We start from the raw sequence: 284,483 nt of genomic DNA on the forward strand, positions 1-284,483 counted from the left end.
TGTCCATCCGTGTTTTCCCTTTGCCTTTTTGTTCAGGCTCCCAACCTGTGTGATGATGTCACTCATGATTGGGGCAGGTCTTCCCTCCTTAGTTAAAACTCTCTAGGAACACCCTCACAGACGTGCCTAGAGATGATCTCCTAGGTAACTAAATCCAGTCAAGAGAGCACGACCATTAACTATCACAACTGACTGGGGCCTCCGTGTGGCTGTCACCATTAAGGATGCACTAGGAGCCCATCACCCAACGTTTCATCTCTGTCCATCGCAACTCAATAGTGTAGGAAGAATCACTACTTCCTTTTTTTTTTTTTTTTAAAGGACAAGTGTGAAGCGTCAGAGGTTAACTATTTTGCCAGTGGCAGTTAGCACTCTAAAAGCAAGAGCCCAAGGCCCCTTGCTCAGATCCCTGTTCTTTAAGCCCTGTGATCTTTTGTCCCAGCCCATGACGCTGCAGAGGCTCGTTGGTTTTATTCTGCTTTCCCCTCTGGCTTGTTTAGGCAGCACTGCACTCCCCTCCTGCCTGAGATACCCATTCATTTGTCAGAATCCCCATCACTGAACCTAGCATATTATTGGGTTTGGGAGGGGGGTATTTTTTTAATTATTATCTTTCTTTAGTCTTCAGCATCTCATACCTATATATACCTATATATACCTATACATAGCAAAATGATATCATCCCCACACATTATTTTGTAATTTTCTACTTATAGATTTGTCTTCCAATAAACCATCAGCTGGGAGAGACTGTTATCCCCAGTGTCCAGCCTAGTGCTGACACACAGAAGGCTGTAGCTAAACGTTTGTTGCATGAATCATGAATGAGTGGGCCTTTATATATCCTGTTCTCTACGTATAGACTCCCTAGCTAGCATCACGGACACCGCCAAAGCTAAGTAGGACATCCATTCCCAGTGCTCTGAGAGGTTTTCCAGAGATGTCGGCAATGCTAACATTGAGAAATGTCTGCATTTTTGTAGCTCCTCATTAAGGCTGCCCTATGAAGACAGGAAATTCAAGGAAGGTAAGGAAGGAGGGAAATGATGTCTCAATGGATTATTTCATGCTTGTGGCGAATGCTGCTGAGTTTGGGATGGATGTAAGCCTTTCAACCATGTGCCCCTGGTGACTTTTTTTTTTTTCAATTCTAACACTGTCAGCTCTTTGGAGGGAACAGCTAGAAATAAAGTCTACTTTTGTCAGATTCTGTGCATGTCTACTCAGGTCAATGATAGGGAAGAACCCTAGTAATCCTTGGAGAATGTAAGCTTCTACCCAATCAGGGGTTCTGTGGGAAGAGCTGGGTGGGGACTGTAAGAGAAAGAGACCAGAGTCTCCACCAGCACAGACCCTCACTGTAGGTAGGAACAGTTCTGCTAAATCTTTCTACCTCACTATCATAAGCAGGGTAAGAAAGAAAGCAGCTTGTCCACATTCTTTTAAATTTTATGCATTTCTTCCTGTTCAACAGAAGAAAATCATTTTTGTTAAATGTCAACAATAATTTAACATTTGGGTATGTGGTTTCCAAGCCGCTTATCACTGGCAAAAGGCCGCTTGGATCATTATCTAGAATGTGGTAGCTGCTTCAAATTCCCCATCATTCACAGAAGAAATGCTGTGTGTATAAACTGATGGGTACGGTCAAAGGAAAGCCCATGAGAGAATGAGAGACCCAGCTCCCAACATTCCCTCTGACTTTCAGCTCCTGGCTGAAAAAAAAAAAACTGAGCATGGATTCGATCCCCCAAGCCATTTATTTAAGCCCATCAATGATACATAGCAAATGAAAACCCTACGGGCTGCATTAGACGCACAAACTCGCCTCAGGAGAGCTTCCTCTGCCAGCTGGCTTGTGAACATTTTTCTCCTTCCCCGCCCTCTCTATCGATACCACATTGTCGGTGTGGATCTTTCCTGTCCTTGGTTCCCTGTCTCCCAGAAGCAGTGCATGGTGGGCAGTCAATCTATAGCATTGGATCCAGGGACCATGAAGGGAGATGGTCTCAGCACATCCTGGATGAGCTCTGCTTGCCTGCTATGATGCATAACACGCCCTCTCTTTGCAGGGCCTCCTGGGAGCACGACTCTGACAAGACTATGTTCTCAAGAAGCCTTAGCTGGCTTGGCCTAATCTAAATAAAGATATAGATCCTCAATTCTTGATATGTCCTCTTTCTGAGCCTTTCTACATAGGGGAACCTTATGAAGGTTGCAGTCCTTCAACCAGACTAGATGATCCCAGAACCCTAAGATTCCTCTTTTTCTTCTGTTCTTTCATATTCACACACTCTATCTCACAGAAGTGGCCCCCCTCCCCTGCCCATCTCCTTTTTGAGATAGGGTTTTATAAATTCCAGCCTGGCCTTGAACTCTATACGTACATCTTGAACTTCTGATCCTCCTGCCTCCACTTCCTGAGTGCTGGGATTACAGGCCTAAGACTCCAGTTTATGGGATCTTAGGGACTGAATTCAGGACTTCATGCAAGCTAGCTAGGCAAGCGCTCTACAGAATGAGCACGTCTATGCACCGAGGCTTCTGACTCTGTCATTTACCCCAGGCCCTTTATCACAGAACTGAATTCAGTTCCACACAGCAGGAGGCACTGGAAAAAGATGAAGATGGCTTGCTGTCTTCCTCCACCGGTTTCCCTCCTAAAGTGGTGTAAGAGGATGCACACCTATTACAAAGCAGTAAGCAGCCAACCACAACCAAGCCCACGGAACTAACTGAAGGCAGAGCCTCAAAGACCCGAGCCCTGGGAGGTTGCTCCTCCTGCTTCTATTTGTTCGCATGCGTATAACACGTCATATATTGAAGATATTCTGTGAAGGGATCTGTAAGAGATGACAACAGCCCCTCCCATTCCTATGTGCCCACTGTACTCATATCACCAAGAGCCACACACTCAGGACTGGAGAGATGGCTCAGCAGTTAAGAGCACTGGCTGCTCTTGCAGAGAACCTGGGTTCAGTTCCCAGCACCCACACCATGGCTCACAACCACCTGTAACTTCAGTTCCAGGAGGTCAAATGCCCTCTGCTGGCCTGCATAGGAACCGGCACACACGTGTGCACATACATACATGTAGGCACACACACACACACACACACACACACACACACACACATAAAGGAAAATAATTTTTTTTTTCAAGATCCTCAATTCAAGATTCTCCTACCTTGATCTCTCAAGTGCTGGGATGGCAGGCACGCAGCACTACCATGCCCAGCTCCTAAGCCAGTACTTTCTGAAGTGGCCTGTTACATACTAGATAACCGAGGCCACTGTGTTACAGAACAGACCATTGTAGCTCGGTTGCGGAGCACTAAAGTTCAGCAGCTGTCTTGGTTTCCTTCAGCATTTTCTTTAAATGATGTATATGTTTGCATTGATGTTTACCTACATGTGCATCTGTGTAAAGAAAGGTGTTGGATCCCCTGGAACTGGAATTACAGTTGTGAGCTGCCATGGGGGTGCTGGGAATTGAACTCAGGTCCTCTGGAAGAGCAGCCAATGCTCTTAACTGCTGAGTCACTTCTCCAGCCCCTCCCTTCAGCATTAAGGCCCTGCTCTAGTGAGCATCCTCCTGAGAGGCCCTAGAGAAGTCTGCCCTGTCCTGCCAATCTAAGCCCGCACTGTGGATGGGTAACTGTGAGAGTCAGCCCTGGAGAGTGTCAGCAGAAGGACAGGGCTCTTATCAGCTCACAGGGCCCTCCCTACCGGTGCTTGAAGCTGCCTTCTGTCCCTGCAGTGCCCTGGGTTCCCAAGATCCTTAGTGAATAGGTAGAGGGAGCAAGAGAAAGCAAGAACAGGAAGGGGGTCGGGGGCGAGAGACTGTGTGCAAGCATGCACATAAATAGCCTTCTTTGCATCAGGAACTAATGAAGTGATGTCTTTCTTTTAATCTTCATGTTACAAATAAGAAGGTTAAGTTCAAAACCCCTCAAGTCATGATCTGGTGGTAAGTGGCAGAGCCAGGGTTTGACTGCAGGCCTTCCCCATTTTCCCTCATCTATTTCACTCTGAGTCTGGCGGGAAACATGGGCTTCAAAGAGAAAACATTTCCAGGGGTGGGGGTGGGGCAGATATAGGGCCACATTTTTGAGAAGGAAAGGGACATGGGTTAGCTGAGAAGAATCCAAAAAGGCTTTCTTTTTTTCAAACCAAAGAGATCTACTTTCAATGCAGGCTGAGTCTATTCCAGCCCTTTTCTGGAGTTTCGTGAGACTTAAGATACCTACCCTACGCCACAAACCAGCTTCTTACCCAACTAAAAAGTTACTACTCACCTACCAGCCTTGGGAAACACTGAGAAAACAATGACCAAATCTAATGTCCTTATGGAACACCTGTTTGAGATTGTAGGCGAGAGCCAGGGATGGTGGTGGCTGTTGCTAAAAGTTCTTCCCTGGGAGAGACATAAAACAAGGTCCCAATGACAAGCAGTAGAAGTCCACCAAGGTTTACCCAGAGGAACCAGCAAACTCAACAGGCCTACTTACAGAGCGGTGGCTGGAGGTCACAGGCAGGAACACAGATGACCTTACAGCTGCGGCCATCGAAGGTCTGAGTCCTGCAGAGATGATGGCTTCTCCATGGCAGGCAGCCGGAAGAAACGCCCTCCCCTCCCCCTCACTTAGCTCTGTAGCCCCACCCCCAAACCACGTGCAATTAGGACAGATTGCATACACGTGGTTGAGAGGGATGGCCTCATACTCAGGTCCCATCCGACCACACCTCTTCCTTCTATGAGGGAACGTGAACGGTCCTCAGGCCCAGCCGTGATGATCTTTCCAGAGCAGGCAGGACAGAACTCCTGAAAACGGCGGCCGCTGGCGCACAGGCTAGTCCTAGGGTACAGTGGCACAGGCCTTTCATCCCAGCGCTTTGAGAGGTAGAGGCAGGAGGATCAGGACTTCAAGATCATCGCTGGCGGCATGGTGATTTAAGGCCAGCATGAGACTCTGTCTCAGAAAACAAAAAACAAAGCGGAAAGAGACAGAGATGGCGCGTGCGTGCGTGCACGTGTGTGTGCGTATGCGTGTGTGTATTAATGAACGGAGAAAAGAGGTCAGATCATAGCCAGGCAACAACGTATACAACGGCAGAGGCCTCCCTCCACCTGAAGCAGGCCTAGGACAGAAGGTGTTGGGATATCCGCAGTGACTGTACCCTGGGACTCAGTCAGACCTCGGCCTCCACTATTTGCTATACTATTCACAGGCCCGCCATTAAAGTTCACACATCTCCAACATCCTGGCAAAGAAAGAAAATCTTCACACGGCAAGATCTCTAGCCTATGTAACCCTTCTGCATTTGAGGAGCACTACCCTGAAATCCTTTTTAACTATTATTATTTATGAATTTGACACTTATGGAATACCTTCTTAGCAAATACATACTTACTGTGTGCCTGGAAGTAGAACTTTTTTTTCACTAATTCATTATTTAAACTCTTAAGTAGCTGTTCATACACGTCATTTGGGGGTTAAAGCAAGGAGAAGAAATATCAGCTATCTCAGAGAAACGGCCTTATGCTAAGTGAAGAATTCTTGTGCCTCGGGGCTGGAGAGAGTCTAGTGGTGGTCTCAGCAAGCAAGTGAAGAACCCAGCCACTAAACCCAGGGGAACCTGGACTGCAGGAGGTGGGGGCGGGGAAGAGGCGGGGCTCCAAACCCACATTGGTCGGCGGGTTCTCCCCCTGTGGCCGCTCCTCGTGGGTTCTGGCAGGCAGGGAGAAGGAGGCGCTCCCGGGCACGCGCGCGCGCACACTTGCGGCTCCGCCCGCCGCCCCTCCGAAGCCCCCCGGATGGAGTCCTTTTGGGAACGGAGCTTTGCTGCACCCGACAACCTTCTTCTGCAGACTTCCCGACGGCTCCCGCCTCAGCCCCGCCCCCATGAGCTCGCCAATCGCTGTGCGCGTGTGGCAGGGGTGGGTGGAGCCTAGGAAATTCGAAAGAAGCTCCGCCCCTCGGGAGCCTGTTCCCGGGAACTGGGAGGTTGTAGAAGAAAAGCATCCTGCGTGGACGGTGAGGCGGGGTGGGAAGTGGAAACGGAGTGTGCGCGCCGGAGGTGTGGCGGGGATGTGGTGCCGGGAAGTGGAAAGGTGGCGGGAGGGGCGGGGGAGAGAGGAGGAAAATCCCGGATAATAACAAGGAGGGAGGTGGAGTGCGCAGACTGCCCGACTGAGGAGAGGCAGATCACCCATCAGGTGTTGGGGCACGAGCGCTCTCTCTGCACCTTTCCCGAAAATAACGGGCTAGCTTCGGGGGCACGTGCTGTTCCTGGGATCTTGCTTTACCACCACCATGCCTCCCCACCCCAGATAGTGCACCCCGAGTCTAGATGGGGGCCTAGGGCAGGATGATAGATACCTGAGGTAGGCATGTTGTCTTTCCTGCTCAGGTCTAAGCTGACTCGCTTCTGCTGGCTGGGCATGGAGGATTTGAAAGAAGGTAAGGAAGCCACGGAGGGAGGAATGAGGCCCTGAGAGCCTGCAGGGACTGATAGATGGCGTTTATTCTCGTCCCTTCAGATGTCAAGTTCATTGCGGATGAGACCTTGGACTTTGGAGGGCTGTCCCCATCTGACAGGTACCAGCCCCTTTATCCTACTTACTATTTTCCTCCAACAATACATCTTTAGCTGTAACCTTTAGTGTTAACTTATTGGCCTCTAGAGCTGGGGTTGGTAATTTAGCAGGGTACAGTGCACGCTGATGCCAGCAGTCTGGAGGAATTGGGTCTCTAAGGACACAACTCGGATGCTGGTGAGGAGAACGAAGAAACTGGAGTGAAATGTAGGGTTCAATGTAAATGAAAGGAAAATGTGCTGGGCATGTTGAGACATGCCCGTGGAATGCATCGGGCGTGCAGACCCCCCCACCCCACCCCGGACACACACACACACACACACACACACACACACACACACACACATACACACACCAGAATAGACCAGAGGAGGGTACCCACAGACGAGGTGGAAGCAGAGAGGATTTTGAATTTGAGATCATTCTGGTCTACAGAGTTGAGACCTTGTCTCAGAAAATGGGGAGTGGGGACGAAAGAAAACAGGAGATGCTAAAGGCTTGCTGGGCCTCAGTAGAACCAGGTCTCTCCTCACCTAACGGCAGTTCTCACGGCCAAAATGGAGTCAGGGTTTGGGATTGTCCCTGGCTCCACTACAGGAATGTCTTCTGCTGTCTTTTGTGTGGTATGGCGCCATATTTGTTTTCTCAGTCATGAGGAGGAAGACCCGACAGTACTGGCGAGTGCAGAGAAACCACTTCGAAGGGGCCTCTCTCACCGGAGTAACCCGAACCCGAATGCGGTCGCCCCTGCTCTCCAGGGTGTGAGGTTCAGTTTGGGCCCTCTCAGCCCAGAGAAGCTGGAGGAGATCCTCGATGAAGCCAACCGCCTGGCAGCTCAGCTAGAGGAGTGTGCCCTGCAAGATCGTGAGCGGGCAGGGGCAGGCCCTGGGAAGCCCAGCCCCAGAGGGAAGCCCAGCCCTCGGCGGGAGACGTTTGTCCTGAAGGACAGCCCTGTCCGAGATCTGCTGCCCACCGTGAGCTCTTGGAGCACGCCATCCCCACGCAGCCTCGCTGGACCCCGAAGCAGCGATAAAAAGGGGTCAGTCAGGGCTGTTCGGGTGACAGCTGGAAAGAAGCCCCCCAGCACAAAGAAGGTGAGTGTGGAGAGTGGGATTGCATGTCTGCCCCTAGACAAGCTTCCCGAGACCCTGAAGGTCTAGGGGTGGTTCCCTCACCGGCCAGAGGCAGGAAGCTGTTCTACCCATGGAATTGTTGGGGTTAAGTAAATTGGGCTGGAGGTGGAGCCGGGTAGGTAGAGTTTGCCTAGCATCAACAAAGCCCTGGGTTTGATCCCCAGCATCACGTCAATGGATGTGGTAAACGTAAATGTATAAGTACATACTTGTGATCCCAAGACTCCGGAGGTAGAGCCAGGAAGATCAGGAGTTCAAGGTCATCCTCGAGGGGCTATGTGCTGAGTTTGAAACCAGCCTGGGCTACATGACTCCCTTGTTTCAAAAAATAATAATAGGCTGGTGAGATGGAGGGCTCAGTGAGTAAAAGCACTTTCTACCAAGCCTGATGAACCTGAGTTCAAACCCTGCGACCTACGTGATGAGAACTGACACCCACAAGTTGTCCTCTGACCCCCATATGTATGTCACACACAATAAATAAATATAAAATGACTTTAAAAAGAAAAAAGAAAGCACCTACCCCAGATCTTGTTGGCAGCTAATCTCTTCCTCGCTGGTTCTAGACAGTGGCCTGCCTCCTACTTCTTCCCCTTAATGCCTTAAGCCAGCAGAACACATGCTGCCTCCATTCTAGTCCCTTTCTGTTCTTTGCTCTGTTTCAGGAATCGCCCACTTGCAATCTGTTCCCTGTAGCCAGAAGCCCAGCACTCTCTCCTCTGGCACAATCAGCTCTTCCACCCCGGCGGAAAGCTGGGCCCAGCGCACGGACAACAGCAAGTGAGACCCTGGGCAGCCAGGATGTGGGGGAAGCCGGTACGGGGGAGAGAGGAGGTGGGACTCACCCTGAAATGTCGTTACTCCTCTCCACAGGCCCGCCAGTCCCTGTCAGACCAGTCCTAGCCCTACAGCCCTCGACTAGCAACTCTCAGTGTTCATCCCGACTCCAGGGAGCGGCTGCTAGGTCTTCCAGTCGATTACCGGTCCCCTCAGCCATCCCCAAGCCCGCCACTCGAATGCCACTCACTAGCCGGAGTGTACCGCCTGGCAAAAGTGCCCTACCCCCAGATTCTCTCTCCACCCGGAAAGGGCTTCCAAGTGCCACAGGGCACAGAGGTAAGATGGAATGGATGCACAGTCAGGCTAGGCATGGTGGCCATGTCTGTAATTAATCTCAGCACTTGGAAGGTAGAGGCTGGAGAATCAGGAGTTCAAGGCCAGGCTTAGCTATATAAAGACACGTCAAACAAACAAACAAAAAATTAGAGCTGGGCATGGTGGTACACACCTTTAATCCCAGCCCTTGGGAGGCAGAGGCAGACAGATTTCTGTTCAAGGCCAGCCTGGTCTACATAGTGAATCCAAGACAGCTATAGCTACATAGAGAGACCCTGTCTCAAAAAAACAAACAAAGCCGGGCGGTGGTGGCACACGCCTTTAATCCCAGCACTCGGGAGGCAAAGGCAGACGAATCTCTGTGAGTTTGAGGCCAGCCTGGGCTACCAAGTGAGTGCCAGGAAAGGTGCAAAGCTACACAGAGAAACGCTGTCTCGAAAAACCAAAAAAAAAAAAAAAAAAACCACACACACACACAAAAACAAAAAGCACTAGGTAGAGGAACATCTGCATGGCCCAGCTTGGCCGTACCCGCTCCAGCTGTGCTACCGTCATCCTTGCCATTCCAGCTGCAGACGGGAAACCGGGGCTGAGGAGGCCCATCCTCTCACCCCGTCTTTCCTTTGGAGGAGGTCAGCTGAACTTTGCTCCTCCTTATCTCTTCTTAATCCCCACCAAGCTCCTGTTCCCCAGAGAACGAATCTTCCAACCACTAGCGCCCCTCGAGGCAGGATGCAGCCCCTCAGGAAAGCTGCAGTCCCTGGACCTACGAGGTAAGACTGGTCCCTCCGCCCTCATCAGCTGGGCTTCCACACCGCTGTGCACGGCATCCTTGAATTCTGTGTGGAGTGGGCAAGAGAGGAGCGAGAGGTTCCTGCCTTTTCCCATCCTGAGGGGCTTGAACTTGGCTGGGTACCAGATGGCGTGAGAGGAAGGGCCCTCTAAAGCAGTTCCCCCCTTCTGTCTCTTCAGGTAAAAAGATCAGGCAGCAGGCACGTATTCAGTAGAGAACCACTACACTACCATCTTAGCCATCAGAGACTGGACCCTCCCCCAGCAGTCCCTGACTCCAGCACAGTCTTGTCCAGGATGGGGGGAAGAGTTAGTCTCTCCAGGGTTGATCTCTGAAGTGGAGACCAGGGAGGATGGGGTGGGTTGAGCTTGAGGAGACTCAAACTCCTCCCACCCCGCCCCCACCCTGGCTGAAAGAAGAAGAGAGAGGCAGAGGTCACTTCCCCGAAGGCAGAGTGACTTGTCTCCACCTGTGGTCAGCCCGAGAGAACTTGACCTTCTTCCCAGACCGCGGGTCGCCCGCCCTTTACACGTGAAATGGCCTGCGGAACCAGCCAGCCTTCCTGGTCTCTAGGAGAGGTCTTCCTAAATCCTTTCCTCCACTGGATTCTGGCCTGTTGGGAGAGGCCAGGCAGGCACCTGGCATGCAGGGCTTCTTGCCTGTGAATTCTGTGACTCCTCACAGGCCAATCGATGATAAGGTTACTCACCAGTCTGCATTTTTTTTCTTAAATAAAATGAATTTTTTATATGTACTTTTTCTGCATATCTAAAAGTAGATCTTAATAGATTTGAAGTAAACCTCAGTGTAATGGTAAGGAGAGCTGGGATGGACCACTATAGGTCCTAGGGCTTTGAACCTCCTGCTCATCTGGCTGCGACTAGTCTGTTACCATTCAACTGGGATCAGGCCGCCTTTCTGCAATTTCGTGTTTTCGGACAGTCCAGATCAGTTAACTGTAGCTCCATCCCCAGTGTCCGAGCTGCTAGGCTAGGACCTAAGTCTACTGTTACTCATATCTTAAAGTTGAATATTATTTCTGACAAGACGATGGAATCCCTTAGGGGATAAAGAGGCCCTTTGGTGGTGTTCAGCTTCCCCGGTCGCCTCAGCCAGAAGATACCAGAACGCCTAGTCGGATCTACCTCACATCATCAGGGTTGCCTGTCCTTCCCTCTCCACGCCCCTGCTGGACCTGACGGCCAGCGTCAGGATCTAGAAATGTCTACAGTGCTCTTGTGTTGTGACTTGCACGTGGTGGAGCACTGAACTCATTTAGAGTGAGCACATGGTGGGGTGGTGGGTACTTGTTGAAAGTCCCGCTTAGGCTCTCCCGGGTTCTGTGGCCTTTGACTCTTGCAGTCAGAACTAAATCGATTTCTTATGAAGAGGAAACTTCCCAAAGGCAATTGACAACAGAAGAGGGGACTGCTGGCGACCACCCAAGCCTATATGCCCACAAGTGCCCCTCTTAGGCCTTGGGTGCTCCGCCCCATCCCCACGTTCAGGGGCTCCTTCCCCTTTTATGGCTGACCTTCAGATTCATTTAACACACCTGTAAGCACACAGGGCCTACACACACCACGGTGGCTGCCTCTGCCTTCTCCTTTCCCTGAATCTTGAGCACCAGCTCCTACAGCCACTGAAATTCTAAGAACCGATGTGGGGGAGGGGAGCAGATACCCAGATGCCATCTATTGAGTTCTGGAGGACCTTGGCATGAGGCAACAGAGCCTCAGGTGTGTTCCCCAGCCTCCTGCCTTCCTCTTCCTTCAGTCAGCCCGCCCAGGGCTCTGTGCTAATGAGACTTTGGGGGAGTTCTATTAGGTGGGCCAGAGACGGCAAGCTTACCGACCAGTCAGTAGCGGAGTCCCCTTGATCTCCTGGGGTCTTCCAGGCTTTGCTTGTCCTTTTTTCCAGTCTGGGCCTCCATCCTCTGAGTGGATAGGTCACCACACAGAACTCAGGGAACAGGGGTAGCTGGTGACCTCCTGCTCTGACTGGCGTCTGTACTGTCAACAAGTCGAAGAACACATACCTAGGCATGGCCAGTAGGTGGCGGGTTTTTTGTTTTTGTTTTGTTTTTTTGATCCACGTCCCTGTGGGTGGTGAAGAAGCAAAGCCAGCTGCAGACCCCTGTGTTGCTGCCACCTGGTGGCTGGAGCCGGCAAGGCATGTTCCCCTCTCACACTGGGTCGGTCTTGAGTTTCTGCCTCCACCCAACACTGCTCCAAAGCTGCTGTAGTGTCATTCATCTGGTAGTGCCTACCTCCCATAGTTGCCTTTCTTGTTCAGCTAACTGCCTGCCTCCTTTCCTTTGGCCTGGATTTCTTTTCTTATTTTTATTTTTTAAAGATGTATTTATTTATGTATATGAGAGCTCTACTTGGGTGTAGTGCCTGCATGAGAGAAGAGAGCCTCAGAGAGAAGAGGAGGGCATCTGATCCCATTGTAGATGGTTGTGAGCCATCATGTGGGTGCTGGGAATTGAACTCAGGACTTCTGGAAGAGCAGCCAGTGCTCTTAACCACTGAGCCATCTCTCCAGCCCCTGGCCTGGATTTCTATTGTCCTGTCTGTGTACTCTCTGTCCACCACCCCTTCCACGCCCCCAGCAACAGCTGGGAAAGCAGGTGTTTATTGGCCTCTTGCTATGCACTGTGAACTGTTTTAAGCACTTTGCATGTGTTAAGTTATTTAATCCTCATAAAAGCTCAATTAGGCGAATGCTGTTACCACTGTCCTCGTTTTGTAGACCAAGGAACTAAGGCTCAGGCAAATGAGGCCACTTCGCCTGCTTCTGGGGTTTGTTGATCATTTCATCCCTATGCTGCCCCCACGGTGAGTCCTATTTTGTTGGATGGACCTCTGACAAGCAAAACTGTGGGACTAGAAGCGATGTTACCAAGCACACACTTATCCCCAGAATGAGTATATGCTTCATTCCCCAATAGAACAAATAAAAAATGGCCACAGATTCCACCTGCCACTCATCTCTCCCTCTCTACTGAATTCTGCCCCAGAAAATTCGTTCCTGTCTGGGCCTCAGTCTGATAGGTGGAGGCTCTTGGGCCATGCCAGTCCTTTGTCCTGGGGAAAAGGTTCCTTCCTACCCACCCACCTTCTCTTCCTTCAAACAGCCAGGTTCAGGGCTCTGTGCTGAGATGGCTTTAGTCTCTCTGTCCTCCTCGCGGGAACTTCGAGGCTCTACCTGTGCTGGTCCCCAAATCCAGGCCTCCACCCAGATTGCAACACAAAAGCCAAGGATATGGCACAGTGCCTGCACAGAACTAGTTTATTCAGTAGTATGGGGAGGAAAAAACAAAAACAAAACCCTACCATATTTACAGCAACAATCAAGCGGTACGATCCGATGGTTAGTATCAAGTTAGCATCCAGCATCTTTGTATTTTTTTTTAAGTCAAGTCATCAGTAGTTTTAAAAAAAAAAATCGAGTTAAATTTTTAACCCTTTACAGGAATTGCTGGGGGGGAGAGGGCAGAGGGCAGGTGAGAATCCATGGCAGAAAGGCCAGCCTTCCAAGTGAGGAGCAGGAACATCTTTCCCACCTGGAGCCTTTACTCTAACCACCTGCTTTAGAAGGGGATCAGTGACAAGTCTGGGACACATGCTTCGAGAAGAGGGTGACTCAAATGAACAGCGGCTGTCAAAAACTGAGGGGAGCCATAGAGGAAGAGGAAGGATGGTAGCCCCCAAATCCAGGTCTGCTAGACACTCACCCAGCCTGCAATGGCCACATTGGACCCCCGGGACTGGACACAAACCCATCCCAACACAAAAAGCAAATAAATAAAAATATATATTAACTCTCTCTTCACGGGGAGCTGGGGTCGAGTGGGGACAACAAGGAACAGGGCCTGGTTCTTTGAAGAAGAGAGCCAATTCCAGGAAGGGGTTAAAAATAGAACATGTCTCAGAGGCCACAGCAGGTCAGACAAAATGGCATTTGTCTGATTTGGGGAGGGGGGGGGGTGAATGGGCACCAGAACCCAGACTTGAAACCTGTGCCCGAGACCCCTTCAGGGCCACCAAGGCAGCTCTGTGCTTACTCTTCCTCCCGGTGGGTGCCACACACACACACACACAGCAAAGAAGCCCAACTGAAGGGTGACTGGCCCGCCCCGGAAGGTCGGGCAGGGGAAATGAAGCACTTTGGGGTCAGCAAACGGAGCAAACGCCTGGGCTGTAGCACATGGCCAGAGTCCAGGAGAAGGAGAAGGGGCCGGGGTAGTCATTCCCCATGTGGGGGCACAGGCTTCCCCTTAAAACGGTTCATGCAGCATTTGGGGGTCCAGGGGCGATGAGTCCTTCTGCCCCTGGCCGGACAGGGCTCTTCAGTTCCTGGGAGAGGTGGAATTGGCCGGTGGCAAGTGCCTTTTTTGTCCTGACCCCTCGCCAGCTGAGGCCTGTCCGGCGCAGCCTTGCGGGGGCTCATGCCCCTGGTCCATGTGGCTTTGTCCATTCCTTTTGGTGATGGCAAAGGAGGGGCAGGCCCCCTAAGAGTCCCTCTCCTCCCAGAGGCACAGCAGATGGGAAACTGAAGAGAGGCTGGGACACGTCCTGGGAGGTCCTATCCTCTTTGGGAAGGGAAAGGGGAGTCCATTTCCAGCGTATAAAAAAAAATTAATCCCTGAAGTCATGAAGAGTAGAGATCCTTTTTTTTTTTTAATTCTTTTTTTTTTCTTTTCTTTTTTTTTTCTGAAAAACTTTGTCTTGAAGATGTTGGCCCCAGGGGTCCAAAGTGCAGTGAGGGGGAGGTGGGGGAGGGACTTGGCACTAGATGGCCTTAGGTGCAAGGCCCAGGCTCCTCAGATGGACGTTTCATCGCTGCTTCGGCAGGCAGTAGGGAGCAGGGGCAGGATAAAGCAGAAGACAGGATGGGGCATGAGCGCAGCAGGGGGAGGGAAGGGAGCTTCGGGATGAAGGAACACCGGCCCAGGGTTAATGCAGGAAGTTAAAGAAGAGAAATCTGGAGAGGCAGGAGAGGAGAGTGGCAGAGAAGGCAGACAGAGTTAGCCGGAGCAGCAGAGGAGACAGTGAGCAGCTTCCACCAGAGAAAGAAACAGAAAAGCAGCCCCAGCGCCCACCCTCTCATGCTGCCCAGGACTAGGCTGCAGCGCTTAAAGCCCGGGGGGGTCTGGGGTTCCCCCCCAACAGAGCACCATGGTGTCTGGGCACACAAGGGAGCTGGACTCCACTCAGCCCATCTGTCTTCCAACTGCCTAACAGAGTAGCCGGATGGAGCTCAGAGGCCGCTCTGCCCCAGCCAGGACCTCTGCAGGTCACACCCTGTACCTCCCACCCAACCCGACTCACTCGGAGCCCGATGAGTCCTCATCCACCGTGCCTGCCTTGATGCTCATGGCGATGGGCATGACCCCATTGAGCTGTTCCTGGAGACTCTGGCGCGGTGGCGGGCGGGGAGGAGGTCCATTCCGACTGCCATCGCTGGCCGTGGAGCCCCGAGAAGACCCCGTGCCCTGCTCCAGGGGCAGCCTTAGGAGGCTGCTCTTTTCGCTGATGGTGGGAAGACACTTCTTCTTGAGGATGCCTGGGGACAAGGAGGTGAGTACCCTGGGCTGTGGATGGGAGGCGCCGGGGCATCCTAGAGAACCCCAGCAGGAAGCTCAGAGTGAAGCAGCTGGGCGAGACTCACTCACCTTTGTGAGGTTGGGTAGAAGGGCCTGGAAGGGGTCCCAGAGACCCTTCCCGAGACAGGGCATCTCCATTCTCCCGTGGCCGCTCTTCCAGGGCCCCGCCGCCGCTGCCACTTTCCTTTGTTGTAGTCCCAAAGTCTCCCGGCCAAGGGACCTTCCCAGACCCTGGACCCACCTCTGTCAAAGCAAGGAAGTCTATGAGTCCCAGAGAGGGTAGGCAGCCAGGACAGCCACCACCCCAGTTCTGTTTTCCAAGAAGCCCTAGGCTCCTGGGCTTCCAATGCCCCCCAAAGGCTGCAGCCCTGGTGCTGGCCCACCCTTGGGGGTACTGTGCAGGGGCAGTCTCTCAGCTCCAGGACCCAGCAGGCTGTCCCAGCCCTGCTCGCCAGGGAAGGCGGCCTCCTCCTCCTCCTCTTCCTCGCTGTCTGATGAGTGGGTAGAAGCATAGGAACCACTCTGGTCATCTTCCAGGGACAGGTCACTGTCAGAGTCCGTGTCGGGATCTGGGAGGTCAGGGAGGGATCACAACTGTCCCACCTGCCCAGCCCACCCTCAGCAAAAGCTAGGCCCCTGTCCTGCTAGGCAGCCAGGGCCCTCTGTTCTCACCGTGTTGCTGGTCTTGACCTTCTAGGAACAGGCCACCTGGGTCCCCTAGGCCAGGGGGACCCTGGCCAGGGTTCAGCGTGGACTCCTCCCTAAAAAAAGACAAGGTCACGCTGTAGGGGTCAGTCTGGCCTCTCTAGTGGGATTCCCATGTCCCACCTTGTGTCCCTTACTGCTTCTAATCTAAGCTGTGACCTGTGTTGGCCACTGTCTGAGATACTCAGTTCCTAGCAGCTGGATGGTCTTGGTTCTAGCATGCATGGTCTTTCCCTCCTTCTCAGCGCTCCCATTTCCAGGGCTTACCTCAGCAAGAAGGGGATGTAGCTGGGCTGGCTCTTGCCTGAGCGGCTGGCACTGTGCAGTGAGCCAGCTGAATCTCCGTAAGGCTGGTACAGCCTTCCGTCGGCATAGGGGCTGGGGCAGTTATAGGACTGGGGGGGGGGGCGGGGGAGACAGATAGGTCAATGAGGGAGAGTTGGAGTGATGGGCCCCAGGCGCGAAAGTAAAGGGTGCCAGGAACTTGCCCCAAGTCCTACCCCCCATATGCCCAGGTCTTAAAGTGGAAGGCTCCTTCTGCGTTGCCTTCACCTTAGGGCCTACCAATGGTCACAGCTGTGCAACACTGAAGACCCCCAAGTGCCCTGGATTTCCTGTGACAGCCTTCCAAGGCCACACACACCACTTCACCCTTTCCTCCTAAGAGGAAAGGGATGTGGAGATAAGGATGCCCAGGTCAAACGCACGGAGAACCAACAGGTTCTGTGGGCCTGCTTCCCCCACCCCGCCCCCACACACATCGAGACACCTTGTGCTCAGACCCAGGCTCCCTCACCGAGGTCAGGGTGGACTTAGTGGTCAGAGCAGGGTCAGGAGTGGGCTTGCGGCTGCAGGCGAACTTCAGTGCTCTCCGGACCTCCTTGCTGAGCACCACGTAGGAGAGGAAGATGAAGGGGCCCTGGCCGGCAGACAGCAGTGATTGACGCACTCGGCTAGGCCACGCCCAGGCATGCTCCCTCCCACTCCGTGGGGTGGGGCCGGGTACCTGGACACAGTTGCAGGCAGCGAAGAGGTAGTGGAAGAGGAGGGTGTCGCTGTTGACGGACAGCAGTGCCAGCAGCCACGTGGCACTCAGTAACAGGAGGACAGCAAAGGAGGGCCGCAGGCCTGAACTGGAAGGCAGGGAAGCATGTGAGTTCTGCCGTGAGACCCTCCACACCGGTGCCCGCCCTGTGCCCAGCCACCTGCCCGTACTCACACGGGGCCTTTCTTCTCGAAGCCCTGCCTTTGGGCAGCACAGGAGGCTCGGGCCGCCAGGATGTACAGGAAGACACTCATCTGGGCAGTAGAGAGGAACATGAGAAGACCAGAGAGCAGCACAGACGCACGGTACGCGTTCTGCCCTGCCCAGAAGCCTCAGCTCTTCCTAAACGGGGATCTGGAGGACACACTCATCCTGCTCACCCCAACTCACTTTCTGGCACTTACCGAAACAGCAAAGGCCACCGGTCCAGCAAAACTCCAGATGAGCGTATCGTAGATGGAGAGCCAGCAGAAGTCGGGGTTCCCGTAGCCTTCGGGATCCAAGCCCACAGCTAGACCTGGAGCATGGAGACAATAGCCAAGCAAGGCGCTCAGCGGGGAGGGAATAAGCTGCAGTCAAAGGGTTCCAGAGCCAGGTGTGGAGCCTCTAGAAGGGCCGGTAGTCCACTCCCCTCTCCAGGAAGAAGCCCCACCCCTCATACCTAATGCCAGGTTGTCCAAATATAGAGGGGAGAGGGGAGTCTCAGGACATGAGCTATGGGTTTGGGGTACATGGCATGGACCCAGGGCCTAGGGACGTGGGCTCTCTGGGCCAGGAAAGGAGGCAGGATACCTGTGATAAAAGCAGGAACGCCCCAGCCCAGCATGTAGTAGAAACGCATGGGGCTGGCGTTGACGTCCCGCACCTCTGTGAGTGCCCGGTACAGGTGTAAGGCCTCCAGCAGCGCCCAGGCGAAGGTGCAGAGGTACAGGAAGTGCAGCAAGATGGCTATGACTGTGCAAGCAAACTGAGGGCCAGGACACTGGTCAGGAGCCAAGACGGCCAGTACCAGGAGCACACCCAGGGGAGGTAGGTGGAGGCGGCAGGGAGGCCTGGTGGGGTGTGCTGCCTCAGAGGAAGCCCAGGCTCTACGCAAGAACATCTGGGATGCTGGAACATTGAGAGGGGACTAGAGAAGAGCAAACTGTGGGCCGGGTACCGCACTGGGCCCTTTATCAACTCATTGCTGTGGGAGCAGGGACGGGAGAAGGCTGGAGAGGGGTCACCAGGGAGCCTTGGTGGGGCCGGAAGTGGGGAAGGTCTCTGGGAGAGGAAGTATCTTACAGGGAGGTCAGCCTGGTTGATCCCCAGGAGAAAGACCAGCTGGGCCAGGCCCAGGGCAGCTGTGAGGTTGCGTCGGATGCCATGTTGGTTGGAGCGTAGGGCACGAAGAAGGGTGAGGAAGAGGAAGGTGATCATCAGGGCAGCTAAGGTGACTCCAAGGGCCACGTATGTCAGAGTCTTCAGGGGCAGGATCTCACCGTTCTGAGGGATGAGTGCCAGCAGAGTCAAGGAAGAGCAAGGCCTAAGCACCCAGCCCCTCAACTCGGTTCCCACCCCCAGCTCCGGGCTACCCCCGTGAGTCCAACCTCCCGTCGGGACACGTCCATAAGCACGGCAAAGCTTGTCATGTGGTTGCACTGGCAGCTGACGTGGCTCCCGTTACGGAAGACGACTTCGCAGCCTCGGGCAGACCAGCCACCAGTGCCACTGACCCTGCAAGAGGAAGGCAGAGTCAGGGAGGCAGAAGGGTGGGCAGTCCGGACTCTTGGTCCGAAGCCACGGGAATAAGGGTGGCAGAGGCTCACAGGATCGAATGGTTCCAGAAGACGCAGATGGGCTTGGTCCGCTCCTCGGTCTCCAGCAGCCGGAACTGCACCGTGACTGGCTTGTCCAGAGCCCGTGGCAGCAGCTCCTCATCGTCGTGGACACTGATGCTTACCACAGGTGTGTTGATGACTGGGCGTTTGGGGACTCTGATGACAGAAAGGCACACAGTCACCAAGACAGCCATGAGATACCCTTCGCATTCGCCGGCTTAACCCCAGCCCCCCAGGCCTTGTCCTAGCCACTCACCGCAGGCTACGCTTATCTGGGTCATAGTTGTGGGGCAGTAGTCCAGCCAGGGTGTGGTAGATGATGACGCTGGCCACCGCCTCTCCCTGACTCAGTTCTGGGTGCCGCCGCTGCCTCCGTGCCAGCTCCTCGGGCTCCTGGGCTTCGCCAGGGCCTGCAGGCCTCACCATGGGAGGAATCTCTGCAAGCAAACGCTGCTACACTCAGCTGGCCGCGTGGGTGCCCCAGGCCAAGCGGGCACCCCATGCGTGTTCCCTGCTGACCTCTGAAGACAGACTCTGGCAAGATGACCGTGGTCTCAAGATCTGGGGGGCGCTCCCCACGCAGCGCCTCATAACGGGGCAGCTTGGTCCCAGCGAAGTTCCCTTTATCCAGGCGCACTACAGAGATGACTGGAGAGGAATATGTTCACAAGTCAGACACCAAGTGGGGCAGGCAGAAAGTCGCCCCCCCCCACCCAGCATGGTGGCCCTTTGGAATGGGGGCGGGACCCTCTCCACAAACCCCTCCCCAGCCCAGCACCATCTCACCGATGTTGGGTGTGACGATGGTGAAGGGGCTTAGGTAGGTGTGCCGCATATTCTGGGCGAGGGCGCTGGCGTAGGCCTCATAGTGCTGGAGCAGCCAGGCGGTGCCACCCTCTGTCTGCTGGATCAGCTCCCAGTGCCTCTTGTTGGCGGCATCCAGGAGGGCACTGCCCACCCTCAGCAGATTCTGGAGATGGGCATGGTCACAGTGGCATGTGCTTGTGGTCAACCTCATACCAAGTTCCAGCCCGTGCCTGGCCCAGACCCACCCACTATGACCCTTCCTCAGCAGTCCCCACTGCCTCCCCTGGGAAGCCCTGTGTATCATGCTGTCCACTCCCACCAGGGTACTCTGCCTCTAACCCTTCCTTCACACTCTAAATCAGAGCTCCCAGTGTGTCCTCCTACGCCTCCTCCGGTTACATGCCCTTTTGGCACCCTGAGAAGACTAAGCTCTTGGTATAACAGGCAGGGCTCTGCTTCGGATCAGCCCACACCTCAATCAATACAAGCAGCCTTTGCTAGGCACTTGAGTCCTGATACTGCAAAAGTAGGTACTCTGAATCACCTGTGTTGCACCATGGCTTATAGGCTTTCACGAAGGCCTCGTGCCAGGGGTGGGGCTCCTTACGGTAGGGAAATATCCCCTTCTGTCCCCTAAGATCGCCAGGAGCAGGATCTCTCACTGGGCCCCACCACGCCTACTTCAAGGCCCACCTCAGTGAAATGCACATCCTGAGTGGCAGACAGCCCAAAGCCCCGCTGGGCACTCTCATGAGCCAGGAGTCGTGTGGCCAGCTGGTAGGCCACCTTGACATCACTGCCAAAGTAGCCGGCGGTGTGCTGTGTGGCATTGCGCAGGAGCAGGGCTAGCCGCTGGGAGCGTCCCGAGTCCAGGCCTGACTCATTCCGCTGCAGCCGCTCGGCCTGGATGGAGGGGCAGAAGAGCAGAGGTTCAGACAGGATGGTGGGGATTGGGGATCTGGTGGGGAAGAGGTGGCCCCTGAGGGTAGGAGCCTCAGAAAAACAGGAGTGAGATTCAGAAGCTCCATTTCCCAAGACAGGGGTGTTGAAAAAGAGGAGGAGACGAGGGGGTCAACTTACAAAGCCCTTTAGCTCTGAGAAGGTGACTGATGTGCAGTTGAAGAGGTTTGGGGGGAGCCACCCCCTGTGCTCATCACAGTGGCGCACAGCAGTCCCTGGAGGAAAGAAGCAAGAGGGTGGAGCCTAGGGAGACATAGGAAGTCCCGAGATCCACTAGGAGCACCTCATGAGCCACACAGGAACAAGCAGCCCACAAGGAAAGAAGAAGACAGGTGTACACAACTCTAGAGCCCAAACCCTCTGCAAAATCAGTACAAGCAGAGGCCATGGGAACAGGGGTTTGTAACCTCCCCACCACACCCCCAAGGTATCACTATCCCCCTCCACTCAGCTCCCACCCTGCACTCTGCTACTTTCTATGGATTCTGCTCATTGCTAATCTAAGGGCCAGCATCAACCCCCATTCTGTGGCTGGAAGAGTACCCAGCGCTCAGTATTCTTCAGGACTGCCTCCCTTTAATGTGACAAAACTCCAGTACTGGGTAGTTGGCCGAAGGTGGGAGTCCCGTGGAATTCATCTTTGAGTTTAGCACCCAACCCTGTTCCCAGTACACGAAGGGTTTCCAACAGTTCTGTTCAGTCTAGGATATAAGCACTCTTGGTCAGCCTAGGTTGAGGAGTGACTGAAGGAAGGTGACCTGAGGTCTCTAGGAGCTAGGAACCAGAAAGCGGGGCCCCAGGATCTACAAGCTACGGGCTTGCTGTCTTTATTCTACCAATAGTAAAGATCAAGTCTTCAATATCACATTGTAGTCCTCGAAAACCTACCAAAGGAGCCTTTGGGGCAAGGGGCAGCAGCAGGTAGCCCGAAGCGTGTACGGGGCCACCAAATGCCAGCCTCTATGGCCCGTGGGCAGCTGTCATAATTCACTGCAGAGAAGAACACAAGATCCCCTGTGAGTAGCTCTGCCCAGGCTCCCCAACCTTCCTTCAACATCCCCAACCCACTGCCAGCCTCATGGGTGGCCTCCTGGAAAGCAAGCTCTTGGCATACAGTGAGGAGGGAACCTATCTGTCCCAAGAGCCCTACCTTCACAGCCATTGGTGGTGACCTCAGCAAAAGGGTTGTCACAGCGATCACATTGACGCCCAATGACCCCAGGCTTGCATGGACACTGGCCATCCTCAGGGTCACAGACTCGGGACAAAGAACCGGTGGGGTAACAGTCACACAAGAGGCAAGTGGGGCTGCCAGGGGGCCGGTAGTGGTTCTCCTGGGAGGAGAGAAGGGGGTCACATTGGATCCAGGTCTTTCCTGGATGCTAGTGGATCCTTCAAGCTGTGGCCTCCCTAGAGAGCATCTCCCTACCCTGGGTCCTTGTGGGAATAGGATTCAACATTCTCAACAGCGGGTAATGACTTTACTGATAGATAGCCAAGCATTCAGAACAGACTGCAGACAGCCCAGAAAGCTATTCCAGGGCTCCTTGATTCAATATTCATCCTGGGTCCCCTGGTACTCAGATAATGGGGACACACAGCCACTTGCCATGCCCAGTAGGGCAAAGGCACAGGGCCCTTGGCTCTCTGTAGGAAGGCCCATCTCCACTGCGGTCCCTGCAGGACCAGAAGCCGCAGGATAGAGGACAGGGTGGCTACAGCAGGGGCTTATCTGGGACTGTCACCTTGCAGTGGCACTCGCCACTTGTCTTGTTGCAATCCGGGTCGAAGCCTTTGCTGACATCACAGTTGCATGGTCCACATGTGGGGTGTCCCCACCAGCCACGCGGACAGGGTTGGTCAATCCTGAAGAAGGGAACCCAAACAGGCATGAGCCCCCTCAGCCACAACCTCTCCAGCTTGGTTCAACCACATGGGGTCCTTCTGACCTCTGCAGTTCAGCCTAAGGACTCCTAAGGCTCAGAGTGACACCAGAGATAAGCCCTGACCCACCTACCTGGTCTCACAGTATGGCCCAAGATAATTTGGTAAACACTCGCAGACGTAGCCAAGGGGTGCGCTGGGTTTTCGGGTACACACAGATTGGTGTTCACAGGGGTTCAGGTCACATACATTAGTACAGTTGTCACCATAGTAACCTGGGACGAGAAGGATCAGGAAGGATCAGCCCCTGTCCTCTCCTGGCATTCTCTCCCACGTAACCTCTTCATCTACTTCCTTACGCTCCAAACATGGCACCTTTGATGTGCAGAAGATGGCTCAGAGATGGGACTGGCCCCGGGTCACACGTCAGAGACAGAGTGTGAGCCCTGGTACAGGCCCCTTCCCTAGCATCCTTGGCATACCTGTATCACAGCTGCAGGAATAGCTGTCCCAGTCGTTGCTGCAGTAGCTGTTGGCAGGGCACGGGTTTGAATCACAGGGATCTGGCCAGCTACAACCTGGCTCCACATTGACGGTCTCCCCACGACTGGGATCCAGACTGCTGGTGCCCTCGGGTGTCTCACTTACCCGCACACCCTGGGGGGATAAGAGCAACACTGGCCCTCAGTGGAGCAGGGCTCCGGGTGGAGATGGGATGGGAAGTCAGGGGAGGAGGCTGGCTCACCTGCAAACAGCCCCGGAAGCCTCGGGCCACACCATTGGCTGGACCAGGCACTCCCCCGACCGTAATATTGCTCAGGTGCAGCCCATGCAGCCGAGGGCCCAGATTACCCTCTGCCCTCTGTTGCCCATAGTCAAAGGACAGGATGGCATGGCCAGGGCCCCCACTAGCTCCCAGGGCCAGCTGTGCGTGATGCCAGTCACCATCGTTGGCCCGGCCTGGCTCCAGACGCAGAGATGAGGCCTGGAGCCCTGTGCCCTCCACACTTAGCACAACGTGGCCTTCCCGAAGCTGTACAAGAGGGAAAAGAGATCAGCTGACCACCTCAACAGACTCTTCTTCCAGTCCTCTGCCCTGCTTCCTCCACACCAATCGCCTGCTACTGCCTGGCTGTGGGCAGAGGAAAGACTGCTTGTTTCCCTTACGCCCAATAGATGGCAGTACTGATCCACCGAATGGGCCCGGCCGACTTCTCACTTCCCCCAAACCCTGCCCAGCCACCTGGGTCCAACCCCCTGAAGGATCCTGCAGCCCGAGCCGAGCCAGGCCGGGGCTTGCCACACTCCCACGTGCCCTGCATCACCTGCAGGGTGATGGTGCTGCGCCCCCTGGTGACGGCCTGTAGCAGGACGCCATCCGCCTGGCGTGTGCGGAACATGAGGCTGAGGTGCCAGGGTTGAGAGATGGGCAGAGAGAGGCCATGCCAGGCCACAAGGCTGCTGCCCAGGAAACGCTGGGGATTGGCCATTTCTGGGAAGGCAGATGAAAAGTGACTGAAGGGCAGAGCAGTGTGAAGTAGGAACTGTAGTGGCTCCGTGAGAGATAGGGCCTTGGCTCTCCCCGTACCCAATCCCCTCCCTGCCCCGCCCTCCAGAGCATTTACCTGTCCTGGGCCCGCCCTACATTGTGCCCAGGGCCTGTCTCTGACTAGGTCCTTTGTCTCCTGCCTACCTTTTCCTAACTCTGCCCAGACACGCTTTTCCGCCCACAGCCCAGCTCCCGGAGCCCTGCCCAGAGCCTGCCCCAGCCCTGCCGGTGATCCCAGACATCTGACAGCACCCAAGGCCCCAGCCTCTGGCGGCGGCTGCTCCTACCCTGGGCACAGCTCTTGCCCCCGAAGCCCAGCGGGCACTGGCAGCTAAATGAATCCCACTGGTTCACGCAGGTGCCGCCGTTGTGGCAAGTGCTGCTGTCACACACGATCTTCTTAGTGGGGCAGCCTGGAATGGAAAGGCGGGGACTCAACGTACCCAGGCCTGGGCTCCGAAAACCAGCGGCAGTGGCTGGAAGACCATACAGGCTGGTGTTCCCATGCCATGCCCAGCCGCCCCTCTCGGCACTTGGCTCCCAGCCCTGCCCCTACCCCCCAGGTCTCCGTACCAGGCACAGTGCCGTTGTTGGCAATGAAGTCGGCCATGTCTACATGCCGGCTATCCACTTGAAGGTTCCTCATACAGCCCACAAAGTGCCGCATTCGGACAGGGAAGTTCTCGGGCAGATCTGGCACCCCACCCAGCAACAAGGGCCCTGTCAGGTCCAGAGACCTAGGGATGAAAAATATGGAGAGACATGGGTTTAAGTTTATGGTTCTCCCCACCCCAAACCCCATACCCTGCCACTAGGCCCAAGAAAGGGAGAACTTGGGCAGAGGCCCAGAGGCCCTGGAGGACAGGAAGTGGAGGTACTTCTATAGACCCCCCATATAGACAGATGAGCTCTCAGCTCATACTCCTTCCCCTCACAGCCCACCAAGGCCGGACTCTAACTCCCCAACACTGACCAGCGTAAGGAGGGGGCACATCTGATTGGTTCCCACACCAGAGCCCTACTCCCTTGAGCAGTACCACCCTCTCCCTAGCTACTGGCCCTCCCTCCCTCCCTCCCCCCTTACTTCTTGCTGCCTCCTTGGGTGCCCTGGGCAGCACAGGAGTAGTTGCCCAGCGTAGCTCCAAAGCGCAGAGCCACCCCGGTGTCACAGCCGTCCACAGTCACCACAGCTACCTTCTGCTCGGACGGGCCTTGGGGAAGCCCCGTCTGGCCCAACAGTGGCTGTGGACAGAGAAGGGAGGTAGTAGACAAGGAGCCCAGCACAGACACCAGCATAGAGTCGCACCTCTCCATACACCGACACCCACCATCAAGGACTACCCAGTGGGATGGAAAAGCCCCTGCAGATGGTACAGCCCTTCCCTCTTCCGAGGCACAAGAGCTATGACCAGTCACAATATCACCACAATATCACACAATATCACAATATCACAATATCAGGTGGCGCACGCCTTTAATCCCAGCACTTGGGAGGCAGAGGCAGGTGGAGCTCTATGAGTTTGGGGCCAGCCTGGTCTACAGAGCAAGTTCCAGGACAGCCAAGGATATTACACAGAGAAACTCTGTCTCAAACAAAACAAAACAAACAAACAAACAAACAAACAAAAAACACCAACCAACCAACCAAACAAACAAACAAAAACAAACAAACCCCAACACACCCAAGTCTAGGTAAACACATAAGCCAAGAACAGGGAGGGCCCTCTAACTTCTCTGTGCTCACTCACCTTATTGTAGTACTTGAGGTGTACTGTGTGCCACTGGCCATCACTGACCCCTCCGGGCACAAATGGAGACACAGTGGTAGTTGACTCCCCTAGAGAAAGGACCGGGTAAGCTGGGTCACAGGAAGAGAGTCGGGAGTGGCAGAGATGTGGGCATGTCTAGGGATGGGGGTCACGTCCAGGTTGGACTGGGAGAGAAAGTACGCGGCTTGAGGTCAGGGGTTGGGAGACCTGAGACCTTAGGAGATGCACACGGACATGAGGCGTCGGGCTCACCTGCAGAGAAGGTGAGCTGGACCTGCTCCTGGATCACCTCGAGAGCCACGAAGTCATGTTTCTCATTGAAGCGCCCATTGTACAGCAGGAGCCCATCTCGTTCCTTGGTAGCAAACCTGTACAGGGGGTTGGGCAAGGAATGGGGCACCCACCTGTATGCTAGCACCCCACCCATCCAAGCAACACCAAAGCTGACACTTTGGCCAAGGCTACGGAGTCAGAACGCAGATGATGAGCCCAAACAAGAACCCTGGCATGCTGGCTCCCCATCCTCAAGGGCTGGGGAAGGGTGCCAGGCAGCTCCTGAGAGGGAGGACAGCCCGCTGGCAAAGCATAGAGGTCACCCCAAGTGCTCCGTCAACAGCTGCTCTTAGTACCTTCACTGCCTGACCTGCTACTCCACCTCCCAGGAGGTACCCCACCCGCTCACAGTGCCCTGCCACCCCGGGGCCTGCTCACTCACGAGAGGGCCAGGCTGAAGTGGAAGCGTTGGCGCAGGCCACGGAAGGTGATGAAGGAGCGGGCGGGGAAGCTGCGTGTGGTCACCTGGCAGAAGGGTTTCTCGAAGTCCCCGGACGGGCAGTCACATTTGAAACCTCCCACCAACAGGTTGACACAGGTACCCCCATTCTTGCAGACACCTGGAGTGCAGCGGCCTGAGCGGGCACTCACTTCACAGTGCTCACCTGGGGGAAAAGGACAAGCAGGGTGAGACCCTGAGAAGGCAACTGGGGGTCCCGCTACTACGGTTTCAATATGACCCCCTAAAGAGCTCATACGGTAAAGGCGTGGTCCTGGCTGATGGCGCTGTTTTAGAAAGTATTGGGAACGTCAGGAGAAGGAGTGGAGCTGGATGAAGAAGGTCACAGGAGGGATGCCATAAAAGGCTAGATCTTGTCCCAGACCCCTTCTGTCACCATGATGTTCTGCCTCTCTGACTCGCTTATAGCAAAGGAGCCAGCCCCTAGAACTGAGACTGCAGAGACCGTGAGACAAAATTAACCTTGTTTTAAATTGTTTCTCTTGGATATAGCCAGTGGCAGAAGTCTAATACATCCCTGGTGATGTCTCCCGTGACCCCTCCCAGACTCTCACAAGCATTCCCCCTTCCCCTTGCGTGGCTCCCTCTCCGGAATCCACCATCCACCCACCGGCCCCTCAGGTGTTCTTATTGGCCCCTCAGAGCACTCCACTACAGTTCCAACATACACCCTGTTGCAAGCTCCCTGAAGCTCTCCAGCCCTTCCCCACACCTGTCAGGGGCCCTGGTCCCACGGCTCTGGCCCCTGCAGAGGCAAATGCCTAGAAAGGAAGGACCTGGAGAACAGGCTGGGGGCTGAGGCAGCCCCCACGCTTCCGCCTTTCCCGCTGGAGCTTTTGTTCCTGTCAGGTACGGAGATCAGTTTTCTTCCCTAGAGATGTGACCAGCTCTCCACTTCTATTGGAGTGATGGGACGGGGTCCGTGGTGTGAAGTAAGCCGGGGCCTCTCTATGAACAGAACTTTGGGTCTGAACTAAGGGTCCCTATGCACTCACACAATGCTGAGAGAGTGGGACCTGAGCCTGAGGACAGATGAGGAATCAGAGGAGTGAAAATTCAGACATCAGATGGGAAAACCCACTCCCTTCTTCTCTCCCTCCCCATTCTGATGCTAGAGATAGGTTCTCAGTTCCTGTGCCTAGTGACTGGCTCTTGTTTCCATGGAAACTGTTATCCGCCTACTCTAAGGCCCCTTCCCCATCCTCCCGGACAAAGACTCCCTTCCCTTCTCCCAAACTCACCCTCCCCTCTCCCCCCACCTCCCAGCAGCAGCACAGAAGAGTCAAGTCTGGCGAGTTCTGGGCAGGCAGGCGGATACAGCAGGAGGCACTGAGTCTGCCTACGCTACCAGCAGAGCCAGGGAGCCAGCAGCTGGAGGACCTGAGGCCTGGGAGTTGGGAGGGAAAAGGAGCAAGTGTGTGGAGGAGCAGCAGAGCCTACAGGGAGGGGCACTAGGCTACAGCCACCAGCCACCGGCCACTAGGGAGGCAGAAATGGAGCCGTTCTGTTCAGGGCTACACAGAACAGCGTCCTGGAACTCCCATGCCTCCAAACCCCAGCTCCCCCGTGCCTTCCTCCAGTGCCTGGGTGGGGAAAGTCTGGCTGCAAGTTAATGAAGGGATTCACTCAGCAGTGTGAAGTCCTGGTCCTAGGCCAGCAACACCTTTAACTGGATCAAATCACCTCACCTCAGCACTTAAAACAAAAGCCAACACTCCACAAGCCAGCTTTCTCCGCCTGTCAGATTATTTACATGAGCCCTCACAAGCAACTTTTGACCTAAATAAATTAGTTATCTCCATCTTAAATACTGTGGGAAGAGGAGCTAAGTAACTCTCGTTTTCACACCGCTATTAGTGGCAAAGCTGGAACCCAAACCCAGGTGCAGGACTGACCTCAATTACACAGTCTCAGTGGGTACGTGTGCGGGCGTGCATGTGCCGGGGTAGGGGTGGAGGGGTGGGCTTGCACAGTGAGCAGAAGGCTCCTCATTCTGACTTCCTAAGCGGGCGGTTGTCAAATCCAAGAGTGCCCGGTGCAGCTGGGGTTTATACTCTCGGAAGGAACGAGGCAGCCCCATCATTAGCCTGATTTGTGCTTGGACCAGAGCGTCGGCCCTGCAGGGCTGCCCCCATGCTGGCTGCCCTCCTGGTGCCTGCCCTGAACTCACTCATGTAGGCATCGGGACCAGAGCGTCGGCCCTGCAGGGCTGCCCCCATGCTGGCTGCCCTCCTGGTCCGTGCCCTGGACTCACCCGTGTAGCCATCGCCGCAGAGGCAGGTGTAACCGCCCTCCCGGCTGCGGCAGTGCCCGTGGGGTCCACAAGGCCTGGAGTAACAGAGGTCCACTTCAGTCTCACAGTAGTCGCCCGTGAAGCCAGGTGGGCAGCGACAGCGCAGGCCCCCGACAGGGTGGATGGGACGGAAGAGCACAGACGAGGAGGCGATGAAGGGTGCGGAGGAGTCGAAGCGCAGCACGGACACACAGCGCATGTAGTTCTCGCAGGGCTCGCGCAGGCAGATGTTGTCGTCGAAGGGCAGCACGCGCTGTGCCGAGATGGCAGTGAGCAGGCTGCGGTTGAGATACAGGCGCTCCTGCAGGTCCTCGGAAGGCAGGAAGGGTGGCCCACCGCCAGGTCCTGGGGGCTGGCCCACCGACAGGCTCACGTTGAGGATGTGGCCACCTGGGGCATCAGTATCCCTTTGCACGTTGAAGACCACCACGTGGTCTGGAGGTGTGGCCAGTGTGGCTGCCACAGCCTGGATGAAGAGTCCCAGCAGTGGTGACAGAAAGCGCTCTGGGGACATGTCTTCCAAGCGCAGTGTGATGCTGTGTGTGAGCATCTCATCTGTGATGATGGTGACACGGAGTGAGCACTGGGCTGTCACACTGTGGACACCATCTGAAGAGAAGCAACATGGATCAACATTAGGCTTGAGGTAGACAGAGTAGACGTGCCAAGCCACAGAAGTGCCAAGCCACAGACCCTGGCTTTGAGCAGAGGAAGGAGTAAGTTTGTATGACAGCCCCAGAGAGGAGTCAAGAAAAGGGAGCAAGGAGGAGGGAGCACCAGGAGCAAGAGGGAGTACCAGGAAGAAGGAACATCATGAGGAAGGAGTACCAGGAGGAGGGAGCATCAGGAGGAGGGAGTACCAGGAGGAGGGAGCATCAGGAGGAGGGAGCACCAGGAGGAGGGAGCATCGGGAGAGGGAATACCAGAAGGAGGGAGCACCAAGAGGGAGTATCAGGAGAGAGGAGGGAGCACCAGGAGGAGGGAGCACCAGGAGGAGGGAGTACCAAGAAGAGGGAGCATCAGGAGGAGAGAGGAGGGAGCATCAGGAGGAGGGAGCACCAAGAAGAGGGAGCACCAGGAAGAGGGAGCACCAGGAGGAGGGAGCATCAGGAGAGAGTACTGAGAAGAGGGATCGCTAGGAGGAGGGAGCCTCAGGAATAGAGGATGCTCAAATAGGCTAAAATCCAGCCCACACCCTACAAGGTACCCAAGAAAACCTTTTTCTAGATGGCATAAAGGTGGCTAGTGAGATGTGTTGCTTGTGGGCAAGTCACTCCTTGAGGGTCACCCCATATGTGCTTAAGAAAATGATTTTTCAAAACCGTTCTCTGCATATTTTCCCAATACTCTTTGGCATGATGCATGAACTGCCTTCCCGTGTTTATGCCTTTTACCCTACTCAGTATTAGCCCTGTCCCCTGAGACCAGTCTCTGGGTTCTCTCCCAAAACTGTGTTTTGTCCCTTGCTTACTTTTCTAGAGGGCCCAGAGTACCATGAGAGACTCCCACACCTTACTCTGTACATCTCAATTCTGCTATAACCCTGCCTCTCAACATGCTGTAGCAGGTTGGGCGTGGAAGACGAATTGGGTCAGTGGGCCATCAGGTCCCCCTTGCACTCAGCTCCATGACTGACTGCTTCCGTGCAAGCCTGCCATCCCCATGGCAACACCTCTCACACAAAGCCTTCTTCCCACCCAACTCTGGGTTGTCTGGGGGACCCCACCCCGGGAAATCCAGCTGAGCCACCTTAACCAGTGACAGTACCACCCCCTGCTCCAAGCTGGAGAAAGGAAGGGTAAGTGGGGGGTGGGGAATCTGAGCAGAAGCAGAAGAGCCTGGGCAGCTTCCACCCTGAGACCCACTGGGCTGGTCTCTCCTCTGGCACTTGGGCCTCTTAGTTACTCATCACCGACTTGGCTTACCAAGTTGTACCCAGAGGTCTGCCTGCCATACCCCCGGGCAGAACACTCACCTATAAACAGCTAAGTACTAACACATTCCCTGTGTCTCACTCCACCCACACACCCTAAGCTCAGAAGGGCCATACACACCTGAATGTGCATACACATGGGAATGGACTTTGTTTCGATTACAAATGAAAACTGGGCTGCAGAGAAAGGGACATGGGTTGGAAGAGTCACAGGGGCTTTCCTATTTATTACAATGCCTTACACAGAGTGCGTGTTCAGTAAAAACTGAGATGCTGATGAGAATCCCTGGGACATAAAAATGTCTTGAAAACACAGCAGCAAGCTGGTGGTGGTGGCACATGCTCAATCCCAGCCCTCGGGAGGCAGAGGCAGGTGGATCTCTGTGAGTTTGAGGCCCGCCTGGTCTACAGAACAAGTTCCAGGAGAGACACCAAAGCTACACAGAGAAACCCTGTCTTGAAAAAAAAAATCAAGAAAAAAAAAAAAGAAAACATGGCAGCAGACACTCCAATCAGATGCCAAAAATTGCACCCAGCTGGGATGGAGCTGGAGCCAGTGATGCTGGGGCAGAAGTAGGAAAGACATATGGAACTCTATTTCGTACATGTCACACTTCCTTAAGGCGGCTGCTACCTCGGGGAGTTAGTTGAGACCGGGCAGACATCCACCTCAGCTGTGCCCTGGGCCTCCCCGCCCTCCAGCCTCATCGCTGTGATCTCTTGCTGTCACTAAAAAGCCTGCTGCTGCCATGCCACAGCTCACCTCTGCCCTCCTGCTTTGCCCAGGGTACCAAGACAACAGCCCACAGTCCTCCAAGCCCTCTAGCCTGCCCCTAGGTCCCCATGATGATCAGATTCCTTTGCCTCCTGGCAGAAGCCTGCACTGGGGCCCAGGGCTGAGCAGGCGCTGATGTCACAGGCCAGTGTTTTCTGAATGGGAAGTCCCTCCAGACGGAGAGCAACACAGGCCTCTCCACGGTGCTCCTGGACCAATGAGCAAGAGAAGCTCTGCCATCCCCTGGCCCTGGGAACCAACGCTCCTGCGTGTCCTCTCCACCAACCCAGGCCTGTCTGTGGCCCTCTCTGCATGCTTCTGTTGATCCCATCTGGCCCACCATCTGTGGCCACCTGCCCCTCTGTTATTGTCCCCACCCCAGCAACCAAGCCATTCCTTGCTCTTTGTCCTTCTTTCCTGCCTTGTCCTGGGTCTCCCCTCAGGTGCAAAGGCAGGTTGGGAATGGGAGTGACCAATGCGCTGCCTGAGTGTTTCAGACAGAAGAGCTGGGGTAGGCTCTGACCCAGGAAATACCACCTGGGTCTAGGCCTCTGCCAGCTGCACTTAGGGAGGATTCCAGAAGCAGACTCCCCAGCCTTTCCTCTTCTGGCAGAGGCTCTGCTATCTGGAGGTGAGCAGGCCTGGGGCAGGTTCTCCGGTGTGTCTGAAGAAGGCAGGCAGCAGCAGCCTGGACCATTTCGGGCTGCAGGGAGCCACGGAGCCCAGGCTGGGGCAGCTGCAGGCACGGGGAAGAAGGGAAGAGAGATCCAAACACAGAGACCAACAGGGAAAACAAAAGACCCTAGGAAAAGAGCCAGCAATGGAGGAGACGGGGAGAAGGAAGGAAAGCGACAGAGCTGGGGAGAAGGTGACAGACAGGCAGTGCCGGAGGGTCCCCACGGGCAGGGTGGGAGGGAAGGACGGGACAAAGAACCAGAGAAGGAAGACAAAGCCACAGTGGCCGTTAGTTCCCCTCACCCAGCCTCCTGAACTTTGGGGTTGCCTTGGTGACTGCCTCGAAGGGTCAGGGCCGATGGGGGAGGGGGGCAAGGGCAAAAAGACCAGCCACAGTGGCACTAGGTGCTGCCCCAGCTTCCCCTCTAGCCTGGAGGGTTGTGGACTTGGACTGTGTGCCTTGGTAGGGAAGCAAAGCTAAGTAGGGCCGGCCTCCATACTGGCCCCGGATGTCTAGCCAGATTCACTGCAGAAGGCTCTGGGTGGAGGGCAGGCGGGAGAGGCCCTTCTTCTGCCTCCAGTGCCAGGCACAGATGGGGGTGCTCCTAGCGCCCTCCTCCTAGAGGGGAACTGAAGCCTCGGGTGGCTTGAAGCCTGATCCATACAGGCTTTGAGAGCTCCTTCTCCCGGGTCCTTGCAGCCACCTGAGGGGTGGGACCAGGAAGTGTCTGTCCAGCAAGAAGTATGAGCAGGAAGGGGTCTGAGGCCATCTTCCCTTCCCTGATGTGTGGAAACTGCCTGGAGTGGAGCATCTGTGCTCACCCCTGGGAAAATCGCTAACAGTCTCTTCCTCTTTCACCCCGAGTCCCAACTCCCAGACTCAGGAAGGTACCTGGCTACTGAGTCTGCCTCACCCCCACCTTGCTTCTCAGCCCCAGAACTGACAGTAAGGATGAAATACTGTCACCCAGTCCTGCTTGCCTTCTCCAAGTCCTGCTGTCTGGGGTGTCTGCAGGCTGAGCGCTTGGGCAAGCAGCAGGAATGCCCAGTCTGGGTTCCAGCCAGGCTCCCACGCCCCTAGAATTCTGTTCTCTCCCCACCAGATCAGGACCCCGGAGTCTGCCGTCAACACACAGTAGTCCTGGTGCAATCTGATCCCCATGCCTGTTTTCTTGAAACTAGGCCCTTCATGGTCAGCAAGGAAGGCCTAGCATCCCAAGAACAGCCCATGGGGAGTCTTGGGGCCAAGAAGGTCCATCTGCCCTGCCTTCACCACAGCCCCTCCCCCAACCAAGCCAGACCTCAACCAAGAACTCAGGACAGTGAGGTCTGTTTGGGCAGAGACAATGAGCCCCTGGCTTTACTTCCTGCCTGGAGCTCTGAAGGGGCAGCCAAGCCAGGCCCTTTCTTCCTGGAGGGTAAAGAACGCTCTAGACAAAGCCATGTCAGCCGATTCTGCAGCTCTGCTGAGAGACAGAGCGGGAGAGAAGAGGACAGCAGGGTCCTGACCCCTTGGAGGAACCCTGTGTCCCTGTAGCCCTCTGACCTGCCACAGGCTGTGTGAGATCACAGGGCCACCCTAACGAGGGTGACAGGGGTGCCGAGGGGCCAACCTGCCTCCCCTCTCCCAGCCAAGGTCTTCCCTCCCCCTCCCCCAGCTCAGTTAGCCTTCCAGTCTTCCATGCGCCCTTTTTTTTTCTTCACAATTCTTGGCATCCACAGTCAGGGCAGTCTCACAACACTTCCCCCACCACGTCACAGTCTGGTAGGCAGGGGGCAGCCAACCAAAGCAGCCCGGCCCAGCCTGGGGCAGCAGGCGGGGGCCTGCGCCAGCTGCCAGGATTCCTGGGGTTTCTTCTCAGCCTGGTTCCTGATCTCTCAACCTCTGGGCTCTCCACCTGGTAGAGTTGGGTCACCAGCTCCTCCTTGGAATGACACTCTACCTCCAGTGGCTGTCCAGGCCTCTCCCAAGGACTATTCCCACCCCAGCACCACCGGGCATCTTCCTTACCTGACACCAACACACTCATGATGGCTTCCAGGGGCCGGTTGTTGTCCAGCGCCCGGCTCAGTCTCAGCTCTCCTGTGGTGGCATTGAGTAGGACCAGGCTGAGTTCGTTTCCTCGCTCAAAGCTGTATGTCAGGCTGTCTGAGATGTCAGGGTCATGGGCAGGCACGCGGCCTATAGCACCCCCAGGGAAGCTACTTGAGCGGTTTGTGACATAGTTGTTGAAAAGAATCTCAAAGTTGCCCAGCACTGGTGGATTGTCATTGCGGTCAAGGAGGCGGACATGGACGGTAGCCCTGCTTACCAAGGGAGCGGATGTAGCCTGGATGACCAGGATATATTCAGGCCGATCCTCATAGTCCAAATCCACCAGGGCAGTCAGCTCCCCCGAGAAGATGTCCAGCTGAAAGACCTCAGGGATGTTGCCCTCTACAATCTGGTACATGATCTGTGCATTGGTCCCTTCATCTGGGTCAGTGGCTGTGACCCGGGCCACGGCCAGCCCGATGGGGCTGTTCTCTTCCACAAACACATCAAACTCATCCTGCTCAAAGACAGGGGGGTTGTCATTCACATCCAACACAGTGACTGTCACTTCCATGGGTGTGCGGGCTGGCGGCATCCCCTTGTCCACCGCATAGGCTCGTAAGATGTACTGGGCCACATTCTCACGATCCAGCCTCCGCAGGGTCCGCACAATGCCCGATGTTGACTCCACAATGAAGTCACCGTCTCCATCATCCCCTCCTTGAAAGGTGTAGAAAACCCTGCCATTAAGACCGGAGTCGCGATCGGTGGCTGAGATCTGCAGGACACTGGTGAAGGGTGGCACGTCCTCATAGACACTCCCCTGGTAGGAATCCCGCAGGAACTGGGGGGCATTGTCATTGACATCATTCACCAGGATCTCCAGGTAGGTGGTGTCAGACTTCTGAGGAATGCCATTGTCCCGAGCAGTGATGGCCAGGGTATAAGACACCTGGTCCTCGTAGTCCAGCTCAGCCTGGGTGGTGACAGCCCCGGTGTCCGCATCGATTCGGAACTGGGGAATGCTGTCCTCCATAAAATAGGTGATTCGGGCATTCTCCCCCGTGTCCTCGTCCGTGGCACTGATCAGTACCACGGTGGTGCCTGCCGGTCGGTCTTCGTTAACATTTACCGTATAGTGGGAGCTCTGGAAGACGGGGCGATGGGTGTTGGCATCAGTGACGTTCACCACGATCTGAGCTGTGTCCTGCCTCGTGCCGTCGGAGGCAGTCACCGCCAACACATACTGTCGCTCAAGTTTGTAGTCCAGTGGTAAGGCGAGGGAGACCAGTCCCCCTCCGCTCTGGCTGGTGATAGAGAAGCGGTTCCGGGTGTTGCCACTGGTGATCTGGTAGGTGATGACACTGTGAGCGTCACGATCCACGGCGGACACCGTCACCACACTGGTGCCCACAGCTGCATCCTCGTTGAGGCGTACCGTGTACTCCGGCTGGGTAAAGGTCGGGTTGTTGTCATTGACATCCAGGACGGTCACGCTGACACTGGCTGAGGCGGTGAGTGCTGGGGTGCCATGGTCTCGGGCTTCTACACCAAAGCTGTAGAAATCGACCTCTTCCCGGTCCAGCTCTGCGGCCACAGAGATCCAGCCCGTGCCGTTGTTGATGGTGAAGGGGAAGTCATGCCCAACTCCAGCCAGGCTGTACTCCAGGCGGGCATTGTCTCCAGCATCAGCATCAATGGCCTGGATGTGCAGAACTAGGTAGCCTAAAGGGACGCTCTCCAGGACGGTGGCCTGGAAAGGGGTGCTGACAAAGATGGGGGCGTTGTCATTGATGTCCAGGACTTGCACCGTGACTAGACCAGAGACGTTGGAAAGCGGAGGCCGGCCACCATCCTGGGCCCGTATCCGTAGTGTGTATTCTTTGGTTGTCTCGTAGTCAAGCGGGCTGACCACATCCAGGGCCCCCGTCTGAGCATCCAGGTAGAACTGTCCCCGAGCATTGCCACTCATGATGCTATAGTGTACCAGGGCATTGCTGCCCTTGTCTCTATCCGAGGCTGTGACACGGAGAACTGGAGCTCCTGGGGTCACATCCTCCCGCACCTGGACCACATAGCGCTTCTCACTAAACTGGGGTGCATTGTCGTTATCGTCTTCCACGGACAGGAAAACAGCAGCCGTGGAACTCCGTGGGCCTGGCTCCCGGCCCTGGTCACTAGCCTCCACCGTCAATTTGTAGGATTCCACCTCTTCCCGATCCACAGGGCCCCGGGTTCGGATCACCCCAGAGCGAGGATCGATCTCAAAGACTTCTGAGGGGCTGCCTCCAGCCCCCTCCAGCAGGCGGTACAGAATGTTGGCGTTAGGAGGGGCATCGCCGTCGGTGGCCCTGACTGTAAGCACCTCATAGCCAACCTCCAGGTTCTCCCTGAGGCTCTCCTTGTATTCTTGCTGCTCAAATACAGGGTCATGATCATTGGTGTCAGTCACTAAGATGGTAAGTGTGGCCAAGGCACTCCGTCGGGGCATACCATGATCCTGTGCAGTGACCCTGAAGACGTGGGTGCTCTTGGTCTCACGATCCAGCTCCTCAGCTGTGGTGACAGTACCAGTGACTGGGTCCAAGGAGAAGAAATGATTGGAGCGGCTATCGAAGAGGGCATCCATGGTGTACTCAAGTCGACCTGCCTCACCCTCATCTGGATCAATGGCTCTTAAGGACGCAACAGAGGTACCAGCTGGCTGGTTTTCAGGCACTGTGGCCTGGTAGCTGGGAGGCTGGAACTGGGGGGCTGTATTCACATTTCTTTTCCTGCGCCCACCCATAGATTCCTCTGGTAATCCTTCCGCAGCCCTGAGCCCTGGGGCCTGCGCCAGCTTGCAAGACTGGCATCTGAGACGTGGGGCCTTTAAGCAAGGGTGCTCTTGAGGCAGGGTCAGCTTGCCTTGTGGGGAAAGGTGTCCTCCAATACCCAGGAGACGACAGCTCCAGGGGCAGCTTTCAGGGGATGGCGGAAGAGGGATATGGGCCCCTGATTCTGGACACCAGACCCTCAGGCCATCGTGGTGGGGCACCAGGTGGCCAGTCAGCTCAATACCCGAATCTCTGCAGCGGCTGGTGTAGAGCCAGAGGTTCGAAGCGGAGGCTGGGCAGAGCCAGCCCACGGGGGCGCAGGCCCCAGAGGAGCCGCGTCCCCCGGACCCCAGAGAACGACAGGGCCCCACTTGATCTCCCAGCAGTGGCGACGGCGGCAGCAGCAGCAGCAGCAGTAGCAGCGGCAGCAGCAGCGGCGTTGGGAGGGGGGCGCTGGCAGCCCGGCTCCGCATCTCTCCCTGTTCCCGGCCAGCCGGGTCAACAGCCGCGGCGGCTCTTCCTCCGGCTCCTGCCGGCCCCGCCGCGCCTCATGCCCGGGCCGGGGCGCCGGTCCCCGGGGGCCACCTGTGCGTCCCGCAGGGCCTGCACCTAGATGGCTCGGCGGGGCCGCGCGCTGAGCCCCGACGATGCGCCGGGCTACACCACTCTCGAAGCCCCGGCCCGCTCCCGAGTCACCGCGACCACTGCGGGCTCGCGCGCGCGGCGCCTCCACCTGCGCTCTGGGCGCTCGCCACCTGCGCCCGCGGGCCGCGAGGAGCCCTGGCTCTGCCGGGTCCCCGGTTCCCGAGACCTAGGGTGTCCCCTCTGCCCGCGTGAGATCGCCCACCTGCGCCTACGAAGCCACACGCTCCGGCCCGGGGCCTGGCTGCCCACGACCTCCCTGCGCCACCCTCTCGTGCCCCGCGTCCTCGCCGCGGCTGCTGCTGATCGCCGCGGTCCCGGGCCCAGACCCGCGTTCCCTCGCCTCCCCGGCGGGCGGGCAAGCTCTGCAGAGCGGCGGCAGCGGCGGCAGCGGCGGTGGCTCATTACCATAGACCTGCTTGCGCCGCGGCCGTCTTAAAGCGGCGACGCCCAACGCGCCGGAGGAGGTGGGGCCCACCCAGCGCCCTCTTCTGCACAGATGCTCTAAGTAAGATTCCCGCCGCCGCTGGTAGCATTTTTCTTCCTAGTCCATCAGACATGCTTCTCGGCCAGTGTTGGATCCCTACCACACCTTAAAGATGAATGAACCGTCAGAAGCCACACAGGGAATGATAACCACTTAGCACTCTACAGTTAGTGCTCTTTCCAAATATTCTGAAGGCTTTCGAGTATGTGGGGGTGGGGTGGGGGGCGGTGGATGACACACAAGGCAACTTTCCAGTCTTACCATACAAGAGAACCTTCGTTGCTACCTCATCTTACAGGCCCCAGGTCAGACTGCACTAAAAAGGTTTCGCTCAACACTACAAAGTCTCTCCCAGATCCCGGAGGTTGTGATCTCACTTGGATGCCTCTGACAGACCGGTCCCCAAGCCTGTTTGTGTGTTTGTCTGTTTGAGACAGGGTTTCTCTCTGTAGTTTTGGTGCCTGTCCTGGAACTCACTCTCTAGCCCAGGCTGGCCTCGAACTCACAGAGATCCGCCTGCCTCTGCCTCACTGAGTGCTGGGATTAAAGGCCTGTGCCACCACCGCCCGGCCCAAATTCATTTTGATACATCTTGGGTACCACTTAGGCAGTTCAGGAGAGGTGAGCTAGAAGGTCCAGAACTGTAAATACACTAACTCCACCAGATTCCAAGGCCCAAGGTGAGTTGGTTCCAGAGACCCAGGCGAGACGGCTCAGCCAGTAAAGACTGCCGTGCAAAAATGAGGACCTGTTTGGACTCCCAACACCCACATAACAAGGTGGGCACAGTCATGACTGCCTACACATGAGCAGAATAAGGGCAACAACATGGACATGCCAAGCGGATAGGAGAAAGACCAGGAGGCCTCAACTCTACCCCAAGAACTACAGGCAACTGAGGAATTCTGGGTGAGAGGAACAGTCTTTCCCAGGGAAGAGTACCAGTTGTTTATTCAATACCAAATGGATAATTTGAAAACTACATACAAGTAACACTATACAGATGGAGTAAGTAGTATTTGGGAATATATATGTGTACATAAACACATATAACAATTAATGAAAAAAAGAAGACCATGAATTTAAAAGAGGGCAAGGAAGGGCATGTGGGAAGGTTTGAAGAGAGGAAAGAGAGGGGAGAAAGGAGGTAATTATATTCAAAGGCTGGGCATCGTACTGTACACCTGTCATCTCTCTCAAGGAGGCAGAGGCAGGAGGATCCTAAGGGCCCACTGGCCAGCCAGTCTATCCTAATGATGACCTGAAGGTTCATTCGATTCTGTCTCAAAAATACCAAATATCAACTGCTATACTCCATAGGCAAGCGCACATACAGACACACAAACAAACAAACAAATAAAAGGTTTAAGTTGAGTCTGGTGGCTCAAGCCTGTAATCCCAGCACTTGGGAAGCAGAAGCAGGTAGACCAGGATTTGGAGGTCATCCTTGGATATGTATTGAGGCTGTATGGGATCCTGTCTCAAAAACAAGAACAAAAGTGTATTTGGCAGGCTGCGGATATAGCTCAGTACTTGCCTGGCTAAACAAAGCTCTAGATTCAATCTAGTACTGGGCTGAGTGGGTAGGACGGGTTATAGTGGAAGATCTTTCTTTAAAAACTTTTAGGGGCTTGCCGGCGGTGGTGGCGTACGCCTTTAATCCCAGCACTCGGGAGGCAGAGGCAGGCGGATCTCTGTGAGTTCGAGGCCAGCCTGGGCTACCAAGTGAGTCCCAGGAGAGGCGCAAAGCTACACAGAGAAACCCTGTCTCGAAAAACCAAAAAAAAAAAAAAAAATCCCCAGCAACCACATGGTGGCTCATTACCAGCTGTAACTTTAGTCCCAGGAGGATCCGATGCCCTCTTCTGACCTGCATAGGCACGGTGCAGAGCACACACAGACAAAATACCCCTATACATAAAAAAATAAAAATAAAATTTGTAGCCAGGCATGGTAGCACACAGCTTTAATCCCAGCACTCACTTGGGAGGTAAAGGCAGGTAGATTTTTGTGAGTTTGATGCCAGCCGAGGCTGCATAGTGAAACCCTAGCTAAAAATTAACTAATTAAAATTTGTTATATTACATGTATGTTTGATGTTTTAAAAAAATCTTACTAATTTATTACATGTGTGTGATTTTTTTTTAAATTCTTTTGTTTGTTTGTTTGTTTTTTAGGCAGAGTCTCACTATGTAGCCTTGGCTAGCCTTGAACTCACAGAGACCAGCCTCCCTCTGCCCCTCAGGATTAAAGGTATGTGCCATAACCAGATGCAACTTTTGAGAATGGTTTCTTTTCTTCCATGGAGGGTCCCAGGGCTTGAGCCCAGATTGTCGGCTCGCACAGAGAATGCTCTCACCCACTGAGCCAGCTCTGTGGCCCAAGTCTTCAGATATAAAGCAGAAGAATGGAGCGCCTAGGATGAGTATGGAGTCGGTGTCTTGCCCCTTCTCCTGTCGCTCCAACCAAGAGTCCCTGCGCTGCCCTGAGGAACTTCAGGATCCTTAGGATCTATTTTAAAAATCATTGGATCAGATGCTCTCTTCCATTGTTGCCTCTGGTCACGGCAGGGCCACTTTGGTCACAGTAAAGGACTCCCCACCTTTGCTCTAGATCAGAGAACCCCCATGTGGCCTCACAGCCATGACCAAAATGACAAGCCAGTTTTTCTTTCTCTGCAGGGGAATATAAGAGAAGCTGGGCAGAAGGGTTATGTGAGCTTATTTTCCGGGTAGTGGTGGGTGGGCAGGGTTGGAGGAGGACCCTTGGTTGCTGGAGTGACTTACAATCTGACCCAAGATGAACGTCCTTCCTCTGGACAAAGTCACTCCAGATAGAGGGGTGGCATAAGTGGTCTCCACAGGGCTAGGCCTCTCCTGACTTCCTCAGACGCTATGGTTTGGAAGGATCCAGGGATTGTGTGGGCATTTTGCTCTTCATTTAATAGCCATGTGGTGCAGAGAATGCTTGGAAATTATACTGTCTGTTAATTATCCTTTGAATTGGGGTTGGGTAATGAGACTCGTTTTTGATGAAGGCCCAAGCCAACGCATGCAGAAACTGTAGCTCTTCGTTCATCTGGCTCCCTGTGCAACTGAAATGAGCCTTCTGGGTAGAGGAAAGAGCAACTTTGACTCTGGAATGTGGCCATGGTTCTGAAACCCAGCCAGGAGGCCAGGGCTGCCAGGGAAGGCTCGGGCCTCCAGATCCTCCTCCAAGTAAGTGGCCTTTCTGCTCAAGGTAGACAGGCTGGGGGTGTGTAGGGAACCCTCTTTCATCTCCAGACACAGTCGGCAAATAGTACTTAATCTCCTCCCAGCTTCACCCCCTCAGGGGGACAGACAGCTGCCTCCTCTCTCACCCCCCTCAGCTTTTTCCACCTCCCTGGAACAGGAGGGAAAATTCTGGTCTTACATGCATCACTGGGAGACTCGAAAAGGGGTGACCCTGGTGTTGAGCCCCTGGAAGAGCTGCTTGCTTTATAGAACTTTTCAGCATAAGGAACCGTGGGTCTCTCTCCTACCTGTTCCTACCCCAGGTCCAACGAAGTCTTACAGACTTAAGGGAATATACTGTATGCTTGTAAGATCAGCTACTTTGCAGGCTCAGGTAGGATGCTCAGGCAGAAGAATCAGAGTCCCAGGTCAGCCCATACAATATAGCTGCACCCCAACTCAAAAGGGTGTGTGTGGGTGGCGGTGGGGATGTATTACTGTATTGGAGACTAGTCTCTAGACCTATGGCAAGTACACACTGGGTAAGGTATGGCCCTGGCTCTAATGTAATTTAGGCAGGATGTTTCTGAAGCAGCTGGGACAGGGAGTTAAGCAGGTAAAACGCTGGCCTTGCAAGCACGGAGGCATGGTTTCCATCCCAGGACCCACATGAAAAACAACTAAGTGTCGGTCTATTTACTCTTGCGCTCCCAATGCTGGGAAGGTGGAAACTGGCAGATCTAATCAGCAACTTGAAAAGCTTGAACCTGTGGAAGGGACAGCTGGGGCTGTTTTCCGACTACTGTGTGCATATATGTGTGAGGCATAGGCACACGCGTGCACGCGCACACACGCACTAATAATGAAACATTTTTACAAATTAGTTCTTGAGAGTGACCTGGGATGTGAAAGTGATGGGGGAGGGGACAGATGAGAAGAGAGGGTGGGGCATGGGTTAACCCAAACCCTTATGGAAACCTACTAAGCTACTAGAAAATTAAATGAAACCTAATTTCATTAGAGAAATGTGTATGTGGGCTGGAGAGATGGCTCAGCAGTTAAGAGCACTGGCTGCTCTTCCAGAGAGCTTGAGTTCAATTCCCAGCACCCACAGGGTGACGCACAGCCATCTGTAATGGGATCTGATGCCCTCTTCTGTCATGCAGGCAGGCAGAGCATTCATGTACATAAAATAGTAAATAAATCAATCTTTTCTAAAAATAGAAAGAAAGGTGTGTTTGTGTGTATTAAGGCAGAGTTTGAACACAGTACCTTGCATGGGTAATAACATGTCATTAAATAACCTTTTCCGTGCCAGGTGTGGTATACCTCTCTCTGTGGGTTATTGGTCAGGAAGGCCATAGTTTCCCCAAACAACTCAGGCTCTTGCCATGGCTCTTGGTTGCCCACCAGAAGTAGATGGTAAGACCCTATTGTTGCTGGCACACGCCTTTAATCCCAGCACTAGGGAGGCAGAGACAGACAGATCTCTATGAGGCCAACCTGGTCTACATAGTGAGCCAGCCAAGGCTATATAGTGAGATCTGTCTCAAAATAAAAAGCCAACAAAAATGGAAAGACCCTGTTGCTGAGGACACAGCACACTTCGGTTGCAGGACGTAGAGGATTCTGGCTGGAACTGACCTACCTGAAAACTTCTTCCCTGCTGGCTAGCTTTCATAGTGCCAGAAGGTGCGGAACAGGCCACTGGGGGAGAAAGGCCAGTGGTCTTACTCAGCAATAAACCCTGAACACTACAATATTGATCTGCCAGGCAAGATGTAGTCACTGGCAAACAGTGGCATGAAAGTTATGGGGTAATCAACTCATTTCTGACTGGAGTTGAGGCCCCTTCCACACTAGCAAATTCATACCGGGTACTGTAAAACTGGTCAAAATCTCACAACTGGGAAGGACATAGGCCCACGGGGAACCTACTACTTGTTTTGCTAAATGGTCACATTGTCAAGCTGCCTTCTAAACATTCATGTTCATATCTGTAGGTTAGTGCTGCTCTCAACTTTGGCTAGAGAAGTTTCTCCAGAGTTAATTCATCCAGAGGCTCATAACTGGCCAAACTGCTAAAATAAATCACTATTGAGTGCTCAGCCTTAAATGGGATGTCTATACCACCCAAGGCTCAGGGAACGATGCCTAAGAGAGGGCGGAAAGAATGTAAGAGCCAGAGAACGGGGGACAAGGGTGTGGTGGCACATACCTTCGATCCCAGTACTCTGTGTTCAGGTCAACATGGTCTACAGAGCAAGTTCCAGGCTAGCCAGAGCTGCACAATGAAACCCTGTCTCAAAAACAAGCAAAGCAAAACACACACCAAAAGCTGGGGACGTCCCTCAATGGGTAGAATGCTTGTCTAGCACGCCTGAAGCCCTGGTTCAGTCCACAGCACTGCATAAACTGGGCTCAGCACTCAGGGGATAGAGGCAGGAGGATCAGAAAGTTCAAGGTCATCCTTGAAAGATCAGAACCTCAAGATCAGCCTTGGCTGCATAGGGAGTTTAAGGCTAGCCTCGGATACACAAGAACTTCTCTTAAAAAAAAAGAAAAAAAAAGGAAAAGAAAAAGTTAAAAAGGATGCTATAAGAAACCCTTTCTCCCCAGGTTCAGTAACGGTTGACACTGCTTTATTTCTCATGACTTTTGGAGTACCCCTACTCTAGGCCCCTCCGCAGGCTGGACCTGAGATGCAGGGCCCTCTCCTTTCCCCTGATCATCCACAGGGCCTCTGCCCCATGGCCACGACCAGGAACAAGAATGAGAATTCCTAGCATGATCTCATACCTAGTCCAAGCCAAACTCCTAACTATCCTTTGAAGTTTCTGCTTTCAAACCAGATTTTTGTGCATACCATCTAGTTATATGCTGCCTTTTAACTTATTATTATGGGTATGTTTGGCATATATCAAGTATTATATGAGTATGGCGCATGTTTGCCATGATGTGCCTGTGGAGGTCAAAGGTCATCTTTCAAGAATCAGTTCTCTCATCTACCATGGGATCTGCAGCTCAACTCAGGTCACCAATGCTTGGCAAGCTTTACCCGCTGAGTCATCTTGCCAGCTCACAGGCCACTTTCCCTTTCTCTCTCTCTCTCTCTGTCTCTCTCTCTCTTTTAAATGACATAGTCCGGGCCTTTTCTTGTTAAGGTGCCACACTTTGGATTTATCTGTTTTTTAAATTTTGTGAAACAGGGTCTCTCTACATAGCCTTGGCTGTTCTGGAACACACTATGTAGAACAGGCTGGACTCGAACTCACAGAGATCTACCTGGCCTCTGCATCCCAGGGTGCTGGGATTAAAGGTGTGAACCACTGTGCCCTCAAAGGATTTATCTGATTTAAGGACCCTTCATGTGTCCTTCACAGAGTAACATTTCACACTGAAACCTGAGGATGCTGCTTTCCTTCTGAGAACCCTGCCCTGTTGCACACTGGAAAAAACCCAAAATCTTTAACCCACAAAGCTCCATGGGATGTGGCCTAGCCTCTCCCTATGCCTCAGTCTGTTCTGGACACCTGGGCCTCCTCCCAGATGCTGAACAGAGAAGTCCTAAGTGCCCTGTTCTTCATGTACAGCAATTTGCCATTACACAGGGTATGCACCTGTCAGTTTACTTGGTTCCTAGCTGTTATCCACAGACTAAGGAGAATGTGTCTCCAATCCCTAGCATCTAGCATGTGACCTGACACAAAGAAGACACTCAGTAAATATTAATCAAATGAATAAATAAATGAATCAATAGGTAGACGGCACAGATGTCTGTTGGATGTTTCTTCATGCTTGGAACTTCCATTTTGAGCCTCAAAACTGCATTCTCATGGCCAGCTGTACCTAGGGACAGTAGGCCCGATGCCCCAACTGTTAGACTTTCAGTGGGGCTCAATTAAAGATGGCATGGGTGCCTTCACCATGGCAGGTTCCAGCCACAGTGCCAGGGATACTTGTTAGCGATGGCTTAAAAAGCTAGCACTCTGGGGCTGGAGAGATGGCTCAGTGGTTAAGAGCACTGGCTGCTCTCCCAGAGGACCTGGGTTCAATTCCCAGCATCCGCATGGTAGTTTACCAGTCTGTAACTCCAGCTCCAGGAGTTTCGACACCTTCACACAGACACATATGCTGGCAAAACACTAATGCATATAAAATAAAAATAAATTTTATATATATATATATATATATATATATATACACACACACACACACACACACACACACACACACACATATTTTAAAGCTAGCATTCTATAATGACGAAAGGTCCATCCCAAATGCAGCTGAGGTTGTATGTGGTCCCTGAGCACAGCAGGATAAGATAAGATGGAGCCCGGGGCTGAGGCTTGTGCAGAAAACCGCAAAGCTGTTAATAACTTAGCTGTTAAGGTTGTCAATGGAGACAGAGGAGGCAGCGCACAGGCAGACAACACAGGTGCGTGAGGCTCTGGCCAGACTCTGGTCCTCACCAGCCGGTCTGGTTTGGACTGAGACGGCCACTGTTATCAGGCCCTGTTTGCTAATATTTCTGTCTGTGAATGGGAAAGGGAACACCTCCCTTCACTTACCTACTGTGTGCACGTGTATGTGTTTTCAGAGGTTAAAGAACAACCTGCAGGAGTTGGTCCTCTCTCTCCACATGTGGGTCCTGCAGATCCAACTCTGCTCACCAGGCTTGGTGGTTAAGTGCCTTTACCAACTGAGCCACATCACCAGCCCTTTACTAAAGGGGGATCTATTCTGGCACCCTAAGGAGGCTGTGCCCGCAGAGGGCCTGTGGTCTGTGGACCAGCAGATGAGCAGATCTTATGATGAAGGCTCAGGGCAGAGTGGCCTAAGATGCGGGGCAGGAGACCTATGGCACCTCCGGGGTGTTTGCGGTAGGGACACTTGTGGACATAATGTGGGGACAAGGAGTCGGTTAGGAAAGGACTTGAGGCTTGTGATCCTAGAGAGGTTCAGTCTGCATGCTTGGGAGTCCCAAGCATTACTGAAGATCAGGCATATGGGAAAACAAGGGCCCAGATGCGTATGGAAACAGCACTGTGAGTCGGGTGCCATGTTTCTTTCCCAAGCTCCTTCCTCAGCCTCAACCCAAATCTTCCCTTTGCAATTCAAGCTTTCTTCTATCTGGGACATTCCACATTCCCTCCAGGTGGGCAGACACCAGAGGGCTGGGGACACTGATGAGGTGCTAGGATTGCAAGTCCCTTGATGGGGAATCTTTGAGCAAAGGGAGCCAGATAGGATGCCGTCAGATGGGGAGGGCAGTGTAAGCAGGTTGATACTGAGGGTGAGAGGAGGCGATGGAGAGGATGAGAGGGAAGAGAGGAAATTTAAGAAAGCTAGCTTAGGAATAAGACCCAGGAGACAGAGTATGAAACCCTGGGCACGAGGAGACAGGGCTGGTTTGAAAGAATAAAAAATTGTTTTCTCTGACACTAGATGGAAGGGGTGGATGCTATTCTCAATTAGGAGCTTAGTTCTTCAGTTTCAGGATTTAAAATCCAGTCGTCCCTTAAGGGTCATATCTTCTTATCAGCAATTTACACCTCAGCAAATGTAATTTCCCAGACTATTTCTGACAGCAGGCTTCTGTAGGGGAGAGGGTGGGGGCCAATCTTATAAAGGGATATGAGACTCCAAAACCAGCCAGCTAGAGATCCGTCCCTCCAGAACAAGGAGTCTCCTCAGAGACCACGGGAACCTCTGTCTCTGACCAGAGCCTTGAGAAACGGGACATAGGTCTTTCCAGGCACCTTGGTGGGGGAGCTGCACAGAGCTGGGGTTCTGCAAGACTCTGCCTGCAGTACCCCGCCCCCATTGGGAGGGCTCTTAAAAGGGCAACGTCAGAGGTGGAGCTTTAAGCTCAGTCAGGCCCTGGTGTAGGTGGGGGCTACGAGGTCGCACCCCTTTTGTGCCTATCAGGGAGGGGCTGTTGAGGAACCCCAGGCTGGGAGATGACTGAGAGTGGTAGAGGCCCCTCATCCTGGCACAGGCTCTGACATGTAACACATTTCTTTGGGGCCCATCCTAGCTCTGCCTGTCAGATTTATCCTGGGAGCTCAGCCAGGACTGCCCTAGGCCCCCGCAGGAGTATGGGGGATGTGGGGGAGGTATCCTAGGGACCCAGCATAAACCGGAAAAGCTTCAGGAAAGGTAAAGCAGGGCAGACTGCAGGAGTCTGTTCCCAGGAATGGGGCATCAGCCTAGGTGAGTGTATGCTTGGCTAGGGGTGCTCAGCAGGCTGAGCTCAGGATGGTCCCTGGGAAACACTTGCCTGACCTCTGAGACTCCTCCGGAAGCCTGGCTTCTAGTTGACTCTCCCGTGGTTAGGACAAACATCAGGCCCCAGCAGCTTACTTGATGCACCTGGACCTGCATCTTGGAACTTGAATTCCTGGGTGTGGGAACCAAAAGCTACTAAGGGACCCAGGGTTCTGACTCACTCCACAGGCCTCTGGGGGTTGTTTGCTGAGGTAACCTGGGTAGCTGAGGTTGGAGATGGGGCAGTCAAGGTGCCAGGGATGAGGGCATCCGCTGTGAGCTGCGGAGGCAACTACCAGGGTGGAGTCAAGGTTATCTGGGCTCACTCCCAAGTGCTCGGCTTCCAGGTGGGTCAGCCCATCCTAAACAAGGCTTGCATCAGCCAGAGCTGCTGCTCCAAGGAAAGGAGCCTGGTTGGCTCTGGAGGAGAGTAAGCCACACCTTCCCAGTGAGTGAGTTCTGAGAGCAGGGACTACGTCCCTCTCTCTGTAAACTCTGCTCCCAGGGAGCTTAGCAACAGGGTGGAGGGCATGGCCCCCTGCCAATATGTTCTGGTGTATGACCTGAGCAGAAGAACTCTGCTAGCTATCTTTCTCTTTCTCTCCTCTCGTTTCAAGAAGGAGGAACACATCTGTTAACAGGCCATTGGCAGCTGGGCGTGGTGGCACACACCTTTAATCCCAGCACTGGAGAGGCAGAGGCAGGCAGATCTGAGTGAGTTCGAGGCCAGCCTGGTCTACAGAGCTAGTTCCAGGACAGCCGGGCTACACAGTGAGACCCCGTCTCGAAGAAAACAAAAACCGAACAGAACAAGAAACAGACCACCTGGCTCACACAGGGGTGGGGATGTGGGGAGAATGACTAGCTATTCAGCTTGTCCGGAGTCCAAGTCCAGCAGCTCCAGAAAACTAGCAAGGTAGAGAGCAGGTCAGTTAGTGCAGGGGAGACAGGAACTGATCCAGCAAGACCAGAAAGAAGGCACCCCGTGTCAGAAGGCTGTAGGCATCAGGAGACAGGGTCCAGAAGTGGGGAAGGCAGCTGTGGAGACCTAGGCCAGGCCTGAGACAAACACAGGGCCACCTAGACATTCCCAATAGACTTCTAAGCGGGCAGCTAGCCTCCCAATCATGGTTCAAGCTGCTTTTCTTCAAACTGAATGTTAAGGTTATGGGAATGTGAATTTCTGGTCCTGAATCACAAATGGGAGCAGCCGCTCTTTTGTCCTCTGTCCTGGCTTTGTCCTCCCAGGGCTGAGGCCAACGGGCCTTGGGACCCGCCTGGGGGCCCTCAGCTGGCACAGCAGGCAGAAGAGCCTTGGTGGTCACCCTCGAAGCACCTAGTTTTGATAGGTTAATAGGACCAGAAGCTGAGAACATCCTCTGCTTGGTACTGGGCCAAAGCAGCAGAAGTGAGGTGAGCTAAAGGCCTGTCACAAGCCAGGTCACACTCCCTAAGAGCCCCCAACCTCCCTAAGAAACAAACTCAGTCAGTCACTCTGAGCTAGCCTACCAGCTGGCCACAGCACCTCATTCTCCCACTCTGGGACAGGTATAATCACGTCCCCACCCTACCTTCTGGGACCATACAAAGATAAAAGGGGCATCTACAGGAGGCACTTCAACCTGCTGGGAGACAAGCACTGACTGACCGAGGGTGTCATTAGTCAAGGATACAGATCACAGATGAAAGGGAGCTGGTGAAGGAAGGAAGCCTGACTACCACCTTCCCCAGGGCACGGGTGCCCAGCTATGAGGGCGTTCAGTGGAGTACAGTGGGAGTTCCTGAGGACTGAGATCCTCCCTGCACGCTCCACCCTGCCTCTGACACTACCAGGTTACTGCTAGGCGGGGAGTCTCCCCACATGGGGACAGCTATAAACACAGAAGCCGCTGTTCATAACCATAGTCATGCTTTTGAACCTAGGGTTTGAGCTGAGTGTCAGCTACCTTGACAAGCCTCTCTCCCTTTCCAAGGAGCCCCTCCTAGGGAATGTAAATGCTAGCAGGCTTTTCTGTCATACTGGTCTCTGAGCTTCACTGCCTTTACAGAGAATCCTGGTCCTTTAGAAACTTGTGTTTCTAAAAAGCCTTCACCAGTGGGCTGAAGGGCTCTGCACTACTCAAAGCCTTATTTGGGGGAACGGCAGAGACAGGGTTCAAGCCTGGGGAGCTGACTGAGGAGGTCACGTGCCCTCCCCAGAAACGCTTTATTGCATGGTTCAGCAGTCAGTGAGGAGACCCTTGGCCCATGCGAGGAGATGGGGCCACCTGCTTGGGACATGGCAGATGGTTGCCCGTCGGCTGTGCAGTCAGATGGGACAGGGTGAGGAGTGGTACTCGGCCTCCCTGCTCCAAGGCAGGCCAGAGGTCCCAGCAGACAGAAAGCAAGTCTGGCAAACCGGGAGGAGGCAGTGTTCAGGCCTCGGTGACCTCCATGTTCTGCAGCTGCCTCTCCAGGGTGACCTCCTTTGCTTTCTTTTTACCGCCCTCATGCTGCTTCTTCTGCTTCTTCGAAGGCTCCTGGTCAATGGGTGCAGCCTTCACAAACGGGATCAGTTCCTGGAGTCCTGCGGGGGAAGAGCACACTAAGTGACCTGTCATTTCTGTCAAAGCCACAGACCTCAGCGAAGACTGTAGACATAATCCTTTCAATGGAGGGGTACCCCCAAGATGGAGGGACTTCTCTACTCTTTTTCCCCAGTCGGAACTGAGGAACTTCGTATTCCTGGCACCATGGGGCAGGCAGAAGTATGGGGACTGTGTCTCATATGAAAATGGGGTACAGTCTACAAAGGGCCTATTCAGAAAGGTGTGAAGATGGAGGAGCTGTACCTGGCGGCATGAACTCCCTCAGCTTCTCCGGCACAGTGATGCCCTTCTCTGTCTGGTAGTTCTCCAGGATGGCGCAGATGGTCCGGGTGGTGGCACACATTGTGGCGTTAAGCATATGGACAAACTCCACCTGGGAAGAGCAGGTTCCACAGGGAACATCAGACTCAGCCCTCAGATGGTCTCCTGATGACCAGGACCTAGTCACTCAGCCATAACTCCCCCAATCCAAAGGATGCCTTTACCCCATCTCCAACTTTCACAACTTAAACTGTTTTCTAGTTACTGCCTGTAAGGTAACTCTAGGAAGATTCCTCCTGTTTGCATTTCTCCTGTTGGCATGCGTGACAAGTAGTAGGTTCCAGTATTTTCAGAAGATTGGGTGGGAAGAACAAACCACCAGTGTGGTCCTCCCAAACCCAGCTCAGGACCAATCAGGGCCTGAAAACTGGGTTTAGTTATTTAATTATTTGTCTGTTTATTGAGACAGGGTTTCTCTGTGTAGTGCTGGCTGTCCTGGAACACACTTTGTAGACCAGGCTGGCCTCAAACTCACAGAGATACACCTGCCTCTGCCTCCCGAGTGTTGAGATTAAGATTAAAGGCGTGCGCCACACGCATGTGCCACACGCCCAGCTCTGAAGACTGTTTAAGAGATGAGCTTACAACCTGACCTTCTTGGGCGAAAAGAGGGAAGATACTGTCTCCAACTTGTTCTGTGTAGAGAAACGGAGATTATTCTTTCTCTGGAGTTAAGGAAAACAAAGCCAAAGAGAGAAAAGCTGGAATTACCTCATAGAATAGAGCTAGGCTCAGGTTTCTGTCTCAAAGAACCCAGTCCTGACTCAGTAGAAGTCATTTCTAGTTCCTTTTGGGTCTAGACTGAGCTGATTTTCTCCTGGTGCTGGAAACTAACAGACCCTTAGGAATGAGAAATGGGAGGAATGGGCCCTGTGCAGACGGCTGCCCACTTCCCTGGGGGCGGACTACCTTGTCCATCATCTTCTTGGTCTGCCCATATCGGATTCGGAGCCGGCGAGCCTGGTAATCCGTGCAATTAGAACAGGAGACCAACTCACGGAAGGCGCCTGAGCCTGGGAACCAGGCCTCCAGGTCGAGCTTCTTACTGGCAGCATGATTCAAAGAGCCTGGAAAGAAACCCCTAGATTCAGGAAGGGCCTGAAGAACCCTTCCCTTCACATCATATCCCCAAAAGGGAAATCACACTCAGATCTCATCACCAAACACTCTCAGCAGAGAAGGGTGTGGTATTTTAATGAATGTGGGTAAGGACTTGAACTGAGAGGTATCTCTGTGTGTGGTGGCTCAAAAGGGAGCATGAAGGGATGAGGGGTTCTGTACCTGAGACAATATTCACGATGTGGTAAGGGATCCCCAAAGACTGGTAGAATTCTTCTGCGGTGGCGATCATCTCTTCAAACATCTCCCATGACTTATTGTCATGGGGTGATGAGTACACGAACTGTTCGATCTGCAGAGAGGGAGCCAAGGAGACGGGACGGCAGGGAGGGTGAAGGAACTGAAGGATTGGAGTAGAGACGCTCTAGCAGTGAGCTGGTCCCACACCACTGGGACAGGCCGGGCTGGGTCCCAAAGGCCATCAGTGCTCCAACAGACTGGACAGCAACAGCCAGACAACGGAGTCTACAGAGTCACCCTCTTGTGCTAGTGGTATCCAGTCAGTCTGGGGAGGCGGGTGCCGCCATCATTTCCCCTTCCACGGGTACACAGCTAGTCAGCGGTGGGACTGGCACAGGAGATGTAGGGAGCTTCGCTCTAGTCTGTGCACAAAGCCACTCACGCATTCTCTAGGCTCTTCCAACAAAGGTATCAGCAATGAGTGGAAAAGCTGTACCAGTGGGGCTCTGGGACCACAGATCACGCCCTCCCGTGAGATCTGGACAGGGACGCAGAAAGAACCTACTCTCACCTACTCACCTTCTCAAACTGATGGACTCGGAAGATCCCACGAGTATCACGGCCATGCGAGCCCACCTCCTGACGAAAGCAGGTGGAGAGGCCAGCGTACTTGATGGGCAGGTCCTCGGGCCGCAGCCACTCGTCCCGGTGCAGAGCTGCAATGGGCTGCTCTGAGGTGGCGATCAAGTACTTTTCATCATAGGAGTTGTCATCCGACTTTTCACTGCCCTTGCCAATCACCTGCAGGAGGAGCGCAGGCCATGACTGTGTGAGATGCCGCAGCAGAGACACAGTGGTGGCCAATCACCTGCAGGAGGAACGCGCAGGCCATGACTGTGTGAGATGCCGCAGCAGAGACACAGTGGTGGCCAATCACCTGCAGGAGGAACGCGCAGGCCAGTGACTGTGTGAGATGCCGCAGCAGAGACACAGTGGTGGCCAATCACCTGCAGGAGGAACGCGCAGGCCATGACTGTGTGAGATGCCGCAGCAGAGACACAGTGGTGGCCAATCACCTGCAGGAGTAACGCGCAGGCCATGACTGTGTGAGATGCCGCAGCAGAGACACAGTGGTGGCCAATCACCTGCAGGAGGAACGCGCAGGCCAGTGACTGTGTGAGATGCTGCAGCAGAGACACAGTGGTGGACACAGGATTTTCCTGGCTGGGATGAGTGCTAAAACAGGGATGCAACAGGTCTTTCTGAAAAGGATCCCCTGCTAGGGGTGAAAGAAATTCATGGTGCATGCCCACAATCCCAGCGCTCAGGAAGCTGAAGCATAGGACCTTGAGTGTGAGACCAGCCAGGGCTATATAAAACACTGACCAAACTGCCGGGTAGTGGTGGCGCATACCTTTAATCCCAGCACTCGGGAGGCAGAGCCAGGTGGATCTCTGTGAGTTCAAGGCCAGCCTGGGCTACCAAGTGAGTCCCAGGAAAGGTGCCAAGCTATACAGGGAAACCCTGTCTCAAAAAAAACCAAACCAACCAACCAACCAAACAAAACAAAAAAAAAAACATTGACCAAACCACTCCCTCCCCCCCAAAAACAAACAAACAAAAAACAGAAAAAATCCAACAACACTTAAAAGAACAAAGAAATGAAAATTAGGGAACCTAAAAAACTTTTTAACAACTGCAGAATACGTCACAATATGAAATGGTCAATGCTGGCAGATGTGCAACATCTACTTATGCACTCAACGAATGTTTAAGTCCTTCTGCCAATGAACAAAACCAAGTCTGAGTGTCAGGCAGACTGAATCTGCATTTAATGTCAGAGTCAGCTGGTCAGAAAGACATTCTGAAATTCCACTTGAATCTCTGGCTGTCCCGGGTTCAGACAGAAACCACAACGATTTCAGGATCTGTAATCTTGTACCAGGACATTTCTAGTCTGGGGTAAGGAGTGAGAGGACATGGGAAGAGGACTGGGAGATCAGACCATGTTTCTAACTTCCTTTTGTCTACGTACCAGGAAAAGGGCTTCTCTTGTAAGCGCCCAGTGATAAAGTCTGCTCCATTTAGAGATGTTACACAGCTTTCCAGGGGACTCTACACTAACTAGGACGTAGGTGCCAACCACACGTGGCTTTTAATCCTGAAATTAACTGACATTAAAAACCTGCTGGGCTGGTGAGATGGCTCAGTGGGGAAAGGCACCTGCCATCAGGCCTGGTAACTTAAGTTCAGTCCTCGGGGTCCACATGGTAGGAGAAAATTGTCCTCTGTCCTTCAAGCCAGGGTACTGCATAAGCCTCCCCAACCCCAAATAATGTAAAGTAAAAACTGTAACAACAACACCCCCCACCCCCGCGCCCGCCCAAAAAAAACATAAAAGAAACCCAGACAACTTTGCAAATAGCAGGTATGGTGCCATACATTCTAATCCCATACTCTGGAGACCGAGGAGGGGAAATCACAAACGAGTGAGGCCAGCCAGCACTACATAATGAGACTGTCAGAAACAAGCAGACTTGCAAGCAGGACACAGTGGCACATTCTTGTAACTCCAATACACACACACACACACACACACACACACACACACACACACACACACACACACTTTCTCTCATTTTCTTTCTCTCTCTGTTTTGGTTTTTTTTTTTTTTTTTTTGAGACAGGTTTTCTCTAACAGTCCTGGCTGTCCTGGAACTTGATTTGTAGAGCAGGCTAGCCAAACTCTCAGAGATCTGCCTACCTCTGTCTCCCAAGTGCTAGGATTAAAGGTGTGTGCCTGCCGCCACTGCCCAGCCCAGTATTCTCTTTAAAAAAAAAAAAAAGGCCGGGCGATGGTGGCGCACGCCTTTAATCCCAGCACTCGGGAGGCAGAGCCAGGCGGATCTCTGTGAGTTCGAGGCCAGCCTGGGCTACCAAGTGAGTTCCAGGAAAGGCGCAAAGCTACACAGAGAAACCCTGTCTCGAAAAACCAAAAAAAAAAAAAAAAAAAAAAAAAAAAGCCATACCTCTTGGTGCAAACCTACAAACCTTGCCACTCAGGAGGCTAAGGCAGGACAATTTAAAATTCAAGGCATGCCTGGGTCACCAAGTGAATTCAAAGCTACCCTGGGCAACTTACTAAGACTGTCTCAAAATAAAAAGGGATGGGACTATATATAACTCAGTTGTAGGGAGGCACTTGGCCAGCCTTTGTGAAGCCCAGGGTTCAATCCCCCGCTAACAGTACCACATAATAGACAGAACAGACAACAAAACCCCAAACAAATAAACATTTGTGATCAGAAATACACAGAAGACCATTTGAGAACGCAGTGAGCAGGTACAGTGATCAGGTGGCTGGCCATCTGCAAGCCAAGGACAGAAGCATTAGAAGAAATCGACACCTTCATCTTGGACACTGGCCTCCAGAACTGCAAGAAAATCCATTTCTGTTGTGCTAGGCATGGTAGCACAATCCCGGAATTCTAGTACTCAGCAGCCTGAGGTAGGAGGTCCAGGAATTCAAGGCCAGTCTGGGCTACACACAGCTCATGATCAGCCTATCTACTCACAGAGACCTTGCCCAAGGGGGTGAGGGGGATGGATTCAGTTTGGCAACTGCTTCCTTGGTTGTCCTGGCACACTGAAAGTGCTGCCCCATGGCACAGAGCTGTGCTGGAGCCTGAGCCATGTCACCGCTGAGCCTCACACCTTAAAGTCAGTTACTTACCTTATAAAGTTCTTCATCAAACTGGCTGAGCTGCGCCACCTCCTGCATGACCTCTTTCCTCATGAAGAAGGGGGTGTAAATGGGAGTGTAGCCTCGACTTCCCAGAGTGCGGAGTGCGTACTGGATGAGCGCCTGCTCCAGGAACACCAGGACCCCCTAAGGAGCAGACACAGCACCTGGGATTGGCTCTTGTCCCCAGCCCACTCATCTGACACTCTACTACAGAACCAACACACAAATGGGCAAATCCAGGACTCCCCCATGGCACAGGCAGGGAAATTAAGACCACAGACTGCAACAGCAGCCAGGAGATACTTGTTTTCGCGTGGTATTTTATTCGACTGGTCCATTAAAGACTCATATTTGGAAACATTTACAACGCTCACTTCACTAACAGGACTTCCTCTTACTACCAGGATGGCATCTTGGTAAGATGGTGGAAACCGACTTTTGCTCTTGCCCAGAGGAGCAGTTTAATGGGCTTCGTTCTTTCCCTGGCTCCGTGCACTACCTGCTTGGCCTCCTTATTGCTATGGTAATTGGTATGTACTGTTATTAGCATGATGAGCAGCTCTCCAGCTCAATCCCACTCATACAATCACAGACAACCATCAAGAAACCAGAACGGAAGTATACAGGGGGGTCTTAACACCTAAGGCCAACAGCAGCCACCCAGTCCAGAGACCTCTCTGTAGGAGACTCAAGTAGTGGCCGCACTAGTAATCTTAGCACCTGGCAGGCTGAGGGAGGACTGCGGAGAATCTGGAGCCAGCCTGGGCTACTTGGTGAGACCTTTTCTCCAGGTCCTCCCACCTCTACTATCTCCATGAAAACAGACTGAAGTGAAGCAATTATGCAGGCAGGATGCATGGATGGGTGTTTTTGTGTGTTAATTCTTAAAACATCAGACTCATTTGTAAATGCAGAATGCTTAAGGGCACAACATTTACAAAATTATTTTACCATTTCCTTTTGGAAGGAGTCTCTGAATTCTTATGCCCTCTGCCCTGGTTAATCTGTGCCAGCTGCCTCCACCTACCCGTGCTCAAAGCACGCTGGGTCTACTCAGACCGCGGGCTTATCACACTGGGTTTTGATTCTTTGTTACTTGTCTGACTGTCCAATTACACTGAGCTCCTCAAAGGCAGAGACTGTTCGGATTCAGTCAGCAAAACATATTCATTATGAAGGATCACTGAGTGGCTTTTGTTCTATGGAATCTGGGTAAGCACTCTCTTGCCTCGGAAAGAGAATTGCATCTAATTGCTACACGTTCACAGGCAGGCATCGAGTACAAGTGGAGGATTTGTGAGCCTCTTCAAGTATGATTACGATTTTCAGTGACTTTTTTTTTTTTTTTTTTTAAGTTCCTTTATTCCCTACTGGTTCTCAATTCTTACCTTCAGGAAGTACCCTCGACTTCCAGCCACCACGGCTCCCTTTTCGCCTTCAAAGCCATCGACCATCACCACCAGGTCCACGTGGGAATACTTCTTTCTGACTGTGCAATCACCCCAGATGCGCTCTACTTTGTTGTCTGCATCCTGAGGAGACACACCGAAGAGATCCATGGCAAAGAGCGCAGAGCCTGTGGGTGCATCACTTCTGGTCTCACACACAGCCTCATTAGGAAGGGAATCTGCTCCTCAACAGACAAGTGACTTATAAAGTCACGAAAGCAGTCCGAGTCAGTAAACTGCGACCTAGAGTATATTCTTTACCCTTTTAAATGACTCCTCAAAAATCCTGCACGAGACCCCGCCCCTGGCGATCGGCATCACCTGGGGTACAGAGGAGAATGCAGGACTTTTTTTCTTTGTGGGCTCTCACTGGTCTCTGAACCACATGAGGGTGGGCTCCGGGGCCCTGACCTCGGTCTGCTCAGACTCCAAGGCCTCCACATACATACCCCAGCCGGCAGTGAGTTTAGTGTTCACAAGGGAATGAATGAAAGAGGCACAGATGGGCCCTGCCACTGCTAGGGTGTCTGGGAACAAAGCCTGGGCTCAGAGCAGCTTTGTGTTGGGGAAGCTCCCGCGCGGCAGCAAACTTTTATCATGCAGATTTCCCTTCAACCTGCCGCTTCCCAGCGGGGTGTGGGTGAGGGGGTTAGGTTGATTTAGCAGGTCCCTCCCACAGGACTTACTGCTACCAGGGGCAACACGCAGTGGAGGACAGCAGCCCCATTTAGAAGAGATTTCTGTGCCAGGAGTCTCCTCCTACCTGCTGTCTCTGCCACTTCCCAATCAGGCAGGGATCTGACTCCTGCAATGCTCAATTGGTGGGCAGGGGGAACACACAAAAGCAGGCTTTTCAGACAGAGCGCCAGTGTTGAGCAGCTCCGTCCACGTCGCCTGACAGTAAGGGAGGGGAGCCCCCCTGCACGGCCCAGCCCCACCTACCTCATCGTTACTGATGGGCACAGAGGGATGCAGAAGGTTCCCAATCTCTCGGAGGTTCTCAAACCGCTCTGCCTCCAGTTTTAACCGCTCCCCATCACACTTCTGGATAGCTTCATCAATGAGGAGGCGGACTTTTTTAATTTGTGAGACTTTCAGGGCCTACAGAAGAACAAGCCAGACTCATTTATAGAGTACACTAGGCAGAGGCAGCGCAGCAATAAAGTATCAGCATCCTAAACTGTTGTCCTCCATGGAGTAGCAATTTCTACTTTTTATTGGAGGGGCAGTGTATGAGGGATCATAGTTGGGGCCTAGAAAATGCTAGGCAAGCACTCTATCCATGAGAGCCTTGTTTGTTTGTTTGTTTTTTAAGACAGGGTGCTGAGGGGCTGGAGAGATGGCTCAGAGGCTAAAGAGCTCAGGCTGCTCTTTCTTCTAGAGGTCCTGAGTTCAATTCCCAGCAACCACATGGTGGCTCACAACCATCTACAATGAGATCTGGCGCCCTCTTCTGGCCTGCAGCCATACATGCAGACAGAACATTGTATACACACACAATAAATAAATAAACAGAAAAAGAAAGAAAGAAAGAAAAAAGACAGAGTGCTGGGATTAAAGGCATGTGCCACCAGAGCCCGGCCATTCCCCCCACCTCCCCCACCATGGTAGTATTTTAAAAATGGACAAGGGAGCTGGGCGGTGGTGGCACACACCTTTAATCCCAGCATCTGAGAGGCAGAGGCAGGCGGATCTCTGAGTTTGAGGCCAGTTTGGTCTTTAGATCAAGTTCCAGACCAGCCAGGGCCACACAGAAAAACCCTGTCCCAAAAACAAACAAACAAACAAACAAACAAACAAACAAACAAACGGATAAGAAATAGTACCCTGAACCTTCTGATCCTAGCAACTAAGAGGCTAAGGCAGGAGGATTGCAAAATCCAGGCCAATCTGTAACACAGCATTCAGTGGGTGGAGGAATCAGGATTAACTCTGAATTACATAATGAGTTTGAAGCCAGCCTGGGCTCTATGAGACCCTGTCCCAAGTACTGAAAATGAATGCATTTAAAAACACAGGCTGATTCTACAGGGCAGACAGTCTTGCCTTAAAAGGCTTGAGCATTTTCCTTTTCTTTGGCAGGTAGGTGAGTGTGTGTGCGCACACACACGAGATTGACTTTCCTTGTACTTTATATACATCCCAGGAGTTTAATCCTGTGGTTCTAAGAGAATTTGCCCTCAATCCGCACTCATTTGTCCGACTGAAGAGTTTAGCGCTCTGTTATGCATTCTCACTCAAATTTCTCCAGGAAGATAACTTTATTAGGAAAAGAGACTTTGTCTACATTTGTCTTGTATCCCTTACTGCAGGTGTTTCCAGCTGTGCTCGGATTTCTCAGGGGAGCCCTGCCCAGCCCTCCACGCACAGCAACTTTGCTTCTCTGGTTTATACTCTTGCTGTGTGTTCAGGGTTTCAAAGAACAGCTTGGTGACAAAACCAGAAAGTCACCATCCCGAAGCCCCTGCTTCACTGCAGTAAACGGAGGAGTTCCCTATGAAAGGAAGTAACATACAACTAGCTCGGTGCCTTTCCTCTTCTTCCCCTTCCCACTCCGTCTATCTCCTATGACTAGTGAGTCTCAGGTACAGATAACAAAAGCAGGTAGGAACACAGTCCGGCACAGGAAGTCGAGGCTGCACACTGCTGCATGGACACAGTGCCAGCTCTCCCTGTCCAGGAACGGGGTCATCTTAGAAGAGGGCAGAAACCTACAGCTAACGTGTCTGCAGTGAGGTCATCGAAATTCAACGCGTCCTCTGGAACGGACTCGTCATCTCCCACTGGCTCTTTTTTCTGCAGAGAGAAAGAAAGAAAGAAAAGGCAATTTAATTGGAATAAAGATTCTGACATTGTTTTAAGAAGTGCACACCAAATCATGTCATATAAACTAATCAGACTGCACTGCATTAAGTAAGCTGGAACATGCAGGGAAACACGCTAACCGGAAGAAAGCCAGAAATCAGCTCCAAGTTCTTTTCTATCACTGCCTCCTTTCTTACCCTGGACAGGTCAACACATCTGGCAGGTGAGGGAGTTAACATCACGGAAGTGAGAACAGCTCTGCCCACATACAGAACAGTCAAGAAACCAAGAACATGTTTGAAATGCTGGGAGACAGAGGCAGGAGGATTGCTGTGAGATCAAGACCAGCCGGGGCTATATACCAAGAAAGAAAAATGAAAACCAACGTGGTCGTCAAAGGCAAGCCCCGAGGACGGATCTTGTTCACACTCTAGGAACAACTGGGCAACAGGCTAAGGGTTACAAATGGATCCGAGGGACGGAGAGGAACAATCAAGGCAGAGTGACAAAACGCAGGGGCTCCCCAGCCCCGATTTCTGTGCTCAGGACTTGTCTGTCTGCAGATCATCATTTGTGGTCCTTATACACAGTGAAATGCTCGGCTTGGCTACCCCGGCTGTGTAGAGGATCTGAAGGATACTTAGGTAGGAGTACACACGGACATAAAAGTACTAATGACTCTGGGATCTTTGACCTGTAGGTGATTAATCATCACAAGTCCCACAGGAATAAAACTTACTGATATCCATTTTCACAGCTGAAAGTATAACAAAATACTGTGTGAGGATGCAAGCTATCAAGAGGTATAATGTGCCAGCATTCCAAGTCGGACTGTGTGCTGCACGCATCACTGGTTCTGGTTCATGCACATGTGTATCTGTGAATGATATGACACCCTCTTCGGGTCTCCACGGACACCTACATACACGGGGCATTCGCCCAGACACATAACAATAAGGAAGGACCGAACAGCTCTCCCCAAGCTCTCAAGCCTGTTAGTTCTCTCACCTTCATTTTCTCACCAATAGTCTTGCTGCATAAGTTCTTCAGCTTGTTCAAGTTGTCTGCCCGAAATCTGCCTAAAATCGAAGAAGCCGAAAATATGTCAGAGAGGCTGGTCATTAAGATACTCCCTGGCCACCACGCCCCCTCCCCCAAATGGGCTGTGCTACGTATTAAATAAAGGCTGAGTCTTCAGTCTGGCAGAAGTGGAAGGTGGCAGATTTAGCATCACGCACCAAGGGCAGGGGTGGACATATCTTGCCTCTCTGTACTTCGTAACTGCTACAAGGTGAGTGGCTTTTTTTTTTTTTAAGACAGGGTCTTGTTACAAGCTTTGGCTGGCTAGAACTTGCTGACAATCCTCCTGCCTCTGCTTCTCAAGTGCTGGGATCACAAGCAGGTACCACCATATCTGACATCTTCCATCTTTTTTTTTTCTGAGACAGGGTCTCTCTACATAGTCCTTACTGACCGGAACTCGCTCTGTAGACCAGGCTGGCCTCGAACTCAGAGCTGCCTGCCTCTGCCTCCTGAGTGCTGGGATCAAAGGCGTGCGCCACCGCACCCGGCTCTTCTATCTCTGAGTCATCTCAATAATCGTTAGTAACAAAGAGCTGGCTAACCCTGTGCTGACTCTGCTTTCGACCTCCAAAGTTAGCTGACAGAGACGGACTAGGTATCCCCAGGACTTGGTGATAAGGACAGGCCAGTCTGAGGTTGAAACTTAAGTATCAGAATCTGGGGCTGCAGAGATGGCTCAGAGAGAAAGAGCACCCAAGTTCAGTTCCCAGCACCCACAGCAGAGCTCACACTGCCTGTAACTCAGGTCCAGGGGAGGCCACGCCTCTGGCCTCCATAGGCACCTGCACTCGTATTCACAAACCATCCCACAGATGCATGAGCATGTGCACATATACACAAAATTAAAAATACAACTAAATCTTATTTTAAAAAAAAAAAGGTATCATGCTCTATACATCACCACAGAGCAGTACAACCGAGCCACCTGGGAGACACTTCTCTGAAGCCTGCCCAATTAATCTTAAAGTTCCTTTAAAGGAACCATGTGATACTTTCCCAACCCCTATTTATACGAACAAATAGCACTGATTCTGTTTATTAGATCCAGTAGCCTTGCTAAAGTTAATGAGTAATTCCAATCCTGCATGTTACAATCAAGTCATATGCAAATCATGAGTTTGCTTCTTCTGTCCCAATCTTTGTTTCTTGCATCATAGCATACGGTCTGGAACCTCCACCATCAAGTAATGATAATGGCCAGGCGTAGTAATGGAAACCGACTAACACAATGCCCAGCTCTAGTTATAGTCAAAATGGAGACAGGTCTGGGAGTGGTAGTACCATGGGAGGCTGTGGCTGGAGTTCAAGGCCGGCCTAGATACTGCTCACAGAACACCAATCCTTCCAATTACTTTGGAAAGCTGTTTGACAGTACCTAGGAAATGTGCCATCACTGATCCAGTTTCCACTCTTGGAAACACACTCCACAGAAATGAATGCTGACGTCTACACAAGAGTGGACAAATGGGAGCTGTTGTCAAAGTGTCCCTGAGGCTTGTGGGCCAGCCACCAGAGCCCAATTGGTGAGCTCCTGTTTCAATGAATGACCTTGTCTCAAAAATAAGTGGAGAAAACCTGGTGTGGTGGGGTACATACCTTTAACCCCAGCACTTGGGGAGGCAGAGGCAGGAGACCTCTGTGAGTTTAAGGCCAGCCTGGTCTACAGGTGAGTTCCAGGACAGCCAGGACTAGTGAGAACCTGTCTCAAAACAAACACCTAAAACACAAACCCAAAAAAAGTGGTGCCGGGCGGTGGTGGCGCACAACTTTAATCCCAGCACTTGGGAGGCAGAAGTAGGCGGATCTCTGTGAGTTCGAGGCCAGCCTGGTCTACAAAGTGAATTCCAGGACAGGCTCCAAAGCTACACAGAGAAACTCTGTCTCAAAAACAAACAAACAAACAAACAAACAAAACAAAACAACCAAAATAACAACAACAAAAAAGTGGTAAGTGAATGAGACACCCATTGATGTTCACATGCATGTGAACATATGTGCACCTGCACATACATACACACTGCATACACACATATATACTTCTAATCCCAGCACTATGGAGATAGAGGCAGGCCACTAGATCTCTGTGAGTTTGAAGCCAGCCTGGCCATGTACATAGCCTGTTCTAGACCAGCCAGGGCTACATACATATCTCAGAGAGAAGGGGGACAAGGAGAGCAAGAGTGCAGAGAACACTCTACAAATGAGGCACTGTCGTGGAATTGGGGTGGGTAGCAAAGAAGGTAGATGAAATGAGGCAGCACACAGATACGGAGTAAGTCACAGAAGTAGAAGGTGTGAGTAGTGACAGGCAGAGCGGGGATCATCTGTGGGAAGACTTGGTGGTTAATGCTTTAAGGCTGCAGGGTTCACTGTGTAGAGCCTCGCTCTGTGTGACCACTGAGCATTGGAAAGGTAGTAAGCTAGAAATGAGACTGGGTAAAATACACATTAGATTTGGAAGACTTGTTTAAAAAAAAAAAGAAAAACGTAAACTATTTCAGTAAATTTGAATATGGATTAATGTGGATTTTAATATGGATAAATACACTAAAAACACAATTTTCTTATTTAGTAGGCTTAAAAAAGACTTTGAGGAAACCAAGTTGTTTAGAAAAATCTAAGTGAAATTTGCTCTGTACACTGGGATACAGGAGGGGTGAAGTGGCCCTTCACACCTTCCATCTTACTTCTTATATCCTGGAACCCTGGGGTGAAGAAAGTATCATTTTCATTCTTCTGGGGTTGACTGCCTCATAGTGACAGAGAATGGCCAAAGTGCCATGTCCAGCATGTTGGTAAAGATGGCATGTTTCTGACTGTCCACACAAGCTCCAGGCAGCTCCATACTGCCTTGCACAAGCTTGAAGTTAGAGACCTAGGCGCGACCTGGGACTGACCACCTCCAGCCCCTTACGTTTTGTGGAGTCAGTGTTGCATCCATGACTCACATCCCTGCCCTTCAGGATCTCTGAGAAGCAAGAGCGCAAGACTCAGGCCTGCAAACCCAAGGGTGAGGTCTGAAGTGCAGAAACCTGCCTGAAGTAGGACTAGAAGAACAAGGAAAGCTGTCTCAAAGCTCTTCTGATTGTGGGAAAACACAGATCAGGGCCAGGGCCTGCCTTCAACCGATAATAAAAAGAAATCTTTCTCCAACGGGATGGACAGTACATTCTAGAAGACAGAATTCTTGTGGTTGGCTGCATATTTCAGATCGAAATCAATCAGTCTGGGGCCAGCTGAGACAAATACCCCCCAATATGGCCTTGTTTCACTACTGTGAATTAAGAAACTGCTGCTCAATATGAGGAGTTACAGTTGTGGTCATTACAGACTGATGTGTTCTCCCTGGAAACAACAAATGGGGATAGTTGTTAATACAGAGCTTGCATGGAAGCTCATGACCCCTGTCAGGAAGCATGGTCTGAGCTCTTCAATGATAGTGCTTATAAGTTCCTGTTGCCACCAATGATGGAAGAAACTCCATCCTCTAATCTGTCAGTGTCCTACATGGGCAGCCAGGGACTCCTGTGATCCTGGCTACTTGGGAAGCAGAGACCTAAGATCACAAGTTTAAGGCCTGCCTGGGCTACAGAGTGAGTTCAAGGCTACTTGGGTTCCTTGGAAAGACCTTGTTAAAAATAAAAAGTGTCTATAGGGCTGGAGAGATGGCTCAACATTTAAGAGTGCTCATTTCTCTTTCATGACCCAGGTTTGGGTCCCAGCACCCACAAGGTAGTCACAACCACCTGTAACTCCAGTTCTAAGGAGACCTGACACCTCCCACCCCAAGCTCTTGCATGCATGTAGTATACACATACATACACTTAGGCACATACATATATATAAATAAATATTTTTAAAGATCTGCAGCTGATTAAGCCAACCAGATTTCTTTCACAGGGACCTGGTGTGCAATGGCTGCAAACAGCATCCTCCTTGGGAGTGTGTGCAGTCTGTTGCTTGTTGGATTGCTCTAGAGAAACCGAGTTATCTGGTGGCTAGTCATGTCTCTGATCTCATGATGTCTCCGTCTAGATTCCAGGTAGGTCTGCAGAGTGTATTGTTAAGCCTCGGGGGACAGCGGCCAGAGTTCACATTGGCCAGGTCATCGTGTACATCTGCACCATCTCGCAGAATAAGGCATGTAGGATGGAAACCCTGCACAGAGTCAAGTCCAAGTTCTCTGGTTGCCAGAAGATCCACATCTCAAAGAAGTGAGGCTTCACCAAGTTTAATGCAGATGAATCTGGAGACATGGTCGCTGAGAAGCAGCTCCTCCCCAGTGACTGATCCCTTACACAAATGACAGCTGTCCCACTCCACCTATCATGTTCAGCGGCATAGCACTGGCCCAGCCCCTTGAAGGCCTGGCTTTAATACTTAGTCCAGCAATAATACTGATGAAACTGTCAATTTGAGGTCACACTGAGATACACTGTGTGGAAACCTCGTCTAAAAAAATAAAATAAAACAACAAAACGAAATAACCTTCCATAGAGAATTTAAAGTACCCTGGGCACAGAAAATCTTCATACATGGGACAAACCTTTATCACATCCTTACTAAGGATGAGGCTCACTGCTGAATACTGGACATTGTGTATTTTTGCGTATGTGTATACATATGTGCATGCTCCTAAAAAATTACGGGAGGCCACTGTTTCATAGCTCCAACAAACCATACTAAAAATCAAAACGGAGGCTGCCCATGTTAATGTTTCGTATCACCCAACTGAAATCATTTCCTGTTTCTGTTAAGTCTGAAATGACTGATCTGCTTTTTGCTTTTTGTTTCTACTTTCTTCACCCGGGCTCTACTAAGCCAACCCCTTCTGCTCAGCTCATTGAAACACTTGTTTTACAGAATGAAGTACTACTGCTGATTCTAAAATTGACAACTGGGTGTGGTTCTGTATTTTTATTATTTTATTTATTCATTTATTTATTCATTTATTTATTTATTTTGTTTTTTTTTTCAAGGCAAGGTTTCTCTGTGTAGCCTTGGCTATCCTGGAACTCACTCTGTAGACCTGGCCGGCGGCCTCGAACTCAGAGATCTGCCTGCCTCTGCCTCCCAAATGCTGGGGTTAAAGTTGTGCGCCCCCACCGCCAGGCGGCTTAAAATATTTTTATCCTAAACAAACAAACAAACGGAGACATTTTCAGTTTGGAGCAATTCAAAACTTTAAGTTGGAGCGCAGACTCTTACAAACTACCCCAGTGAGAGTGCCTGACACATACTGAATGAGTACACAACTGTAAGGGAAGCAAATACTTTTTGATACTCAAGGACATTTTTAACAGTAAAATCAATGTCTCCAAAAGACTAAACCATAATACTCAGTCGGACATGGTGACACACGTTTCAGGAGGATCTCCGAGTTCGAGGCCAGCCTGGTCTACAGAGCAAGTTCCAGGCCAGCCAGGGCTACATAGAGAAATCTGTTTCGAAAACTATAAAAACAAGCATGACACTCTTGGATCGAGACCGCCTTTGCAGTGTTCTGTTACAAACCTGGCTCCCAGCTGGTTGCAGACCTATTGCATCAGACAAAACGAGTCACATGCCACTCACAACATCCGGTCTGCCAGCTGATCATTCCGGAGGCACACTCGGAGGCAGAGGATTCCGGGGCTTTATTTAATTTTATGAATGATGCCGGGTCACTTCTACTCTGCCAACGTCTTTTCCAGAAAGCTACCACAAAGCACAACCATCCTCAGTAATTACAAGCCTTTTCTTGCCTTACAGCACCCCTCCCTCTTATCTGATCTAGCACGGAAAAGCCTAATTCTTAAAGGTATGCCCACAGGGTTAGAGGAATGGCCATCCTCAAAGCTTTGGGATCACTGCTTTTAGCCTACAGCAGCCTCTAAAGCCCCCGAATGGGGTCACTCAGTCTGAGATAGCAGCCTTTGATCCCATCAAAACCGGGAAGTCCACGCGGGCTTTGCTGAGGATGAGAAAGCACTGAGAACGACCAAAACGTGAGGAAGAGAAGTTTACACCCGCCCTCAACCCCAATCCCAGCTCTGGCTAGTTTCTAGTTACCCAAGGGCCTGACAGCTCTCCCTGCGCGTGCGCGCTGCTCCTTCCAGCGGCGCTGGGGGCAGGCAGGACAGAGCACGCGCGGGAGGGCTCTGGGGCCGCCGGAGCTGCCGGGCGAGTGGGACGAGCCGGGTTCCCAGCCTGTTCTAGGGACAGGCGGCGCTGGAGCCAGCCAGTCCGGAGAGCATCTGACAAAAGGTGTAAGTTGTGGCCTCGGAAGCGATGACTGAGTTTGGGATTCAGGAGAACCCGCGAGCATCCAGGCACTTACATCGTCGCCACTCGCTGTCTGCCTTCACCAGCTGGTCCACCAGCCCCGGGTCCTTGAAGCGCTTCTCCTGCGTCTCTCGAATGAGGGCTGGGTCCCCTCCTTTATCCACCCGAAACAAATCCAGGTCCAGCACCATCCTTCTGCTTCCCGAGTTAACACTAAATGGAAGTGAGGAGAGGACCGCAGCAAGCAGCCGGTGAACGACGCACTGCGCCTGCGCGCTGACCTGGTCTCGCTGCGCAGGCGCGGGGCGGCACCCGAACGCTCTTTCCCAGCCGGAAGCCGCAGTGTTGGGCGGAGTCCGGAGGGAGCGGTGCTAAAGAGAAAGGGCGTGGCCTTCTGCCCGTAGGGTTTCTTCTCTCGGGTTGAGTCCTACTGTAGAGCCGTGTGATCGCCCCATGAAACTGTGAGTGCCTCGGTTTCCTCTTGTTGAAGGGCGGATCTCGCTGTGGACAGAAGCCTGCCCCTGACCTGGAAGCCAGTGCGCCTTGCTGATGCCCATTTTCCTCTATCTTGACATCGGAGGGACAGCTCCATATTTTGTCCACCCAGTTACCTAATCTCAAGATTCTTGCGCTCTGAGGCGTTTTGTTTTGATACAAGGTCTCACTTATAACTATGTAAACCACAATAGCTTCCAACAGAGTGTTGGGATGAAAGGCGTGTGCCACTTCTCCCGACATCGTTTCTCTTTTTATATTAGCCCCACTCTCCAACAAGCCTTTGCCAAGCCCACTGATATATCGGACAAGGCTAGGGATAGCGATGGACTTTATAGAGACCCTGAAGGAGACTGGAGGAGGCAGGAGGATCTGGGTTTGTCCCTTCCTGGTCTCCTGCAGTTTTGGCTACAGTTTTAGGTTTAAAACCAGGAAAAGAGCTGGCTATGTGTCTGGAGATGAATCAATGTGACAAGCACACGTGTCTTAAGTGCCCTCCCATCCAATTGGCTGTTGTCAGAAGCTGTGGTGCATATTTAGGACTGAAACTGGCTGGGTACTACTCTATGTTCACTTAATTTGAGCATTGCCAAGTTGTTCTATAAACACATCCATATTACTCGTTTGTTTTGTTGAGAAGGGATCTCCGTATTTAGACCAGGCTGACCTCAAACAGATTGCCTGCCTCTGGCTGGGGAGTGTTGGGATCATCACCATGCCCAACCTACACACTCACCATTACTCTTAAAGTAAGAAGACCTCATTTGAAACTACCTCCCTTGGTTAGGTGTAGTGGTGCATGTCCATGATTCCATCCCTTGGGAGGTGGAGCAGCAGGATCATGAGTTCAGGGCCAGCATGTGTCCAAAAGACAAAACCCAGTCGGGCTTGGTAGTATATGCCTTTTATCACATAAGAGGCAGAAGAAGGCAGATCTCTGTAAAGTCAAGGCCAACCTGGGCTACACACTGAGTTCCAGGCCAGCCAGAACTATATAGTAAGAACCTGTCTCAAAAACAAAACACACATGCAACCAAACCCCAAACCTACTACTTTTGTATAGTAGAAAATATTGACATAGTTAATATCTACTAAAAAGATCAAAACCAACCCCCCCAAAAAAAACCTACTCTAACCTTCTTATGTCCCTTCCTAGTCCTAAAACACACATTTCTCTGAATATCTAGCAGCCAGAATGCTAGAAAATGGAAATCAATAGCCTACAGGAAGGAACACACTATCTAGCTAGATGTAGGCTGCTGATGCCAGCCAGAGGTACATCAAGATAGACAATGAAACTGCCTGCTCCTTGATGCAAGGCAGAATAGACAGTGGTTAAATGCCTGTGCTGTGCATTGTTCTACCTCTGTCCTTCAAGACTGTACATAAGCTGGCTGTGAAGTAAACTTGGGGCTGTTCAGCAATGACTGTCAGTCCTCTTGAAAAAAAAAAAGGAAATCAAATGAAAAATATAAGAATAAATGTTGCCGGGCGGTGGTGGTGCATGCCTTTAATCGCAGCACTGGGAAAGCAGAGGCAGGTGGATCTCTGTGAGTTCGAGGCCAGCCTGGTCTACAGAGTGAGTTCCAGGACAGGCTCCAAAGCTACACAAAACAAACAAACAAACAAACAAACAAAAAAGCCTGTGAATGCTTGTGCTAGGGCTGGCTGGTGAGATGCCTCCCCAGATAAAGATGCTTGCTTCAAAGCTTAAAGTCTTGAGTTCGATTCCTGGGACCCACAAGTCATAAGGAAAGAACTGACTCCCATGTGCACACACCCTCTCCCAACAAGCAGGCATAACATAAATAAAAACTTGATAAGATTAAAATACTCATTCTACCTGTTAAGTATAAGAAGCAACATAGCAGCACAGTGCATTTATCAGTAAAGAATCAGGATTTTCAGTGTGGAAGGGAAACTAGCTATCTCTTCTTTCTCTTTTATTTTTATTTATTTTTTTAAAAGATTTATTTATGTATACCATGTTCTGCCTGCATGTATGCCTGCAGGTCAGAAGAGGGCACCAGATCTCATTATAGATGGTTGTGAGCCACCATGTAGGTACTAGGAATTGAATTCATGACCTTTGGAAGAGCAGTCCCTGCTGTTAACCTCTGAGCCATCTCTCCAGCCCTCTCCTTTACTTTTCTTTTCCTTCTTTCTTTGTCTCCTCTCTCCCTTTCTTCCTTCCTTCCTTCCTTCCTTCCTTCCTTCCTTCCTTCCTTCCTTCCTTCTGTCCTCCCTCCCTTCCTTCTTCTCGAGTCTCACTGTGTTCTGAAGCAATCCTCAGACTATGACCCTGTAAACAAATGCAATGGGTCACATCTTGGTAAATGCAGAGCCAAAAACCACAACTAAGAGGCAGATTTGCTACCTTCAGTGAGTAAGAAGAGCCCTGGCGGTTACTGCAGGTTTGTGTGAGAAGCCTGTGCATACTCAGATAGGAACATTAGCACTTTAGGAACATTCCCCAGTGTGCTCACATTACTAAGCCAAAGCTTCAGGAGCCCCTAAAGACTAGCCACCCATCCCTGTACACCAAGGAGACAGTAGTCACAAAGTACAAAAAATGGAGGCTTTTAAACAACATGATCCCTTTAGGAAGGACAGAAAAAGGGATTCAGTGACCCCCCAAGACTAACAGGAAGAGGAACAAAGCTCATCTGTAGAACACTTGCTTCTCATACTCAAGGCCCTGGTTCAGATTCCAGCACTAAACGAGAGGTGGGGGGAGACATTTGAGTTTTTTCTAGAAAAGGAAGATAAAGGAAGGGCTTGGGGTCTGTATAGCTGACAGAGACGGAGCAGGTAGTCCTGGTCAAGCTCAGAGCTTGACTGGACAGTATCTCAATTCTGGTTGCACTAGGTCTCTGGAGAGGTTGTTATGGCTGTTCTCACTTGCCCCAAACAGAAAAGTTCTGATGGCATGATGAATCCTCTTATCTGAAGCAGCCCTATCATTGAGGGAATCGCCTTCATTGGGTGGGGTGGGGTCTGTTCTGTAGCTTTCTGCTGCTGCTTGGAAGCAGTTTGGGTCATTTGTCATAAAGATGTTAATCAATCATTTCTATAATTCCTGGAACCCAAGGAAGAAGAAACTCAGGGGGAAAAGGTTAAAGTGACAAAAACAGATCCTGAGATGGCGGTATGGAGTTCGGCCAGTGACAGGTGCTCACCGTTCACACTATTTTGTTTTTATTTTCTGTTCTTTTGACTGTATGGAATTCGACCAGTGACAGATGCTCCCCATTCAAACTATTTTTTATTTTATTTTATTTTATTTTTGTTGTTGTTTTTGAGAACAGAGTCCCAAACTCATTCTGCAGCTGAGGATGACCTTCCACTCCTGACCATCTGGTCTCCATCTCCCAAATGTGGAGATTATAGCTGTGTCCCAACACATCCACCTCTCCATCACTCAGTTTAAGGCAGTATTCTCAGCCTGTGGAGTCTCATGTCAGGTATTTACATTATGATCCACACCAGTAGCAAAATCAGAGTTATGAAGTAGCAATGAAATAACTCTGTGGTTGGGGGCCACTGCAACATGAGGAACTGTATGAAAGGGTTGCTGCATTAGGAAGGTTGAGGACCATTGGCTTAAGGAGTATATTCCTGAGCATGCTTGGTGTGAGGTCACATTGTTCAAGAAGGAAAAATGATGTACACATTACTGGGCATTCTTAGCTGAAGGTCATGGATCGTGTTCCAAAGTTAAAATGGTGAACACAAATAGCAGAAATAAGTACAAATAAGAGAAAATAACCTAAAATACAGTGCTTTCTGGGAGTGCTCTGTGTTTCCCAAACTAAGGAGCAATTTGAAGGTGCATCGCTATGTGAGTGTGTCCCTGTCCACCTCTGCCCACATTGAGGGCTAAAAGAAGTCAAGGAGTTCTCCTGCTTCCCAAGTAGATGGGGCTACAACTGCACATCACTGCACCAAGCTAATGTGATTAAAAATAAATAATAGCTTACTGTCCTTTATTGAGTTAGCCAGATGTGTATGCCAAAAGAATGCTAGTCAGCAGGAGATAACCAGTGTCGCTCCAGTGAGTAACTCTGACTAGAAACAAAGGTGGTAGCACAGCTTCCCATAATCCTGGTACTTGAGAGACCTAAGGAAGAGGATTGGCAATCAGAGCTAGCCTGGTCTACACAGTGAGTGTCTAAGCTAAGCTGGGTAGCAAGATTCTGTCTCAAACATAACAAAATAAACCAATAAATGAGTTACAGAGTGATGGTGTGAGGCCATAACTCCCTCACAGTCATTTCCATTAGCCCGTCTTATTACAAATACCTAGCTTTTGGGTGTTGCTGGGACTCAAGGGTTTAAGAGCCCTTAGCGGGCTACGCTGAGGCCTTTCTTCAGCTTCTCTTTGTGTTCCTTTTTCTTTCCTGGATTCAGAGTGAGATTTCTCCATGTTTGACAGACAGGTCCAATCCTGTCACTTTCCTGCTAGAACACCTGCTACCCTTGGGAGATTGTCCAAACATGGCGCTCACTATGCCTGCTGCCTACCAGCTCCTGGGACGTGTTTAACTCCTGGGAATGCCCTTTCCTCTCTCTCTGCCACACAGCACGCTCTCCTTGCCTTGGAGCTTTCTTCACACAAGCTCCTTTTACTTGTTCTCTTCCCCTTCTTTGTTCCAACTAACTTTTCCTTCTCCTGGGAAGCCCTTTCCATTGCCCTCTGTCCTGTCTCCCAGGTTGGTTAGGCATCCTTCTGATTTCCCAAGACATTTGGGTTTTATCTTTTAAGGGGTGTGTGTGTGTGTGTGTGTGTGTGTGTGTGTGTGTGTGTGTGTGTGTGTGTTTGCTCCACTGTGGTCAGGACTGGGTACTGGATCCCCTGGAGCTGGAGTTACACATGTTTGTGAGGCACTTGATGGAGGTGCTAGGGTTCAAATTATGGTCCTTTGATAGAGCAATAAGTGCTCTTAGCCATCAAGACCATCTCTCCAGCCCACATGCTAGTTTATTTGTGGATTTTGAGACAAGGTTTCTCTCTGCAGTCCTGGCTATCCTGGAACTCTCTATGTAGAACAGTGTGGCTTCAAACTCACAGAGATCCACCTGCTTCTGCCTCCCAAGTGCTGGGATTAAAAGCATGTGCCACACGCTCGACTCCATGCTGGGTTTTATTGTGCTGTTTCTAGAGTCGTTTTAATTCGAGGTTTCCCATTCCCTTCTGTCAGAGACACTGTAACAAAGGGTGAAGCTCTTCTCCTCGGGTGGCTAGAAAGGAATTTAGAGATCTCCTGGATCACAGAAAGCTACCAGACCTGGGGGAACTGAGCCAGCCTCTCCCTCTGATAGAACTGGGGTGACAAGTCAATGCTCCTGTCACACTGAGCCATGTGAGAAGTTGCTCTTTATGTGGGACTGTGAGCTTTTTAATTAAAAGTAAATTACTCGAACAGGGTCGCACTCCATCGCCCACACTGACCTGGAACATGCTGTCTTAGAATTTATGGCAGTAGAATTCTCTACTCTCTGCCTTTTGAGTGCTGAGATGTCAGTCATGAGTCACCATATTCCACTAGTTGGGTTTCTTTGTTGTTTTGCTTTGGGTTTTAATTGTAGTTTTGAGACAGTCTCACCCTGTAACCCAGGTTGGCCTTCAAATCATATCAGTTCTCCTGCCTCAGCCTCCCAAGTGCTGGGATTATAAGTGTGACAACCACAACCTGTTGGTTTTTTTTGGCTCTTTTGGGAGGGCTCACCACCCAGCTCCCAAATAAATCACACACAGAGGCATTATTACTTAGGAATTCCCGGCCTTAGCTTGGCTTAGTTCCTTGCCAGCTTTCCGTGACTTAAATGATCTCATCTATCTTTTGCCTCCAGGCTTTTCCCGTTCTCTTACTTCTGTAAATCTTACTCTTCTCTGTGGCTTGCTGTGTAGCTGGGTGGCTGGCCCCTGGAGTCCTCCTCCTTCTCTGGCTCCTCCATCCCTGCTCCCAGATTTCTCCTCCTACTTATCCTTTCTGCCTGCCAGCCCCGCCTATCCTTTCTCCTGCCTTGCTATTGACCATTCAGAGCTTTATTAGACCAGCGGGTGTTTTAGACAGGCACAGTAACACAGCTTCACAGAGTTAAACACATACAACATAGACAAAAGTAACACCTTAAAACAATGTTCTACCACAAGCAGCTTTTGTTGTTGTTGTTTAGGGTGGTGTCTCACACAGCCAAGGGTGGCCTGAACTCAGGACCCTCCTGCTTTCAGCTGAGACGCAAGGTTAGGGAATTTGAAGGGACTCTGGCCAGCTCTAGTGTGGCAAGCATGGCTCTGGCAGGCCTTGCCCTTCCCCCATTCCCTCTGCCTTGCTAAAACTGTTAGATTACATCCTAAAGCTAACCACCAAGGGTCCTTATTTGGCCACTTCCTCCTCGTGAGGCTGACTACCCAGGTCCAGGTATGGAAGTACTGAAGTCCACCAACCAAAAGCCCCCTTTTTGCTCACCTAATTAACATGCCCAATTAAAATTAACCCCTCATCCTAACACCGGGTTTTTCCTTGTACCTTTATAAACTGCCATTTTCCTATATGCCCCGTCTGTCTCCTCTCTATCCACAGGCAGTCCTTCATTCCTCCGGAACAAACATTCTCTTCCTCCTTTCCTTGTTCTCTTTCCCTTCTCCCATGTCCTCTATCTCCTGTCTTCATCTCTTATCCCTGCCCTCTGTCCCTCTGGGGCAAATAAAAAAAAAAAAAAAAAGAACAGGTCTTGGGGTCTTGGGGTTCCTGAGCAGATACTTTTCCTTTCAGAATTAACTTTAGCAGTAAGAAGAAATTATGTTTCAAAATTGTTTCTGTTTTGTTTGAGAAGGTGTTTCATTCTTTAGCTCAGGCTGGCTTTGAACTGGTGGCAATCCTGCTTCCTCAGCCTCAAGTATTGGAACTACAAATTACATTTTGAACCTCCAAACTTAGCAACTGAATGCCTTCCTTTTTTTTTTTTTTTTTTTTTTGAGACAGTGACTCAGTAGCCCAGGTTGGCCTTGAATTTGCTATGTGGCAGAGGATGACCACAAACTTTTGATCCTCCTGCCTCTATCTCCCCAGGGATTTCAGGTGTGAGTGACTACACCCAATTTTATGGTACTGGGAATTGAACCCAGGGCTTCCAGGATGCTAAGCAAGTACTCTTATCAACCGAGCTGCATCCTCGGCCCTTAAATATCTTCTTAGAGGTTTAGACAAAGTTGTAAACCAGGCGGTGGTGGCGCACGCCTTTAATCCCAGCACTCAGGAGGCAGAGGCAGGTGGATCTGTGAGTTTAAGGCTTTTGAACTCTCAGAGTGAGTTCTGGGACAAGAAACCTTGTCTCCAAAAACAAACCAAAAGAAAAAAAAAATGTTTAGACAAAGTAGTAAGGTATCTTCTTCCCTGGACAATCTTCTTTGCCAGTGGAATCCTTCCAATTATCTGCATAATTCTGCCCCACCCTGTGTAATTTCAGGCTTGGTTCTGTCTCTAGTTCTTGTCTTCGGGTCTTACAGTTTATGTTACATTTAAGAAGACAAACAGCAGCACTATTGTGTGGTTGCGATACAGCTTTGGCTGTTGTGTGTCCGTTGGGGGAGACAGAACCTTTCAAAGTTGGTGACTTTTAAGCTGTGTGAGATCGGCCAGGAGTGAGGGAAGAGAGGAGCTTAGGGGAGGGAGGCAGGTGCCTCCAAGGAGTGTCTCAGGAGGACGGGTTGCTCCAGGGAGAGCGGAGGAGGGTGCTGGGGATCCTGCGGGCCAGGGCCGCAGTTACTGGAATTTCTCCCTCTGTCGTAATAAGGACAGTGCCTGCTCTAGGCTCTTCTGAGAACAAGGCAACTTCATCAAGGCATTTAATCTGGATTTAACAGATAACAATTCGTGTCCTTTTCTACTTCTTAGAGTTTTCTTTTTATCCCACAGGTAGGAGTGATGTTTGAAATCTTTCCCTGCCAGTACTACCCAGTTACTGCAACAGTCTGATTGAAATGAAAGCATTCTAAAGAGACACTGTGCCTCTCGATCTTACTAGTGAAACAAAGGACCCCAAAGAGACAGCAATTTGCCCAGGAACCCCACACTGAGAAGGAAAGAGGTTTCACACACTTTTATCCCAGGCTGAGCCTGAAGCCCACATGGTGGACAGGACCACACCTTTACTGGGACCACTTAGATGTGTGTGTCTGTGGCCCTCTATTTAAACTTCAATCTCACTTCAGGACACTGAAGACAGACTTGGAGAGCTCCTGGATCCCTTTGTCTCTCTTTCCAGCATGGTCTCATTGAGTAAATCTTTTTCCGCTTCCCACGCTTTTGATTGTTTTGTTTTGAGACAGGGTCTTACTCTGGCTGTCCTGGAACTCCTATGTATACCAGGCTGGCCTCGATCTCACAGACATCTGACTGCCTCTGCCTCTAGAGTGCTGCGACTAAAGACTTCACCACTACACCTGGCTCTGCTTTTCACTTTTGTTTGTTTGTTTGAGACAAGGTTTCTCTGCGTAACAGCCCTGGCTGTCCTGGAGCTCCATCTGTAGACCCGGCTGGACTTGATCTCAGAGATCTGCTTCTGCCTCTCTGCTGCTTTTCACTTTTAGTTTGGCTCTTTAAATTGGCCTAAGTACCTGAGTACCTGAGTTGGGATGCAAGTTGTGACCCCAAGTTCGGTAACAGTTATCACCCAGTCAAAACAGAAGTAGGTCACGTGCAACCAGCTTGTCCTGCCTGATGAGGAAGCCACAGAGACTTTTTGCTTATCTGAAGGTCGTATGAGTTAGAAAAAGGACACCAAGTCAAGCACAGGGGTGGGTGCCTATAATTCCAGCACTCAGGGAGTAAGGGTAGAAGAATCTCGTTTGAGGCCAGCTTGGGCTGCACAGCGAGTTCAAGACTAACCTGGGGCTGCATTCTGAGACCTTGTCTTCAAAAAAAAAAAAAAAAAAAACAGGCAACCTGAGCCTGGTGGCGATGGCGTATGCCTTTTATCCCAGCACTCGGGAGGCAGAGGCAGGTGGGTCTCGGTGAGTTCGAGGCCAGCCTGGTCTACAGAACAAGATCCAGGGGACAGGTACCAAAACTACACGGAGAAACCCGGTCTCAAAAAACAAAACAAACAAACAAACAAAAAACAGGCAACCTGGCAAGACAGCCTAGTAGGTAAAGGCCAGTGGCTAAGCCTGAGGACCTGAGTTCAATCCCAGGGACCCATAAAGTGGAAAAAGAGAACCAACTCCTGTAAATTGTCCTCTGACATCCACAAGTGCACCATGGCAGTTGAGTACCCACTCCCCACTGTTACTGTATAAGGGTCTTTTCTCTGCCAGTTACAGAATTAGAAAGCAGGAAAAATCTCAAGCACAACAGGCAGAGAAGTCTCAGACAGCAAACAGAATCAAATGGTAAAGACAGACTTTTGCTGGGCGGTGGTGGCACACACACTCAGGAGGCAGAGCCAGGCGGATCTCTGAGTCCAAGGCCAGCCTGGTCTACAGAGCGAGTTCCAGGATAGCAAGGACTAACTTGTCTTGGAAAACGCACTAACAAACAAACAAACAAAAAAGTTAAGAGAGACTTTGACTACCCAGCAAGACACACAGAAGACCCTCTGCAAAGCAGGGGGAGGCCAAAACTTGGTCTGTCCTTGAGTGGGTTGAGTGAGGTGAGGGACTGGGAGGGGATTGGGGCCTGCGGGGGTGCAGGGTTCCAGGTGGGAGAAGTTAAGGGTCTTCGAGAGAGTTGTCCTCTCCCAGTTGAGGCTTGGTCAGTTTGGACAAAGGTAGGGAAACAGGTCCACAAACACATCCTGGTCTGGCCTTGAACTTGTCTGACCAGTCCACAGGCAGGAGGCCCTCCAGGCAGAATAAAAGGACCCTCAGGCCTTTGTTTTTAAGCTGCCAGGCTTGGGTCTCAGGTCAGGAGGGTGAAGAAGAAGCCAGCCATCTTGAAGTTCAGCATGCTTATTATCTAGTCATGGCCGCTCTCCCTGTCTGCCTGTCAGGGAATCTACCGAATTCACACTCTAGAAATGGAAAGTAGAAGGATCAGGAGTTAAGGTAGTTCTTGGCCCAGGCTGGAACAAATGAGATCCTATCTCACAGCAGCAGCAAAGCTATCCTTTGTAGCACTACCAAGAACATTTCTTCCTTTAAACGGGAGTTTTAGTTATCTGAATAATAGAGTGTGAAGTATGTAGAATGTTAGAAGTATGTTTAAAATAATCATAATTTTGAAATTGCTGAGAATTCCTGGAAATATTAATTTAGTGTTCCTGAATCTCAAAGAATAACCTGCAAGAAATTTGAGAACGCTGAGGAACTTGTTTTTTTCACTGTATAATTCTACAATGTATCATTGTTGCTGAGTATATGTACTTTTTGTTTTGTAACCAAACCAAACCAAAACAAAAAGTCACCACAACAACAGTGGGGCGGGAGAGATGGCTTTGCAGTTAAGAGCACTGGCTGCTCTTCCAGAGGACCTGGGCTCAGTTCCCAGCAGGCACATATTAGCTAACAACCCTCTGAAACTCCAGCCCCAGGAATTTGACACCTCTTCCTGTCCACCTTAGGTTTCAGGCATACATGTGACCCACAAGTTTGTGCATACAGACTAAACACCCACACACATCAAAATTAAATGAGTAAGAATTTAAAAACACACACAATAACAACATGACAGATCTATACATGCCCACAAAACCAAAACACGCAAACAGGCATGCAAGACTGCCATGAGTTTGAGGCCAACCTGGGCTACATAATCAGTTCTAGCCAGCCTAGGCTACAGTGGCTCAAAACCAAAGCCAAAACAAAAAGAGGAGATAAAGAGGAGCAAGAGGATACAAAAGACTCTAATGACAGGCCATGGTGCCACATGCCCTTTGTCCCAGCGCCGGGGAGGCAGAGGCAGGCAGATCTCCAGGCCAGCCTGGTCTACAGAGTGAGTTCCAGGACAGCCAGGGCTACACAGAGAAACCTTCTCTTGAAAAAAACAGGAAAAAAGAGAGAAGGTTCTAGTGACAGAGGAGTGGGAAGGGCTAAAGGAGGAGGAAAAACTTGTTAGATCTAAAGAGTCCCCCCAAAGACCGATGTAGAAAATTCATGCCTTGTAATATTCAGATTCAAAAGCCTGTGGCAGCCTCAGCTCATGTGGCGGGTACAGTTCTCCTGGGGTGCTAAGTGTATGTAACTAGAGGGCAAGAAAGTACTGGATCAGAAGAACCCAGCCACCCTGGGGAATGGTAGGTCCATAGGTAGTATCTCTATGACTTTCTCCACCTCTAGTCTGTAATAATCCACTTCCTACTAGGAGAAGCTAAGTATGCTCGTGTTTATGGAAATGTTGCGTGGCTGACTAACACCTCTGGAGAGAAGCCTGACTGGGGAAGGGACCTAACAAGCTATCTTTGACTTGTGAGATCTTTTGTCCCTCACCCAGTCTTGATATCATTTCATTATTATAGAAACTGAGGTGTTCGGTATTAACTCCTCAACAGGTGTCAAGAACGTTCTAGCCTCCATCCTGCATGTTGTTCCGAAGTCTGTGCTCCTTTCTCTGTTCATCTTTTCTGATTGAGCTTCAAAGACACCATTTCCCACTCACCTATCCAGCTACCCATCCCCATAATTCAAGAAAGACAGTTCAAAAGGTATGTTTTTATTTTTTAAAAAAATGACATGCAACACCCATCCCTAACAAACTATAAATGCATGGGATACAGAATAAAAAGGAAATCCAACCCATCCTGATGAGACAGCAATATGATTTCACAAAGCTGAAAAATCTTTTACAAAGCTTCTGTTATATAAATATAGTCAATTTTAGCTTTAATATAGAGTTAGACAAAAAAAAAAGTTTTGATGGCATAAGAAATCCCCTGGTCCATAGATATACCATAATCTTCATTCGTATTCCCAGCCCAATACAGGGATGACTGCAGGATGAAATTATCATTTAGGATTCTAGATATCCATATGGAGTTTACACACTATCTCCTGAGCCAATGCTCTGCCTCTAAAACTTATGCAAACTACCACAGGCCTGGCTCAAGGGCTAATGTGTCTGTCCTAAACTGTATGTTCACGGCCAGTGATGTAGCTCGGTGGTAGAGCTCTTTGCCTAGCATGTGAGAAGCCCTGGGGTTCATCTTCAGCACAGAAAACTAAGTCACTGAATTGTATGTTTTGAAAGGGTGACTTACGCAGTCTGTAAATTATATATTGGTAGAGCTACTGAAATTATCTGAAGTTGCTGAACTGCTAGAGAAGTGACAGGTGACCCTCTTCCTTTAGAAAGCACCCCAGTAAGGAGCAGAGGAGAGATCCTAAAAATGCTATCATACAATCAGTGCAGTCTGAGGATGCTTGGGGTTGGGGTACTCAATTCTAAGACATCCTAATAAGAAGTCCAAAGAGATGAACTTTTTTCTACTTCTTACAGAATAGTCTAAGTTATCTCCTGTGGTGTTCATCACAGAAACCCAAGAGGCTGCAGGAGACTAGCCATGAGTTCATGGCCTATGTGTACATATCCACTCAAGACAATTCCAGCATGGTCAAGGCCTGAGGATCACACAATCAGGGACAGCTTGGATACCCAAAGAAAAGTTTTTATGTTTAGTCACTATGGATGCCTCTGATGGTCAGAAGTCATGGCATAGCTTCATTTCTTTCTGATTCTTAGAAACCATCACCAGGGCAGCCATGAGTAGCAGACGAGCAAGCCGCTTTTTTGGCTGACACACCACTCAGAAATGCCTCTCTGTTTTATGCCAATCACCTGTCACTGGGGAAAGGGCACAGGTGTAGACCACGAGGAACTGGAGCTCAACCAAGAGATGGCCATTCTGGCATGAGATGAAAGAGGTAGAATTCCCAGGAGTAGGAAGAAAAAGTCAACTGGAAATTTTTCTGTTTTTTCTATTTCTAGATACTTCATCAATTATAGCTGAGTAAAATGAGGAGATGGGGAGAAGAAACCCACTCTGTTTGTGAGACGGCACCTAGTCTACTCACCTTTCAAAGGGGTGTCACCAGAAATGGAGGCCGGGAGTGTCTCGAGTCTTAGTGCACAGTGGAAACGAGGAGAGGACAGAGGCCAGGGTGACAAGTCCCTCAGTTGGGTGCAGACCTTTAAAACATCCTGGTTTTCCTCCCTCAAGACTGGTCAGTGTCTGCCTTACATGCAGCCCCTTCCTGGGCAGTCTAGAAGTTAGTACCTCTGTGACCTAGCAGATATCATGACCATAACTGGTCCATGTCATCACGGGCTGGAGTCCCTAGTACCACCCATTAAAACCCTGGCCTCCTGTGTTCTTTCCAAATAAGATGCTGCATCCCATGATGCCCTAGGACTGAGGTGCTCACGGATGGGCGGTTCCTCACTGGCAAGTGTTTACTATCTCCCAGTGAAGTCGACAGAAGATAAAGCTCAGCTTACCTGGTTCTTTCTAGTGTCCTAAGGAGATGGGAGGGACATTTAAAAAAAAAAAAATCAGCTGTGGGGAATAGGTCTACTAGGGCTTTGGGCAAGTTCTTGATAAATAAATAAATAATCTCCTTTGCCTTTAGTGAGAATATTTATCACTTAAGAGAAGGAAATGAGGTTTCGGGTTATAAAATAGAACAAACAAAACCCCTTCTTTCTTGCCTTTGTGTTTTTTCCCAGTCTTTTCTTACATGGGCTTCGACTCACCTTGTCCCCACACTGTCCACTGCTCCCTGTTCAAGCTCACTACCCAGAAGAAATGAACCCAGGCTGCTGGGAAGACTGTCCGTCTCCAGCTTTCCCTCACCCAGCCTCTCTCCTAAAGAGATCGTGAGTCGAAAGCCTTTATCTGACCAAGAAAACTTTGAGCTGCGCCTGCCCTCAAACGGGAGGCCAGAAGTCAGTCCTGTACTTCAAAAGGAACTATTTTCACTCCAGAGCTATAAGAGTTATGAGCAGAGGAGAGTATGGATCCGGGGAGGTGAACTATTTTAGGACACAAGATACAAGCAAGGAAACGATACACAAAGTGTGGGTATATTTGGTAGGTTTGAGGCAAGCAGAGAGAAAGGTTTGGGTACTCTATAAAAAACAAGGGTCTGAAATCCAAACTTCCCATAAGGCCACGATGAAGAGATTCCCAGCAGCGGGGAGTGCAGGCGTCTAAACTGCCACAGGCCTGCGGGGTGATGCGCCCAGATGAGAGGCGGGCGAGGCAGGACCCGGGCCTCTCACAGGTCCATGTCTGGGCCTCCTGAAGATGTCTTCAGCGGCACCGAGTCGAACCCATCAGGGGTCCTCTGAAAGAGAGATGGCGACAGGAGCTGGCGGCTGCACGGGGCAGATTAAGGGGACAAAGAAGAGAAATGGAAAACAGGTGACCGAAGGAACCCTTCGGGACTTCTGGCATCCCGTGGATTGGTGGGAACGTAGGAACGGGTTGCCCTCTCTTCTTCCTGCTGTCTTACAGACTCAGAGAATAAGAAAATTATGATTCCTGCTTTGCATCTTTGCTTAGTTCTCGAGGTCCCAGACAGACCTGCGAGGTCCCCAGAGTAACTATTCTCTCACTGGTGGGAAGGAAAAAAAAACAAAAATCAAGGCCAAAGTTGGCCACTGCGTCACCCTGACGAGTCAGCACAAAGGATCAGACTCAGGCACTGGACACCTACTGCCACCCCTTCTTCAAGACGCTTCCTGCCCCCTCCTGTCCTGTCGCACCCGCCCCAGCCACACCTGCTTGAAAGATTCCCTTGTGCAGTAATCAGGTGTGTGCTCAGCCTGGGAGGAATTGTTTGGGTGCCCTCTGCTGGCCCTCTGCCCAGAGAGAGTGGTGTCTGTAGGCATTTATGAGCTTCACGCTCACCAGCTCACCCACACAGAGCCAGGCAGCCCACTTCAGAAGCACATACCAGGCTCAGTTTAGGCTTGGCTATGACTCAGCCTCTCAGGATGGGGCCCACACACCTTGGGGATAGCACCCTCCACTGGTCTATCGGAAACTGAACCTAGAGGTGGCCTCCTCTTCACTAAACACACACACACACACACACACACACACACACACACACACACAGAACAAAAAACAACTCCCCCCGCCACGCTGTGTGTGTGTGTGTGTGTGTAAGTATCGCACACGGATGGTTCAGTACTCCTGGAAGTTGAAAGGCCCTAACAATCTATCTACTAGGGAGGAGTGAGCAGGACGAGGCCGTGCCCCCAGGGAGGAGGGTACTGATGTGAAATACAGAAGGCAGAAGGTGGTGTTTCTCGGAGAGGCTGGGAGTTAGGGGCAGAGTACAGGTCTTCAGTGGAGCAGGGCCACTCTGTCCCAGGGTCCTCTCCACCCCCTAGGCTGATTCTCAGGTCACTTAGAGTCCCTCTCTACCTTGGCAGTAAAGGATTTGATCTTCCCAAAGAGTGACTTCTTGCTGGTAAAGATGAGGTCATCTTCCACATCCTCCCCTTCCATGATGGCACAACTGTCCGCTGCTGGCAGGTCACAGTCCTTGAGGGTAGCATTCATCACCAGTTTGGAGTACTTGTATTCCAGTCTGTGAAACGAGGGAAGGAAAGAGGCAAGATATGAGAGTGTAGCATTGAGGGGAAATGGTTGGTGCACACAGATAACCCCCTCCCTTATCATGAGGGGATGGTTGATACACATAGATAACCCCCTCCCCTATCATGAGGGGATGGTTGATACACACAGATAGCCCCCTCCCCTGTCCTGAGGGGATGGTTGGTACACACAGATAGCCCCCTCCCCCGTCATGAGGGGATGGTTGGTACACACAGATAACCCCTCTCCTGTCATGAGGGAATGGTTGATACACACAGATAACCCCTCCCCTGTCATGAGGGAATGGTTGGTACACACAGATAGCCCCCTCCCCCGTCATGAGGGGATGGTTGGTACACACAGATAACCCCTCCCCTGTCATGAGGGGATGGTTGATACACACAGATAACCCCTCTCCTGTCATGAGGGAAATGGTTGGTACACACAGATAGCCCCCTCCCCCGTCATGAGGGGATGGTTGGTACACACAGATATAACCCTATGTAAGGAAATGGAAGCCTTGCAAAGGGTGTGAAGGATAGGTGAACAGAAGGAATCTTGGCTCTCTGTTTAATGATTTTTTTCCCTTCAAGACTGATTGTTTCTCAAAACAGAAATATTTATAAAGCTGTGCCTTGTTTGTTTTGGTTTTTCGAGACAGGGTTTCTCCGTGTAGTTTTGGTGCCTGTCTGTAGAGCGCTGGCCTTGAACTCACAGAGATTTGCCTAGCTCTGCCTCCCGAGTGCTGGGATTAAAGGCACATGCCACCGCTACCCAGCTTGTTTTTGGTTTTTATGAGACAGGGTTTCATATAGCCCAGGCTGGCCTGGAGTGGATATGTAGCTGGAGGATGACCCTGAACTCTGTCCTCTTGCCTCTAACTCCCAAGCGTTGGGGTTACAGGCGTGAACCACTATACCTTGCCTTTGCATTGTTAATGAAAACAACAAAGAGACCTTTGAATCCAGGTCTCTTGCACATTAGATGAGCACTCTCACTGATTTACAACCTCAGCCCAAAGATTCTCTTTTCTTTTCTTTCCTTCATTTTTTGAAGACAGGGTCTCATGTAGACCAGGCTAGCCCCAAACTCACAGAGATCTCCCTGTCTCTGCCTCCTGAGTGCTGGCATTAAAGACCTGCACCACCATACCTGGCTTGGTTTTTCTTTAGAGAATCTTATAGCCATTTTTAGACAGCCATCCCTGCTCAAGATTGAAGGCCTACAATGGATGAGTGTCTTTAAAAGTCTCTGGCCAATCTCGGCGTCAATAGCCAGCTCCAAAAAAAATTCTCAGTAATATCCTCAGATGTTCTTCCTGCTCAAGGATCCAACCCTGACCTCCCACAGATTCCAATGCCCCACCATGTACTTTTGATTCTTCTTCCAAAAGTAGCAGGTCAAGACTGTGAGCAGGATGGCAGTGCAGGTGCCAGCGGAGATGCCCACTTTCAACCAGAAATCTATCGTTTTGCAGATGGTGACTCTCTGCTCAGGCAGGGAGATGCCCCCAGAGCACATCTTTGGTTCTCGCCACATGTACGTAGTCTTCTGTTGGGGAGAAAAACAGGGACCTCAGAACTCATAATCTTTCCTTTCCTGGGACATTTTCCAAGCAGAGAGCAACCTACCTGGATCCCAGCCACACAGCTGCTGACGAAAGTGTGGTAGTCAGAGGCTGAGCAGAGTGGACAGGCAGCCACATTCTCCCACAGGAAGTGGAAATTACAGCCATCGCAGGTCCCATCAGAGCACATGCTAGCAAAGTAGGAAGGAGACAGAGTTGTCAGGTGATGGATTGGTGGGAATGCTATGGAACAATTCTTTCCTATACTCTGAATATGTATTACTCTCATTGGTTAATAAAAAGCTGACAGGCTGGTAGCTGGGCAGGAAGTTAGGTGGGAAAGCCAAACAGATAATAATGAGAAGAAGGAAGACAGAGTCAAGAGACACCAGCCAGCCACCCAGGAAACAAGACATGCTAGAGGACAGGTAAAGCCAGGAGCCACATGGCAATACATAGATGAATAGAAATGGGTTAATTTGAATGTTAGCTAGTAACAAGCCTGAGCTAGAGCTGAACATTTATAATTCATATTCAGCCTTTGAATTGGTTATTTGGGACCTGGCAGTTGGGACAGAAAAACTCCACCTCCATTTACATATGGTAGCCCAACATGGGTGTACATTCGTATAAAGCCTGAGAAAGCTTAAAAAAGGGGGGTAGAGGGTTCTATAAACATAAAAACAGAGCCAAGAGAAGCTTCCTAGTTCATGTTTCTCATGCAGACTGTGGTACAGAGACACATCCCCTGGTCGTGGCATGTGGGCTTGAGCTGCAGCATGGCAGATTCCCAAAGACTCACACAGGCCAAGGTACAGAGAGACGTCTCCCACCCATGTGCTGTGTGGTGGATTTAGGATTTTTGCTCATACAGACAAAAAGGGTTAAAGATACATAGTAAGGACAGATTCATATAAAAAGGCCTCTAAATGGGTCACAGTGTGTTTGAAAAATGTGCGTAGGCTTGAGAGAGAGAAGGAAAAGGAAAGAAACAGTCATAGATTAAAAAAACAATTTAAAAATAATAGTAAAGTCATTGAAAAGGGAATAGAGCAATAAAAAAAACACAAGCCACATAAAGATGGGAAATACACAGAGAGTCTGGATTCTATATTTTATTGTGTTTTCTTTAGATTTTGTGACTGTTAATGGGTGAATAATAACTGCGGAGAGACATTTGATTGTGAAAGCTACTAAATTAAACCAACCTACATATTTTAAAAATACTTTGACTCCAAAATTTAAGTCAAAAGGTGTGTCACTTTGGGGGAGAGGTTGTGTTTTTGTTTCTGCAGGAAATGAGAGGCTATGGATTCATTCCAGGTTAAGGAAAATCAGATTTGATTGAGGAAGACCCCCTAAAATCCTGACTAGAGACATGGAAAAATAAACCTAAAGTAATTACAAGACATGTGATGTATATTTTACCAGATAAAACAAAAAAGTATCTTTGGATGGCTTGTGTAAAATATACAGTTTATATTGTATTAATACAGATATGTATGTTACCTTTAAAAGTTTATGTATTTTCAGAACAAGGGGACCAGACACTGATAATAATGGCCCAGATGATCCAACATCCAAAACAGCTTTAAGGCCGCTGACTATGATAATCCAGCCTCACAAAATACTCCAGCCAAGACTTAACAATTATCCTGATTTTTCTCAGGGTCCCTCAAAGATTACCAGTGCCCCTAGACAGCAGTAAGTAGTCTAGAGAACTATGCCCACATTCCCAAAATATTGGTTATAAATGTTTGTTTTCATTTAAGGGGGTTTGGTTACAAATTGTTATTGATCATAGTCAACCTCTTTCTAAAAGAAGAAAGGGGGATATGATATAGAAATAATGGGGGAAAGGGTAGATTATTGAATCTACTTTACTCCAAAAGACAACTGTTAATCTCAAAATATTTTACATTGATATGGATTTTAATTTATTGATACAAATTTAAAGTTATTTCTGTTATGCTGTATGTATATTTCTACTCTTGTTTTGGGTATTGTGTTTATGCAGCTCAATTAAAAATGTAATGTATAATTAAAAAATACAGATTAATAGTCATCTATAATAGTCAAACTTATAGTCCTGTTTGGTATGTTTTCAAGGTAATAAACAGATATATTTAGATAGATGGTCTTCAAACACTTCAAAGGTCTATAAAATATGGCATTGAAGATGTTTCAATAACATAAAGTTTCTTTATGATAATGAGACACATCTCCTCCTGGCAGCATCGATCTACTTCAGAGAAGATGTTGGGCAGTAAAAAAACTCCATATGGAGTTTGCTTTCTTTATGGCCATGTGGACAAAGAAACTGCCCTTGCCTCAATTGCTGACAGTTACTATACAAACTGGACCAGCAGATTGCAAGAAGGGTGACCGCTGAACTTTGCCGAGACAAGGTAAGACAGTCCTTCAGAATTCCCTGCTTCACAGGAAAATCTGCCAGATTTGCCAGGCCTGTAGGCCAGAGTTGGATACCCCAATGTTACAGAGGAACTTTGGGTGACTTTTCAGGCAGCCTGATGTCCCTGTCATTAGGTAACATTTTACCCTTCTGGGGTCTTTGATGGAGTTGAAGACTAAATCATTATAATTATAGTTTTCCTTAGTTATAATAGAAAGTAAATTAGATACAAAACTTTAGATTCACCAAGATAAGATAATTAAATATTTTCTCTAAAATTTGTCAAATGCAAATGGATTGGATATTGTTACTGTAATTCTTACTTAATAAATGTTTTTGTTGTATATATTTTTACTATATTAAGGTTAAAACCTTCCTTTTTAATTAGACAAAGGAGGAAATGCTGTGAAGCAATCCTTTTCTACACTCTGAATATGTATTACTCTCATTGGTTAATAAAAAGCTGACAGGCCAGTAGCTGAGCAGGAAGTTAGGCAAGAAAACCAAAATGAGAATGATGGGAGGAAAGAGGATGGAGTCAAGAGATGCCAGCCAGCCACCCAGGAATCAAGACATGCTAGAGGATGGGTAAAGCCACGAGCCATGTGGCAATACTTAGATTAATAGAAACGGGTTAATTTGAATGTAAGAGTTAGCTAGTAACACACCTGAGCTATCAGCTGAGCATTTATAGTTCATATTTAGCCTCTGAATTGGTTATTTGGGACTGGGTGATCAGGACAGGAAAAGCGCCACTTACATGGGAAGATCTGGTTGAATGCCTGTTTCACTTCTTGCTTAATTCATCTCCTCTCTCTCTAAAATACTTCCCTCAATCTGCCCTTAACTCAGGTGTTCCCTTCCCTCCCTCCCTCCCTTCCTTCCTTCCTTCCTTCCTTCCTTCCTTCCTTCCTTCCTTCCTTCCTTCCTTTCTGTCTTTCTGAGACAGGGTCTCCCTCTGTAGCTCAGACAGGCCTTAAACATACTGCAATGCCATGTTTTGGCCTCCCATGTGCTGGAAATGTATGGATGAGCCACCATGGCCAGCTTGAGAGTTTGGTCTCCAATTTCCCCACCTGTTTTTGCTGACGTCAAATGAGAGCTCGGTTTAATATGTCTGAGTCCTCGAATAGCTACAGTTCCAACCCCTAAAAGGCTCCTGTCCTCCCCAGGGACATGTCACATTTTACAGTGGCCACTTTTATACAGTTACCTGGTTGAGGGATTGTAGTTGAGATGGAGTTCAGGCATAGATACATGCTGTGCATGTGCATGCATGTGCTTGTGAAGGTCAAGGTCAACCTTTGGTGGTGTTCCTCAGGAGATGACCACTTTTTTTTAAATATATATTTTTAAGATTTTTATTATTTATTTATGTATATGAGTGCTTTATCTGCATGTACAACTTTATGCCAAAGAGCACATCAGATCCCACTAGAGATGGTTGTGAGCCACCATGTGGTTGCTGACAGTTGAACTCAAGACCTCTGGAAGAGCAGGCAGTGCTCTTAACCTCTGAGCCATCTCTCCAGCCCCTGACCACTTTGTTTTTGGGGGATAGGGTCTTTCACCGGAACTTGGGGCAGGCTGATTAGGTGAGGTTGGTTGGCCAGTGATCTCCAGAGAGCCACCTGTCTCCAGCTCTCCCCCACCGCGACTGCAAGTGTGCCACCGTGCTTAGCGTTCTACCTCGGATTTGAGTTGCTAGGGAGCAAACTTAGATCTTCGTGCCTATGCACTGAGTACTTTCCCTACTGGGCTATTTCCTCAGCCCCTGGTTTTCTGGGTACATGTCTGTATATCTGTGGTGGTGGGATCTGTGGTGGTGGGGAGTGTTCTGTTTTGTTTTGTTTTATTAGATAGCATCTCGTGTTGGCCTTGAATTCACTATGTGGCTGAGAGCAACCTCAGTTGGGGCACAGACTTTGGGCTTTAGGTGGAAAGAGTGAGGACAAGGGAGATCTATTCAAGGGGGCAATGCACTGGCCTAGCCAAAAAAAAAAGCTAGTACACACTGGGACCTCCTTCAGTGAAGGGAAGGCTGTGGCAGATCCTCCATATTTCTCCCTGCCCCCATGCATAATGGCCCCAGTAATATGCAAAAATGTCTTGGTCCTTCTGTCTCTACCTCCCAAGTACTGGGATTATAGGCATGCACTCCCATGCTTGGTTTCTGGATAAGCTCTGTTGCTTTGCTGTGTGTGTGATATTTACAATGGTAAGGAAACTTCTTTCCACTTCCATACCATCAATAGATCAAAATATCCTGCCCAGCGCACTTTGAGACAAGGTCTCACTGTGTCACCCTAGTGGCCTGAAACTTGATATGTAGACCAGGCTGGCCTCCAACTCAAGAGATCCACCTGCCTCTGCCTCCCAAGTGCTGCACCACAACACCTGGCTTATTTTTTATTTTGAGTTAAGATCTAGGGGCCATGACTGTGTCCCCAAGAGCCCATGAATGGCTCTAAAATGATTTTTTTTCTCCTTTTAAATCATCTCTGGGTCTTGGGATGGAATGAGTCTGAGGAAGAAGAGCCTGTGGCTCGTGTAGCCTCCCTCCACCAGATTACCTGGGTAGCTGCAGAGTGCCAGGAGCAGCTTTCATTGGGTTGCATCTGAGGCGGATGGTGGTTGATCTTCCAGAACTGCAGGACTGAGTCACATCATTGGATCTGCAGTGAAAGCCAACACCAGAGGGAAGGAACCTCTCCACTGTTATTGGGGAGCCGTTATATGGCGTCAACATGGGGTGATTCTTTCACTGGGCAAGCGGGAACATGGAGGGCCAAACTTTGGTCTTTATGTGAGAGAGTGGGGGACCAGGGAGATCTAGTCAAGGGGGCAATGCATTGGCCTAAGAAAGAAGAGGCTAGCACACACTGGGCCCTCCTTCAGGGAAGGGATGTCCATGGCACATCTTCCATATTTCCTGCCTCAGTGCATAATGACCCCAATAATATGCAAAAGGCCCAGGTCTAGTTACAGCCAGCTTTTACTCTGATGACTGGGTAGCCCCAGACCTCAGACATGCCCAGGCTTGACAAGTAGGAGGTGGATAGAGAGGGAGGGGTGAGGATTTGTGGGAGAGTCTGAGGTTTCACTTGCCTGGTCTCTCGTCCTCACCTGAAAAAGAAGACTACATCCGGGATCCCTGAGGTCTCCGGGTGGAAAAGTTCAGCCGGGGAGATGATTCCATCCAAAGTCATGTCTGTCGACACCCCTGTCAAATCAGAGCTCCCAATTAGCTCTCGCTCGTAGCATCAGCTGGCAAAGGCTTAGTGCTTTCCAGATCTGTCAAGCACCAACCTTCATTTCATCATACCACCAAGTAGCTCGTACCAACGTGAACCCGAGGCTGATCAGAGATGCCAGGGGCACGTGGAATGGAACTGAAAACAGAGGACCACCGGGCAGTAGTGGCGCATGTCTTTAATCGCAGCACTTGGGAGGCAGAACCAGGTGGATCTCTGTGAGTTCAAGGCCAGCCTGGTCTACAGAGCAAGAGCCAAGAAAGGCACCAAAACTATACAGAGAAACCCTGTCTCAAAAAAACCAAAAAAAAAAAAAAAAAAAAAAAAAAAGAAAAAAAAAAAAAGAAAAAAAAGAAAGAAAAAGAAAAGAAAACAGAGGACCATGTACCTTCCAGCCTGTCAGCCTCACCCTCTCTAACACACACATAGAGAAAGAGACACACACAAACACACAGAGACACATATAAACAAATACACTCATACACAGAGAGAGACACACAAGCACACTCACATACACACACACACACATATAGATACACACAAACACAGACACACAGAGAGAAAAAGACACACATATACAAACACAAACACAGAGAGACACACACAAACACACACAGAGACACATATAAACAAATACACCCATACACACACACACACACACACACACACACACAAACACAGACACATAGAGAGAAAGAGACACACATATACACACACAGACACAGAGAGAGAAACACACACACAAATACACACACAGAGACACATATAAACAAATACACACACACACACATACACACAAACACAGACATATAGAGAGAAAGAGACACACATATACACACAGAGAGAGAGAGACACACACACAGACATACACATACGCAAACACAGACACACATAGAGAAAGACAAAGACACACAACACAGAGATACACACAGAGACACAGACACATGGACACACACACAAACACAGATACATAGAGAGAGACACACACACAAACACAGACTCAGAGACAGAGACATATACACACTGCTAAGAGACACACACACACACAGACTCAGAGAAAGAGACATACACACACAAACACACACACATACAAACACAAATACAGACAGACAGACAGACAGGCGCGCGCGCGCGCACACACACACACACACACATCACACACACACAGTCAAGCAAGCCTGGGGCTTACTTACCAATAAGTCGGTCAGCGAGGCTGACTGGCTGTGAGGACACCCCAGCCTTGTAGCCCGTCACCTCGGAGGGGATGATGACCACCTGGCAGACATAGGCTGTGATGGACTTGGAGAAACCGGCCTCACCCTCAGGGATCCGGAGGTCAGTGACGTTGTCTGTGCACACGGACATTTTTTTCCCCTAGTAGGGAAATGTGGGGGAAAGCAAATGGTCACAGACGAGTCTCCAAAGGGACTTTGTTCCTTTTTCTTTTTTTTCTAAAAAGTTAAGCTTTCCCACCACACGTTGCAGTAGAACAGCTCTAACAAGACTGAAGGTGGGGTGGGGTGAGGAGAGGTGGGGGTGAGGGGGGGCAAGGTAAAGAGAAGGGCTCGGTCCAGAAGTCTCCAGGCTTTTGCTCCGTGGGGTCACCTAGACTGTGGTGGTGGCAGCTGCTTTGGAGTTCTAGCCAACTGGCCAAGGGTCCTTCTGTATCTGGGTCCATCCTCTACATAGAAGCTGAGCTATGCAACTGATCCCCGAGGCCAGTGACATTGACTGGACCGTCTGGGATGGCTTAAGTACCCTTCTTGTCTCCCTCAGGGCTGTGGTTCAGCTGTTTGTCTTGGAAGCACTGTCTAGACAGATACTCCCAGGGGTTCAAACAGGCCCCAGGACCTGAGGCAGGACATCTAATCCCCCCAATTTTTTTTTTCTTGTTTTTTTTCGAGACAGGGTTTCTCTGTAGTTTTGGTGCCTGTCCTGGATCTCGCTCTGTATACCAGGCTGGCCTCGAACTCACAGAGATCCTCCTGGCTCTGCCTCCTGAGTGCTGGGATTAAAGGTGTGCGCCACCACCGCCCAGCATGACTTTTTTTTTTTTTTTTTTCTTAAATGAACTTTTGCTAAATAGCCCAGCAGGACCTAGACTAATGATCACCCTGTCTCAGGCTCCCCAAAAGGTGGGATTGCTAGCTGCTAAAGGCCTCAAAATGGTTAAGTCTGTGTCCTAACTGATAAACTTTTGGAGGGAGGTGAAGTTCTGGGAGCGTGGCCCCTGGGCCTTATGCTTGCTAAACCCTTCAGCTGCTCAGATGCATTCTCAACCTCTCCCTTCTGTTTTGTGTGAGAGAGAAATAAAACCAAACAAAACGTGTATTGAGAGAAGGAAAGTGGAGTCTCCTCCAGGTTTGTTTGTTTGTTTGTTTGTTTTTTGAGACCGTGCACTGCATAGCCTGGCCTTGAATTCCAGATCCTCGCGCCCATCTCTGGCCTCTAGTCCGCTTTCCAGATCTCACACGGTTAGCTTGCCCAGCTTACCTGGTTTCCACAGAGACTCAGGGTGAAATGATGGAAATACTTCAGCCCTTTGGAAGTGAAGCTGGGCGCTCCTGCCAGCGAGACAGTGCCTGCCAACGCTGAGAAGTTGTAGTTGAAAAGCCTGGTGGGAGTGTTTCGGGAGAAGGTGCAGTCACTGTAGCAGAGAGAGTGGATCTGAGGGGAGAAGGGTCAGGTTAGCAGGCAGTCTCGGGCCTTCGGGGCTGCAGTGGAGTAACAGACCTGTCTCCAACCTGCTCCGGACTGAATGGAATGGAAGAGGAGGACATTGAAAGAAGTGAAACAGACACTGATAGGCTCTACCTTGCCATTCAATTGTGGACACATAGAGGAGGAACATGTCTCAAGGAGGGTTTGTATACAGTCGCCCATGGCGGCTACTGTGAAAGATGCTGACAAAGCCACCAGTGTGCAGACTCTTACAAGGACATCCCTATATATACACAAAGGATTTTTACAAGGACACCTGCCTGGCAACTGTCCACTCAACCTTGGACTGACGCCACTCTTGTATTAGTTATCGTGGCCGAGGATCCCTATTCTAATACGTCCGACACAATTTTCATTCGTGTCCATTAAATGTCCCCTGGTCTCAAAGTCTTTGATTTACTGTGGCACATATACTCCAGTGCAGAGCTCTGAGGTTCCCAGATGGCAGCATTCACTGGAGAGTCTCTGTCTGGTTTTGTTTTGAATACCGCTAGGAATCAGACCTAGAGCCGTGTGCAGGCTGGGCAAGAGCTCTTTGGCCAAGCCTTTCTTTCGAGCAGAAGACTGACATGAGGGTTCCAGAGTGGCAAGCAAGACACTTCCATTCGTCCCCTCGTGTGCAGCACACACATGGCCATTTAAAACACACTGCCTCCTCTTTGTGGGGTTCTCTGTAGGAAACTGAGCTGTGGAAGGGGCTTTGCTTCCTGTTTCTTGTGTGTTAGGGACCCCATTAGAGGCAGCCTAACACATTGCCATTCCTTCCCACAACAGCAGAGGGAGCTCCAGGGGGAAGAAGACTATGGAGAATGTCCCAGGCACCCCTAAAAGATCGTCAGGGTTCTGTATAATAATTGTACATACTTTGCAGATAAACGGAGCAGGAGGCTCTGGAATTTGAGGTCACCCTCAGGACTACATAATGTTTAAAGTCAATCTGGACTACATGGGACCTGGTCTCATAAATACATAAATAAATTTTAATAAGTGAATAAAGTGTATTTTCTTGGATGTGAAACTTCACGGGGCAGTAGCACTGTTTTTTCCACACTGGATCTTTCTGTCCATTTGTCTGAGAAGCCCCTGATGGAGGTCAGCCATGCCAATATGTATGTCCTGGCAAAGGTTAACTCACATTCCCAAAAGAGAGGGGGCAGATCGCCGTGATTACAGGCTGGATTGGACTAGGCTGAATTTGAGCCACAGACCCCACAATTTCTTCCCTTCAGGTCTATGCGCAGATGCCAAATAACCCTCTGGACCCCAAGGTCACTAATCTCCACCCGATGAAGATGAAACTTGTCTACTTCAGAGGGAAGACAAGATCTCCTGCTAAGAACTCACCACCCACAGTCACACCTGGTTGGTGTACTTCACAACAACCTGAGCATGGGATGGGGTGGGTGTTGCTAGGGGGAGCATGTGGGTATCAGCCCCTTGAGAATCCCATCCAGAACCCAGCACCCACCCAAGCAGAGGGCAAGGGTCACCATGTGTGGCAGACTGCTGGCACCTTATTGTTCTTGGTCCCTGGGCCACAGGACACACAGGCCTGTGCACCATAAGGCTGGTGAGCTTTCAGGATGGTGTTAGGAGGGCAGAGGTGGCAGGTTCCAGAATCTCGGTCAATGTAATGGCCAGCAGGACAAGAAGTGCAGGAGGAGCCCAAATCAGAGGCTTCTAGGGCACAGGGGCGGCAGTAGGAGGCCACACCGCCCATGACGTTGGTGACGTTGATGGAGTAGATCTTGGCAACATCATTAGTGTACTTTCTGCCCTGGAGACGAGGAAGCAAAAGCAGAGAAAGGAGAGGCCTGGGACAGCAGCAACTGCAGAAATAGCAGGAACTTGTTTTTATTTTGACTTTATTTACTTGTGTGTAGGTGTATATGGGTGCATGTGGATGTGCATGCACATATGTGAGCACGCATGTGGAAGCCAGAAAGACACCAGACGTTCTTTTATCACTCCCCACCTTATTTTTTTGAGACAGGGTCTCTCACTGAACTGTCTCGTGTCCTGGTTTTTACATGGGTGCTAGAGATCCAACACGGACCCTCAGGCTCCTATGGCAAGAACTTTTCCTGACTGAGCCACGTCCCCAGCCCCAGCTTACCCCGTGATGCCTAGGAAGAACCTGGGCAGCATCTTTCTCACTTTATTTAGTGGTGATCCTTTGTATGCTAATTAAAATTAATAATATTAAAAATAAACTGTGGGTTTAACTTTTAAAAGACAATGGCTTTTAATGTGTCATTAACAACAAAACTAACCCACTTCAAGTTCCAGGGGGAAATGCCATGCACCAGGGAAATTTATAGATGATTCTACATGTATTATATTAAATTCTATAAATATATGGGGGCAGGGGAAAGCAGAGGTGGGATTTTCTTTTAAAAGGAAAAAAAATCCAGGTATTTTAAGAGAAAGAAAGGCTAGGGCTGGGTGTGGTAGCACAACCCTATAATCCCAACCCTCAGGAGGCAGAGGCCGGAGGATCTCAAGGAGAAAGGCAGTCAGTCTAGGCTACACTGTAAGACCCGTCTCTAAAAACAACAGAGAGTGGGGGGTCGGACCGAGAGCAAGAGCACACGTATGCATGAGGGATGGGGAGAGACAGAGAACGCACACGCTCCAAGACTGGGCTATCTCTGGGTAACAGGGTAATGGGTGATTTTGTTTGTTCTTTTTTTTTTTTTGGTGACAGGGTCCACTTTGTAGCCCAGGTCAATTGTGTTTTCTGCAATAAATCTGTATTATTTTAAGTTAAGAAAATAAAGGTTTGTAATAGAGCTCTGGGAAGGCTCAGGCTGGAGGATCGCAAGTTCCAGGTCAGCCTGGGTTACATACCAAGACCCTGTCTCAAAAATGAAGGAAAGTCAGAGTGATGGTTCTTAAAAATAGCCACAGATCTGGCTTCAGCCACGGTGGAGACTCAAGGAGGGACAGATGATTGAAGGTACGCAATGCGATCTTCCCTGGAAATCATTTAGAAAAGGCTACACTAAGCATTCTGCTTGGCTCCTGAAGATTATGCACTCAGAAGCATGCATGAGCTCTTGCCAGGATTCCTCCTATCTCACAGACTGCATCTGGGATGGAGAGGGACTCACGGTTTCATGAAGAGTGGTCCTCTGGAAGGCCCACGTGAAGCTCACGGTAGCGTTCTCCTCGATGGTGTAGGTATAGGACTGTTTGCCTTTGGTGCCTTTCCACGTCTCCACAGGAGTATTGGTCCTAGAATTCATGCCCTGAGCCCAGGATAGACAGGTGAGGAAGGCGTGATGGCTAATGAAGCCAGCACTATCCTGCAGACTGTCGTCACACCTGCCAGACCTGTCCTGAGTACTATGGAGTCCCTGGTAGTCACTCTGGGCTCTTGCCCTGTGGGATCCCCATAATGGTTGTCCTTTACATTGCCTTACTGCTAGGGCAAGCTGGGCCAACTTTTCCCTGGAAGCCCCCAGCTGGCTCAGAGAAGAAACATACCACCATGAAGTAGAGCTCACAGTTCACAGAACAGATGGTCTCGAAGACAAATGTGATCCTGGCCACCTCTTTGTTCTCTGTGTCTGCCATCACTGACTGTGGAGGTCTGTGGGACAGAAACTGAAAGTCATCACAGAGGCCAAGCAGTGCTATTTAAAGAGTCTAGACAGCAGAAAGGGTCAGGTTGAGGGTCTGGGAGTTTTTTGGAAACAGTGGGAACCAAGTTCAACTATGCCACCCAAGCCTTATGACCTTGACCTGGCCAATGTGTAGCTCCTTTGGCTAATAAATGCAAGTGATAATTATCTTTATCTCACATTATAGTATCACTATCCAACAGTATACAAGGTGTGAATATATTTTTAAAAAATGCAGTAAGAACAATCCTACTCAATATTCTTGCCTCAAGTAAAAATGAACTATATATGGGCTGGAGAGATGACTCAGTGGTTTAGAGCACTTGTTGATTTTGCAGAGGGCCCAGGTTCAATTCCCAGCATCCATATGGTGGCTCACAACCATGCATAGCCCCAGTTCCAAGGGATCAACCATACATAGCCCCAGTTCCAGGGGATCAAATCCATGAGTATATACAAGTGTGTGTGTGTGTGTGTGTGTGTGTGTGTGTGTGTATGCAAAACATTCATACACAAATGAATCTAATAAATATTGCATAAAAAATGAACTGCACATGGTACTGTGGTCTTATTATTTTCGTTTAAATCTTTTTAAAGATTTATTTATTTATTTTATGTGTAAGAGTACGTACTATCTGTATGTATGCCTGCACACCAGAAGAGGGCATCAGATCTCACTGCAGATGGTTGTGAGCTACCATGTGGTTGCTGAGACTTGAACTCAGGACCTCTGGAAGAATAGCCAGTGCTTTTAACCTCTAAGCCATCGCTCCAGCCCTTCTGTGGTGTTATTTCTTAGTCTCTAGGACTCTCTCTTTTGTTGCGAGGAGAAAAAGATTCCAGCAGCCAGCCAGTGAGAGAAAGGGGTAGGCCAGTACAGCATGGGCAGTGCGTTTGTTTTTCTCACTGCTGTGATAAAACACTCAACAAGGAGCAGCTTCAGCGGGGGAGGGTTTATCCTGCCTCGTGGTTTCAGGGGACAAAGTCCACAGGGATAAAGGGCAAGTATGGAAGCGGAAGCATGTGGTGGCTGGTGCATCCACAATTGGGAGGCAGCGAGACCCATGCCGGCATGCCATTCACTTTCTCCTTTTCAGTCAGTCTAGGACCTTGACCCGCATAGATAGATCTTCCTCCTTAGTTAGACCTCTCTGGAAATGCCCTTCCTGACATACCTAGAGATATGTCGCCTAGGTGATTCCAAATCTCAAACAGACATTCAGAATTAACCCTAGGGGGGCAAGGTTCTCTGCAGAAACTGCTCAGTAATTTGGGGCATTGGCTGCTCTTGCAGAGGATGGGGGTTTGAGTCTGAGCATCTACATGGTAGCTTGCAGTTGCCTGTAACTTTAGCTCTAGAGAATCCAGTGTCCTCTTCTGGCCTCTCATGGGGCATATACATACATGCAGGCAAACACTTCATACACATACAAAACAAAAATAAATGAAAACTAACTAAGAACACGTGCTAGTATACAGTTAACAAGGCCGTGGTGTGCTCTGTTCTGGACTGATACCTAAGTGAAACAAAACTCAAGTCTGGAGCCCTCTCCATGTCCCATTCTCAAGTCTGTGGGATTTGGTGGAGGCCAGGCTGGCTCCAGTTCTCCGGCTTTGTATTCCTCACCTAAATCCTGGCACAACTAGAGTGAGAATCATGAAGTCGTTGTCTGAGGCTCCAACAGCTGTGTAAATGTGGTCACCAGCCACCTCCCAGCCTGGAAAAGGAGAGGGAAGGGTCAGTGCCCTCAGGCCGGGGGCAAACGTGTATCGGGTGACTCTCGAGATAATACCACTGTCCTTCAAGGTATCCAGACCTGGTGCTTATCCAGCGTTCTTCTTATCTACCTTCCTTCCTTCCTTTCTCGCTTTCTCCCCTGCCCCCTTTCTTGCTTCTCTCTAGGCAAGACCTCACTCTGCAGCCCGGGCTGTCCAGGACTTGTGGCAATACTTCCGCCTCAGCCTCCTTTGTTTTATTTTTAATATTGTTGTTGTTTCGAGAAGGATTTCACACTGAGACCAGCCTGGAACTCACTGCTGCCTCATATTTGCAGTAAAGCTCCTGCCTCGGCCTCCTGAGTGCTGAGATTACAGGCCTGAATCACCGAGACCGGCTTGCCCATGTTTCTCCTCGCTCCAAGTCTCTGAAACTAAGCAGTGGTAGCTGTCTGTTGAAAGGAGTGGGACTTTCCAGGGAACGGATGGTTCCCCGCGGGAGTACAAAGAGTAGTAGCACGGGGTGGAGGGAGGTGACAGTCACCTGTCAGGCCTTTGTACTCAAAGTTGATTCCGCTGAGAACAGTAGTTTCCATGTTGGAGGGCAGCGTGTTCCACCATTTGTACTCAAATCCCACTGCAGGCTCCGTTCCTGCTGGGCAGTGGGCACAATCTAGGGGAAGCACAAGGACCCGTCACCCAGGAGGAACCCAGCCGCTGTCAGACAGACAGGTGGCAGCCACGTGGTGGGCGGCGGAGGGCTGAGGCTAAAAGACAGGTCAGAGGGACTCAAAACAACACGTTCAGATTAGACACTGACCAGTGCTCCAGCTGCCCTTTCTTATCAAACGTTCATTTTGACGTACCTTTTAATCTTACTCACGCACTTCCCTCGATTCCCACATCGTCATCAAATGCATTTGTTCTAGCAGGTACACGGCCCCCCTCCCCCAACTCCTTTCTGCAGCGTATCTTACAGATTGCGATGCTGTCCAGTTGGTTGTCTTAACCCATGGACTGTCTAGTTAGCATCTTTGTCACATGCTGGACGTCTCTGTTGTGAAGACTGAGTCACGTTTGCAGATGCAGTGAGGCAGGAGGAGGAGCAGGTGTTAAATCTGACCCTGACCTACAGACCCCTAAACCTGGTCCTCAGAACTGGCCTGCCCTTCACTGACCTCGGAGGACAGGCAGAGCGCATCCGGCTAGCTCCTCTGGGCATTCATTCGTACGGCCCACCCAACGGCCAATATCGGGATGGAGAGGATGTAAGAAACAGAGCGACGGGACTGTTACCAGAGCCATTGGAGTAGAAGCCGTAGGGGCAGGGCTCGCAGGTGCTGTTGTTGGTTTTGAAGAAGCCTGGGTTGCAGGGTGGGCATCGGGTCTTCACCCCAGAGGCGGGCAGCTTCACTGCTCCCTCCAGGTCCTCACCACAGATTTTTGGCATGGCCCATTTGTACATGAGCTGTGTCTGCAAAGATGGATTAAGCCAGATTCAGCATTGTTATAGGATTTAGCCCATGACCAGAACAAGAGCGCTAGGGGATGCTGGAGATTTGGGCAAAGATAAGAACTCCAGAAATAGTAGAGAATTCTGTTCTGGTCACATGTTTGTACCCAGCGACTGTCTGCCAAATAAATGTTGAACAGAGGAGGAAAGGTGTGTCTAACGAGGGGTCTATGATAGAGGAGATAGTGACCAGTTGTCTTCAGGAAAGATTTGTTGACTCTTGTCAAAAAAAATCTTTTTATTAGCTGAGCATGGTAATGCATACCTTTAATCCCAGGCAGAGGCAGGAGGATCTCAGTAAGTTCTAGGCCAGCACTGTCTACATAGTAAGACTGTGTTTCAAAAAAAAAAAAAAAAAAAAATCAAAACAAAAACTCACCCTCACCCTCTTCAATATTTGTTGACCATTGAACAACATTTTCAAAAAGGCTTTCTCTGGATGCTCAGGCCTGTTCTGTTTTTTAGGATTCTCTCAGGCCCTGCACATCACCTCCACTGCCTTATGGGAGTGGGGCCCTCTTTCTCCTCTGTTTATTGTTTTCCCTTTTTTCTTTTGGTTTTTCGAGACAGGGTTTCTGGAACTCACTCTGTAGCCCAGGCTGGCCTCGAACTCAGAGATCCGCTGGCCTCGAACTCAGAGATCCGCTGGCCTCTGCCTCCCGAGTGCTGGGATTAAAGGCGTGCGCCACCACCGCCCTGCTCGTTTTGTTTTGCGAGACAGGGTTTCTCTGTGTAGCCCTGGCCATCCTGGAACTGGCTCTGTAGACCAGGTGCTGGATTAAAGGTGTGTGCCACCACGGCCAGCAGCCTCCCTGCGGCCCTGTGAGCTCTGTGGGAGTGGGGATGCAACTCAGTCATCTCTGGTCCCCAGCCGGACACATCAGTTCACACAAGCATGGCTTGTCAGCCCAGGGACAACCAGACTACAAGGAAAGTCTTTTCCTGAGGGGAAGGTCCAGTGTGGGTGGGGGCTGGGAGAAACAGTGGGCACTAAAACCAGTCAGGCCGTTCTCCAGGGAGTCGGAAGTAGGGAGAGACTCCCGCTACTCTCACCTGAAACAGCCAGAGCATGAGACTGAGTGATCTCTGTGGAAAGCAGCAGATGTGGATGGGCAGGTGGGGCCCGGGGGTAAGCGGATGGGAGAGACCAAGCAAACGAAAATGGAGAGGGTTTGAAAAAGAGCACGTGTCAATACTGAGTGATACACACAGGCAAAAGGGGAGTCTGACCAGAGCACGAATGAAGCCATGTCCTTTGGCCCCTCCCTAGCCTGGGTTCATCACGCAGGTTTTGGGGGGGGGGGGTTTCTCCAATATCAGTTTCAATGACCAATGGAGCTTGAACACTGCTCAAGTCCAAGGAACAGGGAACAGGGGCTCCAAGCGGGCTACCCACCTCTCCGTTAGCATCACAGGCTGTGTGGGTATAGAAATAATCCTTGTCTGTGCAGGGTGGGCGCACTTTGCAGGTGGAAGATCCTTTTTCTAAATGACCAAAGTGAGAAAAAAAAATATTTCAAGTCACATAAGAGAGCAGGGCTTGTTGTCACTGGCCAGTGACCAGTAACTCCCCAGCCCATGGGCGTGTCACCACACAAACTTCCAGAAAGTGTCTGCTTTCTGTTTTTATTTGTTTGCCTTTTCCTCCTCCTCCTCCTCCTCTTCTTCCTCTTCTTCTTTTTGGACAGGCTGACCTAAAACTCACCATGAAATCTAGGCTGGCCTCAAAAAAACTTGAAGCATTTTTTCTGCTGCAGTGTCTTGGAGGGCTAGGGTTACAGGTCTGAGCCACCTTGCTTATCTGGGCCTTTTATACTTCAGTACAAAAGTATAAAAAGTATAGTTTTCTGCTGTGGGATGTTCTGTATGTTAAATGTGTTGCTCTGATTGGTTCATAAATAAAACACTGATTGGCCAGGAGCCAGGCAGGAAGTATAGATGGGACAAGGAGAGAGGAGAACTCTGGGAAGTGGAAGGCTGAGGCAGGGAGACGCTGCCAGCCGCCGCCATGAAAAGCGAGATGTAAGGTACCGGTAAGCCACAAGCCACGTGGCAAGGTATAGATTTATAGAAATGGGTTAATTTAAGATATAAGAACAGCTAGCAAGAAGCCTGAGCCATTAAGCCAAACAGTTTAAATAATATAAGAGTCTGTGTGTTTATTTTATAAGTGGGCTGTCGGACTGCCGGGGATTGGCGGGACCCAGAGAGAAAACTCCAGCTACAGTTTTCTTAAAACTTTTTTTATGTATCTGTGTAAGGGTGTTTGTCCTGCCTGCATGTATGTCTGTACACCACATGTGTGCCTGGTGCCCAAGGAGGCCAGAAGAGGGTGTGGGATCCTCTAGAACTGGAGTTACAGATGGTAGTGAGTCATGGGAATCAAACCTGGATCCTCTGGAAGAGCAGTCAGTGCTCTTAACCACTGAGCAATCCCTCCATGTCCTATCCTAAGACCTTGTCTGAACATTCTCTTAGCATACGACCAGCATGAAGAAGACCTACAATGACACTCCCTTCTCCACAAGACCACCCACCTAACACAAATAAAGTTGGAATTTCCATGGCCTCAAGATGAAGGCGCCTGACTTCCCTCAGCCTCGTCATCCTAGCTCTGACTTTTGCCTTAGCCTGCTAAGAAATGCTATCAGATTTATCCTACTCTGGGAGTACTGGGGTTTGAACCCAGGGCCATGCATATTTTACCACTGAACCTCATATCTTTACCATTTTATTGGGCTCTTTGTGTTCCTCTTATAATGACACAATACCATGAATCTCTTACGTAAGAACTATTCCAATGAATCCTCCTTAAAGCAATGGATTTCACGTTTTCATTTTGTTTTGATTTTAGAGACAGGGTCCCGAACCATAGTCCATTCTGGCTTGGAACTCCCAATCTTGATGCCTCAGGTGCTAGGAAAACAAGTGTATGCCACCACACCCAAGATCAAATACCTTTTTAGAAGCTGGGCCGGGCATGGTGTTGCAGGCCTTTAATCCCAGCACTCAGGAGGCTGAGGCAGACCAATCTCTGTGAGTTCCAGGCCAGCCTGGTCTACATAGTGAGTTCCAGGGTAGCTAGGGCTACAAATGTCTCAAAAGTCAAACTAATTCTTTTTTGAAAATTTTAAGAAAATAAAAGATTGGAAAGAGAAAAAAATATGATCAAAAAATACTGTATGAAATTTTTTTTCTAAAGAGAAAACAAAGCTGTTTCTTTTACCCAGAAAAATATGTATAATTCATGCAAATTTAAAATTTCTCTCAGGATTTTCTTTCTACAGAGCAAAAAACACCAAGGACAGGTAGCTGGTGCAGTGGTTAAAGGGCAAATGTCAGGACTGGAGGTCTGGTCCCCAGAACCTACGCTAAATGCCAGGTAGGTGTGAGGACCCACCTGTAATTCTAGCACTCAGAAGGCTAACTGAATCAATGCTCTCTGGGTTTGATTGAGATACCCTGTCTCAATGAACTGGGCAGAAAGCAGTGGAGGAAGGCTCCCAGTGTCAAACCCTGGGCCCCCACATGTGTACGCACGTGTGCCCGCACATACATGAACACAGACGTGTGTATGCACACACATGGGGGGGGACAAATTAAAACACACTGCTTGGTGGGATTCCCCATTATACTGCCCCTAACTACTGCATCCACTACTAATATGAGTGCTGTGTCCTCTGCGGATGAGCATTTAACAAGGGTGAGGCAAGCTCTCCTTCGGTGTAGTACTTGATCGGCAGCCGTGGTGTCATCAAAGGAGATTGCAGCTGGCAGATCCAGGTTTGGGTCCTGATTCATTACTTAGTAGCTGTGTCACGTTAGGCAAATTACTTAACCTCTCTCGGCTCTCTCAACCAAGGAGCAGGAGAAATAGTGTCTACATTGCTAGAGCCAGTCCATGCCTGGCCTACTGTGTATGCAGACACTCTCAGAATGGCAATTATGGGGGCTGAAGAGATGGCTCAGCAGCTAGAGCATTTGCTGTTCTTTCAGAGACTGGAGTTCCAATCCACCCACATCGGGCAGTGCATGACTGCCTTCAAGTCCAGCTACAGAGGGACTGCTGTTCTCTTCTAGCCTCCTTGGGAACCTACATGTAAGATCAGATACATCCACAGAGATACACACACATACATATAAATAAACAATAAATATTCTTTATAAAAAAGAAAAGAAATGGCAGTCACCATTATGGCCTACAAGCTTGCACACATTTTATTTATTTTTTTTTATTATTTAAGAATGATCCCAGAATGGTACCCAGCATGGGGCCCAAATTTCCACAAAGGGCCTGAGAAAGCTGAGAAAGAGAGAAAAACAAAAAAACAAAAACAAAAAACAAAAACAGATGCAGCTCCTTTAAGAGGCACCTGTGTTCAGCAGAGCACTTGAGTAGCCAGGAAGCTAAGTAAAAATGCCTGCCACAGTGCAGATATCAACTTCCTGGATCTGGGGCAGTTAAGTGCAGCTCTCGGTTAAACTCAGCTCCCAGTGGGTTTCAGGCTCAGCTCTGGAAGACCTGAGGACAGGGCAGAGCCAACCACCAAAGCCTCTTGGTGGAGGGTCTAGCTATTGCTTAGCAGTTTAAGGATTGGCTCATGTGGTCAGAGAATGTTTACAGGTACACAGTAAAACAGGTCCAAGACCAAAAAAAAAAAAAAAAAAAAAAATTAAAAAGGTTACTGTGTGCATAGGTGCTTAAAATAGAAAAGAAAATGGGTATAGACTGTCATAGGAACAAATAAATAGCTTAAAAATAATTAAGTAAAGTCTTTAAAGAAAGAATAAAATAATATAAAAAGAATAAACCATGTAAAGATGGGAAATACACAGGGAAGTTGGAACCTGTATGGTGTTTTGTTGACTCTGAATTTTTGAATGCTGATGAGTGAATGGCAGCTACAGAGAAACATGGTATTGTAGAAGAAACTATCGAATTAAACCAGCCTAGGTACTTAGGGGATGTCTTAACATTAAAGTGGAATTCAGAAAATGTATTGCCTTGGGAGAGACGTTATGCTTTTGTGTCCACAGGAAACAAAAGACTGTGGATTCCTTCAAAATTAACAGAGGTCAGATTTGATTGGGGGAGGCCCCTGAAAATCTTGGCTACAGACATAAAGAAATAAACCTAGAAAAACTACAAGACAGGTACTGTGGGATGATCCTTCTGTACACTGTGAATATGTATTGCTCTCATTGGTTGAAAATAAAGCTGTTTTGGCCTATGGCAAGGCAGGATAAGGTTAGGCAGAAGACTCAAACTAAGGACTCAGAGGAAGAGGGACGGAGTCAAGACAGATATGAGCCGACTGCCCAAGAAGCAAGATGCCAGAGAACCGGTAAGCCACGAACCATATGACAATAAATAGATTAATAGATATGGGCTAATTTAAATGTAAGAGCTAGTTGGTAATAAGCCTGAGCCGTCAACCAAATGTTTATATATATATAAGCCTCTGTGTGGTAATTTGGGAAGCAGCTGCGGGGTGTCAGGACAAAAAGACTCTGCCTCCATTTACAGACAGGTACTGTACATGCTGATTTCTTGACATGGAAATAGCTCTGAGATTGGATGATACATGATAGATCTTGTTGGTTACAGAGTCCTCATGACTTATTATTACATGCCATCCTTTCATATGGCATAAATGAAGGTTTGGGGCCGGGCGGTGGTGGCTCACACCTTTAATCCCAGCACTTGGGAGGCAGAGCCAGGCAAATCTCTGTGAGTTTGAGGCCAGCCTGGTCTACAAAGTGAGTTCTAGGACAGGCTCCAAAGCTACATAGAGAAACCCTGTCTCAAAAAACCTAAATAAATAAATAAATAAATAAATAAACGGAGGTGTGGTTATACAGTCCAAACTAACTTACAAAGTTGATAGAGTTTTACCTGTTCAAACATAAAACAAAAAAGTCATCTTTGGTTGGCTTGAGTACAGTGAACAGTCCATACTTGTGTTAATGCAGATATGTATGTTACCCTTGAACGTTTGTGTGTTTTCAGAGCAAGGGGACCAGACACCAATGAAAATGGGTGGCCCAGGTGATTCAGCCTCTCAGAGTTCCTATATTGCAGTTTCTTCAGAGTTCTGCATTCAGAACTTCAATATTGCTAACTGAGATGATCCAGCCTCACAGATTATTTCAGCCAGGAGTTCAGATAAGCCTTGCACTTTCCCATTACACAGAGACTGGACAACAAATGTTATATCTAGTTTTCTTAGGACTTGACCATTATCTCAATTTTCTGAGTCTTCTGGGGATGCCATTGCCCCCAGACAACAGGAAGCAGTCTAGAGAAGAGAACACAACACCCACTTTCCCAAGATGTGGGGTGGGTGGTTTTTGGTCATTTGATGGGTTATGAATGTTTTTCATCATTTAGTGGGGATATAGGAATATAGAATAAAAAGACAACTATTCATCTCAAATATTTTATATTGGCATGAATTTTTGTATATTGATACAAATTTAAGGTTATTTTTGTTTTATTGTATATATGTTTCTACTCTTGTTTAAGGTACTGTGCCTATACAGCTCTTTTAAAAATATAATATAAAATTCTAGTCCTTGAAAGTTATTATTACAAACTGTTTAGGATAATTAAGAAATGCAGGTTAATAGTTAGTCATCTATAACAATCAAACTTGTAGTCATGTTAGGTATGTTTTAAAGATATATTTTAGATAGATAGGTGTTCTTCAGATGCTTCAGAGACCTACAGAATATGACATTTAAGATGTTTAATAACCTAAGGTTTTTCATGACAGTGAGACACATCTGCTCCTGGCAGCATCTATTTACTTCATAAAAGGATGATGGGCATCGAAGAACCTCCATATGGAGTTTGCTTTCATTGTGGCAAAGCTAGCATCTGGGCAAGAAATTCCCCCTTGCATTGACTGCTGGCAGTATGTTGTACAAACTGGACAAGCAGAACACAAAGGAAAAAGACTGCTGAACATTGCCAAGACAAGGTGGGATAGTCCTTCAAAATTCCCCGCTTCACAGAAAAGTCTGTCAGACTTTCTTGGCCTGTAGGCTGAAGATGGATGCCCCAATGTTGCAGAGGATGCTTGGATGACTGTCCAGGCAACCAGATGTCTCTGTCATTTCTATAGTTTTGGAAGTTGCTTGCTCTGCACTTCTTGTTTACTCAGGTAATATTATATCCTTCTCTGATCTCTGGTGGAGTTGAAGATGAGATAGTTATAGTTTTCCTTGTTACCAAATTCAGAAAAAAAAACTTACATAAGAGATACAAAGTTCATAAGGTTGAGAATCATAATGGCTTAAGTTGTTTATTTAATAAAATGTTTTGAGTTCTAAAAAGATAATTTTGGGTGGGTAATACAAGTTAGGATAGCAAGTAAATTAGGTACACAACTTAGGACTCACCAAGATAGGATAGATAATGGAGTATTTTCTCTGAATTGCCAAATGCAAATGAACTGGATATTGTAAATGTAATTCTTACTTGATAATTGTCCTTATTGTATATAGTCTTACTATGTTAAAGCTAAAACTTTTCTTTTTATTTAGACAAAGAGGGGGAAATGTTGCAGAATATTTGTTTAACTATGCAAAGATGTGTTGTATTTGTTTAACTTTGTAAAGATGTGTTATATTTGTTTAATTATGCAAAGATGTGTTACTGTTTTACCTTGCCTGCCTAAGGCACCTGATTAGTCTAATAAAAAGGTCAACAGCCAATAGCGAGGGTGGAGGTATAAGTGAGACTTCCAGGAAAGGAGAGTAAGTAGGAGGAGGAATTTAGGCTCAAAAAGGGGGAAGAAAGAAAAAAGAGATGCCAGGGAGACACCAGGGGCCAGACAGACAGACACAGAGAAAGCAGGAAAGTAGGACATACAGAACGAAAGAAAGGTAAAAAGCCCTGAGGCAAAGTATAGATAAATACAAACAGGTTAAATTAAGTTAAAAGAGGCACTGGGACAACCCTAAGCTAAGGCCAAGCACTCATAATTAATAAGTCTCCGTGTCTTTATTTGGGACCTGGTTGATGACCCAAAGACAATTCCAACTACACCAGGAGATTTTGTAAGGATTATGAGCTCTTCCCCACCTTCTAGTGAGGCCCTTACTTCTCAACTGGTCCATTCCTTCTCCCAGATGACTTCCTCCATTAGAGACTCTGCTAAGGATGCCTTGTTGGCCTGCACTGGGAGTTCCCAAGACTGAAAATCTCCCCACCTCTTCTGTCCCTGTCTTATTAGGCTGAGCAAGAAGGAAGGGCTGGGGAACAGCTGGAATCTTCCCAGCTAGTTTATTTGGTAAACAAGCTGGAGGCCCAATTCAGGGAGAAGGATCTTGTTGTTGACTGACTTGGCCAGGAGAGATCGGAGGGAGGTGCTGAACACATGCCAGTTCCCAGGATATTAGGCCTGGCAGAGTGCAAGTTAGAAAATGTATTTGGCCCAAAGACCTTTGTTCTACTAGCTAAACATTTGCTTAACCTGACACCCCAGGTCTAAGTTTTAGCAGAAATGGTCCAGCTGTTTACACACAGACCACTGAGAAAATGACTTTAATAAATGATTAACCCAAATGTTGAGACAGACCTCACTTTCCTAACTCAGGTTTAAACCAAGGGGTTTAAGCTGGGCCTCAGTCAAGTGTGAAAAAGTCACCTAGATGTTTGGTAGGGTGAGGAAGTGAGCATGGCTTGAGAGGGATTGCTCCTGGGAAAAATGCAAGGCCTTTATCTCAGCACACACACACCCCCAATCCTCTTCCCAATATTTTTTTCTCCACTTCTAGTACAATGTTCTCTCTGAGACCCATTTTATCAAAGGAAAACATTTCCTCAGCAGACACAGGACCCAATGTACATAAAGGCAGCACCCATACCAACTCAGACTCTTGGCAAGCCCTTCAGCCTCTCTAAACTCACCTTCCATTTGTCAATGGGGCGCTCACTCCCACATCATGCTCTGAGTAATCAATGAGAGACTGTTGTATGGAGTGTGAACTTCTGTACAAGTGACCTATTGTTGTGAAATACACTGAGAACATTTTCATATTGTAAGAGGAGTATCTGGACAGGCCTTCATGAAAAATGAATTAATGACATTAATGCTCACGGGGGCAAGGCAAGCAGTGGGTAAGCTGAGTCTGATCCCTGGGATCCACATAGTAGGAGGGGACTGACTCCTTCCTGAAAGTTGTTCTCTGATATCCATGTGTGTGCTGTCCCATGCACACATGTTCATGCACATGCCCTCCCCCCATGAAATAAATAAATGTAATAAAAATAAGTGCTTGAGCTTTAGAGCTCAGTAGAGGACAGCTTGCCTAGCATGTTCAAGGATCTGAGTTCTATCCCCAACATTACAAGAATTTTTTTTTCTTTTCTTTTCTTTTTTTTTTTTTGGTTTTTCGAGACAGGGTTTCTCTGTGTAGCTTTGCGCCTTTCCTGGAACTCACTTGGTAACCCAGGCTGGCCTCGAACTCAGAGATCCACCTGGCTCTGCCTCCCGAGTGCTGGGATTAAAGGTGTGTGCCACCACTGCCCGACAAAACCGGCTAAGAAAAAATTTTAAAAACAGCAATTACACAGTATTGGGGAGGCAAAGGCAGGCAGATCATTGTGAGTTCGAGGCCAGCCTGGTCTGCAGAGTGAGTTCACAACAGTCAAAGCTACACAGAGGAAATCCTGTCTCAAAAAAACAAAAATAAAATAGTGATTAAAAAATACTGGGTCCATTTCTAGATCATTTCTTGTATTAGCCAGTCCCCACACTAACACCATGAGGTAGGTACGATTGTTGTCACTTCTATTTTAGAGATAAAGAACAGAGGCATAATTGCTCCTTGGGCTTCCACCAAGATCCTGTACAGAAACTGCAGCATGGACAAGTGACATGCCCCAGGTGTTGTGGGATATTTGTAAACTGTACGGTTGTGATTGGTTTAATAAAGAGCTGAATAGCCAATAGCTAGGCAGGAGAAAGGACAGGCAGGATTTCCAGGGAGAGAGAGAGGAAGAGGAATGTAGGTGCACAGGATTCGCCAGCGAGACGCAGGGAGAGCAGGATGTGCAGTATGGAGATGAGGTTATGAGCCATGCGGCAGAAGGTAGATGAAAAAATATGGGTTAATTAAGTTATAAGAACTAGTTAGGAACAAGCCTAAGATAAAGCTGAGCTTTTATAATTAATAGTAAGTCTCTGAGTCATTATTTGCAGACTGGTGGTCCCGACAAGAGAGTATTACTACACCTAGGTGTCACAGCTAGTGAGTGGTGAAGCTGAGATTTGAACCTAATGAGTGTGTTCTGGAGGCCCTGCTCTTACACCTTATGTACTTCTATTAGGAAACAGACTACTAGCATTTAACATAGCACAAAGGAGTTGACCTGAGCTATCATGCTAAATGATTCCATGACCCTTCTAGTTTGGCTTATATTGTTTCCACTCCAAATATCTTGACCCCATGAAACTGCAGATTCATCATGTAAGATCTCAGCTAGTGAAGGTTCTCCTCCAACCACTTGTTTTTTCAGCCTCCACGGCATGCTGCACTCAGCATTCCCAGCCTGATCCCTATTGCACCAGGGAGAGTTGCAACATTTGTGTGTTCCTATAGCCAGATTTCTGCTTTTTTGGTTCAAGCTGGAGGACAGGCACCAGCTCTGGCCGCGGCACCAAGGCCAGCCCTTGTAGGCACTCAAAGTATACGTGTGTGTGAACTGATCTCCAACCACTGCCTTCATGCACGTTCCATGCTGGGCTCTTAGGCTCTCTTTGCAGCTTTCCCAGTACATGGGACTTTCTTTGAACTTCAAGCTGTGAGGTGGTCAAAGGGGCGGATTGAGAAACTGGTGGCAAAAGGACAGCTTTAAGATTTCAGCCCCTTGATTAACAATTCCATGACAACTCTCGGCTAGAAATCAGTTTACACAGCACTGACACAGTTCTTCTACAACTACCTTGTCATTCAAGCCGTTGCACAATTGCTGAGTTAGGAATTGAGCCAAAGCTAGACCCACAAAGGCCTCCATTGACAGAGGTGGAGCAGGGAAGAGGGATTAAAGTGGAAAAACAGGAATTTAGAGGTTTGGCGAGAAACTCCCTCCCAGGTCTAAACTTTCTTGTCTGGCTGAAAAACTACACACATTTGGCATCTGTGTAGAGAAACAGGGCTTTTTGTATCAGGAGCGGTAGAAGTAAGCACGTCACAGGTCAACGGCTGGTCCTGGATCAACAACCACACATCCTAACACCTGTGTGACACCTGGGACTATCTGCGAGGGCTGTGGGTCTATTCCAATGGGCCTTGTGCTGGGTTTGTACATGTTTCTGTATAAAAAGGGGAAGAAAGAGTCGTGCTCAGGGTTCCTAGGGGAAAGAGCAGACCGGACCCCTTCCTCTGCCTTCTTGTCTCACTGCCTACCCTGGAGTCTAGACCATGTACCCAGCACTGGGCTGTGTGAGCAGAGTGCTTCTTTCTTGTCTCACTGCCTACCCTGGAGTCTAGACCATGTACCCAGCACTGGGCTGTGTGAGCAGAGTGCTCTTTGGTAACATTACATATCTTATACCAGTGTTCTGAAATATCCTTAAATGACCAGGTCTTGTTTTTTTCCTTCTCTTAGAAGAAATGATTAAAGTTAAAAAAAAATGTATATTTGTGGGTTGGGAATATGCATGTGAGTGCAGTGCCCAGGAAGGCCAGAAGAGTCGTGTATCAGATTTTCTAGAGCTGGAATTACAGGCAGTTATGAGCAGCCCCACATGGATGCCATGGGTTCTGGGAAACCTAACTCAGGTCTTATGCAAGAGCAGTACACAACTTTGAACCACTGAGTCAGCTCTCCAGCCCCAGGTCCTGTTTTTCAAATCAGGATGTTTTTGGAGGCTTCCCCCCACTTTGCTCTAGAGCATTGAGATTTGTCTCAACAACACAAAAGAGGCAAGTGAAAAAGCCTGCCTGTGCCAGTGGGCACCACTTAGACTGGTCAAAGATCCCAACTTCCTTCGTCAGCCTTTGCTGTAAAAATGGTTATAATTATAGCCTGATTTATCACTCTACAAGGTAGGAAAGAACTGAAATATCACATTGTACCTCACACATACTGTTAATCCCCAAGATTCAAGGAGAAAGACCACCATCCCAAACCACGGCCAAATTAATTAAAGCAAGCTTTTTTTAAATTTGTGTACATGGGTTGTCTCAAGATAATGGTTTTTATAGCTCAGGGGTATGGGGTTTACAAATGGGGGATTTGGCAGGCAAATGGGCAGGGTTACAGAAGACCAATACAAGGCAGTCATAATAACCCTTTGAATCAAAGGTAGGGTTGCAAGGTGGTCATAACAACTTTTTGAAACAAAGACATGGTTGCTATTTCCTAGAACGGACAGCACAGAACCATCTGTAGTTAAGGTTACAGGTGGGGCATAGCCTAATCTTTGAGAAATAGAGATTTAATCATAAACAAGAATGAACGTAGTTTGTCTTTATTATAAGATGGCTTTCATGTCCAAGATGGAGGCAGGCTGGTTCATCAATACATATGAAATTACTACTTGTCATCAAAAATAAAAGTTGAATAGTTAAAAAAAAAAAAAACTATTAGAGCCGGGTGGTGGTGGCACACACCTTTAATCCCAGCACTCAGGAGGCAGAGGCAGGCGATCTCTGTGAGTTCGAAGCCAGCCTGGTCTACAGAGCAAGTTCCAGGACAGGCTCCAAAGCTACACAAAGAAATCCTGTCTTGAAAAACCAAAAGAAAAAAAAAACTATTAGGCATGGTGAACTTTGCCTATAATCTCAGTACTTGGGAGGTAAAAGCAGAGGGAGCAAAAATTCAAAGCCAAGCTGGGCGCAGTGGCACACACCTTTAATCCCTACACTCAGGAGGCAGATGCAGGTGGATTTCTGTGTTTGAGGCCAGCCTGGTTTACAAAGTGAGTGCCAGGCAGCCAGGGCTACACAGTTTGACCTTGTCTCTAAATAAATAGAAAGAAAAGAAAAAAGAAAGGAAATTCAAAGCCAGCCTCTGCTACATACTGAGGTTAAATCCAGTATAGGCTACACAAGACCCTATATTAATATCCCTTCCCCTACTAAAGCAAGCAAGCAAACAACAACAACAAAAACCACACAGCAAAGAATTACTGTCTTCAATAATAGGCCAATAGGATGGGTCTCCTGCTTTCTTTTGTGGGTTTACTGGTACCCCATTGCCCCTCCATATCCTGCCCTCCCCGCAAACATCACCTGAGTATTTGTCATCGTCACATGGATGGCAAGAAGTTTCTCCTTTATTTGAGTAAGAGTTGGTTGGGCAAAGCTTGCAGAAAGAGGAGCCCTGCTTGGCGGCGTATGTGCCAGGCTTGCAGGGGAAACATTCTGAAGTGTAAGCCACCCCTAGGGAGAAAGAATAGCATAGAAAATAAAGATTGAGCCGAGACACCAAGGCCCTGGGGACCAGTGCCCATCCTCCCCTAGAAGCCAAGAGTCCAGGAAGCCAGCAGCAGACCCCAGATCCAAGCTTGTTCTCTGTACCTGTTATAGCAATGTTTCTCACAAGCACAGGCTTGGACACTTTGGACCACACTGAGAAAGCTGTGGTTCTCCAATAGAGGACATTATTGCCTCTGTTTAGCTCAACCTTAAAAAAGACATAAGGTAGGTGTTAATTCATCACAAAAATGGGCATTGCTCATTTGCCTCCTTGGTCCTAGAGAGCCTATTCTGACCCTCTTCTTCCTCTTCCTCAGCTTGGCCTCTCGAAGCTTTGTCTTTCTAACCCTCTCCCATGCTTCCCTGATCCTTGATACAGGATCCTTGTATCATATATTCTACAAGCATCTCTAATAGAGATCATAACAGGACCAGAGAGACAGGCAGTAACGGAGACCGGCATTCCATCATTCTCTGGTTTTACAGAAAACCCAGCCCCAAAGCTGGAAAGCTCTGGCTCCTGGGATGAAGTCACAGGAGCAAACTGGCCACCATACAGCCTAATCCATCAACCATGAAGAGAGGAAGCCCTGAATCTGCCACATCTTAGACTCCTCCCTCCGTGGGCGCTGGAGCAGAAGCTCCCCTTTAGGATCCTTGGCCCCTCCTCTGGGATCTTGGTTGTGGCTGGTGCGATACTCACACTGTGGAATTCCCATCCTTTCTCCGTAGTTTTCATCCACCGGGAGTCATCAGCATTGGGCTGGCACTGGTCGTTCTGGACCTGAGGCAGAAGGGGTTTGGGATGAGAGGTTCAGCTTCCTGAGGAGATGAGGGCCTCACTCCATGCTGCATGGTGCTCTACAACACTGTTCTCACGGAAGAGGCGCTGCCAATTCCCTCTAGGACCAAACTGAGAACACATAAGCTACACACAACAACATCTGAACACGGACGCCAGAGAAGGAATTTGCAGTTCAGCCACTTGCATGTCATAACAAGTCTGAACAGGATGAAACACCTAGGAATTCACAGGCTCTGTCCTCACCCTCAGTGTCCTGTGCCTTGTGCCCATTCTCCTCAGCTCCCCAGGCCTCAGCTCATTTTGCTTACAGCTTTCTCTAGAGTGAAAACCAAAAAGCTTTCCAAACATGGCTATACTTGTGATTGATTCCTATGAACGAATCTGAGCCTCGGCGAGTCCTGACCTCTCTAAACCCTCTCCTCCCTCCCTCCCTCCCTCCCTCCCTCCCTCCCTCCCTCCCAGCTAGGAGCTTACAAAAAACTCAAAGATGATGCTGGAGTCCGGGTAGTAGTACTCAAAGTTAACTGTGCCAGACTGCTTCAGGTTGACGGCATACATCAGAGTGGCTGTGCATTCGTCCGTGTTGGAAGCGATGTAGTCTCCCCGGGGAACCCACTTGGACCTGTGAAAGAACAGGAACCAAGAGTTAAGGCAGGAGCACACCCCACAAGGCTTTGTGCTATGTGTTAGGTTCCATGTTCTCCTGTTGGGGCTTCTGGGAAATTCCAGACTTAGGAGTCAAAAGCTAAAACTTGTACCTTGGTAGTGGTTTGTATGAGCATGGTCCCCAGAGGCTCATATATTTGAACGCTTGGTCCCCGGTTAGTGGAACTGTTTGGGAAGGATTGGAGGTGTGTGTGGTTTTGTTGGAGGAGGTGTGTCATGGAGGTGGGTTTTGAGGTTTCAAAAGCCTATGCCAGGCCAGTCTCTCTCTCTCTCTCTCTCTCTCTCTCTCTCTCTCTCTCTCTCTCTCTCTTCCTCTTTCTCTCTCTCTGCCTGTGGATCAGGATGTAAAGCTCTCAGCAACTGCTCCAGTGCCATGCCTGCTTCCCCCCATGACGGTCATGGACTAAACAAGCCCCCAATTAAATACCTTCTTTTAGGAGTTGCCTTGGTCTGGTGTCTCGTCACAGTAACTAATAAAGACCTGATCGTGCTCAGGGAAGAGTAACAACACCAGGTGCTCTGGGGCAGATCAAAGGGCCTGAGGCACAACCAATAAGAGGAAGACAGTGAAACTAGCTGGGTGTGCCTCCATGGTGGATGGCAGGCAAAGTCAGCCATGGGAAGCTTTACATCAACCAACCAACTACGAGCTTCGTGTTTCATATTCATGATTTATGTTCATCAGTAACAGGAAGAACCATTTTTTCCATTTAATAGATGAGAAAACTGTGGCTTGGAGAGTACCTTGGCCAATCCCACAAAGCCTCCAAGTGACAAGTCTGGGGTTCAAAATAAAAACTGCTTAATCCTGCTGGGCGGTGGTGGCGCACACCTTTAATCCCAGCACTCGAGAGGCAGAGCCAGGCGGATCTCTGTGAGTTTGAGGCCAGCCTGGTCTACAGAGTGAGTTCCAGGACAGGCACCAAAAACTACAGAAAGAAACCCTGTCTCGGAAAAAAAAAAATCCAACAACAAAAAAACAAAACAAAAGAAAAAAACTGCTTAATCTCAAAGTTGTCAAGATCCATAAACAAATACATCCCAGAGGACTTGGAAGTTCATCCAGTCTAACCCCACTTGTTTTTTCCGGAAACACCACCTTACAATGCTACAGTACACCGCTTTCCTCAGAAGCCGGGGGCAGGAGAACCAGAGATGGTCAGTCCTGTCATGTATGTTCCGGCTCTCTCTATCCACTGGCCCAGTGGCTCCTCCTCGCTCTCTACCACATGATCTCTCAAATATCCTTTATTTTGTGTCTGGCCCTGCACCCTCCAATCCCTCTCCACACTATGGTTGGAAACGTCCAGAAGGAAAACATGACCGAATCACTTTAGTGCTCTAAACCGTGAAGATTCCCTGTTGCTCTTGGGATAGGGCACACATTCCCAGCCTACACTTTCTATGGCGGACCTATGGAATTTCTCTCAGTTCCTGTGCCAAACTTTCTCTACCCCTGGGTTTGCCCTCTCCCTCAAACTAGCTTGTTCCTCCTTCTCTTTGGTCAATTCTTCCTCCAGTCTTATAATAAATAAATAAATAAATAAACAAACAAATAAATAAATAAATAATATGATGTGATGTGATCATTAAATAAATGCTACCTAATGTTAAGAAGTCATCCTTGTGTCAAGCATGGCCATGTACACCTTTAATCCCAGTACTTCAGAGACAGGCGGATCTCTGTGAGTCCAAGGCCATCCTTGTCTACATAGTGAGTTCCAGGTCAACCAGGGATACAGTGATACCCTGTCCAAAAAAAAAGTGTTCCTTGACTTTATCTGCTTCTGAAAGAGCACCCTGAGCTTTGTCTGTTTTCTTTCCATAATTACAAATCTACCTTAAAATTTTAATATATTATCAACCACTTAAGAACTATGCATAGATAAAATAAGCATTCATCTATCTACCGCATAGTTTAAGAAATCCAACACAGTATAGCTTTCATAGCGTTGGAAGGTTGCTATGCAGGTTGTTGGGGGAAAAGTCATCAGTGACGTAGAAAGTCACATAGATGTTCCATTTAGGGCTGTCAACCTTGGTCAGAGAAGCTTCTTTTTGCAGTGGGCAAGAGTCAATTCAGAGACTCACAGCCGGTCAAAGTGCTGAGAGCAAGTGACAGTTGAATGTTCAGCGGAACATCTATATGACTTTCTCTACCAAGAGTGAGGAACATTGTGGAAGAGGAGGTTAAAAAAAAAAAAGTAAGTACCAGAGGATGGGGAAGGATGCTGTGAAATTCTGTCTTTTGGACATGGCATGAGTATTGTACTCAAAACTCATAGTAGCTGTGGTTGCCTGTTCAAGATCAAGCCAGTCAACACTCCAGCATGGAGGAGGGTGAGGGAGATGAAGCTCCACCCCTAGCTAAGGAGTTATAGGAGGGGGTCATTTTTCTTTATGGGTCTAACCTCTGGTAAGTCGCCTCTGTTCTATAAATAACGTCACATGCTTGCACATGCAAACAGCTCTAACTAAACTGGGTCTTACAGAGATAGAGGTAGATAAACATTTATCTCACATGTTGGGAATAAGAGAGGTTCCGAAGGGAGTGGAAAGGGTTAAAGGGGTGGGCATGGGTGATGAATGTCTTCAAAATACATTACGTATATAAAATTGTCAAAGACTAAATACACATTATTGAAAGCAAAGCAAAGCAGTCAAGCGCAGCAGAAGCCACCATGTGCCTTCGCCAGCTCCGCCCCTTTCTTCTAGCATTTCTCTCTCCAGCTACCAAGAGGGGTGGTGTACTTGAATCTGCTACTTAACGTTCTCATGAAGTTCTTTGTATGTATCTCTAAGCAACACACTGCCTTGTGGTGTTTGGCATGTTTTTAAATGCCATGAAAATGGTATCATACTTTATTTTCCAAAACTTAGTCGGGGGGAAGGTTTGTATGTAATGGTGTGGGATTCATCCAAACTCATGCATGTAGCTCTTCTTTCTGTGGGGTGTGTGTGTGTGTGTGTGTGTGTGTGTGTGTGTGTGTGTGTGTGTGTGACCCAGGGTCTGATCTATGCTATATTTGTGCTCTTTCACTGAGCTATACACTCCTAGCCCTTCCTTTTAACTGCTGTCTAATAGTCTCTACTCTACTTCATTTATTTATTTACTTACTTACCATCTCTATTTACAACTGCTGGACATTTAGAGTGCTTCTAGGTTTTTTGTTTTGTTTTGTTTTTTACTACTGTTCACTCTCTGCTGTAAACACTCTTGTTTCTGTGTTCTTAGACACGTCTGATCCGAGTGCTCGGGGGCAGTTGCTGGCTCATAGGGTGCAAACTACCAGCTTTTCCGCCACCTTGCCCGCTACTGCCACCTTGTTCCCCAAACAGTGTGTCAATTTACACCAGCTGGCAATGCAAGAGGCTCCCTGTCCTCCGCATCCTCTACAGACTTGGAACTAAAGACCTTATGTTGCCATATGACGAGGTGGGGAGTGTCGCCATATGACGTGGTGGGGAATTTAGTGTCGAGCTGGCCTTTAAATCTTACTTCCTTGATTGCTGGTGAAGCTGTGCATGTTTTCTGAAGCTTTCTTGCAATTTGGTATCCTCTTCCAGCCATACTTTAATTCTTCATCTACCTGTCTTCCTGGCTAGCCTGTGGATTCTGAGAGAACAGAAACCAACCTTGTCTCACAGAATAACGTATCCCTCAGTCTCCAGCTCTGGGCCCTGGCACCCAGGGACCTCAGGGGATCAAACAAATAATGGGAGAAAAGGGCAAATGAGACAATTCTGCAGTTTCTGTTTTGCCCGAGACTAGCCCAAGACTCCCAGCTGCTTTACAATTTAAGAGAATCTTAAGCTACTACATTTGTTTCCCCATGTCTGCCCAGCCCACATAGTCTTACAATCAACGGTCATGTTTGTTTGTTTGTTTATTTGTTTTTGAGACAGGGTTTCTCTGTGTAGCCCTGGCTGTCCTGGAACTCACTCTGTAGACCAAGCTGGTCTTGAACTTAGAGATCCACCTGCCTCTGCCTCCTGAGTGCTGGGATTAAAGACGTACACTACAACTGCTCAGCAACAATCAGTATTATAATCAAAATGGAAACAAATCAAATTCTTCCAAAATGACCCAGCTAACTTAACAGTGTTGAAAGAGACATTTAATGCTAATATACTCCATGGTATCAGCTATAAATAACTCTTGAAGTTTGATGAATAATTAAAAAGAATGCCGTAAGTGGGTTACATTTGCAAAATGCACCACAGTTTTGGTGTTTGCTGGTGTTGTCCCTGTGAAGACACTTCATAGTCAGTAATACCAACATTTGATTGATTTCTTTTTTTTTCTTCCAGAGCTGAGGATCGAACCCAGGGCCTTGCGTTTGCTAGGCAAGCGCTCTACCACTGAGCTAAATCCCCAGCCCTTGACTGATTTCTAATGCCAGAGCCATCGCTCTAGATCCCTCTCCTCAATCCCTGCTCGGTGCTGGGGATCTGGAATTGGATCCAAGGCCTTGAATGTGCTGGCACATGTCCTACCACTATGCTACACATTCTAAGCCTTTGCTGTCGTCTTAAAATTCCTTTAGATGTATTTATTTTATATATGAATGTATGTCTGTGCACTACATGCATGCCTCATGCCCGCAGAGGTCAGAGAGGGCACTGGATTCCCTAGAACTAGAGTTACAGATGGTTGTGAGCCACCATGTGGGCACTGTGACTCTAACCCAGTCCTCTGGAAGAGCAGCCAGTGCTCTTAACTACTGAGCCATCTCTCCAGCTCCCCTTTGTTTTCTTAAGACAGGGCCACACTATGCAGCCCCAGCATGAAACTCTCTTCCTCCCACCCCAACGCCCCAAGTGCTGGGTTCAGAGGTATAATATGTCCGAACACACACCTGGTGTCTGAGTTAAGGTTTCTATTGCTGCGAAGAGACACTATGACCATGGCAACCCTTAGAAAAGAAAACATTGAACTGTTTCAGAGGTTTAGTCCATTCTCATCATGGCAAGAAGAATGTCAGCATGGTGCTAGAGAAGGAGCTGAGAGTTCTACATCTTGATCCACAGGCAGCAGAAGGAGACTGTGTCCCACACTGGGCACAGCTTCAGTATGTAAGACCTCAAAGTCCCTCCTCACAGTGACACACTCCCTCCAACAAGAACACACCTACTCCAACTAGGTCACACCTCCTAATAGAGCCACTCCCTGTGGGCCAAGCATTCAAACACATGAGTCTATGTGGGCTATTATTCCTATTCAAACAACCATACATGGGTATAACTTTTACATGTACACTCTTATTTAATCATTACTACATTCTTTAAGAACAGTACTATTAGCTGGGCCTGATTGGTACATGCCTTTAATCCCAGAACTTGGGAGGCAAAGGCAGGTAGATCTCTGAGTTTAAGGCCAGCCTGGACTACACAGAGAAAACTTGTCTTGAAAAACAATAACAACAACAACAACAACAACAAGAACAGTACTATTTTTAGCACCATTGTTTGTTTTTAAGATATTCTCACAGTGTACCCCTGTTTGCCTGGCACTCACTGTGGAAACCCGTCAGCCCTTGAACTCAGAGAGGTCCACTGGCCTCTGCCTCTTGAGACATGTGATTAAAGGTGTGCACCACCACACCCAGCTTTATCATCGGTTTTTTTTTGAGGAGGAAATTGAGGACTAAGGTTAGACTAGCCATAGGCCTGTCAGCTGTGAGCTTGTTCATGGTTACAGTACTTGGCCTGCTGTTCTTTCTCATCCACTAATACCCAACACCATATCCCATTCTGTGCTGGTTAGTTTTAAGAGTCAACTTACCGGGCGGTGGTGGTGCACGCCTTTAATCCCAGCACTCGGGAGGCAGAGCCAGGTGGATCTCTGTGAGTTCGAGGCCAGCCTGGGCTACCAAGTGAGTTCCAGGAAAGGCACAAAGCTACACAGAGAAACCCTGTCTCGAAAAAACCAAAAAAAAAAAAAAAAAAAAAAAAAAAAAACCAAAAAAAAAAAAAAAAAAAAACCAAAAAAAAAAAAAAAAGAGTCAACTTGACAAACATAACATAGAATCACCTGGAAAAGACTTTGTTAAAAGTTTGTATGTGTGTGAGTGCTTTGTCTGCATATGTATTAGCACACCATGTGTGCAGTGCCCATGGAAGGCAGAAGAGGGTGCAGGTTCACGGGGTTACAGACAGTTGTGAACTATCACGTGGGTGCTAGTGACTGAACTAGGTCCTTTGTAAGAACGTCAAGTGCTCTTAACCACTGAGCCATCTCTCCAGCTTCCAGGAAGTGAGTCTTCATAAGGAAGTAGTCAGATCAGGTTGATCCGAGGGCGTGCCTATGGGGGATGATTGTTTATTAATGTAGAAGGAGCAGACCATTGTGAGCTGCACTATTCTCTAGGCTGTGGACCCTGCACTGTGTAAGAGTGCAGAAAGCTAAGCATATGCAAGCAAGCACGTCTGTGTTTGTTTCTCTCTGCTCTAGGCTGTGAATATGATAAGAATAGCTGTTTCAAGTTCCTATCGCCTTGCTTCTCAGTGATAGACAGTAACCTGGAGTTCTGAGTAGAAATAAACATGTGTCCCACACACCATCCGCCCCCACACAAGATGCTGTTTGTCAGGGTATTTTATCACAGCAACAGAAATCGAACTAGAACACTTCTTCTTTACTCCGATTCCCTCTCGAGACCTCTGTCTGACGGCCAACTGTTTCCAGTGTCTTTGTCCTGTGACCTACGCCCAGGCCATGGATGACTCTGGGGGTCCTGACAGACATGGAGACTGTTCATTTTGTCTGTCCTCTTCCCCGTGATTAGTTCTGTGTCAGGTTTGTGGCAAATGATATGTTAGATGCTGGAGACACAGCAAAGACCAAGACACACTCCATCCTCTCCTGCTTAGGGCTTGAATTCTGTTCCTAGTTGAGGGAACAGAAATTTAACTAATACAATTAATCACATAGGAACACCATGCTAAGCATGGTGACAAGAATGACAAGGTGACACCAGAGTCTGTTTTAGGAGTCTCCTGGTTCAGGGGTGGTTTCTTTGAGGAAGTGACCTTTATTTACTCTGAGACATAAGAGCCAAGTAAGACAGCTAGGAAAAGGCCCACAGAAGAGCTACACAAAGGTTCCAGGGGGAAAGCATCCTGGCAGCTGGTGTGGCCACAGCAAGGAAGATGTTCAAGAGATGCAGGCAAAACGGGCAGAGAGCAGAGTAGAACAGTCGCCTCCTTGGGCTGTGGGAAGTTACTGGATCTTATCCCAAGAGCAATGGGTGGCCTCAGAACCCAGAGTTCTGAGCAGGAAACTATTGTGTTTGGACGTGTATTTGTCATTCTGGCTGCTGGCTGGACAGGGCCTGGAGGAGACAGGAAGGGGAACCACAAGAGCCGTTGGGAGGGTGCAAGGTGGATCAGGTAGGGGGGATGCTGGTCCAGCTCAGTGGGAAGTAAGTGAGGTTGCACACTGGAAAGCCGAAGAGCTGTGTTTGTAGCATCAGCTCAATTACTGACTTTTGAAATCTCTCCAGGTGTCCATTTCTACAGAAGAGAAATCCTCTCTCACTCCTAAAGACATTTCTGGATGCCTTAAGATCCAGGCTCCATGATGGTCTAAGCTGTTATTAATCTACACACATCCTGCCGCAGTGAGAGATAATGATTTCTACCCCTCCCGCTACAGTCCCCAGAGAGAGGTGGGACCCTTCCTCTTCCTGGGTTGAGAAGTGATGGAGTGGATAGACTGATAATCTGTATCTCGTCCCATGTCAAATGACATTTGATATTAGGGCTCACACAGGATGGGGGCCAGACTGTTTTAACCCATAGTCTCTCCATTTCTCATTTGCATCTTCTCTAGTTCTATATCTGCCCCCTCCCAAGTTATTGTAACATGTAAACTTGAACTCTAAAGTAATATTAAAATTGTATAATTGGCTGGGCATGGTGGCACATGCCTTTAATCCCAGCACTTGGGGGGCGGGCAGAGGCAGCTGGATCACGGTGAGTTTCTAGGCCAGCCTGGTCTACATAATGAGTTCTAGGCCAGCTAGGTTTTAGAGAGATCTTTTCTCAATAAAAACAAACAAATAAAATATAATTGGATGATTAAATGTCTGCTGTGTGGTTCAAACACTGGTCCTTCTGAGAGATTTAAGGATAGGTAGGAATGAGAACTAGCATGGGTAAGGCCCCAGGTTCAACCTCCAGCAGCAAAAACAAACTTCAAAATGAGAAATCCAAGTGTAACACAATTCTTTGGTCCTTTTAGTCCATTTGCTTGCTTTGGTATAAAAGAATATTTTTCCCCTCTCATACTTATTGTCAGAATTGCTTTGTGTAACTGTCTATCCTGATGTTTTCTTCCCTGGAGCCCGATACTACCTGTCACATAATCATGTGATTTGAAGGGCGCAGTGCAGAGCAATAGAAAGCTTGGGACTGTGGCTGAGTACCAGTTTCACCAATTTCGAACTAGGAAACTAAGATGGAATGCTTAACCTCACTGGGCCTCCAGTTTTTCAGTCTGCAATGGAAATCATAATGCCAATTTCACTGGGCTCCTGTGTAGGTTCAAGAAAAAACCTTTTATAAAGAACATCCAGCACAGGGCCAGGTCCCTGAAAGGCACATCTGGAATAAATATTTGGTTGTCTAGCCCTCCACCCCCGTGGGGAGGGGGCACTGAGCTTTTTTAATGACTGACAAAGGTCTTCCAAGCTGTGAATTTTCCTGGTTATTGGGATGTGGTGGAGACTGGCCCCCACAGACTCATATAATTGAATCCTTGGTCCCTAGGTGGTGGAACTGTTTGAGAAGGACTGGGAGGTGTGGATTACATTTAAGATCTCAGCTGCAGCTCCAGGGCCATGCGTTGCCTGCCTGCTGCAGGGACTCACCCTCTGAAATGCTAAGCAAGCTCCCAATTAAATGCTTTCTTTTATAAGCTGCCTTGGTCATGGTGTCTCTTCACACCTATAGAAAAGTGACTAAGACATGGGGTCTCAAGGGGGTTAGAAGCTCTCATTCGTGACCCCCTCCAAACCCACAACAACATGCCATGCAAAGCCAGTTTTAGACATTTGGCACCAAAGCCAGCGAGATGACCAACACTTTGTATACATTGTGTTCTTTTTTTTTTTTTTTTTTTTTTTTTTGGTTTTTCGAGACAGGGTTTCTCTGTGTAGCTTTGCGCCTTTCCTGGAACTCACTTGGTAGCCCAGGCTGGCCTCGAACTCACAGAGAGAACTCACAGAGATCCGCCTGCCTCTGCCTCCTGAGTGCTGGGATTAAAGGCGTGTGCCACCACCGCCCGGCCGTACATTGTGTTCTAATGGGGTTAATGAAGTTTATTTGCTGACTCAAAATTCCAGAGAGGAAATCCAATTGGATTTTTGTTTGAACCCAGCTGGGCCATTAGATGCTTGTCATCTCTTATCTACCTGCCCCTATTTCTTTAAGTGTCTCCCCCTCACAGATGTCTGCCAGGCAGCGGTAAGCCTAGGTTAGAACGGGTCAAGGGAGCAGTCACGTCCAGGAGTCTCCACTCCCACCCCCACCTCCAGGGAGTGTGGTGTCCTCCTCCCACCTGCCTCAGGAGCATCACAGAACAGTGCCCAGGATGCCCTGCGGCCCCTTCCCCAGGAGACTCGTGCGCTGGCTCCCAGACTCACGAAGTGCAGTTCTCCGTGGACGCAGAGATGCTGTCATCGACTTCCAAGTTGGCCGAGAGGCTGGCAAAACCATGAGGCAGCTCATCCCACTCATCAAACCGGATGCCAGTGCCAAGGGAGTAGCGGCCCTCTGCGCAGGGCTTGCAGGACTGGTCCTTCATATCCAAAAACTCTCCGGCATTGCAAGAGAAAGCTGGAAAGCAGGGGAGGGACAGAGGAGGGGTGCTGAGGTCACTGTGGTCTCTGGAGGGGGGATGGGGTTGGAGGCAATCTAATGCCAGGACTTCAGGGTCAGGATCTAGGGGTCTGGACCACTAAAATTTAGGGCTAAGGAATGTCTTGTGTGCTGATATTCATATGGAATGACCACAAAAGTAAAGTCATAGAGACAAAAGGCAGATCTGTGGTTGCCATGGAGACTGCAGAGAGAACTTTCTTTTCAGTCTCTAAATGCCCCCAAAACGTGAATGGTGAAGAGTTGCTGGAAACAGCTGGGCGAGGTGGTACATGCCTTTAATCCCAGCACTCAGGAGGCAGAGGTAGGTGGATCTCTGAGTTCTAGGACAGCCAGAGAAACCCTGTCTCAAAAAACAAACAAACAAACCCATAAAATCAAAACAAAACATGAAAACAACCACAAAAAAGAGTTGCTGCAAAGATTCTAGCATCCCTGAAATTTGCCTAACAAGGGGTGGGATTTACGGTCTGTAAGAAGTGGCATCTTGAAGGTGTTATAGCAGATTTCCACAGCTTTATCCATCAAAAACTAGAAAAAGAAAAGTGGCATCTTTGGAGGCAGAGGAGGAATTGTTGTAAGTTCAAGATCAGCCTTGTCCATATAGCAAGGTCTAGGCCAGCCAAGACTACACAGGAATCCTTTCTCAACTGAGAAAAATGAAACCTAGCAAAAGTAATTGTGTCTCAATAAAGCTGATATTTTCAAAAAGAAGAAAGGATTATAAAGTCAGACAAGGTGGTGACTTGCCAGTAATCCTACCATTTGGGAAGAGAAAGTGGGAAGTTCAAGGCCAGCCTCATTTATATGAGACCCGTGGAAAGAAAGAAGGAAGGAAGGGAGGATCGGAGGGAGGGAGGAGGGGAGAGGGGAGAGGGAGGGATTGAGGGAGGGAGAGAGGGAGGGAGGGAGGAAGGGAGGGAGGGCGGACCAGACACTGCGCTAAACTGAGGTTGGAATCTGAATGTCTGGTTTTAGTCTCCTTTGAACTCATTCAATGATCCCTCCATTCTAGTCCGGATATTTATTGTTATTCCCTTTGCATTCCTACGAGAACAGGGCACAGGGGAGATAGAAAGCTGTAAAGGCTGAGTCATAGAGGGGGTGGGAGCCGCAGCCAGTGCCCTTCCGGTCCCATTACAAGAGTCTTGCTCCCTGAACTGATGCTCAGTGCATTGAAAGAGCCTGGACTTGCACAAGTTCGTTTTCTTCAGCTTCTCTTTTCACAAACAAAAGCAAATTGCAATATTGCCTCAACAGTGCTGAGGCAGGTCACAGAGAAACGCACAGACAGGCGGAAAAGAAAAAAGGCACACTGAGTGGCAGACATCTAGAATTGTTTATATTGTACTCATCGGATCTGAATTAAAAAATAAAAGCAAATTCAGATACTCAGTTTGAATCTATTAAATAACGTTTATTTTGTTTGCTTGCTTTTGTTTTTAGGTTTTTGAGACAAGGTCTTTCTCTATAGTCCTGGCTGTCCTAAGCTCACTCTGTAGACCAGGCTGGCCTCTAACTCACAAGGATCCACCTTCCTCTACCTCCCAAGAACTAGACTTAAAGGCCTTTGCCACCACACGTGGCTAAATAAGATTTCTGTGCCACATTCCAGAAGGGTTGGGGGTGGAACCAACTGGAGGAAAGATCTGGCGTCTATCCCGGCAGGAAGAGCCTGGCTTGTGTGGCTAGAGGCTTGGATTCGAGGTCAGGCCTAAGTATCAGGGAGCTCCTGGGACAGGAAGGCTGCTTACAGCACTCGGTGCCCTTGACGGGATCGGGAAGGCTGGTGCACAGGCCTGGGGTGTGCGGCACGGCGACCCTCCACCTGGAACCGGTGCTATCACACGCCGTGTACTCATAATGGTACTCTGACTGCAAGGGAAAGAGCGGAAGGCAGAGGGTCCATCGTCAGTGACGAAGCATTGACAGTTCCTGCCCAGCATGAGGGCTACTGATACCTTTCGTTATAGTGACGGCCAAGGACCCTGGCAAGGAGCAAGGCATCACGGCACTCAAAGATTCCAAGGTCCCTAGGAGAACTACATTAATTTCAATCATTTTCCCCCCCCCGACCTGGCTGTGGTCCAGACCCTCAGAAGTACATGGGTGCGTGTATGTGATTCTCTTTGCTGTTGTGCACACATGATGTCCCCTGGAGTGGAGGAATGGGGTGATTAAGAGTAGACTAAGGCTGGCCACTCATCTCAGCTGGTCGAGTGCTTGTACAGCACGCTCAAAGCTCTCAGTTTGAGGATTAGAAGTCCAAGGTCAGCCCAGGGTACGTAAGGCTGTCCCCAAACCCAAAACAAACAACAACAGCAACTAAAAATAGGAGTTTTTCTTGTCCAAGCAGTAGAATTCAAGAACAAGGACATTCTAAATGGAAAGGCTGGCGCGCGCGTGCGCGCGCGCGCACACACACACACACACACACACACACACACACACACACACAAGCGATTGTCCCACAGAGTTTTATTCCCAGCTCTCCTTCTGCACAAAAGGACTCTGAAAACTCCCATCGCATCATAGAAACGTCATCTTTAGCCCAGCAGGGGAGGTGTTGCCTTCACGCACACCTGTACGCATTTCCCCGTACTAGGCCACTCACTGTCCAGCAGCTTCCCCTGGAGTAGAACAGCCTGATACCGATACCGGTAGCATCACCCGCAAATCAAGCATGTAGCAAAACACCAGGAAGCACTACTCGAGCAAGGGGACACAGCTGATGTGGCAAGCACCTCGGTATCTCTAGTCCTTCGGGCCGCCCATCAAACCGCGAATGGATGGCTTTTGTTCGGAGAAGTGTTTCACGGTCCTGATCCCTTTTGTTCTGCCGAGTGTTTCATGGTCCACACTTATCGCGTATAAGCAAAGCAGGATGGATGCCCCCCCCCCTTCCAGCCACACAAAAGCAGGACCCTACAGCACGCATGATCGCCGCCAGGAGCTGAGGCTGACCACCGGACAGGCTGAAGTCTGCTGAGCTAGCCTATCAAAGTCTACTTTTGTAAAAAGCATAGTCTGTGTTAGCTGTCCTAAGACACGTAACCTTTTCCATAAGACCAAAGTGCTGAGACGGTAAAGAAGCACTGTGCCATATTTAAACTGACTGCAACTTTTTCTCATGTGCTAGGTTTGAAAAACGGTGTGTCTTCTCAGAAGCAGCAGGATCTCAGGTTTGCTGAAACATGGTGAGCACTGTGTTTCCAATTCTGGGACTCCAGAAACTTAGTAGGAAGAAAGAACTATTGTAGACTATGTTTTCCTTTTCCTCCCTTGTAAATATTTGCCAAATACATTTTGTCAGCCCAGCACAAACAAGTCCAAGCTGGACCAGTGTGACTAGGGCGGCAACCTGAACTTGACATTTTCACCTTCTGATAGAAGATGCAGAACGGAAGATCCGCAGATTGTGGCCTTAATGTTTGGTTTGTTTATTTGTTTGTTTGTTTGTTTGTTTGTTTGTGACAGGGTCTCACACAGCCCAGGGTGAGTCTGGAACTGTGCGTATTTTTTATTTTATTTTTGTGTATATGAGAGCTCCGCTTGTCTGTCTGTTTACCACGCACATGCCTCATACCCACAGAGTCCAGAAGGCATCATCAGGTCCTCTGAAACTGGCCTTACAGATGGTCGCGAGTCTGGGAATTGAACCTGGGTCCTCCAAAAGAGCAGTAAGGGCTCTTAACTGCTGACCCATCAGCCCTGAACTCCCTTTTTAAAAATTACACTGATTTGTCGTGTGTGTTTATGTGTGAGTGGGTGCATGTGCTGTGGTGTACATGTGGAGGCCAGAGGACGACTCGGAAAACTCAAGTTCTATTCTCCCACCATATGGGTCCGTCTTAGTTAGGGTTACTATTAGTGTAATAAAACACCATGACCCAAGCAGCTTGTGGAGGAAAGGGTTTATTTGGCTTACATTTCCATATCAGTGTTCATCATCGAAGGAAGTCAAAACAGGAACTCAAACAGGGCAGGAACCTGGAGGCAGGAGCTGATGCTGAAGTCATGGAGGGGAGCTGCTTACTGATTTGTTCCCCGTGGCTTGTTCAGCCTGCTTTCTTATAGAACCCAGGACCACCAGCCCAGGGGTGGCACCACTCGTAATGGGCTGAGCCCTCTCCTCAGTCACTAATCAAGAAAATGCCTTACAGGTTTGTTTACAGCCTGATCTTATGGAGGCATTTTCTTAATTGAGGTTCCCTTCTCCCCGAGGACTTTAGCGTGTGTCAAGTTGACGTTAAACTATGCAGCACAGGGTCCCAGGGATTGAACTCAGGTTGTCAGGCTTGGCAGCAGGTGCTTTTACTGAGCCATGTGGTGACCGACCCTAGCCTTGGATTCTCTACATAGTCAAGGATATCCATGAATTCCCAGATCTTCTTGCCTTCACCCTCAAATGTTGAGATTTACAGATGTGCACCACCACACTCATCTTCTGAAGCTTAATATTTTATCAGAATTTATGGCTTTGGATTTAAATGTCAGTTTCACCAAAGACCATCAGGATGGGGATTATTTTTGTGCCCAGGGTTACTATCTCTCTGGGTCTCCTTTTCTTCATGGTTTTAGTTGTTTCCTTGTCTTAGAGATAAATATCCTGTCGCTGGGGGATAAGTAGGCCAACTAAATGTATCGTGAGTTCAGTTCTAAAAATGATACTTTCAAAGGGTCTTGTTGCAAGAACCAGGGTTAAGTAAAATCCACAGTGTGCATATTCAGTAGAGATTTGGTAATGAGGCAGAAGGGACTCTAGCCGTGAACCCGATGGCCCCGGCCATTTGTGTAGCTTTCGGAGTTTCCAACGCCCACCTCATTTGAGCTTCACAGCTCCCTAGGAGGCAAACAGAGCAGAGGCTGTTTTCTCCATTGTAACGTTGACTGTCCACGGGATGAAATGGCTAGCGTGTCCAAGGTCACACAACCTGTAAGTCACTGAGCTAGAACTCAGAGCATGCCAGCAGGAATCCTCTCCCATTTCTATAGGCCTGACCAAACACAACATTCACACTGGGCCAAATTTCAGTCAAGTCTAAAAGTTAAGTATGATGCTATCAGTCATCTGCCGGCGGCCAAGCGAGGTTCGCTGCTGAGGCCCGAGAATTGGTGTTAAAATAGCTAATCTACTCAAGCAGATTGTTTTAATTCACTCTAATTGCATTTGGCCTTTTGGAGGCACACGGGCCAAATCCATTCCTTCGCACTGGCTTTCATCTGCTGTCACCAGGTGCTATGAGGCAGAGAGATTCTCTGGGAGAACGGTAGTTCTGAGCCTTTGGAAATTTCCCTTTTAATATGTGTTAATTTTCTTCACGCCACTTGGGGAAGAGTCACAGCATCCCAAGATGCCAGCTCTGCTGCAGCTGTTTGCTAACTCCACTGGGCTTTAAGATCCCACGGTGAAAGACGAGCTTAGACATAGTTAGAGCAGTGGGTACCTGGCGGGTTTCCTCAGTTCCGCTCAGTGTCCTATGAGGATATCAACTCCTCAAGGATGTTAGTGACTTTTCTCATTGCTGTGGCCAAAGAGCTGGTGAAGAGCAGCTTAAGGAGCCGGAGTCGATTTCGGTTTGTGTTCCGAGGTTATATGGTCCGTCTGTGTGGGGATGACTCGGCAGTAGGAATGCTAGACTGCTTGCCCCCGTGCCAGTGGACCAGAAGGCTGAGAAAAGAGAATGTCGTCCCCCCACCCAGGTTTCTCCTTTCCCCTCCTTATTCAGACAAGGACCCCAGCCCACGTGCTGGTGCCAGTCACCTTCCGTGTGGGTATTCCCTTCCGTTAACCATCTCTGGATGTTTCTTCACAGACGCACCACTCAACGGTGTGCCCACTAATGTCCTAGGCATCTCTTTCCAGAGTTTTTCAATGGTATGTGTATAAATGTTTTTGCCTTCCTGTATGTATGTGCACCACGTGCGTGCCTGTGCCTGAAGAAGTGAAACAAAGGTGATAGATAGTTCCCCTGCAACTGCAGTCATGTGGGAGCTGGGAATCGAACCCAAGCCCCCTGTAAGAGCAGCAAGAGCTCTTAACCACTGAACCATCCCTCCAACCCCATGTCCTAGACATTTCTTAATTCCCTCAATTTGACACAACTCATTATCAAATCAACAGTATCTCAATTACCCAGTCATCTGCTTTTGAACGTGTACAGTTGGCATACTACACAGATTAACAAAGGACAGACACACACACACACACACACACACACACACACACACACACACAGTAATCTGGCCAGCACATAACTTCTCTCTCCCTCCATACATGGGTATACAACACACATCTAAATTTCAGGGTCAAGCACAACAGAAATTGGTTATGCCCTGTTCCTGGAGAAGTAATAAAAGAATTTAGAAATGAGGGTGGGGACTTTTAATTAATCCATGCCCCATTCCCCACCACCCAACCAAGTAATGCTCCTGGGCCCTCCGGAAAGGAAAGAGGAGAGCCTTCTCGCTGGAGTTCAGGTTGCCTATCTTTGATCCCAGCACTCGGGAAGCAGAGGCAGACAGATCTCTGTGAGTTCGAGGCCAGCCTGGTCTACAGAGTGAGTTCCAGGACAGGCTCCAAAGCTACACAGAGAAACCCTGTCTCAAAATGCCACTCCCCCCCACCACCCCGCAAAAAAAAGAATTCACTCACATAATATTTTTAGTCCTTGTTACCCAGGTATTAAATGCACTTATGGAAGAAAATATCAGCAGGTCAGGATGGTAGCTGAATGGAAATCTGTCCTTCCTGAGCTAGAGATGCCACTCAGTTGGTAACAGTGTTTGCTCTGGGATCCATCTCCAGTACCGCATGTACTGTATGGTGTGGCGGTACAAGTCTGTAATTCCAGAACACTTGGGATGCAGACAAAGAAGGATCATAAGTTCAAGGTCATCCTCAGCTACATAGGGAGTTTGAGGCCAGCCTGAGATGCCCGAGACCGATACAAGCAAACAAAATTAGGAACCGATCCCTTCCATCTTCCTCCTTTCCTTTCAAATAATGTGTCTTATTTTCTCTCTCCTTTTAAAATGATTATTGAGTCAACACACCACATTTTAGAGATTGTTGGTGATCTACAGTTGGCATCCTTTCGGGCTGTTTGGTTGACATTCACTGTGGGAGATAGGGAAGGTATACCCTGAAAAGCTGGTGATATAAAGTCACCACAATGCAGGTAGCAGGAGGCCCATAAGTGCTCTGGCTTCTTTGGGGTGCCTTAAGTAAGAGGTAATCCTGATACCCCATTACTGTTTCAGAGTGCTCAGCTTCTCCAAGCCTCAGTTACTTCATGGAAAAACAGGGACACGGGAGTTGAGGTTGTGGGGTGCCTTAGTGTGAGGTCTAACCATCAAGAGAGGGAGTATATATTTTTTTCTCATGTGGACTAGGAGAATTCAACCAAGATGATTGATGTAGGCTAAGCATTTGGTAATCAGACTAGTCTCAAACTCAGAGATCTGCCTGACTCAGCCTCCCCAGTGCTTGTATTAAAGGTGCATGCCTCCACTTCCTGGTAATCAACCTTTTTTAATCTTAAGAAACAAGCTGGTGTGGGACTGGTGAGGTGGCCCAGTGATTAAGAACACTGGCTGCTCTTCCAGAGGACCTGGGTTTGATTCTATCACACACATGGCAGGCTCACCACCATCTGTAACTTCAGTTCTAGACTGAAAACCCTCTTTTGACCTCAATGGGCACCACATACATGTGATGCTTATTCATACATGTAGACAAAACACCTCCTCTGGAAATGGTGGTCCCTTTAGGAGGACTTGGCACTAGGTGGACCGCCTTGGTGGGACTCTTGAATGAAGAGGCTCTCCTGCTGCGGGACAGCATATGGCCCATGCTAGGCCATCGGATACCCTTCTAGGGTAAGTGAGAGATGAGACGCAGGGAATGTGGACATTTAGTCACTGAGTAGAAACCTGACAGGGGCTGGAACAGAGAAGGGGACGAGACAGAAGTGGAGCTGCTGTCCAGAAGCCCTTCTTCCCGGTTCTGCCTGGCCATGGCACAGAGGTAAAACAACTACACCAAGGGAAAGAATCGAGTCAGAAAGCGAAGAATACCGTATGAGTTCACATGTATTTTGAACCCAAGCAGTCAGAATCGGAGAGACAGCAGAACTGTGGTTGCCGGGGACTGGATAGAGAAGGAGGGATTGTGTTCCTGGAAACTACAGATGACAATGTGACAGTATGAGCGTCCTCAAAGCTAGTGAGTGGAACATTTACAAAGGGCTAAGATGGGGGCTGGAGAAATGACTTGGCGGATAAGAGCACTGGCTGCTCACCAGCAGGACCTGGGTTTGATCCCCAGCACCCACATGCAGCTTACAACCATCTGTAACTTTAGTTCTAGAGGATCAGATTCCTTGCTCTGGTCTCTCCAGGCATCAAGCATAAAAGTGGTACACAGACATACATGCAGGTAAAACACCCATACACACAAATAAATAAATTAATTAAAATGGCTAAGAAGGTAAATTTTGGTATGTGTAAGACTAATAATTATAAGTTTTTAAAAATTACATTAAGTGATTAACTTATTTGTGTGACTCAGTGTGCGTGCGTGTTAGAGGTCAGAGGACAACTTTCAGGAGTCAGTTTTGTCCTACTATGTGTAGCTTTCCATGTGTAGCTCGGGGATTGAACTCGGGTCCTCAGGTTTGGCTGAAGGCACCTTTACTGAGCCAACTCACCAGCCCTGTGCTATAAATTAAAGGGGGGAAAATGTTTTGACTGGGTGTGGTAGCACAAACCTGTAATCCCAACCCTCAGGAAGCTGAGGCAAAAGGATTGCAAATTCAAGACCAGTCTAAGCTAGATGTTTTAAAAATTAAATTTCAAAAGGTTTATGCCATCAGTCCTGGAGAACATGCCCAGCCTCAGAGTTACTCTGTTACATAGGCTTTCCCATGGAAACCTGCAAGTCTAAATTCAAGAGAGACAGCTCCAATTGTTTTAGGGGAAAAAATATATATTCAATTATCATTGAGTTGACTAACTGAACTAAGTGTTTACACCAAGAATGAGCAGTGGGATTCAATGTGACGCACATCACGTGGTCCTACTGACTGTGCCCCCAGAGCAGGGACTCTCTGAGGCTTTCCCGACAGCTCTTAGCAAATTCTTAAAGCATTCTTAGTGCAACTTTGCAAAAAGTATTAAGTGCTAAAACAATGTTTTGTTTTCAGATGTTCTGTTCCTTTACAGTTAAAATATTTAAACTCTGGCAATACTGGTGACATGGAACATGTCAGGTCTTCCACATTCTAGGGAGACACTCTCAGCATTAGGAGTCTCGAAGCTCCGGGAGCTGAGAGTCCCTGTTTTCACAGAGATGTGAAAACTGTGTTGGTGTGCTGATGAGAATGAGGTGGGGAGGAGACATCAAAAAGAAATGTAACAGTGTGGCATGCTCTTGTCTGCCCCCATTTCCCCAGCAGAAGCGCTTGGTGCCCAAGGACTCTGACAATGACAGAAACATGTCTCTAACTCTAAGGCGACGCTAACCACTGAAAAACACTGGTTCTTTTCCGACTGAGAGAGGCTTGAAAGCCGTAGCAAGCAGGCCTCCAGAGACACTTAGCTTTGGGCTAGAAATAACACCCGCAATAGAGAAATAACACCCGCAATAGAGAAATAACACCCGCAATAGAGAAATAACACCCGCAATAGCAGACTAGAGAGGACAGACAGCCGGCAGAAACGCCACAGGGACAAGACTAGGTGACCCAGTGGCAGTGGGGCATCCTACCCCAGCCATCTTCCTGCCAGGGCATTCTTCCCAGCCGAGCTGCCAAGGGTGCTGCACACAGATGGCCTGGATTGGCAGCAGAGTCAAAAGGCCGGCGGGGGGTCTGGGGAGATGACTTAATCAGCCAAGTGTTTGGAGCTCAAGCATGAGGATCTAAGTTTAGTTCCCAAGAACCCACAGAATCCAGGCCAATGTATAAAACTCTCAAAGAACCATGGGGTGGTGGTGGCACCCGCCTTTACTCCCAGCACTTGGGAGGCAGAGGCAGGTGGATCTCTGTGAGTTCGAGGCCAACCTGGGTGACAGAGTGAGTTCCAGGACAGGCTCCAAAGCTACAGAGAAACCTTGTCTCAAAAAAAAAACAAAATAACAACAAAAAAACACTCTCAAAGAATCAATAAAAAAACATTATATATTGTTTTAAAAAGCCAGGCACGGTGGCTTCTGCCTATCATCCCAGAACTGGGGAGATGGAGTCCAAGGACCCCCTGGCTTTTCTGGCTACCTCATCTGGCTGAATCAGTGAGCTGCAGGTTCAGTGAGAGACCCTGCCTCAAAAAAATGAGGTGGGAGCCGGGCGGCAGTCATGCATGCCTTTAATCCCAGCACTCGGGAGGCAGAGCCAGGCAGATCTCTGTGAGTTCGAGGCCGGCCTGGTCTACAGAGCGAGATCCAGGACAGGAACCAAAACTACATGGAGAAATCCTGTTTCGAAAAAACATAAATAAATAAATAAATAAACAAACAAATAAATAAATAAATAAATAAGGTGGGGATAAATCAGGGAAGACATACCAATGTCAGTCTTCACTCTCACATATGCATAGACATATGCATATGTACCTGTACACACATGTGCACACATGGTAGACAGATAGACAGGCAGGCAGATAGATGATAGAATGCAATAAAAATTTTAAAAAAAGAAAAAATAGATCTGCTATAAGCCCACCAAGAGAATAATTAATCCCACACCCAATTTTACTTCACTCCTTTATTTATGGACCTTTATGCCAAGGCTGACTTTCTGCCGGCCACAGCAAGAAAACTCACCCTGATGGAGACCCAGAAGTAGGTCATCTACCAGTATACCAAGTTCCCCACAAATGTGCACTGCCTGCTAGGTGAAAGGTGGCCTGAGAGAATTAGTTTTAACATTTTGCTGTATCTCTTCCCAGATTATTCTTCTGTATATGTTCGTGCTGGGTGGGTGAGCAGGGCAGGTGGTGGTGGGTCTTGAACTCAGGGGTCTTGCATATGCTCCGCTGGTGAGCTGCATTTCCAGTCTTCTGTGTGGAGTTTCTAAAACAAAGTGAAGGAGCGGGGTGTGGCTCCAAGGTGGAGTAGACGCTTAGCCCGCCCAGAGCCCTGGGTTTGTCCCTAGAATCGTAAACAAGTACAGAGTGAAGGTCGTGTTTTATGCTAGTTTGTACTGGGACTCTTGTTTGCTTTCAGGTCACTGAGAATGCTGTCCCGAGTCTTTAATGATCAGGTCACAGCTTCTTCAACCGTTCTCTATTGTTGGACACCGAGTTTCCTCCAAGTTCTCTTTGTTTTATGTTGAACTCCAGTGATGTTTCCTATGTCTCTCCTGCTGTTTCCTTTGGGTAGATTCCCAGGAGTGGAAGGATCAAGTTCAAGACAACAAGTTTCTTTAAGACTCCTGTTCAAGAAGGGAAACTTACAGGAGAGACCAGTCTTTAAAAAAGTTTGTTGTTGTTGTTGTTGTTGTTTATTGTTTTGTGAGACAATGTCTTATGTAGTCCAGGCTGGCCTTAAACTTGTGATGTAGCTGAAGATGTGAAAATTTCATTATGGTAAGATCCAAATTTATTGTCTTTATAATTTTTTTTTGAAACAAGGTCTTCGTATGTCACCTAGGCTGGCACCAAAATCATCATACACCTACCTCCTGCTTCCTAATGATAGAAGTATGAATGTATGCTATCATGCCAAGCTTTCAAATACATATTTCCAAATATCAAAATAGTACAATGGGCCCTGTGTGCCCATTACCCTGCTTTAATACTTCCCACTTTGCCGGTGGTGGCACACACCTTTAATCCCAGCACTCAGAGGCAGAGCCAGGAGTATCTCTGTGAGTTCGAGGCCAGCCTCTACAGAGCAAGGTCCAGGACAGGCACCAAAACTGCACAGAGAAACCCTGTCTCTAAAAGCAAAACAAAACAAAACAAAAAAATACTTCCCACTTTCTGCCGTTCTTGCTTCATCCACTTCCCAATAACTTCTACTACTTTCCCAACTGGAGATACTTTATACAGAGCTTATCATTCGTTTACAGTAAAATGTACACACATTTGTGATACACAGATCTCAACCATATCATTTTAGTGAATGAATGTTATTGAATGAACTATTAACAGCTACTGAGAGGTTGGTGGTAGACAAGGGCTAACTCCTGTCTCCCCTCTCCCCAGGAAGAACCTAGAACCAGGCAGGAGTCTCCCCTCCTGAGTCTTTGAATCCCAAAGCCATGGCTGTGCCGTCCCACTCACCCCAGGAAGCAGGCCAGCAGGGCCAGGGTTTGTCCCGGCTGGGAGGGGCGATTCTCAAGAACAGGTTCTTAAGCAAACCTGAGATTTTGCTAGAGCCAACAGGGACTAAGGCCTTGGGTTCTGGGGAAGGACACTTCCCACCCTCCCCTCACCCACATGCTCACCCGCCTTCTCCTCTCAGAGTCCCTGAAAAGCAGTTAAAAGGAGATAATTTCTCCTTTTGGAGATTAAGCTGTGTCAAGTGTCACTGAGCTGGGGACACAGGCCAACGGGTAGTAGTTGCTTCTTGGCTCAGGAAGCTCCCATCCGAGACTGGAGCAGAGCCCATGGATTTAAGCCAGGTCGTGGAAGTCTTTGGTTCCCTCTCGTCTCTCCACCCTCTCATCCTCTGTCAGGAGGACTTGTCTGTCCTCTACTGAGAAGTAGGAACAAGCTCTACTCTGCTCAGAAACTTGGAAAATCAGAGAACGTCTCAATTTGAAACCTAAGTCCCCATCATGAGACTTCCAGACATATCCCTAGCTGGATGTTTTTGTGAACGACCATTTTTTATTCTTTTTGCGCTAGGATTCCTCGACTTGAGCTGTGGTGCATGCATGGGCTGAGGCTCTGGGGCGTGACAACCTTAACTCCCTTGTCCGTTTATGAAGGCCAGGTAGGAGGATTTTTCCTATCACTCCCCAGCTTGTCCAACTAGAAATGGGGGAGGGCAGCCACTTCTTTGTTTATCACGGGCATCCCCATCCCCGCCCTTTTAGGACCACTGACACATTAGTACCAACCTTCTGGTACTCTGTCTGTTCATCATAAATGTCCTGGACAGTATGGTTGGATCTCTATATCACCTTCCCTCTTTCAGGGCTCAGTGTTCTAAGTATTAACTTAGGTATTGGGCTCAGAGGTTGAGAGCACCGCCTTCTCTTGCAGAGGGTTCAAGTCTCAGCATCTACATGGCGGCTCACAACCATCTATGACTCCAGTTCCACGGGATCTGATGCCCTTCTGACCTCAGAGGGTCAGAACATTGAACACAAAAATACATGCAGGCAAACTATTCATGTACATAAAGAAATAAAAAAAACAGTTATTTATTCCATTTGATATGCTAATTTCCCACAAGATATGGTTCTTAGCCTGTGGTTTATAGACCACTTTCTGTGTGTGACAAGGTGCAGAATTCAGCCATGTATGTTTTTCTGGGCAGCAGGTCCATACTTTTCATTAACTATCACTTCCTCTCTACCCAGAAAAACATAAAAGCCTGTCATGATAGATTAGTAATTTAAGGTCATTTAATATTTTACTAAACCAAGGTTGTAATACTTCAACCAAGGAATTTTCAAATTATGCTCCAGAACCCAAGGGCTTAGAAAGACGGCCCCATCAAAAGGCAGTAGAAAGCTGTCCTTTTAATGGGGTTACATGTTTACACTTCTTAGGTGAAATTTTGTTTACACTGGAAGTCTCACACTACAGAACCATTAAGGTGCCAACCTGGGCTGGCCAGGGACTGACTCACTTCTGATCCCCCTGTCTCCACCTCTATCTCCACCTCCCAAGTGTTGGGATTACAGGCACATAGCACCGTGCCCATTTCTTAATTATATCTTACATTTTTATTTGTGTATGTGTGTACGTATGCGGGTGGTGGGGTTGGGAGTGCACACTTGCTGTGACACGCATGTGGAGGTCAGAAGACAACTTAAGGAAATCAGGTCTCTCCTTTCACTCCGTAGATCTCAGGGATAAAACTCAGGTTGTCAGGCTTGGATGCCATGTCACCAGCCCCAGGCCTGGGTTTTATGCGGTGCTTGATCAAAGCCAGTTTCAAGCATGCTAGGCAAGCATGCTACCGACTGAGCTACATCTCATCCCAGAATACCAGCGTCTTTACCTGAATGTTAGGCACCAAAGGAGAGTCGCAGGGTTAAGGACACCTTAGCGTTTTCCTCTGCCCTGATTGGCCAGTTGTGTCCTCCACTAGCATCTAAGACCTCCTCCCCTTAGAGCAGGCACCAGACGCAGCAGTTACCCAGCAACAGGCCTCAAGATGCCTGGTCCTAGCTAGCTGTCCTCTACCATGTGAGGTTGCCTAGCAACATGGCGCTGGAAGTACTGGGGATCCCAGGTTAAGGAGTCCGGGAGAAGGCTGGCCTTACACTGCTGCTTCTTAGCATTGCTCTTTTCTAGTCTGGGTTTCCGGCTTCTCCTTTGACCCAGACCCCAAAGAGGCCACCTCCCAGGGACACACTGCACAAAGCAGGCATTGGGCTCCACCCTGCCCTGGACACTGCCCCCACTATCCAATCTGTCTGTAGCATGGACGGTCTGTTTTGAGCACAGCCTTGGCTCCTGGGAGACCCTGAGCAGTCTTCTAAGGAAGAAGGAACTGGAGTGGTAATAAGGCACTGACTGATGGGCACTTGGCTGGGCACTGGCACCTCATGCATCTGTAGCCCCCACAGCCCTCCTGAAGTCTTGCTACTTTTTCCCCTGCTGTCTAACTTTCCTGTTGACAATGACAGTCCCCTCCCCTAGAACTCACTGGACTACTGCTCCCTCGGATCCAGCGTGGTTTTTCCCCATAGAGCTTACTACCTTCAAACCCATTTTATAACCTGGTTGTTCATTGCTGCATCCCCATGCCAGATCAGCTGTGAGCTCCATTGGACAGGGCTGTTTATCTTGTTCACAGATGTAGCACGGATGTCCGGAATAGCGCCAGATGTAGCGGCTGCCCAGAGGATTTGTTGAGTGCCTGGATGACTGAACATCTCTGGAGCTATGCAAGGTGATGGGATTCGAGCCCAGAGGTCTGGCCCCTGCTCTTGTCTACCAACCCACCCTGCAGGGTTGTGGGCTTCAGATCTCCCTGGTCTATCTATACACTGGGTATGTCACACTTTGCTGAGAGGACCAAACAGCTCACCCCACACCCCCAAATCTGGGCAGCAGCACCCATCTCTCAGGGTGATTGTGAGAATCTGTTCAGGGAAGTTTTTGGAAGCTGAGTTTTCAAAAAGTGGGTGAAAGGGGGACGTAGAGTCCTTGCCCACCCAGCTTGTATGAGGCTTAGGTTCAACCTTCCAGTTCAAAAAAAAAAAAAAAAAGAAGGCCGCTTATTGCTAGGACCTGCCTGAGGGGGTCCCTAGCGAGCACTCGGGCTTTTGGTGTTCCCGTCAGAGCCCAAGCAAGTTAAGGGGCCCTTGACATAGCTGCCTGTCAGCAGTGACCTGCCTGGCTGGATCTCCCAGCCCTGACTCACCCTCGAATCTCAGTCTTCTCATACATATGGAATAACATCTGTCCTTTCTCCCCAGCAGCTCCCCAAAGCTAATCTCTCCAAGACAAAGGCTGGCTGCTGACGGTTCTGACACTCCATAACTGCGGCCAGGTGCAGAGGGCTTTTCAGGGCTGGCTGTAAATATCCCTGGGATTGAAAAGGCTTTGTCACCAAGAAACAAAATGCCCCTTTAGAAAACCCCACCATTTTCTGATAGGAGGGAGGAGGGTGCACATCTGTCTAGGAGGCAGGGCTCTGTGAGACTGGCTTTCAAAGATGTGTTTCTCTTGCTTTTTAATGAGAGCAACGTGTTCCCCTGGGTTGTTTTCACCTGAGCTCTTAACCAAACCCGAGAAACCAGGCCAATGAGGGCTAGGCTGTGTAAACCTGTCCGAGGACATGGCCTGTCTGGATGTCGGCTGTTTGAGATAGAGAACCTCGGCCTGGAGGATGCACATCTCCAGATACAAGTCAACAGACAGGGCTTTAACTCCACTGCAGATACAGCAAATACCTCCCAGCCGCTGCAACCCCACAGTCTCCTGGAAGACTATTCCTCAGACCCTAGACCCCTGAGGACACCCACATGTGCTTTCAAGAGTCCTAAGACCTCAAAACTTTTTAAAAAATAATTTTATTTTCTTAAACCAATTGTAGGTTCTCGGGGCAAAGGCTGTAGCTCAGCGGATTATTTGCCTGGAATGAAGAAGGACCCAGGTTCAATCACCAGGTGTGATGGCACATGCCTATCATCCCAGCACTGGAAAGGTGAAGACAGCAAGATCAGAAGTTCAAGGTCACCCTGTATCACACAGGGAGTTTGAGGCCAGCCTGGGCTACAGAAGACCCTGTCTGGGTGTGCTGATACACACCTTTAATCCTACATTCAGAGAGGCAGAGGCAGGTGGATCTCTGTGACTTCCAGACCAGCCAAGACTAAGTAGTGAAACTTTGACTCATAAACAAACAAAACAACAAAGCCCCAAACAAAACAACAATGAAAACAAAAACAACCTCCAGAAAGCAAACAACAATTGTAAGTTCTCAAAACCGAGAAGAAAACGGACGTCCTGGGTGCTCCCAGAACTCCACCATCAACCTCCCCAACCCAAGCGGATGAAGCCATGGGTGTATCCTTATCACTCAGATCCACTGTTGACCTCTTACGTTCCATGGCTTTGGACAAATGTGTAAATGCTGTGTGTCCATTATATAGTATCATAGACATGATGCTACATTATACAGTGTGTCACTGTGCTGACTCTGCCCATCCCTTCCTCCCATTTCCTGGCAACTACCAGTCCATCCCTGTCATCATAGCTTTGCCTATTCTGGTCACAGAGATGGTGCTGCAGGATGCAGCCTTTTCAGAGCGGCTCCTCCACCTTTTTACAGTCGGATAGATCACCTCAAAATAACAATATTGTCATTTGATACTACCCTGAGGAACTAACTTGGGTTCGATCCCAGCACCACATAAACCAGACGTGATGGTGCACACCTATAATCTCAGCATTTGGAAGGTGGAGGCAGGAGGATCACAAGGTCAAAGTCATCCTCGGCTACAGAGTGAGTTTGAGGCCAGCCTGGGCTATGTGAAGCCCAATCTTCAAATTATTTTTCTTCATATAGATGTTCAAAAACTTCATTTATACTAAATTAAAAAATACATATGATGTCTCCCTTAGAGAGAAGATTCTTTGGCAGGGTTTTCAGAGCTGGGGAAAGGGGGACTTTTCTGAAGCAGCATTTCACTACCCCAGGCAGCAGCTGACCCTGAGCTGACCCTGCCTGCCCTGCTCTTCTCAGATTACTCTGGCCCACGGTGCGTGGGGGGGGGGGGCGGATCTTTAAAGGGAAAGTTGGAGAAACCCTAGTCAGCTGGTTGAGGGGAGGTGATGGAAGTGGGGTCTCGTTCTAACTTGTGAGCTTTTTATCTGAGCCTCACAGGCCTGTGACGCAGAGGGCCCGAAGAGACACGTGTGCCTCTGGGTTTTATAGGATGGGAACTGCACTGGTGACTGAAGGGGTCTCCACTGTGTTTGTAAAAGAAGTTCAGAATAAAGATCGGAGGTGTTCTGCGGGCACTCTCATCCTTGGCCATTGCCAAGTGTGGTCAACCGAGATCTGGCCCAGCCTCCTGCCCGTCACTGAGAGAATGAGGTGGCTGAGCCTCCTGAGATGAGAGATTTCCTGTGATAGTGTTAATCGTCAGCTTGACACAATCTGAAATCACCTGAGAATCTCAACAAAGGCCTGTCTGGATCCTGCTGGCGCACAGGGATCTCTGTGGGAGATTGTCTTGATTAAGGATTGATGTGGGAAGACCCACCTACTGTGGACGATACCATCCCCTGAATCTAGGTCCTAGACTGTATAATAGTAGAGAAAGCCAGCTGGGTGGTATGTATGTATAAGTTCATTTCCCTCTGCTCAACTGTGGGTGTGATATAACCAGCTGTTTCAAGTTCCTGCCTGTTTGACTTCCAGGAAACGATGGGCTAGAACCTGGAACTGTCAGTCAAAATAAACCTTTTCTCCCCTAAGTTGCTTTTTGCCGGGGTGTTTTGTTTTTTTTAATAATTTATTTAATTTGACTTTATGTGCATTGGTGTGAGGGTGTCAGATCTCCTGTAACTAGAGTTACAGACAGGTGTGAGCTGCCATGTGGTTGCTGGGATTGAACCTGGGTCCTCTGGAGGAGCAGTCAGTGCTCTTAACCACTGAGCCATCTCTCCGGCCCCTGTGAGGGTGTTTTTCACAGCAACAGAAATGAAAGTAGAATACTTTCTGTGGTCAACCCCATCCAAAGGTGGACAGATGCCCCGTCTTTGCGTAAGCAGGTTCCGCTACTGCTGGGGCCAAGATCCAGGAAGAAAGGTAGGCAGGTCATCGGGGTTAGAGGAGAGTCCTGTAGCTTGACAGTTTCCGCGCCCACAGAGTCCATAAGCGTCTGGCCAAGCCAGAGAATCTAGTCTCCCTGTGCCCTAGCTAGTGTGATCGTAATTCTGGAAACATACACACTGGTGAAGGAGAAAAGAATGGAGACATTTCTCACGTCGCCTTTGGACTTTTGACTCTATTGCTATGTGGAAATATTCATTGTTTAAAAAAAAATCTAATGTTTACCATTTATCCCCCTGGAGAGACTTGGGTTTCTAACTGGTTTTTGGTGAAAGCATCAGGAGAGAACACTGTATGCCACCCCCACCCTCACCCCCTTTGTGCAGCACACCCCCACCCCCACTCGCACCCCCATTCTGCAGCACACCCCCATTCTGCAGCACACCCCCATTCTGCAGCACACCCCATTCTGCAGTACACCCCCATTCTGCAGCACACCCCCATTCTGCAGCACACCCCATTCTGCAGCACACCCCCATTCTGCAACACACCCCATTCTGCAGAATACTCCCATTCTGCAGCACACCCCCATTCTGCAGCACACCCCCATTCTGCAGCACACCCCATTCTGCAGTACACCCCCATTCTGCAGCACACCCCCATTCTGCAGCACACCCCATTCTGCAGCACACCCCCATTCTGCAACACACCCCATTCTGCAGAATACTCCCATTCTGCAGCACACCCCCATTCTGCAGAATACTCCCATTCTGCAGCACACCCCCATTTCTTTCTGCTCACTCTTCACATTCCACCAGCCCACCTTGGCCCCCTTTCCCGCCCTTCCTGGTGCTGGCCCAGATTCTTCAAGAAGATGAGAGCGCTGTCCTCCACAGAACCCAGCAGCAACGGGCAGCTGCCATATTGGGTGGCTGCGTCTGAGGCCGACACCTGCTTAAATAGCGGTGTCGTTGACTCCTGTTTCTGACTGACGACCTCTGAACATCTGTGCTTGGCCTGTAGCAGACACATCACAGAGATCTGGAAACACTTCATATGGTTTTGGAACTGGCTGAGGTCTTTGATCCACTCTGACCCAGTGCAGACGGCCCTGCTGCACCAGCAGATGGTTAACACAACTGTGTCTATACCAGTGGTTCTCAACATGTGGGTCACGACCCCCACAGGGTCACGTATCAGATATTTACATTATGATTCACAACATAGCAAAATTACGGTTATGAAGTAGCAATGAAATACATTTATGGTTGGGGGTCACCACAACATGAGGCGCTACTACGGGGTGGCAGCATTAGGAAGGTTGGGAACCACTGTTCTAAGAGATTAAAAATATTTAGCGGGCTAGCTGGCGGTGGTGTTCAGAAACAGAACACTTGCTTAGCCTATGGACGTCCCTGAGTTAGATCCTCAGCTCCACAAGAACTAATTAATGAATCCACTCCAAACAGTAAGGAGATAGAAGGAGAGAAAACAGGGAGCTGGGCTAGAGACAGCACTCAGCTGGTAAGGGGCTCACTGCTCAAGCACGAAGGCCTGAGTGTGGTAGCCTGTGCTGTGATCCCAGCCCTGGGCAGACAAAGACGGGTGGATCCTGGCGCTGAAGGCCAGCCAGCCTAACCAAGTTGGCAAGTTCCCAGCCAGTGAGACACACCGTCTCAACAACAACAACCACAACAACGAAGACAGTGGGTACTGGCCGTGGGAACGGCACCTCAGGGTGTCCTCTGCCTCCATACATCCGTACACACACTCACACGCACACACACACACACAGACACAGACACACACACACACACACACACACACACACACACACACACACGCACATCCTTGTCTGCCTCTTCTCAGTGCACCCTGCTAATGGTGCACTGTTACACCCCACCATGCTTGTGGTGGTCGGCCAAAGCTGCTGAACATCCCCCCCATCGGGGCAGCCTCAAACCACAAGCCTTTGCTGCCTCACAGTTCAGGATACCACAAGTCTGAAATCAAGAACTCAGCAGGAGCTAGCCCCTGAAGCGGGCAGGGGGAGTACGTTCTACATTGCCGTCCTCGCTTGTGGGGACCACCAGGAATCTGGGGTGTTCCTTGGCTTATTAACAGTGTACTACCTTTTTTTGGATTTTTTTTTTTTGAGTCAGTGTCTAACTATGAAATCAGGCTGGCCTAGAATTGATGATCCCCCTGCCTTAGCTTCCTGAACGCTGCGGTTACAGACAGGTACTACCATAGCTTGTGAAATTCCTGTCTTCACATGGCATTTTCACTGTGTGTACCCCTAAGTCCAAATTTCTCCAACCCTTCTTAAGAAGTCAGATTAGCCGGGCGGTGGTGGCGCACGCCTTTAATCCCAGCACTCGGGAGGCAGAGCCAGGCGGATCTCTGTGAGTTCGAGGCCAGCCTGGACTACCAAGTGAGTCCCAGGAAAGGCACAAAGCTACACAGAGAAACCCTGTCTCAAAAAAACCAAAAAAAAAAAAAAAAAAAGAAGTCAGATTAAGCCCCACCCTAATGTTCTTGTCAGGATTTCATCTGCAGAGGCCCTGTTTCTAGATCAGCCCACATTGGGGTACTCTATGGATACTCTACCTTACACAGAAATATTTGGAGGACACGGTTACCTCAGTATAATGTCCACACATCAAGTTTCCTATCTAGACAAAGAGAAGCATGGTTCTTAGTCCTGTGCTGTGAAATTTAATGATGGCTTCTAGATGGAAAAAAAGTAGAAAATGAAAAGATCAAAGCAGAACCAAGCATAGTGGCCTGTATGCCTGTAATTCAAACACTCAGAGACAGAGTCAAGAGGACCTGGGATGTCGCCTGCTTGGAGCTGACAGTGGGCATGGAGGACTGGCATGGTCCTGTTCCTTTTGGGTATCATATGCAATTGTAGGATTTGCAGAAACTTCCCTTCCTCCCCCAACCATTGTGCTTATGTTTTTAAAAATTATATCAATTATGTATTTATTGAGACAGGGTTTCGGGTATTCCACATAGCTAGATGACCTTGAATGTCTAATCTTCCTGCCTCCGCCTCCCAAGTGCTGGGATCACAGGCATGAGCCAAGACACACAGTTTATACAATGCTGGGAGCTAACCCAGAGCTTTGTGTGTCCTAGGCAAGCACTTGACCAACTACATTACAGCCCAATGCCCATTGTCACTTTTCATGCAGGAAATACATTTCTCCTCTATGTTCAGATGCTCAAGGTCTCACAAAATCCCAGCTGGCCTCAGACTTGATTTGTAGCCTAGGCTATCCCGAAATTCCTGATCCTCTTGCTGCTTCTTCCCAAGTGCTGGGATTACAGTACCATTGTGCCGGCCTTATTCTCCGTTTTTTCTCTTTTTTCCAGAGCTGGGGATGAATCCAGCCAGCACCTTGTAAACTCTGCAGTTCTGCCTCTGAGCTACACCCTCAGACCCCACACAGCACCATTTTTGAAACAGAGGGAAGGGAGACAAGGGTACCCAGAGACAGTTCCTTAAACCAGAATTTCCTTCAGGTTTCTTCTGCTGTAAACGATGAGACCTCCTGGGAGACAGCTCCTAAGAGAATGCCCCCATTCAGCTGCATCTTTTGCTTTTAAACCGGGAGAAGAAAACTGGCTGGCCTGGCCTCTTAGGGTAAGACTGCCAGGGTATGGGGCTGGAGAGATGGGAGGACCCGGGTTCAATTCCCAGTACCCTACATGGTGGCTCACAACCATCTGTAACTCCAGTTCTAGGGAATCTGAACCCCTCTTCTGGCGTCCTCAGGCACTGGCATGCACGCGATGCACAGACATACAAGCATTCGAAACACCCATACACGTAAAAACATGTTTTATGAAAAGGCAGTGAGGGCGCTCTTAAAGCTGCCGCAGGCATTCAGCCTGCAGTGATGGAGGAAGGGTTGGCTGGACTCTCCAGAGATCAGCTACATGCTAAGAGCAGCAGCTGGAGAGCAGGCCCGGCCGGCCGTCACCTGTCTTACCAGTGAGCCAACAGGACGGCCATACGTGCCAGCTGTTCACTAGGCAGATGCTTGTTTGTTATACAGGGCTGGGCTCTGGGAGCCTTGGCAAGACCGTTTTCCTTTCTTTTAGGAACCCAGGAGCATGTCATATACCAGGGAAGGCATCTGCCGCTGAGCTGTATCTCCAACTGTTTTGTTTTCTTTCTTTGTTTGTTTTGATTTTTTTTTTTTATAGGACAGGCTGTCATGTAGCCTAGGCTGACCTTGTATTAGCAATGCAGCCAAGAATAACCTTGAACTCCTGGCCTTCCCCAGCCCCCCTGAGAGCTGAGATTATAGGTATGGACCACCATGCCTGGCCTATAATCTGAGTTTTGAAAGAAGCTGCTTTTCTTTTTTGGGAGTTTTGGTGGTGGGAGAGAGTAGCATCCAGACCGTGGGCAATGGAGAGCAGTCAGGGCCCTTACGTCTGGAAAGGCTGGTTCAAGGCCTAGAGTCAGGCCTCAGCTCTGGGCTCCTGTGGAGAAGGGCAGGAGGTTTGCAGGGCAGAACCCTGAAGGCACCCGAGGCTAAAGCGACAGGAGGAGCCCCGCCACCCTTCACCCTCAGTCTTCCTTGGAAACTGTGTCATCCACGGTGCAAAGCGGGGGTACCTCTGGTGGAAGCAGTTTCGTAGAAAAGAACAAAGAATGGACCGTGTGTGTGTGTGTGTGTGTGTGTGTGTGTGTGAGAGAGAGAGAGAGAGAGAGAGAGAGAGAGAGCATGGAGGCCATAGGTGAATGTTGGGGGCCTTCCTCAATAACTAACTGTCCACCAGATTGTTTTTGAGACAGAGTTGTCAATGAACCTGGAGCCTGCTGATTTGGCTGTACTGCCTGCTCAGCAAGACCCAGGGATCCTCTGTCTTTTCCTCTCCAGCTCTGGAATTACAGGTACACCCTCCTGGGCACCCCCTTTTTATTTGGGTGCTGGAGACAGGAACACATGTCCTCTGGCTTGTATGGAAAGCCCTTTACTACTGGAGCATCTTTCCCGCTCTTTTCCTTTCTTAAGACTTTTTTTTTTTTGAGACAGGAAGAGGATAGCGGCTGCGTCATCCTGGCTGGTAAGTAGCCTGGAACTCACATAGACCAAGCTGGTCTCGAACTTGCAGCTATCCTCCTGCCTCTGCCTCCTGAGGGCTGGAACTACAAGTGTGGACCACTGCCCTCACTCAAACAGGACCCTGACATGAGAGCCTTAACCCACTCCCTTCTCCCAAGTCCTCAGTCTTTGAGGCTTCCGTTACCAGGTGAAATGTTCCTTTTGTCCCGTGCTGAAATCCATGAGCCCACACCCCTGTTGCTCCCATGTTCCCTTCCCGCCACCGGGCAGCCCACCCATTCCCACCCTAACCCCTTGAGGGCAGCTCATCACTCGGGCCTTGAGTGCACACTAGCACTTCACACTTGGCTGGATCGAAAGTGGCTCAGGTCCAAGAATGAAATCTGGTGGAAAAAAATGAAGGCAGAATGCCAAACACCCCTAATTTCCAGGAAGGCGTTGAGAGGATTGCTCTGCCTTTCAGTCCCCGGAGGAAGCGGACAGAGACCGCCACTCCTTTATTTTATAACCACCCCTAAACGGGCTGCCTCCTTTATTTTATAACCACCCCTAAACGGGCTGCCTCCTTTATTTTATAACCACCCCTAAACGGGCTGCCTGGGCTTCCCTGCTGCTCTGACCCGTGCCAGCTTTCAGAATGGTTAATACACAGCCATGAAGCACCATAGCCCTTCCTATTTAAGTTGAGACAAAAGAAATCAGAGGTTTGAAAAATATGCTCCATTTCTACAACTTCCAAAGTTCCACTAAGAGGAGGATTGTGTTCTTGAATTCTGATTGGAACAAAGAAGTTCCTATCTCACTCAGAGCTGGTTTTAGTAATTCCATTGTTAAAATACTGATAGGCCACCCTGGTCTACAAAGCGAGTTCCAGAACAGCCAGGGCTACACTGCATGTATGTCTGGTGCCTATAGAGGTCAGAACAGCGCATCAGATCCCCCTGGAACTCAAAATCTGGAGTCTTGGGTGGTTGTGAGCCACCAGGTGGGTGCTAGGAACCAAACTTGGGTCCTCTCTGCAAGAGCAACAAGTGCTTATAACTGCTGAGCCATCCCCCAGCTTCCCAACCCTTACTTCTTCTGTGAGATTCTCTTTAACACTCTAGCCCACAGAAATGACTTTTCTGTTTATCTGAGTCAGTTTTTTGTTCTGAGAGGTATTCTTCCCTTAGACACCCCACCCTCCCTCTCAAGAGTTTTCACTTTTCCTTAAGAAACCAGCACTGATGGAGACTGGAGAGATGGAACGGCAGTTAAGAGGGCATACTGTTCCTTCAGAGGACCCAGGTTTGGCTCCCAGCATCCACAGGGCAGCTCATAACCTCCAGCAACTCCAGTCCCAGAGGATTGGAAGCCCTCTTTTGACCTCTAAGGGCTCCTGCCATGGGATGCACATACAAACACTTAGACACACACATGCACATAAAATACATACTGTTTTTAAGGAAGAAATCTACACTGACTTTGCTCAAAAACTTTTCTCTTGGTCTCTATCTCCTTCTCTTTTTGAGTCTCATGTGTCCTGGAACTTGCTATGTAGTCTAGAATGACCTTTGAACTCCTGATATTTCTGCCTTCACCACCACACCCAATTTCCTCGGTGGTGGGATGGACTCAGGGCTTTGTGACTGACAGGCAAGCACTCTGTCAGCTGAGCCCTACATGCCCAGCCCTCACCAGGATTCTGGCCCCTGGAGAGTTCCCATACTTCACACTGGTATACCAGTGTTTCCACATAAAATCCTGTCCCCTTGGGGCTTAGAACGTAACTTTAGTCAAAACAATATCTTTGTAGGTATAATTAGTTAAACTGAGGCTATCTTTAATTAGGATGAGCCCAAATCTGTGGTGGTGTATGCCTTGATTCCTAGCAATTGGGTGGTAGAGCAGGAGCATCTCTGAGTTAGAGGCCAGCCCGGTCTACCGAGTGAGTTCCTGGACAGCCAGGGCTACACCGAGAGAACTTGTCAAAGAAGAAGAAGAAGAAGAAGAAGAAGAAGAAGAAGAAGAAGAAGAAGAAGAAGAAGAAGAAGAAGAAGAAGAAGAAGAAGAAGAAGAATTAGGATGAGCCCTAAATTCATTGTTTAGTGCCTGGTATCATTAGTTTCTGAGAAGACAGCAACACACACAATAATAATACCATAGAGGCTGCAAACCAAGGGACACCATGATGGCCAGCAACCACCAGAATCAGGGAGGAGACAAGGAAGAATTCTTCTCTGTGGCTCTCATGGGTGGAGGACCCCTGCTGCCATATTAAACTTGGACTTGTGACTTCTGGCTTCCGGAACTCAGAGAATTCCAGTTTTTTTGTTTTGTTTTGTTTTTCTTGTTTTTTTTTTTTTCTTTTTTCTTGTTTTTTTTTTTTTTTCAGACAATGTCTCACTATGTGACCCTGGCTGGCCTGGAACTCTGCCTCCTCAGTGCTGGGTGGGATTGAAGGCCTGTACTAACTACCATGCCTAGAAATTCCAGTTTTGTTTTTGAGACAAGGTCTCACTAGGTAGATGAGGCTGGCCTCAAACTCACAGATCTGCCTGCCTCTTCCTCCAGGAGTTCTGGGTTCGATGGCATGCACCTGGCTATTTTAAACCACGTGATTTATAGCCCTTTGTCACAAGGACATCAGGGACTACCAAAGCCGATTACTGTGATGGTCTTTTCCCCCCCCCCCTCATTTTTGCAAACCCCTTTCCAAGGAAGTTGATTAGTTTCTTGGATAAATGAACCCTGAGATGCTGCAGCTTGCCTGAGTCTAGAAGCCTGCTGGGCTGGGATCTGGTGCCAGTCCCAGTGTCTGCCTTGCCGCTGCTGGCTGCCATCTGACCCCATTCTGTCACACACGTCATTTCGCCCTGTAACTTCCTGCCACTGCCTGTTCCTTTAACAGCCATGGATCTTCAGATGTGGAGTTCCTGTCATATCGTTCTTTGTGTCTTTTTGTTGTTGTTGTCCCTCATGTTCAGTAAATAACTTAGAGGCTGGTGTGGTGGAGCACGACTTTAATCTTAGAGCTCCAGGGGCTCTGTGGGTTCAAAGCTAGCCTAGTCTGCATGGTGAGTTTTAGGCCAGCCAAGGATATATAGTGAGAGCCTGTCTCAAAAAACTAGCAAAAAAGTAAATAACTTGGTGCATAAATTATTTTAAACTTTGGAAGATTAAAGTTATGAAATATAAGGGGCCAGTGAGATGGCTACAGGGATGAAGGTGCTTGCTGTCAAGCCTGATAACTGGAGTTCGATCTGTATGTTCCTTCTACCATAAGGAACACACAGATTCCTGCAAGTTGTCCTCAGACCCCCACACTCATACTGTGGCATACTTGCACTCTCTACACACACACACACACACACACACACACACACACACACACACACTCTCTACATAATTTTTTTAAAAATTTAAACATCAGAGAAAAGGTAAGTATTTTATAGAATAAACAATGATAATCAGCAATTTCTAGAGAGAACCTGTTACTGATATTTTCAAATGCTAAATTCTCTGGAACCAGGTACCGATGTGGACAATATTTCTCAATAGTCCAAAGAAGAAGAAAACAATCCAGAACCTGTGTAGGGTGGAGGATAAGAGCCACAAGCAAAGGGAAGGGGACATTAAGGGACTGCTCTGCCACTTGACTGGCATTTGTGGAACATCTCAGAGGAAGAGGCATCTCCTTCCCTCACCAGACATGCGGATCCCAAAGGCTGTCCAAGTTCATGGAGTCAGCTCTCCTGAATCAAGAGTGGCAGGCGTTAGTAGGGTACTCTTAAGGAACTCCAGGTGACCAATGGCCACAATTTTTTTGTTTATTTAAGACACAGTTCCTTTAGGGAGTCCTGTTTGGCCTGGAACTTCCTATGCAGACCTGGCTGGCCCTGCCTCCCTGGATTACAGGCGTGCTTCACCACGGCCCGCTCCGCAATTTCTTCAGGACGCTTTTCTAATGTCTGACAGCCTTCTTTGTGTTTTAACAAGTCACAGTGATGTGTTCGGAAAGATCTGTGCTTTCTGATAGTAGAGTGACTGCAGAGGCTAATCACATACATATATATACATACGTGTGTGTGTGTGTGTGTGTGTGTGTGTGTGTGTACAAGTATATGTATATATATACTATTCTGCTTTTTTTTTTTTTCTCACAGAGTGAGCCATTGGTGGATCTCCCCTAATGTTCACAGCTCAGGTTCTCCATCCAGCCAAGACTTTAAGAACCTGACAGTCTCGTCCTGTGACTCATGCCTTAACGCTAGCACATAGGAGGCAGAGTCAGGAGGACCACGCCGATATGAGGCCATCTTCATCTATACAGCATGTTCCAAACCAACACAGTGAGACCCTGTCTCGAAAAACAAAAAAAACAAAACAAAACAAAACAAACGCCAGGTGTAACTGTGCGTGGCTGTAATCCCAGCATTTAGAGATCAGAGACAGGCAGGTCCTGGAAGCTTCTTCACCAACTAGTCTCCCTACGGAAACAAAGAGCTTCAGTGAGACACCCTGTCTGGAGGCAATAAAGCCGAGTAGGGTTAGAGGAAGTCTCCAGTTAGAGGAAGGTCCTCTGGCCTTCTCAAAGACAAACGTTGGTGCACTCACCCATAGGCACACACACACACACTCTCACACACACTACACATACCCACACTACACACACACACACACACTACACACACACACACACACACACACACACACACACACTAAAATAAAAAAAAGTAGAAAGCCATAAGCCTCAACCTATTTCCTTTTCATGATGCATAGTTATCCAGGTCTTTAAAAACTGTGCTTAATAACCCCTGACGAGTGGAAGGGTAAAGAACAGATGATAACCACACATCAGGCTTCTCAGACTTAGAGCTTGCAAAGTGGAGTATGAAGATGTACTTGTCTCCAGCGGCTGTCAAGCCTTCACTATAACGATCTGTTCCATTCTTTAATCTGGTCCAACACACAGGAGGAAGAAACACACAGAGGAACAGCACAGACTAAGCAAGCCCTAGGAGCTTGACATACTCTTTTTATTTTTTACTTAATTAAGAAAATTTAACCACTGCCTAACTTTCTTGATTTAGACAACCGGCAGCCTGAGAAAGCTGACTTGCCCTCCAGCCTTGCCCTTCATGTCTCAGCAATTCCCCGGGGTCAGTGAGCTCTGCTGGCTCTTCTCACAGCCGACGTCTCCCCTGAGCCTGTCACGGAGAAGGCTAATAATGTCTTTGAAAGTAAGTGCTGCTGCTGAGACACTCGCCTCCTATAGAAATGCGAAGCGCACTCTTTGACACAGTCGTCTTATTTTTTAAGAATTTATTCCAGAGATAGACAAATCTCCATCGACCTGTAAGAGGATATTTCCTGGAGCATTGTTATACGTGACTGGGATCGACCGTGAGACGTTCGCTGCAATACATTATGATACACACATCCAAGCACAGGCCTGGTGAGATGGCTCACCCATCAAAATGCTAGCCGTGTGTGCCTGATGACCCGAGTTCAATCCACGGCGCCTAGGTAGAGGTGGAAGGCAAGAACCAACTCCGCAAAGTTGTCCTCTGGGAGCCACATGTACCTCATACACACACAGTAAGAGCTGCCATAGTGAAAACAACAAAGTATAGATAGGACAGCTACTCTGATGCAATTTTTATAGACAGTTTTTTAAAGGACATATATGTTTTTCTTTGGGAACAAAGTATTTCGAAAAGAATGTCATGTGGGAGTCTTGACAGAGGTTTGCTTTGGGGGACTTGTAGACCTAAATGGAAACTGGGGTTTCTTTGCAGTGTATACCACTTGGACTGTTTGGATTTGAGGCAAGGGCAGGGAGACAGCGTGATGGCTAAGAGGCCAGCTGCCTGAGCTCCTGCTCTTTCTCTAGCTGAGTGTCTTCCTACAGGCTAATATCTCTGTGTACCTTAATTTCGTTATCTACAAAACGGGGCTTAATTTGGGAAAAGAAAGTGAAGTACCTACTGTGTGATGAGCATTAAAAGCATAAAATGAATAAAGCATACAAAGATATTAGCCCATAGCTAGTTTGCATTCTAGTCAGAAGAGACAGATAATTAAAATGTAGGCTTGAGCCTGATGTGGCTCAGCAGGTTAAGGCCCTTGCCGCCACCCCTGACAACATCAGTTCAATTCCTGGGACTCACATGGTGATAGAGCTGACTTCCACGGGCTGTCTTCTGACCACCACAGTGCTTCGTGTTATGCACACACACACACACACACACACACACACACACACACACACACACACAAATGCATACACACGTGTAAAAATTTTTAAAGAAAAATAGGGCTGAAGGATAGCTCAGCAGTTAGGAGCACTTGTCCTTACGGAGGAGCTGGCTGGGTTCAGTTCCAGCACCCACACACTGGCTCGCAACCATCTGTAACTCCAGTTCCAGGGGATCCCATGCCACCTTCTGGGTGTGGATTACTTTTATAGTGAAAAAGTAAGTGATAACAACACCCAGCTTGGATTAAGTCTCACATTTTTCATTAATAAACACCAACTTTAGAAGAGATGAGGCTATCCAAGTTTAGTGGGAAATCAAATTTACGTAATTTCCCCAAAAGAGAAATTGAGGACTCTTGAGCAACATCAATTATACAATCCACCCTTTGATTAGGGAATCCCCATTTCTAGAAACATCATTTAAGAGAGGAGGAAATGCCACACTGGGTGTGGTGGTTCACATCTGTAGTAGCCCCAGCACTTGGAGGTCGCGGCACGAGATGAGCAGTTTGAGGCTAGCCTGGGCTATCCGGTGAACCCTGGCCTCACAAAAGAAAGTAAGGGAATGAGAGGGGAGAAGAGATGGGGGTTGAGTTAACTGAACGGCAATGGAGCAAACATCTAAACTATGGGTGTACAGTGTTCATTTCGGTATTTGACCTTGATGAGTGAAACTGGAAGGAGGTTTGCAAGTTCCAGGTCAACCCAGGCTACTGTGTTGGTTAGTTGCTGTCAACTCGCCACACACTAGAGTCACCTGGGAAGCTCCACTGAGACACTGCCTCCATAAAACTGGCTTGTGGACGTGTCTGCGGGCATTTTCTTGATTAATGATTAATGATTGATGTGGGAATGCTCAGCCCACTGCGGACGGTGCTACCTCTGGGCAGGTGGTTTTGGATTGTATAAGAAAGCAGGCTGTAAGAGCCAGAGAAGAAGGAGCGTTCCTTCATGGTTTCTGCTCCTTTGAGTTCCTCCTGTCTTGAATTCCTCCCTCAGTTTCCCTTGATGGTGAGCCATAACCTATAGGATAAAATAAACCCTTTCCTCCCAAGTGACTTTCATTTTTATTTTATTTATGTGTATTTGTTTGGGTACAAGCCACACACATACTTTCTCACTGCCTGGAATTCTGAGACTATAGTATAAGCCAGTCTGAGCTAGCCTACTGAAAAATGAGAAACAAGGTAAGCACACAGGAACCACTAACAGCCTGCCACCTGTCAGACATCTGGATGAGGCTTCTTAGATTAGTAAGCTTACAACCCCCAGCTGGCCACAGTCACACACAGGGAGCCCAGCAGCGGTCAGCCATCCTGCCCAGACCTCACAATCCACCCAGTGAAACTTCAGAGTTCTGAGCCAAATAGGGCTACTCTTTAAACCACTAAGTCTTAGGGAAGTTATGACATAGCAAAAGCTAAATGAAACGGATCCTTTTCCTCCTCCTCCTCTTCTTCTTTTTATTCCTTATTATTATTATTGAAAAGTTATCTAAGCAAAAGCTACATTTGAATTGAAAATGTAAGTAAGGGTGCTCTACCAACTGAACTATATACCCCAGCCCTTGTTTAGTTTAGACAGACGAATGTTATATAGCTCAGTCTGGCTGTGAACTCAATATTGCAGCCCAAGCTGCCCCTAAACTAATAGTGATCTTCCTGTGTCTGCCTCCTAAGTGTTGGAATTGTATTCCTGCCTTAGGAATCAACATATGCATCTTAATCACTTACCCTCTGAAATAATTGAAAAAGAAATCATGATCAGTTCCAAAAACAGTTTAGTGTCTTCCAAAGGTGAATCTGCACACAGCCCATGACCCAGCACCTTACAGCTTTGAGAAATGTGCACTTTCCTGTCAGGAGACAGATGCAGGATTGTTCACAGCAGCATCATTTAAAATAACAAAATGCTTGAGATCCAAATGTCTCTCAACAGGAAAATGAATTTTTAAAACTGAGAACTATTTATACAAAGGAGTATTTTATAACAATGAAAATGAACAAGATATAAAAACACCATATAAAAATACAATAATCATGTAATATGTAACTAACAAATAATATAACTATATAAACTGTAATAATTAATGATAATAATAACGGAAATAAGCCAGGTGGTGGTGGTGCACACCTTTAATCCTAGCACTCAGGATGCAGAACCAGGTGGATCTCTGTGGGTTAGAGGCTAGCCTGGTCTACAGAGCGAGATCCAGGACAGGCACCAAAACTATGCAGAGAAACCCTGTCTCGAAAAACCAAAATAATAATAATAATAATAATAATGGAAATAAATGTGAATGGCTAATAATTATATATGATATGTAACATCGATATATTAGAAAAGCAAATCCCCCATTTTTATGGAAGTGAAAAGTAGAACTAAATAAGATTTTGTTTAGGGAGACACATACACGTGAAGAAAAGAGATTAAAAAGAGAAGAAAAGAAAGTGAGGGACCAGCACTCAGGGCGACGGTGAGCACTGGGTCTGGAAGTGGGTCTCCAGGAGGTCTTGTCACCGTGGAAATCTGAAGAGGAGTAGGAGAGAAATCGCACAGGGAAAACAGCAGAAGTTTGTCCGTCCTGTCTGAGAAGTAGCCAGGAGGGTGATGTAGCTGCAGAGGAATAGGGGCCGCCTGTGTTCAGGGCCTTGCAGACCACTAAAGAAGTTGGTTCCCACTCTACCAAGGAAACCTTTTTTTAAAAGATTTATTATATTTATTTTTATGTATATGGGTGTTTTGCTTGCATGTGTGTCTATATACCACATGCGTGCCTGGTGCCTTCGGGGACCACAAGAGGACGTCAAATCCCCTAGAACTGGAGGTACAGACGATCGTGAGCTGCCAGGTGGGTGCTGGGAATTGAACCCCAGTCCTCTGGTAGAGCAGCCGGTGCTCCTAACTGCTGAGCCATCTCTCCGGCCCTGACAAGGAGACTTTCAAAGGTTTGGGCAGGAGAGGACAGAGATCAAGCTTATGTTTGGTAAGTTTACTCAGTGAGCGAAACAAGAAGTCACTGTGGAAGGAAAGCAGCTATGTTGGGGGCCTGGAGATGTCATCTCGGACAAGGGTAACAGTGGAGGAGTGCGAAACCACCATATTTGGAGTAGATTTTGAAGGTAGAGCTGGTAAAATTTTTCTATTAGAGGAAGGAGAAAGAGAGGAGTCAAGACTTGGGGTCTGAACAGCTAGAAGGAAGGGGTTGCTAGGAGCTAAGTTGATAGAGATTCTCTGAGGAACAAATCTTTTAATGATGTTGAGGACCAGGGGTCTGGACACGAGGAACATGAGTTGTCAGTCAAACGAGTGCTTACAGAGACCACAGATGCAGCTGGCTATACAAGTCTCTAGGTCCAGACTAGAAGCAAGAATTCAAGAACCGTCCATACACTTGGAGTCTTCCATGCCATGATGCTGTTTGAGATCACCTAGGGAGTGAAGATGGAAAAGGCTGGGTAGAGAGAGATGGAGGACTAGAGAGAGGTTCGATGACTGACTTCCGGGAACTGACAGGTTTATAGTTCAAAAAGACAAGGGAAGGAGCCACCGGGGGGCAGAAGCAAAACCTCCAGCAGGGCTGGTGTCTGAAACCGGGGAGTAACGCACAGGGAGGCTGTGATCAGACTGTTGAGTGCTGGTGGATGAAGACTGTTGGGACAGAGATTACCGAAGGATCGAACAAGTGCAGTTTTCCTGAAAACATCGGGGGCGATAATGAATGCGGCATGTGTTCAATAAAGGGGAGAGGTCTAGAGACACTGTTTTTAGACAAGGTTTTCAAAGGAGCCGTTATCAAGGGGAACAGCTATACAGACAAGTAGAGTGGTGACAGATAGGAGACCGGCAACCAAGAGAAGTCTGTTTTCCCTGGACGTCAAAATTATTCTAGGTCAGTGCCCTACCAATGAATTGCATCCCTAACCCTACCTTTTTATCTTCCCTCTCTCCTTTTCTTTCTATTTCCTTTCTTCTTTAATCTTTCTCTTTCTTTAACAAGGTCTGACTGTGTAGCCAGGCTGTCCTTGAACTTGTAGAAAGACAACCATTTTGCCTCAGCTTTCCCAGTGCTGGGATTACAGATTTAAGCCACCATGTCTGTCTTTATTTTAAAGTTTTGTTTTGTTTTGTTTTGTTTTGTTTTGAGACAGGATTTCTCCGTGTAGCCCTGGCTGTTTTGGATCTCACTCGGTAGACCAGACTGGCCTCAAACTCAGAGATCCTCCTGCCTCTGAGTGCTGGGATTAAAGGTGTGCGCCACCACTGCCAGACCTTTAAATTTCTATTACTTCTTTTTATGTGTAAGGGTGTTTTGCCTGTATATAGGTCTCTACACCACATGCATGCAGTGCCCATGAAGGCCAGAAGAGGGTATCAGATCCTCTAGGACTGGAGGTACAGAAGGTTGTGAGCTGCCATGTGGGTGCTGGGAGTTGAACCCAGATCCTCTGGAAGAGCTGTCAATGCTCTTAACCTCTGAGCCATTTCTCCATCCCCATGATTAAATGTTTATCAGTGTGTAATCATTGTACAGTTATTTTTCTTTTTAGTTCTTAAGTAAGAGTAATACTATTTGGGTTGGATCTGGTGATACATGCCCAACTCTAGCACTGGGGAAGCTAACATGAGCATGCTGAGTTCTGAAAATAGCCTGGGCCACATAGCAACACTGTCTAAAAATAAATAAATAAGGGGTTCAGTGGGGGAGAGGACTGAGTGGCTCCAGAGTGAGGAGAAACTGCTGACTTGCCTTAGAAGGCAGGAGGGACAGTCACGGTGAGAGTTTGGCATTAGAGACTGGCCAGGCAAGCTCCTCCAGTTCGTCACCAAGGCCACCTAGGACAATCTCATGGTCCTCTAAAGTCCGTTAAAAGTAACTCATAAATGACTAACAAGCACGTTTATGGACATACAACATCTTTTGCCACTTTCTGCAAATTATCTTGCCTAATCCTCCCAGCAGTTGTGAAAAGAAGCAAGTTCCTCCCATCTTCTCACAAAAAGCTGAAGGCCAGAGGTGACCCTCGATTATGTGGCTGTAGTGGGAGAACAGCCTGAGTCCGCGCACACGACCTGCTACCTCCAGGCGAGCAAACTCCCATAGGAATGTGAATCTCCCACAGGATTTTTACTTTCTCTCAGAAATATAAAAAGGAATGAGAAAGGTGAAATTAATTTTAATAATAAGTTATATTTAGATACTATCTAGATCATACAAGTTTAGAGTCATTATAAATTATTGAGATACTCTTCTTATATTCAGTCTTCAAATTTGACAGGTATAAAAATACAGCTCAGCCGGGCGGTGGTGGCGCACGCCTTTAATCCCAGCACTCAGGAGGCAGAGCCAGGCGGATCTCTGTGAGTTCGAGGCCAGCCTGGGCTACCAAGTGAGTTCCAGGAAAGACGCAAAGCTACACAGAGAAACCCTGTCTCGAAAAACCAAAAAAAAAAAAAAAATACAGCTCATTGCCAGCCTGGTCTACGAAGTGAGTTCTAGGAAGCCAGAGCTGTCCTGCTAGAGAAACACTGTCTTGCTAAAATACAGCCCAGCCGGTGTAGAGACACACACCTTTAATCCCAGCACTAAGGAGGCAGAAGTATGTGGATCCCTGTGAGTTCCAGGCCAGCCTAGTCTACATAGTGATTTCCAGAACATCCAGAGCTATATAGTGAGGCCTTGTCTTGAAAAAAACAACAACAAAATAATAATAAATAAATAAATACATCAAAATACAGCTCAATTCAGCACCAAATCCGCATCAGAAATTTTTGATTTCTGTTTTGAATGTTATAAAAATCACAGTTAAGAAAATACATTCGGGGCTGGAGAGAGGGCTCAGTGGTTAAGAGTACTAACTGACTGTTCTTCCGGAGGACCCAGGTTCAATTCCCAGCACCCACATGGCAGCTCACAATTGTCTGTAACTTCATTTCTAGGGGACCTGATACCCTCACACAGACATACATGTAGACAAAACACCAATGCACATAAAATAAAAATAAATAAATTATTTTTTTTAAAAAAAGAAAATACATTCATTTACCCAAGTTATTCTAAACTAAGTTTAAAGGTTTTTCAGTATTTGAGTATCTATTTTAACTTTCACTTAATTAATATGAAATAAAACTAATCATCTCCTTCCTCAGGGTCCTAGACATACTGTGGCCAGATGCCTCCCATAGCTGGTGGCCACTGAGTAGAGAGCTATAGGCCCAGACTCTCCTGTGTCGTCCTGACTTCGCCAAGCTCCACCAACTCTCCCCAGAACACCTTTCACATCTATTCCCCTCTCCTGATTTTCTAAATGTGCTTGTTCTGTTTTCAGATAGGGTTTAACTCTGTAGCCAAGGTGCCCTGAGACTCCCGATGTGGCCCAGGCTCATTTGGAACTTGAGGCAGCCCTTCTGTCCCGCATACTGGGGTTACCCACATACCCATTGCTTTTTTGGCTTGGGGGAAGGGTCTCAAACTTTCTGTAATCCTCCTGTCTCTGCTTCCCAGGACTGCAGATGTGTGACACCACACTCAGCTTTCAATTCAGCCCACTTCTATCACCCTTAGGTCCTTAGTGATTTTGATTTTATTTTATTTTTCTGTGTATGGGCATTGTGCCTGCATGTATGTCTGTGAATCAAGTGTGTTCCTAGTGCCTGTGGAGGCCAGAGAGAGCATTGGATCTCCTTCAACTGGAGTTACAGATGGTTGTGAGCCACCATGGGAGTGCTAGGAATTGAACTCTAGTCCTCTGGAAGACCAGCCAGTGCTCTTAACTGCTGAGCCCTCTCTCCAGCCCTGGCTCTTAACAATGTTTTATTACTATAGGAGAGTGCCGATTCCACTTTCTCTAAAACATGGTTGTACCCATTAACACTTATTGAATACTTACTATGCAAAGAATTGTCTTAAGCACCTCACACGTACTAACTCACTTAAATTGTCATAATAAAGGAGTGTTATTGATATCTCCTTTTTTTCAGTGCTAGAGATCAAACTCAGGGCCTCACACAGCCAGACAAGTGTCCTATACCGAACTGTATCCCTGGCTCCCAACATCCCCATATCTAAGAGAAGTAGCTGAAGCATGAGGAGATCAAATAACCTCCTAGCTACAAGTGGAAGAGCTGGGAAGTTGAACCCAGCTTGATCCATACCTCACACTCCATGCCACCGTTCTGTCTCCCTCACAGGGATACACACAGGATGGTAATTTGAGTGATGGGATTCCAGGTGCTTTATTATTATTATTATTATTATTATTATTATTATTATTATTATTTTCCCTCCTTGTCTGTGTATTCCAAGTTATGTGCCCATGAGATATACCACCTTTTAAATGTCTTAAATAAGTCTGATAACTATTATTCTAGTTTTATTTGAGTCAGGCAAATCACAAAATTGATTCTTAAATGTCCAGATCCCAACAAGATACTGTTCCTTAGTCACTGATAATATTCTTCTCTTGGTCACTAGTGGCAGGTGCTCTAAACATCCAGACTCAGTGGCTCCTAACCTCAAGACTCATTTTCTTTCTTCAGGTTTTTTTTTTTTTTGGTTGGTTGTTTTTGTTTTGTTTTGTTTTTCCAGGCAGGGTCTTACTATGTAGCTCTGGCCATCCTGGAACTAGCTCTGTAGACCAGGCTGGCCTCGAACTCACAGAGATCCCCACCTGCCTCTGCCTCCCCAGTGTGCTGGGATTAAAGGCCTGCGTCACCATCGAGGGCCACAAGAGTCATGTTCACTCATTTCCACTGCTGTGGAATACTTCCTGAAAGCTCCGAGGTGCTGGGTACTCTGTAGATCTGCCCACGGCCCTACGGAGCTCTAGCCTCCAGGAGAAAAGATAAAAGCTCAGGAGCTCAGTCCTACTGGGCAGTAATGTGGTGAAGACCCTAGACTCCTCAACCCTATAGAAGCTGATAAGGAAACGGGCACCGAGGAGAAGGACCAATCACCCTGCTCACCAAGGCTGTGTCTTCTTTCTGCAGTTCAGCTAGCAACCACTACCAACCATTCCCTTATGCTCAAATCCTGACAAAGAATTTGCACTTGCCCCTTCAACAGCAGCCTACCCCTTCGATCATTTACATCCTCCAGCTTCTCCCTTCAGCCTGTCTGTCCTCTTTAGGCCTTTGCATTCATCACACTGACACTAAGCCGGCACAGTCCCTTCGATAACTCAGGCAAATCCTGAACTGACTTCCTCACTTTGCCTCCTGCACTGAGCTTTTATCCAACTCAACCACGTTCTTCTCATTTCCTTTTTTCCCTTTCTTTTTCTCTCTCTCTCTCTTTCTTCTTCCTTTTATTTTATAAACAAGGTCTCATGGAGCCCAGGTTGGTCTTGAATTTTCTGTGTAGTGCAGGATAACCTTGAATTCCTCCCCTCTCCACCTCCAGAGTGTTAGGAATGACAGGAGGGGCTGGCACTGGGGAGGTGGCTCATTGGTTAAGGGCACACACTGCTCTTACAGAGGACTCCAGTTCAGTTCACAGGAATGCCCTATAGCTCCAGCTCCAGGGGGCTCTGACACTCCTAGCCTCTAAGGGAACCTGTACTTACATACACATACCCACACAGACACACAAAAACACACATATGTTTAAAAAATGAATTACCTGGAGTGTACGAGCCACTATGCCTGGTTTATATAATGTTAGGATTTGAACCTAGGGCTTTTTTTGTCTTTGTTTTTGTTTTTGGTTCTTTGAGACAGGGTTTCTCTGTGTAGCTTTGGAGCTTTTCCTGGAACTACTCACTCTGTAGCCCAGGCTGGCCTCGAACTCACAGAGATCCACCTGGCTCTGCCTCCGGAGCACTGGGATTAAAGGCATGCACCACCAACAGCCTGGCAAACCTAGGGCTTTTCTTTCTTTCTTTTTTCTTTCTTTTTTTACATTTTATAAAATCTTTATTGACAAATAATTCACATAGTATTCCATTTGCCTGTTTGCACAATTTGATAGACTTTAGTCCAGCATCCTCATAGGCCCATGACACCATCACCACTTTCTACTTTAGAACATCACTGTCTTCAATTTCATACACACATATAATGTGTGGTGATTACATTCCACCTTATTTTTTTAAATGAACATAATATTTGCAATTGTAACCATTTTTTGTTTTTGTTTTTTGTTTTTGTTTTTGTTTGTTTTTCGAGACAGGGTTTCTCTGTGTAGCTTTGCACCTCTCCTGGAACTCACTTGGTAGCCCAGGCTGGCCTCGAACTCGCAGAGATCCACCTGGCTCTGCCTCCCGAGTGCTGGGATTAAAGGCGTGCGCCACCACCACCGCCCGGCAATTGTAACCATTTTTAAGTTCACAATTCAGTGGCATGAATTGCATTCAAGATATTAATTATACTCATAATATTCATTAATTACACTTATGATATTAATTACATTTGTGGTATTCATTGATTACATTAGCAGTATTCATTCAATAACTATATTTATGATATTCATTAATTACATTAATTGTATTGATTTATTACATTCATGATATTATGTCCTGATACTGCTGTCTGTTTGTGGGGCTTTTCCATCACACAAAACAGAAATTCTGTGCTTGGGAAATCATTGTTCTATATTCCTTTCTTCTCCATCTTGAGATAACGTCTAATCTTTCTGTCTCTATGAATTTGTATATTCTATATATTTCATGTAATACAATTCTATAGTATTTGTCCTTTTTTAAATATAAAAAGATTTTATGTACAACTACAGGAGAAATAATACACAGATAGCTTGAACATAAAAACAAAACCTAGGGCTTTTTGAAGTCAGGCAAACACTCCGGCAACTGAAATATAGCCCTAATCCTCAACCATATTCATGCTTATTCCCCTGGGCAGGCTATTATCCTGGCCAGAAATCCTAATGGGTTCTCTGTTTGGTTTCTAACATTCTGATCTTATTGCCTACTATCCCCACATCGATCCCTGTTTCAGCCAACTGGTCTACTTGCAATTCCCAGACTCTGTTTCTTCCATCTGTTCAACTTTTCTCAGGCTCCTCCCTCTATCTAGAAATCACCCAGCCTCCATGTCTGCCAGTGAGTGCAACTGGTTAGTTACTCCAGAGGCAGGCCAAGTGCCAATGGTTCCGGTGAGGGTCTTGTCCACTCACCTCTCTTCCACCGCTCCTGCTGACCACACGCTAACCTTAGGTCAATGTTTACATGTTATTATTTGTGTGCATGACTTGTTTGCCTCCAGTGTTTCTTGAGGGCCCACGATATCCCGGGAGTACATACTAGGTATCTGACATGTGCTGTCTAATTCAATCCAGTCCTCACGACAGTCCTGTGAGATAGATACGACTCCCTTCGTTTTACAGGACAGGAATCTGAAGCTATCGGGGAATTAATGATCTTGATTCCTTACTAAATGGCACAGATGTCACTCACTCAACAAATTTTATTCCCTTTGGTGTCTGCCAGATTCCTAGGACCCCCTGGGCCTTTCAGTATGGATTGGGTCCCTCTGGGAGCAATTAGCACAGCAGCCTCAGGACTAGGCAGGTCATGTCAAAGGCAGTTTTCTGCCCCTCTCCTTCGATTTAGATCTGTTACACTATGAAAAAAAAAAAACCACCATGTTTGGCTCTCAGTCAGCACTTAGCCTGGGCCAGCACAGGGCTAAAGAAGTGATTCATGCAGACAAACATCATCCAGGATGTTTTGTTCCACTGGTGACCCCGATTGTTGTAAACCTGTGACAGGAGTGCCAAACCCCGGGCGAACAGCCAGCGTCTTGCACTCCCAGCACCATGCCACCTCAACAGAGCCTCAAGCCAAGTCTCCCCTCTTCCTGCTTCAGCTTTTCTAGAGAGCCTGTGACAGCATTACTGCCTTGGCTTGATAAGAGGCTCTTGAGAAATTCATATGGTAATCAAGAACGAAGAAGGGTGAGTCTCCCTTGAGCCGAACTTTCACCCTTTAGTGTTGGAAATCCACAATCTAGTTGGATCAGTTCATATTGCCTCATGAAGAACTCCATAATAATGGACTCATTCCCATCTTCCTCATCATTTTAGAGTCGAGGGTGTTTAGAGGCCGTTTGCTCAAGGGGAGCTGATGCCCACGGCCAATGAGCATGCCTCCAAAGCCAGTTCATCCTGGCCAGAGGTGTGGCTCTAACTAAAGCATCTGAGCCAAGAAGCAGGGGTGAAGTAATTCTATTTTGTATTTGAGGTGTATTTTTTTTCTTTCCATCCTCAAGACAGTCTTCTCTGAGGTTGGTGTTATCAGACTGTCTATTCCACAACTCCCAAACTGTGGAACATTGAACACCTATCTATCCACTGCCTTCGGCTCACTCCATCTTAAGCAAACATTGCTTGTTTAAATAGGTCTAAAGGCAACATTTGCTCACAAAGTAGAGTTCTTAAGCTGATATTTGTCCCTCCCTCTCAACCAAGATGGTGTAAGTGTTCAGGGCCTTCAGTGTCTCATATGGTCCATAGTGGACAAAGGTCTTAATGATAATCTGCTATTGAATGGTAGAATTCTTATCTTGTCAGACAGTGTTTAATTCTTAGGCAAGGGAATAGACCACAAGCCACCAGGGCCAGTGAACCAATGTCACTGGGAAGATCATCATGTTCTTGGTTATTTTTAAAATATATCATGAAGCGGCTTGGTAAATATGTTAGATGGCCAGGGCCAGGGCATAATAATTGGGACAAGTAAATGTTCTAAAAAGCCCACTGACTGGTTTCACTTTGCAGTTACTGCTGTTTCCCCCAGCATGGAGTGTGTATATTTATGACATGTGTATTAATATGGGCATACACGTCCCAAATGAAGGCCAGAGGATGACTCTCTGGAGCCTGTCTCTCACTATGTAGCTGAGGATAAACTTGAATTTCTGATCCCACTGCTCCTACTGTTTAAGTGCTGAGATTACAGACATGAGCTTCCATGCCTTGTTTAGTCAGTGTTAGAGAATCAAACCCAGTGCTTCGTGTGTACTAGGCAAGCACTCTATAAACTATGCAAAATGTGAGAGGTTTGAAAACATGTCAAAAGTCTAGCACTGGAGCAGGAGTGCTAAATGTCAAACCTAGCTAGGGTTTGAGAGGTTAAAATAATCCTTGTAGTTACATCGAAGCCCTGGGGTCACTTCATTTAAAAAAATGTTTTTATTTTATGTTATGAGTATACTGTATGCAAGCAGGGCCCTCGGAGACCAAGAGATGGTGTCACATCCCCTGGAACTGGAATTAAGAGATGGCCGTGTGGTTGTTGGAAACCAAACCCAGATCCTCTACAAAAGCAGCAAGTTCTCTTAACCACTGAGCAACCTCTCCATCCCGATGGGTTACTTTGAATATTAATGAATCTTTTAAGTCAAACTTTATTCGTGTAAAAATCCCCCTTGGTTTGTTCATGATGTGTTATGTTGTAGACAGGCTAGTGCTTAGAACCTCTACATAATACTAGTACTCCTCAAGGAACTGAATCAGCATTGTTAATTAACATTGGTGACTTAAAAGGACTGTTTTAACCCCTCAAAACTTTAGCTGGGTTTGACATTTAGCATTACTCCTACAATGTTAGTCTTTTAACAGGTTTTCAAATCTCTCACATTTTGCATAGATAAATTTTATTCTGCCTTCCCGATATAGCTCTTGTAAATATTTTATTGTTGCCTCTACCATATGTTTTTAAGTCACTTAGAGCACAAACCAAATATTATTTCACTAATACAGAAACTATTGAATTTTGCTATTCCTAATGTCAAATGCCCCCCCAAAAAAAACAATTTTCAAAAAAGCAATTTTTTTTTGTTGTTAGAAGACATACACTACCTACTGTCTGAATTATTTGCTAACGTTTTAGAGACACCTTGAAAAAGACTTATGGCATATGTTAATAGAAGTTCAGAAGAGAGAGTGGGAGAAAACACGTTAAAGAACTCAAAGGTGGGACATGCCGAACACTGAGCAAAGTGTGCAGCGGAACAGGAAGAGCAGGACCACTGTCGGCAACTGGAGGGCAATTGGGTGTTAACACCAGAAGGCGCTCTCCCGAGCCTCTCACCCTCAATCCTCAAGGCTCCCGACTCGTCTCCTGCCTTTCCCCAACTTTGCTCTTACCCTCTCCTCTTTCTGTTTGGCCTCTCAGTGTTATCGACCACTTTTTAGGTAATTTCACCCCATCTGGAAAGCAGCTCCAGTCTTCGTTCTCTTTCTTTCTGGGCACGACTCTTTCGGACCTTACTTGCTGAGCCAGAGCTGAGAGCTTGTGAGGGTGATCTATTTTAAGAGTCCTCCAATGGGCTGGCCTCCCCCATGACAACGCCAACCTGCTTCCCTCCCCCCAACCCCTACTTCTCATCCCTAGAGAAATTTGAACTCCGTGGCCCCTGAAACTCTGCCTGGATCCCCAAGGTCCCCATCTGGAGCTAAGCTCTTTTTTTGATCAAAGTGAGATCAGGTCAAGGGGGTGGAGTGGACAGTACCTCTTTGCAGGCGTGAAGCTCGGGTCCGGTTCCTAGGGTCACCTGGACGGTGGTCCCAGCCCAGAGCAGCAGCCACATAAGCCGAGATGTGCGCCTTTCAGTTCTTCCTCCGCCTCCGGCAGAGGGATGAGGGTTGAGACCAGGCTCAGCCATAGCGCTGTCCTGAGCCAGCGGCTGTAGCGGCTCAGGTGCTGCGGTAGCTGCTTATGCTGGCAGAAGGAGGAAAAAAAGAGGAGGGAGGTACACAGGGGGAGGATGCAAGGGGCTGGACTCGCTTCAGTCACCTCCCTGCGGCTACGCCAAGGCCGCCCATCCTTCCTCCTCCCTCGGTCCTTTCCTCCTCCTATCCACGTCGCCTTGACAACCGCATCCTCTTCGCTCAGCGCGGGTGGGGCAGGGACCACGCGGGCCTCTGCCGCTCACCTGCCGGTCTCCATGGCAGCCGCCACCGCTGGCGCGCGGCGTGGGAGTTCGCGCGCCAGGGTTTGCAACTAACCCAACAGGCTTACGTAAAGCACGCGGTAGAAGAACCCTCCAACCATCCGCAGCAGTTCATTTCGCCCTTATTGCTCTTCCTGGCCAGAGGTTATTTCTAATCATCTCTTATTTTGTAAACGTGGCATGTGAAATGATAAAGGGAAAACATACGTCATCACTACCTTCGAGGGATCGTCTCCTAGAGTGGCCCCAGCACTAACTGCAAAAGCTACTTCCATCCTTCCACCCCGCCAAATCCATCCATGTTTTTACAGCCGGGTCGATGAGCAACCCTGACGTCTGCATAGTTAAACAGCAAGGAGAGTGACCTAACCGACAATTTTCCAATCAGGACACGTGAGATCTTGGGGGTTTTGATATTCTCGGACTCTAATTGCTTTGAAAACGGAGAAGCTTTCTTTTAGGTGAGGGTGAGAAGGAAACCTCTGGGTCATCCTAAAGGACTTCTTTCGTCAGCTTTTGCGGGACTCCCAAGCCGTTGGGAGGCCAGCGGTTTCCAACTAGGGCTCCAGAGAGCACATCCAGGTCTCCTCTCCTCGGTATTCACAACAGAACCCCAAGGAGCCTTCTGAGTTGAACCGCCAGGTGGCGCATCTCTCGAAGGAAATACATCTCTGTCATAAATGGAGGGGTAGTTGCCTGGCAACCAAAAACTGGGCGTTCCAAACAATTGGGACCGGGGATCCTGTATGAGAGAGGTCGTGCTGCGGCTGCGCTAATCTCCTGGGACTAAGCCAGCGTCTTTGGGCCTTTAAGTATGCCACACTCTCAGGAATCTTTCTCGCACCCTACCTTAAGTGAAGAAGACTCACACTTGGGCAGTCTGCGGGCTTCTAAGGTACTGAAGTTTCCTCGGCAAATTCCCAGTGGGGTTTCCAGTAGACTCCTGGTAACCTAACTCTGGTGAGACCACCAAATGCCAGAGAAAACTGTTTTCTGCCTGTCTCCTTGGCCCGCTATTTGGGTCTGCTAACGTTTCAGAAGTGGTTTTGAGCAGAGGGAAGTGAACTCTACTGTTGAGTAAGGTCTATCAAAGCAGTGACTAATATAAGTGATAGGAAAGCTGGGTTCCACCAAGTTACCTATTTTTTTTTCTTTTTTGGCTTTTTTGTTTGTTTGTTTTGCTTTTTCTTTGTGTAGCTTTGGAGCCTGTCCTGGAACTCACTCGGTAGCCCAGGCTGGTCTCGAACTCACAGAGATCCACCTGCCTCTGCCTCCCAAATGCTGGGATTAAAGGCGTGCGCCACCACCGCCCAGCTACCATTTTTTTCTTGTCTTGAAATCTGTACTCCAAAGACAAATGAGATGTGAACTAGAAAAGAATGCTCTGAAAGATGCCAGGTCATACTTCAAGCAAGCCTTGACGATACCTCTGTCCTCTGGTTGATGCAGGAACGCATCTGTCTATGTGTGTGTTTAATTTGTGTTCAGTGCTCTGGAGATACAAACCATGCTAGTATAAGTATTTGGGATATTTGAAGAGGTGCACAATAAAGTGAATTAAGTGGTAATCTGAGCTTGATAACAATACGAAATACTCAGTCAATATTTGTTATTTATATGCCAGACACTCTGCTAAACACTGAGGGCACACAGTCTAAAATTAGATATAGTTAATGTCCAGTTAGCTTAGTAAGGAAGACAGGCACATCAGTAAAAATGCGTAGACAAGCCAAGCATATGCCTGTAATCCCAGCACTTGGGAGGTCAAGGCAGGAGAACCAGGAATTCTAAGCCTGCCTGAGCTATGAGAACCTGTTTCCAAACACAAAAGCAAACAAACACAAAAATGTGCTTCCCGCAGTGGCACATGTATTGTGAAGGAGTCACAGGTGGAATGTCCTGAGAATAGGAAGTTGAACGAGGGTTTCTCAGAGGTGAGTGCGTCTAGATGAGTTAGCTGGGACAGATGAAAGGTGTGTGTGTGTGTGTGTGTGTGTGTGTGTGTGTGTGTGTGTGTGTAAAGAAAAAAATCAGATGCTCAGGAAAAGAAGCAGTAGGTGTGCATACGCCTGGGAAGGAGAGAGAGAGTGGCCCGGGGAACTGAAAATCCAGACAAGCTAAATGTTGATGTGAAGTAGAAGACACGGGGTGATGGGTGTGAGAGACCAGACCTTGTGGCTGAGTGTTGTGAGCATTGTGTTAGCGGGCTAGAAATCAGCCTGGAGGTGCTGGGAATGGAATCATGGGATTTCAAGCACTGAAATGTCACGATCAGTGTATGTTAGGAATCACACACAGCTATGTGCATGTCTTTCAGAAAACGTGTGTTAAATGAGTATAAGCAAAATGGAGGGTCTACAGCCTCAGCTACATAGCAAGTTCAAAACCAGCCTAGATTATATGCTGGTGGCCTATGTGGGTAAACTTCATCAATGGGGGGGGGGTGCCATTATCATTTATAGGACTGGTCTTTAGAGTATCATGTGCTCAGCTCCACAAGTTAGTTGTAAATATGTCTTTGTTGATAGAAATGTACTTTCGTTATATCCTTGATTATTATGTGAATAGAATGTAGTCATATCGAAAGCAAAATTTAGAGTCTCAAGACAGCTTGCTGTGGTACTCCCAGATACCTAAAGGAATTGAATCAACAGATAGTTGCCTATGTACATTTACTATGACACTGATATTCACAATACCCAAGTTGAAGAACCAGCTTAGGTACTATCCACATGAATGGATAAAGAAATTGTGATATGTAGGTGGAAGTTTCTCTCCTGCCTGCCTGTTCCCAAATACCCAGCAGCCCCTTCTTAAATAATATTAAGCCTCTGAGTCAATTATTTAAGAAGCAGCTGCCGGGTATTTGGGAAAGTGTTGTGGGATAATGCTCTTGTATACTGTAAAGATTTGTCACTTGAATTGGTTTAATAAAACACTGATTCACTGCCGGGCGGTGGTGGCGCATGCCTTTAATCCCAGCACTCGGGAGGCAGAGCCAGGCGGATCTCTGTGAGTTCGAGGCCAGCCTGGTCTACAGAGAGAGTTCCAGGAAAGGCACAAAGCTACACAGAGAAACCCTGTCTCAAAAAACCAAAAAACAAAAACAAAACAAAACAAAAACCTGATTCACTGGTAGCTGGGCAGGAAGTTAGGCAGGAAAGCCAAACTGAGAATGCTGGGAAGAAGGAGGGCAGAGTCAGAGAGTTGCCAGCCAGACACAGAGGAAGCAAGATGAGATTGTCATTTTGAGAAAAGGTACCAAGCCACATGGCTAAACGTAGATAAGAATTATGAGTTAATTTAAGTGTAAGAGCTAGTTAGTAATAAGTCTGAACCATCGGCCAAACATTTATAATTAATATAAGCCTCTGAGTGATTATTTTATAAGCGGCTGCGGGACCAGGCAGGATGCAGAAAAGCTTCTGGCTATAGTGCTAGACAGACACAACCAAGTGCTATCCAGTCATAAAGAACAGTTATATTTTCAGGGAGATGGGTGCAACATAACAAGGGAGACAAGGCAGATTCAGAAAGGCAGATGTGACATATGCATAATCTAGTTTAAAAGTAAAGACATGAGACTGGAGTAGATGCGTGGTAGAACGCTTGCCCAGCATGAGTTTGATCCCCAACACAGCAAGAGGGAAAAGGGACATGAAAATAGAGAGGGCCTGTTTGGAAAAGGAACAAGAGAGGATAATGGGGGACAAATATGGTCAGAATTTTATGGAGGTACAAAAAATATGATGAAATCTGTTTTATATGGTTAGTATGTGCTGATAATAAAAGATTGTATTTGCTAATGTACAGAGACTGTCACAGAATTGGTGATCAATGAATACAGGCTCTTCTGGCTCTTAAAAAATCACACACAGAAGTGGACTGGGTACAATGGAGTGAGGCAGAAATGGCTCAGCTTGGAAACAGGTGCAGCAATCTGAAGAAGAGTCACAGCAGTGACATGCAATAAGATGGATGTTTGAGAAGGATGAAAGGGATAGGGCAGTGGGATTTGATAACTCAATATGGGCCAAAGAAAATGGATAAATATAAGATAGACTCCTGAGTTTCTGAGGGCTTAATTGGCACCATCACTGAGATAGAGCATCCAAAGGAAGCAGGTTTGGGCAGAAAGATGTTGGCATCAATCATGTGAATGTTTCTGTGGTGCCTGTGAAATCTTTAAATGATTTTGTGGTAGGCAGGCTTGAGAGATTGGGATTGAAGACATATGTCTGGGAGCTAATAAAACAAGAAGGAACATTATTAGAAGCAGAGAAAAGACTTATTATTAGAAGCTGAGAAAGAAGGTGTAATAGCCAGAGACCAAAGTTAAACCAGAAGGAGTTGGCCTCATAAGATGGAGAAGTATTTGTGGGGATTCAGAGTTACAATGCCAGAAATCTCAGGAATCAAATAAGGTCAGGGCTAGCAAAGATCTTCCTAGTAGCCACAGAGATTGCTGCTCAAGAGCCAGGCCAGGTTCAGTGGGCACTGGAAGAAGAGGCCAGACTACAAAGGGTTGGAGACTTGAAGGGTGGAGAAGGGGAGACAGTAACTGTTGACCCTTGCAGAAGTGTGGATCTGTGGAGACGGTGACAATGTGGCAGACATACCTTGATAAAGGGATGGTAGAGATGTTTGGGCCAGATGAGGGCATGGGGAATGGTACAAGTCCAAAGAACAGGGAAGGGCTGGGTCAGAGACGCTTCCTTCTGAGTGAAGGACTTCTCCCTGTGACCAAAGGAAGGAGGTCTGCAGGCTGGCCCCAGTGACTTGACAGTTGGTTTTCTTTCTCTTCTTTTTTTCTTTTTTCTTTTCTTTTCTTTTCTTTTCTTTTCTTTTCTTCTTCTTCTTCTTCTTCTTCTTCTTCTTCTTCTTCTTCTTCTTCTTTTCTTCTTCTTTTCTATTTTTGGTTTTTTCAAGACAAGGTTTCTCTGTGTTGCCCTGGCTGTCCTGGAACTCGTACTGTAGACCAGGCTAGCCTCAAATTTACAAAGATCCGCCTGTCTCTGCCACCCAACCTTAGTGAAAGGCAATCCCCTTGTGCCAGTCGAGGAGATGGTGAGTCTTGTATGGCCTTTGAGGAAGGTGGCCGAGCTGCTCAGGGCTGCAGCAGGGATAGCTGAACCTATGTTTGCACTGTGTGTACATATTTTACATATTTGCTTGATCCTACTGTTCAACCTTCGAAGATTGAACTGAGTTGAGTCACACAGTACTTTGCTACATGGAGGGAGAGGAGGCTAGATGGTAGTGCTTACTAGAATCAGTCATTGGTTTGATCAGGGCATAGTTTTATGTGTATTAGGTCAGCATGCTTGGAACTGAGGATACGGTGGTGAAAATGGTCAGTTTCATACACAAGAAACACTAACTCTGTGCTTTTCTCACTTATGTCTGGGGTGTTTATAGAACTGAGCAGTGTTCACTGAGCTCTTTCTGACATTCTTTTCCATGACTTATCCTGTCTTGAACAGTCTTTTTCTCACCTAGACACCACACTTTCTGACTTTGTCTGCCATTGCCAGAGTGAAGATACTGTCCCCATAGACCCTTCTGGTCAGGCTCTTTTTCTGCAGGCTTCAACTACTTCTGCATGTGGACAACTTGATCTATCTCAATTGTTTCCAGCTCTCCAGCAAGCCATACTCTTCCAGTTTTCTGTTAATTATTAGTTTCCTCTTTTCTCCAAACCTGGGGCTTCTAAACATGAACATATCATCTTTCTGATCTGGTCCTCGACCCTCTCCTCTCCTCTCAGTATCCTGATCCGCCAGCTTCTCCTGTTTCCCCAGCCCATTTCGGTCATTTCTCACTCAGAATGCTTAGGGAGGCCTGCCCCTGTTATCACTCCTCTTTGTGGCTGTCCTTCTGAGATTCAGGTAAAATGGGATGAAGCACGGTGATGAATGTGACCCATGCTGCATCAGCAAGGCCTCCTGTAACCAAGTCCTGCATGTTTTTTCTCTTTTGCAGAAATCATCGTTTAAGAACCCAACTCACCTTGCTCAGCAGCAGGAACCCTGGAGTCGGCTCAACTCAACTCCCACATTTACCTCCATGAGGCGAGATGCCTGCTTTTTTGATCCCAAGGTACATAGCACTGAAATACTACTTCTTTTTTGTATCCATTTCGGGCTCAAAAAATATCTTCTATTTTATTTTAATTAATTAATTGATTTTTTTTTCAGCTAGAACCTTGCGACATAGCCAAAGCTGACCCCAAACTTAGTATTTAGCCCAAACTGGCCCAGAACTCTCAATCTTCCTGTCTCAGCCTCCTGAGTACTGGGATCACGGGCATATGCCAGCACACTTGGCATTAATATCCTTTTCTAAGGTAGTCTGAAATGCCTCAGCATCTTTCCTTTTGTTCCAATTCAAGATCTTACCAAACACAAAACCAACCTATTAAGTCACAAGGCTTGCTCCAAATCATTTTTATCAAATTTCTTCTCACACACTGTAGTAAATCAAAGGTTGAACTGGGTAGTGGTAGTGACGCACACCTTTAGTCCCAGCACTTGGGAGGCAGAGGCAGGGGCAATCTCTCTTGAGTTCGAGGCCAGCCTGGTCTACAGAGTTAGTTTTAGGATAGCCAGGGCTACATAGAGAAACCCTGTCTTGAAAAATGAAAACAAACACAAACAAAAAGAATATAACCATAAATGAGATAAGGTTTGTCAAACCCAAAGACCATTTTTCCATGTCACCAGTGAGCTTACCACTCTTAGCCTAACCCCAGGAGATCATTCCTGTGGACAAGAGTTACGAAGTCACCATCATGCACAACATAGTGTTAGGTGCTGGTGAGTTTCTGCTCTTTTGGATGCAATCTGACTAGGGTTAAGGCACAAAACAGCCAAGTTAACTGTCGGAGGACTGATTCCTCTGTAGATGCCAAAGGATGATCTGGATTTCCGCTTAGCAGCCTTGTATGACCACCACACTGGGGCATTCAAGAACAAAACTGAGATACTGTTGCACCAGGAGACCATTCAGGATAAGCATGGGTAAGTGCTGAAGGCAGAGCCTCTCCACCCTAAGGATGCTATCATCAATGACATAAGCCAAAATGACATGTGGCAATACGAACAAGTACGTAGTTGGGGTTTTATGGGCAGAATAGTTTGTTTTTGTCTTTGGCTTAAATGTGCTGGGGATCAAACTTAGGATATCATGCATGCCAGGCAAGTGCTGTGCCACCAAGCAACATCCTTAGGCCTCATTTCTGTATTTCATTTTCTAAAATGAGCAGAAATCCTCATCTGGATAGTTCATCTATCCAGTTAGGTCCATCTGAATAAACAAACAAATGCTTTGATAATTCCAGAAGGTGGTTGGGGATTTAGCTCAGTGGTAGAGCGCTTGCCTAGCAAGCACAAAGCCCTGGGTTCGATCCTCAGCTCCAAAAAAAAAAAAAAAAAGAAAAAAAAAGAAAGAAGAAGATAATTCCAGAAGGTACACAGGGCCTTGGACTTGAAATCTTATGATATTATCTCCCCTCTCCTGTTTTCTTTCTGGCTGTTCTCCTCTCACTGTTTTCCAGAAGCAAGATCCAGTTTCCTGGAGAATGTTTCCACTCTCCTGCAGCCCCCATCACTTCCCGGGCTAACATCATCAGACACTGGATCAACCCTAAGAAAGAATCCATCCACAGCATCCAGGGATCCATAGGTGAGGGTTAGAAGACAGGGTGGCATGTGGGGGTGCTCCTGTGCCACTGAACCTCCAGGGACCAGGCTCGGAGTGACTGGCTGGCAGGAGGATCGGAGACCACAGAGGATGGGAATTGGTGATTAAGTTGTCATCTACTAGAACACTCCTAAGGGACATGCTGATAATAGAACTAGGGAGTTCAGCTTTTCAGATTTTGTCTAGGTGACATTTTGAACAGGGCAGGCATAGGCCATGAATCTGGGAATGAAGATCGTAGTTAACTTCCATCAGTCCATCATATGCCAATTTCCTGTCTTTACAAGAATCTTCTCACGGTACCAATAAATGCATTTGATTAAAGGATTAAAAAAGGGGGTGGGGGGCAAAGGGTCTGAAATTCCAGCTCACCCCATTCCCTTTTCTACACAGTGTCTCCTCACACGGCAGCCACTAATGGAGGTTACTCCCGAAAAAATGATGGTGGTTTCTTCTCCACCTAGTGGTGAGAACTGGGTTAATTTCATCATGGTGGGACGTCCGGCTGCCCCTTCTTCATTAAATAGGTTTGTTCAAGATGAAGCCTGAAGTGTCTGCTGCCCATGGCACTTTTCACCGCTCTTAAAAGAAACCCCCGATTCTAGAATCAAATCCTGTTGCAACTTGGAAAGTCATTGTGCCCGGAGGATTTAGGACAGAACACTGGTTTGGAAAGGACACTAGTATTTAGTTTACAAGTTTGTAAAGTCACAGCCACCCAGAGCCACATTAGTAGCATCTGCTCTAAGTGTCAGGGAAACAGGAAGTAGACATGGCCTGTTCTCTTAATGAGCAAGTTATCACTACAATACTAAATGCACCACATAGCTACCTGCTAAAGTCGCATGAACAGATTTTAGACCTCTTGAGTTTAGTCATCTGCTTTCCCCTGGTCCTGCTCCTTGCCATCCTCTAGTTTCTGCCTCTCTACTGCCTGGAAGTCAACTCTTTTTCTGTGTTAACTTTGCCTGTGGCGATATATGGCCAGTTCTCATAAGCATTGTTCAAACACTTGATGCTGGAATTTCAAGGTCCCTAAAATTTGATGCGTTAACATGGTTTCTAATCTTACAAGTCACGGGGCTGGGGACACGGCTCAGTGGATAAACTGCTTGCTGTGCAGGCGTGAGAAGGACCTGAGGTTTGGATCCCCAGAACGCGTCTACAACTCCAGTGCTGTGGAGCAATGGTGGGCGAGAAAGGCAGGTCCGAGGGGCTTGCTAGGCAGCCAGTCCGGCTGAATCAACTGAATTCCTGGTCCTGTCAGAGACCCTGTCTCAAATAAATAAACAAACAAACACATAGGCACACAGGAGACAGAGGAAGACACCCAACTTCAGCCTCTGGTCTCACAGGTTCACACACAGAGGCATATGAATCTACACAAATATGCACATACACACACACACACACATACACAATACAAGTCACTCATAAGAACCTGTTGTCACAAAAAGATTGGGCAAAAAATGACCCAATGACCTTTTGAATATTGCCCTATGTGATATGTACAGTGGTATGTGCCTATAATCCCAGCACTCAGCAGGTAGAGACAGAGGAATTGCTAGTTCAAGGCCAGCCTGGGCTACATAGACACTGTCTCAAAAAGTGTTTTAAATAAACAAAAAAAATTAGTGTACTATAAAGTTCCATTTCTAACTAAATCTGACATTATTGCTTCATTTATAATTCAAACACAAAGGGGAGTTCTTTCAGGAACTACCATATTTCCTTTATATTCAAACCTTCTAAGTCTCCTCAGATATGAAGTTTCTGTACTTGGGAGGCTGAAGAAGGAATATCAGGAATTTATGGTCATCCTTGGCTATATAGCCTGAGATATCTCTGGTATGATGCTCTGTCTCAAATAAAATAAAATCTTAACATTCTGAAAATTTGAACAAGAAGGAATTCTTACAATTTCATTTTTCAGGGCAGCATTAGCCTGATACCAGATAAAACACACATACATTTATATACTCATACACGAACACACTCACACAACTTAACACGCTAAAACACACACATTTTTTAAAAGGAAAAAATAAGGTTTCTATCTGTAAGGAATGTTATGGTGGTTTGAAGAAGATGGGATGGGGTGGAAGGTGTGTATCACCTCCCCTGGCTAGGGTCATATATTTGAATGTTTCCCAGTTGGGGTGGACTGTTTTGAAAGCATTAGGAAGTCTGGCCTTGTTGAAGAAGGTGTGCCCCTGGGGTTGGGCTTTGAGGTTTCAAAAGCCCACGCCAGGCCCAGTCTCATGTCTCTGTCTGCCTCTAACTTACGGATCTGATGTAAGCTCTCAGCCATACTGCTGCACCATGCCTGCCTGCCTGCTGCCATGCTCCCTGCCATGATGGTCGTGGACTCACCCTCTGAAACTGTAAGCAATATTCCAATGAAAAGATTTCTTTAAAAAGTTGACTTGGTCTCTCTTTATAGCAAAAGAACAGTGATTAAAAACAAACAAAAATGCAAAGCTCAACCAGATACTAACCAGACACAACAGCACATTAAAAGGATTGTTACTGCGATCAAATGAGATTCATGCCAAGGATGATAGGTCAATATGTAGAAAACAATAAACATGATACAGCACATCAACAGACTGAAAGATAAAACCCATATGATTGTCTCATCAAATGGAAAAAGTTATTGTTAAAATCCAGCATCCTTCCAGGATAAAAACAAAAGAGATCAGGTGTAGGTGGTCATGACCCCAACATTAAGTCCATATATAACAAGCCTACAGCCAGCATGTTACTGAATGGGAGACAGGTGAAAGCTTTCCCTCTGAGATCTGGGACTTGTATTCAGAATGATGCTGAAGTCCTAGTCAGAGAAAGCCAGGAGGAATGAAGAGCATCTGAACTGGAGGGGAGGAAATCCAACTATCATTGGTACAGATGGCATGGTCTTACAGGTAGATAGCCCTAAAAATTTCACCAAAATCTATTAGTGCTAGTAAGTTCAATACAGTTTCAGGATAAAAATCAACATCCAAGCCTGTAATCCCAGCCACTCGGGAGGTTGAGGCAGAAGAATTATAATTCCAAGGCTTTCCTGGGTTATAGAATGAGTTTGGGCTAGCCTGGGAAATTTAATGAGATCTTATCTCAAATAAAAGGAGTAAGGGATATAGTTCATTGATAGAATAATTACCTAGCATGTACAAGGCATGTTCAATCCTCATTACAGGAAAAAACAAACAAACAACCATAGCAATGCTGTGTACCATTAGGAAATTATGTAAACAAGAAATCAAGAAAGCAATCCTATTTGTGATAAATTTAAACCATGATATGAATGATCTCTACAACGAAAACTATAAACACTGAGAGAAATTGCAAAGGACACACACACACACACACACACATCTTGTGTTCATGCATTGGAAGATTCAACAGTTAAAATGTCCAAGCATTCTGCAGAGTCAACATAATCCCATTCAAAACACTAATAACAGCCGGGCAGTGGTGGCGCATGCCTTTAATCCCAGCACTCGGGAGGCAGAGGCAGGCGGATCTCTGTGAGTTGAAGGCCAGCCTGGTCTACAGAGCGAGATCCAGGAAAGGCGCAAAGCTACACAGAGAAACCCTGTCTCGAAAAAAAACAAAAAACAAAAACAAAAACAAAAAAACACTAATAACGTTCTTCACAGACCTAGGAAAGACAAGGCTATGATTCATATGTAACTACAAAAACTCCAAGTAAGGATGAGATGTCTCAGGAGCAAACTGCCTTACAAAATCAAGGACCTGAGTTCAATCCCCAGAACTCACATTCAGAAAGCTGGGGAGGGAGAGCTGGAGAGATGGTTCAGTGGTTAAGAGCAAGTGGCTGTTCTTATAGAGAGGACCAGGGCTTGATTCCCAGGCCCCACATGGCAGCTAAGAGTTGTAACTCCAGTTCCTGGGTATCTGACACCCTCTCCTGGACTCCATGGACACCATGCATACATGTGATACACAGACATACATACAGGCAAAACACTCATACACATAAAAATAAATTTTAAACAAAAGAAGTCAGGTTGTGGTGGCGCATGCCTCTAATTCCAAGACTTGGAAGGCAGAGGCAGGTGGATCACTGAGTTTGAGGCCTGGTCTACAGAGTGAGTTCCAGGATAGCCAGGACTACACAGAGAACCTAACCTGTCTCAAAAAAAAAAAAAAAAAGTGGACAGTGCTTCTGGCCACCACATATATGTGCACATGCACCCATATATGGGCCTGCACACATGCACTCACATCCTCGATAGCCAAATCTTGAGCTTATGGTACCTCTCTTAAGAATACACTAGCGGGGCAGTGGTGGTGCACACCTTTAATCCCAGCACTCGGGAGGCAGAGGCAGGCGGATCTCTGTGAGTTCAAGGCCAGCCTGGTCTACAGCGCGAGATCCAGGACAATCACCAAAACTACACAGAGAAACCCTGTCTCAAAAAACAAAAAAAACAAAAACAAAGCAAAACAAAAAATACACTATAGTTGAGTGGTAGAGGCCCACGCCTTTAATCCCAGCACTCAGGAGGCAGAGTTAGGTGGATCCCTTTGAGTTCGAGGCCAGCCTGGTCTACAGAGCGAGATCCAGAACAGGCACCAAAACTACACAGAGAAAGAGAAACGCTGTCTTAAAAAAAAAAAAAAAAAAAAAAAAAGCACACTATAAAGGTATCCATAGAAACAGCATGGATTGGCATAAAGATACCTAGACCAATGGGGCAGAATAAAAAGCCTAGAAATAAAGCCTCCACATGCAGCCAACTGACGCTCAGCAAAGAAAGCTGCTAAGAAATCCCATGGGAGCCAATGCAGTAGTACCCAACTTCAACCCCAGCACTCAGGAGAAAGAGGCAGCCAGACTTCTGTGAGTTCTAGGCCAGGGCTACAGAATGAGACCCTGTTTAAAAATTAAACAAACCTCTATGTGCCCCTTAATTTCTCCTCAACTTGACATAAACTAGAATCATTTAGAAAGACGGAACCTCTACTGAGAAAATGCTTCCATTGGATTGGCCTGTAGATAAGTCTGTAGGGTATTTTATTCTTATTTTTTTATTTTTTTGAGACAGGTCTCCATCATGTAACTCTGACTGTCCTGGAACTTGCTGTGTAGACCTGGCCGGCCTCGAAATCAAAGGGATCCACCTAACTCTGCCTCCTAAGAGTGGGATTAAAAGCATGGGCCACCATGCCTGACCCGTAGGGCATTTTCTTGGTTATTGATATGGGAAGGCACAGCCTATTGCAGGCAGTGCCCCCTCTGGGCAGGTGGTCCTGGGAGGTCGAAGGAAGGTGGCTGAATGTGTGCCTGGACAATAAGCTAGGAGACAGCACTCCTTCAATGGCCTCTACTTAAGTTCCTACCTTCAGGTTTCTGCCTGAGCTCTGGCTGTGACTTCCCTCAGTGATGTACTGTGATTCGGAAGTATAAGATAAACCCTCTCCTCCCCAAGCTGCTTTGGGTCATGGTGTTTATCACAGCAGTAGAAAGGAGTAATTTATCACAGCAATAGAAAGCAGTAATAGGGTAACATGCAATTGGCCAATGGGTATATGGAAGATTGATATCACTAACCATCTTAGAGGTGCAAATCAAGTCCACTTATCATCCCACTGTATCATCCCACTGTAGTTAGGATGGGATTGAGACAACATAGGTCGCAAGTGCTGGTAAAAGGTCTGGGACATAGCTCAGTTGGTAGAGTGCTTTGTCCAGCATGCATAAAACCCTGGATTTTCCCAATACTCAATAAAAACTAGGTGGGTAAATGTGCATGCTTGTAATCAGATCATTTGGCGGTATACACCTTTAATCCCATCCCTTGGGAGGCAGAGTTGGGCTCATCTCCAAGTTCAAGGCCAGCTTGGTCTACGTAGTAAGTTGCAGAACAGCCAGGACTGTAATAGATTCGCTTCAAAAAATATAAAAAAAGAAAGAATACAACTACCAGCTAGGACTGGAGGCATGCTTGTAGACCTAGCTACTCTTGGGATGCCAGGACAGGACTGCTTCAGCCCTGCAGCAGAGATCTTGTCTCAAAACCAAACCAAACCATAGGATCTACCCAGCAAGTGTTGCATCTACTTGTTATGCATCAATGAAAGTGAAATCAGTATTTTGAGGAGGTATCTGCACTCCCATAGTCTTATGTTTATGGCAGCAGTATTCACAATAGCTAAGAAATGGAATTAACTTGAATGCCCATCAGTGAATAAATGATGACATCATACATGGGCTGAGTTGGCTCAGTGGGTGACAGTTCTTGCTGCCAAGCCTGGCAGCCTAAGCTTGGTCCCTGGAGCCTGCATGCTGGGGAGAAATGACTTCCACAGCTATCCTCTGGCCTTCACATGCCCACGAGCACTTGTGCACACATACAAGCACAATTAAAAATAAAAAGGAATAGTTCAGCGGTAAGATGTTTGCAAGTGTGATGCAGAAAATTTATTATATGGCTGGGCGGCCGTGGCACACACCTTTAATCCCAGCACTCAGGAGGCAGAGCCAGGCGGATCTCTGTAAGTTCGAGGCCAGCCTGGTCTACAGAGCGAGATCCAGGACTGGCACCAAAACTACAGAGAAATCCTGTCTCGAAAAACAAAACAAACAAAAAAATGTATTATATATACACAACTGTCTTAGGATTTCTATTGGTTTGATGAATCACCACAGCCAAAGTAACTTGGGGAGGAAAGGGTTTAATTGGTTTACACTTCCACATGGTAGTCCATCACTGAAAGAAGTTAATACAGGACTTCAAACAGGGCAGGAACCCAGAGGCAGGAGCTGATGCAGAGGCCATGGAGGGTGCTGTTTACTGGCTTGCTTCTCATAGCTTACTCAGCCTGCTTTCTTATAGAACCCAGGACCACCAGTCCTAAGGTGTCCCATCCACAATAGGGTGGGCATTGTGGGCCCTCCCCATCCATCACTGATCAAGAATATGCCCAATTGAGCCAGGCAGTGGTGGTGCACACCTTTAATCCCAGCACTCAAGAGGCAGAGGCAGGCGGATCTCTGTGGGTTCGAGGCCAGCCTGGTCTACAGAGCGAGATCCAGGACAGGCTCCAAAGCCACACAGAGAAACCCTGTTCAAAAAAAAAAAAAACGCCTCCCTAAGATTGGCTTGAGTTTCCTTTCTCTCAGATGACCCTAGCTTGTGTAAAGTTGACACAAAACTAGCCAGCACAATAGAGTATACATCCATGAAGAAAGGATGGAATCCTGGTGTGCAACACACCTGGAACTGGGGAACATTGAACAAAGGGCACAGAAAAATACACAGATGATCTTACTCCTGTGGAATGTAATCAAGCTGCTCTCCTACAGGTTGATAGTACAACAGTGATGAGCAGAGGCCAGGGAGAATGTGATGGACAGATGGGGGAAGGGTTGGCCAGTTGCTATCCATCGGGAGAAATAAGTTCTGATGTTATATTACAAGGTGAGGTGATAAAAAACAACAATGTATTATATATGTAAAACGTGAGACAGACACACAGACACACACACAGGATATTTTAGACAGGTACTCTTACCCTAATGTAGACATTACACAATGTGCAAATGTACTGGTAACCCCCAAATAAGTACAATGTATATGTCAATTAAAATTATTTTAGGGCTAGGGCAGTGGTTCAGTGGATAAAGTATCTGCCACAAGCGTGAAGATCATAGTCTGGAAATCCATATAAAAGCCGGTGGGTGCACCTATAATTCTGGGTGTGTGTGTGTGTGTGTGTGTGTGTGTGTGTGTGTGTGTGTACAAATGGCTAGTTAAGACAAAGCTCCTCATAAAGGGAGAGGATCTGCCTCAGAAAATGAAATGGGGGATGACTGAGGAAGACCTGAAGTCAACCTCAAGCCTTCACAAGCACCCGCACATGTGCGCCCACACACACAACCAAGTAAGTACCCATAATCTCAAGATACACACATAAAATTTTTTTTTTTTCTTTTAGCTCAATGTGTTAGCAAAGTGGCTGTACTCTGAGCCCGGGAGGTGGAGGTAGGCAGTTGAGAAATTCAAGATCCTCCTCAGCTACAAACCAAGTTCACAAGCCTGAAAAACAAAGATAAGAGACTTTGTCTTAATACAAAACACAACATCCACCCATAAGCCTTGAATCTTACACATCCCATTCTAGTTCACTATATGGACCAAGTCCCTGGATCCTGCAGTTTTTAAGTTTATGTCCTCTAAAGGACACATTCCTCAGCAGAGGCTGAACAGTGCATAGTGCCTTCTAGCCCTAGGTGAAACGCAGTTGATACAAAGAAATCACCAAGCAAGCCCAGCCTAAACAGAGGGGGGGTGGAAAACCGCAGCGGGAACAAAGGCCTCCACCGGCAGGCGGCGGCTTCACGTCTGCTCTGGGCGCTTTCACCCTGGGTCTCTGCGCGTCAGCAGACGAGGCCCCAGAGCTCGGGCTAGGCGGCCGGGTCCTGGGGTCGGGCTCAGATCAGAATCGCCTCGGTAATCAGCGGCCGGGACAGACCCGGCCTCGTCTATCTGATCAATTCATCACTTCTGAGCGCCGGGCCCGCAGGACCGATCCCGAGACCTCGGGAACCGCGGCACTGCCACCGCCCAGGAGGCCTCGCTGCACAGCGCCCCGCGGAGGGGGCTTCGCAGGAGGGCTGCTTTTCATTTCGGGTCGGCCCGGCGGGGCGGGGGTCACGACCCGATCAAATAAGATCAAGGTGTAGGCGGGGGAGGGGCGCGGGGCGGACACACACACTCGCCTCGCACGCCCCAGGCACGCACATACACTCTCACATCCACACTCACACTCAGCCCACGCGCACCACGCACGCAGCACCACAGCAAGCAGCTCCGTCCTTGACCCCGGCCTCGCTCCCACTCGCGAGGAAGCGGAAGTTGCACCCTCTTTTAAACACTCCGTCCCAAAGGATTCTGGGAGGAACCACAGAGTGGTCAGGCGGCTTCCGCACACCAAGTTTACCCAGAGCACTCTCTACTGCTTCCGTGTGGCTGGGAGGTCCCAGAACAAAAGGACCGATTTCCATAAACAGAATTGGGTTTTGTTGTGTTTTGTTTAAAAGTCTAAGTGCCTCAACCTGGTGTCCAACTCAAGATCCTTCCGCTTCAGCCTCTGGGTGCTGCGATTACAGGCAGGCAGAGAGCCTCTACTATGTATCAGTTTATATAAAATGTAAATGTTTATATCCCTGTCTACTTTTTCTTTGATTTGATCTTTTCTTTGCCCTACATTAAAAAATATCCAGTTTATAGCTATGAAATGATCCAGTCTCAGATTTATATGTGGATGATTTTATTTACCATGGGCTTAGCAACCCTGGATTATTACTAATAAGAGCATCATAGGAACACTCTTCGAGGCGAGCCTTCTCCCTGACAATAAATACCATTTATCACATGTATTTATTGGCAGAGTGAGAGCAGTGTGTCATGATGCATGTGTGAAGGTCAAGGACAACTTTCAAGGAGTCAGGTTTTTTCCTCCTACTGTTCCAGTCCTGAAATCAAGTTCAGCCTGACACCTTTGGTAGCAGGCGCCTTTACCCACTGAACCAAACATTTAATCAAAGGCTATTTGAGTAAAGAAACGGGGTATCTTTAAAATGGGGAAATGTAGGACTGTGTATACCTAGCCTCACTTACAGAGTCTCCTGGCTGCCCAAAACTTGATGCTGAGGCTTCATTTACATTTATTCTATTGAAATAGATCTGATTTTTTGCCAGAAATCGTGGTGCACCTGAGAGGCAGAAGCAGGTCAGATCTCTGACTTCAAAGCTAGTCTAGTCTACATACTAAGTTTCAGGAAAGCCAGGGGTATGGTGATGTGCCTCTCACCATAGAGAGCGTATTAATATTTCATCCTCTTCTCTGTCCTTTTTCAGTAAGAGCTGGGGGTGGCAAAGTACAAGAATTTTAGCCATTAGAAAATTATTTCTGAAGCTGTAATTTTTTTTTTTTTTTTTCAAAACAGGGTTTCTCTGTGTTATAGCTCTGGCTGTCCTAGATCTCACTCTGTAGACCTGGCTGGCCTTGAACTCACAGAGATCCGCCTGCCTCTGCCTCCTGAGTGCTGAGATTAAAGGCGTGGACCACCACTGCGGGCCAGAGCTTTAATTTGTACTTAATGCTAGTCTTTTTGGCACCTTCAATAAACAGACATGGAGGAAAGTACCCATCACATGTTCTAGAATCCCACTGGCTCAGATATTTTCTAAGGGCTTGGGTGATTAACCTGGTAACTTTTTAGAATGAAGCTCACCAATAATTTGTCTTTAATAATGGGCCTGTTGGTTAAATGTATTAGAGGAGCAACCTACCTCACTGAATAGACTTCATTTTTGACTCATATTCAGCTCCCCCAGGAAAAAGCTTGGCCATCATATCTTCTGTAACCTTCATAGGGAACTCATCAGATGACAATATTCACTCAGGTGAGCCAACATGCTAGGCTATGAGTAGAACCCAGGGGGGCACTGAATAGTTCAATAAACACACATGACAAAGCAGACAGCAACCACAGGGAAAAAGGTTTATTTTCAAGGACTGTGCCAACAATGGTGAATAAAAAATGGTCTTTCAACTATAAAAAGGAGCTGATTTCATTTCACCCTGGTGAGCAGGGTTCGTGGTGATGAACCTGAATCTGAAGCAATATTGCGACCCTCCAACTTCCACCCCTAAAGAACTTCCCCTAGAGGAAAAATTTATCATTTTTTTTCTTTGCCAAAAATGAGACACATCAGCCTAAATAGAAAGTACACCAGGTTCCTATGTACCTGCTTACATAAAGTCAAGAGTCAAGAAGTGAAATAGGGTATTTGCTTCTTCATGTACTTTTTGGAACATTCTGGCAAGAAAACATCTTAAAATCTACCTACTCAGGCATTTAGGCCAAGAGGAGCCATGAAAGAAGCTGCAGAATGAAAAGCTGTTTAAGAAATGAAGGTGCTCTGCAGACCCAAGTTGGCGCCATCAGCCCCATTAGAAAACAAGTCAGTAAATACAAAGTAACTAGTGCTGAACCTGCTTCCCACGGGACACCCAGTAGGTCAACAGGCCCCCAACTCATGCCAGGATCTCTGCAGATCCATCAGATTTCTTTCTCTCCTGTGTACAATCCTCAGGAATGACCACGGAAAGCAGCGATCACTGCCGTCTGCCCTATGGACCAATTCCTGAAGAGAGATGCTCACACATGCAGTGCTTTATACCGCTGCAATCAAAGACTCGGTGCATGGGAACCGAAGCGTCCCAGCAGTCTTTGTTCTTGCAGCGGATGCAGACGAGAGAACTTAACTTCACCTGCGAGTGAGCCACAGCGCTTGTCCACTCAAGCTTTATGATGGACAACTCAACTGGAACATCTGTGTATACCCGTGTGTATTATTAGTATTAGACCTCCTCTCTCTCTTTTTTTTTTTAGATTGTTGTAGACTTTACACCTAACAGCTGATTCTTTTGCAGGCATAAGGAGGAAGGAATAGAGAAATCTTCCCTGCAAATGTTGAGTTATCTAACATCATCTGTTCAGAAGTCCTCACATTCCATGGAAAATCCCTGAATACTCAGCTGGAAGTTCCATTTTCCTTTACTCAGTAACACACTCATTTTATTAATGGATTCTATGAGCTGTCCAATATGGTAATATCAGTGACTCCTCTCATTTCAATTTCTCGTGGTCTTACAGTAAAATACACCAGTGAAATACTGCAGTATGAACAAAAGTGAGAATTTGCAGAGACACAATTAAAAATTGCTGCAACCCAGATTAAAGAACAAGCTTGTGTCTTTTATAACGTGACAGAATTCCCATCTATATATACTTTCATTACAATAAATTCTTATACTAGATGAATTTACTAGTATATGAATTGATATACTAATTTACTTATCTCTTCTACCAGAACTTCAAATATATTAGTCAATTATTTATTCAATAGTTCCTTCCCCCAGCATTGGTATTTAAAACTGAATAACAGTATTTAGCACTAAGTAATTTAGAAAGTATTACAAAAGCTTTAGGAAATAGTAAGAGTTGGTTCATTTTCTACATATCAGTTGGTCAGGTGGAATCTTCTTTGAGGACACTGGTGAGCAGAAAATGCTTCCTGTCTCAGTCACTGCTTCTAGTCTCCAAACCAACAACCCTGGAATGCACATTCTTGGTTTATCTTGGAAAAACCCTCAAGCTACCAGCACATGGCAATCTGTTCTCTCTTCACTGAGAACCATGCTCTCTTAAACTCCCAGATGGGCATAGAAAATACACATTTCAAAAGCCAAACTATTTCTTGACCTTTTATAACTCCTATTTCCCACTCAGTCCCACCCTCCCTCCCCAATTCACCAGATTCAAATTAGCCAATAAAGTCAAGCCTTAAATTATCTTCTGATGTATGCCTTTAATCCCAGCACTCAGGAGGCAGAGGCAGGCAGATCTCTGTGAGTTAGAGGCCAGCTTCGTCTACACAGAGAGCTCCAGGACAGCCAGGGATATTCAGAGATTGTATCTCAAAACAACAACAACAACAACAACAAAACCGAAAAGGTCTTCCCTTCCAGGAAGTCTGAACACAGCCTATATCCTTCCCTAATGAGCCTCAGTTTTAAAAGGTTCTGATGAGGGACTGAAGAGCAAAATAGATGACCAATTACAGGTTGTTTTTTTCAGTGTTGGGGATCAAACCCAGGACCTTGACAATACTAAGCAAATGCTCTACTACTGAGCTACCACCCAGCCCAGGTTTTTAAGCAGGAGGTACATAATCATATCACCAAGGGGTGTGATTTATCTGGAGATATATGCTTGCTGCTGAGGGCTGATTAATACAGAGATCAAAAAAAGTTGGCTTTCTGGAGTCCCCTGGAGTAAAAACAATGTTCGTGACCATGAGTATTCCCCACATGTGGCAGGCAGATGCTGCCGTGTCATCTTAGGGGCACTGATGAGTTTAGCTGAACTCTCCTACACTTGTCCAGGTTTCCGACAAGTTCTTCATCTTTATCCCCTTGGTTGGCGGTTGATGAGTGGGATACTTTGGAATTCATTTGATAAACAGGACGTAAAAGGCCATTACAATGCAGGCAATTGCAACAGCAGCATGCAGCCGGGTCCCAATCACAGCAGCTGGAAGACAAAAGTGAAGAGAAGTTACACCCAGCTCCTCACAAAACCCTTGCTTCCAAAGCCATGTTCTGAAATCTCTAAAGAGAACCAAGGCTTTCCAGAGTCTGGGAATTTTTTTTTTTTTTTTTTTTTTCAGGACAGGGTTTCTCTGTGTAACAGTCCTAGCTGTCCTGGAACTTGATTTGTAGACCAGGCTAGCCTCGAACTCACAGAGATCCGCCTGCCTCTGCCTCTCAAGTGCCGGGATCAAAGGTGTGTGTCAGCACCACCTGGTGAGTCTGGGAATGTTCTTATATGGTCCATTACGCTCTAGGCTCTACATGAATTGCTTATCCCCTTGCCCCTTCTTACTTTTTGATGGAATAGCACTCTGCAGTCCTGGCTGGCCTGGATTTGTAGGCAGAACAAGAATGTCCTTGAACTCAGGAGATGTACCTGCTTGTCTGCCTCTGCTTCCCAAGTGCCGAGATTAAAGGCGTGTGCTGCCATGCCTAGCCTCCCTAACCCTTTCGGAGTCAAAAGCTCACTATGCAATCTAGGCTGGACTTGAACTCCCGAGGGCTAGGATTATAGGTATGTGTCACCATGCCTGTCCTTATTTTACCCTACTTTGAAAAGAAAATAGTTACATAGGATTCCCGATGAAGGTGCCCCAAACAATGAAGTGAATGTGTATAGATGGATGGATGGATGGATGGATTCATTAAGCTAAAATTAAGGTTCCAATGTGTTCTGTTAAAAAAAAAAAATCAGTAGATGGGCTGGAGAGTCAGCTCAGTAGTTAAGAGCACCTGTTGTTCTTTCAAAGGACCTGGGTTCGATTCCCAGAATCCACAGGGAGGCTCACCACTTCCTCAGGCATCAGGCATGTGGTGCATAGACATACATGCAGACAAAGTAGTCATATGAATAAAATAAATCTAAAAAACATTTTTAAAAAATAGGTAGAAAAATATTCTCCTGCTAAGAGGAATTTCAGGCCAACCTAAAATTATATAACTTGTAACATATCCCCACCTCAGCCCAGGATACAGAGTATTACTATGTTGCCCAAGCTGGCTTCTTAGCCTCCCCAGCAGCTGGGACTATAAGCATGGGCCACATCTGCCATTGTACTTTCACTTAACCCTGGAATACCAAAGTTACCTAGACAGTAAAATAAACAAGTATGCCTCAAGTAACAGCAAATTTAAAATGTACCTCTTCCCTCAACATTAGAAATGACTATTGTATATTACTAATGGATGCTGGCAAAGCACTTCCCATACAAGCGTGAGGACCTGAGTTAAAACCCCAGAAGCCGTCAGGCGTTGGTGGCACACGCCTTTAATCCCAGCACTTGGGAGGCAGAGCCAGGAGGATCTCTGTGAGTTCGAGGCCAGCCTGGGCTACAGAGCGAGATCCAGGAAAGGCACAAAGTTACACAGAGAAACCCTGTCTTGAAAAAACAAAAACAAAACAAAAAAAAAAAAATATTTGGGGTTGGGAATTTAGCTCAGTGGTAGAGTGCTTGCCTAGCAAGCACAAGGCCCTGGGTTCAGTCCTCAGCTCCGGAAAAAGAAAAAAAAAAAAAAAACCCAGAAGCCACATAAAGCTGGCCAGAGTCACACACATCTGTACCCTCAGCACCTCTAAGATAAGTAGGCAGGGCAACCCCTGGAGGCTCACAGAGGCCAGCTAGCCAGGTGTGCACGGCAGCAAACACACACCCACAACACATCACACACACACTCACACATAAAGATAAATCCAAATACAGCCCCAGCCCCCTGCCTTCTAGTTTAGAGAACCATGCTGCCGAGAAAGATCTATCTCCTCTCTGGGTCTGGAGAAGACCTTACCTTTGTAAAACACTCCCCAAACGCCCTTCTTCTCTGAGAGCAGCCAGGTTTTGAGACGAGGTACTTTCTTGAAGTAGGCACAGGTGCATACGAAGAGCAGACCAAACACCAGAATGCCATCCAAGGAGTACACTGTCACACAAAGAGGAAGAGGAAGCCTTTGGTGCTGCTCTAGCTTGGGAGAGGAGAGCCTGCCCAGAGCTCAGGGCCGAGATGACCTCAACAGCAGTGCCAGCACTCCACAGGAAGGGTCCAACAGCTGGCACTACTTCCCAGGTGGTAAACAGCCCCCTTACAACTTCACTGCCTGCCCTCAGTACAAACTGAAAACGTGTGGACTTGTGTGGACCTATGTCTTGGGAGCAACTGGTGCTTGTACTAGGTTTTAAGGATCTTGAAAGTCTGAGCATAAAGATTTACATATGTTCTTGGTATAAATCACTCATCTGATGAAGGAAAGCTCAATCTTCAGCCAAGTTTTTCAGATCTGCATCTGTTGATAAAGCATGTTAGGCAGACCGAAAAGCTTAATGGAAATTCCAAGAGTTAGACTTCATATGGCTACACTTTCGCTATGTTCAGTTGATACTTCAAGCATGAGTCACCTTTTACAAATCAGATTCCTGCCAGAACACAAAGTGTGCATACGGGGAAAAGATAGGAAAAACTGATATCCAAAAAGTGCATCCATAATGATGCACTCCTCTAACAATGGCATTAGCAAAGCTCAGCCTAAGCTACAAAGGGAGGCCATGTCCTATTTCTGTTTTTGAGACGGGGTCCTGCTGTGGAGGCAGGGCTTACCTTAAACGTGTGGTCTGCCTCCCTCCCTCTTCCCCACGCCAGGCTTAGAGGTGTGTCACACACAAAGTCCAGTCTCAAAAAGAACAAAACAAAAATGTGTCTGATGCTTGGACACCATGGGAAGCTCTTAATTCTGTTTCATATGTTACATAGGTAAGCAAAATGAATTATATAAAGGTAAATTTTATCCACTACACTAGAATGTTCTATTTCCTAGTTCACAGGATGTCTTCCTCTGGGTGACGCTCCTTTTCTAATTCTCTGTATTATGGTAAGACTGACTACCCAGAATGCTTCAAATGGATATTACACATAACCAGTGTCTGCCAGTTCCTCCCAGTTCTAGACCACACTGTCTATCTTCCTCCAGTGGAACTATTTCACAGGTAGTCCCAGTACACCAGTACACTCACAGTTTTCATGGACACCTTCATGTGTTGCTCTTTTGCTCCTATAAGTTCTTGTAGATAATGCCAAAGGATGTGACATTTGACGCTTTAGTGTCAAGTCTATGGAAGTCTGTGAGAAATGCCTTCCTGAGACCCTCCAATCACAGTGCCTTAAAAGCTTTCTCACTTCTTTTCCTGTAAAACTGACTATAAAGGTCTTAATTCCTCCTCTAGAACTTGGAAACGTTGGCTATAAAATTGTTTGAAGCAGCTTGGAAAAAAATAGGTGAGATAAACAGGGGGGCAGGCGCTCCATCAGTAACGAAAGGCGGTTCCTAAATCATCCTTTGCAACATAAGCCAGAGGTTCCGGATGGAACCACCCAGCTAGGACTTTCAAAGCCAAACAAGTAAAACCAAACCAACCAAACAAAAAACTTTGGGGATTGTCTCCATTCACCTTGCCCGCAAAGTGGGGGGTTTGATACCATTCCTAGGTCCTCTCAAGCAGCCTATTATTGTCCAAAAGTATGAGACTTCAGGGAACTTGATGACACCCTCTATTCCCTGGGGACTAACTGCACTAATTCTATGGTGACCGACCTCCCCAGTGGCCAGAACTAACTTCTAGGAAAGAGAGAAAGGGTAATAACCAAAAAGTCAGGTGTGGGCACTAGGCAGCACTTGAGAACACCGATGGACGTGAGAAGAGGGAACCTGGGAGAAGTACCCCCGACAAGGAGCTAGGGGCTCCCCAAGGCCCAGGGGGGCTGGGCTGGGAGGGGGCGGGGAACGGCCACGTCAGTCTAGCCCCGCCCGCCACGTTTGTCCCCCCCATCCTCTACCGCCATCCTCCGCTCCGGCCCCCAGCTCTCACCGTTCGTCATGGCGGTAGGGCCCGGCCGGGATGAAGGGTCCGGACTCAGCAGTAGCGGCGGCGAAGGCGGGGGATCCCGGCTCCCACTTTGACACTTCCCGATCCGGGACGCGGTGACGGAAACGAGCCGTAGTACGCAGGCGCAAGGGCCGAGAGAAGAACGCCGAACTCAATCAGACGTAATTAGCAGATCGTCGAGCTACGGACCCTGCCCGCGTCGTGTCTGCGTACCTGCGTAGTGTCTGCGTCCCGACGTAGCGTGAGGCGAGCGTGGCCTGCGAGGCTTCCTTTGTGGTCATGGCAACCAGATGTCCGCCGCTTGTGCGGGTCTGGCTAGACAGACTGGACGGCTGCCGTGTGTTTGACTTGCGCTGTGGCTGCTGCTTTGTGTGTGTGTGTGTGTGTGTGTGTGTGTGTGTGTGTGTGTGTGTGTGTGTGTGTGTGTGTGTGTGTGTGTGTGTGTGTGTGTGTGAAAGCAGCCGCCGCCTACAATCCTGGGAGAGCATACTGTGCTCTCTTTTTCTCCATCACGCAGTAGGCTAGGCCTCTAAGGAACTGCACGTGAGGTGACTCACGTGTGTATACTACAGCAGGGTCACTTCATCTATGGTAATAACAAGCTGAAAACAGCACCACTGTCAGGACAGTTGAACCTGTCTTCTTGGGGATACAGTTTTTTGTTTGTTTGTTGTTTTACTTCTATTCTCTGCAGGAGTACTATGTTCTGTAATATCTGAAACCCAACGAGAGTATGAGGGCATGGGGGGCGGGGGACGCAACAGTAGTTACTCAGGCTTCTGGGACTGCCCTTGCTGGGTGGCTTCTTCAGGCGGAAATCTAGCTAAACTGAGTCTAAATTTTGTAAACAAAGTAAGGAACTTTACAACAAAAACCGCATTATTTCAGTCCGTTGTCAGAAGCATTCAGATGACTTCCTGATTGTTAGAATGGGTTTTTCTTTTCCTTAAACTATCGTGATAATTTGCTTTGTCTCCTGCATTTAAATCATCCTGGGGTCACCTCAGGCACTTTTTTCAGAAATCTGCCCTATCATGGCTTCTCTGAGGATATTTTGACATGATGATGAAAGGCATCCGTCTAGTGATGGAGTGGGGTACAGGAGACAAAGCTAGGTTCTGCTTTGTAAGCTGGAAGCTTTTTTTTTTTTTTTTTTTTTTTTTTTTGGTTTTTCGAGACAGGGTTTCTCTGTGTAGCTTTGGGCCTTTCCTGGATCTCGCTCTGTAGACCAGGCTGGCCTCGAACTCAAAGAGATTCACCAGCCTCTGCCTCCCGAGTGCTGGGATTAAAGACATGCACCACCACCGCCCCGCCATAAGCTGGAAGCTTTAACTGTAGACAATTCAGTCTGCTTTATTAGAGTCTGGGTGAAAAGAGCTGCCCTGAATCACGAGCGCGGTTGTCAAAAACCTAAGAATTCTGTCTATCCCTGCTACAGTGCCATCTGCTGGCTGTGAACTGAAGATTCACAGAAGAGAACGGTCAGAAAGTTTGGAATGGAGAGTCAGGAGGAGGGGAGAAACCATCACCGGCAACAACAGCTGTAACAAAGTTTAATGTAGGAAAGACTCCTTGAGAAAACATACTGAAATTGAGAAATTACAGCATCAAAAATAAAAGATACATAGGAAAAACTAATATAAGCCAGACAATCACTCAGATTACATATGCATGGGCATACACACAGGGCATTCCACAAACCAAAACAGACTATAGAGATGGTTCAGTGGTTAAGAGCATTTGCTGTTATTGCTAAAGACCTGAGTTAGATTTCCAGCACCCAAATGATGGCTCACAACTGTCTAGTTTCAGGAGATACAGTTACAGAAATATGCCTTCCTACTCAAAAACCCCTCCTCACACTTAGAGATGAAGGAAGAAAAGCTCTATACTTCTGTAGAACAATCTTTTTGTACACTATGAATATGTATTACTCTCATTTGCTAATAAAAAGCTGATTGGCCCATAGTTGGGTAGGAAGAGCCAGACTAGGAGAATTCTGGGAAGAGGAAGGGTGGAGTCAGAGAGTCGAGGGCAAACACAGAGAAGCAAGATGAGAATGTCGTACTGAGAAAAGGTACCATGTGGCTAAACATAGATAAGAATTATGGGTTAATTTAAGTGTAAGAGTTAGCTAGTAACAAGCCTGAGCTATCACCCCAGCATTTATAATTCATATTCAGACTCTGAGTCAGTTATGTGGAACAGGGGAGTTGGGACAGGAAACATCCCTTTACACTGTACTAAAGTGTCTGTCAGACTGTGGTTAATGCCTAAATTAGAGTTGGCTTTGACAGATTTTACTAACTCATATACATGTTAGGCTTATGCATCCCACAGTGTCATCCTTAAGTCTCTTTCAGGTCCCAGCCCCAGGTTACACCTCGATCAATTTAAACAGAGACAAGATACTGCAAGTTTGGCCACTTAGGCACATAAGAGATTAAAAAGTAAATATTACCTATTGCCAGAATTACTTTAAGTATACCGGTGTTGTTCTTTTTCGAATGGCTGTTACCCAGGGTCTTCTTGCCCACTTGGCAAAACCATGTCTTTCCTGTTAAGAACACAGGGGACTTAACTGTAGATCAGGACATGATGGTGGTTGTGACCTTAAGATGCCTTTGTGAGCTACTCTCTGAGAGGTATGTCTAATGGCAGATGTGACCTAATGATAGCTAGTCAATTCTGATAATAAACATTTACATCCTAGCATCCTAAATTTCACTTGTCTAAGAGGCCTGGTTAGCATGCTACTTATCTTTTGGTATTTGGAAGGCACTGCTTCTTTAGATAATTCCACTTGTGTGATTTAATGTCTCCTAAGCAAATCTATTACTAAGTCCTTTATAACATCAATTTTATTACTTCAAGTTTCTTTTACATCTATCCTATTCCCCTCTTCTGGACTCTGTGGGCACATGAGCAGGCTCGTGGTACACATACATATATATGCGGTCAAACTACTCACACATAAATAAAAATAAAACAAAAACAGTCTGAGGTGGGAGAATGTCAAGTCGGAGGCCAACTTGGGAGAGAGGGAAGGAGGGAGAGAGAGAGAGAGAGAGAGAGAGAGAGAGAGAGAGAGAGAGAGAGAGAGAGATGGAATGTGTATGTGTTCCAGGTCAGCCTGGGCCATGTAGACTTCATTTCAAAAACAAAACAAGGGCTCAGTGGTAGAACACATGCCTAGTATGTTCAAGGCTCTGGGTTCAGTCTCCAGAAACGTGAAATGAAAAGAAAGGGGCATCCTCCCTTGAAATCCCTTCCATTCTCAGAGGTTATTTCTCGCTTTTTCTTAATACATCTATAAACAAAATCCATTTTTCTCATTATTAATTTGATTGGTGAACTATCCATGGCTCCATGGCTTAAAATATCACTTTCCTTTTACATTTATTTATTCAGTGTGTGTGTGTGTGTGTGTGTGTGTGTGTGTGTGTGTGTGTGTACATATAGAATCAGAAGACAACTGAGTTTTTCTCCTTCTACTATGTGGGTCCTGGGGACCAAACTCAGGTTGTTAGCCTTGGCAGCAAGCTCCTTTACCTTCTGAGATATCTTGCTAGTTTCAACTATTGCTTTTACATAAAAGTCATACTTTGATATCCTGCTTAACAATAAAGAGTTATATATTCTAAAAACAGGGTTTCTCTGTGTAGCTTTGCACCTTTCCTGGAACTCACTTGGTAGCCCAGGCTGGCCTCGAACTCACAAAGATCCTCCTGGCTCTGCCTCCCGAGTGCTGGGATTAAAGGCGTGCGCCACCACCGCCCAGCTAGGTGTGGCCTTCTTGAAGGAAGTGTGTCACTGGGGGTGGGTTTTGAGGTTTAAAAAGCAGTCATACCCCCCAGCACAGTCTCTCTATGGATCAGGACATAGCTCTTAGTTACTTCTCCAGCCCTATGCCTGCCTGCTGCCTGCTTCCCACCATGATGAGAATGGACTAACCCTCTGAAACTGTAAACCAGCCTCCAGTTAAGTGTTTTCCTTTAAAGAGTTGCTGTGGCCATGGTGTCTCTTCACAGCGATAGAACACTGACTAAGCCAGGGTTGTCACCCTAAAACTACCTGACTGCTTTCTGTCTCATCACCAACGGGGCATGGTGGCTCATGCCTGTAATCCCAACACTTGGGAGGCAGATAATGCAATCTTTGTCAATTCAGGACCAGTCTGGTCTACACAGCAAATTCCAACCAAGGCTGTGTAGACCCCGACTTGACTTAACAAAAGTAACACACACACACACACACACACACACACACACAAACACGTCAGGTCCAAAGGAAACTCCAGTTCCCCGAACTTCAAAAGGCAGTCCAAATATCTAGGAATGAGCTCATCCTGGACTAGAGGAGGATTTCTGGCAGCTAGATAAAAGCCAGTATTCCTCAGGAACTTGTGAAGCCAGTTACTGTCTATCAAAGGGAGTCAGTTCCTAGCAATCAAAGCGCACGCTGGCCTCCAGGCTCCTTCAGTATTACAGGACCTGTTACACATTGCAAGTCCGCACTAGCATCCTAGCCCTGCTCACTGCTCCTCTACTCAAACTCCCGCCAGCTCAGAGCTTCCCTCCTGACAGCGAGCGACTCATCCTTCTTGAACCCCGGCTGTTTACACCATTCTTCTTTTCAGTTCCGGCCCCTGCTATTTCCACGAGTTCTCTTCTCTCTCCTGCTTCCCTAGCACCGGCCAGGCACAGTCTGCTGGCTATATTCAGTCTACTGCTTTCTCTGTCTGCTCTGGACTCTAGCAGATGCCTCTGAGATGCTGTTCTCTCTCTCATATCTACAATAAAACCTTCCCATACCTGGGAGCGATCATGCCATCAGTTTAGACACATACATTGTTTCTCCTGTGCAAAATTTCATTAAAATGGTATGTCCTTTCTAGGGTTATTGGATTAAGTGAATTTCTGTTTACAACAATAGTTGACATGAAGCATTACATCAAGACTAGCTGGGCAGTGGTGCACACCTTTAGTCCCAGCACTCAGGAGGCAGAGGCAGGTGGATCTCTGTGACTTTGAGGCCAGCCTGGTCTACAGAGCGAGTTCCAGGACAGTCAAGGCTACACAGAGAAACCCTGTCTCTAAAAACTAAAAACAAAAAAATAAAAACTAGCTACCATTGTTGATGTTTGTTTGTTTAAAAAGTATTTACCAGTATTTATGATGTGCTGGGCACTTTATAGGTTTTGCAGAACTAGAGGCAAAAATAAGTCCCTGCCTCCAAGAGAACCAAATGTACTAGGTAAGACAGCTGAATAAACAAATTTAAGAGTATACAGGCCGGGCGGTGGTGGCGCACGCCTTTAATCCCAGCACTCGGGAGGCAGAGCCAGGTGGATCTCTGTGAGTTCGAGGCCAGCCTGGTCTCCAAAGCGAGTTCCAGGAAAGGCGCAAAGCTACACAGAGAAACCCTGTCTCAAAAAAAAACAAAAAAAACAAAAAAAAAAACAAAAAAAAAAAACAAAAAAAAAAAACAAAAAAAAAAAAAAAAGAGTATACAGCCATTGTACAGCTGACATTATTTTTGATTTTGTAAAGTATCTGCGGAAAGTTTTTAAATGAGAACTCATATGAGAGTCTGAAAGAAGGTACAGCGAGCCTGTAGGTCGCCGGGGTCTGGGCCTAGGTTTATGTAGCTTCAAAGCTCCCTTGCACTTGTTATCACATTTGCCTCAAATTGCAGTGCTCTCCACCCATACTGATTTCTGGTGATTTTTGTCCCAAGCAGGATTATTTCCTTTTGTCTGGAAAGCCCCCAGAGCCTCGGTGTCACCATCCCCTGCAGCCGTGTTTCACGTCAGGCTGAAGCCTGGGTCACTAGCCCTTGGAGCACAAATGCAAGGAATGAATAGAGCCCCGCTGGACAGGGGCGCCTCAATTCACACTTCTTCATCAGTTCATTTCAGCTGACACCCGAGAGCTGGCAGTTCGTGCCAAACGCCTGTCAGTCCAGAACAGTGGCTTGTTTGTGAGGATCGCTGTGGTCATTGTGGTGAACACCAATCAGTCTTGGGGACCGTGACCAGAGCATTCTGGTTTAGCCGAAGAATCCGTTCAGTCCTGAAGGCACAGCTTGCGACAATAGCTTCATTTGAATGAAAACTGTTTGAAAAGGCATGTCGAACAGGCATTCATGTATGCTATACGCATTTGTCTCCAGACTTCTGAGAGTGAGGAATGCGTTAACCTTAGGGAGTCAAGAGCTGAATGAGAAAGAGACTCCATTCTTAGTGAGTTTAAGATGTAATCGAAACAGATAAGCTACATCTAGAAATAACCAAAAAAATGAGGTGGAAAGTGAGAATTGTCAAAGAAAAATGAAAACTCAGTGCTGGAGGAGGATAGAGAAACTGCTTTCAGTTAAAGAAGGCTTTACCAAAGAGCAGGCAATTCCCTGGGCCTGAAAAGCACACAGTGTCTCAATAGGAGGAGAAACATTCCAGTGGGGAGGAGCTGCGCTGCACTTGCTTTCTTTACTTGCTAACTCCATGCCTCTCTCAGGCCTCGGCTGAATCCCCACCTGCTCAAAGGGGGCTTCCTCTGACCTTGGATCACCTTCCTCAACATACGCTTCTAAAGCGGATGCTATCCCATTCACTCTCCCGCTACACTGTAAGCTTCACGTGCACTCTTTGTCATTGTATTGATACTGAAGATCTGGCAGTTGCTTGTCAGTTATTTGCTGCAGGGCCTGGGGGAGGGCCCAGTGGGTAAAGGTGCTTGCCACCAAGGTTGACAGCCCGAGTTCAATCCCTGGAATCTGCATGGTGGAAGGAGGGGACCAAGTCCCGCAAATCATCCATTGGCATTCACACAAGCATGATGGCACATATGTACAGATACACACAGTCAACAAACACAGAGAAACTGTTGAATGAATAATTGGGTATGGTCATGTAGAACTGGAATGTCAGAATTGGGGCAGAAGAATGTTGCGGGACAGACTTTTCCTGGGGAGGCACCACACACACACACACACACACACACACACACACACACACACACGCACACGCACACGCACACGCACACACAGGCACACACGCACACATCTATTGGGTTAGAAAGGGTGCCAATGACATGTCAAAGTAACAATGGCACCAATGTCTAACCTGGTAAACCAATTGACTTCTGTGGTGGTTACTAACAGGATCTGGATGAGGGGTTACATCCGAGGGTCAGGCATGACTCAAAAGCAGCTGCCTTGCACAACAGCCCATCTCAACACAGATGCTGACTCATGACAGCTGCCCCCCTGCAGCTCTCCACTCATTTTGGCTAAACAATGACAATTCCTGAAACTAAAATTTCTAGGTTCCTGTTCTCTGAGCCCCATCTACCCCCAGCAATGGCTGACTATGAGACATCGCCCCTCCAACCCTAAACCTGGCTCTGGAGTCCACTCAGAACTTCTTGTAGAAGCACACCAGGGCTTTTTACTCGGATTTATGTCTGCTCTGCTCATTAACACCCATTTTTTTTCACTTTATGTTTGGAGTTCAAGTTCAGAGGGTTGAATTATACCCAGGCTTCATAGTTCATGGCTTGCTAGTGGCCCTTCTTCAGTCCTTTGCTTTTTACTTATTCCTGTTCCCAAGTTTTCTATGCTACAACCTTTCTAACACATTTGATGTCTCTGCTTTTTTGTTGGTTTTTGTTTTGTTTTGAGAAAAGATCTCTCCATGTAGTCCTGGCCGTCCTGGAGCTCACTATGTAAACCAGACTGGCCTGGGACTCACATAGATCCTCTTGTCTCTACCTTTCAAGTGCCGGGATTAAAGGCACTTGTGACACCATGACTGGTTGTGTCTCTGCCTTTTTATAGGTTCCTGTAAAACATATGGTTTTGTGTCTTTTTAATTTACGTAAGTGGTGTTAGATCTCATTGTGTTTAGTACTGTTTTTCTTAGCACAGCTCATAAGCTTGGTTGTGTTGCTAGTCTATTGTTTCTGATTACTCCTAGTACTTTATGGTATACATCTGGGGCATTTTTTCTTATGTGATACTCTGATAATGAACACTGACTGTCTTCTAACTGACTCCCTGGACAAGCTCCAGCACAGCTTAATAAGGCATTCTCAAATCAATTTTTCAGATGGGTATGGTGAGGGGTAGGAGTCTTGCAGTCTTGTTTTTCTTACTTTCTTTTTTTAGATTTTTTTTTCTTTTTGTTTTTTGTTTTGTTTTTTGAGACAGGGTTTCTCTGTGTAGCTTTGCGCCTTTCCTGGAACTCACACCGGGCAGTAGTGGCACACGCCTTTAATCCCAGCATTCGGGAGGCAGAGCCAGGCGCATCTCTGTGGATCTCTGTGAGTTCGAGGCCAGCCTGGGCTACAGAGTGAGTTCCAGGAAAGGCGCAAAGCTACATAGATTTTTAGATTTATGTATTTATTATGTACACAGTGTTCTGTCTGCATGTATGCATGGACGCCAGAAGAGGGCGCCAGATCTCATTAGAGATGGTTGTGAACCACCATGTGGTTGCTGGGAATTGAACTCAGGACCTCTGGAAAAGCAGTCAATGCTCTTAACCTCTAAGCCATCTCCCCAGCCCCCACTTTTCTTTCTTTCTACTTTATTTTTTGATGTGTGTTTATGGTGAGTGCATATGTATGCACATGTGTAGCTATGCTTATGCACACATACGCATAAATATCCACATTAGTCCTTCGAATCAGGGTCTTTTAATGACCCTGGAGGCAGGCTGGCAGCCAGACGCCCCCGTGACTCTCCTGTCTCTGCCCCCCTCCCCCAATATGCTAGGGTTACAAGTGCATGCGGCCATGCCTGCAATTTCACGGGGTACTAGGAGGCAATCCAGGTCCTCAAGCGGGCACAGTAAGCACTCTTACCCACTACTCTTACTGTCCAGCTCCTATTTTTCTTAACTTTAAAATTAATATGGTTGGCCGGGCGGTGGTGGCGCACGCCTTTAATCCCAGCACTCGGGAGGCAGAGGCAGGCGGATCTCTGTGAGTTCGAGGCCAGCCTGGGCTACCAAGTGAGTTCCAGGAGACGCGCAAAACTACACAGAGAAACCCTGTCTCGAAAAACCAAAAAAAAAAAAAAAAAAAAAAAAAAATTAATATGGTTGGTGCAAAACCACAGCTCTTAACTAAAGAGAATAATTGATGGATGTTTTTTCAGCCAAAGTAACACTGGCCTGGGAATATGGATTCAGTTTGCTCCTGTATCAGTTACTTTTCTGTTGCTGTGATAAAACACCATATCTTATAGAAGACACTTAAAGAAGAAAGTATAACACAAATATTAAAATGGTCTTTTAATAAAAAAAATTTAAAAAAAATCCCAGAGCCAGATATTGGGGTAAATGCTGTAAGGTCAGACAGACAAAGGAATAAGCCACTGCCTTAGGACTCCTCAGGCTGAAAATCCTTCAGTTCCTGTCTCCTCACCCCTTACATACCTTCCTCCGCCCAGCCATCACTTCCTAGTGCTGGGATTAAAGGTGTGTGTGCTTCCCAAGTACTGGGGTTAAAGGTGTGTGCCAACACTGCCTGGCTCTGTTTCTCTCCTAGACTGAGTAGTAGTCCAGGTGGCTTTGAATTCACAGAGATCCAGACGGATGTCTGGATTAAAGGTGTGTGCCACCACTGCCTGGCCTGCCTCTATGGTCTTTTTTTTTTTTTTTTTTTTTTTGGTCTTTCGAGACAGGGTTTCTCTGTGTAACAGTCCTGCCTGTCCTGGAACTGGCTTTGAAGACCACATTGGCCTCGAACTCACAGAGACCCGCCTGCCTCTGGTCTCAAACTCACAGAGGTCCGCCTGCCTGTGCCTCCTGAGTACTGGGATTAAAGGCGTGCACCACCACCACCCGGCCTGGCTTTTTTTTTTTTTTTCTTCCTCGAGACAGGGTTTCTCTGTGTAGCTTTGCGCCTTTCCTGGAACTCACTTGGTAGCCCAGGCTGGCCTCAAACTCACAGAGATCCGCCTGGCTTCCCGAGAGCTGGGATTAAAGGCGTGCGCCACCACCGCCCGGCCGGCTTCTTTTCCATTTTTAATTCCTTCTTCAGGATTCCACGCTGAAGAGCTCTTCACTGCTCCAGCCAGTCTCAGCCCGAGAGCGGGTTCGTGCAGACGCAGCGCCGGCCGGGCCGGAAGTGACGCACCGGATCCTATAAAAGCCGCGGCGGTCCCCGGGCGGTGCTCAGAAGGCTGGCGGGCCGCTAGGATGGCGGATGAGGAGGAAGACCCCACCGTGAGTGAGCGCCTCGGTCCCAGCCTGTTTCCTCACTCCCTCGGGCTCGCTCGCGGAGGCAGCCCGAACCTCGTGTTCCGTGGGGAATCCAGCCGAGTTTGGGAGCTCCGCAGCGTTCTCCCCTTCCTCGGATTTACCGGAGCCGTGGGGCAGGACGGGGAGCAGGAGTAGGCAGGGGACCCCCTTTGATCTGGACCTGACGGACACTTTTGAGACACCTTGAGGGTTATGGGGAGATCGAAGCGAATACTGCGGAATCGGCCCCCGCTGCTGCTAACAAAACTAGTGTAGATAGCGGAGAAACGATGGATTAAAGTCAGGAAGCTTGAAGTCCAAACTCCTTTTTCTCCCAGGAAGTCACTTAACTTCAGACATCGGGTTTCTTGTCATAAGATGGGATCGGGCCCACTTAGGGAAAGTTTTTAGTCCCATATTGTTAAGTGCTTGGCAAATGTTGGTTCCGATGACAGCAGAGGGTAGACTTTAGACCAGTATCAAGTCTTTTACTGTAGGATTGCCTAGCAGTGTGACAACTTAGTTGGCTAAACAAAACCCAGAGCCCGATGTCATTAGAACTTCTGCACACATAAGGTGTAGGGTTGTTAGGGGCCGTAATAGAAGCCTTCCTGCATGACTCATGAATTGGACTAGGTCTTAAGAACCCTTTGATGCTAGTTTTCATGATTTTGTGCTGTTTGGTTTAGCCTGTCACTATTGAAAATGAGAAAGGGTCACTCAATGGGCGTGGTGGCGCACGCCTTTAATTCCAGCACTCAGGAGGCAGGGGCAAGTGGATCTCTTAGTTCCAGGCAGACTGGGGTACATAGTGAGACCTTGTCTCAAAAAAAATAGATAAAAGAAAAGAAAAGAAAAAAAGAAAAGAAAGAAAGAGAAAGAAAAAAAGGCCTAGAGAGATAGCTTAGTGGTTAAGAGCACTTACTGTCTGTCACATCTGGCAACGAACAGTCACCTGTAACTCCAGCTCCAGTGGGTTGGACACCCTATTTTGGCCTCTGTGGTCACTGTAGGCACACACAATACACATAAATAGTGTCTTTCCAAAACAAACAAACTCCAAACAAAACAAAAGAGGAAAATGAAAAGGGCCTGGGGAGTGTAGTTCAGTGGTCGAGCATCTGCTTAGACTCTTGAGCTCCTAGGTTCAATTATAGCACACACAAAAGGAGAGAGACCAGAAAAGAGACTCAGTGGAATATCAGACGCAGTACAGTCATCCGACATGTCTTGATGTATTTTTAAATTTCTAGTTTGAGGAGGAGAATGAAGAAATTGGAGGAGGAGCAGAAGGTGGACAGGGGAAGAGAAAGAGACTTTTCTCTAAAGAATGTAAGTTGTATTTCACAATGCTGTTACTATGGAGGGTGAAAGCTTCTGAACATGTCCATTTAAAGTAGATTTATTGCTCTGCACATGTTTGCCTAAAGGGACAGTGTCCTCAGACTTGCCTATGAAGTTGTCTGTTTTTATTATTGTTTTGCTATAAGACAGTCTCTCTGTAGCCCTGGCTACTCTGGTGCTCACTGTGTAGCCCAAGCCAGCTTTGGATTGGTAGGTAGCAGTCCTCCTGCCTTAGACTCTCAAGTACTGGGATTACAGGTGTGTACCCCCATGTTCGGCATAACTGCTTTCTGAATCATGCATACTAATTCTGTGTACAGCATGTAAAATGATGAATGTGGTCATGATCACCTTTTTGGGGGGGCAGGGTTTTAGTTTTGATTTGTTCTTTTTTTTTTTTTTTTTTTTTGGTGGCCCTGGCTATCCTAGAACTTGCTCCATAGACCAGGCTGCCCTCAAACTCAGATCTCTCTGCCTCTGCCTCCTGGGTACTGGGATTAAAGATATGAGTCCCTACCACCCAGCCATATATCCTAGTATGGCTTCCAACTTGGTATGTAGATGAGTATGACTTTAAACTTCTGATCTTCCTGCTTTACTTCCCTGGTTGCTGGACTTATAGGCTTGTGTCACGATTCCCAGTTCATGCCTTGCTGAGGATTGGACCTAGGGCTTTGTGTACGTTAGGCTGACACTCTACTAATAACTGAGGTACATACATCCTGAGCACCACCACCATCATTTTCCTGTCTTTGTTTTTTGTTGTTGCTGTTTTTCCCTTCTTCTGATTTGTTTTTAGCAAGGTCTCCTGTATCCCAGACAGGCCTTGTATTATGTAGCTGAGGATGACTATGAAATTGTATTCCTCTTGTATCCACCTTTCAAGTGATGTAAGTTGAGGCTTTGGACTAAGGCGGTGAACAGGGCAGAAGGTGGTGAGGTGTGCACTACTAACAGTGGCATGGAGATTATAATGTACTAGCCTTCTGTCCTACTCCTTCAGCAGACAAGTTAGGCCCTTTAGGGCGGCGGCAAGGTTAGCCGTTTCTTCCTGTCATCGCCCGTACTAACTCCTGAAAGGCACCAAGAGAATGTACTCTCCATCTCCATGCCCGGGGTCCTTGGCTGAGCATTGAGAAGTACAGCAACACAGATTTATGCCTGAATGCGGTAGTATCTAAAAATTCTTGAAACTGCAAGATCAGCCTTTAACTGTCTAAATCCTTTTCCAGCCACACGTGGTGGCACGTACCTATAATCCCAGCTCTTGGGAGAGGTAGGGACAGGAGGATTTGGGGTTCAGCGTCATCCTCAGCTAGATAGTGAGTTTGAAGCCAGCTTATGCTATGTGAGATCCTGTCTCAAAACAACAAAATCCTTTCCAGTGTCTTCATTTTTTGTTTAAGTCTGACCACTGCCTGTTCTGTCTCCCTGATGCTAGCTACATGATTCTTATGTGTCATGTGGAGATATGAAAAGAATCCTTACACCAAAGCCCTCTAGAAGTGGTACTTACACTGTTTCTTGTTCAAACCTTTGGCTCAGTTTCAATTGCTTTACCTTTATGATGACAAGAGTTCGGAATTTTGACAGGCTTCTCTCATTGACTTAACAGAACCTTCGTGTCTCTTCATGGATCATGTTTTTGCTGTTTTTCTGCCAGCCTCTGGCTGTATAGTCCAGGTCGGCCTTAAACTGCCCTTCCTCTTGCCTCAGTAAGTCTCTCCTTCTACCATGTGGGTCCCAGGGATGGAACTCAGGTCCTCAGGCTCAGCAGCAGGTGCCCTTACCTGCTGAGCCATCTCCCTGGGCCATTTTTTTTTAAAAAAATTGTAATGTAATTACATCATTTCCTTTTCCTCCTTCCAAACCCTCCCATATACTCCACCTTGCTCTTTCGAAGTCAGGGCCTCGTTTTTATTGATTGTTGTACACACACACACACACACACACACACACACACACACACACCCCTAAATATGTTAATACAACTTGCCTTGTCTGTATAGTGTTAGTTTATGTGTGTTTTTCAGGGCTGACTATTGGTCTTGGATAGCCAATTGATGCGATCGTTTCTGGGAAGGCTTTTTCTCCCTTTCCCAGCATCCCTTAGTTGCCTATGGTTCTTCAAGGAGGGTTGAGGCCTCCTGGGCTCCCCCACTCTACATTAGCTTGTCTACTTTTGTTGTCCTTGTTTGCTTGTTCGTTTGTTTTTGAGAAGGGTTTCGTAGAGCCCAGGCTGGCCTTGTAACTGAAGATGGCCTCAAACTTCTGACCCTCCTGCTTCCACTTCCCAAGTGCCGAGAAGACAGGGATGTGCCACATGACCAGTTTTATTCAGTGCTGGGGATCAAACCTAGAGCTTTGAGCATGCTAGGCAGGAACCCTCCTGACTGAGCCACATCCCCAATTCTAAAGATTTCCTTTTATTATGGTAACACTTTCAAAGTATCCACTGCCAGTTGTCTATGCCTTTACCTTTGACCAAATACAGACAACTTCTAAATATGTACAGCTTCTATAATGCAGGTTTTCTGTTCCTAGTGAAATAGGTGAATTCTACCCGTCAAAATGTCTGTGACAGTGTCTTCCTCAATTATTTAGGAAAGAACAGCTTACAGTGGAAATTATAACAGACCTCATTAGCTAATGATAAAAGTTAGCATTCTCAGTGATGTATTGGCATGTACCTCTGATGTGAGATCCTTTCTCATAGCGTGTGAAAGCTTTCCAACCTCGGTATAATTACAAGAAAATGGCAGACAGCACAGTCTCAAGATCTGACTCGGATTCTCAAGAGTTGAGATTTTGAAAGACAGGGAAGAGCTAAGGAGCTGTCACTGGTTGGATGGAGAAAACTACAGGGTGTGACAAGTAGAGTGGAGTCTGGAATTGAGCCTGGGGAGTGTAGCCCAGTGGTAAGGACATTTCCCTACCATGTGGGGGTGGAGTAGATATAAGGAATCTGAACAGAAAATGGACCTAAGTAGAAAAATAAATACAATCTGAATAAGGTACTTGTACTAATGTTGATTTCTTAATTTTGATGAATATTTGTTGTATAAATGTTATAAGTGGAAGCTAGATATTGGGCATATGGAAACTTTCCTATTTTTATATCTCATCTGTAAGTCTAAAATTGTCTCTTAAAAAGGCAAGTTTTAAAAATAGAATTCAAAAGGAAATAGAGAACATTGGCTGCTCTAGTTGTTTTCTTCCTTCTTGTTGGGACCTAAAATCTCTTGGCATTTTGAACACCAGGGATAACTGTGCTCCAGACTGGCTTCCCAGTCACCCCGTTATTTCTTCTCCTTGTGGCCCCTGCCAGTTTTTGCTTCTGAATAGGAATTATTTCTATAATTCCAATACTCAGGAGGCTGAGGCAAGAGGATTATGAATTTGAGACCAGCCTGGGCTACCTGGAGAAACACTGTCTCAATCCCTCCCAAGTAGTTAATTAGATATTGATAATAGTAATCAAAATAAATAAAAACAATGTAAAAGGAATTGTTAATGTGCCTATTTCTTTTTTAAGAAATATACTCTTAAGCGTTTTTAAAAACAATATATAGTTTGTCATGGTGGTGCTTGCCTTTAATCCCAGCATTAGGGAAGGCTACCCAGGTCTACTTAGTGAGTTCCAGGTCAGCCAGAGCTACATAATGAAACTCTGTCCTTTACTTATTTTAATTTTTTTTTTTCTGAGACAGTTTCTCTGTGTAACAGCTCTGGCTGTCCTGGCACTTGATTTGTAGACCAGGCTGGCCTTGAACTCGCAGAAATCTGCCCACCTCTGCCTCCTGGGTGCTGAGATTAAAGGTGTGCACCACACCACACCTGGCTGACTCTGTCTTTTTTAAAATATTATTATTATTATATTTTATGTTCGTTGGTATGTGTATGAGTGTGCTGGTCCCATGATGCACAGGAGGGCAGGGGACAACTTTGTGACGTTGATTCTGTCCTTCCACCTTTGCGTGGGTTCCAGGGATTGAATTTAGGCCGTCAGGGTCGCACAGCAAGCATCTTTATCCACAGCTGTCTTTCTAGCCCTTCAACTTCCTCTCTCTCTCTTTTTTTTTTTTTCATTAAAGATTTATTTATTTATTATGTACAGTGCTCTGCCTGCATGTATGCCTGCTGGCCAGAAGAGGGCACCAGCTCTCATTACAGATGGTTGTGAGCCACCATGTGGTTGCTGGGAATTGAACTCAGGACCTCTAGAAAAGCAGCCAGGGCTCTTAACCTCTGAGCCACCTCTCCAGCCCCAACTGCCTCTTAAAAAAAAGACTTGCATACAGTAAATTGGGCATGTTCTAAGAGAACAACCTGGTGAGATTTATATCTGTGTGCTTATGGTCACTACTGAGATCAAAATAAAAGTAACCCTGGCACTTAGGAAGTAGAAGCAGGTTGAGCATCCTTATGAGTCCCATCTGTTCTAAGCTATAAAGAAAAGCATGACTGCTGGGGTTCGGATCGGCTGGAGTCACATTTAAGGTTCACTTTTTAACTAGTTGTGTGACCTCGAGGTGAGTCACTTCACTTGGTGCTTTAGTTTTCTCACCCATAGAAGGGGTGTCACTAGTGTCTAAATTAGAGGCCTGTCTAAGAATTCAATGAATTATATATGAAAAGCCTTAAAATAGTATCTGGCCTATAGGAACTACTAAAGTTTTTTAGCTATTTGCAGTTATTTTTATTCCTCTGAATTAGACTTTTCTTCTCTTTTGTATATTCTGTTCTTTCAGATGAAGCTTGAAAGGGCTTCAGCCTTTTTATTCTTTATTTTCTTTTTTAGCTTTTTTGAGGCAGGGTTTCTCTGTGTAGCACTGGTTGTCCTGGAGTTTAATCTGTAGACCAGCCTGGTCTCAAACTCACAGAGATCCGCCTGCCTCTGCCTCTCGAGTGCTGGGATTAAAGGCGTGCGCCACCACAACCGAATTGAGCCTGTTTCTTATAAGAAGGTAGTTGGAGCACTTTCTCTCATGTTCTTTCCCCTATGGTAATGATGGAGACCCTTCTGCTTTCTCTTTGCCACTGCCCCACTACCTCCCACACTTCCACATCACTTGCAGGAAAGGCTAATCTTTCAGGCCAGGTGTGGTGGTGCTCGCCTTTAATCCCAGCACTGGGAGGAAGAGGCAGGCCTGGTCTATAAAGTGAGTTTTAGGACAGCCACGGCATAAGAAGAAAAGAAAAGAAAGAAAGGCAAAGCTACCACTAGCCTTGTCCTTACTACATTTGAAGGTGTTGTGGGCACTAGTGAGTGGGTGGTAGAGGTTAGGCAAATGACAGCAGGGTTTAGTAGCTTGGGAGGAAGGGAGGTTTATGGAGGCTAAATAGTAAGACCGGTCATAAGCTGCTTAGACCTTTGATACCAAAATCCATGCTTGGAGACAATTGTAATATTTTGTTGTTTGTTTGAGGCACGATCTTCCTATGTAGACCAGCCTGGGCCTGAACTCAGAGTCACTTGTCTCTGATCCTTGACTGCTGGGATTGAAAAGCCATGTACTACCACACCCAGCCATAATTATGTTTTTAAACCATTGTTTATAATTTGGTTTAATTCTAGTTGGTATGGGAAGGGTGCTGGTGAAGTTGGTCAGTCTCTGAGTAAGCCAAAGCTCTTGTTCTTTCACAGTACGGTGTATGATGTATGGGTTTGGGGATGACCAGAATCCTTACACCGAGTCAGTGGATATTCTCGAAGATCTCGTCATCGAGTTCATCACTGAAATGGTAAGACCGTTTGTAACGATTAACTTTGTCATTTTTATTTTTGTAACTTGTTGCACGAATCTTAATTGGTCTTAATAAAAACCCAGAGCCAGATATCAGGGTGAAAGCTGAAAGATCAGAGAAACAGAGCAGCCACAGCCACCACTTCTTACCTCACCGATTCCTCAGCTTGAAAGAGACTGAGTTCCTGTCTCCTCCTGCCTTATATTCCTTTCTCTGCCCAGCTTTATCACTCCCTGTCTCAACCTTCCTAGTGCTGGGATTAAAGGTGTGTGATCCCAAGTGCTGGAATTAAAGGTATGTGCCACCACTGCCTGACTGTTTCTCTTTTAGACTGGATTAATCTCGTGTAGCCCAGTGTGGCCTCGAACTCACAGAAATCCAGACAGATCTCTGGAGCCTCTGCCTCCCAAGTGCTAGGATTAAAGGTGTGTGCCATCACTGCCTGACCTCTATGGCTAACTGTGTGGCTGGCTCTGTCCTCTGATCTTCAGGCAAGCTTTATTTCTTAGATTACAAACAATGTCACCACAGTAACTGTTTTAGTTCATTGAAGATTTGAAATTCTAAGCGTTAACTAACACTACAGCTTTTGAAATGAGCTGTCCATCTGAGTGCGGACTTGGTGCAAATTCCTGGCTTCATTGCCAGTAAGTTAAGTTGCCATTAATAATGGAGATTGCATAATGAAGTTTTATTTGTTTGTTTGTTCATTGATTTATTTCATTTTATATCTATGGTTGTTTTGCCTACAAGTATGTCTGTGTACCATGTGTGTGCCTGGTGCTCTAGGAGAGGGTGTTGGGTTCCCTAAAACTGGAGGTAGGTGGTTGTGAGCTGCCATGTGGGTGCTGAGAACTGAACTCCAGTCCTCTGGAAGAACAGCACTGAGCCATTTCTCCAACTTCCAAGTTTTATTTGTTAAAACGCAATATCCTTGAATAAAGTGTTATCCATAACCTCATACAGCCTAAGTTCTTTTTCTTTCAGTATTCATTTGAAGGTATGTACAGTTTATGTCATACCTTTGGGGTTTGTTTGGTTTTTTAAATCTTTGAGAGCCCTCTCCAAAGATAAAAACAAACCAAAAATTAAAATTAAGTAGCATGATGTTTTTTATTGTAGTAATCATAATAACATTCATTTTACTCTTAAATGCCTTACAATATGTGTTTCTTGTGTTTTAATATTTTATTTTAGTAGCCATATAAATTTATTTGAATTTCTCTCCCCTGATACAGGGTCTTATGTGTTTCAAGCTGGCTTCACTGTGTAGCTAAAGACAACCTTGAAGTTTTGATCCTCCTGCCTCCACTTCCTGAGTGTTAGGAGGGAATACAAGCTGTGCCATCAGGCCCATATGTTCACTGCTGGTGGTCAAACCCAGGCATTATACATGCTAGGCAAACTATCAAAGCTCAAACTGCTTCCCATATTGATTGTCCTACTAATTATGATTAACCCTAAGCTTATTGTGTAAGTTATTTACAGGTGGTTTTGTTCTGTGGTGTTTGAACTCAGGGCCTCTTGAATGCTTGGCAAATGCACTGTCACCAAGCTACATCTCCAGCCCTGAGTCTGACATCTTGTTTGGAGTTTTTGTTTGTTTGTTTTCCAGACAGGGTTTCTCTGTGTAGGCCTGGCTGTCCTGGAACTTGTTTATACAGACCAAGCTGGCCTTGAACTCACAGAGATCCACCTGCCTCTGCCTCTGAGTGCTGGGATTAAAGGCGTGTGCCACCATGCCTGGCCTGAGTCTGACATCTTGAATGACCACTTTTACGGATTTCTTCCTTTCTTTTCTTTGGATATATTAGCAGGGATGGGGTTACGGAATTTGGGTTTTTTTGTTTGTTTGTTTGTTTTTTTTTTTTTTTTTTTTGGTTCTTATGAATATTCACCCTTTATTTTGGATTATTTCCTTACTACACAATAAAAGTGAAGAAATTGCTCAGCAAGGGCTGAAGCTGAGCTTGATGGAAGACCACTTGCCTAGTGTGTGTAAGGGCCTGGGTCTAATATTGCACTGAAGGAAAACGTTAACAGTAATAGTGGTAGATCATGTCCTTAGCATGGGTGAGGCCCTGGGTTCAGTCCCCCAGCACCACATTAAATGACAGAGACTGGCATAATCCCAGAGTTCTAGAGACAGACAGGAGGATCGTTACAAGTTAAAAAATCCAACCTGGTCTATGTATAGCAAGTTCTAGACCATCCAGAGCAACATAATGAGCCTGTCTAAAAAAATAAAATAAGCCAAGCGGTGGTGGTGCAACACCTTTAATCCCAGCACTCAGGAGGCAGAGGCAGATGGATCTCTGAGTTCAAAGCCAGCCTGGTCTACAGAGTGAGTTCTAGGACAGGCTCCAAGACTACACAGAGAAGCCCTGTCTCGAAAAAACAAAACCAAACCCAACACTAACAAAACAGCCAGGAATGAGAGGATGTAATCTCAGCATGCTAAGCATTCTGGAAGCTGAGGCAGGAGGACCCCAGTTTCAAGTCCAGCCTTGGCTACATAGCAAGACTTTGCCGCAACAAACAAAAGCAAAGCTAGGCAGTGTGGTACATGCTTGTAAATCCCAGAACTTGTAGCAGAGGCAGGAGGATTGCCTCAACTGAGACCAGCCTGGGCTATGTACAGGGACCCTGTCTCAAAAGATGAACAGTGAGGAATCAGACAAGTGAGCCTGAGTTCAGGGTCAGGCAGGTCTATATAGTGAGTTCCAGGTTATATTGTGAGACCAAGTCTCAAAAACAAAACAGCAACAAATGTCACTGTTGTGTCTCCAAGTACAGATTTTGGTATCAAAGGTCTAAGCAGTCTTATGACCTGTCTTACTATTTACCCTCCATAAACCTCCCTTCCTCCCAAGCCCTTAAACCCTGATGTTATTATTTGCTTAATCTCTATTACCCAATCACTGTCACCCCAGAACACCTTTAACAAGACCACCTCTCCAACAAAACAAAAACTCCACCTATATCACAAAACAAAATGGATGCATCTCCAAATTTGGTAGATTTTGTTATTTTCGGTCTATTTCTCTCTATATCTGTCTGTCTGTCTTTTTGAGGCAGGGTCTCACTATGTAATTCTGTCCAGCTTGGAACTTACTATGTAAATGTTTATATAAACCAGGCTGGCCTCGAACTCACAGAGATCTGCCTGTCTCTATCTCTGCTGGGATTAAAGATGTGCATCACCTTGTCTAGCTCACTTTGGTAATTTTAATGTCCTTAATGCAAATAAAAAAAAGCCCATAAAGCATAAAGAAAATATTGCTAACTATGCAATAGAAAAGGAACAAGGAGATGACCGTACAGATGGTTCTCAAATGAGTAGCTGTAATTAGAAGAGAAAATCTTCAGCCTCACCAGCATGTTTAATAGCAAGTTAAAACACAAAAAGATTTGACTTTTAAAAATGAATGTATTTCCTTGTCTTAGACTCACAAGGCAATGTCGATTGGAAGACAGGGTCGAGTGCAAGTTGAAGATATTGTCTTCCTGATTCGAAAGGACCCAAGGAAGTTTGCTAGAGTTAAAGACTTACTGACTATGAACGAAGAGTTGAAACGGGCTCGGAAAGCTTTCGATGAAGCCAACTATGGATCTTGACACCATTTGGAATTTCTGGAATTTTGATATTTTATTTGGAAACCATGCGTTGTAATATCACGATTGCTAGGCACACAATGAAAGAGGTCTTCAATTTTAGCTTCATACCTTGAGCCTTTCCTTGCCTGCCTTGATCTGGCTGTATTTGAATTCTTTACTGGGCTTTAATGACTACTAACTTAAAATACAGCCGACCATGCAGTTCCAGCTCCACAAGGCAGACTTGTGTGTGCCAAGCTATATACCTTAGCTGCATAATATGCAGTCTAAATGTCCTTTGACTTTATGAAAGTTGAGACATGTCCTTTATGTATTTCAAGTTTTTATGACAGTGGCAGAGAGTTATTAAAGAGAGTGGACTGGTTTGTGTTTCTTTTAAGGAACTAAATTCTTGTAAGAGTTTGTTTTAATATTCTTTTCTAAAGAACACTTTCTTTTTTAAAGAAACTACTATTTGTTAAATACTAGTGGCCATCATCTTCCTTGATAGCAGTAAAACTTCTAAAAATAAATACTTCCAGTAGTAGGGATGGCAAGGCTTGTAACCCTGAGGTCAGGACAGGTGTAGGTGGTGTTCTAGTGACATAAATGTAAGTACTTTCAGTGTGAAAAATGTATAGTTAATTAAACCCATATGTGGCTGTGCAAACCATTTTTGTAGTAAAGGATATGCAGGCTTTGTGTGCATTTAGCTTATTGCATTAAATTATTATTCTATTTAGCTTATAATAAGGATTAAAATTGCATTTAAAGAGGTTACTGAATGTTATTCTGAAACTTACTGGTGCTTCTTAACATCCCTAAATCAGACTTGAGAAATACTTCCTGTTTAATCTGCTGATACAAAGAATAAAGAATGAAAACTTAAACACGCTAATATTTGAGTTTGCGACTTATTTATTTGTTATGATTTATTATGTACACAGTGCTCTGCCTGCATGTATGCCTTCAGGCCAGAAGAGGGCACCAGATCTCATTATAGATGGTTGAGAGCCACCATATGGTTGCTGGGAATTGAACTCAGGACCTCAGACCCTCGGGTTGGCGTCTGATCACATACACTCCTTGGTATGCTCAGATTTCTCTACCCCACATAGACACAAACGTAATTTTAAAAATTAAAAAAGCATGGTGGTGGAATAATATTTGTCACTATTTGGAGGGTGGGGTTTGAAACAGCATCTCTATACATAGTCCTGGTTGTCCTGGAATTCACTAAGTGGACCAGACTGGCCTTGAACTCATAGAGATCTACCTGCCTTTGCTTCCCCAGTGCCGGGAGTAAAGGCTTGTGCCATCATGGCCAGCTGTCTGCCACTATTTTTGCTAATCAGGGCTGCTCCATTCTGAAAAGTGTACTAAAGAATTACACTGAATGCTATTCAATTTTTACTTACTTTGTGCAGAAAAGTGTGTACCCTGACTGACTCAATGTCCCAGTCATTTTAAATGGCTTACTTTTCTACTAATGACCATTTTACTGTTTATATAACATACAATTTTAAAAATTAACACACACACACACACACACACACACACATACACACACGTGTATCTATGTGTAGGTATGTACACAAGAAAGAGTACATGTGCCCAAGGAGGCCAGGATTTCAGATCCCCAGGAGCTGGAGTTACAGGTGTTTGTAAGCCAGCTAATGTGGGTCCTGGGAACCAAGTTTTGGTCATCTGCAAGTAGTATACACTCCAAATTGCTGAAACTAATCCAACCCTGGTTGGGGGGTTTTGGTGGTTGTTTTTTGTTTGGTTGGAAGGAGATGTTTTGAGATGGTCTTTTGTAGTGTAGACTGGCTTTGAATCAACTCACTATGTAGCTGAACTTCATCCTTGACCTTCCATCTGCCACATGCTGGGATTACATTTATGTACCACTGTCACTCTGCTTTTTGTTTTGTTTTTACTCTCAAGAATTTTTTTTTTTTTTTTTTGTTTTGTTTTTTTTGAGACAGGGTTTCTCTGTGTAGCTTTGTGCCTTTCCTGGAACTCACTTGGTAGCCCAGGCTGGCCTCGAACTCACAGAGATCCGCCTGGCTCTGCCTCCTGAGTGCTGGGATTAAAGGCGTGCGCCGCCGCCGCCGCCGCCGCCGCCGCCGCCGCCGCCGCCACCACCACCACCCAGCAAGACTTTTTTTTTTAACATTATTTATTATGTATAGAGTTCTGCCTGCATGTATGCCTGCTCGCCAGAAGAGGGTGCCAGACCCCATTACAGATGGTTGTGAGCCACCATGTGGTTGCTGGAAATTGAACTCAGAACCCCTGGAAGAGCAACCAGTGCTCTTAACCTCTGAGCCATCTCTCCAGCCCAATCTCAAGACTTTTTAAGGTGCCAAGTGATAGAATGCAAAACGAATATAAGCAGAAAAGGGACTTGACTTACTGGCTTACTTAGTTGAAACATGGGAAAGAGGATGGGACTGACTTCAGGCTTGACTGGACTCTAAGGCTTAAGAAGAATCAAGAACATGGGTAACAGTTCTAGGGTTCTGTCCTTAACAACTTCTGAATGAGGAAACTGTTGCACTTCCTAGTTGTGGTGGTTTGAATGACAATGGCCCCATAGCTCATGTTTGAATGTTTGGTCCCAGTTAGTGGAATTGTTTAGGAAGGATTAGGAGGTGTGGCTTTCTTGGAGGAGGTGTGCCACTAGGGATAGTAGGCTTTGAGATTTCAAAAGTTAGGCCCAGTCCTAACAGCCCTCCCCTCCATCTTTCAGATCTCGTATAAGCTCTTGTCTACGGTGCTAGTACCATGCCTACCTGCCTGCTGCCATGCTCCTCACCACAGGGGGCCGTGTACTTACCTTCTGGAACTGTAAGCCAGCCCGATTAAATGCTTTTCTCTTGGAAGAAATGGGTGATGGTGGTGCATGCCTATAGTCCCGGCACTTGGGAGGCAGAAACAGGAGGATCTCTGAATTTGAGGCCAGCCTGGTCTACAAAGCAAGTTCCAGGACAGCTAGAGCTGTTACACAGAGAAACCTTGTCTCTGAAAAAATAAACAAACAAACAAATAAAAGTTGTCGTGGTCATTGTATCTCCTCATAGCAATAGCACAATAACTGAAACACTAGCACAGGAAATTCTAAGAGTTAGGATTGATTGTCTTGGCTCTGGCCAGGAAGAAGTATGTTATATCCAGGACCTCCTGCTCCACCTCTATGGTAAAGATGTTCCTCATTTGGTAGAGTGCTTACCTATCATGCTTAAAGCTCTGGGTTTGATCCTCAGCACTTCATAAACCTATGGTAGTGTACCCACACCTATAATCTGGATCTCAGGAGATGGAGGCAGAAGGATCAGAAGTACTGAGTTGGTGGCCAGCTTGAGATACGTGAGATCCTTACTGTCCCCACCCCACCCCACCCCCACACAAAGGCATAGAGTAGGCCTGGGAAGCAAAAAAAGAGAGATTGGATAAGTCTCACTGTACAGTCCATCACCCAGCTGCCCATGATTGAACTCAAGGATCTTCCTGCCTCAGTCTCCTGCATGCTGGGGGCTTACAGGTTGTTTGTTTGTTTGTTTATTAATATTTTTATCTTTTGTTTTTTCGAGACAGGGTTTCCCTGTAGCTTTGGAGCCTGTCCTGGAGGTCGATCTGTAGACCAGGCTGGCCTCAAACTCACAGAGATCCACCTGTCTCTGCCTCCTGAGTGCTGGGATTAAAGGCATGCACCACCACCGCCTGGCAATTACAGGTAGTTTATTAATTTTGAGTTCTTGTAGTAAAGGATGATAGTTACCTTCCAACATCTAGAGTAGACACTAACTACATGTAACAATTTCGTTAAAATTAAACAAAATTGAAAATGTAGTTTCTCAGCTGCACTTGACGTATCCCAGGTACTCAACCCCATGACAGTGGCCAGTGTAGCACTGGACAGAGCTGATCTAACACATTTCCATTTTCACAGAATTTTTTTTTTTTTTAACAATGATGATTAGAGGGCACAGGTGCTCCTTCCTCAGTTCCTTGGTTTTACATATGCATATAGTATAATAGAATAGCATAATGAGCCTCAGCATCAATAAGTAACCAACTCTTTGCCAACTTGACAGTAGTATTAAACCAACTTCATCAGCAAATGGAGAGCACATCCATCTCCCAAAGTGGAGCCACAGAAGACATGCTCAAGAGAGTGACAGAAGAACATGAATACCAGCTTACGAATGTAAGTAAAACTTGTCCCCTTGCCTCTAGGCAGACACACAGAAACAGAAACAGTATAATGAGGGTAGATCATAATGAGGGAAATTATAGGAATGCGCGTCCAGAGCATCAGATAAGCTAGAATGGAGTCAGTGTAGTTATGGGGAAAGCGGCTCACCAGGTCTGAGAGTGCAGAGGTGTGTGTTGCCTAGGAAAATGCCCTCGGATCATTTGTCTCATTGCTGACGCTGGAAATTTAGCTTGATTTTTCATGTGCCTTAACAAGACTCATTCATGGTGTCTGCTTGTCACTTTAACATGACTTTGAATATCTAATTTACTTAAATGTTGAGTTTAGAGGTCATTCTTTCCCACTGTACTGATGGACTGTATGTATCCCTTCAAATCCTGAGCCCAAATAAACCCTTTATAAGTTACTTCTGTTAGGTATTTGGTCACGTGGATTAAAAAAAAAAAAAGTCAGCTCAGTGGTAGAGCCCTTGCCTAGCAAGTGCTAAGGCCCTGGGTTCGGTCCTCAGCTCCAGAAAAAAAAAAAGTAACCATTACAACATACATTATTTACTCAGATGTCATAGAACGTCAATTAAATGGCTTCAAGCTCATTCCTTATTTTCTATTATACTTATTTTGTATGTTTGCTTATGTGCACGCATGTACCATTGTAGTCGTGTCGAGATCAGAGGACAGCTTGTGGGAACTGGGTCTTTCCTTCCACCAAGTGGGTCCCTGAGGTCCGACTTAGGCCATCAGGTTTGGTTGTAAGTGCCTTAGTTCACAGAGCCACCTTACTGACCCTGGAGTATTGTTTTACTTTACAAAATTACGTTTATTAATGCTCAGATATTAATGTAAACAAAACATCCCTCTTATTTGAAACAACGATGTGTTTTTAAATTACATTAAACCATATACATGTGTAATTTAAGCTTTGTTGAGGAGCCTTGGTATAGCCATGTAAACGTTTTCTTTGTTTGTTTGTTTGGAGGAGGAGGTTTGTGGTGACAGGGAAGGAGTTAAGGTGGGATCTCATGTAGCCCAGGCTATTGTGGAACTCCCTATGTAGAAGAGGCTGGCCTTGAACTTCTGATCCTCCTGCCTCTTGCTACTGGGGATAGAGCTGTGGGCTACCACATCTGGCCCTGGATTTAATCCTGGATCTGTTTAAGGAGAAGCAGTGATGGCGGTAAAAGTGTTTCTCCCAAGGCCAGGCTGCTGCTGACCCTGAGGCACAAACCCTGGTGTGCTTAGGATCTAGTGAGCCAAGCAGCTCTTTTTAAATCAAGTCCCCTCATTTCCACTGAACTCCCTCTGGACACCTTGGATTAAAATTTCCTTGTTTAGGTTTGTGCTCAGATTCCTTTGTGACACTTGGGGAGGAAACCCAAAAGCTTCTGTTTGCCTTTTTAGACATGAGATTTGAGAATCATCTTCAAAAGCATCCACCTTAGCCTGTAGACATTTAAGTCACAGGGCGCCATGAGTCATTTTGTCATGTTAGAACCTGCGTTTCCAAATGATGCCTGACCCAGTTCCTGAATCACAGTAGGCATTCAGGAAACACTTAGTGAATGGCTGAGGCGGCACCTCAGGATCTAAGGACAGTCCAATCTAAGAAAGCTTTGTCTTTTCTGACCAGGTTGCTGCTATGCAGCTGGGGGAGCGACAGCCAAAAGATCTAATCTCAACACTGGCTGAGTATAGAAGGAAACGAGACACTTAGGTACCAGATATTAAGGTCAGACTGTAGGAGCTGATGTTTCACTCGGAAGCAAATACACAAAGCCATCGCATTATCAACGCACAAGTGGTAAGGTGTACCTGCTGTCTTATTCCGGTCTGGTCCGTTTCTTACTCACTTGTACCACCTTTCTCCAGAAGTATAAACAGTATGTATTTGCTTCTAACAGTGCTGATTTTTACTGAAAATTTAGATGTACATTGTAACACTATGCCATAGAGTATGGGGGGCATAAATACAAAATCCTCCCTCCTCCCTACCTCATTAGAGTAAGGTTCATTTTCTTTAAGCTATTGAGTAAATTTTGATACAAGAAAGTAGGGTAGGAAATAAGGTCTTAAGAGTTAGATGTTACTGTCTAGGTGTCTTGATCATTTTTTTTTTCTCAGCCAATTAAAGAAATAAAAGGCAGTGAAAAATCTCAGACATAACACACAGCAACAGGCAACAAACCATTAAAGTGAAGCACACACACACACACACACACACACACACACACACACACGCTCCCCACAGAGCAGAGGGGGGATTCAGGAAGTAGTCTGTTTTCCCCACGGAGGACTGGGAGTTTTAAGTGTTTTTGGTGTTCTGAAATAGGTGCCCTTCCCCTAATTTTGAGCTGGCCAGTTTAGACAAAGACGAGCTAATAGGCCTACAGCTTCAGGCAAACAGTGTATTACAGTGGTATGGGGCAGGTTCCTTTCCCCCAGCTCGAGGTTGGCTTGGTCATTGAGACAAATAAAGGGGAGCGAATAGGTCTGCAGCTTCAGGAACACAGGTTCAGGACCGACCCTGAATGCATCTGACCAGTCCAGACTGGTGAGCTGGGAGAGGAGCCCTGCGGGCGGGAAAAAAGGCCCCTCAGGCCCTTGTCTCAGGTCAGAGAGGGGAGGAAGAAGCTGCAGTTTGCCGTGTGTATTATCTATCTGTGTTCCTTTTCCTGTCTGTCTGTCTGCCGACATCTGCTCACCTCTGGGTCAAGACTGATTAGAATGTCTAGATTCCAGGCTTGCTGCATGTCCACTATGGAACCTTGGGCAAAAAATTATTGCCTTTCATCACTCTAATCTTTTTTGTTCGTTTGTTTTTTGAGCAGGGTTTCTCTGTGTAGCTCTGGCTGTCTTGGAACTCGCTCTGCAGACCAGGCTGGCCTCGAACTCACAGAGATCCACCTGTCTCTGCCTCCAGAGTGTTGGGATTAAAGGCGTGCGCCACCTACGTCGTGCTATGAGAGGCATCTTAAGAGGGATTGTGAGGCATGAACACTATGTTGTGCTTCTTGACTGCCCAAACCAACCCAGTACCAGAAAAACAGGATGCTGTTGTTTTTCTTCTATCACATTTCTGACTCTATTCACAGTTATCTGATTGTACATGATTGGCATCTTTCTAGATCTCATTGAAGATTTAAACATTTAGATGCTTTTGCCACTGTCTGACAGGCAAAATTTAGGTGTAGTTCTTTAGATGAACTATCCTGGCAGAATATTGAGACCATTTCCAGGAGGCATCATGTCTGCCACTTGTTAGATTCTGATGTTCTGTGAAGCATTTTTAAAATATGAGGGCCCCAGGTAATGTTAGATTGTGTTTATACTTCTTTTCCTATTTTCTTCCATCACTGAGAAGATTCATAATCAATGTTACCAGAGTTGTTTGGGTCAGAGCCTGGGTCCTGGCAGCCCCAATAATCGCCGTTCAGTTACCTGTCCTCAGTATGCCAATTAAACAGACAAGTCATAGAGAAAGGGCACATTCAGTGTGGCCACATGAGGGGAAGAACAAACGAGCGCTCTCCACATCTGTCTTCAGGGCACCGACATGAGGGTCAGAAGCAAGCATGGCTAAGTCGTCCTGGCCTGGGCTTCAGCCTCTGCTACCAGGCAGTCTAACCCGTGGTCAACATTGTGTGGCATCTCCTTCCTGGAGACCAAGTCTGCCTCTGGATGGCACCCACTTCAGCCTTTCAGCATGAGATTCCCCCCAGAAATTCCAATGTCCTAGGGACTATCTCAATAGTCTGGTAACTGAGAGGCGGGGTACACATTTTCCTACAGAATATCTTCATTTCTGCCAAGCTTGTGGTGGTTTGAATAAGAATGGCCCCCATCGGCTCATATATTTGAATGCTTAGTCACCAAGGAGTGGCACTATTAGGATTGAAAAGATTAGGGAGTGAGGACTTGTTGGAGGAAGTGTGTCACTGAGGGGTGAGGGGATGGGCTTTGAGTTTTCAAAAGCCTATGACAGGCCCAGAGTCTCTCTCATTTTTTTTTTCCCCCGTGTAGTTTTGGTGCCTGTCCTGGATCTCGCTCTGTAGACCAGGCTGGCTTCGAACTCACAGAGATCCGCCTGGCTCTGCCTCAGGCGTGCGCCACCACTGCCCATCATCAGAGTCTCTCTCTTTGACCATGAATCAGGATGTAGTTCCCTCTATTGCTCCAGTGTCTGCCTGCCATGATGATAATGGACTAAACCTCTGGAACTGTAAGTCAGCCCCAGTTAAATGCTTTTTCTTGAAATAGTTGCCTTGGTCATGGAGTCTCTTCACATCAATACAATAGGGACTAAGATACTTGTTAAATGATTTTCTTCCAGGGTTTAGGTGAACTGGGCAATTGATGTTTTGAAGTTCAGATTTTTTAAAAAATTTTCTCCCTGAATTTAAAAATGTTCTCCCTACAACTTTTCCTTTAAACTATGACTTATCTTTTCAATTTCTCCTCCTTTTTGTATGTATATGTATGTGTGGGTATGTGTCCATGGGAAGCCAGAAGTTGACATTGGATGTCTTCTCTGATTACTCTTCATCCTGTTTATCAAGGCAAGGTCTCTCCTTGAACCCAGAGCTTGACAGTTAGTCAGCTTGTGTCTCTCACTCCCATGGTCCCATCTCAGCCTCCGCAGCTCTGGGATTACAGGTGGCCACCAGTCTCGCACAGGTGCTGAGGATCCCAACCCCGTTCTTCAGAATTGCATGGTGAGCACTGTCCACAGACCCACCTCTCCAGTGCCGTCTTATTTTGAGACTGGGTAGGGCTTTACTATGTAGCTGAGCTCAGGCTGGCCTCCAACCCCCAGTACTCTTCATCCTGCTGAGTTAAAGGCATGCACCAACATACCTGGCCTTAAAAAAAAAAAAAAAGCCACAGTAATCATATGGTGATAGAGGACAACTTGCAGGAATTTGTTCTCTCCTATCATATGGTTCTCAGAGACTGAACCCAGATCATCAGCTCGGTGGCAATTGGCTTGACCTGCTGAGCCATCTTTTTAGTACTTTTTGTTTTTGGAGACAGAACCCTCTGTAGCCCAGGATGACCTTGAACTCTGTATAACTGAGGATGACATCAAACTCAGTCCACAGTCTCTGCCTTTCAAGTTCTGTGATTCACCTGACTTTTTTTTTTAAATTGGATTTAAAATTTTTTTTATTATTATTATTTTAGTTTTTTTGAGACAGGGTTTCTCTGTGTAGTTTTGGTGCCTGTCCTGGATCTGGAACTCACTTTGTAGACCAGGTTGGCCTCGAACTCACAGAGATCCACCTGCCTCTGCCTCCCGGGCACTGGGATGAAAGGCATGCACCACCACTGCCTGGCTAATTCCTGAAGGTTTAATTTAGCTCCTTGAGCGTCACATATTTGGGAGAATACTACTGCACAAATATTGTAGGAGTGAGGCTCCTACTGTAAATACAAGGACAGGCAAAAACTGACTAAGTGCTTCAAGGAAGGATTAGCTTTACACATGGAGAAACTGGAAGGGGCAGACAAGCTGCTAAGTTTTCATGGAAAGAGGTGGAGTATGGAAAAGAGGAAGGAAGCAAGATTTATTCCATTTAACCTTTATTAATAAATTATTGGATATAGAATAACAGTGGAAATCATATTTTATATACATAATAGAAGTGCACAGAGATCTTCTACATCTGCAAGTGTCAGACCTGTTGTGTTAGTTCCTTTTCTATGGCTATGACAAAACACCATGACCAAGGTAACTTCTAAAAGAAAGCATTTAATTTTGGACTCGGGGTTCCAGAGGGTTAGTCCATGATATCACGGCAGAGAGTATGTTAGCAGACAGGGAGGCAGGATCCTGGAACAGTAAGTAGCTAAGAGCTTTACATCTGATCCCCAAGCACCAGACATAGAACTAACTAGGAATGGTCTGGGCTTTTGAACCCTCAAAGCCCACCCCCCAGTGACACACTTCCTTCAACCAGTCCACACCTCCTAATCCAGTGGTTCTCAACCTTACTAATGCTGTGATTCTTTAATACCTTCCTCACGTTGTGGTGACCCCCCCCCCCAAGCATAAAATTACTTTCATTGCTACTGTTATGAATCGAATCATAATGTAAATGTCTGATATGTAGGATATCTGATACACGACCCCTATGAAAGGGTCCTTCCACCCTCAGGGTGAGAACCACTCCCCTAATCCTTCCCAAACAGTCCACCAACTGGGGGACGACATATCATTCATATCATTCAAATCTATGAGTCTACGGGGGCAATTCTCATTCAAGCCACCACACCTGTCCACGCTATTTTGGGACACGACGTCACCCGGTGCTTCTGGGCCTCCATCCTCCTTCCAGGCATCTCCAAATCCTTAAGGGTACAGACCTTGAGAGCCAGGAGGCTGCCCAGTCTTAGTTCCTGCCCCCGCGGTAGGCCCCGCCCACAGGCCCCGCCCTAAGCTCCGGGGCCGGCCCGGCCGCCTCTCTTCTGCGCAGGCACCTGCCTAGCCGCCCCGCGAGGAGGGGTCCTGAGACGGCCCGAGGGACGAGCCGTGATTGGCTGCAGCTGGCGGCCGGAGCCCTGCTCCAGCGGCGCTTGACAACCGCAGTCTGCGGAGCCGAGCGGTCGGAGGCGGGATAAGGGCGGACGCGAGGAGGGCCGGCTGACGAGCGGATGGATTGACGTGCGGGCTGCTGAGCCCAGACCGCCGCCCTCGCGCTCGCGCCTCAGCCGGGAATTGGCTGCCTTGGGCTCCGGCCGCCGGCCTCTCCGCCGCGTTTCCCCCCCGCCGCCGCCGCCGCCGCCGCCGCTTCTGCCGGCTCCGCCCGGAGCCCTCAGGTGAGTGGATTCCAAGAGGCGGAGGCGGGCCGCCGGGCACCGTGGGTTGCCATGGTCACCCGTCGCCACCTGTCACGATCCTGATGAGGCGCCGACCCCGCGGCCCCCTGGGTGGCGTTTGCGGCCGGGAGGAGGGTCTTGGGTAGGCTCGGGTGGTGACTGCCGAGAAGACGGGGCGCGGGTGAGGCCCGGGTGTCTAGGGGACAGGACCTGGGACCCGCCAGGCCGTCTCTCCAGGCCGCCGCTCCTGGACCACACCTTCCCCTCGTTGCCAGCCCGATTCCGGCGGCCGAGCGATGCGCCTCGCCCTGGCGTGGGCTACCCACCTCGCCGCTGCGGAGGGGCGCGAGGCGGGCTGGCTGCGCTGCATCTGCCTCGCCCCTCCGCTGGGTTGGAGCGAGACGGAGGGCTGCGCTCTTGTCCCTTTCCCGGCTCGGCGAATGGGTAGGGAGTGGCGGGGCTGGGGGAAGACACGGGGTGGAGGGGATCGGGTTTGCCCTCTCTGACATCAGTGGTCACTAGGAGCAGGCCTTTGGGGGGTCTGGGAGGGTGGCGACAGGGGCATGGACTGAATTTCGAACGCGGGTTGTGCCTGGGGCGCGGGGAGGGGGGGCGCCTGCGTAAAAGACACCGGAGGAGGTTGTGGAACTCAGAGGGTTAAGCCTCTTAGCTGTATTGGGGAGAAAAAGATTGGGGCTCCAGCTCTGGGATGACGCCTGGGCAAAGGGGTAGAGACCAAGGTAGGCAGGAGTAGAATTTGACCTGATGATTTTTTCCCCCTGTACATCCAGGCATAACTACGAATGATGTCTGAGGGGAGCTTCTGGTTTCCTTTTTTTTTTTTTTTTTGGCAACTTGGTTCTCACTGCATAATGAAAGGAGAAGTCTTTGTTCCACCCAGATTCATCGGTTGAAATCCTGACACTTAGTTTCCCCCTTTGTTGTAGAGTTCATAGAATGCTATTAAAAAGTTAATGGCACAGAAATTAACATACAGGTTTAAAAGGGCTATAAATCTTTTTCACAGAAAATACAAATTTAATTTTTTTTTTGTTTCAAGTGTTGGCATATGTTACGTTAACATTTTACTAGAAAGGAGAAACGCCTAGAGCCGATTTTCCTTTATATGGCACATTCTGGAGGTCTCATTTATGAGGAAGAGATGTAATGAATCATTGTACGTTCATTGCTTCCAACAACAAAATAACACACACGGGAAAGACAACTAAGTAACCCGTAGGTAAAGCAAACAAAACATAAACTCCTTGAATTGGGGTGCCATTATTGATTGTATGTGTGAGTGTGTGACATTTAACTTGTTATTTCCCACCCTGCCACTTCTGGTTTTTGTCCCTTCTATGAAAATCGGTAATAGGAATGTATCATAAGATACGTTAACCAATGTTTCCAGTTATATAATTGTGCACAGTCTCTTTTGTTTTGTGAAATAATTTGTTACTGAATGGGTACCATATGACTTGTTTAGTATATGGTGCAGTTTGAAAAACGTTTCAAAATAAGAAAAATGCCCAATTTTTCTTGGTAGTTCAGTTCCCTAGAAATCATATTGCCTGGATTTAAGCTTCCCTTTGCTACTGTAATTACAATCTTGTAATTTATCCTATCATTGACCTTGTTTTCTTTCTTATTCTGTAACATAGGGATAATGCCTGGTGTTGTTTTAGTCTGAGAGGGACTGTGATGTTGAAAAAAATTCATTTGCAAGCACGTTGAGAAAATAGGAAGGCATCTATTGAGTATATTTTATTAGAGGGACACTGACAAGGGTCATTACCATTTTCTGTGTGCTCTTTTTAACATTTCTACATCCAGGACCTTGTTTATTACAGGGGCCCTAAAGGATTTAAGGGAACACTTGAGGTGCATCGCCATTCTTGGTAGAGTTTTTTTTTTTTTTTCTTATGTGGTGGTGTGGGTGAAAAGGGGTTTTCTTCTTGTATGTAAGGGTTAGTGATGCTTTCTTGCAAATAAGGCTACTACTAATAACTGACTTGAATTATATTTGGCACTGGATAATCCTCACGGTGGATCACGGGTTCTTGACTAATGAAGACATAGCTTTTATCCCCTCTGACGTACGTTTTTCAAATTGAGGTATTGACACCATTTCAGGCTGAGGTGCAGTTTGGTGGTAGAGTACTGTCTAGCTTCCACAAGACCCTGGGCTTGATCCCCAGAACAACAGAAATAAAGGATGAATAAGCTTCAGTATCCAAGAAACAGATCTGTAGGCATGTAAATGACGCAGGAAGTACTCCTTAATTTCACTTGGATACATTTGTACAAAACAAAGATGACAGAAAGAGGAGGCAATATTAACATTAATTTCTAAGGTAACCTTTAAGATTTCAAAATAGATTTCCTGTTGGAGTTCAGGTGAGCTCTCAGCTGAGTTTAGTTTCTTCTGTCCTTAAGCACAAAAGTTTAAGAAGCTTAGTGAATGAAGGGCAAGTCCTACATAGCACAGGACAACAATCAAATTTCATTTCTGTAATTCCAGTTTTTGAACATTTGACTGATATTAGGTTCACCAATACTTAAATTCGAATAATCCCTTCTTGGTTTAAGCCCTGTAAAAAGTTAGGGTACTGTAACAGGAATGGTGCGGATAGATGAATGGTTCTCAACCTGTGGGTCGTGACCCCCTTGAGGGTTATCAAAGGACCATATCACAGGGGTCACATATCAAATATTTACATTAAGATTCACAACAGTAGCAAAATTACAGTATGAATTAGCAATGAAAATAATTTTTATGGTTGGGGTCACCAGAATGTGAGGAAGGTTGGGAACTCCTGATTTAGATAGACTGACTCCTTTCATTCTGGGCCATGTACTTAATTTTCTCTAGAGGCAAATTTCATACTTCTGAGCAGAAGTGCAATCCCCTGTAAAATGATGATCACGGGGGCATGAGAATTAATATAGATCAATAATGATTGGAAGTCTCTAGCACAGGACTTGATGTAAATAAATGTTAGTACCTTTTCACTTACTCTGTGTAGATTTAAAGACTAATATTTTGGGGCTGGAGAGATGGTTCTGTGGCTTAGAGCACTGGCTGCTCTGCCAGAGGACCTGGTTTCAAGTCCCAACACACATATTATGACTTACAACCCTCTATATCTCCAGTCCAGGGTATCTAATACCCTCTTCTGACCTCTGTAGGCATTAGGTGCCCGAGTGGTGCACAGACATACATGCAGGCAAAACACTCAGATGCATTAAATAATAAAATACAAAATTTAAAAAGAAGAATAATTTTTATACCCATTCTTAGCAGAACCTCCTTGGTATTTTTGTATATAATTTTCTTTAGGTCTTCCTTCATGTTCTTTATAAAATATCACTCTGTTTTAAAACTCTGTGTGTGTGTGTGTGTGTGTGTGTGTGTGTGTGTGTGTGTGTGTGTGTTTATGTTCACCATAGTAACTTAATTATTGTATCTGAGGTATGCAGATTGGTGTTAGCATATAAAAAATACTTAAATATGTGTTTAAAACTTTCAATAACATTTATTTATTTACCTATTTTGTGCGCATGTGCAGAGGACAAATTGAAGGAGTCGGCTCCCTCTTTCCATAATGTGGGTCCTGGGATCAAACTCATTGTGCTTGGTAGCAAGTGCCTTTACTTACTGAGACAACTAGTTAAATGTTTTTGTTTTAAAGATTCATTTAATTAGCCTGGTGTGGTAACAAATGCCTTTGATCCTAGCATTAGGGAGGCAGAAGCAGGTGGATCTCTGTGAGTTCCAAGGCCAGCCTGTCTACAAAGCAGTTCTAGGACAGCCAGAGCTACACAGAGAAATCCTGTCTCAACAACACCCCCACCCCCCCCACCCCCCACCCCCACCCCCCCCACTCCCCCACCCCCCACCCTCCCACTCCCCCCCCACCCCCCCCACTCCCCCACCCCCCACCCCACCCCCCACCCCGCCAAAAAATTTAAGAGTGTGTGTAGGAGTGTGTGTTTATTAGTGCTGGTTCTCAGGGAGGCCAGAAGTTCTGTAGTTGAAGTTATGACTGTGAGCTGTCTGAAGTTGGTCCTGAGAACTGAACTCAGTCCCTCTGTAAGAGCAGTACATGCTCTTAACTGATGAGCTCTCTCTCTAGCTTCTGATTTTAACATTTTTTCAAAGATTATTTTGAAAACTTAGGAATAGAATTAGGTAAGTTTTGTTTATCAATTTTAAGAAAAATTGGGGGGATGGTGTTGGGGATTTAGCTCAGTGGTAGAGCGCTTGCCTAGCAAACTCAAGGCCCTGGATTCTGTCCTCAGCTCTGGGAAAAGAAAAAAAAAATTGGGGGTGGGTATGGTGGCACACACCTGTAATCCTAGCCCTTAGGTGATGGAGGGAGGAAGATCATTGGTTCAAACCAGCTTCTGCTGCACAGCAAATTTGAGGCCAGCTTGAAATACGTGAGATCCTGTCTCAAAAAAGCAGTTAGACATGTTGCCTAATGCCTGTAATCCCAGCATTTGGGAGACAGAGGCTGTGGATTGCTGTGAGTTTGGAGGTAGCATAGTTTATATAGCAAGTTCCAGGACAAACCTAGACTACAATAATGCCTCAAAGGCGGTGGAGGGTGGGGTGGGGGAGGTAGGTTTGGTGATGAAATTTTAGGTAATGCAAAAAGTAGATCACAAATAAATGGTGACATTAGGCAGTTTTTTTGTGCATTCTTTGTAAAATGCCCTCAATTATGAGAAGTGTTAGTTTTACTGTATATAGTTACTGACCAGACCATACCTGAAATACTGTGTTCTAATCTAGGTGCTTTAATCAAGACAGATATTCCTATGTATTCAGAGGAGCATCATCCAGATGGTAGGGGATGTGAAGGATGGTTCCATTAACAGTATACATAAAATCTCAGAATAGTACCCAGTGTTTCTGTAAATCTTATTTTGGGGATTCTGCTCTAGTTTGTAGCTCAATAATAGAACAGAACCTTTGTGAGCTAATTTAAAATTTTTCATTTGTATAATTTTTAGCTTAACTTTATTTAAAATTTTAAGGATTTAGTTTTGCTTTTATTCATGTGTGAGCGTATACGTGTGCACATGCCATATGTGAATAGGTGCCTTTTGTGGCCATAAGGAGGGTGTTGGATCCCTGGGAGCTGGAGTTAAAGGATGTTGTGAGTCATTGGCTATGGGTGCAGGAACTGATCTTGGGTCTTCTGAAAGAGGAGTATGTGCTCTAAACTGCTGAACTATCTCTTCAGCACCATATTTTTAATTTTAAAATTAAAAGTTGTTTTCATATCAGAAACCCACTGGCATGGTTCATACTTCCTTTTCCTGGAACTCACTCGGTAGCCCAGGCTGGCCTCGAACTCACAGAGATCTGCCTGGCTCTGCCTCCCAAGTGCTGGGATTAAAGGCGTGCGCCACCACCGCCCGGCCATACTTTTATGTGCAGCACTTAAGAGGCTGAGGCAAGAGGATCTCAAGTCTGAGACCAGCCTGAGCTATGTAAGATGCTGCTGCTGCTGCTGCTGCTGCTGCTGCTGCTGCTGCTGCTGCTGCTGCTCCTTTGAAACTGAGTCTTTCTGTGCTTATAAGATTGCCTGGAATTTCTAAGGTTCAAGCATATACCCCTGCCTCAGCTTCTCAAGTATGTGGAACTACAAGTTGAGAAGCCTCAGCTTCTCAAGTATGTGCATACTACAGTCCTGAGTGAGGCAGTCCAGACCCAGGCAGACAAGCACTGCATGTTTTTTTTTTTTTCTCATGTGGATATTAGTTTTTCAGCTTTAGATATGTGTGTTTCATTTAGAATACTCACAGAGGTTAAGTTGTTAGTAAGTGAGCAGGGCACTTTGGGGGAAGGAAGGGATGTTCCTAGGAAGGGGGAAATACAATGTAGTGTTATAAAAGGATAAAGGGGAAATCAGAACTGGAGGACCAACTGGGGTGGGGAATGGGAGGGCAGGGTGGAAGAGGGACAGCTAACACTGAAGGTCTTTTGAAAAGGCATCTGGAAACCCACTGCAGTAGAAGCTTCCTAAAATATAAACATTTATATAAATGTTTATAAAAATAAGCTCCTAAAAAAGGAGTTTAAGTAGCATTACCATATAACGAGGGGAACACTAGCCCAACTAAATACCATATGCCACCAAATAAAACCCCTAGTACCAGGAATGGATTACATCTTTTTGAGTTGTTGGCCAGTGGGCTTCCATAGATCCTGCAAATATTGCAAGCTATTGCCAATGCAATGTTATCCTTCAGGACTTAATAGTAAGGCACTATTGCTGAAGACACTACATTCTTGAGTCATAGAACATGGAGAAATCTAGCTGGTGCTCAGCTGGAAGCTTCACTCTTACTTGCTAGTGTTCCTAGTGTTTATACTGCTGGAAGGTATTATAAACAGTACCAGAGGAAGCTATGAATGCTGTGAGCTATAATACTGACCTTTCTGCAAGAGAAGCCCACAGGTGCAGCAGTGGCACAGATGTTATGGGGTAGCCTGCTCCTGTTGATTGAATTTAAGGTCTGCTCCATAAGATGGGACCATACCTGATGATGCCTAGTTAGGTCACTGGCCCAACTATGTGTTACTGTTATTTTGTTAAATGATCATAGCAATGATAAAATGATTCCTAATTATATATTGCTATAGCCATCGATCAGTGCCAGTGTGGGAAGTTGTCTTGGGTTATGAGAAAGTACAAATGTCTCTGAAGTAATAATACTTCATTATATACATACTAATTTTTTTAGGGTTATTTTTAGTTATATATGTATGTGTAGGGTTATGTGTACAGGTCCTTGGCTGTACTGTCACACATTATGTAAACCCAGCTGACCTCGAATTAATTGCTTCTGCTTCCAGGTGCTGAAATTACAGATGCATGTCACCATGCCTGGCTCAGAATCAATCAATATCTCTCTCTCTCTTTCCTTCCCTCCCTCCCTCCTTTCTTTATTTTTTTTTGTCTGTCTGTCGACTGTCTTTCCTTGTTTCCTTTCTTTTTTTTTTGTTTCTTCCTTTCCTTCCTTCCTTTTTTTTTTTTTTTCGAGACAGGGTTTCTCTGTGTAGCTTTGCACCTTTCCTGGATCTCACTCTGTAGACCAGGCTGGCCTCGAACTCACAAAGATCCGCCTGCCTCTGCCTCCCGAGTGCTGGGATTAAAGGCGTGCACCACCGCATGGCCCCTTCCTTCTTTATTTATTTATTCTTCCTTTCTTTTTCTTTCTCTTCCTTCCTTCCTTTTTTTAACCTTTCTTTTTCTACCTTTTTTCTTCCTTCCTTCCTTCCTTCCTTCCTTCCTTCCTTCCTTCCTTCCTTCCTCCCTTCCTCTCTCCTTCCTTCCCTCCCTCCCTCCCTCCCTCCCTTCTCCCTCCACCTCTGTGTGTGTGTGTGTGTGTGTGTGTGTGTGTATGAGACATGGTCTCAATACACAGCCTTGACTGGCCTAGAACTCTCTATGTAGCACTGCCCTCAAACTCACAGAGATCTGCCTGCCTCTATCTCCAGAGTGCTGGGATTTTTAAAGTGTATGCTACCATACCTGGCATAACTGTTTATGTTTTATTATTTAAAAAAAAATTTGACATAGGATCCTGCTATGTAGCCCAGGTTAGCTTGCAACTTTATGTAGTCTAGGCTGGCCTTAAACTTGTCATCTACCTGCTTCAAATCCTCAGGTACTGGGATTACCATACTTGAGTGTTTGTGCAACACTCAATTTTATGTAGAAATGTTTATTTTTTTACAAATTTCATGTGTGTATGCCACATGTATGCAGTTGCCTGCAGGAACCAGAGAAGAAGTTGGCTACTCTAGAGCTGGCGTCACAGTGGTTGGGAGCCACTTGATGTAGGTGCTAGGAACCGAGCTTGGGTTCTCTGGAAAAGCAGCAAGGCTCTCTTAACTGATGAGCGTCTTTCTACCTTTACAGTTACAGTTTTTGAATGTGTCGTATTTGTATATGGTACAAAACTCAAAAGATTTAACAGGGTACATAATAAAAAGTCACCTAACCATTCCTCTGACCCTAGGTCTTTGGGACACAAACATTACTATCAATTCCTTATATCTTTTTCTAGAGACATTTTAGGTATATGTACAACATATGATTTAAGCTAACTTTATTTCTATAGCTATTTAAAGTGGCACCAGGCTTTAAACATCATTTGTCTCGGTATGTCCCAAATTGGCTCTAACTCATTATATTCTTGTCAGTCCCTCCCTCCCTCAACCCCTGCCTTATTCCACTGTTGTGATTTAGGAGTGTGCCACCATGCCCAGGCATAATATGTTACTTTTGTTTTGTCTTTTAAAAGTTTATTCTCTGGTATGTATGTATGTGTGTCTTTGTGTGTGCATGCCATTGTGCACATGTGGAGGACAGAGAATAACCTGGGCGAGTAGGCCCCCTCCTTCTAATACGTGGATCCCAGGGATCAAACTTAGGTTATCAGGTTTGGTGGCAAGTGCCTTTAGGTACTGAGCCAATTCTATGCGCCTCTTTTTATTTTTTGAGCAACCCAGGCTGGCCTAACTTGCTCTGTAGCCAAGGATGACTTGAACTTCGGATCTTCCTTCCTCTTCCTTCTGAGGGCTGGAATTGCAGGTCTGCATCACCATGCCTGGTTTATGTGGTCCAGGACTTCTTGCACGATGGCTAAGCACTTTATATTAACATCCTCAGCCCCACAGTCTGTTTCTGTGGGACAAAAGACATCCACAGTTCTGGAAGTTAAGTTAAAGTAATCGATGATCAGAAGATGGTTGTCAACATTAAGAAAGGACACGTGGTTACAAACACAGGTGATTAGCAGAGTGATGGAGCTCTGTAGTTAGAAGGGAAGTTTCGTTTGGTTAAGTTATTTAGACAGGGCTGGAGAGATGGCTCATATAAGAGCACTGGCTGCTCTTCCAGAGGTCCTGAGTTCAATTCCCGGAAACCACATGGTGGCTCACAGCCCTCTCTAATGAGATCTGGTGCTTCTGTCTGGTGCCATCTTCTGGTGCACAGGCATGCAGGCAGGCATAACACTGTATACATAATAAATTAAATAAATCTTAAAAAATTATTTAAAGAAAATCTATTTTATTTTAAACTGACCTTATAAATTCAAAATTTCTGATTATCCCAGACTTCATAGTGCCCACCATAATATATGCTGTTACTAAAATATGAGTTGAAGCAAATCACAAAAATTAAAGGCACATCATAGAAACAAAACTGTGAGCACTTTTTCATGAATGTCCTAATTTCCTCAGCCTTAACTTCTGAATCGTTCTCAGCCTCCTGTGTTTTCCTTCTTTCCGATTCTGTATTTTAAGTAAGCAACGTCATTGCAAAGGAACATTTAAGTCATCTCTATTTATATTTGGTTAGAAAACTAACACTGATTTTTTTCTGTTGAGACATTGTCTTGCTGTGTAGTCTATGTTTGTCTTGGACATACGAGATAGCTCAGGCTGACCTCAAATTCTTAGTAGTCCTGATGGGCCTCTTGGGTGCTGAGTTTACTGTAGTATGTCACCACTTGCAGCTAGTGATATTTTTTCATAAAAATTTTCCTTCTCTATGAAAATATATTTCTGTTACCATTTTTAATCTGTTAACGTTGACCTTTAACCTTAGATTTCTAAAACTAGTTTTGTATTCAAACTTTTTTCTTTTATTTATATTTTGTGTTTATGAGTGTTTTGCCTGTATGTAGTACCTGAAGAGGTTAGAAGATGGCATCAGATCCCCTGGGATTGGAGTTAGAGAGGGTTATGAGCTGCCATGTGGGTGCTGGGAATTGAACTCCATGTCTCCTGGAAGAGCAGACACTGTTTTTTTTTTTTGTTTGTTTGTTTGTTTTTGTTTTTTGTTTTGAAACAGGGTCTCTCTGTGTGGTTCTGGCTGTGCTGAAACTCACTATGTACACTAGGCTGGCCTCGAACTTACTAAGATTTGCCTGCCTCTGCCTCCTGAGTACTGGGATTAAAGGTGTGTGCCACCACTACCCATAGACTTTTTTTGTATCTCAAGTTTGCTTAACTAGCATTAGTTGAACATATGACTAACATTAATTGAACATATGTGGTGTTGTGTCCTGTCTCATCCTGTGTATGTGGTGTGGTCGTGTGCCCCTCTTCCCCATGCTGGGAATTGAAGTTAGGGCCTTCAGCATGTGAAGCAAGCACTCTACCATTGAGTTATAATCCCATATCCTTCCCTACCTGTCTTTTAAAGACAAGGGTTTTACTCTGTAGTCCAGGCTGGCCTTGAACTTGAGATCCTCCTGCCACAGTTTCCTGAATGTTAAGGATTACAGGTGTGTGCCACCATGCCTCGCTTGCATATCATTTTAAAAGGTAATCTTAAAGTTAATTGTAGCAGCACACAAGTAGAGTCTGAGCTATTCAAGATGCTGAGTTGAGGTGACCATTTGAACCTGGGCATTGAGACTAGACTGGGCAGTATAGTGAGCCCTTGTCTCAATGCTCTCCCCATCCCCACCCCCCAAAAAAACTCTAGAAAAAACAAACAAGCAAAGTAAACAAAAATGGGCATGGTGGGATAGGCCAGTAAGCCAGGCTACTATGAATGTGTCAGTAGTAGGTTAGAAAAGAGTTATCTTCTAAGTATGGGTGTATGTTTATATTGTATCCTACAGTAGTGAAACTTTTTTTTTGAAACTTTTAAGAATAAAATTTCTGAGTTGAGTGATTAAAATACCATAATTTTCTGCTAGGAATTTCATGGTATAGGATTCCAAATTGTCTTTTGTTCATTAGTTCTTTTCCAAACCTGAACCAATTCTAGATTAATTAGAGTACATGTTCTATTACCTATTCGAAAGTCAGTATAAAATAAATGTTTCTGAAAATGTGTATCTTTCTTTAGTCTTTACTGGTTAAAAATAATTACAGCATTAAACTTGTAATTGTGCTTGTCATAGCGCTGTATGGCTATAGTCTCAACTACAGGGGAAGCTGAGACTGGAGGGTCATATGAGACCAGGCTGGGCAATGTAACAAGCCTTTGACGTGGTTATGAGTTGAAGTAGGACAATTGCCATGAACTCTTTTCCAGAATTACTTAGTTTTAGACTATGAGACCTGTACAGTATTTATACTGAACTACATTAGAAAATTATAGTTTCAGTTCTTGCTAAATGTGTGGTTGGTACATGGTAATATCTGTGAAACGCCCCCCAAAAATCTCATTATAAGGATGGAATAATATTTTTCTGAGAGTGAAATTAATTAAAACTATTTTTTTAAAGATTTATTTGTTATGCATACAATATCTTGCCTGCATGTGTCCCTGCACACCAGAAGAGGGCGCCAGATCTCATTACAGACGGTTGTGAGCCACCATGTGGTTGCTGGAAATTGAACTCAGGACCTCTGGAAGAACAGCCGGTGCTCTTAACCGCTGAGTCATCTCTCCAGCCCCCTATTATTATTATTTTTAAAGTAAGGATTATATGACAATTTGGAGAATGTTAAGATTGCTAGTCAGTGTGTTTGGGAGAAATCTCAGGGAGATAGTTCTGAAATGTGGTTAGAATTTAGTGAGTTAAGCTTTCATTGACGTTATTTTATTCTCTCTTGTGGACGAACTGGAAGATGTAGCAAAGGGAGAATCAGAGTGTGAGGAACTGGAGGGTTGGCCTGTTGAGAGAGGTTTGTGTTGTCTGTTCGCTGAGGCAGGCATGCAGTACTGTGGAAACACATATTACTCTATAAAGGGTTTTAAAAATTACATTTGTATTTATGTATGTGTGTGCCTGTGCACACCAATACCACATGAAGGTCATAGGACAACTTGCTAGAGTTGATTCTCTCCTCTCACCATGTGGGTCCTAGGAATCAAACTCAGGTCTTCAGGCTCGGCAGCAGGCATCTTAACCTGTTGAGTCATCTCACCTGCCCCAACTATTTTACTCATATCATTAAATATTTTAGTTTAGGGGCTGGAGAGATGGGTCAGCAGTTAAGAGAACTAGCTGCTCTCCCAGAAGACCCGCATCCATAATGATGGCTCACAGCCATCTGAAACTCCAGTTCAAGGGATCTCATGTCCTCTCCTGGCGTCCTCAGGTACTGCATGCACATGGTGCACAGATAAACAAGCAGGCAAAACACCCATACACATAAATAAGCCCAGCATGGTGGTGCGTGCCTTTAATTCCAGTACTTGGTAGAGGTAGAGGCAGGTGGATCTCTGTGAGTTAGAGGCCAGTCTGGTCTTATAATGAGTTGCAGGTTAGCCTGCAGCTATAAAGTGAGACTGTCTGCAATTTTTTTTTTCTTTTTTAGTTGAGTAATTATCTTAACATACTCTTCTCCTTATCCATGCAGCTTCTCTGCATAACAGACAGTATGCTATTTGGTGATGAGAACATTCTGGTTGGCGGTACATTTGCATTTCTCTTCATGAAGAAATAGACAAAAATTAACAGATTGGGAAGAACAAAACTGGATTATCTACAAGCTTGTGTTTGGTTCTGTAAGCTTGGTTAGAATGACTTGGTCCTATGAAAGACAATTCTTCCTAATAGTCCTGTTAGTCATCAGATGACATTTCTTGCAGCTAGTCCATTAGCATGGCAATCTTTTGCATTGCTCTACTACAAGAGGAAACTTCTTGTAGATGATGGCTGAGCAAGACACTGATCTTTAGCAGACTGTTGCTAGGAGTTATTTTATTGCTGTGTTCCTTTAGCATGTAACAATAGTGTTTGGTTTTCCTTTAGGCCCAGGGCTGGTCTGATCTCAGTAGAAGGAATTGTAAAGGTTGAAATATAATTGATATTTCCAATACAACATTGAAATTACCAACAAGTTGCATGTTTCAGTTGAGCCTTATTATGTTTAACTCCAAAATGATTCATGAGTGACCAACCTTTGATCCACAGGCTGCATGTTCCTAGGATATATATGAATTTAGCCCCGGGCAAAATTGTAAACTAATTTAGAATTAGGGTTTTTTTTTTTTTTTTTTTTGTTGTTGTTGTTGTTGTTAAGTCCATTGGGGAAGGGGAGGTGTTCTTGAGATGGGCTTTGTAGGTGACAGCATTGTGGCACAGTGTCTTGAGTATTAGACACACCTGATACTGTTACTTCTGTTATTCTGAGGCACCTCAGACCTCATCATTTAATCTGCCATCACTCCAGTGTGTATTTTTCAACAGATTAGTACTTTAAAAAAATCTGAGCCATATTTTTAACACATTAAAGAATGACTCAGTTTTGATAGTTAATTTCACTTTGAAATACATGTACTAAAATTCCCAAGCAACATTGTCATTTCTAGGCAATTAAACCTATACATAAAGCAATAGGACTAACTTTTTTATTGTTCTTGTTTATTTAGGCTAGCAATATGACGGCGGAAGAAACAGTGAATGTGAAGGAGGTTGAAATCATTAAGCTGATTTTGGACTTTTTGAATTCCAAGAAGCTTCACATTAGTATGCTGGCCCTTGAGAAGGAAAGTGGAGTCATAAATGGCCTGTTTTCAGATGATATGCTTTTCCTGAGGTATGTTAACATCATTCCTACAAGGCTTACATGTAGCTCTTCCAAAGAAGAGTATTAACAGGGTGATATATGTAATATGCTCATGAAAGACTATAAATGTAATTTAATAATTGGTTTTTATTTTATAATGGAATATTTACAATGTACAGTAATATATTTGTAGAATATTTTCAGTGGTAAGATGCATAGTATTTGGAGTCACAGCCTTAAAGTATGGTAGCAATTTAAAAAAGTATTCAAGAAATCCAAGGCACTGGTAAGGTAAAGAAAACATTTCTAAAATATGCACACTGAGTGCATAGAAAAGAATTCCACAAAATAAAGCATTCATTATAGAAATATATTCATTATTAAAAATAAAAAAAAATTTGCCACTACCTAGAAGCAATTGTGATTATATATGTGTATATATATATATATATACATACATATATATGTATGTATATATATATAAAACATATTTCAGCTTTATTTATGTGCATTTGTATCTTGCCTGAATGTATGTCTATGTACCATGTGTATGCCTGGTACCTGTGAAGGCTAGAAGAGGGTGTCAGATCACCTGGAACTGGAGTTAGAAATAGCTGTTGGCTGTCATGTAGGTGCTGGGAATATCTCAAACTGGCTTGGATGGAAAAGAAAATACCAAACTCCCACATAGAAATATACTCTATTTTAATGATTCCAAATATCCTTGAGAAGGACTGTGTATTCTTGAAAAAAATGAACTGTTCCTAATTCATGATCATGGGGCTGAAAGGAGAACACAAATTATTATATGAGCTGTAGCTTATTAAACTTGTACTTCCCTACATCCATGTTGTGGTCCTCTAGCCTCCGGGACCTACTTAGTGCTCTAGTGAGGAACCAGTTCTGAAGTTCTTTCCTCCTCCTCTTCCTCCCCTTATTCTGAGACAGGGTGTCTCTGTGTAGCCCTGGCTGTCCTGGAACTCACTCTGTAGACCAGGCTAGCCTCAAACTCAGAGATTCACCTGCCTCTGCCTCCCAAGTGCTGGGATTAAAGGTGTGGACCACCACACCTGGCTTGCCCTTGTCTTTCAAGTGTCGATACCTCTGGGATTTAGTACTGGCCCCTGAGTCCTCTCCAGAGCCTGCTGGCTTGTGATGGAATTTTGCTGGCTGAGGTGAAATGGAAAGAATTACAGGGTAGAAAGTTTTTTGTTAAGTTAATGTATTTGAAATTGTGTCCTTTCTCCATTTTTAAGATTAAAACATCCCTTTATAAAACTACTGTAACATATATTGTGATTGGTTATTAGTTTTCTTTAAATAAAATTTATAAATTTACTGTTATCGTAAATTCAAATTGAGAAGTTATTATTGTAAAAGAATAATACTGCTGATGTTTGAGGAATCAGAGGTTAATCTCATTGTTTGCTTCTAATGTCTGTTTTGTCATCTACTCTGTCATCTGTTAGTGTGACCTGAATTGATTAGCATTCTGAATTTTTCTTTATTTAGGCAGCTAATTCTGGATGGTCAGTGGGATGAAGTTCTTCAATTCATTCAGCCTCTAGAATGTATGGAAAAATTTGACAAAAAAAGGTAGGATTTTGTTTTAAAGTTTTAGTATCTTGTCCTTGCTTGGTAACAGCCTGACATCAAAACAGAGCAATAAACACGTTTAAGATGTAGCCTTCCTATGAAGCAGCACACACTGGATCCTCAGGATGAGTTACAAGTCTTTGCAAGTCGGAAATGCAGATTTACTCAGTCAGTAGAGTGTATGCAAAGAGACACCAGCACAGACTTCAAAGACGTTTTTTTAAAGGCGGTGGTGGCGCACGCCTTTAATCCCAGCACTTGGGAGGCAGAGCCAGGTGGATCTCTGTGAGTTCGAGGCCAGCCTGGGCTACCAAGTGAGTTCCAGGAAAGGCGCAAAGCTACACAGGGAAACCCTGTCTCGAAAAAATAAACGAACAAAGGAAGACGTCTTTCGAAAGTTGACCTTGGCCCTCTTTGTTCAGTGAGCAGTCAGCAGGCGTTTGGACCCTTTTTCTCTCAGTGTCACCAGTGTTGTTCCTCCCTCCCGCTGCCTTTACGTTTTAGGCTTTATCATTGGTTTTTAGCAGTTTGATTATGATATGCTGAAGTATTTTTTAATTTATTCATTTGTTGGTTGGTTGTACATTTTCTGCTTAGGGTTTGCTGAGTTTGGAGGACTATATGTTTACTCTTACAATTTGAAATGTTTTTGGCCAGTACTTTGAAAATGTATCTCTCACTTTGTCTTTTCCTTCTGGGATATAAAATTAAATTGAATTTTGTCCACAGGACTGAGGATTTTGTTTGTTTAGTTTTTATTTGTGGTTCTAGAGATTGAATACAGGGCCTCATGCATGCTTAGGCATGCTTAACAAATGCTCTCTAGTAAACTATAGCTGCAGCCTTCCCTCCTACCCCCCCACCCCCACCCCCCACTTCTTTCTTTTCTCTTGAGGCAGGGTCTCTCTCATTAGTTTCAGATTGGCTTCAAACTTGATACTAGAAGGTGACCTCGAACTTCAGATCCTCCTGGCTCCACCTCCTGGGTACTTGGATTTATACAGGTGTGTACCAGTTAATAAACTCAGTTAATGAGGTGCTGGGGTTTCAACCTGGGACTTTGTGCATGTTAGGCAAACACTTTACCAACTGAGCCACATTCCCAGCCTACTACCCCCAACCTGAAAAAAATCTGTTCAGAGACAGTGTCTTGCTGTATAGCTCTGAATGAGCTGGACTTGTAATCTTCTGGTTTCCACACTCCAAATGCTGGGGTTGCTGGTGTTTGCCACCACACCTGCATCTTTTTTTTTTTTTTTTTTTTTTTTTTTTTTTAAGATTTATTTTATTTATTATGTACACAGAAGAGGGCGCCAGATCTCATTACAGATGGTTGTGAGCCACTATGTGGGTGCTGGGAGTTGAACTCAGGACCTCTGGAAGAGCAGTCGGTGCTCTTAACCTCTGAGCCATCTCTCCAGCCCCACACCTGCATCTTTTAAAAAACATTTCTCTCTTTGTTCTTATGAATTATTTTTTATTTAATGTTTACTAACTTTTCTATTAGCTATATAATGATAAGCATGGGATTTTAAATTTCGGATAGCATACTTTTCAGTTTCAATTTTTTATTAGTCATGGTGGTATATACTGATAATCCCAGTACTCAGAAGGCAGGTAGATCATGAGTTTGAGGTCATCCTGTGCCAAATAAGGAATTTCATATCAGCCTGGGCTGTACATAGCGCCTAACCCCCCAATTTTTTGTCTTTTATAGTTTCTCTGAGATATCCTTACCTGTTCATTTACTGTGGTCCTTTTCTTTAAGTCTTTGTACTTAATAGTTGCTTATTTGCTAGTATATTTATTGTTTGCTAAGTTTGAACTTCCAGTTGTACCAGGTTCAGATTTTAATGATTATCCTTTTTCCTAATTTTAACTCACTTAAAAATGTATTCATTTTATATAAAATATTCTTCTGCTCCTATTATATATCCCCCCATCCTCCCACCCCTGCTGCCCTAAATGCTAGGGACAGAAGTCAGTGCCCTGCACACGCTGTATAACTAAGCCATATTCCCAGTTTGTAAATTCATTCTTGAGACTGAATTCTGTTACCTTCCTTTGAAAGTGTTGACTTTTACACTTTCAAATTATGTGTCTCTGTGGGTGTCTCTGTGTGGATATGTGCTTGTGAGTGCAGTGCCTGACAACCAATACAGAGGTGTTGGGTCCCCTGGAGCAGAAGGTACACATAACTGTGAGCTGCTCTGTGTGGGTACTGAGATCTGAACTTGGGCCTTCTGCAAGAACAGCAAACATTCTTAACCGTGGAGCCATCTGTACAGCCTTAAAAGTGTTGATTTTGATTCAAGCAATGCAAATTTAGTCTCTTCTCTGGGAGAGTCTAGTGAAATTTCTTGTTGATTCTTTTACCTTTTCTCTGTTGTTTTCCCATTGCCCCTTGACATTTTCCTTTTATCTTAACCATTTTGGGAATAGCCATAGATTTGGGCACTTGAATTTTTACAATAGATTTTTTTTTTTTTTCGAGACAGGGTTTCTCTGTGTAGCTTTGTGCCTCTCCTGGAACTCACTTGGTAGCCCAGGCTGGCCTCGAACTCACAGAGATCCGCCTGGCTCTGCCTCCCGAGTGCTGGGATTAAAGGCGTGCATTCGCAATGTGGCTTCCATCTATTTATTTATTTATTTATTTATTTATTTATTTATTTATTTATTCATTCATTCATTCATTTTTTTGTCTGATCTAGCAGTATCAAACTAGGGTGCTGGAAACTTTTTTTCTAAAGATTTATTTTTATTTTCAGTTATGCCCATGCATGTGTGTCTGTGTGGAGGTATGTGCATGTGAGTGCAGGTAACCCAAGGAGGGCAGAAGGAGATGTTGGATCCCCTGGGGCTGGAGTTTGAGGCAGTTGTGAGCCATCCAACAGGGATGCTGGGGATTCAAACTTGGGACCTCTGCAAGAACAGTGCACGCTATTAACCACTGCACTATCTTTCAGCCATATCTTACAGCTTTGATTCCTACTCACAAAGTTCTCTTTTTTCAAGAATTCACTTCTATGTTGAGTTTTAGTTTTCATTTTTTCCTTTCTACTCCTTTTTGTCTTTCTCTTTGGTTTGAGATAAGGTCTTGCTATATAGCCCAGACTACCTTTTGACTCAAAATCCTCCCACCACATGTGGCTCCTAAGTGTTGACCTGAAGGTCTGTGCTGCCATGCTTGTACTTTTGGTTATTTTCTAATGTCTTCGTGTGTGTGTGTGTGTGTGTGTGTGTGTGTGTGTGTGTGTGTGTGCGCGTGTGCGTGTGCGTGCATGCTCTCGCGCTTTTTCTCTAGGGCTTAATAGTGTCTGCAGAAAGGTTAGTCAGACTCGAGCTACTTTACAGTTACAGAAGTTGAATTTTATATTTTGATTTACTCATAGATTTTTGGTAACTCTTTGCTCTTATAGGTTCATTTATCTGAACTACTATTGTTTTCCAACGTCTGTCTTGTCTTGAGGCACTCCTGATAACCTACCATCTTCCGTCTCCATAGATACCAGGCATACATAAGGTGCACATACACACATTACAAGCAAAACATTCGCGCAGATTAGTAAAAATAAATTTGTTTTGTTTTGGTTTTTTTGAGACATGGTTTCTCTGTCTAGCACTGATGGAACTGTGTTTCTCTGTGTAACAGTCCTGGCTGTCCTGGAACTCACTTTGTAAACCAGGCTGGCCTTGAACTTAGAGATCCGCCTGCCTCTGCCTCCCAAATGCTGGGATTAAAGGCGTGCACTAACACCACTCAGCAATACATAATTTTTTTTTGTGTTTTGTTTTTAAAAAAGTTTTAAGTCTATGATTATTATTATTATTATTATTTTTGGTTTTTCGAGACAGGGTTTCTCTGTGTAGCTTTGCGCCTTTCCTGGAACTCGCTTTGGAGACCAGGCTGGCCTCGAACTCACAGAGATCCACCTGCCTCTGCCTCCTGAGTGCTGGGATTAAAGGCGTGCACCACCACCGCCCAGCGTAAAAAAGTTTTAAGTCTATGATTATTTTAAGATATTCTTAGAACTGTTCCTTTTTGCTCTTTTTAAATACATTTTTTTGTTGTTGTTGCTGTTTTTTGATACAGAAGCTGGTCTCAAACTTACTACATAGTGATTGATACCACTTCTTTGTGATTAGAATTATTTCAGATATGACTTCAGTGTGATAAGAGCTTAAGAATTTTCTAAAAGCAGTTTTACTTTATTAAAATGTTTTTAGACTTTAGATTTTTGTTTTATGTTTGTGAATGTTTTGCCTGCATGTATGTATATACACCATGTGTATCTAGTGCCTGTGGAGGCCAGAAGAAGGTGCCAGATCCCCTGGAACTGGAGTTACAGAAGCTGTGAGCGTTCATGTAGTTTTTGGGAACTGAACCTGGGTCCTTGGCAAGAGCAGCAAGTGCTCTGAACTACTGAGCTGTCTCTCCAGATCCCAGTTTACTCACAGTAACTTCTAAGTTCATTTGTCAGCTACTGGAAAATTGTGTTTTTAGGTTTCTTTTAAAGTAATAATTGGTGCCTTTAAAAACATATAATTGTATGTGTATATATGTGCACATGTGAGATCAGAGGACAACTTAAAACAGTTGATTTTCTCTCTCTACCATGTTGGAGTTTGGGGCTCAAGCTCAGGTCTTCAGGTGTGGTAGCAAGTGCCTTTACCTGTGGATCTGTCTTGCTGGCCCAATTTGATCATTTGTAGAACAAAATGGCTGCAGTGGTACTCTGGCTCAGTGCTAGAATGTGTGCCTGGTGCCGGGCTCTGGTGCGTATGCCTTTAAACCTAGCACTGAGGATCTCTGTGAGTATGAGGACAGCCTGGTCTACAAAGTTCCAGGACTGCCAGGACTGTTACACAGAGAAACCCTGTCTTGAAAAACCAAACCAAACCAAACCAACAAACAAAGAATGTGTGCCTGGCATGTGCAGAGTCCTGGGTTCAGTCTGTAGTCCTGCACGGAACAAACTTCGCCTGTTGTGTTTCAGAAGCTTAGGTTCCTTCTCTGGTATTTGCCATTGCTGTCATCCTTTGTCCTTTTAAGACAGTGTCTTGCCATATAGCCCAGGTTGGTGTCCATCTCACCATCCTCCTGTCTACCCTCCTGAGTCTGAGTTTACAGAGGTATGCTCCCACGCTGGTCTCATTCAACTTTGTAATCATTTTAATGTTTCCTCTTTCTTAGGTTTCGTTATATTATCCTGAAGCAGAAGTTTCTAGAAGCTTTGTGTGTTAACAATGCAATGTCTGCGGAAGATGAGCCCCAGCATGTAAGGTTTTTATTCCTGAAGGTTTGCGCACTAGTCCTGCTTTCAGATATTTTATTCACTTAATCAGAATACTGTTATCATGAGTTTTTAAAGTTTTGTGAGCTGTGATGAAGCAAGATCTGTAGTTTTGCAATTGTAATACTTTCAGTCTGTAGTCCTTTTAAACTTGCTCTGTGATTTAAATCAAGGTGCTATGTGAATGCTTCAAGAGTATATTCTTCTCCTTTTAGGTAAGTTAGACCAGATTTGTGTATGTATATATGTGAGGTGTACTCACGTATGTACACACGGAGGCCAGAGTGCCCTCATAGGGTGTCCTCAGTTATTCTGTGCCTTGTTCCCCTGAGCAAGGGCTGGGGAAGGGTTGTAGACCCATCTCTCCAGTCACTCTCTTTAAAGAAAGGGCCTCTGAGTTTGGTTCCTAACATCCACATGATGGCTCGTGACTATCTGTAGCTCTAGTTCCAGGGGATTCAGCACCTCTCCTGGCCTCCCAGGGCACTGAGCACACATATGGCGGGGTGGTCCACATATGTGGAGATCAGAAGACAATTTGAGTCAGTTCTCTCACTGTGTGGATCTGGGGATTAAACTCAAGATTGTCAGGCTTGGTAGCAATTCCTTTTACCCATTGAGCCATCTTGCTGGCCTGAACTCATATTCTTATGCTGTGTAGCAAATGCTCTTATCCACTGAGCTATACCTGCAACAAACTATGAGAACACAGATACTCAGATCAGATACTCAGGATATTCCAATGGGAATTGTTTCATGGTGGAGCAATTTTTGCCCGATAGTGACGTCCACAAGTAGGAAAAACCTCAGGTTGTTTTGAGTTTGTTACTAACCAGTTGATTAAATCTGTATCCTAATTTCCCCATATGTAAGATAGGCCAGAATAGTTAAATTCTATCAGGAGTGTCCAACCTTTTCACATTGGGACACGATATTGTCATCTACAATGCTATGAAGTGAAAGAAAAAAAAACCCGCAGTGTTTTAAGTCAGTTTACGTTTTATTGGGTTTTTTTTGTTTTGTTTTGTTTTTGTTTTTCTAGACAGGGTTTCTCTGTAACAGTTCTGGCTGTCCTGGAACTTGCTTTGTGGACTAGGCTGGCTTTGAATTCACAAGAAATCTGCCTGCCTCTGCCTCCCAAGCACTAACATGAAAGGCAAGTTGACATCTTTGAGTTAGGCTGTATTTGTAGCTAACCTGGGGCAGGTTGGACATGCCCCCAAGGCGGCTGACAGTGTTTAGTGTGCACACGGTTGTCAGTCAGCTCAGCTCAGCTCCTTTTGTTCTGTCTATGGTGTTTGTATAGTAATCGACTGTAAGTGTCCCCTTTTGTCAATTTTGTTTTCTGTTCTCATAGGAATTTATTCTAAGACAAATTGAGACTAAGAAAATGGCTCTTTTGCATTTGGGATAAACCAAATAATCAAGTTTTTCAAAAAACCATTGACATTCTTTGGTTTTCACTTTTAGCTGGGCATGGTGGCTCTCAGTATTCATTATGAATATCCCAGTATTCATAAGACTGAGGAGACAGGAGGAGCTAGAGTTCAAGGCCAGCCTGAGCTATGTAGAGGCCCTGCATCTAACCACATTAACAAAATGAAAGTAAATTAAAGAACAAATAGTTGAAAATTAGAATATTCAGTCTAAATTGATTTATAGTCATCCTTTATATTTTTTAGTTGGAATTTACCATGCAAGAAGCTGTCCAGTGTCTACATGCTCTAGAGGAGTACTGCCCTTCTAAAGATGATTACAGCAAGCTCTGTCTGCTCCTCACTTTGCCTCGTCTGACCAATCATGCTGAATTTAAGGACTGGAATCCCAGTACTGCACGAGTTCACTGCTTTGAAGAGGTCTGTGTCATGGTTGCAGAGTTCATCCCTGCCGACAGGAAGCTAAGTGAGGCTGGTTTTAAAGCAAGTAACAATCGCTTATTCCAGCTCGTAATGAAGGGCTTACTTTATGAATGCTGTGTAGAGTTTTGTCAGAGTAAAGCAACTGGTGAAGAAATCACAGAAAGTGAAGTACTTCTTGGCATTGACCTCTTGTGTGGCAACGGTTGTGATGATTTAGATCTGAGTTTATTGTCTTGGCTTCAGAATCTCCCTTCTTCAGTCTTTTCTTGTGCATTTGAACAGAAAATGCTTAATATTCATGTTGACAAACTCCTGAAACCTACGAAAGCTGCCTATGCTGATCTCTTGACTCCTCTTATAAGCAAACTTTCTCCCTACCCATCATCACCAATGAGAAGACCTCAATCAGCTGATGCCTATATGACTCGCTCCCTGAATCCTGCTTTAGATGGCCTCACATGTGGATTAACCAGTCATGATAAGAGAATCTCAGATCTTGGGAACAAAACTTCTCCAATGTCACACTCCTTTGCTAACTTCCATTATCCAGGAGTACAAAACCTTAGCAGAAGTCTCATGCTGGAGAATACAGAATGTCACAGTATCTATGAAGAATCTCCTGAACGGTAGGCATTTGCTCATAAGAATTAGGAAATTGTCAGTTCTAAGTAGTCTGTACTGTGTGCATGCAAATGCTCTTGGTGTTCAGCATTTTATAGTTTTAAGAATTTTAAGTTTATTTTTAAAGTTAGCTTATAAAGTAATGAGTTTCATGGTGGCGCACATTCATATCTATATCTATCTATCTATATATATGTCATTATTATTTTGTTCTGATTTGTCTCCTCCTTCACTGTGCTCATCCCCTGCCCACTTTTGACTGGTTCCTCTTCTTCCCTCTCTTTTCTCCTCTTCCTTAAGATACCTTCCTCCTGCTGGGCAGTGGTGACACACGCCTTTAATCCCAGCACTTGGGAGGCAGAGGCAGGCGGATCTCTGTGAGTTCGAGGCCAGCCTGGTCTACAAAGTGAGATCCAGGACAGCCAGGACTGTTACAAAGAGAAACTCTGTCTCAAAAAATAAAAAGATACTTTCCTCCCCTGTCATGATCCCCTTTTCTAGTTTGATGACCTAAACATACACCACACACATAAATATAATTCTAAATATAGGTCCTCAATATGATAGAAAGTATGTATTTGTCTTTCTGGTCTGGTTTATTTCCCTTAATACAATCACTTCCAGGTGTATCCATTTTCCTGCAGATGTCATTATTTCATTTTCTTTACAGCTGGTTAAAATCTCATTGTGAACTCTGACCTGCCAGGCAAGATGTGCCCTGTGGTGCACTAACGGCAAGACTGTCTAGAGGACTGCCAATTGCCTTCCGACTGGATTATAGGCCTAGTATATTGGAGGGAACACATGCTTGGTACTAAGCCTGTGGCTGGGCAGGTTACAGGCCCTAGAGGAGACTATACTACAGGTGTTTTTTGTTTGTTTGTTTGTTTTTGTTTTTTTTTGTTTTTTTTTGTTTTTTTTTGCTAAATGGACATCTAGTCAAAATGCCCTCTCAATATTTATATTTATACTCATAGAACAGTGCTGCTCTTAGCCTGAGTCAGAAAAGCTTCTTTTAGGGCTGGACGGTTGGCTCAGGGGTTAAGAGCATTGGCTGTTCTTCCAGAGGTCCTGAGTTCAATTCCCAGCAACCACATGGTGGCTCACAACCATCTATAATGAGATCTGGTGCCCTCTTCTGGAGTGCAAGCATACATGCAGGCAGAACACTGTATACATAATAAATAAATGCATCTTTAAAAAAAAGAAAAGCTTCTTTTAGCAGAATGTAGAGATTCACAAATTGTTAGTTAATGTAGAGACTCACAAATGGTTGAAGTACTGAGAACAAATGGTTGTTGAGTGCTTAGTCCTAAATGGAACATCTATACCTTCTTCAAGGCCCCGGAGACATCACCAAAGGTGTGTGTGTGGGGTGGATTGTTAAGTTAAGGATGGAGAGGAGCATCTTGAAACACTGTTTTCTGAAAGTGTCATGGCCATCCCAATCACCGGCTTGTAGCAGTTGTGACTACCTGCACAAAAATTAAAGAGCCGTCGGAGTAGGAGGGGACTAGTTGAGGAGAAGCAAGTCAGCAAGAGAGGGAAAGGGTAAGAGAGGCAAGTGGAGCTGAAAATGATCCCAGGCGTTCTATATGTGTAACGTTATCAGAAGTACAAATCATCAAAAGCATATTACATAATGTAAAGGAATAAATAAAATGGCCATAAAACATCCCACTGTGTGTATGTCGTACATTTTCTTTATCCACTCATTTGTTGGAAGTCATCCAGGTTTGTTCCATTTCCTCGCTGTTGTGAACTCTGCAGTTGTGAAGAAACATGGCTGTGCAAATATCTCTGACATGTGTTGACTTGGAACCTTTGGGCACATACTCACGAGAGTAGTATGGCTAGTATGGCAGGGTTACCTGGTAGTTCTGTTTTCAGGTTTTTGAGAAACGTCCATCTTGATTCCCACAGCGGCTGCCCAAGTTCACGTTCTCACCAACAATGAATTGTGGGTTCTTTCCCATATCCATACCAGCTTTGTCATTATTTGTTTTCTGGATGATAGCCGTTCTAACTGCAGGTGAGGTGGAAACTCAAAGCAGCTTTAATTTTCATTTCCCTGATGACTGAGAACATTGAACACTTTGTATACTACTTGTTATTTGTATTTCTTGTTTTGAGAATTATCTGTTTAGTCATTAGCTCATTTATTGATTTGATGAGGTTTTCTCTTTAGTGTTTAATTTTTGCAGCTCTTTCTATATTCTAGATATTATTTCCTTGTTTAATGTATAGTTGGCAGAACTTTTTCCCATCTGTATGCTCTGCAGACACCTTTTAATTTCTTTTTCCTAATAATCTCCTTTTTCTAGTTCTTAGGATTCTTTTCTGTGTGGTTAGAGTCCTTTCAGAAAGTCTTTGCTTCTGTGTACATCGTGATGCTTTGCCTATTCGTTTTCCTTGAGAGGTTTCAGATTGTAAGGGCTTTGATCCACTTTGAATTGATCTTTGTGCAGGATGAGATACATGGATTTGGTTTCATTCATCTACATGTGGAAATCCAGTTTCCCCTGTGCCATTTGGTAAAAAGGCCATCTATTCTCCAACATGTATGGGTTTATTTCTGGGTCCTCTGTTATATCTGTTGGTCTGTGTCTGGTTTTGTGCTGATACTGTGTTTTTTGTTGGTTTGTTTGTTTTTGTTTTTTTAACCATAGTTCTCTGTGTGTAGGCACTTGTCATAGTTGTTACTAATTTATAGAAGTCTGGTAATGAACTCTTTTCCACATGCATACTCGCTTAGGTAGTCAGGACAAGCTCCTAAGTAAAGGTGCCTTTACAACAGTGGCTGTCCAGTGTTGCCTTCCTGATCCCTACAACTGTGTTTTGACATATCCTTATATACTCTGCCTAGAGAAGTCAGTACTGTATAATTCAGTTCTTTAAAGTGAAAGGTCATTTAACTTCCATAGTTGTTTCCATGGTGTTTTCTAGCAATAGGTAAATCTGTGTGTGTGTCTGATATTTATCGTCTTCAGATGACATTTCTCTCTCTCTCTCTCTCTCTCTCTCTCTCTCTCTCTCTCTTTCTCTCTCCTCTCTCTCCTCTCACTCCCCTCCCCCCCTTCTTTTCTTTTTTGAGACAAGGTATGTAGCTTTGGCTGGCCTGGAACTCACTGTGTAGAGCAGGCTGGCTTCAAACTCAAAGAGACCAACCTGCCTCTGCCTCCTAAGTGCTGGGATTAGAGGTGTGCATCACCACACCTGGGTCACTATTAACATTTTTGATATTTATGAAAAGCAGAAATTGTTAGTGTTTTAAAAGAATATTAGGAACAACCTGAAATAAAATCCTCAAATGATGCCATTAAAAAGATCATTTATTAAAAATTGGAAAGAATAGCCGGGCGGTGGTGGCGCACGCCTTTAATCCCAGCACTCGGGAGGCAGAGGCAGGCGGATCTCTGTAAGTTCGAGGCCAACCTGGACTACAAAGTGAGTTCCAGGAAAGGTGCAAAACTACACAGAAAAACCCTGTCTCGAAAAACCAAAAAAAATAAAAAAAAAAAAAAAAAAGTGGAAAGAAGCCAGGCGGTGGTGGCGCACGCCTTTAATCCCAGCACTGAGGAGGCAGAGGCAGGCGGATCTCTGTGAGTTTGAGGCCAGCCTGGTCTACGCAGCAAGTTCCAGGACAGCCAGGGCTGTATAGAGAAACCCTGTCTCAAAAAATAAATAAAAAAAAAAGAAAGAATCTTAAATAGCCCAGCAGTGGTAGCACTTGCCTTTAATCCCAGCACTCAGATCTCTGTGAGTTTGAGGCCAGCCTGATCTACAGAGCTAGTCAGGACAGCTAGGGCTGTTATGCAGAGAAACCCTGTCTTGAAAAACCAAAAAGAAAAAGAAAAAAAGGAAAGAAGAATCAAGTAATTTTTTAAAGTAGAAAGGTCTGTTTTGCTTTTATGTTCAGTGTAAATAAAGAAAATCTCTTAATAAAATCTGAAGTCTTAGCCGGGCGGTGGTAGTGCACACCTTCAATCCCAGCACTCGGGAGGCAGGGCAGATGAATCTCTGTGAGTTCCAGGACAGCCAGGGCTGTTACATAAAGAAACCCTGTCTCAGAAAACAAAAGCAAAAAAAAAAAAAACCACAAACAAAAACTCTAAAGTCTTAAAACTCTAAAGAAACATGTGAGAAAGAAAAACAATATTTGAGTAACAAAATCACAATTCATATTTTATGAAGAGAATATAGATATTAAATCCTCCAGCTTATCTAGTTTGTAGATGAATCTGGGACATGAAGAATGAAAATGAGTTCCTGAAAACACATACTACTGATAATAGGTTAGAGACCCTGCTTCCCATGTAAATGTTTGTTCTGTCTGGGCATGACAGTACACACCTGCAGCTGTGGAATGTGAGAGCTGAGGATCATGACAGTACACACCTGCAGCTGTGGTCTAATGAGAGCTGAGGACCATGACAGTACACACCTGCAGCTGTGGTCTAATGAGAGCTGAGGATCATGACAGTACACACCTGCAGCTGTGGTCTAATGAGAGCTGAGGATCATGACAATACATACCTGCAGCTGTGGAATGTGAGAGCTGAGGACCATGACAGTACACACCTGCAGCTGTGGTATAATGAGAGCTGAGGATCATGACAGTACACACCTGCAGCTATGGAATATGAGAGCTGAGGATCCTGACAGTACATACCTGCAGCTGTGGTCTAATGAGAGCTGAGGACCATGACAGTACACACCTGCAGCTGTGGAATGTGAGAGCTGAGGACCATGACAGTACACACCTGCAGCTGTGGTCTAATGAGAGCTGAGGACCATGACAGTACACACCTGCAGCTGTGGTCTAATGAGAGCTGAGGACCATGACAGTACACACCTGCAGCTGTGGTCTAATGAGAGCTGAGGATCATAACAATACATACCTGCAGCTGTGGAATGTGAGAGCTGAGGACCATGACAGTACACACCTGCAGCTGTGGAATGTGAGAGCTGAGGACCATGACAATACACACCTGCAGCTGTGGTATAATGAGAGCTGAGGACCATGACAGTACACACCTGCAGCTGTGGAATGTGAGAGCTGAGGACCATGACAGTACACACCTGCAGCTGTGGTCTAATGAGAGCTGAGGACCATGACAGTACACACCTGCAGCTGTGGTCTAATGAGAGCTGAGGATCATGACAATACATACCTGCAGCTGTGGAATGTGAGAGCTGAGGACCATGACAGTACACACCTGCAGCTGTGGAATGTGAGAGCTGAGGATCATGACAGTACACACCTGCAGCTGTGGTCTAATGAGAGCTGAGGACCATGACAGTACACACCTGCAGCTGTGGTCTAATGAGAGCTGAGGACCATGACAGTACACACCTGCAGCTGTGGTATGTGGGAAACTGAGGATCTCTTGAGCTCAGAGGTATGAGACCACTCAGCAAGACCCTGTCTCAAAAACAAACACCTCCTCTCTAAGCATGTTCTACATTTTGAAAACATTTTATGTAGTTAAGAAAAGAAAGACACCTATTTTTATATATAAACATATATAAACACTAAATCCTTAATACTCTTTTTAATGCAAGAAAAGTTTCTCTAAAATGCTTTTTTTCACCCCGTCTCTGCTTTTTCTATTCTCTTGGAAGAAGTGATACACCGGTTGAGGCCCAGCAGCCTGTCAACAGTGAGCCCACGTGCCAGGGTTCTGGTTTTGAAAAAGAGCCTGCCAACGGAGCACAGAATCCAGTACCGGCTAAACAAGAGAAAAACGAGGTAATATTTGCCGAATGTAATGTGCCTTACAGTTACTCAATCTGTAAGAGCTAATAGGATTTCTTCTATAAAATGTAAAAGACTTTTGTATTTGGGAGTAGTACAAAGATTTTAGATATTCTGATTATCGGCTCATTTTCTGGCTTCTCCCCAAAGAATATAGTATGTTTAGTTGTTATCATGTATTTCATAGGTAGAGGAATTTATTAAAAATCTAAAATGCCACATATTTCATGACTCAAATAATTGAATTTAGATTACATGTGGCTACTTTTCATTTTAAAGGCATATATTCTCTATTTTATTTATTGTATTTAATGAATAAGATTTAAAATGTATAATATAGAGTAATACTTTTATCTAAATCTAAGGTTCCATTTTTATGTGTTTCTGATAGGAAATTGTATTATGACATAGAATATAGATTTATGTACTATTCCACTTAGAAGAGGTATTAAGTGTGGTTTTTCTTTTTCTTTAAAAATTTTTTTTTTAATTATTGGTGTGTGTGTGTGTGTGTGTGTGTGTGTGTGTGTGTGTGCGTGCATGCCTATGCCATGGTGCATGTGTGTAAGTCAGAGGAGAATTTTGTGGGAGTTAGTTCTCTCCAGAACTCAAGTTGTCAGGCTTGGATGGTTGGCATCTTTAACCATTTGCCCATCCCTCCAGCCCCTATACAATTGTTTAGGAGGGTGAATGGGAAATATTGAGATTGCTGAATTTAAAACCAGTTTTTACTCATGAAAGAACATTTGGAACCTAATTTTTAGGCAAGTACATGTTTTTGTCTCTAGAAACCTATTGCATGCTTAGTATTAAATATGTTTGATAAGGTTAATAATATTTTTACTAATAGTAATACAGTTTTCAGACATTTAATTTAAGTAATACCGAATTTATCATTATCTACATGCATATTCTCTGACTGTGTGCCTGTTATAACTATCAGTTTGTGTGTTTACTTTGGATTGGTCAGGAACACACAGTAATCAGTCATTTCAATCCGTTGTTACAGAGTGAAGGAGCCGATAATCTGTGACTGTTAAGACACAGATGCTATGTTATTTTTCAAAGAGAAATGTAATTTTTTTTTTGAGACAAGGTTTCTCTGTGTAGCTTTGCACCTTTCCTGGAACTCACTCAGTAGCCCAGGCTGGCCTCGAACTCACAGAGATCCACCTGCCTCTGCCTCTGTCTCCTGAGTGCTGGGATTAAAGGTGTGTGCCACCACCATCCGGCCAGCACCATCCGGCCAGAGCAATGTAATTTTTAAATTGTTGTAGTTGTAATTCTTTTTCAGCATTTATAGGTGATACTGTAAAAGCATAATTCAGTAACGATCTGTTCATATGTATTGTTTTTCTAATATTTTTAAGCTTCGAGATTCCACTGAACAGTTTCAAGAATATTATAGGCAGAGATTACGCTATCAGCAGCATTTAGAACAGAAGGAGCAACAACGGCAGATATACCAGCAGATGTTACTGGAAGGAGGTGTGAACCAAGAGGACGGTCCTGAGCAGCAGCAGAATCTCACCGAACAGTTCCTTAATAGGTCTGTTGATAGGTCTCACTCTAAATAAGAGATTCATTCAGAGCCATTTAAAACCTACAGGAACTGCTGGGGCTGCAGAGATGGCTCACAATGAAGAGCACATGCTGCTGCTTACAGAAGACCCAGCTTCAGTTCCCAGCACCCACATGGTGACTCAGAAGGCTCCCCACCAACTTTAACTCTCTTCTGGCCTGTGTGGATACCAAATACACACGTGGTGCACATGTATACATGCAGACAAACCCATAAAATAAGTCTTTAAAAAACATGCAGTAACTGCCACTTTATATGTAGTTTGAAATTTTTAAGATTTTAAAAATGTTTCATGTAATAGAGAATTATATAATGTCTTTCAGTTACAAAATCTAGTTTTGTCTTCCCCAAGTAACTACAGCTGCAGTGTGGTGGTTCAGCCCATGGGCTTAGGAGCTTGTAGGCTAGGTGAATCCCATTTTACCCAAGGTAGATGAGGATATAGAAGTTACTTTGTTTCTTTTGTTTTTAAACTTTAAAGTTTTATGTGTACTAGTGTTTTGTCTCTGTGTATGCCTGGTGCTCATAGAGACCAAAGGAAGTCATCGGATCCCTGGAACTGGAGCTACAGACAGTTGTGAGCTACCATGTGGGTGCTGGGAATTGAACCCAGACCCTCTGGAAGAGCAGTCAGTGCTCTTAACTGCTGAGCCATCTCTCCATAAACATACTTAGTAGTTTCTTTCTGCTTGTCCACTTTCCCCAGTTGCCCAGAGTAAATGAGTTAATCTGTTTATGTGCTTAGAGCAGTACCTGGCATGCTGTGAGCACTATACTGTGGTTGTAATTGTTAGTTATTAGTTTTAAACCTTCAGATTCAGCCAGGCATTGTGACATGTATTTATAGTTCTAGCTGTTTGAGAGGCCAAGATGGGATACTCATTTAAGTTAAGGTTGGAACAGCCTGGCCAACAAAATGAGACTATCTGAAAAAAAAAAAAAAAAAAAAAAAAAGCAACCTGCAGATTCTTTTGGATTCAGTATATAAAAATGATTCCTTCTTAAAATTTCTTCTTAAACTATTAACTATATTGTCTTTAGTGATTGAATATGTATGCATATGTGAGTTTTTAAAAATCAAGAAACCAAATATATATATATATATATATATATATATATATATATATATATATATATATATATATATATTTAGATGAGCAGAGGTTGTTGGAGGATTGCATGTATATACCTAATACATCTGCATATGTACTTAGACCAGTTCTGGCATGTAGGAAATGTGCTTTAGCTATCATAATTATGGTTAGGCAGCTACAGTGATGACTCTCAGTTCTTCATGTTTATCAGTGTTAGAAGTAAGATGTGCTTGACCCTCTGAGTGGTGTATACAGCATTTGACCCTGAAACTGATCCTGTCATCAAATCTTCCCACAGGAAATGTTTATGATGATATTCTAACAATCTAAGTAGGACTCTGAGTAGTCACATTGGGGAGTACTTTCTTATTCGTTTGTGTGTTTGTTTTTTAAACATTTATTTTTATTTTATGTGTATGAATGTTTTGCTACATGCACATGTATATGTACTGCATGCCTGGTGAACAGGCAGGTCAGAAGAGGGCACAGGGTCCCTAGAGCTGGAGTTTAGACAGTTGAGTTGTTGTATGGGTGCCGGGAATTGAACCTGGGTCCTCTGGAAGAACAGTCACTTCTCTTAACTACTGAGCCAACTCTCTAGCCCTGGGGAGTGTTTTCTTACCATCTTGGATCACACTATTGCTTGTCAGAATTTTCCTAATCTGATGAATTGACACTTGTGGTTTAGGATATATCTTCTTCATAGTTGCTATTTGACTTTCCAGAGAAGATACTTTGCAATGAATAAGAAGATAAAGTACCAAAAAGGGTTTGTGATCCTCAATAGTGATTGAGATGTGCTGCTTTAGAAATAGACTATTTGCCAGGCGGTGGTGGCGCACGCCTTTAATCCCAGCACTCGGGAGGCAGAGCTAGGCGGATCTCTGTAAATTCAAGGCCAGCCTGGTCTTCAAAGCAAGTTCCAGGAAAGGCGAAAAGCTACACAGAGAAACCCTATCTCGAAAAAAAAAAACCAAAAAAAAAAAAAAGAGAGAAAGAAAAAAGAAATAGACTATTCAAGAGTGTTCATCCTTTAAACACAATAAAAAAATAGAAATAAAGTAGTGTAGTTTCAGTTTGGAGTAGATTTATGTTTTGTTGTTAGTGTTTGCTTTTTTTGTGGTTTTAGTTTTTTCAGACAGGGTCTAGCCTGTAACCCTGGCTGGCCTAGATCTTGCCATGTAGACGAGGCTAGCATTAAATGAACAGCAGTCTGTTGTCTGTCTTCCAACGACTGGAATCATGGGCTTGAGCCACCAGGTCTGGGTAGAGTGTATTTGTTGTTCAACAATTGTTTTCAATTTCTTTGGTAATTCGAGCTTAATATTACATTTAAGTCTGAGTATGAGAATTCTATAGGACATAGGACCAGTGAGATGGCCCAGAAGGGCCAAAGCCCCCACTGCCATATCTGATGACCTCACTTCAGTCCCCAAGATCCACATGGTGGAAAGAGAGAACCAGCTCTTACAACTTGTCCTCTGACCTCTACAAGCAAGCTGTGGCACATGCACTCCCCCACATTAATTGATTAATTTTTAAGTCCATAGGATAGTCAAGTCTATAATTGTGTGTGCTTACCCTGTGTTTTTGCAAATGACTTGTACATCAATTTTTTGTCATTCTCCTAATAGTGCTGCCCCATAATTTTTTACTCTTGATTGTTTGATCAGTATTATAATTGGCATCACTGATTTGACACTTATTATAGGCATATTCTGTCCTGCCTTCATTCTACTCTACTTTAAAGAGACTGGACTATAAAATGAGACCCTGACTCAAAAAGAAAGAAAGAAAGAAAGCCCCCAAAGTGACAGGCAGACTAATGTAAGCATTTTGAAGTCTCTTTACACTTAATGTCCATATTTACTTAGGTCCTTTTTGAAGGGAGCATATCACAGGATTAATGTTTCACAAAAACATAGTCTGGGAAATTCTGACTAATTAAATTTATACCTAATAAATATTTAATAAATATTGAATTTTTCTGATTTTTGTTATTATTATATTTTTGTTTTGTTTTTTGAGTTGATGATGTCTCTTTGTGTAATTCAGGTTAGCCTAGTGTTACAAGTATTGGGATGATTATAGACATTTGTATGTATATGCCTGCCTTTAATAGAAGACTCCTTCAAAAACCAAACACACATACATGGTTAGTAAAGGGAAATGAGAAAGCACAGTGAACTACCACACCTATAATCATATAATATATAATAATATAATATAATCAATAATCATACCTACTGTGCTAGTCTTCTCTCATAGTGACTCTTGGCTGAAAGGGTGATCCTGGGTCAGTTCTAGACCTAAGCTTTTTTGAGGTTGTCACTATGTAGGTCAGGCTGACCTTATCTTCCTACATTAACATCCCTTGTGATGGGATTACAGATCTGAGAGAGCCTGGTACCTTCCTCTTCGTACCTTTCATAAGCCCGAGCCCCAAAGGAGTCAGGCTATGCAGATGGGAAGATTGTTGGAGAGAGTAGTACTGAGGCCTCATTGTTTGGCGCCCATTTTATCTCTCCAGTTCCCCGTCAGACTGTGGCAGACGTTAGTTACAGGATGAGTGAATGAATGCAGATCTGAATGATAGAGGCACCACTAGACATTTGTGATCTGCTCTAATCTTTCATGTCGTTGTTGACAGGATATTGCTAGAGATAAATGAAATGAAAATAGCTTATTTTGTTAGAGGAAAATTTGGTACTGTAATATTATTATTGAAAATATTTGGAAGAGAAGCTGTTTTCTATTTTTAAATCCAAGATGTCACATGTGCTGAGCACACATTCTGCCACCAGGCTTTTCTCCTTTACAATGTGACACTGTGGGAAAATGTGGATCATCTTTTTTTTTTTTTTTTTTTTTTTTTTTGGTTTTTCAAGACCTGGTTTCTCTGTGTAGCTGGCTGTCCTGAAACTCACTCTGTAGACCAGGCTGGCCTCGAACTCAGAGATCCTCCTGCCTCTGCCTCCTGATGCTGGGATTAAAGGCATTGGATTATCTTTTTTAGTATCTTGGTTATGTCTTAAATTGATGGAGATCATATTTAAAATAAAATTTCCCCTAGATTATATATGTGCATGTGTTTGTCTTTTCAAGCTTTTAGCCTTGGATATATTAGGAATATTTTATACTACATTTTTATTTTAAACTATTTGTGTTGTTATTCTTATAGGTCTATTCAAAAGCTTGGTGAACTAAACATTGGAATGGATAGTCTTGGTAATGAGGTGCCAGTGCTCAACCAGCAGTGCACTGGGAGCAAAACCAATGGATCAAGTAGTTCTTCTGTGACTAGTTTTAGTACACCACCCCAAGATGCCAGCCAGAGGTTAATACACGATACTTCAAATATTCACACAAGCACTCCTCGTCATCCGGGATCAACAAATCACATCCCATTTCTTGAAGAATCACCTTGTGGAAGCCAGAAGTAAGTGCTTGACTGTGAAGCCTGAAATATTAACTTCTACTGTAGTGTTAGGAACATAAGCTTGAGCTTCTCTGGAGCTCCCCCCACCCCTAAAGCTGAGCGCATCGTAGCTCCTGATTTCTCTCTGATCTGCCTTCTTTGTCTTTGAATCTCTCTATAGTCTCCTTTCCCCTCTGTTTTCCTTTTGCTTCCTCGACAGCACCAAGACGGTTCTGTTTTTTATAAACCATGTTACTGAGAGAGTCTATGGTTTTAGGCTTTATCTTGATTTTTACCCGTTGTCTTTGACATTTTTTAAACAGATAATCTCACAGACTTTTGTGGTACAAGAGGGTGTTTTTACAACATGTTAGCGTAATTATAGAAAGGCAATTTTGGCAACTGTGAAAAAAATTATAGCAGCTAAAGACGTTGCATATTTATGTTTTCACCAATTAGAGCATTTTTATCTTCCTATCACTAGTAAACAAGTGTTAATTTATGCAATGAGAATAGTCAAGGGGCATTTTCTTGCATTACCATAAAACGCTTCTCAGGTAGGTTAATTTAGAAATGTATAACTTCCTTTTGACACTTGAGTACTTGTAGAAATTAGCCTTGTAATTCATGTCATATTCTCCTTTTGTAACTGGGCTATTGGATCCCAGGCTGTCCATGGGTTGAGACAGGAATTAAATCTTAAAGTTATGCTTTATTCAGAGGATCTGAGATCTGAGAAGACAGCAAGTTAACACCCTGACCTCCACATTCATGAAGCATGCACACACCCATGCATGCACACATGCACAAAGCATTGCACACACTCGTGCACACACCATAAATAAGTGTAAGAAACAAAACCCTTTCATTAGGGTAAAAAGCACCCAATAATTTATTGTCTCTTTTCTCTCTGGGACATAGCTCCAGGATCATTCTTGCTTGTATTTACTGGCTTTAAGTCATTATTTAAAAGAACAGGTCTAGAGAATCCTGGGACTTTCCTCCTTATCTTCCTGTGTTGGATCCCCTGTTTGAAGGATCTCATAGAGTTCTTTGAAAAGGGATATATGTTAGAGGTAAAATTTCTCTGACCGTGCGTATCTGCTCATGTTTACGCTATCTGAAAGTGTTGGTGTACAATTCGAGATGGTAACCATTTCTGAGCCTGTGACATGACCTTCCAGCTTCAATGCTCCTAGGAAGGAGTCCAATGTCCTTTTCACTCTCCATCCTTTGTGTAAGGCCTGTTGCTTTCTCCACTCTGGATTTTTAGATCCTTTTCTTCCCAGATGTTCTCTAATTTCATTCTGTTGAATCCCCCTGGGCCTTACTAGGAACTTAAGATTTACGAAGTTAGGAAAGGTGCTTAGTAATTTCCTCATCTCCATTTCTATTGATGTTTTTCCCTGCTGTGATGTTTAACCAGAATTCTCATTCTCTAAAAATTTACTTTAAAGAAGTACTGCATTTTTTTTTCTGAGATAAAGTCCTCTTGTCTGTAAAGAGTGTAATTATGATTTTAGTCTTGGGGCCTTGTACTTTGAAGCATTTCTCTTTGCTCAGCTGCTTCAGTCTCTTAACTTTCATGAGGAGGGCTTCTACGATGGAAGCCTCTGTCTGTAATTCCTGAGGGTTTCCTTCAGCTTCTTAGAAAAGAACTGCATGATTTATCTGTCTTTGGCCTTACAAAACAAGGATTAACTGGAAATACTGTTCTAGGAAGGGATAACTGTCAGTTTTGGTTATTTTTCATTTTCTTATTTTTTCTCCAAGGCTAGCTAGTTTTTCTAAACAGCAATCTCTAGACTTGTGCTTGGGGTAGAATTAAGTATTGCAGAAGGACTGTGGGGCAAGCAGAGGAGAGGTTCTCGACCCTTCACTTTATGGTGTTTCCAGAATGACATCTCACCTTCTCCCTACAACTCTCCTTGGTGTCACCAAACCCAGAGCCCCTGATGTCCCCATATAGTAGCTTTGAATAGCGTCACTGAAGATCATTTGCTTAAAATAAATAAATAAATAAATAAATAAATAAATAAATAAAGATTGGAAGGTTAAGTTAACCTAGTTTCTGTGTTGAATTTCAGAGTGAACTTTATTGAACTTCTGTTCCCACAGCTCATCAGAACATTCTGTCAGTAAGCCATCTCTTGGAGATTCTTCAGGGAATCTATCAAGATCAAAAGGGGAAGAGGTAATGTTTGGAGAAGTTTCTTTTTGTGTGTGTACATGTTGCAAAGATTTTTTTTTTCCCGAGACAGGGTCTCTCTATGTAGCTCTGGCTGACCTGGAAATTGCTATGTAGACCAGGCTGGCCTCAAACCCACAGAAATCCATCTGCCTCTGCCTCCGAAGTGCTGGGATTAAAGGTGTGTGCCATCATGCCTTGCCGAAAAAGATTCTTAATTCAAAGAAAACTATAAAAATGGTCATTATTTACCTCAAAGTAGTGGGATAGATCTCACTGAACTACACGGAGAGTTTGCCTTAGAAAACACATTTGGAGCTGGGCAGCAGTGGCAAACGCCTTTAATCCCAGCACTTGGGAGGCAGAGGCAGGCAGATCTCTGTGAGTTTGAGGCCAGCCTGGTCTACAAAACGAGTTTCATGACAGCCAGGGTACACAGAGAAACCCTGTCTGGAAAAGCCAGAAGGAGGAGGAGGAGGAGGGAGGAGGAGGAGGAGGAGGAGGAGGAGGAGGAGGAGGAGGAGGAGGAGGAAACCGCATTTGGAGATCCATAGGGCTGGCTTTCTCAGTGGGATAGTGCTTAATCACCAAGCCTGAAAGCTGAGTTCAGTCCCCAGGACCCACATGGTGCAAACAGAACTGACTCTCAGAAGTTGTCTTTGACCTCCATGTGCTTATGAGCACTCCCACACACATAGTTAATTTAAAAATGAAAACACATTTGTAAGTATTCATATTAATGGCCTAGTGGTGACCTTGAATTTTCTCACTGAGACTGTGCTGCTTTCTGAACTTTATGATGGCTTTGTTCAGATAGTATTGGTATTTCTGCTGCGCCTTTCATCTCAATATGTTTTGTGCTTTAGAATCAGGTATCCTTTTCTTACTATTCTATCTTTTTTTTTTTTTCCTAGCTCAGAATTTAACCTCATAAATAAAGATATTTTTTTTCAGATGCCTGTAGGGGTCAAACAGGAAACAAATGAATAGTGTCTACCATTTTCATGATAAGTACTCAGAAATATTTGTTCCTTGTACAAAGAAATGCACAATACCAGTGTTTCCAGTTTCTTTGATCTCAAGAAAAGCTAGCATCTATATTTTTATATCAAGTCTCCTATTATGCATAGTGCTGCATTTTAAAAAAAAATTAAAACACATTGTGGCACAAGTAAAATCAACTTATGTTACTTCTGCTATAAAGAAACTCCTGGCCGGGCGGTGGTGGCGCACGCCTTTAATCCCAGCACTCGGGAGGCAGAGCCAGGCGGATCTCTGTGAGTTCGAGGCCAGCCTGGGCTACCAAGTGAGTCCCAGGAAAGGCGCAAAGCTACACAGAGAAACCCTGTCTCGAAAAACCAAAAAAAAAGAAAAAAAAGAAACTCCTAATATTAATGTTTAGAAGCGTGTTAGTCAACCATCCCTCTCCTCTTTCTCTTATCTCCCCCATACTACTCATTTATATGTCCATTTCCTGTGCATGGACTAAACTCCATATGAATAACAGAATTCAGTTAGACAAGAAAAATATGTGTGCGTTCGTTTTGCCTTGCTTCCCTAAGGAGGGCGCATTGTTTGAATCCTGAAAGCTTGGGTAGTAAGAGGGAAAGTCCCTTCACTGGTCATTGTGTTCTTGAGTCCACAGGCTAGGATCGTAGCTGAAGTGATTTGTGTTTTTGTGTACTTGACATTGGTATTTCCCAAAGACAGTATTACGTTAAGGCTGTCAACCATGCCGTCTGGAGATCCCTGTTCCCAGTCCAGTCAGTCCTGCTCAAAGTAGCACTTCTGTTTCAGAGGTCAAAAGAGCAGGAGCTATAGACATCTGTGTATAGAACTGCTTCAACTCGCCTCTCTGGAGTGTGCTGTGCACAGAGACTGACACTTTAAATAAACACTAATTTCACATATTTTGATTAAAATCATTTTCACAGTTTTAAAAGGCCACTCTACAATTTCAGTTTGAAATGCTGAAATATTAATTGCCAGAGATAATAGTAAGCTTCTGTTGTTAACTGTAAGTGGGTTGAATTAATAATAGCCTTTTATATTTCTTCTTTTCTTCCTGAGAGTAATCTGATTGTGTTGCCAGCTCTGGTCTAGAACTACTTCTCCTGCCTCAGCTTCTCAACTAGCAGCTCATGAATTTCCTGTTGGCAAACAAATGATGCTCCGTTGTTTTTAACTAGAACCCTATATGTGAGGTTTCCCCTTTGACAGTTAAAGAGCTTAATATGGGAATATATTTTCTAATGTTATAATTCGTCTTAATTTTAGTGTTTATGTGCATGAGTGTTTTTTTTTTAAATGCTGAATGCTGTTTATTGAAGGAGGGAAGAGGTCTTAAATACAGGCTTACAGCACAATGGGAGAACTCCGGAGGGCAGAAATTCGCTACCGATGTTTTACAATCTTGCATCTAAGCTGTTAACGTCCATTATGCAGGATACACAGACAAGGAACTTCCCTTAAGCATTTAGGAGGGCGGAACCCGGCAGGGAATTAGCATAGGGAGGATATCAAGGTCAAGGTCAGCAAGCAAGGCAACAGTTACCCAAAACGGGAGGGGGGGGGGCAGGGCCCTACAGGTCTCCCTTTTACTAAAAAATGAGCTTCTGACTTAGGTTGTGTTGGAAGTCAGCAGGTCACCTTACCCCGTCATGCATGGGTGTTTTGTGTGCATGTATATCTGCACTATGTGTATGCCAGGTTCCCTCAGAAGCCAGTAGAGGGTATCAGTTTCCTTGGAACTGGAGTTATACATGGCTGAGTCACCATGTGGTTGATGGGAATTGAACCCAGGTCTTCTGTAAGAGCAGCCAGTGCTCTTACCCACTGAGTTAGTTCTCTAGGCTCTTTTTTTTTTAATTTTTAAAGATTTTATTTGTTAGTTTATGAGTGTTTTGCATTCAGTACAATCTTATTGCTGTGACATATTTTATCTGTAAAATTTTTATTTTCCAGTTAAATGATGTAAGACAAAAACTTAAGACTCATTACAGATTGAGAATATATATAATTCTTTCTTTCTTTCAAGGCAGCACTTTGTGTATCTGCATGTATGTAAGTACATTACATACATGCCTGGTACCCGAGAGATCAGAAGAGGTCATCAGTTCCCCTTGAGCTGGAGTTATGCATGATGCTGAACTGCTTCCATGTGGGTGCTGGGAACTGAACCTGGGTCCTCTACAAGAGTAACAAGTGCTCTGAACTGCTGAGCCCTCTCTTCAGACCCTATATTTTGTTTTAGTTTGTCTGACTTTGGTTTAGTAATGGTTAGCAAAAATTAGAAACTTGATTAATTTGGTTTGTCACTTAAAAGGTTACTGGCACTTACTATCATCAAACCGGAATAATAGGGTTGAAATGAATTTGAAGTGGATGAAGGTGACTCGAGCTTGTTTTTCCACATAATGACTCTCATGTTCATTCTTTCCGTAGGATGACAAGTCCAAAAAGCAGTTCATTTGTATTAATACTCTAGAAGACACACAAGCCGTTAGAGCAGTGGCTTTTCATCCAAGTGGTGGTTTATATGCAGTTGGTTCGAATTCAAAAACTCTGAGAGTATGTGCCTATCCTGAAAAAATTGATCCAAGGTAAGAATGGCTGCTTTGCATTGTTCTACTTGCCTAAGTTTTCAGTAGCTGTGTTGGTTACCTTTTCATATTTGTTATTAACTAATGTTTCAGTTCTTCCAAGAAATACATCCATCATTATTAATTTATTCATTTCTCCATAAAATTTTTTTGATTATGCCATTTTGCATCAGTAAGTCTTATTTCTATGACATATTTTTTTATCTGCAGAGTTCTTACATTCCATTTAATGATGCAAAACAAAAACTAGGTTATAGCTCACTGCAGATTGAGAACATAGATACATTTTTTTTTTTTTCTATTGAGGCAGCATTTCACTTGTAGCCTGGGTTGGCCTTGAGCTCCAGATCCTTCTGCCTCTTTCTCCCTTGCAGGCACCTGCCACCATACCTTTTTCTATAGTTTCAGAGGAGTTTAGATATAGTAATTAAACTATAGTAATTGCTGATATTTGGCCATTTTAAACCTACAAAAATTAAATTTTCATTTGGTTAACCTAACAATGATTTTTACCCTCTTGTTTTAGCAAATTGTAGGATTTGAAAACCAGGTATATATTCTAAAAGATATGTCATGAAAATGCTAATATACATTATTTATAGCTTTGTGGTGATATAGAATTTGCCTGTGATGTACAAGGCACTGGACTGGGTTCAGTCCCCAGCACTGTGGAAAAATAGTTTTTGTTTTAGATGTAACTTCACAGGAATCTAAATTGGAACTTTTTGATAAGGTGTTGTTTTTGTTAAAATGCCTGCTATGACTAAACTAGCATTATAGGGCGAGGAGATGGCTTAACGGTTAAGAGCACTGGCTTCTCTTCCCGAGGACCTGGGTTGAGTACCAGGACCCACATGTTGGCTCACAACCATCTGTAACTCCAGGAGAAACAATATCCTGGGACACCAGACACAGATATAAGGCACACACACACACATGCAGTCAAAACATTCATACACATAAAATAAAAAATGAGCTTTATAAAGATTATGAGATGTGTGGCAGATTTTTGTGGTGAGGGAAATAAAACTGTATTAATATTCTAGAAGACACACAAGCTTTTAGAATAGTGGCTTTTCATTCAAGTGGTAGTTGATATGCTGTTGACTCAAATGAAAAACTCTGAGAGTATGTGCCTATCTAGGAAAAATTAGTTTTCAGATCAAAAGAAAGATATCCAAGCAAGCTATATAAAGCTTTAAAAGTTTTTTTTTTTTAAGATTTATTATTTATACAGTGCTCTGTCTGCATGTGTCCCTGCGGGCCAGAAGAGGGCGCCAGATCTCATTACAGGTGGTTGTGAGCTGCCATTTGGTTGCTGGGAATTGAACTCAGGACCTCTGGAAGAGCAGTCAGTGCTCTTAACCGCTGAGCCATCTCTCCAGCTCTAAAGCTTTAAAAGTTTTAATTATTACAAGTACTATGAGGTATATTGTTTTGGATTTTTTATTTTGTTTGTTTGTTTTTTGAGATCGAGTTTCTCTGTGTAGCTTTGGTGCCTGTTCTGGATCTCACTCTGTAGACCAGGCTGGCCTCGAACTCACAGAGATCCACCTGGCTCTGCCTCCCAAGTGCTGAGATTAAAGGTGTGAGCCACCACCACCTGGCTTGTTTTGGATTTTTAAAGCAAGTTTTTAATGTAATACTTATTATCTGGGAATTTCATACATGTATATAATGTACTTTGGTCATATCTACTCTTCCCCCTTTAACTCCTGCTAGACACCCCCGCCAAACATACATACATCCCCCCTCTCAACTTCATACACTTTTGTGTTTTGTTTTGTTTTGAAAACAGGGTTTCTTCTGCATAGCGCTGGCTGTCCTGGAGCTCACTCTGTGGACCAGGCTGGCCTCGAACTCACAGAGATCCACCTGCCTTTGTCTCCTGAGGCTGGGATTAAAGGTGTGCACCATCACTGCCCTACTTTTTTTTTTTTTAAGTTAAATACACACTGAATCTAGTTAGTATTTTCCATATACATACAAGTATGGGGCCATCCACTGGTGCGTGGGTAACCTACCAGTCAAAGAAAACTGACTCTCTCTGCTAACTGCCGGCAGCTTCTCAACTAACAGTGGGGTTCCATGGTCCCCTCTCTGGTCACTGCTGGAATTTTGATGGCTTAAGCGTTTGCAGGTCTAGTATAGGCAGCCCCAGCTGCTGTGGGTTCATGAGTGCAATGGCCATGTCATGTACAGAAGGCAGCATCTCACAGCACACTTTCTTTCCCAGTGCTCTGTTGGTTGACACAGTTGTCTCAGTTAGAGCTGAGCACTGGCAATCTCTGATTCTTAGCACTTTGATCAGTTTTCCATCTCTATCTTAACTATTGTCCACTGCCAAAAGAAGCTTTTGCTTCTTTCACCAAGGTTGAGAGCAGCACAGATCTATGGGTATAGATATAAATATTTAGAGGACAGTTTGACAGCATGAATATTTAGCAAATCAGCAATAGTAGGTTACCCCCAGGCCAATGGTTTCCCCTTATAATAGGTTTTTGAGTAGCTTAATTTTTTTTTTTTTCAAATACAGGTTTCTCTGTGTGGTCCTGGCTGTCCTAGAACTCAATGTGTAGACCAGGCTGGCCCCAAACAAAGAGATCTACCTGCCTCTGCCTCCTGAGTGCTGGGATTAAAGGTGTGTGCCACTGCTGCCTGGCAACAGTACCAATTTTTAAAGAACATTTAAAGACTTATAACTCTAACAGAATAGGATTGATGGAGCTTTTATAATATTTTTATTGTCTCTATATCTGATTAATAATTTTGACTTTTGCCCCGTGAAAGCTTTTAAAGACTTAGATAAGAGGTATAGAGATAGTTCAGTGGTTGAGAGCACTTGATACTCTTTCAGAGGACCACCATTCAGTTCCTGGTACTCACATCAGGTGACTCACAACCATCTGTTAAGTCCAGTGTCAAGGGGTTCAGTACCTTGTTCTTGCCTCCAAGGGCATTAAAATTTTTTATTCACAATTGTGTGAGTAAATAGAGTGGATACATGCTCTTGTATGTCTGTAAGTACAACACATGATGCAATGCCCACAGAGGTCAAAAGGGCGTCAGATTCTGGAACTGCAGTCACAGACAGTTGTGAGCAGTTACATGGGTGCTGGGAACTGAACCCAGGTCCTCCCCAAGAGCAGCAAATACTCATAACCTTTGAACTATCTCTCCAGCCTTGTATTACTAAATAGAAATATTTGAAAAGGAGAAAGCCAAATTTTAGATCAGGGAGTGGAAAATCGTAGTTATGGTGACACAGCCAAAGGCTTGTATGTGTAGAGTGAATGAGATGGTTTGTTTTTGTTTGGAGGCTGGCCTTGAGCTTGAGATCCATGCCACATCCTGAGCAAGCGTTCCATCCATAGCTTCTTTCCCTGCAGCTAGTCTCTGACTTTTACCTTCTTGGAAAAAAAAAAAAATCTTATCTTTTAGGGCTCAAAACTTTATACTTTCCCGTAATGGCCTACACGTAGTGGTCATGACATTATCTACTGCAACTAGATTTTTAAAATTCTGGAAAGAGATCTTGTCTTTTTTATTTTTATCCATTTTCATTTTTTCTTAAACTCAGAAACATTGTTTATTATTTGTTAATAAATACTTATTGTACTTTCCTAGTTTGTATTAGCTTTCTTTTGTTTATTTTTTCTTATGAAAAAAGATAAATGGAGATTTAAAAAACATATCCTATTTATTATGTGATCTGAAATGAGAGATTCATATAATAATTATAATTTTACTATTTGGTTTAAAGTATGGTTTATATTATTTTCTTTTATGGTCTTAGAAATTTGATAATCTGTCAATTGGATATGGTGATTTTCACATTTAGCATCAGCATTCTGGAGGCTGAGACAGAAGGATTATTGAGTTCAGCGCTATCTCGGCTTTGTAACTATATCTCAGGAAGCCAGGAAATCCAACTTTGCTGCTGCATAGTCTTCTCTTCCTTCCCTTATAATAGAGAATTTCATGTTAACTTATTTGAAAAATCAAGAAATTGAAAGATCTTTACGTACTTTTTCTTTTCAGTGCACATGACGTGCCTAAGCAGCCAGTGGTACGATTTAAAAGAAACAAGCATCATAAAGGATCCATTTATTGTGTGGCGTGGAGTCCTTGTGGACAGTTATTAGCAACTGGATCAAATGACAAATACGTGAAAGTGCTGCCCTTCAATGCAGAGACGTGTAACGCAACAGGTAGGGCCCGAGTATGCAGCAGTAGCTGACATGTAGTGTCCTGTATGTTTGCCCCGCTGTGTCTTTTTGTTGCCATTAATGACATCTCAGAACATTAGCTTAAGGAATTTATTATTTTTGTTCTGATTATTCCACTCCAGTGAGGTATTATTCTTTTAAATAAGTCTTACACGTAGCCAAATGGTATATGAATTTGAGCAAAACATCAAAGTGAAAATAATTTTTATGGGCTAGGGATGTAGCTGAGTGGTAGACTACTTGAAGATTGTGCATAACTGTGCACATGTGTGTGCATACACACACACACACACACACACACACACACACACACAAGAGACAGAGACAGAAATAGAGACAGAGAGAACCTTTTAAATAACTATCATAATTGAATTAATGAATATTTTCTAGAGTGTCTGTCCTTTTTGTTTGAAATAAAGACAGGGAGGTGATGAACTTTCTGTAGCTGTTTTAAGGACAGTAATAACTCAATCCGTATTTTAATTTCTTTTAGTTTTGTATTCAATAAATGAGTTGGTTATGTCAATCCCTAAGTAAAAATAAGTCTTTTTTTTTCTTTTTTGTTTTTCGAGACAGGATTTCTTTGTAGCTTTGGAGCCTTTCCTGGACTAGCTCTGTAGACCAGGCTGGCCTCCAACTCACAGAGATCCGCCTGCCTCTGCCTCCCAAGTGCTGGGATTAAAGGCGTGTGCCGCCACCGCCTGGCATAAAAATAAGTCCTACTACTGCTCTGTTTTTTAAATTAATTTTTTAGGTTAGCACACAAGACAATGGGTTTCACTGTGATGTTCTCCCATGGGCGTGTCAGTACACTTTGCTCTAACGTTAACTAGTGCATTCTCCTTGCCGGTGCTCAGGCACCTTAGCATCCTCTTCACACAGGAAGTTGAGCAGCATTTTTTTTTTTTAATTCTTACTGCTGTTTCAGGACCAGATCTGGAATTTAGCATGCATGATGGGACAATCCGAGATTTGGCATTTATGGAAGGCCCGGAAAGTGGTGGAGCTATTTTAATAAGTGCTGGGGCAGGAGATTGTAACATTTACACAACAGACTGTCAAAGAGGACAGGGTCTTCATGCTTTGAGTGGACACACTGGTACGTAGTGATCGCTCTGTGTGCTCTTTCCTGTGCTCAGCCTGGGCTGTGTGCTGTTTTCATTGTGGAATAGATCTCTTTATAATGGATCTTCTTGAGACAGATTTTTATTTCAAAAACTTTCATTGTGAGTTTTGGATATCAGAGAAATAATAATGGCATTATCCATTTATTCATCACAGAATTCTTTTACTTTAATCTTCACAGACATTATATGATGAAGGAAGTTTTATCCCTCTTTATATATGAAGGCACTGGGGCAGAAAGGGGGAAGCCAGGAAGTGACAGATCTAAGATATGATTCTATATCCATTTCATTCAAAGCTAGTAATCTAACTCCACAGAATAATTGCCTATATTGTCTTCATGAAAAAGTCACCATTATTTCAAGTGACAAGTTTTTGTGTGTACTAATTATTATATCTTGAAATACAGAAAAGACTTATTCTACTAATGGAGTCACCAAAGAAAGTTTGAATTTGTTCAGAGTGGTTTTGATATGTTTTATTGAATTAAAAAATTAATCTATTTGATAGTATGTAAAATCTCTATGATAGGACATATTTGGTTAACCAGTCAGGAGAAGAACTTACTTTTGGACATGTTGTGGAAAGGCCCTTTCCCACAGCAGTAACTGTGTATGGTCTTTTATAGGGCATATCTTAGCACTTTATACCTGGAGTGGCTGGATGATTGCATCTGGTTCCCAGGATAAGACTGTTAGATTCTGGGATCTTCGAGTACCAAGCTGTGTTCGTGTGGTTGGCACAACATTCCATGGAACTGGTAGGTTTTCCATAGATGTGAATGAAGTTCTGTGAGAAAGGAACTTTATAAATTACACTAGTGTCTGCTTCCCTGCCCCCATCTTTAGGTGAAAAAAGAGTACCAGGGATGGGAGTGTAGCTTAGCTGATAGAGTGCTGGGCTAGTCCGTGTGAAGCTCTGAGTTTAGTTCTTAGTACTGAACAAACCAGGCCAGCCTGGGCTACAAGAGACTCAAAAAAAAAAAAAGGAAAAAGAAAGGATATCGGGGTAGGGTGAGGGGGTGAGGGTTGAGGGGGAGACTGACTTTGTATTTTATCAATTACTTTCAATTCTTTTAGAATTTGTTCATATGTTACCATATTTGCAAACCAATATTAGATCAAATATTGTGTTCCAAATTGGCCTCTTAGGGCAATTTTAGAATATATTGATTTGTTTATTTATTACATATGTACTATATGTGAGTGTATACACCCAACAGTGTGCATTGTGATTGTGGAGGCAGAAGACAGCTGTGGAAGACCATTCTTTCCTTCCTCCATGGGCTCTGGAGACTGGCCTGAGTTCCAGACTTGGCTGCAGTGACTTTGTCTGCTGAGGCATGCCCTCTGCCCAGATCTTAGCTACTTAACACCTTTTAATTAATTAACTTACTTATGTGAGGGCACATGTTAACATGGAGGTCAATGGATAGCTTGTGGGAGTCATCCTGTCCTTTTACCATCTGGGCATGAAGATTGACCCTAGGTCATCAGGCTTGGCAGCAAGTGCCATTACCTATTTGGACCATCCCACAGGCTCTAAAGAACTCCAGATCTTATACAATTATTTTTTAAAGATTTATTTTTATTTTATGTGCATGAGTGTTTGGCCTGCCTGTATTTCTGTGCACCATGTGCATACATTGTTTGTGGAGGCCAGGAGAGGATGTCGGATCCCCTGAAACTGAAGTTACCACGTGGGAGCTGGGAATCAAACCCTCCTTTTCTGTAGGAGCATCGAGTGCTCTTAACCACTGAACCATCTCTCCAGCCCCTCTCCCGTCTCTCTTCTTACTGAACCTCCCAGCTCCAGGTTTTAAAGGGAAGCCTCTTCTTTCCTCTAAGGCTCTGCTGTGCTGTTTTAATACACTGTACCTCTTCTTTCTACTGCTTTCTGACCTTAAGGCCAGGTTCTGGCCTGAGGCCCTGTCTTGTAATAAACCTCATTTCCTGAAGAATGTTCACGTGCCAGCTCCTTTTTATGAACCAATGTGTTCCTTACCTAACAGTGTTCTTGTCTCCCGTGGGTTCGAGGGGCTGTTTTGGTTAAATGGAGTATTCTGAGATATCTGTTAAGTCCATTTACTCTTAGGCAGCAGTTCTCAGCCTTCCTAATGCTGTGACCCTTTAGTACAGTTAGTTCCTCAAGTTGTGGTGATCTCCAACCATAAAATTATTCCGTTGCTACTTCATACTGTAATTTTGCTGCTGTTATGAATCGTAATGTAAGTATCTTATATGCAAGATATCTGATATGCGGCCCCATGGAGAACGCAACCTACAAGTTGATAACCACTGCTCTATGGGGTAGTTCAACTCTAAAGTTCTTGGTTGACTTCTTATTTGATGATCTGTCTGGAGATGAGTATGGTATTGAAATCACCCACTATTATTCTGTCAAGACATCCAAACTTTAAAAAAGCCATTGGTATTTATCTTATGAAAAATTGCTGTATATCTTCTTGGTGATTTGTTACCTTTTAGTGGCCTTCTTTATTTCTCTTGACCTTCAAAGGCCTGATGCTAGTGATCTACTTCTGCCTGTCAGGACCCACCTCCTAAATATTTCATAGCCTCCCCAAATCACTTCCTTCATTGGGGGAAAATATTCAAACATGAAGCCTACATAGGGGGTAATTTCAGATTCAAATCTGATCTGGCATTATGCATCCTTATAGTCTCAGCTCAAAACATTTCTTTTCCTTTTATGTAACATCCAAAGATTTTCTGTGAATTCATGTTGTTTCTGCAGCCTGAGGTGTTCTTCCTCTTGTCTTCTCTTTATCAGGCTTTAAAAAAAGATTTATTATGTACACAGTGCTCTGCCTGCATGTATGCCTGAATGCCAGAAGAGGGCACTGGATCTCATTATAGATGGTTATGAGCCACCATGTGGTTGCTGGGAATTGAACTCAGGACCTCTCTGGAGGAGCAGCCAGTACTCTTAACCTTTGAGCCATCTCTCCAGCCCAGGCTTTTCTTATGTTTAGGTTTCATTCAGCATTACCTTACCATCATGAGAAGCCTTCTTTGACTGCCCTAACTCCAAACTCATCACTTTTCTATCACTGAACTCTTAATATCTGTTTAAAATAATGTTTTTGCTTATTTATTGCTTATCTCCTCTAATAGAGATTAAGTGTTTCATGTTCCAGAGTTGATGAACTACCTACTGTAAAGTGACTAGCCCAAGAGACAACTGAATTAATAATCAGCTTTTTAAAGAAATGAACTGGGATTTCTCTTGGCACAATAATCTTCATCTCTTTAAACTCAACTCTGTATAGTTCTCCTGTTGTTGGTTGTTTTTACTCTTTACTCTTTGGGGGACCCACCACCCTGCTCCCAAATAAAATGCATGAAGGCTTATATTTCTTATGAATGCCCGGCCTTAGCTTGGCTTGTTTCTAGCCAGTTTTTCTTATTCTTAAATTATCCCATCTATCTTTTGCCTCTGGGCTTTTCCCTTTTTTTACTTCTGTGTATCTTACTTTCACTCTTACTCCGTGGCTGGCTGTGTGGCTGGGTTGCTGGGTAGCTGGCCCCTGAAGTCCTCCTCTCCTCCTTTTCTTGCTCCTTGCTCCTTTCTTCCAAGATTTCTCTTATTTATTCTCTCTGTCTTCCAGCCCTGCCTATCTTTCCTCCTGCCTTGCTATTGGCCATTCAGCTCTTTATTAGACCAGTCAGGTGTTTTAGACAGGCACAGTAACACAGCTTTACAGAGTTAAACAAATGCAACATAAAAGAATGCAGCACATCTTTGCATCATTAAAACAAATGTCCCACAGCATAAACAAATGTAACACATCTTAAAACAATATTCCACAACATTCTCCGGTGTGCCAGCTGTTCTCATTTTTCCTAATTTTTGTGTGTATTTTTATATAATGTAGTATATGTGTGTGTCCACATGTGTGTGCAGATGCACTCACTGTATGTACATGTGGAGACCAACGGTCAGCTGGCACCAGGTGTCTTCATCTATTTCTCTCTACCTTATTATTAATTTTTTTTGAGAGTCTCTCATTGATTCTAGAGCTTGTTGCATCTGCCCGCCTGGCTGGCCAGTGAGCCTGCCTTCACCATCAGCACTGGGATCACAGACGTGCATGCCTGGCCTACCATTCCCATGGGTGTCCGAGAGCCGAACTCGGGTTTTTCACTCTTCCCATTGAGTCATATCCTCAGTCCTCAGCTTCTCTAATGAAAAAATAATAATAAATTACATTTACTTGGTGTGTGTATGTATACACATGTGTATGTGTTTATGTGTGCGTGTATGCATGTGCATATGTATGTATGTGTGTGTTTGTGTGTGTGTATATGTGTGTATGTATGTATGTGTATGTGTGTATGTGTGTGTATATGTATGTATGAGTGTGCGCGCGTGTGTGTGTGTGTGTGTGTATGTGTGTGTGTGCGTGTGTGTTTGTGTTTGTGTGTGTATGTGTAGGGGGTACCCATGTGTTATGGTGCTCTCCTGGAGGTCTTAGGACAACTTTAGAGAGGGTCAGTTCTCTCCTTTCACTATGTGGGTTCCAGGAATTAAACTCAGATCGCCAGGGAACGAGTACTTTTACCTGCTGTGCTGTGCTGGTTCCATCTTTTCTGCTTTTGATAATTTATTTACTACAATGACTCATTCTGATAACTTTTTTCTTCATGCAACTGAAATGACCACCAGGCATTCAAGTGAGCCGTTAAATGACTGGACACTAGTCTGGGGAAGGCTGTTTCAATGGACCTCCAGGACTCATTTGTACTTTTTTAGACCCGCTCCAACAGTTATCTGCTGATATTGTTTGTTCATTTTTTTTTTAATTCAGCCCTGAGTCCCTCATTATTTGATTATCCTGCCTTGTCTTTTATAATCTGTTTTGCTTGTTTACACATTTTCACTTAGATTAATCTTGTATCACGTAGTCTCCTTGCTTCAAAACTTGCAGAGATGCTTCGACTTCAACCCTGTAGTTAGAATTCAAGGTGCTCAGCAGTATGGACGGCCCCAACTACCTTTCATGTCTGCCCTTACTGCTTGAACCTCTCAGCTGTTACATCATTTTATTTAATGTTTGCTTATGTAATTTTTCCAGGCCCTAACGTTTCTTTTTTCTTGTCAAAGTTTCAAGGAAAGATTATTTTAGTTTACATTTGTGTATACATAGGTACCATTATTTAGACTGTTTACTGTTTTTCAAGATATACTTTAATATTTTTTCCTGTGATGTTTCCACAGACTGCTTGAACTACTTGGGTGTTGAGCACAACTCTTCAATCTTATTTTCACGATTGTTCTCCTTTTAGGAGAAAAATCAAATCATTTTCCTACCAAGAAAAACTTAAATTCTAAGTAATGAAATTTTCTTAGATACAGTTGAGTTTTGGCAGGTCCACAAACGATCATTAGCATTTAATTTTTTTAGCCATCTTTCTATGTTTGCTTGGAGTTATGAATAACTCCATTGAAAATACATGGTAAAGTTAGGGCTATGTCCTTCAGACTCAGAACTTAATTTCTGTTGTTAATAAATCATGGGTTGCCTTGGGATATTTCTTACACTGTTGCTTTACAGTAAAATTTGTTAGTGAGTTTCTTGTTCCCACAGCTAGATACTCTAAGCTGAGTATAGAGGTATATTTTAGGACTTGTCTAGTAGTGAACTCACTGGGGTAGAAGTGTTTTTCTAGCACTGTTTCACAGTGTTATGCTGGCGGTTTTTCAACTCACAAGAAATAGGTTCTCATTTCTTACAGATGTAGTTTTATCCTTGCTTCTAAAAAAGATACAGTGGTTATTAGTTAATTTAGATTTTTCCTTATACAATACATTCCTTATCAAATGAATATAACAGTATTGATAAGCTACATCAGATCATTAGTGTGTGGTTCAGTGAACATAAATAGCTACATTGTGTCATAAGTGTATTAATTTTCTCTGTTGCAATTTTCATTTCTCCACTATAGGCAGTGCCGTGGCCTCTGTGGCTGTGGATCCCAGTGGCCGTCTCTTAGCCACAGGTCAAGAAGACTCCAGCTGCATGCTGTATGACATAAGAGGAGGCAGAATGGTTCAGAGTTACCACCCTCATTCCAGTGATGTGCGCTCTGTTCGCTTCTCTCCTGGAGCCCACTACTTACTAACGGGCTCTTACGATATGAAAATCAAGGTGACAGACCTGCAAGGTGATGAGACTGGCTTCCCTTTGTTTTTAGTCTCCTGTGCTATTTGGGCCTTTTTTCTAGTCTGATATCAATGATTGACTAACATTTTTTAAGCTTTAATTTTAAAGTTATTGAGAAGACTGAGTTGAAATTTCTTGTAGTAAATTATTAAGTAAATGGAGTGAAATTTTATTTAATAAAACACATTTTATTCAATTTATTTTTACTACAGCGACTTATTCTGTGGTATAAGTGATGGATTTATATACCCTTTAGCATCCTTAAAAACAATATTGTACAATTTATATAATTAGTCCTTCAGTGTCTAGTTTTATCTTTAAACATTCATTAACTAAATATTTGCTCTATACCAACTAAGAGCAGATGAATTAAATAATTCCCATCTTAATGGAGCTTGTATTTTAGAGGCCAGTGAAAATAAACTAACAAATGATGTAATTTTTTAGGTCCTGGCCAGTGCGATTAAGAAATTAGCTGGTAGGAGATAGTGACTGTGGTTAGGGGATGGCTGTTTTAGACAGATGCCATTTGCATGGAGGCCTGAACCATGAGGAGGAACAAGCTATACAAAGATCCTCTCGAAGAGCACAGCACAGACAGGGATGCTGAGGCAGGGGCAGACTTGGAGTGGTCATGACACTGCAGGAGGCGGAGGTGGCTGGAATTGAGTGAACCCAAGGAAAGAGATACAGAAGTCTAATTCTGAGGCCAGGGTTATTGGCATAACAGGTCTGTTTTTAAAAGCAGTTTTAGGTTAATAGAAAAATCAAGAGAAAGATTAATTTCCCATGTGCTATCTGCCCTTCACATGCGTCCTCCCCAGTGTCAATTCCCACCAGAACAACACATTTGTTGTTGATGAGCTGCCAGCGTTTAAAACGTGACAACATGAATCCTTTGGAAGATCACTAATCAAGGAGCAATAGGATCTAATTACATTCTTAAAGTAATCTGAGTTCTTCCCTGTGTGTGCTGTTAGCAGGGCAGGAATAGAATGTAGAATCAGAGAAGGTGCTACTGGCATGGCCTGAGGAGGGTGGTGTCTGGGAATGAGGTATGAAGTGGAGGTGGAAGAAGTACCTGAATTCAAGGGTATTTTAATTCAGATGTTTAAAGGCTGGATGTGGTGGCGCACACCTTTAATCCCAGCACTTGGGAGGCAGAGGCAGGTGGATCTCTGAGTCTGAGGCCAGCCTGGTCTACAGAGTGAGATCCAGGACAGCCAGGGCTGAATAGTGAGACCCTATCTCAAAAAAAATTACTTGGTTATTAATCTGCAGTTTAGGTTTGGGGATAAAGTGAGTGTGACTCATAGGCACATAAACACCCTAGATGGAATTTCAGAGGAAGTAAGATACAGAGGAGACAGAAGAGGTCTGCCAGCAGACTCCAGGAACCCATCACCCTTTAAATTGGGAAAGGAAGGAAAATCAGTGAAGGCCTTGAGTGAGCTGGAGCAGCATTGGAGGAGAGAGCGGCAGCTGTGACAAACGTTGCCATGCGTATGCTACCAGATCCTGACATTTATCTCTGCCTAGACCTTTCTACTGCAGCACCCCCAAAGTAGCAGGAGGTGTGTACAATCCGTGTACCTACTTACTTTTCCCTGATCAGCCAATGTCTCTTCTTTCTCAATCTAGGGGACCTCACCAAGCAGCTTCCTCTTATGGTGGTAGGGGAGCACAAGGACAAAGTGATCCAGTGCAGATGGCACACCCAGGACCTTTCCTTCCTGTCGTCTTCTGCAGACAGAACTGTCACCCTCTGGACTTACAGTGGCTAGAGGCCACCTGTGTAGGTCCATGCAGTCAGAGCACAGACTCGAAACTACTAACTTGTGAGGACTACAGGCCGGAGAACGCAGACTTGTCCAGAAAGACTGTAGCACAAGGAAGCCCCTTGCTACCGTGTCCTGGCCACAGAGGGTGTCGGGTGGTGGTTTCCAGTCTTCCATGTGTGTTCAGGCTGCTGGGGAGTCTTCTTGCCAAATCTGCAGAGCTCTTAGGTTGGTGTGCACGCCAAGTCAAGGTACAGGATGTGTTTATGGTTTATTATTAAATGCACTCCTCGGGTTTTGCCCCAGATAACAGTTTTATACACACACTGATATGGAATTAATATTTAAATAATTGTTACATATAACACAGCCACGTTCTCCCCAGATGAAACATAGGTGTTCAGAAAGTACTTTGCTCTTGTCACAGTTGCCATATTGTATCACGTGTCTTCTAGAGGTCAGAATTTGGGAAGTGTCAAATTTCACATGATTGTCTTTACATAGGGGTCATTATTGGAGTTCACAGATGAAAGGAAAACTGCTTCTCCGCTCATTCTGCAGCAGCCTCTTCTCTTCCTTAGTCCAGCGTGTGGTTGCTCATTTGCCACATTATTTTGTTTCAAGCTAAAAGGTAACTATTTTGGAAACTTGTTGACTTCAATTTTTTGAATGCACACAATACCTCCCTTCCAAACGATACTGTAGAAGCAGAGAGCTGCAGTTATGTGGAACAATATTTGAGGGTAGGGGTAATTTACTGGATAGCGTTTTCCTCCTAAAAATTAAAGATTTTGCCATGACCCTAGCATGGCTTGAAAAACTGTCTGCATGATAATTTAAAATGGAAAACTGAAACTTTGCACTCCAGAAACTTATTTGGATTTTTCTTGCACAGTTTTGTGTAATGAAGAATAATGACTTTATTTGTACAGTACTATAGATTCTAACATTTTATGTATCTTTATTTTCATATTGTTCAGTATTTTACTTTAAGTTATTAAATAGGCTATTTTATTTATTTCAACTGCAGTTGTATTGACCTGTCTGTTCACTATCTGTAGTAAGCATTTTAAATCTATAGTCCACAAGTGGGAAGGGTAATAGAAGTGTAACTGTGCTTTTCTTTCAATAAAGACCTCTTGACACCTAAAACTCTATCCGTTTCTCACAGTCTAAGTCTGTGGCACTCCATTCACAGTGCTGCTTCCAGTGTACTTGGAGAAGGTAGGAGAGAAAGACCCATGCATACTCTGCTCCTTACTTTTTCCTAAAGCTCTTTCACTAGCTTGCTCTGTAGCCCCTAACAACAGATAGCACTTCTGTCCCACCCCCACACACACCTTGTCCTTTCTTAGGTCACTCTTCAGGTGTTGAAGGATTGAACCTAAGACTCTGCACATGCTAAGCAGACATCTACTACTCCTGAGCTGCATCCCCAGCTTTTTCTTGTGATTTTTAATTAACAAAGCCTGGCACAGCAAGGGCTGGAACATAGCTCCATGGTAAGGCACTTGTCAGGGCATGCAGAAGGCCCGGGTTCTGTCCTCAGCACTATCAGGAAGCTGGGCCATGTAAACAAGTACCTAGTAGGGTGTACACATTCTAACTCAGTGCTCCAGTAGGGTTTGGAAGCTTTTGAATGCTGAACAGCTTCACCCTCGCGGAGGCAGAGGGGAACACTGTAAAAACCAGTGTCTTCTTAAAGTTAAGTCTCCTTAGTTTAGGTTAATGCACAATTTCATGAATTTTAGGATTTCTGGTTTTGTTTTGAGAGAATCTCCCTCTTAGCCCTGGCTGGTCTGGACCTCAGAGACTTACTTGCGTCCCAAGTTCTGGGATTAAAAGTGTGCACCACCGTAGCCGGGTGTGGCAGCACATCCCTTTAATCCCAACACTCCAGAGGCAGAGGCAGGAGAATCTTTGTGAGTTTGAGGCCAGCCTTGTCTGCAGAGTGAGTTCCAGGACAGCCAGGGCTAACTGGAGAAACTGTCTCAAAAAAAGCGTGCACTATACCATTGCAGGCTCTATTTTAGGAGTTTTTAATGGTCATTTTTTGATAAGTTTAAAAACTAGGGCAGGGGATGGCAAAAAAGAGACAAACATGATCTTATTTTACTTTTGGCAAAAGTTAAGCTAAGAATGTGGTGATGCTGCTCTCGTTTCCCAACTCAAACTTTGCTCCCTCTTTCTTGGACAACAAACATTTTTGACAAACTAAGAGAGAGTGACTTTGTTTTCCAGAAATCAGAACATTCAGAGAATACACTGCTTTCTCGCCATGTTGTGTAGAATGATGTGTGATACACAGTGAGTGTAGGCTGGGTTTGAGTATGCCCAGTTTGTGGTTCCCATTTGTCAGTGGTTTGCACCAGTCACTGAGTGGAAGTTGGCACTTGAGGGTCGCCTCTCTTGTTCACTGATGGGCTAGGCACTCTGCCCTGCTGTGCTCTGTCTGACAGCCCAGGAGAAGTAGTGCTTAGCAAGAATGCATTATAGACCAAGGTGTCACTACTGGTCACCATGCTTTCCTCAGCAGGTTCTTCTACTAGAGGTTTGAGTGGGGCACTTCCATAGCCACAGCCCACCCTTTGTTCTGTATGGACCTCCATAACCGCAGCCCACCTTTTGTTCTGAATGGACCTCCATAACCACAGCCCACCCTTTGTTCTGTATGGGGCACCTCCATAGCTGAGCTCTCTACATTTTAGGAGCAGATTTTTTCACAGTTCCTGTTAGTTGCTTTCCCTAAAGGCAAAATTACTTGTTTATCAGGAAACACATAAAAGTTACGAATGAGCTGGGCGGTGGTGGCACACACCTTTAATCCCAGCACTTGGGAGGCAGAGGCAGGTGGATCTCTGTGAGTTCGAGGCCCGCCTGGACTACAGAGTGAGTTCCAGGAGTTCCAAGGTGCAAAGCTACACAAAGAAACCCTGTCTTGAACCCCTCCCCCTAAAAAAAAGTTACAATGAGGTATAGGGAGATTCCCTGGGCAGCAACTCCAGGACCTCCATGTTCACAGCTACCCAGTCATTCTAGGACAGTTAATTCTTTCCTCCCCCTTTCCTTCTCATTTCTCCTCCTTCCCCCCTCCCACTTCATCCTTTCTCATAGAAATTGTCTGTATTTATAGGACACCATGGAATTTTTCACTCCTTTGTATAGTTTCATTCTTTCAGCTTTTTGAAGTGGTACATTATGTACTAGTATATAATGAAAAACATTATCAATATACCTGTTAAGTTTCATGGTGGCAGATGTGCATGGTGCTACATTCCTGTATAGCAAATTGGAGGGCCTGAGACCCTGTCTCAAAAAATTCATATTCAAGTAAATAAATATAGAGTTTGGGATTTAGCTCAGTGGGAGAGACCTTCTTGATGTGTGGGAGTCTCTAGGTTTGATTCTCAACACTTCCCACTACACCTCCCCCAAGTTTATAAAATTATGTTCCCTACTTTAATCATTGCCAGGGAGAAAGCTTTCAGGACCCGCTCAGGTGAGGTATGAAATTCCTTTCTCTTTAACGTTTCTATTCCATTATTTACATACACAGAGGTGTGTGTATGTGTCTCTCTATGTAGCATGTCTAGAAGGTCAGGACAGCTGCTAGGATTTAGTTCTCTCCTTCTACCGTATTGGTCCTAAGGATCCAACTCAAGTCACCAGCAATGGCAGCAAGCGCTTGACCTGCTGAGTCACTCACTGGCCTGGATTTCCTTTCCGTTATTGAACTGTCTTAAAGCACCAGAAATTGCTTGCAGTAACTATTTAGATACCTATGTCCATTCCCTGTGTCTCTGCACTGTCTTCCCCATGGGGTTGAATAGATTCTGAGCTGTATACACAAAAGGAAATGCCAAGACTGAAGTGTCTGCTCTTCCAGCTGCTGCCAGATGTGAGAAAAGAGTTTGAGTAAAAGGTGGTGCTGGACTCTCAGGTCTAATGCAAATTTCCCCTCCTCTTTGTTTTTCTGTTTTCAATAAAAAAATATTTAGTTGTCCTCAAAAATTATTAGCCCAAAAGATATAGTAAACAGTGAAAGGAAGCCTATAAAATGTAAGAAAACATTCACAAATCTTTAAGAATATATAATTATAGTTAGGCGGTGGTGGTGCATGCCTTTAATCCCAGCACTCAGAAGGTAGAGGCAGGAGGATCTCTGAGTTCCAGAACAGCAAGGGCTGGGCAGAGAAACCCTGTCTCGAAAACCAAACATATATATATATATATATATATACACACACACACACACATATATATATCTCACACGCACACATGTATATACTTTATTTGTTTATTTATTTATATCTATTTATCTGGACATGGCAGTTGGGAGGCTGAGGCAGGAGAATTGCCACAAGTTCAAGGCCAGCCTGGGCTACATAGTAAATCTCAGGCCTTCCTGAGTTGTGATAAAGACCCTGTCCCAGACACACACACAGAGGATTACTAAAATGTAACAACTTTAAAAACCAACCAACCAACCAAAAATCCTGATTGGAAAGTAAGGGATTTGAATAGTCATTCCCAAAGAAGTGCATGAAAAGATTCTCTCTGGAGGCAATTCCATTCCTGTATGCCTAGCTACTTGGGAGGCAGTGTAAGAGTTTGAGGTCAGCCTGGGCAACAAAACAAGACACTATTACCCCCCCTACCCCCACAAAAGGATTCAAACACAGTTGAGGATGCAGGACATTTTCCTTGGGCACACTTGTGATCATAAAATGCTCCATATAGAGGTTGGCAGTTCTCACAAAGTTAAAATGAGAACCAGGTGTGTTGGCACCTGCCTGCAATCCCAGCACTGGGAGGCTGAGGGGAAGGGACTATGTCATTCAAGCCTGAATTAAATAAAAAATAAAATTACGACTCAGCAATCCTACATTTAAATATGTTACTGAGGGTGGAGAGATGGCTCAATGGTTAAGAACTCTAGTTGCTCTTGCAGAGCCCTGGCTTCGATTCCCAGCCACCCACATGGTGGTTCACAACTCATAAACTCAGTTCTAGGGGATCCCAGTAGGCACACATGTGATGCACATACATGCATGTAGGCAAAACATTTATTCATATAAAACAAATCTTCTAAAACAAAAAAAATTAAATATCTGTTGCTGGAGTTTTAGGACCAGAGTCCTGGCGCTAAGTCCCAACATGCCAGGCTCAACCACCTGATGTTTCAGTCAAAGATGACAAAGGATAGAACGGAGATTTCATCAACTGTGTTTGGGTAAATACTATGGTGTCTAATATTGTCAACTTGATGACAGTCATTGGGCATGCCTCTAGGTTAATAGAGGTAGGAAGACCCACCTAAATTGTGGGCAGCCCCATTTCATG

At 46.2% G+C, this 284,483-nt stretch overlaps 8 protein-coding genes and 2 non-coding genes across 14 annotated transcripts; 5 read left to right on the forward strand and 5 right to left on the reverse strand.

The window, feature by feature from the left end:
- The first annotated feature begins 6,202 nt into the window (after positions 1 to 6,202).
- On the forward strand, positions 6,203 to 9,627 carry Psrc1 (proline and serine rich coiled-coil 1). The gene is made up of 4 exons (XM_059264964.1): positions 6,203 to 6,602; positions 7,251 to 7,695; positions 8,400 to 8,850; positions 9,530 to 9,627. Exons 1-4 carry the CDS (start codon positions 6,520 to 6,522, stop codon positions 9,625 to 9,627), a joined length of 1,077 nt encoding a protein of 358 aa, XP_059120947.1. The 5' UTR covers positions 6,203 to 6,519.
- A 3,300-nt stretch (positions 9,628 to 12,927) lies between these two features.
- Positions 12,928 to 37,586, reverse strand: Celsr2 (cadherin EGF LAG seven-pass G-type receptor 2). Its single transcript, XM_059266093.1, has 34 exons — positions 34,274 to 37,586; positions 28,841 to 29,488; positions 26,509 to 26,731; positions 26,046 to 26,161; positions 25,773 to 25,861; positions 25,109 to 25,266; positions 24,598 to 24,761; positions 24,312 to 24,437; positions 23,801 to 23,967; positions 23,221 to 23,508; positions 22,958 to 23,132; positions 22,609 to 22,750; positions 22,337 to 22,457; positions 21,742 to 21,925; positions 21,480 to 21,581; positions 20,712 to 20,806; positions 20,325 to 20,534; positions 19,611 to 19,794; positions 19,344 to 19,472; positions 19,081 to 19,261; positions 18,813 to 18,980; positions 18,594 to 18,720; positions 18,289 to 18,489; positions 17,797 to 17,971; positions 17,409 to 17,521; positions 17,179 to 17,258; positions 16,966 to 17,092; positions 16,756 to 16,878; positions 16,227 to 16,354; positions 15,927 to 16,015; positions 15,638 to 15,823; positions 15,324 to 15,497; positions 14,980 to 15,214; positions 12,928 to 14,490 (listed from the first exon to the last, which is right to left on the reverse strand). The coding sequence occupies exons 1-34, from the start codon at positions 37,584 to 37,586 to the stop codon at positions 14,472 to 14,474; spliced, it is 8,760 nt and encodes a 2,919-aa protein (XP_059122076.1). The 3' UTR covers positions 12,928 to 14,471.
- Positions 37,587 to 49,896: 12,310 nt separating this feature from the next.
- On the reverse strand, positions 49,897 to 67,572 carry Sars1 (seryl-tRNA synthetase 1). 2 transcript variants are annotated; one of them, XM_059266096.1, is made up of 12 exons: positions 67,339 to 67,572; positions 60,945 to 61,015; positions 59,847 to 59,927; positions 58,074 to 58,232; positions 57,072 to 57,215; positions 55,672 to 55,827; positions 52,518 to 52,739; positions 51,921 to 52,050; positions 51,549 to 51,706; positions 51,233 to 51,304; positions 50,562 to 50,691; positions 49,897 to 50,296 (listed from the first exon to the last, which is right to left on the reverse strand). In XM_059266096.1, exons 1-12 carry the CDS (start codon positions 67,472 to 67,474, stop codon positions 50,145 to 50,147), a joined length of 1,611 nt encoding a protein of 536 aa, XP_059122079.1. In that variant the 5' UTR covers positions 67,475 to 67,572; the 3' UTR covers positions 49,897 to 50,144. The 2 variants fall into 2 exon arrangements, with proteins under 2 accessions (XP_059122079.1, XP_059122078.1); XM_059266095.1 differs by lacking the exon at positions 51,233 to 51,304 and having other exon boundaries at positions 67,339 to 67,571.
- LOC131913927 (small nucleolar RNA SNORA70) lies at positions 64,884 to 65,012 on the forward strand. Its single transcript, XR_009379998.1, has one exon. It is a non-coding gene; the product is annotated as a small nucleolar RNA SNORA70 (small nucleolar RNA).
- Positions 67,573 to 81,778: 14,206 nt separating the features above from the next.
- On the reverse strand, positions 81,779 to 169,183 carry Elapor1 (endosome-lysosome associated apoptosis and autophagy regulator 1). 2 transcript variants are annotated; one of them, XM_059266097.1, is made up of 22 exons: positions 168,132 to 169,183; positions 126,676 to 126,796; positions 124,687 to 124,879; positions 114,848 to 114,995; positions 114,272 to 114,352; positions 113,671 to 113,776; positions 113,383 to 113,532; positions 101,531 to 101,619; positions 99,918 to 100,095; positions 99,166 to 99,294; positions 98,533 to 98,623; positions 96,769 to 96,874; positions 96,393 to 96,530; positions 94,793 to 95,056; positions 93,052 to 93,225; positions 91,752 to 91,932; positions 90,431 to 90,527; positions 89,878 to 89,979; positions 84,956 to 85,082; positions 84,697 to 84,875; positions 83,151 to 83,316; positions 81,779 to 82,062 (listed from the first exon to the last, which is right to left on the reverse strand). In XM_059266097.1, exons 1-22 carry the CDS (start codon positions 168,282 to 168,284, stop codon positions 81,994 to 81,996), a joined length of 3,042 nt encoding a protein of 1,013 aa, XP_059122080.1. In that variant the 5' UTR covers positions 168,285 to 169,183; the 3' UTR covers positions 81,779 to 81,993. The 2 variants fall into 2 exon arrangements, with proteins under 2 accessions (XP_059122080.1, XP_059122081.1); XM_059266098.1 differs by having other exon boundaries at positions 81,779 to 82,093.
- Cfap276 (cilia and flagella associated protein 276) lies at positions 168,564 to 176,816 on the forward strand. The gene is made up of 5 exons (XM_059266099.1): positions 168,564 to 169,467; positions 174,555 to 174,671; positions 175,476 to 175,591; positions 176,128 to 176,255; positions 176,667 to 176,816. Exons 1-5 carry the CDS (start codon positions 169,387 to 169,389, stop codon positions 176,735 to 176,737), a joined length of 513 nt encoding a protein of 170 aa, XP_059122082.1. The 5' UTR covers positions 168,564 to 169,386; the 3' UTR covers positions 176,738 to 176,816.
- A 7,921-nt stretch (positions 176,817 to 184,737) lies between these two features.
- Positions 184,738 to 185,152, reverse strand: LOC131913955 (small Cajal body-specific RNA 2). Its single transcript, XR_009380024.1, has one exon. It is a non-coding gene; the product is annotated as a small Cajal body-specific RNA 2 (non-coding RNA).
- Positions 185,153 to 188,924: 3,772 nt separating this feature from the next.
- Positions 188,925 to 193,479, reverse strand: Tmem167b (transmembrane protein 167B). 2 transcript variants are annotated; one of them, XM_059264966.1, is made up of 3 exons: positions 193,322 to 193,479; positions 191,189 to 191,384; positions 188,925 to 189,408 (listed from the first exon to the last, which is right to left on the reverse strand). In XM_059264966.1, the coding sequence occupies exons 1-3, from the start codon at positions 193,329 to 193,331 to the stop codon at positions 189,213 to 189,215; spliced, it is 402 nt and encodes a 133-aa protein (XP_059120949.1). In that variant the 5' UTR covers positions 193,332 to 193,479; the 3' UTR covers positions 188,925 to 189,212. The 2 variants fall into 2 exon arrangements, with proteins under 2 accessions (XP_059120949.1, XP_059120948.1); XM_059264965.1 differs by having other exon boundaries at positions 188,925 to 189,411; positions 191,253 to 191,384; positions 193,322 to 193,468.
- A 10,008-nt stretch (positions 193,480 to 203,487) lies between these two features.
- Taf13 (TATA-box binding protein associated factor 13) lies at positions 203,488 to 214,683 on the forward strand. The gene is made up of 4 exons (XM_059266100.1): positions 203,488 to 203,570; positions 204,839 to 204,917; positions 210,577 to 210,674; positions 214,125 to 214,683. The coding sequence occupies exons 1-4, from the start codon at positions 203,544 to 203,546 to the stop codon at positions 214,293 to 214,295; spliced, it is 375 nt and encodes a 124-aa protein (XP_059122083.1). The 5' UTR covers positions 203,488 to 203,543; the 3' UTR covers positions 214,296 to 214,683.
- Positions 214,684 to 225,036: 10,353 nt separating this feature from the next.
- Wdr47 (WD repeat domain 47) lies at positions 225,037 to 279,450 on the forward strand. Of its 2 annotated transcripts, none has more exons than XM_059266102.1 (15): positions 225,037 to 225,308; positions 238,676 to 238,842; positions 240,325 to 240,408; positions 245,603 to 245,687; positions 247,385 to 248,187; positions 253,811 to 253,934; positions 255,311 to 255,489; positions 259,798 to 260,055; positions 262,153 to 262,228; positions 265,667 to 265,824; positions 269,866 to 270,035; positions 270,982 to 271,152; positions 271,807 to 271,938; positions 277,145 to 277,363; positions 279,004 to 279,450. In XM_059266102.1, the coding sequence occupies exons 2-15, from the start codon at positions 238,685 to 238,687 to the stop codon at positions 279,144 to 279,146; spliced, it is 2,760 nt and encodes a 919-aa protein (XP_059122085.1). In that variant the 5' UTR covers positions 225,037 to 225,308; positions 238,676 to 238,684; the 3' UTR covers positions 279,147 to 279,450. The 2 variants fall into 2 exon arrangements, with proteins under 2 accessions (XP_059122085.1, XP_059122084.1); XM_059266101.1 differs by having other exon boundaries at positions 225,038 to 225,308; positions 253,808 to 253,934.
- Positions 279,451 to 284,483: the final 5,033 nt, after the last annotated feature.

This window comes from Peromyscus eremicus, chromosome 6, assembly GCF_949786415.1.
Source record: "Peromyscus eremicus chromosome 6, PerEre_H2_v1, whole genome shotgun sequence".
In the NCBI taxonomy this organism is placed as follows: Eukaryota; Metazoa; Chordata; class Mammalia; order Rodentia; family Cricetidae; genus Peromyscus; species Peromyscus eremicus.

Excerpts from the sequence above, each read along its gene's own strand:
- Psrc1 (XM_059264964.1), top strand. The coding sequence starts at position 6,520 with ATGGCGTTTATTCTCGTCCCTTCAGATGTCAAGTTCATTGCGGATGAG. Across the intron at positions 6,603-7,250 it reads GGGCTGTCCCCATCTGACAG|TCATGAGGAGGAAGACCCGA; the intron begins GTACCAGCCCCT and ends TTGTTTTCTCAG. Across the intron at positions 8,851-9,529 it reads AAGTGCCACAGGGCACAGAG|CTCCTGTTCCCCAGAGAACG; the intron begins GTAAGATGGAAT and ends ATCCCCACCAAG.
- Celsr2 (XM_059266093.1), bottom strand. The coding sequence starts at position 37,586 with ATGCGGAGCCGGGCTGCCAGCGCCCCCCTCCCAACGCCGCTGCTGCTG. Across the intron at positions 18,490-18,593 it reads TGGACGTGTCCCGACGGGAG|AACGGTGAGATCCTGCCCCT; the intron begins GTTGGACTCACG and ends CTCATCCCTCAG. Across the intron at positions 15,215-15,323 it reads TTCTACCCAACCTCACAAAG|GCATCCTCAAGAAGAAGTGT; the intron begins GTGAGTGAGTCT and ends CCTTGTCCCCAG.
- Sars1 (XM_059266096.1), bottom strand. The coding sequence starts at position 67,474 with ATGGTGCTGGACCTGGATTTGTTTCGGGTGGATAAAGGAGGGGACCCA. Across the intron at positions 61,016-67,338 it reads AGACAGCGAGTGGCGACGAT|GCAGATTTCGGGCAGACAAC; the intron begins GTAAGTGCCTGG and ends CTTCGATTTTAG. Across the intron at positions 50,692-51,232 it reads CCCTCTTTTCGCCCAAGAAG|GTGGAGTTTGTCCATATGCT; the intron begins GTCAGGTTGTAA and ends TGCTCTTCCCAG.
- Elapor1 (XM_059266097.1), bottom strand. The coding sequence starts at position 168,284 with ATGGCTGAGCCTGGTCTCAACCCTCATCCCTCTGCCGGAGGCGGAGGA. Across the intron at positions 96,531-96,768 it reads GTGAGCTCTACTTCATGGTG|GGCATGAATTCTAGGACCAA; the intron begins GTATGTTTCTTC and ends TCCTGGGCTCAG. Across the intron at positions 95,057-96,392 it reads GGACCACTCTTCATGAAACC|GGCAGAAAGTACACTAATGA; the intron begins GTGAGTCCCTCT and ends CCTCGTCTCCAG.
- Cfap276 (XM_059266099.1), top strand. The coding sequence starts at position 169,387 with ATGCCACACTCTCAGGAATCTTTCTCGCACCCTACCTTAAGTGAAGAA. Across the intron at positions 169,468-174,554 it reads GCAGTCTGCGGGCTTCTAAG|AAATCATCGTTTAAGAACCC; the intron begins GTACTGAAGTTT and ends TCTCTTTTGCAG. Across the intron at positions 174,672-175,475 it reads CCTGCTTTTTTGATCCCAAG|ATGCCAAAGGATGATCTGGA; the intron begins GTACATAGCACT and ends ATTCCTCTGTAG.
- Tmem167b (XM_059264966.1), bottom strand. Across the intron at positions 189,409-191,188 it reads CAGCATGGTTCTCTAAACTA|CTGTGATTGGGACCCGGCTG; the intron begins GAAGGCAGGGGG and ends GTCTTCCAGCTG.
- Taf13 (XM_059266100.1), top strand. The coding sequence starts at position 203,544 with ATGGCGGATGAGGAGGAAGACCCCACC. Across the intron at positions 203,571-204,838 it reads ATGAGGAGGAAGACCCCACC|TTTGAGGAGGAGAATGAAGA; the intron begins GTGAGTGAGCGC and ends TTAAATTTCTAG. Across the intron at positions 204,918-210,576 it reads GAGACTTTTCTCTAAAGAAT|TACGGTGTATGATGTATGGG; the intron begins GTAAGTTGTATT and ends GTTCTTTCACAG.
- Wdr47 (XM_059266101.1), top strand. The coding sequence starts at position 238,685 with ATGACGGCGGAAGAAACAGTGAATGTGAAGGAGGTTGAAATCATTAAG. Across the intron at positions 240,409-245,602 it reads GAAAAATTTGACAAAAAAAG|GTTTCGTTATATTATCCTGA; the intron begins GTAGGATTTTGT and ends CCTCTTTCTTAG. Across the intron at positions 270,036-270,981 it reads AGAGACGTGTAACGCAACAG|GACCAGATCTGGAATTTAGC; the intron begins GTAGGGCCCGAG and ends CTGCTGTTTCAG.